Source organism: Opisthocomus hoazin, chromosome 3 (genome assembly GCF_030867145.1).
Source record: "Opisthocomus hoazin isolate bOpiHoa1 chromosome 3, bOpiHoa1.hap1, whole genome shotgun sequence".
Classification (NCBI taxonomy): domain Eukaryota; kingdom Metazoa; phylum Chordata; class Aves; order Opisthocomiformes; family Opisthocomidae; genus Opisthocomus; species Opisthocomus hoazin.
Genome location: NC_134416.1, coordinates 20,190,432 through 20,478,789, shown reverse-complemented (window position 1 = coordinate 20,478,789; position 288,358 = coordinate 20,190,432).

The window sequence follows — 288,358 nt, the reverse complement described above, 5'->3', positions numbered from 1 at the left end:
TCAACCACCTCCCTGGGCAGCCTATCCCAATATCTGGCCACTCTTTCAATAAAGATATTTTTCCTAATATCTAATCTAAATCTCCCCTGTGAAGTGAGGGCTTCTGGAAGTACACTGGCAAAGGGAAGGCTAAGGCTGAGAGAATTGACCTTATTCCACTTTAAATAGGAGGCTAAGAGAGATCTTGTCTTCAATTACTGAATGGGAGACTGTAGCAAAGACAAAGCTAGACTGCTCTCAGAGGTGCACAGTCATATGACAAGAGGCAGAAGACACAAGCAGCAACATGAGAAATTCTGATTAGGTATGAAAAAACCTTCTTACTATGAAAATGGTCAAACACTGGAATAAGTTGCACAGAGAGGCTGTGAAATGTCCATCCTAGGAGACAGTCACAACCTGAGCAAAATCATCTAAATGGACCTGCCTAAAGACAGGGATTATACTAGAAGATCTCTGAGGTGCCTTCCAATCTATTTTTGAAATTAAATTATACAATTACATTGTAAATGTGGAGTACTACAATTTTGTCACAAGTGTCCAGAAATACCCCTCCCATGCTAGACCGTCTTGTACTCATCTTAATCTGTCTCAAAATTCAACAATAATTTGAGGAAACTATATAATGGGGCAGATTATCCCTTAATGTTATTGCCATTAGCTACCTTACTGAGGAACAGAACTGATTTATCTCAGTCAACTATCTTGTTTTCTGACTAAAATTTGGTATGTTTTCCTTTCCTTCTGAGAGTGGATTGCATCAAAAGACAAATTAAGTGTTAAGTAGTCAATCAACAGATTTAATCACTCTTCAAAGTTTAATTGATGTAAAGATTACTTGTGGATTTTTTCTTAAACTAACCAGAATGGATAAAGAACTTTGGAAAAAGCTGTACAGTTTTTAAAGTTTCTGAAATTGTCATGGAAAAAATAAGAATAAATTAAATTTTAACAAAAAATATGATAACGACAGACCTAATTTTTCAGAACACAAATTTGCTAGTTAAATCACACACAGAAATAAAAAATCTTTAATTTAGTAAAAGACATTTTCCTTTCTTCTGAGTGGCTGAAAATTACCTCAGAAAAACAAGAGATCCTTTTTTTTGGTTGAATAAGGTCTTTAGATCAAGATTCAAACAAGAGGTCTTTTTGCAGAAATAAAGGTCACCAGATGTTGTGATCTAACATAAGAACCCAGATCCTTAAAGATCTGGAAGCAGCAGTAAGGGGTGTATTTTTTATACTTCATTATAATATACATTTTTGTCAAGCAGGTGTGATATTGCAGGTTCTTGAGCCAGCACTATTTGTTTATGCATGAAATTGGTTAGATGCTTTAAATTTGTTTAGACTGGGCCTGTTAAAATTAGTGAATATCACGTATGAAATTGAGGTGAAGTCAAGAGTTTTATCTGTGTTTTCATCTAGGTTTATACTGCAGAGCTATCTGTTCTTCTGAAGAGGTGCTCAAATTAGTCAGGAGTTTGACCTAATACATTCCTTATGCCACTGGTAAAAGTTAGACTTTGCAGCTGAGATCTGCTTAAAATGAACTCTTGGATTATTTCAAGCAGCAATATCTAACTGATCTCTTGCTGTTGACATGTGGTGATTAGACTTAATACTTATTCTATCAGGGGATAAAGGCAAGCAAGGATAACCTTAGATTTTTACAGGTCTGCAGCTATGAATAGTACGTAGTTCCACCTAGCATTTATCCAGGGTATGCTTAATGATAGGCAGGTTTCTGAAAAGCAAGAAAAACTCCACTAAATATTCTGCTAAAGTAATTCAAACATATAAGCTGCAAAATGTTTCCTATCAGCACATCCACTTCAGAAGTCAGCCACTGTAAAGTTGCATACAAAGAAAACCATCCTTACTTCCAAAAGAAATTATTGTGTGATTACTATTAATTACGTTTTTATATAGCTTCTGATAATAACATTTAAATGCAATTTGCAGCAAGAATATTAATCCTTAAAAACTGAACACTGTATAACTGAAGCCCCACAGCTAGGTGCCCTATACAACGCTCCATTAGTGATGTTGTAACACTCTGCTAAAGTTATTTCCCCAGCTGGATTTCTGTCTGTCCTGTAATTCAATTTTTTTATTTTTGAACCTTTGGATATGGGTTTTTTTTTCATTTGTGCCTCATGATTTGATTAAAGTTAAGTCTGCTCTAAACTACATGGTCAAGAAGAAAACTATTCCTGTCTAATTATATGATTCAGAGCCTTTTTTTCCCCAGTAAAGTGCAGACACTTAACAGCAAAAGTAATTCTAGTCACAAAGATGGCAAGATGCACACATCTCTGTATTTGCTGTTATTCAAAGTATGATTCAAAACGCTAAACTAAACATGTTAGCTTCTGCCTTATCTGCAGAACTGCTGCCCAAACTCTCCCCTAACCTGGTTGCTAGAGGCTTTTTTTTTCCTTTTTATCAAACTAAATTTCATTTTATTTTATTTTATTTTATTTTATTTTATTTTATTTTATTTTATTTTATTTTATTTTATTTTATTTTATTTTATTTTATTTTATTTTATTTTTCTTTATTTTTTTTTTTTTATTTTATTCTTATGTCTGGACACAGGCAGGAACAATACCTGCTGGCTTTGCCACTACGTTTTATGTAGTGATTTTGCCGCTGTGTCAGCTCTTGCATTTCTGTTTTCCTTTTTTCTGCTTCATCTTGACAAGTCATTTTTCATTTTATGTTGCTAGATGTCAAACCCTGAGTCACCTGAGGGGATCCCAATACGTGGAGGTAAATAAGCACCCCACTGGGATCCTCTCAAGAATCTTGTCAGGACTGTGCTTGGTCATTCTGATTGATAACTACAGATGTAACTGTCATCACACAGCTGTCATTTGCACTTAGGAAACCAAATGACCTTCATTCTGACCTGTAATTAGGTATTATAACGCATAATGTTTAAGTCGTTTATCTTTTATCGTCACTGATTCAATGAAATGTTAGAACAATTCTTACAGTTTAGTTTATTTCTCATTTTTCCTTAACAGAGTCACTGAAAGGAAGAATTCAGACTGCTGGAAGTGTTCTATTCGTGGGTGGTGGTGTGGGGGGACATTTGCTTGTTTTAATTTCAGTCCTAATTTACTTAGGCTATATGTGATCAGCTTTGAGGACAAGTGAATATTTATTTTTTTTTTAACTTTTACATGACTTTCTGTTTTCAGCTCTTTTTAGAGTGATACTTTTGAAATAGCAAGCTGACACACTCACTTGAGGAGGACTTTCACGCAAGAAAGACAACACAGATTTCTCTGAAATTGTGTTTAAGTTCTTTTCTCTGTGTCTGTACTGCTGTCTACCACAATTCTTTGTGTTTCACATTCATAGAGATGATTTTCAGTGATAAAGTTTTAATTACTTCAATCTAATGTCATCGTCATGCATTATTTCATGAGAGATCTATTTCAGGAAGAAAGACCAAACAAGCTCCCATATTTCTACAGCAACTACACAGAAGTGAGATACATAACAAGTTTACCAATACTACCTTTTAACAATTCTATACAGAATATTTTGTTCCTCATTTCCTAACTTGCCAAGTTTCAGCATCCATGCAGGCACAGGAATGACTCTCACACGTTGATACAATGCACAGTCGATTCCGATTTATTGGTCTGCTTGCGCGGTTATATACATTTTTCATATCTGCACACGCGATCACACTTATTCGGATAGGCTACAGACATAAATCACGTGCTGTTCACGCACCCCATATTCCCTTATGACTGGTAACTAGAACGAGTCAGACAGCCCCAATAATTACGACTGCCTAAACTAAGAAAAAAAGGAGGGTCATTGTCATAGGTGATTCCCTTCTGAGGGGAACAGAGGGCCCGATCTGCCGACCGGACCCATCCCACAGGGAAGTCTGCTGCCTCCCTGGGGCCCGGGTTAGGGATGTTGCGAAGGAACTCCCTGGTCTGGTGCGGCCTTATGATTACTACCCCCTCTTGGTAATGCAGGTTGGCGGGGACGAGATAGCAGAAAGAAGTCCCAAGGCCATCAAAAGGGACTACAGGGCACTGGGGCGACTGGTTGAGGGATCAGGGGCGCAGGTGGTGTTTTCCTCCATCCCATCAGTGGCAGGGGACAGCACTGAAAGGGGCAGGAAAACTCACCTAGTTAACAGGTGGCTCAGGGACTGGTGCCATTGGTCAAATTTTGGCTTCTTTGATCATGGGGAGGTGTACACAGCACCGGGCCTGCTGGCAACAAGTGGAACTCAGCTATCACAAAGGGGAAAAAGAATTCTTGGCCACGAGCTGGCGGGGCTCATTGAGAGGGCTTTAAACTAGGTTCGAAGGGGGAAGGGGATATTGCCCAGCTCACTAGGGATGAGTCTAGGCTTGGAATGCCAAGGCCAGGGGTGAGATTGACAGCCCAGCTCAAGTGTGTCTACACCAATGCACGTAGCATGGGCAATAAACAGGAGGAGCTGGAAGCCATTATACAGCAGGACGGCTACGACTTGGTCGCCATCACAGAAACGTGGTGGGACAACTCGCATGACTGGCATGCTGTCATAGATGGCTACAGACTCTTTAGGAAAGACAGACCAACAAGAAGAGGAGGGGGAGTTGCTCTATATGTGAGGGAGCAACTGGAATGCATTGAGCTTGGTCTGGGGGCAAATGAGGAACGAGTTGAAAGCTTGTGGGTTAGAATTAAGGGACAGGCTCACACGGGTGACATTACGGTGGGTGTATACTACAGGCCACCTGACCAGGAGGAGGAGGTTGATGAGGCCTTCTACAGGCAGCTGCAAGCAGCCTCACAGTCACAGGCCCTGGTTCTCATGGGGGACTTCAACCACCCTGACATCAGCTGGGAAGACCATACAGCTAGGCAGGCGCAATCCAGGAGGTTCCTACAGAGCATCGATGATAACTTTCTGATGCAAGTGGTGGAGGAACCAACAAGGAAAGGTGCGCTGCTGGACCTCGTGTTAACAAACAAGGAGGGACTGGTGGAGGATGTGAAGGTTGGAGGTGGACTCGGCTGCAGTGACCATGAAATGGTCGAGTTCAGGATCCTGCGTGGAGGAAGCAGGGCGATAAGCAGGATCAAAACCCTGGACCTCAGGAGGGCTGACTTTGCCCTCTTCAAGGAGCTACTGGGAGGAATCCCGTGGGCCAGGGCTCTCGAAGGAAGGGGGGTCCATGAGTGCTGGTCGCTCTTTAAACAACACTTCTTCCATGCACAGGAGCAATGCATCCCCCTGAGAAAGAAATCGAGCAAAGGAGGCAGGAGACCTGCATGGTTAAAGAAGGAGCTTCTAGCAGAGATCAGGCAGAAGAGAAAGGTCCATGGAATGTGGAAAGAGGGACAGGCCACTTAGGAAGAGTACAGCCACGTGGTGAGAGCATGCAGGGATGCGACGAGGAAGGCCAAGGCTCACCTGGAATTGAAGCTGGCAAGGGATGTCAAAAACAACAAGAAGGGCTTCTTCAACTACATCAGCAGCAAAAGGAAGGCTAGGGACAACGTGGGGCCGCTGCTGAATGAGGCGGGTGTCCTGGTGATGGAGGATACGGAGAAGGCAGAGCTAGTGAATGCCTTCTTTGCTTCAGTCTTCAGTGCTAAGACTGGCCCTCAGGAATCCCAAGCCCCGGAGGTAAAAGAAGAAGCCTACAAAGAGGACGACTTTCCCTTGGTTGAGGAGGACTGTGTGAGGGATCGCTTAAGCAATCTGGACGTCCACAAATCCATGGGCCCCGATGGAATGCACCCACTAGTGCTGAGGGAGCTGGCGGATGTCATTGCTGAGCCACTCTCCATCATCTTTGAGATGTCCTGGAGGACTGGAGAGGTGCCCGAGGACTGGAGAAAGGCCAATGTCACTCCAATCTTCAAAAAGGGCAAGAAGGAGGACCCAGGGAACTACAGGCCGGTCAGCCTCACCTCCATCCCGGGAAAGGTGATGGAGCAGCTTATCCTGGAGGCCATCATGAAGCAAGTGGAAGAAAAGAAGGTTATCAGGAGTAGTCAGCATGGATTCACCAAAGGGAAATCATGCCTGACCAATCTGATAGCTTTCTACGATGACATGACTGGCTGGGTAGACGAAGGGAGAGCCGTGGATGTTGTCTACCTTGACTTCAGCAAGGCTTTCGACACAGTCTCCCATGATATCCTCCTAGGGAAGCTGAGGAACTGTGGGCTGGATGAGTGGTCGGTGAAGTGGGTTGAGAACTGGCTGAATGGCAGAACTCAGAGGGTTGTCATCAGGGGCGCTGAGTCTAGTTGGAGGCTGGTGACAAGTGGTGTCCCCCAGGGGTCAGTACTGGGCCCAGTCTTGTTTAACTTCTTCATCAACGACCTGGATGAAGAGTTAGAATGTACCCTCAGCAAGTTTGCTGACTACACCAAACTGGGAGGTGTGGTAGATACACCAGAAGGCTGTGCTGCCATTCAGCGTGACCTGGATAGGCTGGAAAGTTGGGCAGAGAGGAACCTGATGAGGTTCAACAAGGGCAAGTGCAGGGTCCTGCACCTGGGGAGGAACAACCCCATGCACCAGTACAGGCTTGGGGTGGACCTGCTGGAGAGCAGCTGTGCGGAGAGGGACCTGGGTGTCCTGGTGGACGACAGGTTAACCATGAGCCACTAGTGTGCCCTGGTTGCCAAGAAAGCCAATGGGATCCTGGGGTGCATCAAGAAGAGTGTGGCTAGCAGGAGGAGGGAGGTTCTCCTTCCCCTCTACACTGCCCTGGTGAGGCCTCATCTGGAGTACTGTGTCCAGTTCTGGGCTCCCCAGTTCAAGAAAGATGAAGAGCTACTGGAGAGAGTCCAGCGGAGGGCTACGAGGATGGTGAGGGGACTGGAGCATCTCCCCTACGAGGAGAGGTTGAGGGAACTGGGCTTGTTCAGCCTGAAGAAGAGAAGGCTGTGAGGGGACCTTATAAATTCTTACAAGTATGTGAAGGGTGGGTGTCAGGAGGATGGGGACAAGCTCTTTTCAGTGGTGCCCAGTGACAGGACAAGGGGCAATGGGCACAAACTGAAGCACAGGAAGTTCCGTCTGAACATGAGCAAGAACTTCTTCCCTCTGAGGGTGACGGAGCCCTGGAACAGGCTGCCCAGGGAGGTTGTGGAGTCTCCTTCTCTGGAGATATTCAAGACCCGCCTGGACGGGGTCCTGTGCGGCCTTCTGTAGGTGACCCTGCTTCGACAGGGGGGTTGGATTAGATGACCCACAGAGGTCCCTTCCAACCCCTACTATTCTGTGATTCTGTGATTCTGTGATTCTGAACTATGCACTAGTGCTAATAGCAACAGGCCGCCTGCACGTCCTTGAACACATCTTGTTTTTGCTAACCCACATCATGTGCAGTATCAGAACTTTCTCAATTGTTATTCTTAGCTGTCCTTTCCAGGGGCCTGTCCAGCTGTGCTAACTGTTTTGCTTAAGCGGCCTAGTCATGCTAACTCTCAAACTACATCGACCCCAACACTAACTGACTTGGGAAATCCTGGTGCAATGTACTTTATCGCTTAAATACACAACCTTACCTTTCCAGTTTCATGGTAAAACCAGACAATGTAACAAACAGTAAGGGCTTCAGTATTCTTTGCAGATAAGTTTTTTTAAAGACAGACCATAAAAGTAACATCAAAAGAACAATTCTCGAGTAGTCATATATTGAAATCATAGTAATTTTAAAACCTACAAATAATTTTAACACCTGAAATGAAAATAAAGTTAGGAAAAATACAACCCTTTTTCCTGTTGCCAGGTGGAAGTGATTCGATGGCAACCTGGAGACCCAGTTTCTGGAGCACAGAATGAAAACTTATGAATACTTTCACTGCATTTAAAAAGGGTCACTAGCCTGAAGCTTGCAAAACTGCCATGTGTTGCTAAATGGGCTTTAAATTAAAGAGAAACGAGGAAAAAGGAACTGTCATACAGCACAAAAGAACTGACATGATCTCTCAACCCACAAAACAAGCAAATGCTGAATGCACTAACTTTCTTTTATTTCAGAACAAAAGGATGAATATTAATATTATAAAATGTCTAGATTAAGAGAAAAAGAAGATCAAGAAACTGCATTATACAATGGACCTGTTCTAGTATGAATAGTAACTTTGTGATATTTTTGCATAAATGGATCATCAGTATGTAGACATAATAATCTTTGTAAAAAGAGTCACAAAAGCGGCTATATTATGAAGATGCTACACATCAGAAAGGGGTAACATAAAAAATTTGAATCTCATTGGAAATTCTTTGGTTTAATACTAATTAAAAAAAAGCACAACTGAGGGAGGGAGATTTTTTCTCCTACTAAACTGAAATCAATCGTTTACAGGGTAAAGAACTTATTACGTGCTAGTAAAAAGAGTCAAACAAGCCAAGATGAAATGTTTCTGAATAGGTATAATTTTCTCATTCTGGGAGAAAATTATTCTTAAAATGTGATATAAATCATCACATTGATATAAAAATGCTTTTAAATGCAATCAGTTGTTTTTTGTGAGAGTAGATTTTTAAAAGTTCTGTGAAAGATTATGGTCTATTACCTCAGAAATTATTAAAAAAAAAATACTGTGTTCCCATGTGAATCATTGCTATTGGCTTTAATTGAGAAAATGTCTAGGTATTCCAAAAGAAACTATAATTGATGTCAAACATACCAGAAAACCTTGAACAGAATCTGTATCAAAAGCAACCTTATTCCGACAGTGACAGCTTTCTGCACAAAATCTGTATTTAGTCCCAATAGGTTTAAGCTGTATGGAGTGAATTTTTTTTTTAACTGTTTAATTAAACATTTTTATTAATTACTTCACTTATGTGTGTGTGTGTGTGTGTGTACATGTATGTCTGTATACACATCCTAGTATATGTTCACTGTGGCAGCTACGCAGAATTCTCATCTCAAATAAGATTTTCTTAATTGACTTACCCTCAAACAGGTTAAAAATGAGCTATGACTTTCAATTCTGTGACACAATCAGAACTGGTCCCAGAAGACATCCAAAGAGAGTCATGTGTCTATCAGTATTTCCTGTCTATCTGTCACTACAATAATTAGGCACTGATTAGACCAGCAACCTGGTCTAGTTGAAGCTGTTCCTGCTCACTGCAAAGGGATTGGGCTAGAAGACTTCTAAAAGTCCCTTCCAACCCAAAGCATTCTATGTTTCTAAGGTTCTATGATTCTATGATTATAAAGCTTAGGAGAATCATCTATGCCATCCCACTAGGATCATCTTTCTGCATTATTTCTGTATATTTCCTAGTTAATTATCACCACTACTTAGGCACCACAAACAAATGGAAAATTAAATTGTTCAGGCACCTTCAAACCCACATATGGAAGGATGATTTTATTTAGATCTTTCTTGTGTCTTTTTGTAATTCTTATTTATGACAGAAGCTGGCATTTTATTATTTTTGACAGCCAAATTTTGCTAGAGACATGATCCTTCCAACAGGTACTAAAATTGAGTAGCAACTACGAATTTCATTGGGAAAGATACAGCTCATACAGTTATCTAAATTTATATTCTAGCTGAATATGTTTCCTAAAGATATGATCTCAATAAAGAATTAAGCAAACTGCTTAATGTCCGCCATGAGGACTGATTCAAATTCTGTTTGAGCTTTCAGTTTTGAATTCCTGGGCTTTGTTACATTGGGTAGATGAAAAAATATTTAAAAATTAATTGACTATTTGTCAAACTGTGCTACTTACACTGATGAAAACACGCCAAATACTTCCATGTGAAAACTTACGTTGTTTTACCTGTGGTGTTTTGAAATTAGGCAACTGCTGTCTGAATTGATAGAGGAACTGATCTGGAAAACACAGATATCTTGTCACAGTTTATCCAGGTGGTTTCATTAAATTGCAGACACCATAACTCTCTAGTGAGATCATATTTCTGATGTTATGTAAAATCAGTGGCAGAGCCACTATTGATTTCAAGAGGAGCACAACTCTGCTCCTGTGGTGCCATGATTACTCGTGAGGCTGGACCCTCTGTGGAATGGAATGAGCTCAATGAGCCACTCAGAAGTTGCTTGGTGATAAGGTGTTCATGCGTAAAAAGTTAAATTTGACTGGAGTGCTGCTTCCTTTCTTTTGGTAACTTCACAGGTGAGTTTAGATAAGTTTGCTGGTGAGAGCTTTTAGTGCACACTGGGCTGAGGTTTGTTGGCTTTCAGTATTAAATGATCCAGGTCTCACGTTACTAAAAGAGGTTTGTGCAGTAATGACAGTTGGTTACCGTGTTTGATCCACCAGTGTGAGGGCATCAGCGGTGGGAAGGGTCAGCTGTGTGGGGAGCTGTGCCTGTTTTCACTAATTGGACAGTAACAGGCATGTTCCTGTGGTTGCTTCTCATGGATGTTTGTAGTTTCAGTGTTCTCCCACCCCTCTTTTTTCTTCCACTTTGGCTGAAGGAGTATTTTACAGGACTCTGAAGTGTGTTTTTAGGAAATAGAAAGCTCATAGTCTTGTAAGTAAGTTAAAGATATCTATTACCCTTTCTGGGTTATCACTACATGCTCTGTATTAGAGGACATCTCTGAGAGCAGGAGTCATAGAATCACAGAATCAGAATCATAGGTCAATGGAAAAGATCATGAAGTCCATCCATCAAAGATGTGCCTGGCTGGGGGCTGGAAGACTAAAGTTTGTTATGATGAAGAGTGAGATACTCTCGTCTAAATGTTGTTTACTTGAGGCAAATGACCCTTCAGTTGTGCATCCTTATGTACTTTTTTTGGACAGGAAACCAGGTTTTCTTGGATATTATTTTCATTACATCTTGTGTAGCTTCTGTGAATATCTCGTGAGAATTTCAGGGATAATTTGAGTGAAATATATCATGGCTTTTTGTATGTGGTGGGCTTATATTTAAAAAAAGTTTTAATTCGAAAAGTGTATTAAAACTGAGAATTGTTTTCGCTGATTTGGATACATCTATGTTCTTTATAATATTTTGTTTAAAACCTCATGTGTTAAGAACTCTTAGGAGGACTGCACTTTAGAAATTGTGAGCATATGGAGCATTTTAAAAAGAAGCTTTTAGAAAGAAGATCATAATTCTATAAAGCAACTATTCATTTTTTCGAATGATAGTGTAAGAAAATATGAAGCTTCAAAATGACTAACGGCAACACTGAATTACTTCCAACAGTGCACTTGACAATGGTAAAAAGGTCAATATTATCCATTCAAATGATGTATTAAAAAGACTGATCAGCCACAGCAATGTTCAAAGTACAGAAGAGAAATGGAAAGAACTAGCAAAACAAGGTACTGTCCGGGTGCCCTCACTTAAGTATTAAGGCACAATAACTGAACATACAACTGAATTTACCAAGCACTTTAAAATACAAGAAAAGCATATGCATTTTCTCTCCGGTTATTCATGCTAGGAACTGTGTTTTCTGAAAAGTTGTTATTGACTCTACCACAAATTTCTCAGTCTCTCCTCTCTAGATAAAGTATCATCTGTAGGTCTTACTGTTCCTGTTAAGAAATATGGCAAAGGGAACTTCTTTCACTTCATGTTATTCTGGACATAAGAGTTTAAAAGAATCACACAGTCAACACAGTATTTACATATCTGCTGTCAAAATGGGAAATACATTTCCTAAATTGCTTCTTAGGTTTGCAGGTACTTACACAAGTAGCTGTGTCAGGACACTAAATCTACGATGGTATTAACATAATTTTTCTTAATCTAGTACCATAAACCACAAGCAGAATATGCAGTGATTTCACGTCTGTATACAAGCCCTGCTGTTAAATCCCTGATAATACGAACTACCTGTATCACTCGATCTGATCCTGCAGAAGTCATTCACAAAACAGTCATGTTTTTACACTATAGTCTTAAATTATATGTGGGTGATGGTGCTGAACCTATGAAGTTTACCAAGATCAGTCTTCACCCAACCTGACTGCAAAGATGACCATACAACAATGTGATGGAAACCAGTTTCACACTAGCATCCATTGTGTAGCTTCTGGATGGGGTGGAGATTAAAAGCACTTCCAGCAGCTCAGTAAACTGGTTCTTCGGCTCTGTCCACTCTTCTCATTTATGTTAAATTTCTCACAAAACTTTCACATTGTTCAAATCTCTCACAAGAGCAAATTTCTTTTCTCTCTTCATGCTGCTCCATGAGACTTATAGAGGTCCATGGAGGATTACAAGACAAGTGAGCTCCAAGTGCTATACAACAGTTTGGAATGAGGCAAACTAAATAACTTTTTTGTGCTTACCTAGCTGCAGGCAGTAGATGAACCTCAGCTGATCTGAAATCCCATTTTTACACTCCCTGTGCTGTTTCTTTAGCCTCACAAGTTTCCACTGCACAGTTGAAGCCCTTGATTTTTTTTGAGGATGTAAACTTGCCTCTGCTTTTACACTTAATAGATTTTATTGCCTTTGCAAACGTGACAAAGTAGTCTGAAAGAAAGAATTTGTCAGGGTTTTACAGTTTGTGTTAGGAGGTAGTCAGAATGCATTCTCCCTTCCCTCCCATTCTCAACATTGTTCTTTCAGATCCCTTGTGTTTAACACATGGCATGTTCCTCTCGGAAAGAAAGTTCAGTTTCTGTCAGTGTGGCACTTCTTTCTTCTTTTTGAATTGCTGAGTCTTTGTTTTTCTTGAGAGACATTATTTTTAAATGCATTATAGTATTATTACATTTCATCAGGATACCATGTTAGGCTACAATTGGAAGTCTACTACTGATTTTTACAGTAATAAGTTAAGGTGCAAGTTAATAAACACATTTCTTTAAACTTTTTTAATCAGAGTTAATATATGTAAGTCTGAGTCTTATTCTGAATCTGAGCAATACCTGGATGTGTTAGAAGTCTACATACTTCTGTGTGTTTTTTATGCAAATATTGTTTTTCCTATCTTCACTTACTTAAAATCTCACTGCATGTGAGATTCAAACAGTTTTGTTTATTTTTTGAGCTCCATTTGTGTGCTTACCACTAGTTAAAGCTTTGAGAAAGAGCTGATATTTATCCTGAGTTTCCTTGCAGTATAAATAATCTGAGTAAAGAAGGTGTGCTTGCGTCCTTTGCTTTTTATTTTTTGTTTATGGAATTTTCAACATCCTCTTCATTAATCCCCTTAGGACCCCAACTGTGAAGTACATCAGCTAACACCCTGTGTGAGGGGTGATTGTACAGCACAGATCTCACAGGAAAGAGCTTTGGGCCTTTGTTTGTGTTTGTTTTAGGAAAATATGAACAGGCTAGAAGAAAACATTTGGGTTAGATCAACATAATTCCACTGACTCCAGGGTTTTGCAGTGGCTTAACAGCTCAACTACTTGTTCAATTCATTTTTGTATGAAATTCAAAGTAGATCGTATCTGATTTAGCATAGATCTGGTAACCAAACATATAAAAATAAAATAAAATTGCTCTGTGAAAGAATACAAGGTGTATCACAGGCATGCTTACTTGCTTCTTGGCGACCCTGATTTGAAAGCCCCTGAAGACTGCCAGGAGAGGTGGCCGCTCACCACTTTCTCTTAATCAGACATTTTCCTGGGGCCCCAGTGCAGCCCGTGCACCTAGAGACTGCAACATCCATTATAAGCTATCAGTGTTGAAAATTGTTGTCACAGATAGTAGTGTTGTTATTATTTTTTTGTTATCCAGGTGTTGCATGAAAATTATTAGTGTTGTAAGAGATGACAAGTAGAGAGTGGGCATGATGTAAAATCAGACAAGAGATAGAAAGTTAATTGACCCTACCAACAGATGCTTAGTAGAAGGGATTTAAATAGCAGAAGCAGAACCATTCAAACAGGTTGAAAGCATCTGATAGCAAAGGTTTCTCACTGCAAGCACTCAATGCCTGAGCGTTTTGTAAGGCTTAGAGTGTTTTATAACAATCTTTGCTCTTGTCATGACATTGCTGTAGCTGTGATGGGTTAAGGATATTTGTGAGCAATGTTTTTGAGAAAGATAATATCAGTCCCTCTAATAGAAAATACTGTTGGAGTTGGAAACAGGCTACCTTCCAGGCAAACAGACTGTTCTTTTATGTGTTTAAGAGCTTGTCCTTTTTGCTCCACTATAGCAGTTGTTATAATGACAGATTACATCTTCCTGTAAATCTTGCCTGTTTCAGATCATTGTGCAGTGTAAAAACTTTTTAAGGTGGTTTCGTACTAAGGAAGTCAAAATATTGTAAGGGTTGGGGTTTTTTGTTTTGTTTTTAAATTCAGTCAAATTCTGTGTCTCCGGATTTTTTAAAGGACTCTCCAAGTGGATCAGTATTTTTGGCAATTCAGTTAAATCCCAAACACCCCCTTTCATTAACTACACAGTACCTCCCACCTATTCAACATACCACTACTCTGGTATGTACTGGTATGTAATTTCTTGAGACAGTGGAAAAATTGCATTTTAAAATAAATAAATAAATTTATATTTAAATTTTAGACATAAAAAGTTCTAAATATTGAACTTACAGTAGCATTTGCTTAGCCTGACAAAGACACAGAATTTACTCTCGTAAAGTTAAGTTCCTAATGAGAAAAACTCCCAAACTTCAACTCTCTATATCACTAATAGCAAATTAATCTCCCCTCAAAAAAATATCCCCATAGTCCAAACTAATTTTCAAAATACCTTTCAAATTAAAAAAAAAAAAAAAAATCAAGAAGGAACCAGTTCATTAACAGACAAAAGTGTCCAATTTTTTATAAGCATATTGAATAAATTAAAAGCGTTTTAAGACAATATAAAGTCATAGAGTTTGTGCAGAAAGATGTGCATGATCTCAGCTGAAATCAACAGAAGTATCCAAATTTGTAGCAGCTCAGAATTTGGTATGATGTGTACTGTGACTTTCTAATACTTGGCACTATTTATTAAGATATTTTACAGCTGCTGTTAGGAATAAATTGGTATTTCTAGATGATTTAATACATTTTACTGCTAGTGTAGTACTAAGGACAGAAACAAATGAATAAATAAGTGTGCAAACAAAATTAGTTTACTAGCGTTACTGCTGAGTTGCTATGGTTTTATCATTGAGCCATGGCTGACCACATAATTATGTAAATGATTAAAAAATATCTAGGCGGGCTTAGAGAATTTCAAGGTTTCCTACAGATCCAAATCCAGATCCAGATCCACAGTGTTACTGCAGACTTGCTGTGACTTGTTTTCCTGATAGTGTAAAGAGGTTGTGATATGAGAATTTCATCCTTTTCCCTGTCAGTGACTGAATTGTAGCATGAGAGAATCAGCTCAGTTCTGCCTCAGCTCCCTGGAGCAAAATTTTCCAGAGAAAGGACTGGTGGATTTAGCTATAAACGGGAGATAATTTCAGTTGGCAACCTAAATTGGTAATTCCAATAGTGCAACCCCAAAATCTCCAGAACCGAGGATACCTGATGGGTGTTTTTAAAGTGCTTGTGCACTTGCCCTATTTGTCTTCTGCTTGCAGAGCCAAATACAGCTAACATTAAGCAGAAGGCTCAATTTGTTCGAAGCAGAAAAGCTTGTTTAGAGCAGTGCAGTCTCCAGAGTCTACAAAATAGCCTCAGGCCCCATTTCTACCGCCTCCCACCCCCCACCTGACATCATTGTTAAAAGGACCAGTTCTGCTACCTTATCAATGACAGATTACAAGGAAGAATTTCTCGCTTCTCAGCAATATTTTAAATAAATTACTGGAAATATCTTTTCTCCATCTTTTTGTATGGGTATATAATTAGCAACATTTACAGAGTCACAGAATCATAGAATTATTAAGGTTGGAAAAGACCTCTAAGATCATCAAATCCAACTGTCAACTCAACACCACCACGCCTACTAAACTACGTCCAAAGTACAATATCTACAAGTTTTCTGAACACCTCTAGGGACGGTGGCTCCACCGCTTCCCCGGGCAGCCTGTTCCAATGCCTGACCACTCTTCCAGTGAAGAAATCTTTCCTCATATCCAATCTAAACCTCCCCTGACACAACTTGAGGCCATTGCCTCTCGTCCTATTGCTAGTTCCCTGGGAGAAGAGACCAACACCTGCCTCACTACAACCTCCTTTCAGGTAGTTGTGGGGACCAGTAAGGTCCCCCCTCAGCCTTCTCTTCTCCATACTAAACAGCCCCAGTTCCCTCAGTCACTTCTAATAAGACTTGCATAGAAATAAGAAGATCTGCAGAGTTTTAGGATGCCCTGACAGTTTGGTTCCCTCTTCTCTGGATTTCCATGTGTTTTCCAGACAAGCAAATATAACCTCACACGATTTCCGCTCCAGATGATGTGAGAGAAAGTTCATATTGCTGCAATTTGGTATGTATATGAAGATTACTTTCTGATTTGATTTGTTCTCATGGTGTGCCAAATCCTTCTGAAATGGTACACTGGCTGTTTTCATGGTTATTGAAGCAGCGCTCAGAACTAAGAAGAAATATTTTTACAAATGCATTACCTGTCTATATGTTAAAGTTTTTATAGTGCCCTTCTGAACATGTAACTGTAAAAAATTTTACCAAATCTAAATATATATCAATATATGGGAAACAGGGGTATTCATATATATGAGCATTGTGGTTTAGTTTATCATTTACACAGCTTATACTCATTTGACAAAGTTTGATTGGCAATTTTTTTTCTCATTGTATTTTAAATCAGCTGTTCCTGATTTGCTTTTCTTAAAGTGTTTCTTAGAAAGTTTGCTCTCTGGAAATGTAACATTTTTCTTTTCTCTTCTTTTCTCTTCTTTTCTCTTCTTTTCTCTTCTTTTCTCTTCTCTTCTTTCCTTTCCTTTCCTTTCCTTTCCTTTCCTTTCCTTTCCTTTCCTTTCCTTTCCTTTCCTTTCCTTTCCTTTCCTTTCCTTTCCTTTCCTTTCCTTTCCTTTCCTTTCCTTTCCTTTCCTTTCCTTTCCTTTCCTTTCCTTTCCTTTCCTTTCCTTTCCTTTCCTTTCCTTTCCTTTCCTTTCCTTTCCTTTCCTTTCCTTTCCTTTCCTTTCCTTTCCTTTCCTTTCCTTTCCTTTCCTTTCCTTTCCTTTTCTCTTCTTTTCTCTTCTTTTCTCTTCTCTTCTCTTCTCTTCTTTTCTTTTCTTTTCTCTTCTCTTCTTTGTCTTCTCTGATAACATTTCAGGATACTAATGCAATAGTGTAATAATTATAACTGCAAATGAATTCATTATATCAGTAGAGTTTTTGTGTCACTGGAAAGGTTTATTTCTTGCAGTGAATTCACTTAATATCTATGTCATTTGTATCTTACACTCTCCCCTTTATTCAGTGAAGCTGTCTCATCACTCTCCCTACTAGCAAGTAATAGGTATTAGATTTCTTTGGGTTTTAACTTAACCAAAGTAATTGGTCACAGTAGATTTCTCCAAAAGGTATTTTGCACTTTAACTGAAATATTGATGTCAGTGAAGTAAAAAGCTCATTTTGCATACTAGAGATCTCAGCAACTTTTGAAAGTCCCCTGACAGGTCTTAACTGCAGGGTAGATTCATGTTGGTTCTATATACAAGACAAAGTGACTTATCCTGGATTTTCCAATACTTTTTTGTCTTATACCTATCACTGACTTCTGAGATATTCATGTACTACATGAAGACAAGTCAGTGGTTTATAAAAAAAAATGCATAAACTAAATTATACCAAAAAGTTTCTTTTCACTGTCATGTCAGTTCCATTTGCTTACGTTTTAATTGCATAGAGTAGGAAACCAAAGATAAGTTGCAGTTTAACTTATCTGCATTGAATAATAAGCTGGAAAGCTCACATCCATAGTAAATAACAGCCCTTTCCTGGAGTTACTTCTGTCACACTGAGTGAACCTAGATTATAAAACCTCATCAACATTTTGCCCTGTGTTTCAGCATGAAAAGTGTGACCCATAATTGTTTGTGACAAGGAAAAATAATTAAGGAGTGAAGTGAAATATCAAATACTTTGGTTATCTGATGTATTTATGAAAAGTCTCATATTCAATTGATTTGAAATATAAAGTGAATTTTAAGTTAGTCATGCTTTCTAGCTGAGGAAATAACAAGTAACAGTTATAACTAAGAAATTCTCTTTTTTTTTTTGGCTTAAAAGTAGCTATTTTTGGTCACTGCTAGTCCAAATTTATGCATGTAACTATAAATTAAGGCATTTCTGTATATTAAATTAATGTTTTTTGAAAACTAACTGTAATGTTTCCAAGATTTCTTTCCTAAATGGGAATATTCTAAATTGAGTCTTTCCTGTATGTATAGAAGTTGAATTTTGTGAAATATTTTGAATTGCTATTCAGTTTAATCTCTTTGTCACTCGATACTGTGATTTTATAAATTGTTTTTCAGCTCTTCACAGTCAACATTGACATTTTGGATCACCTGTAAGCTTTTTGTGGTTCAGTATTTACTGTATTGTACACCTCATGCACAGATAAAGTGACATTTTGGATCACCTGTAAGCTTTTTGTGGTTCAGTATTTACTGTATTGTACACTTCATGCACAGATAAAGACATTCTCATATGATCCAAAAAGCAAGAATGTGGGAAAAGTTATGTTTTTCTGTTGGCTTAATAAATAAAATAAAAATAAGAAAAAATATGTTTTATAATAGCTAAACATTCCTTTCATTTTATCCTCTTCAGTGGTTTCTGATGCAAAAACTTTTCCCCAAAAACCCAAAAGATTTGCAAAAAGAAGCAGAAATCCATTTTTAAAAAAATGTATCATTCACTCTTTTGCAACTCTTGTTACTGGTGGCAATTTTTACTTCTTTACGGTATTGCTTTCAGCTGAGAAACTGCTGAAAAGCTGAGAAGATGGGAAAACTGTAAGAAAACCAGAAATCTTCTGCTTTCATAACATATTCTAAGATGTTCTTGGATGCAAATTAAATAGGTGGTGCACAGGATTCCAATGATTTAGTAAAAAAACAACAGGAAAGAATATGTAAGGAGGAATATTTATTATTAAATTGGAAAAGACACAGGGGAAACAGACATAGATATATAAATTTAAATTGTGAACTGTCTTAAAAGCTGTAGTATTTCACTTTGAATTAGTTGAAAATATTTATACATCTTCATATGGTACCTATCCAAGTCTCCAGTCACAGGCAAGCTTATTGGATAGTCATGAGTCAGGAAGCAAGACATGCATTTGCTTTACCTTGACATAGAAAAATTGACAAGACAATGACATATCTTTGTTATGTTTATGTATTTTCATTGACAATATGGTAGATACTTACAAATAACAATAAGGAATATATTTTATTTATGAAACATTTCTAAAAAATTGACTTTGTTACTTGCTTCTGTTTTAATAAAATATGCCAAGAAAAGTGATTTACATGATGACTAAGGTCAGTATATATCCTGAGAGCCCATAATCTATTTACAGATAGATAAATTCAATGCAGTGTAACTACTGCTCGATCCATTTGCTTTTTCCAAGAAGAAATCATTCTGTGTTCCTAATATTAAGACAGGGTAGAAAGAATACCTCAATTGCCTCTGCTTTAAGAATGACCTGGATGAAGAATGAGAGTGTGTCCTCAGCAAGTTTGTTGATGACACAAACCTGGGAGGAGTGGTGGATATACCAGCAGGCTGTGCTGCCTTTCAGCAAGACCTGGACAGGCTGAGGAGTTGGGCAGAGAGGAACCGGATGAAGTTCAACAAGGGCAAGTGCAGGGTCCTGTACCAGGGGAGGAACAACCACATGCACCACTGCAGGCTTGGGGCGGACCTGCTGGTCACCAGCTCTGAGGAGACGGACCTGGGTGTGCTGGTGGACGACAGGTTGACAATGAGCCAGCAGTGTGCCCTAGTTGCCAATAAGGCCAAAGGGATCCTGGGATGCATTAACAGGAGTGTGGCCAGTAGGTCGAGGGAGGTTCTCCTCCCAGAATCACATAATCACAGAATGGTAGGGGTTGGAAGGGACCTCTGTGGGTCATCTAGTTCAACCCTCCTGCCAAAGCAGGGTCACCTAGAGCAGGCTGCAGAGGACATTGTCCAGGCAGGTCTTCAATATCTCCAGAGAAGGAGACTCCACAACCTCTCTGGGCAGCCTCTTCCAGTGCTCCGTCATCCTCAGAGGGAAGAAATTCTTCCTCATATTCAGACGGAACTTCCTGTGCTTCCGTTTGTGCCAATTTCCCCTTGTCCTGTCACTGGACACCACTGAAAAGAACTTGGCCCCATCCTCCTGACACCCACCCTTCACATATTTGTAAGAATTTATAAGGTCCCCTCACAGCCTTCTCTTCTTCAGGCTGAACAAGCCCAGCTCCCTCAGCCTCTCCTTGTAGGAGAGACGTTCCAGTCCCCTCACCATCCTCGTAGCCCTCCGCTGGACTCTCTCCAGTAGCTCTTCATCTTTCTTGAAGTGGGGAGCCCAGAACTGGACACAGTACTCCAGATGAGGCCTCCCTAGGGCAGTGTAGAGGGGAAGGAGAACCTCCCTCAACCTGCTGGCCACACTTCTCTTAATGCATCCGAGAATGCCATTGGCCTTCTTGGCAGCCAGGGCACACTGCTGGCTCATGGTTAACCTGTCGTCCACTAGGACACCCAGGTCCCTCTCCGCACAGCTGCTCTCCAGCATGTCCGCCCCAAGCCTGTACTGATGCCTGGGGTTGTTCCTCCCCAGGTGCAGGACCCTGCATTTGCCTTTGTTGAACCTCATCAGGTTCCTCTCTGCCCAACTTTCCAGCCTGTCCAGGTCACGCTGAATGGCAGCACAGCCTGCTGGTGTATCCAGCACACCTCCCAGTTTGATGTCATCAGCAAACTTGCTGAGGGTACATTCTAACTCTTCATCCAGTTTGTTGATGAAGAAGTTGAACAAGGCTGGGCCCAGTACTGACCCTTGGGGGACACCACTAGTTACCGGCCTCCAAGTAGACTCAGCGCCGCTGATGACAATCCTCTGAGTTCTGCCATTCAGCCAGTCCTCAATCCACCCTAATCATCCCCCTCTACACTGCCCTAGGGAGGCCTCATCTGTGTCCAGTTCTGGGCTCCCCAGTTCAAGAAAGATTAGGAGCTACTGCAGAGAGTCCAGCGGAGGGCTACGAGGGTTATGAGGGGACTGGAGCAACTCTCCTATGAGGAAAGGCTGAGGGAGCTGGGCTTGTTCAGCCTGAAGAAGGGAAGGCTGCGAGGGGATCTTACAAATGCTTGTACATACCTTAAGGGTAGGTGTCAGGAGGATGGGGCCACCCTCTTTTCAGTGGTGCCCAGCAACAGGACAAGAGACAATGGGCACAAACTGAAGCATAGGAGGTTCTGTCTGAACATGAGGAAGAACTTCTTCCCTCTGAGGATGACGGAGCCCTGGAACAGGCTGCCCAGAGAGGTTGTGGAGTCTCCTTCTCTGGAGATATTCAAGACCCGCCTGGACGTGGTCCTGTGCAGCCTGCTGTAAGTGACCCTGCTTCAGCAGGGGGGTTGGACTGGATGACCCACACTGGTCCCTTCCAACCCCTAACATTCTGTGATTCTGTAATGTGGGATGAATATACAGGTGTATGAATTTATGTGCATGTACATGCATATATGAAAAACATTGTAGAAATTTTAAAGATAACATGCTGTGTCTGGAAGATGTTTATCAAGACAAGCATTTTGGCTCGTGAAATGCTACCCCTTTTGCATCTACAAGGCTACATGTGCTCTGATAGTCATCACAAGATAGCGGCAGCATGTTGAAAAAAAAAGGTGGTGGAGAACAGCTTTTCCTAGCACTCTTTCCTCAGATGTGAAATGTATGTATGTCACTTCAGCAACTGGCTGCTTAACTGACTTGCTGCATGCTACATGAATGATTTAGTCATCACAAAGACTACTTAATGAGACAAGGTGCAAATAAGGTTAAACACTGCAACATCACTGTCTGAGCAAGATGAACAGTCTTCTTGGTGTTATGAGTATGTAGTAAATAGGCACGCAGCATCAAAATTCAACTGTTCTGTATTTTTCTGGAGCTTTTGGTACTGTATTTTTAAAGGAAATAAATTTTCAAAGCATCTAAGAGGTTACCATCCTGTGATCCTGTACCTATAAAACTTTAGGATCCTCAAATATGTTACGCTCTCGCTAACTTCTCCCATTCTGATAGTGATCGATATCTGCTATTTCTTTGGTATATTCTCCCCGAGTTGTGCACTTTTCAGTGTGTAGTTACAAGCAGAAGCCCTACAATATTTGGTAACTCATCAAAGTCACATTTTTTGAGCCTCATCTTTCAGCTCCAAACTGATTTGTTACAACCCATTTATCCTGCATCTTCAGCTTCATTCGTCATGTTTTGTGGGAGAATGTAGGACTTTTTAACAATTTCTTACTGAATCCATGAATGATAAGTTTTCATTTTTAAGACTTCAAAAACACTGTTCTCATGCTGTTTCTAGCTTTTAAGTTTTATAGAAAACATGTCTGCTTGCACTCTTTTCTGAAATTTTTCTGTATATCAGGTTGACGCTGATGTCTTTATTAACTATCTGAAAGAACCCAACAACATCCCGTACTACATTATCATTTGCTAATAATTTATTGTTTTTCAGCAGCAGATATTAGATATACTATTACATTGATTGTATCTTTAGAATCTGTTCTTATGGACAACTATTAGCTTCCTCAGTGATTTATTGTTTTAAAGTGTCACACCTTACACAAAATGTAGACAATCTTTATTCTGACCTTAGAAATTGCCAAGTGATTTCAATTTTTTGTTAAAACAAGAGTGGACTGAAAAAAAATAACAGGAAAGCAACAGGTCCATTAATGGGTGCTGCATTAGATCAGTGCCAATAAAGTCTTATTTTACTCTACTGAAAAGTGTTTTGTCTTCTGTTATGTATTCCTACATAAATACTCTATCTGTCTCTTTTAACTGCTGTTTGAAGCTCTGTTACTGTTTTGGCCTGTGGCAGGCAACAAAGGGCCATGTGATTGCTCTATCGCCCCTCTCCTTGCTAGGGTGGGGAGGAGAAAAGAAGGAAAAAGGCAAAAACTCGTGGACTGGGATAAGGGTAGTTTAACAGAACAGCACATGAAACGAACAGTAGCAACAACAATACCGATAAGAAGAATATAAAAAAACAAACAGTGAAATGCACAGAACTCTCACCACCCGATACCCCTAGCGCTCCCGAGCCACGACTGTCTTCCCCCCGGCCAGCTCCCCCATTCGGAACCCAGCATGATGGCACATGGTATTGAACACTCTGTTTTGTTTGGCCAGTTTGGATCAGCCAGCCGCCAGCTGTGTCCCCTCCTGGCTTCTGGTGAAAATTAATGCTGTCCTGGCTGAACCCAGGACAAGCTCCTTACCAGAGAAAATACTAATCAAACCCAATTTTATTCTTTAAACAGTAATAATAATCACATAAAGGTCAGTTTTGTAAAACGCAAACCGGTAGGTGAGTTAGAATTTTTAGAGCAGTTGTCATTTTAAGAAAAATATTGTCTACACAAGCAATAATGTTACAAAAGATATAAAACAGCAAGTCTGAAAGTACAAAATTTTTTGTTTTAATATAGTCATTTATAGTAGCCTAAAACATCCCTGAAGTTACAACTGACTCCCAAACACAGAAGAAAAAATTTCATGACTACTCTGCATCTTCATGTAAAATGAAAGGCAGAGCACTAGTAAAGCCATTTTATAAACCATATTATTTGATTTTTCACGTAATGATGTGATTTTCAAACTGTTTGGAGAAAGGTTATATATTTAGCTCTTTATCAAAATATTAGTTTCTACATTCACAGAATCAGTGAATGGATGAGGTTTCAAGGTACCTCTGCAGAATTTTCAGATAGAACTTTACTCGTCTGTGAAGCAAATTCATGCAATAAAAAAGAAAACCAGACTATTCAATACTCTTAAAATCATATGTGTTTTACTTCATGTTTGTATGGGAAATTCATTCTGCCTAATCTTATACCTATATGGTACATCTATATTTAAAATAGATTAATGCTGTAGAGAAGGAATTTTTACACCATGAACTAACTAGTGGACAGTGAACGAAGTGAAAAAGCAGAAGACTGGAACTGTAGCTCCATTTCTACTAGCCGATAATTGAAACTTCTTCCTTTTCCTCCTAAGATTTCAAGACTTCTGAGTCAAAATATGTCACCCACTAGGAGAATGTGCATCACACAAAACAGTAGGCGAGTCAGTCTATTTCTGCTTAGAAATACAAAAAAGTCAAGAATGAGCTCTTGGACAATAACATTTTATTTGATTTTAGCTAATATACTGAACTGCTTCTCCGTTTTGTCTTTACTGAGATATGGAGGAAGATTTTAAAATCAAGAACAATCCAAGAAATGTACACACACAGACACACACATATATATCTGTATGTTTGCATTAAGTGCAGTAATATTTTTTATTTCTTCTACGTTTCATACTACCTAGACCAAGTATGTCTGGATTTCAGTGGGATTTCACTAAATTTGAATTGGCATTCAAATGTCAATAAACATGATTGGTATGAGTGACACTTTATGCATCTAGAGAATATTTCAATTTTCAAACCCCAAAGTCCTTTCAGCTAATTATTTCCTCCTCCATTGTATTTCAGTGTAGAAACTCTGCTCGTAAATATCCCATAGATAAGCAGTTCTTTCTATGTTCTAAATTGGCTAATTACTGAGGAGCTTAATTACTGTATTGCCAGAGATTAAGGAGCGTAAAGGGATCTTGGACTGCCAAATAAAGAAACAGCGAGCCTGACACCTTCTTCTGCTGAGGAAGATGGACATCCCGCTGGCCACAGCTAAGCCAATCAGTGACGGTGGTAGTGCCTTTGTGATAACTTATTTAAGAATGGGAAAAAACTGCTGCACAACAACATCTGGGAGACAGGAGTGAAAATATGTGAGAGAAGCAACTCTGCACATACCAAGGTCAGAATGAAGAATGAAGAATGAAGAGGAGCGGATGCTTCAAGCGCCAGAGTACAGATTCCTCTGCAGTCCATGGAAAAGACCATGGTGATACAGGTAGTCCCCCTGCAACATATGGAGGACCACATTGGAGAAGATATTCACCCTGAAGCCCATGGAGGACCCGACACTGCAGTAGGTGGATATGCCCTGAAGACAGGTGTAACCTACAGAGAGCCCATGCAGAAGAAGGTATTCTGGCAGGACCTGTGGCCCACGGGGGACCCACACCGGAGCAGTCTGTTCCCAAAGAGCTGCACGCCATGGAAAGAAACCATGCCAGAGCAGTTCTTGAAGAACTGCAGTCTGTGGGACAGACAGTCATTGGAGCAGTTCATGAAGGACTGTCTCCCATGGGTGGGACAGGGGAAGTGTATGTGTAGGAAAGACTGGCAGAGACAACGCTTAATGAACTGACCCCAACACCCATCACCCTGTACTGCCTGGTAGAAGGAAGTTAGAAGAGCCGGGGTGAAGTTCTGCCGAGGAAAAAGGGAGGGCTGGGAGCAAGGTGATTTTAAATTTGTTCTTATTTCTCATTATCCTGCTCTTTTTAATTGGCAATAAATTAAATTGATTTTGACAAGTTGAGTCTGTTTAGCCCAGGACAGTAACTGCTGAGTGACCTCCCTCTCCTGATCTCAGCCCACAACCTTTTTGTCATATTTTCTCCCCCTGTCCTGCTGAGGAGAGGGAGTGATAGAGTGGCTTGGCTGGCAACTGGCAGCCAGCCAAGGTCAACCCACCACCACCTAATGGAATGTTTTCTTGGTAAATTTCATTTTGTTTCATTATTGTAGTAAATAATAAGTATATGTTACTTGCTTAGTTCAATAACTCTAGATTTTAAAGGCAAGAAGTCTAGACCTCTTTCACTTACGTGTAGGACAAATGGAAGATGCTTTTTTACAAAATATAAAAATAATGGAATTGTATTTTAAAGTATTTTCTCCGCTGATACATGCTTCTTTTTCTTAATAATATCACATGAAAGTTAAATAATATTCAGGTAAAAAAAAGGAATGTGTAATCTTTCATTGTAAAATCCTACAGATGTTAAACACCTCAGGTTAACCAACTGATAAGGTGTTATTTGAAGGATAGTGTATTAATTTATTTACTATTAAGGCTGATGGGTCCTATTTTAAATAGGTGTATCTTGGACCTTTCTATTTAACATTGTAATTAAGAAAACCTGATTTTGTTTGAATGAAAGGGTGTGACTAAGTTCAAATTGTTTTGTACAATGTAATTAAAAAGTGAATACTAAAAAAATCGCTCTGTAGCTGGGATCACGTTATTTAAGTTCAATGACACTGCAGAGGTCATCTCGCATGACTGGCATGCTGTCATAGATGCCTACAGACTCTTTAGGAAAGACAGACCAACAAGGAGAGGAGGGGGAGTTGCTCTATATGTGAGGGAGCAACTGGAATGCATTGAGCTTGGCCTGGGGGCAAGTGGAAGAAAAGAAGGTTATCAGGAGTAGTCAGCATGGATTCACCAAAGGGAAATCATGCCTGACCAATCTGATAGCTTTCTACGATGACATGACTGGCTGGGTAGACGAAGGGAGAGCCGTGGATGTTGTCTACCTTGACTTCAGCAAGGCTTTCGACACAGTCTCCCATGATATCCTCCTAGGGAAGCTGAGGAACTGTGGGCTAGATGAGTGGTCGGTGAAGTGGGTTGAGAACTGGCTGAATGGCAGAACTCAGAGGGTTGTCATCAGCGGCGCTGAGTCTAGTTGGAGGCTGGTGACAAGTGGTGTCCCCCAGGGGTCAGTAGTGGGCCCAGTCTTGTTTAACTTCTTCATCAACGACCTGGATGAAGAGTTAGAATGTACCCTCAGCAAGTTTGCTGACGACACCAAACTGGGAGGTGTGGTAGATACACCAGAAGGCTGTGCTGCCATTCAGCGTGACCTGGATAGGCTGGAAAGCTGGGCAGAGAGGAACCTGATGAGGTTCAACAAGGGCAAGTGCAGGGTCCTGCACCTGGGGAGGAACAACCTCATGCACCAGTACAGGCTTGGGGTGGACCTGCTGGAGAGCAGCTGTGCGGAGAGGGACCTGGGTGTCCTGGTGGACGACAGGTTAACCATGAGCCAGCAGTGTGCCCTGGCTGCCAAGAAAGCCAATGGGATCCTGGGGTGCATCAAGAAGAGTGTGGCTAGCAGGAGGAGGGAGGTTCTCCTTCCCCTCTACACTGCCCTGGTGAGGCCTCATCTGGAGTACTGTGTCCAGTTCTGGGCTCCCCAGTTCAAGAAAGATGAAGAGCTACTGGAGAGAGTCCAGCGGAGGGCTACGAGGATGGTGAGGGGACTGGAGCATCTCCACTACGAGGAGAGGTTGAGGGAACTGGGCTTGTTCAGCCTGAAGAAGAGAAGGCTGTGAGGGGACCTTATAAATGCCTACAAATATCTGAAGGGTGGGTGTCAGGAGGATGGGGACAAGCTCTTTTCAGTGGTGCCCAGTGACAGGACAAGGGGCAATGGGCACAAACTGAGGCACAGGAAGTTCCGTCTGAACATGAGGAGGAACTTCTTCCCTCTGAGGGTGAGGGAGCACTGGAACAGGCTGCCCAGGGAGGTTGTGGAGTCTCCTTCTCTGGAGATATTCAAGACCCGCCTGGATGGGGTCCTGTGCGGCCTGCTGTAGGTGACCCTGCTTTGGCAGGGGGGTTGGACTAGATGACCCACAGAGGTCCCTTCCGACCCCTACTATTCTGTGATTCTGTGATTCTGTGATTCTGTGATCTTGTTCAAGCTCTTGCTCAAAGCAGACCAAACTTCAAAGCTGGATGAAGTTTTTCAGGGTCTTGTCTAAGTGTTGATTATCTCCAAGAATGAAGATTCTACTTTCTCTGAGTGACTTGTTATGCTGCTGTGCTATGTTGACCTTGGCTGGCTGCCAGACACCCACCCAGCTGCTCTCTTACTCCCACTCTGCAACAGGACAAGGGGAGAAAATAAGATGAAAAATCTCATGGATTGAGATAAAGACATAGAGATCACTAAACAGTTCTACCATCAAGGGCAAAACAGTCTAGATCACATGAAACTTCATACAAGTTATTGTCAAATAAAACTGATCTGAAAGGAGAAAAACAAGGACAAAGTTATAACAAGACCATCCCCCTACACCTTTTTTCCTCAGGCTTATCTTCACCCATTCATTACCAACTCTCTACCACCTCCCCCCCCCACCTCAAGCAGAGCAGGGTGGATGGGGAATGGGTATTACAGTCAGTTCATACCAGTTCATCTCTGCCACTCTGTACTTCTTCAGGCTGTTCTCCTGCTCCAGCATGGGGTCACGTCTTCAGGATAAACTTATTGCAACGTGGGTCCTCCACGGCCTGAAGTCCTTCAGGAATATCTGTTCCATTATGGGCTCTCCATTGTCGCATTAATTTGGCAGAAAATACACTCCCTTGCATTCTAACTCACCTCATCAGAGTGGGAGGCTAGGTGCAACTAGGTTTAAATTCTGAGTGATATCCAATTTGCCACTACAAGTCCAGTCACGTTTAATATATATATTAAACTACCACAATTCTGGATGCACTAATAGCGGTCTGCACCTTCAGTCCAGTCGTGCTCATGAACTAGCACGGCTGCATTTTGACGCATTCAGTGAGAGACTCTGACAACTGGCTACTTAAACAGTACAGTTTTATTTGTGCAACAGATATATAGGTTTTTTGAATTGCTGGTAATAGTGACTGTCTGCAAGAAAGCACGTGCAAATATGTTATCAAGTATAAAACGCATGAAAATGTTATAAATAATACAGCCTGGCTATAAACATTAGGGAGTAACTCTCTAGAGAGATTTCTGAGATTCCCGAGAAAAGTGCTTAGTCTAAGTCTTACCCAAGGCGTCCCAAGGGGGGGAGAAGCAAGGCTCAGCCCGTCGGCCAATCCCGGTAGTCAGAGGCAGTCTGAGATGGAGTTTCCCTTGACTTGTTCACGGTGTTATCTTCTTCTCTGAAAATCCCCTATTTCCTTGGCTATTTTTATATCCTTTCTACCTTTAAGGTGGAGTTTGAGTGACTGTAGTCATACATACCTTCTATCAGGATTGGTGTAAAATTCTCTCGCTTCACGTTTAAAGGTATAGTTTACAAAAAATCGAGGGCACGGACTCGAAGAGGAGTGATCGCACCTTGGAGATGGGTAGCCTTCGGGATGGAGGTGTGTTTTGGTATTAAAAATGATATTAAAAAGAGCAAAGTTCACGAAAGGATAGCATTTTTGCAAGGTTTCGAAAACCTGTTGGCTCAGGGGGCCAGATGAGCTGCTTATCAGTTCTAGAGAACCATTTCTTCCCACTTTATTATCACGGAGCATGGCCACGGAGTCTCCACTCTGCTCCATCCTTTATGGTATGTTGCAGGGAGTTGTTGTGTTAGTGGATTCCTCGTATACCTGCTGCAGCTGTGTCCCATCCTCAGAGTTCCTTTCGATTTTATGCTTTTCCTCAATGGGTGAACAATGCTACATTTTTCATATAAACCTTAATTTTCAGAAGTAAAACCTTAATTTTAGTAATAACTACACATCCATGACCTTGTATTCCTTCAGGAGATATCCACCTGTTCTGGTGTGGGGACCTCTATGTGCTACAGTGTCAACAGCTGCTCTGGTGTGCTTTTCACCACAGGCTGCAGAGGAATCCCTGCTCCAGCACCTGGAACACCTCCTCCCCTTCCTTCTTCTCTGACCTTGGTGTTCACAGGATCATTGATCTTATTTTTTTCCCCTCACTCCTCTCTGCTCTGTGGAATTTTTCTCGTTTTTAAATAGGTTATCACAGAGGTACCACTAACTTAGCTGATGGCCTGTAATTGATGGCCTTGTTGGAGTTGTCAATGCAAGAGGAAAGACATGCTCGGACGCAGGCGCCAAGACCTAGAGTTAACAAAGGAAGCAATTGACTTGTGCTTATCTTATTAGAAAGAAGTAAGGGGGGATAGCCCATCACTGTAAACCAAGTGATCTGTGGGGCACCGTGGAGTCTGCACAGCCAGAAATTGCTTCGGATAAAGCACAGATGGTCCCCGGATGCACACACAAAGATGCCCGCTCCATAGGCATGTCAAACTGCTGAGTCCTGCTTCTGAGGACATGACATTCCATGCCAAGAGCCAATCAACACATAATAATTCACTTAGTCCCACCTCGCAAAAAGATTTCCAGACATATAAAAACTGGCACTTGAAAACTCTCTTTGGGAGGAGGAGCCAAGCAAGAACTTTACCTGACGGACGGGTCGACGGACCTGAACCTCTCTTCCTCCCCCAAGAAGGGATGCCTTTTTGGTAAGAGTCGCACCTCTGACTTTGTCAGACGTATCCCCGGGAACACATTTTAACTAAAGTGCTAAGCCATTATCCTGAGCTCAGTTATTGTAGACAGTGCATTTATCAACGGCAATCCCAAATCTGTGATACCTGTCGCTTGAAGAAATTACCTATTGTTTCAACTTTGCAAAACTGTTTCAGTGAAAGTCCTTGGAAGGGTTCTGACAGGCAAGACGAATCTGAGAAGTGGCTACACACTTAGCCCCTTAGACATAAACCATTGACCAAGTCTGGGACTAGGAGTAGATCCAGATGCACCTAGACTCTCCTCTGAGAGAGAGTTTAGAACACAAGTGTGTCTGCTCTGAACCTTGTGACTCAACAGGAGGGCTCTCCTTTTGCCACTTATCAGACTCCCTTACCGCTTTTAAGGCCACATGGCCTCAGCTGTGTACGTCATGAGTCCATTGTGGAGCCAGCTGGGAGCAGCTACATCGTGCTGAGGGTAGCCCCTGCCCTTTCCTCACAGAGGAACACTGCCCCAAACAATCTTCTAGTTAAATTTAAGATAATCTTCCTTTTCTACCACACCAATTCTATGTATCCTTCATGTCTAATACTAAATTTTAAACAATTAATGGAAGAATTACTCATTAAGATTTGAAAGTCAGGCTGGCGAATATGTGCAAAGAACTGTTTATCCACAAGTGAACATCTGGTTATTTTAGACATAAAATAGTTTGGGTTTGGTTTTTTTTTCCCAGTAAGTCGAAGTCCCTATCCCTGTCTCCTTCTACTTCCTGCACCAAGGTTTTGCTGTACCTGTTTCACCAGAAAATTCTTGAGTACAGGTGCTCTTCCTGACAGTAATTGAGTTTCTGTGAGCATAGGCACCAAGAGCTACATGTTCCACAATTACAAAAAAAACCAAACAAAAAAAAAGAAAACGTAAAATACAAAAGAATTGGAAAAATTCTCCCATGCACAACCTAAGTTTCTTTTCTCCATCACTCTTGTAAAAGCCTTAACACTAATACTCACTGGAGAACAGTTATTCCATGGTACTCTGAATAATACCTTTTTGATAGGTTATGTTACTCAGTTTATTTTTGTGTTTTTACTGGTGTGCAAGACAAGCTTTTTCATGCTCTCTCTAAATTTGTTCTTCCTTGTCCTGGGTTTGGCCAGGACAGGGTTAATTTTCACTGCAAACCAGGAAGGGACATAGCCAGACAGGCTGACCCCACCTGGCCAAACAGAGCAGGGTATTCCATACCATGTGCTGTCATGCTGGGTTCCGGTGAGGGGGAGCTGGGCGGGGGGAACTCACTCATGGCTCGGGAGCGCGCAGCGGCGACAGTTCAGGAGAGCAGCTCTCTGGGTTGTGCAGTTTGTGTTGTGTTTTCTCCTTATCTGTATCTTTGTTGTTACTGTTCCCTTTGTTTGTTGTTCTGTTAAACTGCCCTTATCCTGACCCACTGGTTTCTGCCTGTTTCTTTTCATTCTCCTCTGCAACCCGGCAGGGGGAGGGGCAGCCGCGTGGTGCTTTTGTTGCCGGCCGCAGCCAAACCATAACATTCCTGCATAAAATTTCAATTAGATTAATTTAATGTCAACCCACAGTAACATTGTCATGACACTATTTTTCCAGATTGCTGCATTTAGATAATGGTGTAAGCTAGAAGACTGTTCTCTGTTTTAGTGAACTTGATCCTAAAATGCTCACTCATGAATAATCTTTATTCTTCTTTCCAGAGAATCTGCCCTCATGAGTAAGGTCTATGATAGCTGAAGAAGTAATTCAGTTCTTGTGGGAGTCAGAGAAAAGATTCACATCAACTTTCAGAGAAGGTGAATCAGGCTTTTACTAGTACGATAAGCATATATGTTCTTTGCTCATATTGCAAAGATAGTCTCTTTACAGTTTGTGTCCCCACTCCCTAAATTTGTGCTGTAGTCATCTGGTCTCTAGTGTATCTAGTGCAGTGTCAAAATCTACTGTAAGTGAAAAATATTAAAAGATATATATGACTTTTAAGAACAGTGTACACTCTGCATCAGGTCTTTCCCAATGATATATGTTATGTAGGTCAAGCCCTAACAGAGATATAGACTTCAAAAGATTTAGTGGATAAAGCTGGTAAAACAACAAGTTAATAACTAGAGACCTTGGTGTGCAATAGGAAATGCTACAAAACACAAATCTCTCTCACATTGAAAAACAGGTTATTTAATTTCAACCTTGTAGTAAAGATGCTTACAGCTAGTAGGAGAGAGGTTTCTAATTATCTGAAATACACCTAGGAGTGGAAAGGAAGCAAAAATGCATGTCTTAGTGTGCTAGTTTTGGCTGGGATAGAGTTAATTTTCTTCATAGTAGCAAAAATGCAGCTATGTTTTTGTTTTGTGCTGAAAATAGTGTTGATAACATACTGATGTTTCAGTTAATGCTGAGCAGTGCTTACACAGAGTCAAGGCCTTTTCAGCTTCTCACCCCACCCCACCAGCAAGTAGGTTGGGGATGCATAAGAATTTGGGAGGGGACATAACTGGGACAGCTGACCTCAACTGACCAAAAGGATATTCCACACCATATGACGTCAAGCTGAGCAACAAAAACTTGAGAAAGAAGAAGGAAGAAGGAGGACATTTGGAACTATGCCATTTGCCTTCTTAAGTAACCTTTCTTTGTGATGGAGCCCTGCTTCCCTGGAGAAGGCTGGACACCTGCCTGCTGATAGGAAATAATGAATGGATTCCTTTGCTTGCACACACAGCTTTTGCTCTATTTCTTAAACTGTCTTTGTTTCAACCCACAAGTTTTTGCACTTTTACCCTTCCAATTATCTCCCCTATCTCACTGTGGGGAAGTGAACAAGTGGCTGTGTGGGGCTGAGCTACTTACCAGGATTAAATATAACACTTAGAAAATAAAGTACAAGTAAAAATGTCAACAAATGTCTATGTGTTTGTGACATATCTATATACTCTAATACTAACTGACAAGGCTTCTAGTTATGATGCTTGCTTTCAATCACAGATCCACAACTTCAGTGAGTACGGAAAAAATGAATAAAAAGCCATCTTACCCTTCTAATTCCCTCCACCTCAGTGCATTTTCCACAGAGTATGCTAGCTTAACTGCACAAAATGAAATAATATTTGAAAGCAGCCTTTAAAAAACTTCTTTTCAGAACATAAGCTATAATGTTTTCTTGTATCATCAAAGATAAGAGGTTCTGATGAAATAAAAAGGTGACTAGACCAAAATTATGCACTAAATCTAAGGCTTGGATTACCTCCAAAAGTCCTATGTATACTTCTGCCTCTTCTAAATGGAATTAATGATGGGCAGGACATCCCACTGAGCTAGTTACCCTGAGATGAGTTCATTTCTGCAGCTAAAATAAATGTGCTTTTCAGTGTGAAATATATTTGAATGTTGATTGAATATCAATACAGTGCACTTCATCATCAGTATTTTTCTCCTGTAGTGTTTCTCAGGGTACAGATTTTCCTTCCCAAGTAGGGGAACAGTTCTACAATTGATACCTTTGACTGCTAAATGCATCCTTCACACCCATGATACCATCAGGTACAGGCTGTAAATGATGTGAAACACATGCTATGTCATTGAAAATCTCGGACAAAGTCATGTTTTTATTCATTCTTTCCTCATGTTTCCAGGATGTTCACATTAAATGTCTTCATCCTTGCTAATTCTGCCAGGCAACTAATTTAAATAGTAGCTCCAGACTGCACTGTATAGCTTTTAGAATGAAATTTGGCTCCCATCTAAAGAGATTTATTATTCTCATCAAGAACATAATTTGTGAGCAAGGAAAGTTCAGTTGCACTTTGGAACAAAAAATGAATGTTCATTCTAACTATTTATTTCCTTGAAGTCCTGGTACAAGGCTCAGCATACTTTATAAAATCTCTTTTAAAATGTTTGCTCCTTTCTAAAGATATGTTTCTCTTTTAATTCTTCTAGCTAGAAATAGGCTGTTTAAATATATAGAGAGGAGATTTGAATTACATTAGGACTCATCATGCAGTGTTTTCATTCCTGGGAATGAAGAAATACAAAATTTTCTGTTTAGTGAGAAGAACTGGATCTGGATAGATATTTATTTCCTACAAGTCATGCTGGTGGGCATCTTTTCCATTGATTGCTTTTTTTTTTATAACTTCTTTTTTTCCAAATCGCAAGAACATTAAACAAGTAAAAGTAATTTATCCTTTAATCAGACAGTCACATAACCCACACTTTTTTTATAGCAACCCACATACCACACCTACAAACAGTTAGAAAGTGAAATAAATTAAACATATAAATATAATTCAGTTGTGAATTTGTTTTAAAAAATGTAGGTTGTTCTTTGAAAATACAAATAGATGGTTAAACTCTGTACCAGAATTTTGAGAACTCACTTGTGTGCTTCTCATAATTTTGAAGTCTGGCTTTTCCTGTTCCTTTACAATGGCAATACATAAATATATTTAATTAAAATTTCACAAATCAAGAGTTTCTTGATGCCTGACTAAATCCATTTGACTGGAATCATAGTGTTTCCCTAACAGTATGTACGATTTAAATAGAGATTTATAAAAAAGACAAATTAACTAATTTCATTGATACATTGTAGCTTTTTAACACAGTAATTGCAGACTCACTGTACGGATCAAATTTCACGCATCAAAACAGTAGCTAGCAAGGCAGCTAGCTAGTGTTTTGTGCTGCATTGTGCTTCAGTTGAGGAGTATAATCCACTAACACATTAGTACTCCTCAAAAATCTCTTCCCTTTTGTATATATATCTGCTGTCAGCGACTAGAGGACTGCTTTAGCTTTTTTTTACATCACTTGAGTTTCTTTCATCCCTCACCATACAGCTTTTTCTGACCACTTTTCATTTTTGAAATAGATTTTTGTTGAAGAACTGACCAAAAGCATAAATAGTGCTTTTGCAACAGCCCAAAAGTGCTTGGAGTCAAGGGCAAAATTCCTGCTGTCCCTAACTCATTGCAATCCTCCACTGTTTAGATAGCAAAAAATTGCATAAAATCATCTCTCTGCAGCACCACACAGAGCAACCATATTCAGTAATTCATCACAGAAGCATGAGATATAAGTACAGTCTTACTGGGCAAAGGTCCAGTTAACACTACAGTTGCATTTGACAATGGCCAAAAGTGAATATATAGACAACAATATAAGAACAGAGTGAGCACATATGAAAATCCCCTTGAAAACACCCCCAGTTTTACTCCATTGCATTTAAGGCTTTCTTGACTGAGACCTGGTTTCTGTGCGTTCAGTAATCCTCAGAAAGTTGCTCAGCCTTTCCTTCAACCAGAGCCAACTCTACAGCATCCTATAACAGGGAGATCCGCACCTCAGTCACCTGATGTCTCACCTCCTATGAATTCTTGTGGGTGTGCTTCCTATTATGTTTCTAACTAGAGCAACCTGATCTAGTTAGTGGTGTCCCTGCTCGCTGAGGGTGGGTTGGACTAGAAGACCTCTAGGGGTCCCTTCCAACCGAAAACTTTCTATGATTCTATGATTCTATGATTCTATGTCTTTTGTATCCGCTCTCTATACTGGAAAAGAGAAACAATAATAATTTCCCACCCAATCTCCCCATGACACACATGATTTTGTTAGATCTTTCTTATATTACTCTTAATTTATCTTTCTTCCAGAGTAAAGTTTACTTTTTGATGTCTAATACAGAATCCAATACACCTTTGCTGCCCTTGTCTGACATCTCTTCCTTTGTACCATATCAATTTTGAGATGTGGGTCCAGTTTGCAAGCAGGATGAATAAAGTGAAATTGATGTCCAATATTAGGAAAAGAATGAAAAATTCATTCTTTTTTTTTTTCTGCTGTTATACACTAAAATGATGCTTTCACAAAACTTTCTTTCTGTCATAACCCCAGTATTTCACTTGTAGTACTGATTTCAAGCTTGGATCCACTGTTTTCTGTATGAGTTTTGGAATGATTTTTTTCCCCCCAAGTACATCAGTTGTAATTGATCCCCACTATGTTTCACACACTATTTCATTGTTCAGATGCTGAATGGTGTAAGGTACTTCTGCATTCCTTTATGGTCAGTCCAATCTTTATTGTTTTGATTGATGATGCTTTATAACTGTTTTCAATGGCAGTGTTTCAAAATGAAGTTCCCAGTCTGGGGGTCTGGCCTATGTTCTATGTCCATATGTGTTGGATTTATTTTCATTTGGCTTTGTTGAATGACAGATTGTGGACAGTTTGAGGTTGATTTTAATAATGACAAACACAGTCTCTGAAAGTCACAGAATCACAGAATCACAGAATGGTAGGGGTTGGAAGGGACCTCTGAAGATCATCTAGTCCAACATCCCCTGCCAAAGCAGGGTCCCCCAGAGCAGGACCTTCTCCAGGCTGGTTTTGAACATCTCCACAGAAGGAGACTCCACAACCTCCCTAGGCAGCTTGTTCCAGTGCTCCGTCACCCTCAAAGGGAAGAAGTTCTTCCTCGTGTTCAGATGGAACTTCCTGTCCTTCAGTTTGTGCCCATTGCCCCTTGTCCTGTTGCTGGGCACCACTGAAAAGGGTCTGGCCCCATCCTCCGGACACCTACCCTTAAGGTATGTACAAGCATTTGTAAGATCCCCTCGCAGCCTTCTCTTCTTCAGGCTGAACAAGCCCAGCTCCCTCAGCCTTTCCTCATGGGAGAGATGCTCCAGTCCCCTCATCACCCTCGTAGCCCTCCGCTGGACTCTCTGCAGTAGCTCCTAATCTTTCTTGAACTGGGGAGCCCATAATCAAATGCGGTACTCCAGATGGGGCCTCCCTAGGGCAGAGTAGAGGGGGAGGAGAACCTCCCTTGACCTGCTAGCCACACTCCTCTTAATACTTACTATAATTTTAGAAAATACCACAGGCCACAAAATAGAGTAACCTGCACAAGCCTGAAGAAGTGGCTGGTAGGACTGGTGGGAGATGTGGTGGTCACAGGCTCTTTTGGGCTTAGTGACCACGGAATGGTAGAGTTCTCAGTTTGAGGTTAAGAGGGAGGCCAGCAAAACCATCACCATGGACTTTTAAAAGGCACTCTTTGGCCTGTTCAGGATGCTGGCTGAGCGGGTCCTTTGGGAGAGATTCCTGTAGGGCAAAGAGGTTCAGGAAGCCTGGACGTTGTTCAAGGAGGCAGTCTTAAAGGCACACAAGAAGGTTTTCCCCAAGCTGAACCAGCGGGGGAGATGACCAGCCTGGCTGAACAAGGAGCTCTTGCTGGGACTCAGGAAGAAAGGAGGGTCTACCACCTATGGAAGAAAGGGCAGGTGACTCAAGAGGAGTACAGGGGTCTCATTAGGTCATGCAGAGAGGAAATTAGAAAGGCAAAAGCTCAGCTAGAACTCAGGCTGGCCACTCTTGTAAGGGATAACAAAAAATGTTTTTACAAATACATCAATAACAAAATGAGGGCCAAGGAGAGTCTCCATCCCTTATTGGATGCGAGGGCGAATATTGCCACCAAAGATGAGGAAAAGGCTGAGGTACTTAGTGCCTTCTTTGCCTCAGTCTCTTAGAGAGAGAGACACACAGAGAGAGAGAGAGAGAGAGAGAGGTTGCACATGCAGGCAGGGGCAGGGGCAGGCTTCTGAAGAGGACCCTGCTGGTTGTCCTGCCTGCAATCCTGAACCAGATCCTGATCCATGCATTCCTGAGTCCAGTTCCTGTCTACTGCTGAATTCAGTCCAGGACTTCCTGGTGCTGCCTGGCAGCTGCTGTCAGGACGCCAGCACCCAAGCACCTGACTCCAGTAAACTCAGTATCGGTTTTGTGTATTTTGCCTTATTTATCTTATTATTAATATGCTTAGTATTATTAGTGTTATTAGTAAAACTTTTAAAATTCATTTTGTAAATCTCTCCCCCTTTTTCTCCTTTTCCCTTCCTCTGGTGGGAGGGTGGGGGTAAAAAAAGAGCATCTGTCACTCAGTTTATTGCCACCCTGCTTTAAATGGTGACACTACAATATAATTATAACTACTATAATGGCAGAGAGTAGCTATAAGAACCTTAGCAGCATACAGTCATACAAGTATTATTGTCGTGGTGTTATGGTTGTGACAGGCTCTACAAAATCCCTGAGTTTTCCTAATGCACTAAGAAGTGCAAGACCCTTTTGTTGGAACTTAAGTGTCTTCATTCATGGCATGGGGTATGCAAGGATATCTTGCCTGCTCTTGGGGTGACCTGGAGATATTTTCTACTGTAACAGCTGATTCTCAGCTGCTGGCATTTTCAGTGAGGATCCTTTTCTGCTGACCCCACCCTTTGAGTTGTCTTTTATCCCATCAAGACTCTGTGACCTGTACCCTTCTGTTCTTCACTTCCTCAGTTTTCCAGACTGATTGCTCACTGTTTGTGCAGAGACAACTGCCCAGTCCAGTGATAAGAAGATATTAGCATTGCTGTAGAAGTTTCTTCAGATTGTTTTCTTCAGAAAAATCAATGTGATAGAAATATCAAGCAGAGATTGTGCAGTTATTTTCAATAAGTAGAATTATATCATTTATCTGGTAACTGCTGGTCTTTTGTTTAGATATCTTGATAGTTGTAACACTTATGATCTGTATGTGGCCTTAACAAACACAAAACATTAGCTCCCAGACTAGGTGCTTTTTGTAGAGGAATAAGGCAAGGCTTTTGGTTTGTATATAAATAGGGTAAAATAAGCTTTAAACTCTTCATGGCAGTTTAAGTGGAGTTCCTTCTAGTTTATCTTGCAGGCTTATGGGTCAGCTATAAAGACCACATTGTATGCACAATATGCTTCTTGCAAATGCTTAACAGCTGACAAAAAAAGAAAGAGGAGAAAACTGGAATCTAATTCTACATTCACATTTCCTCCGAATAACAAGGGCACATTTGTATGTGTAGCAAAAATCTGATTAAAGTGACATCCTTGACTGCTACAAAATCATTTGAGGGAGCAATACAAGAGTTCTGAAACTGTGCATGGAATACAGAAGATCAGAAAAATGATGACCTGGAATATTTATGGAAGTTAAAAATGAATTAAATCAACACGGAAAAAACAATTTGATTCTGTGGTTTCCTCCCATTTGGAGAAGGAAACTTCTAAACTGCAGTGGCTTCCCTACATATAATATATTATTTCTGATGTCATACAACTTTGTTACTGCTATATTCCCAGTAACACATTGTGGGTATCCACTGTGATATCTAGCAGCTGACTCTCAAGTTAAGAGTTCTCTGATAGATGTATCCGTAGTGTAGAGCTGCTCATAGGCAGAGAGGAGGTAAAACGAGAGTGAGAGCCTCAGTGAACACACACTTCTCTTGGTAACACTCCACAGCATAGCATGTACAATGGCCGTGTTACTCTGGAACACTATGACCGTCTGACAGACAGCAGGACACGAAAAATACGCTGCAAAATAACTGTAGAAAACATGCATGTCAGAAACAAGTAAGTGAAAATAAAGGGATTGAAGAAATACATAAGGAACAAATATGAACTGTATTGATCATATGAACAGATATGACTGAACAAATCACAGAATCACAGAATCACAGAATAGTAGGGGTTGGAAGGGACCTCTGTGGGTCATCTAGTCCAACCCCCCTGCCGAAGCAGGGTCACCTACAGCAGGCCGCACAGGACCCCATCCAGGCGGGTCTTGAATATCTCCAGAGAAGGAGACTCCACAACCTCCCTGGGCAGCCTGTTCCAGTGCTCCCTCACCCTCAGAGGGAAGAAGTTCCTCCTCATGTTCAGACGGAACTTCCTGTGCCTCAGTTTGTGCCCATTGCCCCTTGTCCTGTCACTGGGCACCACTGAAAAGAGCTTGTCCCCATCCTCCTGACACCCACCCTTCAGATATTTGTAGGCATTTATAAGGTCCCCTCACAGCCTTCTCTTCTTCAGGCTGAACAAGCCCAGTTCCCTCAACCTCTCCTCGTAGGGGAGATGCTCCAGTCCCCTCACCATCCTCGTAGCCCTCCGCTGGACTCTCTCCAGTAGCTCTTCATCTTTCTTGAACTGGGGAGCCCAGAACTGGACACAGTACTCCCGATGAGGTCTCACCAGGGCAGTGTAGAGGGGAAGGAGAACCTCCCTCCTCCTGCTAGCCACACTCTTCTTGATGCACCCCAGGATCCCATTGGCTTTCTTGGCAGCCAGGGCACACTGCTGGCTCATGGTTAACCTGTCGTCCACCAGGACACCCAGGTCCCTCTCCGCACAGCTGCTCTCCAGCAGGTCCATCCCAAGCCTGTACTGGTGCATGAGGTTGTTCCTCCCCAGGTGCAGGACCCTGCACTTGCCCTTGTTGAACCTCATCAGGTTCCTCTCTGCCCAGCTTTCCAGCCTATCCAGGTCATGCTGAATGGCAGCACAGCCTTCTGGTGTATCTACCACACCTCCCAGTTTGGTGTCGTCAGCAAACTTGCTGAGGGTACATTCTAACTCTTCATCCAGGTCGTTGATGAAGAAGTTAAACAAGACTGGGCCCAGTACTGACCCCTGGGGGACACCACTTGTTACCAGCCTCCAACTAGACTCAGCGCCGCTGATGACAACCCTCTGAGTTCTGCCATTCAGCCAGTTCTCTATCCACTTCACCGACCACTCATCCAGCCCACAGTTCCTCAGCTTCCCTAGGAGGATATCATGGGAGACTGTGTCGAAAGCCTTGCTGAAGTCAAGGTAGACAACATCCACGGCTCTCCCTTCGTCTACCCAGCCAGTCATGTCATCGTAGAAAGCTATCAGATTGGTCAGGCATGATTTCCCTTTGGTGAATCCATGCTGACTACTCCTGATAACCTTCTTTTCTTCCAGTTGCTTCATGATGGCCTCCAGGATAAGTTGCTCCATCACCTTTCCCGGGATGGAGGTGAGGCTGACCGGCCTGTAGTTCCCTGGGTCCTCCTTCTTGCCCTTTTTGAAGATTGGAGTGACATTGGCCTTTCTCCAGTCCTCGGGCACCTCTCCTGTCCTCCAGGACATCTCAAAGATGATGGAGAGTGGCTCAGCAATGACATCTGCCAGCTCCCTCAGCACTCGTGGGTGCATTCCATCGGGGCCCATGGATTTGTGGACGTCCAGATTGCTTAAGCGATCCCTCACACAGTCCTCCTCAACCAAGGGAAAGTCGTCCTCTTTGTAGGCTTCTTCTTTTACCTCCGGGGCTTGGGATTCCTGAGGGCCAGTCTTAGCACTGAAGACTGAAGCAAAGAAGGCATTCAGTAGCTCTGCCTTCTCCGTATCCTCCATCACCAGGACACCCGCCTCATTCAGCAGCGGCCCCACGTTGTCCCTAGCCTTCCTTTTGCTGCTGATGTAGTTGAAGAAGCCCTTCTTGTTGTTTTTGACATCCCTTGCCAGCTTCAATTCCAGGTGAGCCTTGGCCTTCCTCGTCGCATCCCTGCATGCTCTCACCACGTGGCTGTACTCTTCCTAAGTGGCCTGTCCCTCTTTCCACATTCCATGGACCTTTCTCTTCTGCCTGATCTCCGCTAGAAGCTCCTTCTTTAACCATGCAGGTCTCCTGCCTCCTTTGCTCGATTTCTTTCTCAGGGGGATGCATTGCTCCTGTGCATGGAAGAAGTGTTGTTTAAAGAGCGACCAGCACTCATGGACCCCCCTTCCTTCGAGAGCCCTGGCCCACGGGATTCCTCCCAGTAGCTCCTTGAAGAGGGCAAAGTCAGCCCTCCTGAGGTCCAGGGTTTTGATCCTGCTTATCGCCCTGCTTCCTCCACACAGGATCCTGAACTCGACCATTTCATGGTCACTGCAGCCGAGTCCACCTCCAACCTTCACATCCTCCACCAGTCCCTCCTTGTTTGTTAACACGAGGTCCAGCAGCGCACCTTTCCTTGTTGGTTCCTCCACCACTTGCATCAGAAAGTTATCATCGATGCTCTGTAGGAACCTCCTGGAGTGCGCCTGCCTAGCTGTATGGTCTTCCCAGCTGATGTCAGGGTGGTTGAAGTCCCCCATGAGAACCAGGGCCTGTGACTGTGAGGCTGCTTGCAGCTGCCTGTAGAAGGCCTCATCAACCTCCTCCTCCTGGTCAGGTGGCCTGTAGTATACACCCACCGTAATGTCACCCGTGTGAGCCTGTCCCTTAATTCTAACCCACAAGCTTTCAACTCGTTCCTCATTTGCCCCCAGGCCAAGCTCAATGCATTCCAGTTGCTCCCTCACATATAGAGCAACTCCCCCTCCTCTCCTTGTTGGTCTGTCTTTCCTAAAGAGTCTGTAGCCTTCTATGACAGCATGCCAGTCATGCGAGTTGTCCCACCACGTTTCTGTGATGGCGACCAAGTCGTAGCCGTCCTGCTGTATAATGGCTTCCAGCTCCTCCTGTTTATTGCCCATGCTACGTGCATTCGTGTAGACACACTTGAGCTGGGCTGTCAGTCTCACCCCTGATTATAAATAAGCAGCCAACACTACAAAGGAAGGCTTTGTACATCAGAAGATGCACTACCTGCTTAGGACTGGTATAAGGAAGTTGATTTTAAAGGGTGATTTCTGCAGAGTCAGCATTTCACCATAGATAATGCAAGTTTCAGGCTAAACTATAAATAAAAACCTAAAATCTCTTTTAAGGCATGCAGGTTAGAATAAATTAAGATCACTTTTGTTTGTGGTCTAATTCTATAATTAATCTGACTTATCACAGAATAACAGAATCAGAGAATGTATGAGGTTGGCAGGGACCTCTGGAGATCATCTTGTCCAACCCCTCTTTTCAAGCAAGGCCACTTAGAGCCAGTTTTCCAGGGCCATGTTCAGATGGTTTTTGAATATCCTCAAGGTGGAAGACTCCACAGCTTCCCTGGGAAACCCATGCCACTGCTTGGTCACCCTCACAGTAGAAAAGTGTTCCCTGATATTCAGAGGGAACATCCTGTGTTTCAGTTTGTTTGGAACAGAATAGGCTATTTCAGCTGGAAGGGACCTACAACAATCATCTTGTCCAACTGCCTGACCACTTCAGGGCTGGCCAGCTTAAAGGCTGTTATTAATTGCATTGTCCAAATGCCTCTTAAATACTGACAGACTTGAGGAATCAAACACCTCTCTAGCAAGCCTGTTACAGTGTTTGACCACTGTCTTGATAAAGAAATGTTTCCTGATGTCCTGTCTAAACCTTCTCTGGTGCAGCTTTGAACCATTCCCATGCATCCTGTCCCTGGATCCCAGGGAGAAGAGATCAGCACCTCCATCTCCACTTTCGCTCCTCTGGAAGCTGTAGAGAGCAATGAGGTCGCCCCTCATCATCCTTTTCTCCAAACTAGACAAGCCCAAAGTCCTTAGCCTTTCCCAATAAGACATGCTTTCCAGTCCTTTCACCAGATTTGTTGCCCTCTTCTGGACACATTCAAGAACTTTCAAATCCTGCTTAAATGATGGGTCCCAGATTCACACACAGCATTCAAGGTGAGGCCACATGAATGCTATGGTGGGATAATAATCACCTCTTTTCACTGGCTGGTTGTGCTGCGTTTGATGCACCCCAGAATGGGTTTTGCCCTCTTGGTTGCCAGGGCACACGGCTGGATCACACTGAGCCTGCACCCCCATGTCCCTTCCTGTAGGACTGCTCTCTACACACTCTTCTCCCAGTTTGTCTTAGGTACGGAAACTAACCTTTAAACTTGTGAAATTTCATCCCATTAATCATAGCCCAATGCGCCAATCTGTATAATTGTGCCCATAGACTCTTGTTCTGTCACTTGACACCACTGAAAAGAGTCTAGTTCCATCTTCTTTGCACCCTTCCTTCAGGTGTTTATACATAGTGATAAGATGGAAACATTCAACATCAGGTTGGACAAGGCTCTGAGCAACCTGGTCTAGTTGAAGATCTCCCTGCTCATTGCAGGGGGATTGGACTAGATGATCTGTAAATGTCCCTTCCAACCCAAACTATTCTATCATTCCAAAATCTACCCTGACATTCATTTCTCCAGGCTGAACAGTCCAAGCTCAGCCTTTCATCATATGAGAGATGCATTGTCTTCATGGCCATTTACATTCTATCCTGTGTGTCGATATCTCTCTTGTACTGGGGAGCTCAGAACTGGACACATTATTCTGTTGGCATGGGTTACGGAAAAGTTGTAACGGTGTCACCCCAATATGAGTATAGATCGTTCACCTTTATTAATCAGCAAAACAAGGCTATATAGCAAAGCAATTACAGCATCTGATTGGTTAGACCCCTAATCCATATATAGGCAAAACTACTGCAACTCGTTGTGATTGGTGCAGAGCTGCATCTCGATGTGGAAGCAGTGCTGTGGCAGGAAACGACAGTGTGGCAGGAAGGAAGTGACAGTACGGCAGGAAACGGTGATGTGACGGTCCCCCTGCTCCAGTGTCCCGAGCTCGTCACTCTACCTTCCCAACAGGATTCCGTGTTCGCCGTTCTCAAGGCACACCTCCGGATCGGAACCTGGGTTGCTTAACGGCACCAAGCTATGTCCCCTCTCATCCAGCCAGGACTCCACAATTCCCCCTTCTTGTTTTTGAGCAAGCCAGGTATGCTTCGTCATCTTGGAGAGAGCCTTTTTAAGACAGCTAATGCAAATACATATTATAATTCCAACAGCAAGTAACACGATACATATGCGCAAAATTTCTACAGTTAAACTGTTAAGACAAGGGGGCAGATTAACAAAGAGTGAGGTAAGCAATCCATCAAAAAATCCCTGGTTTTGTTGTATTTGATTGGCGTGCTGTTCGAGCCAGTGTAATTGCTTGTGGATGGACTTACTATGATCGGACAAGTTCATAGAGCACATGCCTTCGAAATCCTCACAACCGTGTCCCTGGGCCAGCTGTAAAAAATCAATTGCGGCTCTATTTTACAATACCGCATGTTGTAGACTACTCTGATCTTCTAGCAGAGATTGCAAGACTTTTGTGGTAACACTGGCTTGCTTCTCTGCCCAGCACGTCAATTTCCCTAGCTGATTTAACGCTGTGCCGGAGGCGGCACCGGGCACCGATAATGCCATAAATACTCGCTCGGTGGTACTTGGGAGAGTGATTCGATCATCACAGTCAGGAGGAAGACCCGTAACCCCTCGTTTGGGATGAGTTGTTACCTTCTTCCACCACTGTCGATCTGGAGCTAGCAATGTCAGCTGACCTAAGTAACACGGGCCGCCATAGATGTTACGAGGAAATCCTTGCCATGCCCTGTCACCACAGATTAAAAACACGTCAGGAGGCAAGGCTTCAGGCGTAGCATTATTCCATAAGGAAGAGCCACCTTCCATTCCGTAGGCGCCTAGACTTTGGGTGCTTCTTTTGTTCGTGTCATTGGTACCACAGAAGGTGACAGCTCTAGAGTGGCCCTGATAGTCATAATGAGAAGCAATTGGAGTGACATTGGCCCACCCTGACCGGTTGAAGAAATGGCGACGGTTAGGCCAAGCAATAGCAGGCCCTGCAAATACAAAACAATTTTGAGTCCAGTTTTTGATCGTGTTACCAATCCTCATCGACCCTAGCAAGTTCAACTCTTGAGGATCCCAGGGCAATGTGCGATTCAGACCTTGTATGAGTTTCGCACTGCAACTACTCACTTGAATCTCCTTTGTACATCTGCCTGCACTATAATTAGCAAAATGAGTAACATTGTAGCTAGGTACTCCTATTAGACAGGTGCGAAAAGGTTCTGTTGCTGAAGCAAGAGATAAAAGAAATGCTGATTGGCCCGTTTTGTTTGCCCAAGTAACCCATAGATTTTGTCGGGGCTCAATGCGGTAAAGGGTTTCTTCGCCTACTAAAATCTGACAACATGTAAAGAGTACGGCTAAGAGGGTAACCACTCGTTTTCCTGCCATTCCCTTCAAAACTGATGTAAGCATCGCACTCTCGTCTTTCCCCCTCCGCTTTGGGGACGGTCCAAACAGCAAGCACTAACTTACTTTGGCTATATTAAAAGAACTACTTACCCATACGGTTTTAGCTCTCCGGTTTGCTAACCTTACCCACTTCAAGCGGCTACAGAGATAAGCATCGTTTCCTTTTGTCTTGAGCTTTGTAACAATTAAAGCGCGAGCTACGCTGCGCCCTATTAAAGGCACTGATCACACCGATGCTTCGCAAACGATATTCGACGTCGCTGCTATGGTTAGCAAGTGTAACAACTACGTAAAACCCGAGGCTTACATATCTTACAAAACATCACATGTGGCATCGGTGACAAGTACCTCCTTGTAACCACTCATATATTCTTTCCTCTATTCAGGTTATTTCTACTTGATTGCTCTGCTCGTGGAGTCTGCTTGTTGCTCCTCGGCTAACTTGTCTTGCTGATTCAAAGCAGGCTTCACGGCTCGGCTAGGCACCCAGACTGGACCATGATCTGTGGAAACACACATATACCCTCGACCGTTAAATATCACTGGTACGGGTCCAGCCCACTCTCCAGTAGTCAGGTCTCTATAGATCACTTTAAACCTCGGTAAAGTCATTGCACTATTGAATTTTAAGTTCTGGTGATGCACCAAAACAGGTGGTGCCTCCTGATCACCCGTAAGGCACAAATAGTTCAAAGTAAAAAGAACTCAATGCAACCTTGTTTGCGCTTCTGTTTCAACCCCTCGCTGTTTATCTAAGTAGTCTTTGAGCACACGATGTGTGCGCTCTATGAGGCCTTGCCCTGTCGAAGAATGCGCGATTCCCGTGGTGTGCTTAATTCCCCACGTCAACAAGAATGATCTCAGCTTTTGACTGACATAGGCAGGTCCATTATCGGTCTTAATTTCTTCAGGGACCCCCAGTACTGCAAAACATGAAAGCAGAAGTTTACAAACATGTTGCGCTTTCTCCCCAGGTAAAGCAGAGGCCCATATCATTTTTGAAAAGGTGTCTATTGTGACATGCACGTACTTCAGTCGCCCAAATTCAGAGAAGTGCATGACGTCCATCTGCCACAGCGCAAGTGCCTGCAGCCCTTTTGGATTGACCCCTTGGCCTATACCTCGTCCTTGGTTTCCACACTTAGGACAGGCCCGTACGTTATAACGAGCCTCATTCTCTGTCAGTCCAAATTGCCTCCGCAGACCTCTTGCATTTTGGTGAAAATTCTCATGACTCTGTCTGGCCTGCTGAAACTTGTCTACTGGAGGCATAGGGCATGCGGGACTGACTAAGTTGTCAGCAATCTGATTGCCGTGCCCTAGTCCCAGATCCCATTGGTGGCTACGTACGTGAATGACGCAACAAGGTACGGCCCGTTGAGACAGTACGGTCCGCAACTGGATAAACAGCTTGCCTAATCTAGGGTTGACTGCCTCCCTAAGCAAGGCATCTGGTATTCGAGGCACTATCTCGGCTACATAAAGGGAGTCAGTTACAACATTTAAAGGCTCAGTTAACCAATTAGTTAAAGCCCAGACCACGGCAGTCAGCTCTAAAATTTGCAGCGAATCTCCATCCTGTCCTTGTATCATATGATGACACCACTGGCCCCCTTCTTGCCAAACACAAACTGCCTTACGCAGCCTCCTGCCTGCATCTGTATACACTGTGATTCCTTCGGCCAGTGGCTTCTCCTGAACTCTGGACTTCTCAAGCCATAGACTACGCTTCAATAACTGCCACAATCTCCCTTTCGGCTGTCGGGAATGTATCCTCCCATGACAGCCTAACAGAGCTTCCTGTATGGGTAGAGCATTCCTCAACCACCATTCCAAATCTGCTGCTTTGACCGGTATACAGATGTCCTGTGGCTCTTCCCCTGATATTTCCACTATCCTCGTCCTACCTTTTCTGATTAGCTCTCCCACAGGTTCTGATTGTGTCTGTGTACTAGTCTTCGGCTGCACACTTAAAAACACCCATTCTAGTATGTAAAATGGATCATCGCCCCTAATAGGCTTGTCAGTGGCAAAATCAGGACTATTCAACGATGCTGTGCAGGAATGAGTCTCCTCCTTCTTGTTTTGCCACTGACTAACAAGGGCATATGGTGACTCGGCAGGGTTACAAACAAGCAAGAAAACAGGTAGGGTTAGCAATCGCCTAGCAGTCCAGGCTGTTTGAAGCTTCTGTACGATGTGTTGCAAAGCTGTTTGCTGCGTCTGTGATAGGGTGACTGCTGTGCTGGGATGTAAGCCACGTAGTAGTAATGTCAGTGGTGCAATGTCAGCATTGGAAATACCAGCACAGTTGCGCACCCACTGGATGTCTCCAAGCAAGGTCTGTACATCAGTCAATATGCGCAAATTTGTCGCTAACTTCACCTTCTGTGGCTGGATCTTAGCGTCAGAGATGCGCCACCCCAAATACTTCCATGGTGCAGATCGCTGAACCTTTTCTGGGGCAATAACAAGGCCCTTGCTGGCTAAAACAGTACTCAGCTGTGTCAAGGAATCGCCACTGAACGCTTCCTGTTGACAGCAGAGGATGTCATCATATAATGATAAATGATTGTATTTGGCCATTGCTCCCTGAGTGGAGCTAAGGCCCAAGCCACATAAAGTTGACACAGCGTGGGTGAGTTTCTCATGCCTTGTGGCAAGACAGCCCACTCATATCGCTCTGAAGGTGCTGCTTTGTTGGTTGCCGGTATTGAAACGGCGAACCGTTGAGTGTCTCGGGGATGTAAAGGTATAGTGAAAAAGCAGTCTTTTAGGTCAACGATGATCACGTGCCAACCCGAAGGAAGCATAGAAGGTGATGGCATTCCAGGTTGTACATCTCCCATGGGTTGCATTTGCTCATAAATCTTATGTAGGTCGTGTAAGAGGCTCCTTTTGCCACTCTTTTTCGGAATGACGAAAATGGGGGTATTCCATGGGCTGACTGAGGGCTTGATGTGGCCTGCAGCGAGTTGCTCTGCTACCAATTGCCTTGTTATTTGCAGTCGCTCTTCTGTCACGGGCCATTGGTCAACCCACACGAGTTCGTTGGAAAGCCAGGTTAGCGGTGGGTTGGGTGACTGCTCGCCAGTGCCCATAACTAAAAAGGGGGAGTAGTTAGTACAACTCCAATTTGACTCAAAACGTTGCGCCTAATTAGGGCTGAAAGAGTTTCGTGCAGCTGCATGACATAGACCTTTAAAGTGACCTCCTCCCCTTCAGGAAAGGTTATTTGCACAGGGTATTGGCTCATCATGGGAGTGGAGTGTCCCCTCACACCTGCGATAGCCGTTGTGGGAACACTTAGTGGCCACTCCTCCGGCCAAACACCCGTACTTACGATTGTGATGTCAGCTCCGGTGTCTAGCATGGCATAGATTTGTACTGATGCATTTTTCTGACTCAGCACAACGCGCATATTAGGGCGATGGTCCATCTTCGTAGTAAAACAAACTGCAGGGTCTGTGGAATCAAGACTTCGGTTTTCACGGGAAGTCTTTGGTAAAGAATGGTCGATTGAGCTGCCTATCACTAGGACCTGCGCTATCTTACTGCCTTTTGGAACAAACAAAGGAGGACAGAGGGTATGGACCATAGTATGAATCTGGTCCGCATAGTCTGCATCGATAACCCTAGGAACAATTAGTAGTCCCTTAACGCTGGCAGAAGAACGTCCCACTAAAAGTCCTTTCATTCTGCCATTTGAATTAATCCTTGGCCCGACCGCATTGCTAGGGATCTCATGTAAGGTCGTGTCGTTAAGGATGACTTCTATTGTGGTTTCCAAGTCGATTCCCAAGCTGCCTCTGGTTGCGGTTTGAAGCTGTTGTGAAAAACTCTTGCTTTGCCCAGAGGATTCATTTGTTTCCACACGCGGCCTCTGTCCGCGCTCCTCCTCTTGTTTCCCGAACATACTTTTGTGGTGTGGGTTTCCTTTTGACATTTCTCACACCAGACAGCACTACGGCAGCAACGTCTGACGTGCCCCTTTGCCCCACGTGGATAACAAATACAGCGGACTGACGACTGCACCTGCAGAGGACTGTTTTGTTACACCGCAGCTGCAAGTGGCTGGACAACTTCTCTGACCGCAGCAGCGACCGTCGCCTGTTGCTTTTGTGCTCCAGCCCTCTTGACCCTGGACAGCATGTCTTCAACTCCCGCCCCTCTCGGCAGACCTGCCAGAAGCTGTTTTGTAGCCTTATTGGCATTGTCAAAGGCTAGCACACGAAACATTTGCTGCTTGCTTTCCTCATTTAAATCTGGATGATTCATTAATGCATCATACAGCCGGTCGATGAAGTTGCTGTAAGTTTCAGTGGCTCCTTGCACTACAGTTCTGAAAGGTGGAGCGGACGAACCAGGCAGTGCAAAGAAAGCTTCCAGAGCAAGATGTGCTGACAGTTGAAGCACATGGGCAGGGAAGGTCAATTGCCGTTCCAGGTTAGCATAAACTCCTTTTCCGGTAAGTATGTCCACTGTTACGCCATGATAAGGATCTTGCTGGTCCTGATGTCGCATTGCCTCATCCATAGCCCTTTGTGCCCACGCTGCTCCCCACAACAAGAACTGAGTAGGGGTGAGTAACAATCGCATTAAATTTCGACAGTCATGTGGACACATCAGGTCAGCGGAGTAAATCCAGGTAACAATTTGTCGAGTGGCCTCAGCTCTCACCCCATATTGAGATATAGTATTACGGGCCTGTTGTAAAATTTTCCAGTCATGTGGTTCCCATTTGCTTTGACCATTAACCTGTACCACAGGACAGGCTAACACCTGTGTACCTCCCATAGTGGTGGCAACGTTCCACTGTCCATCTAGGATGGCATCCCTTATAACACCGCTCCAGCGGGCAGGTGTGATCGATGCCGGAGGCCCAGCTAAACATTTTGGAGAGGAAGCCTCATTTTCCCGGTGGGGGAGGTTGGCAACAATTGACATATGCTGGAACTGCGAGCTCATATCTTGAAGACGCTGCAAAACTGACTGCAAAAGATCGCACGCTGTTTTTCCTTGCAATTCGTTCTGGCCGCCATCAGAGGGAGTCGGGAGTGGAGATGCCTCGCTGGAGGGCGGCAACGGAGGATAGAGAGGAGGGGCCGATGTTGCAAGCCATGCCCCAGGAGGGGCCAATGTTGTAAGATGTGCCCCTTCTCCCTCCCCCTCTGGGGGTGGTACTAGCCGCAGAGGAGGGGCCGAAGTTTCAGGCTGCACCCCAGGAGGGGCCGATGTTGTATGCCGCGCCCCTTCTCCCTCCCCCTCTGAGGGTGGTACTAGCCGCTCCTCCCCTCTTCCGGAAGGCTGTCGCACTTCCGCGCCCGACTCCTCCCCTCTACCCGGGGGCGGTCGTACTATCGCGTCCGGCTCACATTTCCACTTGATTTCTTTAGCGGTAACTTCCTGTGGGCCCCCTCCTCTTTGCCCGGACCGGAATCACACTCTGCACTCGCCCGAATCTCGGCAATTGTGTTACAGGTGATCCCAGTCATCCCTCTAACGGCAGGTAGCCCGAAAACCCGTGCTAATGTCCCAGGCTTAGGCACGTGATCTTTCCCGGGCTCCGGAGCTAGCATCTGAGCTGCAGCACACGCCACCTCTCGTTCAGCTTTCATGGCTTTTAAGGTCTGTAATACTGTTCGCCAGAGCTCGCGGACGGCTTTTATCTCCTTTTCTTCCTTTTCCTCCCCCGTTATTGTCCTTTCCCACATTGTCTCTCCTAACTCTTGCCATTCCGAGACGGAAAACAGTAGCGGAGTATCCACAAAGCGACCCCATTGCTGCCCCAGTTTAATCAACTTCATGAGTTGCTTTGCCGTTGCGTCTATCCCTCTCTTAGAGAGTATACTGACGAGCAACGTTGCCGCAGCATCTACGTCCATGCCTGCGACCACGGTCTCCACGTTCAATTTTAGCTGCGCCAGGCAGCCCCAGTGGGGCTCGATTTATTCCCGGGAGGCGGCCGTCCGTGTCTATCCTGCGCCTGGGCTGCAGGACCCTCCCAGCTGTTGATCCCACGCCCCCTCTCTAGTGCTCACCGCAGTCTCATGGATTCCTGCAGGCAAAACTGTCCATCCTCTGCTACCAAATGTTGGTGTGGGTTACGGAAACGTTGTAACGATGTCACCCCAATATGAGTATAGATCGTTCACCTTTATTAGTCAGCAAAACAAGGTTTATATAGCACAGCAATTACAGCATCTGATTGGTTAGACCCCTAATCCATATATAGGCAAAACTACTGCAACTCGTTGTGATTGGTGCAGAGCTGCATCTCGATGTGGAAGGAGTGCTGTGGCAGGAAACGACAGTGTGGCAGGAAGGAAGTGACAGTGCGGCAGGAAACGGCGACGTGACTGTCCCCCTGCTCCAGCGTCCCGAGCTCATCGCTCTACCTTGCCAACAGGGTTCCGTGTTCGCCATTCTCAAGGCACATCTCCGGATCGGAACCTAGGTTGCTCAACGGCACCAAGCTATGTCCCCTCTCATCCAGCCAGGACTCCACATTACTCCACCAAGATCCCCAGGGCCTTTCCTGCCAAACTGCTTTCCAGCTGGGTGGCACCCAGCATATAGAATCACAGAAAGGTTTGGGTTGGGAGAGACCTTAAAGATCATCTAGTTCCAACCTCAATGCCATGGACAGGGCCATCTTTAACCAGATCATGTTACTCAAAGCCTCCTCCAATCTGGGCTTGAATTATTCCACACAGCAGACATCCACAACTTCTATGGGCAACTTGTTCCAGTGCCTCACCACCCTCATAGTACAGAATTTCTGCACTCACTGATAAGAAGTCCCTCTCCATCCTTCCTGTAGTCCTCCTTGAAGTACTGAAAGGCTGCAGTAAGATCTCCCTGAAGCCTTCTTGACTCTTCTGAAAAACCCCAACTCTCTCAGCCTGTCCTTACTGGGGAGGTGCTGATCACATGAGGCTGTTCCTCTGCATTTGCAGGACTTCACCCTTCGCCTTGTTGAACTTCCTGAGGTTCCTGTCAGCCCATTTCTCCAGGCTGTTGAGGTCTCTCTGGAAGGTAGCACAGCTCTCTGGCCTTTCAGCCACTCCTCCCAGTTCTGTGCCATCAGCAAACTTGCTGCGGGCACACTCTGCCCCAGCACTGAGATCATTAGTGAAGATGTTAAACAAGACTGGACCCAGTACTGATCCCTGGGGTACACTGCTAGTCACTGGCCTCCAACTAGACTTTGTGCCACTGATCACCACCCTCTGGGTTCAGCTGTTCAGCCAGTTTTCCATCCACCTCGCTGTCTGCTCATTCAGCCCATACATCAACAGCTTGTCTGCAAGGATCTTTTCTGAGACAGTGTCATAGGCCTTACTGAAGTCCAGGCAGTCAATACCCACTGCAGTCCTTTATGTACCAGGCCAGTCATTTTACTGTAGAAGTTTATCAAGTTGCTCAATCGTGACTTCCCCTTGGTGAATCCATGGTGACTACTGCTGGTGATGTTCTTGTTTTTCATGTGCCTGGGAATAGATTCCAGGACTAGCTGCTCCATCACCCTCCCAGGGATCCAGGTGAGGATGACCAGCCTGTAATTCCCCGCATTCTTCTTCTCACCCTTTATGAAGATAAGCAGAGCTGCACTCCAGCAGGTCAGCCCCAAGCCTGTACTGGTGCATGGGGTTGTTCCTCCCCAGGTGCAGGACCCTGCACTTGCCCTTGTTGAACTTCATCAGGTTCCTTGTGCCCTACTCTCCAGCCTGTCCAGGTCTCTGTGAATGGCAGCACATCCTTTTGGTGTATCCACCAGAAGTTCAACAAGGCCAAGTGCAAGGTTCTACACATGGGTCGGGGCAATCCTGAAGACAAATACAGACTGGGCAGAGAATGGATTGAGAGCAGCCCTGAGGAGAAGGAGTTGGGTGCTCTGGTTGAAAAGAAGCTGAAAGTGAGCTGGCAGCATGCGCTTGCAGTCCAGAAGGTCAGCTGTGGCCTGGTCTGCATCAAAAGCAGCGTGGCCAGCAGGTCAAAGGAGGTGTTTCTGCCCTGCTAATCTGCTCTCGTGAAACCCCACCTGGAGTACTGCGTCCAGCTCTGGAGCCCTCAGCACAGTAAAGATGTGGAACTGTTGGAGCAGGTCCAGAGGAGGCCACAAAAATTATCAGAAGGATAGAACACCTCTCCTGTGAGGAAAGGCTAAGAGAGTTGGGGCTGTTCAGCCCGGAGAAGAGAAGGCTGCAGGGAGACCTTATAGCAGCCTTGCACTACCTGAAGGGGACCTAAAAGAAAGCTAGAGAGGAACTTTTTATAAGGGCATGTGGTGATAGGACAAGAGGGAATGGCTTTAAGCTGAAAAAAGGTAGATTTAGATCAGATATAAGAAAGAACTTCTTTGAGGGTGGTGAGAGACTGGAACAGGTTGCCCATAAAAGTTGTGGCTGGCCCCTCACTGTAAGTGTTCAAGGCCAGGTTGGAGGTGGCTTTGAGTAATCTGGTCTAGTGGAAGGTGTCCCTGCCCGTGGTAGGGTGGTTGAAACTAGGAGATCTTTAAGGTCCCTTCTAGGCTAAACCATTCTGTAATTCTGTGATTCTGCAACCCCACGCCAGAGCAGGTGGATGCACCTAAGGAGACTGTGACCCCATGGGGAGCTCATGCTGGAGCAGGCTCCTGGCAGGACCTCTGGACCTGTGGACACATGAGCCCATGTTGGAGCAGGTTTGCTGGTAGGACTTGTGACCCTGTGGAGGACCCACGCAGGAGCAGTCTGTTCCTGAAGGACCACACCCTGTGGAAGGGACTCACACTGAAATGTTTAATGGAGAACTGCAGCCCCTGGGACGATCTCACATTGGAGATGCTTATGGAGAACTGTGTCCCCTGGGTGAGTCCCCACAATGGAGCAGGCGAAGATTCTAAGAAGGAACGAGTGGCAGAGACATTGTGCGATGAACACACCACAACACCCATTCCCCATTCCCCTGTGCCATTCAGGGGGAGGAGGTAGAAAATATGGGAGTAAAGTTGAGCCTGGAAAGAAAGGAGGGCTTGGGGGAAGGGGTTTTTAAGATTTGGTTTTATTTCTCATTATCTTACTCTGATTTGACTGGCAATGTATTGAACTAGTTTTGTCAAGTTCAGTCTCTTTTACTTGTTATGGTAATTGGTGAGTCATCTCTCCCTGTCCTAATCTCAACTCACAGGCTTTTTGTCGTTTTTTTTTCACCGCTATCCTTTTGAAGAGGGGAAGTAATAGAGCGGTTATTTTGGCAGCTGGCACCAAGCCAGGCTAAATCATGATGCCATGATCAATAGAAGAGTGTCAAGGGTGGCCTTGCATTTATATCAGCCAGCTCATTCAACACCCATGGGTGCCCATCAGGGCACATGGACTTATCTATATATTTGTTGGTACAGAGCTCTCCTGAACTTGGAGGAGACGATCCTTGAATATTAACTAGCTTCTGTGGGTTGTCCTTTCCTCCAAAGCATTGTCCGATAGGACTCTTCCAAGAAGATCTTTGAAGACGCCAAAGTCTGCTCTTTTAAAGTCCAGGATTGTGAGCTCCTGAACTCCATCATGTTATGGTCACTGCAGCCAAGACTGTCTTTGAACTTCACAGTCCCTCCTTGCTGGTGAGCATGAGGTCCAGCAGAACATCTCTCCTTGTTGGGTCCTCTGTCACTACCAGAAACCTCCTGGATTGCTTATGTAGTGTCCTTCCAACAGATATTGAGGTGGTTGAACCTCTGCCACGAGGACCAGGGCCTGAGAATGGGAGGCTGCTCTTATCTATCTGTATTGTTCTACTTGTTCTTCCTGGTCACATGGCCTATAGCAGACACCCACTATAATGTCACCGTCACCTGTCCTCTCTTTAATCCTAACCCATAAACACTCGTTTGGCTCATCATTCATCCCCAGACAGAGCTACACGCACTCCAGCTGTTCTCACACATAAAGAGCGTCTGCCCCTCCTCATCTTCCAATCTGGTCCTTCCTAAAGAGTCTGTTCACTCCATTGAAACATTCCAGTCACGAGAGCTGTCCCACCACATCTCTGTGATCCCAACAAAATTGTAGCCTTGCAATTGCACACAGATCTCTAACTCATCATGTTTATTCCCCACACTGCCTGCTTTAGCGTACTGACACTTTAGAGAGACACCCCAGGATGCTGAGTTCCTGGAGAGAGTTTGGGATTTCTCTGTAATGGTGCCTTGTAGGCACTTCCTTGCTTACATGCAAGTACTGGAGGTGACCCTGCTTAAGCTCCATTTTGTTGATTTTGTGATTCCTTCCCATGTCATCATCCCTTTGCTCAGCAATCCTGTCCACTACTCCCTGACGGAACTGCTGATTAGTCTCTCACTCCCTCATCATTTCTAGTGTAAAGTCCTCCTTATCCTATTATCCATCTTACTGGTGAAAACAACTTTGCCCTGCTTATTGAGGTGGATACCATCTCTTCCAAGAAGACACTGATCTATAAACAGGGTTCCAGGGTAATGGAACACAAAACCTTGCTGCCAATACCATTCTGCAGCCAATTACTGACTTGTCATATTAGTGCCCTTCTCCTCACACCCTTTATCCTCACTGGTAGGATTAAGGAAAACACTGTCTTGTGCCCCATTACCTTAATTACTGTCCCAAGAGCTCTGTAGTCACTTTTGATACTGCTCAGGTTAACAGCGGGGTTTAGTAGTGAAAGATGAGCTTCAGCAGTCCCTCCACAAGATCTTGGATTCTGTCCCCAGTAGCCAGTAAGCCTCTTTAGATGATTGGTCAGGCTGACAGATGCATGTCTTTGTCCATTGCAGCAGGGAGTCCTGCACTACGATGACTTGCTGTTTCTTCTTAGTAGCCTTTGCATGATTTAGGGTTGTGTGGACCAGGTTCTTCACTTCAAGGCATATCTAGGTCCTCTTCAACTTTGAGGGCCTGTGGAATTATTAGTAAAATTAAGGTTTACATCTGAAAATTAAGGTTTATATGAAAAATGTAGCATTGTTCATCCTTTGAGGAAAAGCATAAAATCAAAAAGATCTCTGAGGATGGGACACAGCTGCAGCAGGTATACGAGGAATCCACTAACACAGCAGCTCCATGCAACATACCATAAAGGATGGAGCATAGTGGAGATTCCGTGGCCATGCTCCGTGATAATAAAGTGGGAAGAAATGGTTCTCTAGAACTGATAAGCAGCTCGTCTGGCCCCCTGAGCCAACAGGTTTTTGAAACCTTGCAAAAATGCTATCCTTTCGTGAACTTTGCTCTTTTTAATATCATTTTTAATACCAAAACACACCTCCATCCCGAAGGCTATCCACCTCCGAGGTGCGACCACTCCTCTTCGAGTCCGTGCCCTCGGTTTTTTGTAAACTATACCTTTAAACGTGAAGCGAGAGAATTTTACACCAATCCTGATAAAAGGTATGTATGACTACAGTCACTCAAACTCCACCTTAAAGGTAGAAAGGATATAAAAATAGCCAAGGAAACAGGGGATTTTCAAAGAAGATAATACTGTGAACAAGTCAAGGGAAACTCCATCTCAGACTGCCTCTGACTACCGGGATTGGCCGACGGGCTGAGCCTTGCTTCTCCCCCCCTTGGGACGCCTTGGGTAAGACTTTGTCCTGGGTTTGGCCAGAACAGGGTTAATTTTCACCGGAATCCAGGAAGGGGCACAGCCGGGGGGTGGGGGCTGACCCCACCTGGCCAAACAGAGCCCGGTATTCCATACCATGTGACGTCACGCTGGGTTCCGGTGGGGGGGGCGGTGCGGCGGGAAGGCACTCGCGGCTTGGGCGGGCGCAGCGCCGGTCCGGTTTCGGGAGAGCGGCTGTTGTACGGTTCGTGGTTGTGTTTTCTCCTTATTTGTATCGTTGTTGTTCCTGTTTTCCCTCTGTTTGCTGTTCTGTTAAACTGCCCTTATCCCGACCCACCAGTTTCTGCCTCTTTCTTTCCATTCTCCTCCGCACGCCGGCGGGGGGAGGGGCGGCCGCGTGGCGCTTTTGTTGCCGGCGGCAGCCGAAACCAAAACATTAAATTGGCGCCCAAATGTGGGGCGGGGATAACGGCAGGGCTGAGCAGCGGGTGTTAAAACTGCTTTCTTAGATTCTGTTAAATTTTGTTGTAGGCATTTTTTCTGTGTTACTTAAATAGTCGCCGGTAAAAATGTTTCTGTCTTTCATCAGATGGTTGTGGTTTTTGAATCCGTACTTGCTGTACTTGTTCCCTGTGGTGCTATTCATCGTCACGGGGAAAAAGATCAGGATGATAATTTTGCTCTACCTTACGATATCGACTTATGATATGATAACATCACTGTGCATGAAATTAGTCTTGTATTTGCATGCGGCACTGCGGTCATTTCTCTACCTCGGATCCTATGTCTTAGAATTTGTGAATAATCAAACCCAGTCTGTGGGGAAAACCGAAGGGGATACCTCCCCCCACTCTTTCGCCCCCCCTCTCTCCCTCAGGCTGGTCCTAACGGCTTTTGAGAATTTCGAGTACCCGTGGGATGCTCAGGCCAGCACTCTCCTTTTGTTCTGCCTCCTGAATGGGTTGCAGGTTTTGTTTAGGGTTAAGCAAGTCGTTAAGAACATCGTGCACAGACCTGCCCCGGGGCCGGATAGCTGTGAGTGGCTGGGTGTGTGGGACAGCATGGGCAAGTACCTAGGGCAGTGGACACCCCCGATGTTCTTTAAACTCACCCCTGAGCAAGTACAGAATCCGGACAAACTAGTAAAATATCTGCAAAAAGTGTGCTGCCACCCTGGGAACTCCAGAGAGACACAGATCACAGCAACGTGCTGGGGTCTGGCCCACGCCTACCGAGCCATGTTCAACACTGTTCAGTGCCCTAAAGGGGAAAAGGGGGGAAACGAAGCGGCAGGCACTGTGACTGGCGCTGCCCCCCCAGCCGGCCCTGCAGCCCCTCCAGCCCAGCAGGCAGTCACAGCCCCCCCGACCAGCACCACCGCTGCTGCAGCCACTGGTGTGGTCCCGGCTCCCCCGGTGGGCACGGCAGCTGCTGCAGCTTCAGCAGCAGGCACAGTGACTGAGCCCAATGACCAACCTGTGCCGGTTGCAGTCGCCCCCGTAAAATTAAAGAAAGACGCAAAGAGAGCAGATCGCTCCGGGAGGGATGACGATGAGCCAGGGTTATCACGGGAGATAGAGACAGAGATCATCACCCGGTCCCTGTCCCTGGGCGAGCTGCGAGACATGTGGAAAGACTTCAGCCGCCACCCAGGCGAGCACATTGCCACCTGGCTGCTGCGGTGCTGGGATAATGGGGCCAGCAGCTTGGAATTAGAGGGCAAGGAAGCCAAGCAGCTGGGATCCCTGGCCAGGGATGGGGGCATTGACAAGGCCATTGGGAAAAAGGAACAAATCCTCAGCCTCTGGAGGAGACTTCTGTCAGGCGTGAGGGAGAGGTACCCCTTCAGTGACGATTTTGTATGCTATCCTGGCAAGTGGACCAGTATGGAAAGGGGTATTCAGTACTTGAGGGAATTGGCTGTGCGGGAGCTGGTTTACTGTGACACAGACGATGAGCAGGTACCCACAGACCCAGATGAACTCCAGTGCTCACAATCCATGTGGAGGAAGTTTGTGCGGAGCGCACCCTCCTCATATGCCAACTCACTGGCAGTTGTAAACTGGAAAGGTAAAGACGTACCAACAGTGGACGAGGTGGCTGTCAGACTCCGCCAATATGAGGAAAGTCTCTCTTCCTCCCTTGTCTCAGCTGTGGAGAAACTGGCCCGGGAGGTCCGACAAATGAAAGAGAGTAGGTCCTACTCCCCACCTGTACGGGCCAGTGTCTCAGCTATTAGGGGCAAGCGTTTCCCTGCTCAGGAGAGGGAATACAGAGGCTACACACCACGGGGCACCCTGTGGTTTTACCTGCGTGACCACGGAGAGGACATGAGGAAGTGGGATGGAAAACCCACCTCAAGTCTAGAGGCACGAGTACGTGAGTTGCGAGGTAAAACAATCACAAAAGTGTACTCTGTTAGGAAAAATGCCGCTCCAGTTTCCAAAAGCCAGCTCTCCAGACCAGGTAGACAGTTTGACCTTGATTCCGATCCTCTGGAGGGGACCTCCAATTCATTTTTACAGCAGGTGAGCAGCAATTTCTCTGACGAGGATTAGAGGGGCCCTGCCTCCAGCCAGGTGGAGGAAAGGGACAACCGTGTCTATTGGACGGTGTGGATTCGGTGGCCTGGCACGTCAGATCCACAAGAGTATAAAGCTCTAGTGGACACTGGTGCACAGTGTACTTTAATGCCATCAGATTTCAAAGGGTCAGAGTCCATTTGCATTTCGGGAGTGACATGGGGGTCCCAAGAGCTGAGTGTACTGGAGGCTGAAGTGAGCCTCACTGGGCAGGATTGGCAGAAGCACCCCATTGTAACTGGCCCCGAGGCTCCGTGCATCCTTGGGATAGACTATCTTAGGAGAGGCTATTTCAAGGACCCAAAGGGGTATCGGTGGGCTTTTGGCATAGCTGCTGTGGAGACGGAAGAAATTAAACAGCTGTCCATTTTGCCTGGTCTCTCAGAGGATCCTTCCGTTGTGGGGTTGCTGAGGGTTGAAGAACAACAGGTACCCATCGCAACCACAACAGTGCACCGGCGACAGTATCGTACCAACCGAGACTCCCTTCTCCCCATTCATCAGCTGATCCGCCAGCTGGAGAGTCAAGGAGTGATCACCAAAACTCGCTCACCCTTTAACAGTCCCATATGGCCAGTAAGAAAATCTACTGGAGAGTGGAGACTGACAATAGACTACCGTGGCCTGAATGAAGTCACACCACCGCTGAGTGCTGCCGTGCCAGACATGCTAGAACTTCAATATCAGCTGTAGTCAAAGGCAGCCAAGTGGTACGCTACAATTGACATCGCTAATGCATTCTTCTCCATCCCTTTGGCAGCAGAGTGCAGGCCACAGTTTGCTTTCCCCTGGAGGGGCATCCAGTACACCTGGAATCGACTGCCCCAGGGGTGGAAACACAGTCCCACCATTTGCCATGGACTAATCCAGACTGCACTGGAAAAGGGTGAAACTCCAGAACATCTGCAGTACATCGATGACATCATTGTATGGGGTGACACCGCGGAGGAGGTTTTTGAGAAAGGGGAGAAAATAGTTCAGATCCTTCTGAAAGCCGGTTTCGCCATTAAGCGAAGTAAAGTCAAGGGACCTGTGCAAGAGATCCAGTTTTTGGGAATAAAATGGCAGGATGGGCGCTGTCAAATCCCAATGGATGTCATCAGCAAAATAGCAGCTATGTCTCCACCAACCAGCAAAAAGGAAGCACAGGCCTTCCTGGGTGTTGTGGGTTTTTGGAGGATGCACATCCCAAATTACAGCCAAATTGTGAGTCCTCTGTACCACGTGACCCGGAAGAAGAATGATTTTGAATGGGGCCCTGAGCAACGACAGGCATTTGAACAGATTAAACGGGAGATAGTTCATGCTGTAGCCCTTGGTCCAGTCCGGTCAGGGCAAGATGTTAAAAACGTGCTCTACACTGCAGCCGGGGAGAATGGCCCAACCTGGAGTCTCTGGCAGAAAGCACCAGGGGAGACTCGAGGTCGACCCCTGGGGTTCTGGAGCCGGGGATACAAAGGATCCGAGGCCCGCTATACTCCCACTGAAAAAGAGATTCTGGCAGCATATGAAGGCGTTCGAGCTGCTTCAGAAGTGGTCGGCACTGAAGCACAGCTCCTCCTAGCACCACGATTGCCGGTCCTGGGCTGGATGTTCAAAGAAAGAGTCCCCTCTACGCATCATGCCACCGATGCTACGTGGAGTAAGTGGGTCGCTCTGATCACCCAGCGTGCCCAAATGGGAAACCCCAGTCGCCCAGGAATTCTGGAGGTAATCATGGACTGGCCAGAAGGCAAAGATTTTGGAGCATCGCCAGAGGAGGAGGTGACACGTGCTGAAGAGGCCCCACTGTATAACCAGCTGCCAGAAGATAAGAAACAGTATGCCCTGTTCACAGATGGGTCCTGTCGCATTGTGGGGAAGCAGCGGAGGTGGAAGGCTGCTGTGTGGAGCCCTACACGACAAGTCGCAGAAACTGCCGAGGGAGAAGGTGAGTCCAGCCAGTTTGCAGAGGTGAAAGCCATCCAGCTGGCTTTAGACATTGCCAGTCGAGAGAAGTGGCCAGTGCTCTATCTTTACACCGACTCTTGGATGGTGGCCAATGCCTTGTGGGGGTGGCTGCAGCAATGGAAGAAGAACAACTGGCAGCGCAGAGGCAAACCTATCTGGGCTGCCCCATTGTGGCAAGATATTGCTGCCCGTCTGGAGCAGTTGGTTGTAAAAGTCCGTCACGTGGACGCCCACGTCCCTAAGAGCCGGGCCACTGAAGAACATCAAAACAACCACCAGGTAGATCAGGCTGCTAAGATTGAAGTGGCTCAGGTGGATCTGGACTGGCAACATAAGGGTGAACTCTTTATAGCTCGGTGGGCCCATGACACCTCGGGCCACCAAGGAAGAGACGCGACATACCGATGGGCTCGTGACCGAGGGGTGGACTTGACCATGGACACTATTGCACAGGTTATCCATGAATGTGAGACATGCGCTGCAATCAAGCAAGCCAAGCGGGTAAAACCTCAGTGGTATGGAGGACGATGGCTAAAATATAAACATGGGGAGGCTTGGCAGATTGACTACATCACACTGCCACAAACCCGCCAAGGCAAGCGCTATGTGCTCACAATGGTGGAGGCCACCACCGGATGGCTGGAAACCTACCCTGTGCCCCATGCCACCGCCCGGAATACCATCCTGGGCCTGGAAAAACAAGTCCTGTGGCGACATGGCACTCCCGAAAGAATCGAGTCGGACAACGGGACTCACTTTCGCAACAGCCTCATAGACACCTGGGCCAAAGAACACGGTATTGAGTGGGTGTATCACATCCCCTACCATGCACCAGCCTCTGGAAAGATCGAACGTTACAATGGGCTGCTAAAAACCACTTTGAGGGCAATGGGGGGTGGGACTTTCAAAAATTGGGATACCCATTTAGCAAAGGCCACCTGGTTGGTTAACACCAGAGGGTCCACCAACCGGGCTGGTCCTGCCCAGTCAAAACCTCAGCGCCCAGTAGAAGGGGATAAAGTCCCTGTAGTGCACATGCGGAACATGTTAGGGAAGACCGTTTGGGTTAGTCCTGCCTCGGGCAAAGGCAAGCCCGTCCGCGGGATTGCCTTTGCTCAAGGACCTGGGTGTACCTGGTGGGTAATGCGGAAGGATGGGGAAGTCCGATGTGTACCTCATGGGGATTTAATTTTGGGCGAGAATAGTCCATAAATAAATTGTATAAATTTAGTTGTTAAATAACCCTGTCACTGTCTGTTATCACTGTTATAATTGTTATATTTTGTACCAGGAGTAGCATAGTAAGAATCGTCCAGATTAAAGAAGGATGGACTTTTTCGATGAAAACCTAGCAGAGCACAGCAATGATGGAACTGGACCTGGTTTTCAACAACTGGCATCCAGCAACTTCATCAAGATCAACATCTCCTGCAGACTGTGGGCACGGGCCGCACCAGATACATCAGCCGTGAGCTCCGGATGCAGCAAGTGACCGCCCACCACCACACATCACCTCCCCTGCCACGGAAGACCATAACGACAGATGAGCCCGAAGTCATGGATTAAATGAACTCAACGGACACTTTAGAGTGATGATCCATAGACTAAGGGAATGACATCTGGAGATAGGAGAAGTGGTGGTGATCAACTGGACAATGGGGGACCTGGGCATGACGTAGATGGTATGGAATAAGGGGTGGATAATGTCCTGGGTTTGGCCAGAACAGGGTTAATTTTCACCGGAATCCAGGAAGGGGCACAGCCGGGGGGTGGGGGCTGACCCCACCTGGCCAAACAGAGCCCGGTATTCCATACCATGTGACGTCACGCTGGGTTCCGGTGGGGGGGGCGGTGCGGCGGGAAGGCACTCGTGGCTTGGGCGGGCGCAGCGCCGGTCCGGTTTCGGGAGAGCGGCTGTTGTACGGTTCGTGGTTGTGTTTTCTCCTTATTTGTATCGTTGTTGTTCCTGTTTTCCCTCTGTTTGCTGTTCTGTTAAACTGCCCTTATCCCGACCCACCAGTTTCTGCCTCTTTCTTTCCATTCTCCTCCGCACGCCGGCCGGGGGAGGGGCGGCCGCGTGGCGCTTTTGTTGCCGGCGGCAGCCGAAACCAAAACAGACTTAGACTAAGCACTTTTCTCGGGAATCTCAGAAATCTCTCTAGAGAGTTACTCCCTAATGTTTATAGCCAGGCTGTATTATTCATAACCTTTTCATGTGTTTTATACTTTATAACATCATAGTTGCACGTGCTTTCCTGCAGACAGTCACTATCACCAGCAATTCAAAAAACCTATATATCTGTTGCACAAATAAAACTGCACTGTTTAAGTAGCCAGTTGTCACAGTCTCTCACTGAATGCGACCAGACCCTAAGCGCGGCCGTGCTAGTTCATGAGCACGACTGGACTGAAGGTGCAGACCGCTATTAGTGCATCCAGAATCGTGGTAGTTTAATATTTATATTAAACGTGACTGGACTTGTAGTGGCAAATTGGATATCACTCAGAATTTAAACCTAGTTGCACCTAGCCTCTCACTCCAGTGAGGAGAATTAGAATGCAAGGGGGTTTATTTTCTGCCAAATTCCTCCATCCCTTATAACGCAAGAGAAAATTGACATCATGGACAGGATTGACATGGACAAACTGCTGCAAAAATATGATTGTGCCCCTTCCCAAGTCGGGAAGAAGTGGGCCTAGAAGTTTTGGAAGGACAAAGAGAAAGTAGTAGAACATATTGAACAGTGTCAGGCTTCACAAAAGCTCCGAACGGGTAAAGGTAAAGGTGTGATGTCTACAGTGTTAGGTGCCAGTTTATCTTGTGCACAAAAAGAAGCTAAGGAAGCCCCTGCTCCTACTCTGGTCTCTGCCGTAGAACATGCAGATTTAAAATCAGAAAATCAGGTGATAAAATCAGCATTAGCTTTCCAGAAGGAGACAGGAGAAAAATTAGAAACTCAGGTTAGTAAACTTACAAGCCAAGTTGATGAGTTCTTGGGGGAAAATCAGCAACTTAGGATGTTGTTGGAAAAGATGAACGGACTTTTGGATAAAATGCAGCCTTCTGCCCACGTACAGCAGATTCATAGGTTACTGTGTTGCCCAAATTGAGAAACGCAGATTGAAGATTTTTGGTGTAACAGTGATGATGAGGAGGTCAGTGAAGTCGAAGAGACTTTAAATCCCAAGTGATTACCTTGCAACCTCTGTTTAAAACTGAAACAGTTGTTGATGATGATGATGAGATCCATACTACTACACACACTGTGCCATGGACACCAACAGAGTTGAAAAGAATAAGAGAGAAGTACTTGAAGTGGCCAAGTGAGTCAACTGTTGAATATGTGTGGTGAGTTTCAGCTGAGGGCGGAGATAGAATTAAGTAAGGATGAAGCGGGAGACACCTGGGGACCTGGAGTTTTTTTAACCACTGTGCCAGGAGATCATTCTTATTCCCTAACCGCTCGAGAAGCCTACTGGGCAGGTGGTATGTATCTGCAGGAATGAGGAGAGCCGCTAGAGATTAGAGCTAAGGGTTACTCTGACCTGTCTGCAGCAGTATGAAAAGCAGCTTGTCTGCAAGCCATGTATGACCCGGAGGAGTTTCAAAAATCCCCCATGTTAGCTCTTATTGACCCAGACCGACTAACCCCTCTCATCTGTGGTCTCCTCCATTGCCTTAAGCCATTTATGGTCGAAACTCGAAACTGCATGCAGGAGATTCATGATAACCCTAACCGCGGTCGGGGTTGCCGTGGCCATATACCCACCTGGAATGAATATGTACAGGAAATAGACAAGTATGGGTGCCAAATGGGCTGGGCTACCCTAACTGGTGAAAAGCCCTCCTATCCTACCCGAGGGATTCACCAGGTCCACATAAAAAACTCCAAATCTGATCGAATGCACAATCACAACCCTAAATCTGATGGGAGATTTAAACCTGATACGGAGCCAAATGAGTTGTGGCGTAAAGCATTGGACTTGGGGGTACCTCAACGGCTCCTGCACGGTGTCCTTACGGAAGACCTCCGTGCACTGGTCTAATCCTTAACTAGAAAAAATAATTCGGTTGGGGTAAAGCGTCCAAACGGAGAATCTCCCGGTTATGACAGTGTTGTGTCTTGTGCACCAGAATATAACTTGACTGATTTGTCAGAGTCTCAGCAAAATGATTCCCATCCCTGGGGAGGGCAGTGAGCCACCCTGCCCAGCAGATACTAGCGATTTAATGGCTCCCTGGTAAAGTCAACAAGCCTACTGTTACCCTTCCCATTGGACCCCAAAAAATATTAACTGCATTTCTCATCGATATTGGGGCCCAAAAGTCAGTTATCACTAATAAAACAGACCAACTTTTGGGCATAAAACCCACCCGACGCAAAGTCAAATTTATGGGGATTGATGGTGTGATAAAAACATGCCCCACTGCAAAAATTACCTTCTGGTTACCAGGAGAACAGAGAATGACCAGGAAAGAAGTGTTGGTGGGTGCTGCACACACAAATCTTTTAGGATTTGATGTGCTGCGCGGGTGAGTGTGGAAACTCCCCGATGGAACTGTGTGGAGATTTGCAGGACATGAAAAGGGGTTAGGCACAGTGGCATTGAGTCTGCTAGAAACCCCCATACCGTTACCCCACTCTAAAATCACTAATGTTTGGCAATACCCGTTGCCAGCAGCAGCACTTTCCAGTATTGACGGGGTGGTAATAGAAATAGAAAAAAGAGGTATCATGGAAAGGACTCATTCACCTTAAAATTCGCCTTTGTGGCCAGTAAAGAAACCAATCAGACAATGGTGTTTCACAGTAGATTATCGATGCCTAAACACCAATACTGCACCCCTAACTGCCGCAGTTCCAAAGATTGCTGAAGTGGTGACAATAATACAAGGAGCTGCCCATTCCTGGATGGCTGCCTTACAGAATCACAGAATCACAGAATCACAGAATAGTAGGGGTTGGAAGGGACCTCTGTGGGTCATCTAGTCCAACCCCCCCGCCGAAGCAGGGTCACCTACAGCAGGCTGCACAGGACCTTGTCCAGGCGGGTCTTGAATATCTCCAGAGAAGGAGACTCCACAACCTCCCTGGGCAGCCTGTTCCAGTGCTCCGTCACCCTCAGAGAGAAGAAGTTCCTCCTCATGTTCAGACGGAACTTCCTGTGCCTCAGTTTGTGCCCATTGCCCCTTGTCCTGTCACTGGGCACCACTGAAAAGAGCTTGGCCCCATCCTCCTGACACCCACCCTTCAGATATTTGTAGGCATTTATAAGGTCCCCTCACAGCCTTCTCTTCTTCAGGCTGAACAAGCCCAGTTCCCTCAACCTCTCCTCGTAGTGGAGATGCTCCAGTCCCCTCACCATCCTTGTAGCCCTCCGCTGGACTCTCTCCAGTAGCTCTTCATCCTTCTTGAACTGGGGAGCCCAGAACTGGACACAGTACTCCAGATGAGGCCTCACCAGGGTAGTGTAGAGGGGAAGGAGAACCTCCCTTGTCCTGCTGGCCACACTCTTCTTGATGCACCCCAGGATCCCATTGGCCTTCTTGGCAGCCAGGGCACACTGCTGGCTCATAGTTAACCTGTCGTCCACCAGGACACCCAGGTCCCTCTCCGCACAGCTGCTCTCCAGCAGGTCCACCCCAAGCCTGTACTGGTGCATGAGGTTGTTCCTCCCCAGGTGCAGGACCCTGCACTTGCCCTTGTTGAACCTCATCAGGTTCCTCTCTGCCCAGCTCTCCAGCCTATCCAGGTCACGCTGAATGGCAGCACAGCCTTCCGGTGTATCTACCACACCTCCCAGTTTGGTGTCGTCAGCAAACTTGCTGAGGGTACATTCTAACTCTTCATCCAGGTCGTTGATGAAGAAGTTAAACAAGACTGGGCCCAGTACTGACCCCTGAGGGACACCACTTGTCACCAGCCTCCAACTAGACTCAGCGCCCCTGATGACAACCCTCTGAGTTCTGCCATTCAGCCAGTTCTCTATCCGCTTCACCGACCACTCATCCAGCCCACACTTCCTCAGCTTCCCCAGGAGGATATCATGGGAGACTGTGTCGAAAGCCTTGCTGAAGTCAAGGTAGATAACATCCACAGCTCTCCCTTCGTCTACCCAGCCAGTCATGTCATCATAGAAAGCTATCAGATTGGTCAGGCATGATTTCCCCTTGGTGAATCCATGCTGACTACTCCTGATAACCTTCTTTTCTTCCACTTGCTTGATGATGGCCTCCAGGATAAGCTGCTCCATCACCTTTCCCGGGATGGAGGTGAGGCTGACCGGCCTGTAGTTCCCTGGGTCCTCCTTCTTGCCCTTTTTGAAGATTGGAGTGACATTGGCCTTTCTCCAGTCCTCGGGCACCTCTCCAGTCCTCCAGGACCTCTCAAAGATGATGGAGAGTGGCTCAGCAATGACATCCGCCAGCTCCCTCAGCACTCGTGGGTGCATTCCGTCGGGGCCCATGGATTTGTGGACATCCAGATCGCTTAAGCGATCCCTCACACAGTCCTCCTCGACCAAGGGAAAGTCGTCCTCTCTGTAGGCTTCTTCTCTTACCTCCGGGGCCTGGGATTCCTGAGGGCCAGTCTTAGCACTGAAGACTGAAGCAAAGAAGGCATTCAGTAGCTCTGCCTTCTCCGCATCCTCCGTCACCAGGACACCCGCCTCATTCAGCAGCGGCCCCACGTTGTCCCTAGCCTTCCTTTTGCTGCTGATGTAGTTGAAGAAGCCCTTCTTGTTGTTTTTGACATCCCTTGCCAGCTTCAATTCCAGGTGAGCCTTGGCCTTCCTCGTCGCATCCCTGCATGCTCTCACTACGTTTCTGTACTCTTCCCAAGTGGCCTGTCCCTCTTTCCACATGCCATGCACCTTTCTCTTCTGCCTGATCTCCGCTAGAAGCTCCTTGTTTAACCATGCAGGTCTCCTGCCTCCTTTGCTAAATTTCTTTCTCAGGGGGATGCATTGCTCCTGTGCATGGAAGAAGTGTTGTTTAAAAAGCGACCAGCACTCATGGACCCCCCTGCCTTCGAGAGCCCTGGCCCACGGGATTCCTCCCAGTAGCTCCTTGAAGAGGGCAAAGTCAGCCCTCCTGAGGTCCAGGGTTTTGATCCTGCTTATCGCCCTGCTTCCTCCACGCAGGATCCTGAACTCGACCATTTCATGGTCACTGCAGCCGAGTCTACCTCCAACCTTCACGTCCTGAAGATAGATGAAGTTAGATGTTAAAGAAATGTTTTTCACGATTCCCCTCCACAAGCAGGACAAAGCACAGTTTGCATTCACTTGGAAAGGCATCCAATATACTTTTAACTGACTTCCACAGAGGTATAAACATTCCCCCATCATGGCTCAAAACGCTTTGGCTAAGATTTTAGCAGAGATTCCTGTTTCTCCTGGATGTACAGTATACCAGTACATTGATGATATCCTGATAGGGGGAGAAGATAAAGAGAGTGTAAAAGACACAATGAAAAAAATCCGGACAACACTGCTTGAATTAGGACTGGAAATTCCAGACTCAAAGTGTCAGGGACCTGCACAGGAAGTTAAATTCCTGGGGGTCTGGTGGATTAAAGGAGCTGCTTCTGTCCCTCAGGATACTCTGGGAAAAATAGAAGAAGGACAAAGTCCTTCTAATACGAAGGAGATGCAGAAAATTCTAGGAACTCTAAGTTACTGGCACAAACATTTCCTGGCTTCTCCGTAATTGCTCATCCCCTTTATAATTTGCTCAAAAAGGGAAAATCATGGGAATGGACTGATCAGCATACTAATGCACTGGAATCATTGATAAAGGAGTTAAGGTTATTCCAACAGCTTGGTCCTATACGCCTGATTGACTCTGCCTATGTAGAATGGGGGTTCAATGAGCAAGGTTCTCATTGTAACTTACGGCAGAAGGGACCAGCAGGACCAGAAAGACCTTTGGAGTTTAGCTCTCACTCCTTTAATGATACTGAGAAAAGATATTCAGATCTTGAGAAAGGTTTGCTGTCCTTAGTGCGAGCGTTGAAAAGAGCAGAACAAATAAGGAGAGAACAGAGTGTGATCATTCAGGGCCCCTTCCGTCTCCTAGATGTAGTCCATAAAGGAACAGCACCACTAGCTGGCATTGCCCAGAAACCCACAGTTAGGAAGTGGTACACTTATCTTGAAGGTATTAATGAAATAATGCCTATTTCCCAAGGTGCGCTAAAGTTTCCAAGCTGCAAAAAGACATAGATAGTACCCTATTGTTCCAACCTTCACCAAACAAACCATCCCCAGTCCATGAAGCATCTTCTTTATAGGAAGGCAGTGATCTCACGGGAGTGTGGTTCATAGATGCCTCATCTCATCCAGAGACCAATAAGTGGAAATACAAAGCCGTAGTGCTGGAGGTAGCTACGGGAGAAAGAGTGTCCGAAAAAGGTGAAGGTAGCGCACAGGTGGGGCAACTCAGAGTGGTCCTATCGGCTGCACAGCATGGGGCTAGTCACATTTACACTGATTCATATGCTGTCTTTAAGGGAGCCACCAAATGGATAGGTCACTGGGCAGCCAATGATTGGCAGGTAAACAGCGTTCCAGTTTGGGAAACCGATGACTGGAAGCAATTTTTGGAAACAGGAGAAAAGAGAGTGTTGCACATTGATTGGGTAAAAGGTCATAATCGCTCCAACACGATTACTGCTCAGTTCAATCAACAGGTAGGTAGCCTTATACGGCTGCAACAAATTGACATCGTGGATGCTGGTCAAGAATGGGAATGCCTGCTCGAATGGTGCACCTGTTTTACAATTTTAACCTAATAGGTGGGGCAGGAGCCTTCCTATTGGTGCCAGAAATCACCAGCTTCCATAGTAACCCTTCTTTAGAGTTTTTGCTTACTTAGATAATGAGGGTAGACACTGCCTGCTTCTTCTTAACTGCTTACTTATGGGTAAACAGCTTTCCTTACGTTCAACAGGAGTTAGAACAATTGTGTAGAGAATCGGCAAGGAAGAGGGATCCTCACTCTGCCTCAGTTTAACATCTTTATCTTATAGGAAAGAATCTGTGCTAAATTCCTAACTACAAGTCTTTTTTGTCCTCTTCAGTATGCTTCATGGTCTGTTGTGTGCATGATAGCAGTGTTGGAAGGGAGGACGACAGAGGAGACTGCAGGATTTTTCATAACCTAAGGACATGTCAGAGATTAAAAAAGTACTGATACCTATGCCAATTGTTTATAATTAACCAATGGACGATAGAGTAGCGGCTCATTCTCTTAGATCAGTAAAATGCCGCCCCTTTTCCCTGTATAAATTACTCTACTGTACATTTTTCCCCAATGTTTTACATCATCCCAGATTAGAAAGAGCTTTCATTTATTGCTCTATACACCTTGACAGAATTCACTAGTTATTTTGAAAAATGAAACTTGGCTTGGTGTCTAGCTTGAAAAATATCAGTTTCCCTAATCTCTTTTCCTTCATTTTGAAATATGAATATATATGTGTGCAATTTTTAAAACTCAATAGCAATGCATATTCCTTTTCACATCTTCTATTTACATCATCCTAGAAAACTAGCTGCTTTAACACATGTATTTTCACATCTTTCCTTGTCTCTTGCCTAGTAAAATCCTAAATCATCACAAGCTTTCAAAACGTCGAACAGAGAGAAACGAGCTCTGATACAAAATGTGGTAGCTCAGGTCACTGCATTCTTCTGTATTACTTCTAGAAGGTCAACATGTATGGCCATCTGTATCCCACAGGCTGACTCACACGTTATATATGAATGGACCAAGAATAAACTTTGTGCATTTCATTAATCTGGAGTATTGTGGATTTTGGTACTGAAATGATTTAACATACCATTGGTTTGAAAAACGGAATGCATAACAAGTTAGGCTTAAATAATCTTTCTAGGGAAGAGAGAGTGCTCACTGCAGACAGGAATAGAGAGGCAGCAGAGTGTTATGGAAGAGGTCAGCAATCACTATCACTTTGGCCTTCTACAAGATGAAGTTTCTGTCAAAGTAGTGCAAATAAATGCAGGCAATTTGCTATTGTTGTTGTATCTTGAGAGACACACCATAAAACTCTGTATCCAAACAGCTCTGAATGCAAAGAAAATTCTAAACCACATTTGTAACCAGGTGTCATAACTTGCTTCTCATTCTTTAATGACTGCAAATGGTTGGTCAGTGGATGGGATTCTTCCACTGCTAGAAAATGGTGGCAGGCATCACTTTGGGCTGTTAGGCCAGAGCTCAGCACATGGCAGGGCTTGCCTGGGCCCGAGCTGGTGCCAGCTTGCTCTAACAGCAGTCTGGTGGCCATAGGACCATCGTCCAGCCTGAGCCAAACCTCTATGATCGCCACAGATGGATAAGGCCAGGTAAACTTGGCAGTCACCACAGAACAGGCAGTCACCCATAATGTCACCTGGAGTTGAGGAAGGCAGCACCAGAAGTGAGGCTGGGAGTCAGTGAAAATGAAGGCGGCCAGGGCAGCACAAGGTACTGAAACAAACTCAAGACTGAGGAGGAACCATGAACCTGGTACTCTTCCTGGCAAGGACCTCTGGGTGCTGCCAGATTCAGCTATTTGCTGTGTTCCTTTCTGCCCACAAGGCAATTTTGAGAGTAACAAACTGTTCAGTCCAAGCAATGCTAGAGCTCTACCTGTTGCACTTGCAACAAGCTTGGATGCTTCCACAAAATTTTGGAGCTCTAACCTGTTTCTACCTTTCCCAAAACATTTCATTATTGGAATCTTCTGGTTTGTGACTTGTGGATTGAATACAGAAATCTTCATTTCAGGATTTTTGCTTAAATCATACCTCAGTGGCCTGAAGCTAGATTTTTTAAATCATGTGTGTTCTTTCAAGTAAAAAATGTTTTGTTTTTTCAGAGGCTCAGTAGAATGTACATAAATCACTGGGGCTAATGCATACAAAATGGAGGGCAGAATAGAATGCTTTTCATCACAGATCTGATGAGACTTTTGATATAAGGTTATAATCAATGTCAGAAAAACACACTAGTGTTTGTATTTCAGATTGGAGAATCATAACAACCTGGGTCAGGGGTGCATATCAGAGACCTTACAACTTGCTGATTTGCAAGACATGAAATTAAACACTCTGGGCTTGATCCATTCACCTAGTTGGAAACATTTATTAGTCTTGGAGATGTCCTAAGTATCCTGTCAAAACTCTGAAATGGAGTGAGTTTCCCATATTTGACAGCCTCATGCAAATGTATCTGATATTTAGGGCAATTCAGACAATGTAGAAATCTACCTTTCGGCAATTGAACTGATCCCTTACTGATCATCAGCTGTGATAGATATTGCCGAAGTTGGATCTATTGCCATTTTAGATTTTATTCTTCCCATTTGACTCCAGGTAGCTGGACAGGACGCGAAACACTTTGTAGTAGTTTGATCATTTCACCTTTGTGTTTTAGTTCCTGTCTAAGAGAACTGGAGATCTGCTGGCTTCCAGCATCACCTGAGAGCCAGAGATTCTGTTTTGCTGAAGCAGTAAATCACAATATCCTCATTACCTCTCCTTTTCCCATAACTAACAATGTCCACCCAAACCTAGCCAACTTCTTCTGCATATTAATTGGCGGCATGAGTGGGATGGATGTTGTCTGCCAAAGAAGTAACACAAAAATAGAGAAAGAAGAAGGGAAGAAAGCACACCCCTATACCTACTTCTGTAATCTGTGGGGAAGGCAAGCAGAAAGAAAGGGAGGTTTTACCTTTCCCTGTCTAATCTCCTTTTTTCTTCTCCATTCATTTAATTATTCCTTTTCTGGCCCATTCAAAATTGTGGTCTGGAAAGAGGGTGTCCCTATTTTATCCAGATCAGATCACGAGTTTTCTGCAGGTATTGATAGTATTTGGTGCTACCGGGCATTTAGCACTAGCTTGTGTCTATCAAGGAACCTAAGCACATGCAAAACTACCCGTATAAAAGCATAGTTCAAAAGACTAAGCTTATTAATTTCCTATTTGTAGGAAAAATGTGGAATGATTGTACACCAGAGGATATAGCACTACAATTTAAAGTTGCATTTTAATATTACTTTACAGATAGGGTAAAAATGGGATTTTTTTTTCAAAATAAGAGAAATACAGAAGTAATGATGAAGATATGTTGTTGGTTTGGGATTTTATATCAGCATGTATCTATGTGCAATGCAATTTAGAAAACCACAATATTTTCCAGAAAAATCCAATCTGTTTAGTAGTAGCTCTTTCACAATTATTAAAGTCGTTGTTCTTCATATATAAAGGTTCTGAAACTGTTTCAAGTAACAAAATTTTTCTTTTTATATTTTAAAATTATTTTTCCATTTTTTAAAAAGGAGAATTCAGTGCTCCAGAAAACTAGTAGAAGATTAGTTAGTTGCTCCGGAGACTGAAATCCCGTAATTATCTTCACAGAAGTGAAAGAGCTTCCCTGCATTCCCTGCTAGCAAGAGGCAACATGGTAACAACAGAACAAGGTGTAAGGCTGAGAAGATAAATCAGTGGAAAAGATGGATGCCTAGCTAAAGGCACGGTAACTAAAAGAGTAGGTTAAATATCAGCAGTTAATTAGCAAGTGCAGTTTGGTTATATGTGATGCATAGAGATACTTGATGTATTATAGGCTTTACTTTCTGAGTAATGTTTTATTTTGTTAAACAAGTAAGAAAAAGAAAATTAATGAAGTTATGCAAGTGGTTCTAGTAACTCCTTGGTTTTAATGCACTGTATTATTCTATATTCATCTTTTCTGTCAATAGGCAATATTAACCCGCTTAGCATGGCTTTGCCACTAAAAATCTTTGTCAATATATAAATTTATTACTATGTACTTTAATTACTGACTTTTATTAAGATGGCTTCTTTCATTCTTCTGTTGTTTTGAATGTAAAGAAAATGGAGAAACCAAGAAATTCAGAAAACTTTTCAGGATTGTTGACAGCAGTTTTTACGTTTAAGAGCTTTTATATTTGAGGGCTAAATCTAACATAGACTTTTTTCTAGTCTAGCTTACTGTTTTTTGGAAAAAAATTATTTCTGTTCAGTGACTTTCACTGGTAATACTGCTGCCCTCTGGAGTTAGTAATTGCTTAAGATTAGTAGAATTTGCCTCTGTCTAAAATTAAGATCAATGTGTTATTTGTGATTTTTTCTTTCACAACACTAACAAAATTACTATTATAAATTTTCTTTGAATATAAGTACTGAGATTTTAAAATCTATCACACAATGTCATCCTTATGCTTTAGTAGTGCTTTTATATAATATAGGTAATGTTATTTTAATTCCATTTTCCTCTCCCTTAGCTTGGGCTGCAGACTTCCTTTACCACTTAGATTGAATGCAGGCAAGAGCCCTTTTCTTGCCCTCCAGCTCATCTCTTGTTACATCTTCCAGAACAAGTGAGTGGTATCCAGAGCTGAGACCAGTTAGTTAAAGAACATTTCAAATTTGTAACTACATGAGTGTGTACATCACATTTAGTATCTATAACATACCTCATTTAAAAATGAACAAACAAGCAAAGCAGAAATCTTCGCACTTTGAGGTTCTGATGGTTTTAGCTATACATAGGCTACAAAACTCACCACGATGGAGTGATGAAATTGGAGATAATGCCACTGTGGTAGGTGTAAGATAAAGAAAATATCAATATCACAGATGATTGTCTTATCTTCTCTCACATTGGTAATAGCTACCACTGCTTCCTAAAAAGATTTTCCATTTTCTGAAATTATTTCTTTATTGTTCATTATGTCTTTTTTATGGTCATAATTGAAACAACAAGACTGTTTCATGTAGGGGATTCTTCTCCCCTCCCAGAGCTACATAACTTACCAGCCATGTCTAATGTCCAGAAAACCCATAAAAATTATCTTTAAAGAGCAAAACCATTTCAGGAGTTATTTAATGATGTAATCAATTGTCCTTTTCATATATGATACCGCATTGTATTATTTGTTAAGGCTTATTCATTTTAGTCACAGTAGTCATTATTTAAAAAATTTATCCACAACACAGAACAGAGCAGAAATTAAAGACACATTTCCCTTGAACGACTTGTTATGTCAATCACATTGCTTGACTTTCTTGATGGTTAAAATTGTCTTTAATTCAGATAAATTCATCTTCTGAAATATTAGTGATGTTTCTTAAAAGATTGCGGAGTAAAATGTTTGGAACACATACATAGTCTTTCAACCCGAGAAGACAATGGTTCACTGAACATAGAGATGTTGAGCTCGTCTGAGCACGAAACTCAAGTGAGGTTCACCAGAAGGACTAACAGCACTTCCCGCAGATGACAGATTTGTGATTTAAGAATTAACACACTCTAAGGTTTCCTGGAGTATTTTCATGCAGTGCATCAAATTCCTAGTAGATTTTCAGGAGAATGCAGCATAGCAGCAGACTCGTAATTCAGTAAGTATTCAGCCATGGAGTGTGCGCCCTTAGAGCTGCTATGCTTTGTGGCACTACTGGTTGCCTTCAAGAGAAAATGTTGATAAATTTATTGTCTGGCTCTAGAAATGCTCTGCATAACTTCAAATGTGAGTTTTCAACATGCCTATTATGGTTTCCACATCATTACTTACACAGTTCCTAAAACTATTGAAAGGATCCTGCATTTACGGGAAGTCGTCTGTAACACTGTTTTGAGGATTCAGCAAAGCCATCTAATTTTGCGCAGGTTTGCAGATATCAGTCTGCATAAAAAGCTGTACGTATATACAAGGTCAGGTATTGGAACAGGCTGCCCAGGGAAGTGATGGAGTCACGATCCCTGGAGGTGTTCAAAAAACGTGTAGATGTGGCACTTTGGGATATGGTTTAGTAGGCATGGTAGCGTTGGGCTGAGGGTTGGATTTAATGATCTTCGAGGTCTTTTCCAACCTGTGACTCTATAGGATGTGAAGGAAGTTTCTGATCACATTGAAGGAAATTAGGACACTCTTACTGATTTCAAACATTGAAAGTAAAATTAAGCTAGGAGCTTCAATTCACAGACTAGATCATTTATTGATCTATGGATGTTTTTGATGAGACATATCTAGATCAGCATCGCTTTAGAGAAATTAGATACACAATGTCAATCAAATTCAGTTTTATTGCAAGATAGCCTTTTAAAGTATGAACAGCAGGCCCATTTGTCTTATATTAAGTAATAGAGAATGCAGAAAGTTCTTTTAACCAAAGTAATGGGCTTCTCAAGTTGTCTGTAAAACTGGTAAGGTATACAAAAAAAAAAATCAATGGGTATACTGTTATTATCCAAGAGGTTACCTTATCTAATTTCTTCTAAAAAATCTAAGCAGACATTCTATCACACAGCATGTCTTGGTACTGCATACAGCACTCATTTTAGCATAGAAATTTAATCGTTAATAGAAGTTATGCTTGCTATAGTTTGGGCTTTGATACAGACATTTCTTTTTATCTTAACTTTCTTCTCTTTGCCTTTTTTCTTTCCCTTTTTTTTTTTTTCTTAAACTTCCTTTTTTGGGGGTAATTTTCCCTGAGAGACTGGAATTTCTATGAATCTCTGAAAGTGTTTAGATAAAATCTTACATTAAAATTTATACATTTTATAAAAAATACCTCTTTCATATTTGTGCACATTATGATATTAATCATCAACATAACAGAACAACTTAGTGTTAAGCAAAGCATATAAAAGTCAGAGACAAAACACAATAATATAGTTTACAGAAATATTTTTAAATATGTACACAAAAAAAATATTGGTGGCGTACTGTTTAGATCTTCAAGTACATTCAGTTGCTTAACTCTTTAACGTCTTTCAAATTCCAGAATAATGATTCTAAAAATCATTGCTGAACCAGTCCCTGATCTTGTGTAGCTTACCAGCTTCACCTGGTAAAAGTATCTCAAATACAGTCAACAGATCAATGCACTGAAACTGCAGTTTCTATTAACTCTGCCAAAATGAGGCTGGTAAAGGTATTAGTGCATTTACACAGAGACGTAGCTTTCAGTTATATCTTTGCCAGAAAATATTTGACAAAATACAACAAAACTGTTACAGCAACTTATTCTGAAGCATTCCCATACACACTAGCAAACTTCTGTCTCTGTGTACATATTGTGCTTTCCATCAGTGTTTTATATGGAAGAGCTAAAAGGTTCATGGTCCAGTCAGTGACTGTATATACAAGGAATGTTATATAGAAGATATGGCCTTGAATCTCCACAGATTTCCCACATCAAGAGTAAGTGCATTTACTTTTGAGCTGAGGTGCCGATGGATGATTGCAGTGTAGTGGCAACCTATTCCACTGAAGTCTGAAAAGAATTATAACATTTATTATTTAAAGAAATGATAAAATCATGATCATCATGATCTTCAATAAGAACTTTGAGGCTGGGAATTCCAAGGCAGAGGCAGACGTGTCTTGGCAGTAAACATGAAAGCCTGAGTTGGAGAGTGAAAAGGTGACGGCATTTCTTCCACAGAGATTTTTTTTTTTTTCTGCCTGAAGGAAACCTGAGGAGGCCAGAAGTAGAAGTCAGGAATTCCAATGTTCCTTATTTTGGTACTGCTACTTTTAGTCCATTGGTTGTTTTTGATGCAACAATGTCTTCTACTCTTAATTAAATGAAAATTTCCTGAAACAGTTTACATGAGATGCCACAAGCCAGAGCTGAGATTGAGTTCTGCTCTCCGTTACCTTTGTGCAACTGTACTCAATTCAGAAAGGGAAACCAGGAAGCAGAAGATTGCATTATGAGTGGAAGGTTTTGCATTACTGGTTTTGTAGGCAGACTTTTTTTTTTTAAATATGAATGAGTAAAAACATAATCCAAAGTGAAAAGATAATCGTGATATACGTAGCACGTTTCACTCAAATTGCAGTCCTCACTTTCTTGTGTACTGACAAAACATGTGATATTTGATACTATAGATGTTTATGTATTTACTTATTTATAACTACAGGTAGAAAGAAAGTAATGAATCTTGAAATTATTCTGCCTTAATTTGAAAAAGTCACCTAAAGGAAGAACTGCAACCCTAGTGTTTCATTTTATTTTATTTATTTCTAATGAGCTGTAATGTGAGTGACTGCTGACAGTTGAATTCATTGTTTAAATCAGTGTTTGGGTGGGATGTGAAGTTATTTTATCTATTCCTTAAGACCACTGCCAGGCAGATGCCAATTTTGGAATTCTCTCTCCATTCAAATTTCTCTTATAAACCTCATTTGCAAGGGACATACACACACGGTTGACACAAATGTTTATTATACACAGAACTGTCACAGCAACCCTTTTTATTTTGTTTGTCTAAAATTTATTACTGTCATGTATGTGAAGTAAGAAACAGGCAAGTGACACTAGTGACCCTGCTGTTACTCTGAGGTCATTACATGTAGTAATGCCTTTCTGGCTGCCTGGAGATGGGACGGCTGCTTTACATGCTCTCTGACTACCCCTGACACAGCAAATCATGTCACAGACCCATCCTCACTTCAAGGTTAGTAGATTTCTTCCTGTCTGAGATAATATCTGGTCTCAAAATTTGTGTAGTAGTAGTTCCAGAAAGTTAAGGATGCTTTGCAGTCTTGTAACTGCTGTGAACGCTGGTTACAGTACAAATAAAGGCAGAATTACTAGAGTTAAATATTTTATAGTTGCATAATTATTTTTTGTTTACATTTTTTTACTCTAAGTGAGAAAAGCATGTGTTTGAAAGATGTGAAATAATACTTTTTGGTATTATCTGTGCAGACATATTCTTACCCTCATATGTAATACACTTTATGTTGACGCAGCTACTACTTATGTGCTTCTGCAGGACCAGTTCTACAGAGAGCATGGAGAAATAGATGGGTACAACGAAGATAAACAAAATAACAGAGACTGACCATTCCTTACATACTAGAATATACGGTTTCAAACATGCCCTTCACATCTTGTTCTTCACTAGTTTGAGAAGACATTTTACTACACAGTGTCTTCATGCCCCCTGCAAAAAACATTTAAATATTGTTACTGTCAACTTTTTTTTTTCCCTTTTTGTCTTTAGTTAAAGCAATTTAACTTTTTAGTCTTTTTTACGATTTTATGTTCTATCCTGTCTCTAAAATTAATTTTATGTATTTTTTAATGCCCCGTAAAGTTTTTCATATCCCTTTAAAAATGTAACCGATACTGAAAATGTAACCAACTGTACTGAGGAATCCATCTCATCAACAGTGGTAAAATGCCCCTTTATACTCTTACCATGTCTTCACTGTATATCCTACAAAAAATAATATGAGTCTTTTTTTTACTACTGTATCTTCTTTCACCCTCATGATCAATTTTCTGCCTCTTTATTCTTGCTCACAGTCACTAATTTCTTTAATGCAGTTCCCACTTCTATAATTACTGCCCTTGTTCTCAAACGTATATGTTCATATTTGAACATAAGTAATTTAAGTAATTCCATGAGTAGTAGAACCTGTGAGCCTAGTTTACAATTGCTTTGTCAAGTTTGTGAATCCCCTAATATCTTACAGGATGACGAGCCTTTTTCTGCTATTTTGGCAGATGTGATGTCTTTCTTGCTGGTGAATTCTTTGTGTCCAGTAATGAGCCCAACTTGGGTTTCTCAGATACCTAACAAATTATTACCTCAGAGAGGTCTCTCTTTCCCTCATCTGTTAGCGAACTATTTACTCAAAACGTGTTGGAAATTTAGTCTGTGACATCACTACTTCTATAAGAAACTGAATTTGTTTTGAAATTTCCAAAAATTAAGAAAAATAGAAGAGAAAACTGAATGCAGAGATCCTGAGACAACAGTCATACATACACATCACAGTAACACAGATGTGCCTTCTGTATGAATCCTGAATGAAAATGAATTTTTGTCCATTTATACATTCAATAAATGTATGTTCATTATTTTATTTTAATATATCAATTAATAAAGTTGGACAAATGGGGAAAGCAATATGTTCACCTTCATGTTTACATCATATGTAAGATAAAAAATATTATACATTTAGCTTAGCATGCAAGTTCTTAAAATCTGTAATTAATGTATACTCTTCTCTTATTTTAAAGTAAATTTAGCTTTCAAACACAAGTCAAATATAACCAATGCATCTACACAAATGTGAGTCTTCAGAGCACCTAAAATTAACGTTGAAAGCTGAGCATTGCTCACAATCGTAATTGATGATACTGTCAGGGTTCCCTCGCTCCTGTTAAAAAAATTGTCACCAGTTCCCAAAAAACAGACTCTGAGGTTGTGGAACAAGCAGTAAATTTGGTCAATTAACTAAGAATATACAGTCTGGGCTTTAGGGCTTTCTTAGATGGGAGGTTCCTGATTGCACAGAGGGCAAAGGGGATCACTGCTAATTTGCAGTTTCTCTTTCTTGAGGATTTACCAAGAAGCTATTGCTGTAATTTATGTTACTGTCCTAGCATGAATAGCTGATGGAAGATCAAATTGTGTCCTCTTAGTGTATGAAGGCCCTAATCAGACCTTTGGTTGTCAGATTCTGGGGCTGAATTTGTCTTTTTAGTTAAAGATAAATGGGATTTTCAAAATATCACAAATGATAGAGGGGACATGTCACTTAGAGCCATCAATTTTTTCCCAATGGTCACTATTGGTGGAATATACAGACAAAGAGGAGTTTGGGGGAAATATTACCTTTGTTCATTATAATAATTTTCTATGGCATGTGCTATCCGAATGTAATTTTGTCAGGTATCTAAATATCTAAAAATGTTAAACGGAAGGGTAAGTATTAATTTTCCAATTTTGCTTTCTATTGAATCCAAATTCAAGGAGCCAAGTCATTTTTGAAAGGGAAATGGCTGACGTATAGGCTTATTCTAAAGAAGTAGTTATTGGATAAAAGTCAATACACTCCAGTATCATGACTAATTCATAAGTTAGGTCTAAACTCATGTCAACCTAGAGAAAAGGAAAACCCTGCATAGTTATTATTTCTCCATCCACAATTAAAGATAAGTGTTAACTGGAATTTATCAAACATTTATAAATCCTTTGAATTGTGCAATTTTTCTTATTAAATCTTAATTTTAAACCCCAATTTTGCATCTTTGACTTTAGCTCTTCTTCAAATAACTGTCAGAAAAATTTCTTTCTAGACTGCAAAGAACATATTAGGTTTTATGAACATGAATTTACTTTAAAAGATGGATGAGCTGACTGAAAAAATTCAATAACCTTCAAGACCTTTTTCATCGTGTTGTTGAATTATGATGAATTGTTCTTAGAGCCTAAAAGAGTTGTAGATTACAGACTGAGTAGTGAAAAAGGTATCAAACATAATTATACTCTTAATAAATTTAAGCTTTACCTTGAAGGATATTGTTTTATAACACAAAATATTTCTTGTTGTTAGACTTTTCAAGATATCTTTAATAGAATATAGACAAAAAATGGATAGTTCATGTATTATTCTCTCCTGCTGTTTGCTTGAACTACAGCTGAACCTTAAGCTCTGGTAGGGTTTTAAAAGTGAGTAAACAGTTTGTGAGAGTACAGTCCACCATTTTTTTAGGAAACAGCTCAGAGAGTGTTTATCTTTGCTTTATGAAAGACAAAAACCAAGGTGTTTTATATATTTATGGCTACAGAAAAAAAAGGAAAAGCTTTGGGTAAAATAGATGTCTTTTTTTCTCTCCTATTTGCATAAAATTCAGATCTTTAAACTGCATTTGTACATTTAAATGTGACTTCCTGACACAGCTGGTAAGTGAGCCTACCAGGGGAGGTGCCTTGCTTGACCTGCTGTTTACAGAGAAGGACTGATGGGAGATGTGGTGGTTGGAGGCTGCCTTGGGCTTAGCAACCATGAAATGATAGAGTTCTTGATTCTTGGTAAAGTAAGGAGGAGGGTCAGCAAAATCACCACCATGGACTCTCGCAGGGCAGACTTTGACCTGTTCAGGATGCTGGTGGAGAGAGTCCCCTGAGAGGCAGTTCTGAAGGGCAAAGGGGTCCGGAAAGGCTGGACATTCTTTGAGAACGAAGTCTTAAAGGCATGGGAACAGGCTGTCCCCATGTGCCGCAAGACAAACTGATATGGAAGATGACAGTCCTGGCTGAACAGGGAGCTTTTGCTAGGACTTGGGGAAAAAGAGTAGGGTTTACCACTTCTGGAAGAAGGGGCAGGCAAGTCAAGAAGAGTACAGGGATTTCATTAGATCATATCGAGAGAAAATTAGAAAGGCAAAAGCCCAGCTCAAACTCAGTCTGGCCACTGTTCTAAGGGATAACAAAAAATGTTTTTACAAATACATTAACAACAAAAAGACAGCCAAGGAGAATCTCCATCCTTTATTGGATGGGAGGGGAACGTTGCCACCAAAGATGAGGAAAAGGCTGAGGTACTTCATGCCTGCTTTACCTCAGCCTTTAATAGTCAGAGCAGTTATTCCCAGGGTCTTCAGCCCACTGGGCAGGAAGACAGAAATGGAGAGGGGAATAAAACCCCCATAGTGTAGGAGAAAGCAGTTAATGACCTGCTATGTCACCTGGACATTCACAATCTATGGGGCTGGATGGAATCCACCTGAGAGTACTGAGCAAGCTGGCTGATATCCTTCAAACTGGGCAGCTGCATGCCACAGCTGGTTTTGTCAGCAGCTGCAGAGAGCCATGCCACCAAACTATCATACTGCCTCGACAGCCAAGTGAGCAGAATGCCTCAAGGGTCAGGTCCAGTTTCTCCACGGGCAGTGACAAGTGAGTGTGGTACCTGCTGAAGGTATGAGAGGTAACAGGTCAAGAGTCAGGCAGGTGCAGCTTATCGCTGAGCATCTGTGCCTTTGAGTCTCAGTGGGGGCTTGTAGGATTGGAGTGGGGAGCAGAGTGGATGGCAAGAGAGGACAACTGTGGAAAGAGTAATCAATGAATTGATTTGATTAAGTAGAGTGCAAAGAAAGGAGAGTTGCATCTGTGACTTCTTAATTTTAAAATACTCTTACATATTTAAATCAGGACATGCTGCAACACTCTTTGCTGAGTTTGCCCAACTCTTCTATAACAATAATACCTTTCTACTTCAGGAATTTTTTACATTACTAGAAATAGTGGTTTATCTGCTTGCTGTGTTACTATCGTGCAGTGAAACTCTATACCTACACAAGCTTATATCTAAGCAGTGTTTATAACTCTAAAGCTAGACTCATTTATTGTCATACATCAATAATATTTTATCATATTTATGGTAAGAGAATTTATGTTAGGATATAAATCTTTATCATCCTATCACTGATTTTAATTAACCTGAAACTGTGCTTGAAAGTGCATTATTCTTCTGCTGCTTGGTCTTGTACTATGACAGAGACCTATCTACATCATCAGTACATCAGCTGATAGAGTCCAATGGCAATTTTGAACAAAAGAACTGAAAAAAAATCAAGCTTTCAGTGGTTGTGACTGAACGAACTTCTCATGTGTAGTCCCTTGCTAATGGAGATCTATTGGAGGAACAGCTTGCTGAAATTTATGCTATATCTACACAACCAGTTTTCTGCCTTGTGAAATAAAAACAATATTTTAAATTCATCTATTTGCAACTCCCCTGAGCCATAACTTCACATTAAAGTTAGAAATAATGTAAGTTTGTTTTCTTTCAAATTAAAATAGAAAAAGCACTCATATTACCTCAGAAAGTACATGATAGACTGCTTCCTCCTCAGCTTTCTCACATGAAATGACTTTCCAAGGCATGTTAAAATGTGGCAGGTAAGTACTTCTCTCTAAATTGCACATTTGTACCATAATTCTAACTTATGTTTCTGCAGTATTTTATTTTAGGGAACATATAACACATTGGGTTTGTTGACCTCATGAACATATTCACACTAACATAAGTGAGACTTCTCTTTTTGAATTATTTTCGTGGTTCAGCTCCATACCTTTGGTAAACAGATCCAGAAAATACTGGAACTTGAAAATCTTGACAACAAGAGTTGACACTGTTTTGTAGTATTTGCAGTGTTACACAAAATATAGCTGGTGAAGATGTTGAACACCGTACCTCGTAGTGAGGTCCTCAGCTGGCAAAGAAAGAGACTATCACATTTGAGGAGTTAATCCAATCTTCCTTAGACTAATATAGAATAACATTTTCAGCTTTCCCATAAAGTGTTGCACCACTTCAATGCACTTCAAGTGAAACAACAGAATTTGCCAGTTCTATTTTAAACACACCATCTGCGACAGTTCTGTTGTGAATGTTGGCAGTGTAGTGGCACCACATTACTAAAATGGATGAGATCTGACATATGGAGAAGTCCCAGGCTTCTGTTTCAACTAATATGCACATATATAAACATATGTATATATGTAAATTGGCTCTTATTTAGAATTCTTTTTTTTTCTTCTTTGGAGAAGGTGACTGCTGCTATTAATAGCAATGTTGTAGTCTGCATTGGTATTTTAACACCTGTTTAAGCTGTTCTGATCTTGTCAGAAATTAATGGAAGAGATCTTGCTGAGCAATGATTGTTGGCACGGTGGAGTAAAACAGCTATGTTCCTTTCCCAAATCTTGTGCTGTCAGTGGCAAAAATGTAACGTGATCAGGTTTCTATTGCACTAAATTCCTGGTGTTTGGTCCCCTGAAAAGTTGAAATAAAAGCAAACATTTGGAGATGGAGGCATCTGTCTTAAAAATTTTGTTCATTAATATGATGTGGGCAAGGAAGGCAACCTCTTAAATGCTAAATTTTTGTCATCTGATCACTTACATTATCTGAAAAACATTTTTAATTCAGATAACTTATACAACTCAGAATTAAATGAATATACAGCTCCTCTTATCACTTTACTAGTATAACTAATTATGTTAAGGCCAAACCTTATCTACATTGAAAACTCAGATATAAATTTGCAAATTTGCACTTCTCTGAAGATTTTTTACATGTTAATGAACCTTGCAAGCTTACTTTCTTCAGAATGAAATGTTTCTTTTCCTCTTGCTGAGTAAAGGCAACCGGATTCTAGTTGAAGATGCCCCTGCTCGTTGCAGAAGGATTGGACTAGATGATCTTTAAAGATCCTTTCAAACTCAAACTCTTCTGTGGTTCTATGATTCCTCAGAGAAAGGACATTTTTCAGCATTCTTGAAACCAAGGCTAAACTTATTTAAGAGCCCAAATATAGTGTTATTAATTTATTTTGGGGCACTTGTCTATATAACCAAATAGTATAATGTAACACCAGCATTAACTATGTCACAGTAGTCTTCTGTTCTTTCTGGAAAAGTTCATTTCACAGTTTCTAGATGGCTCCTGTAGTTCTCTGGTCTTTTAAAGCAGAGGAGGGCTCTAGGACAAAGCTCGTGTGTGCAGCTGGGGGGTTGGAGAAGTTTAAAAATCCACAGCAAAAAGTTTATTCAGGTCATAGAATCATAGAAGCATTTAGGTTGGAAAAGACATTTCAGATCACAAGTCCAGCTGTCAACCTAACACTGCCAAATCCACGAGTAAATGATATCCCTAAGAACCACATCACATAAAAAAAGCATAAACTCCTTTTAGGCAGTAGTAGAGAGCCATAAGGTCTTCCTTCAGCCTCTTTTTCTCCAGACTGAACAAACCCAGTTCCCTCAGCCACTCCTTGTAACATTTGTACTTGGTCCTGTCGTCCCATATGCAACTCTTTTTTCATCTGTTACTCCCTTCTGTTGCTTCTTACACTCACAGACAGGAGAACTCACCTGCAAAGACAAAGGACCAGGCTGAGAGAGGTGGTGTGTAGGGCTGCTGCAGGAAGGTTTCCAGACTCCTGTGTGCTGGCAGGCTTTGAACCAATTGTCCTTCATACATTCCCCAGACCAAAGAGACAACACATTGTTCTCTTACACTGGTGGCCTGATACAAATGCTCAGTCAGGCATTATTTCTAGCTTTTCTCTACATCCCTATCTTCTTATGTGGAATGGAGTTTCTAGTATACTATTTTTCTAATAGGCTGAATACAACGCACATCCCAGGACTTTTGGCTGTTCCAATAGGTCCTCAATAATTTCCTATCAGCTTTCATTCCCCACTGCTATGCTGGCTGGTATCACTGCTGTGTGAGTGCTTGTTTCGTACTGTGTCAATAAGTTGATAAGTACAGAGCCTATGCCTTAGAATAATGTCAAAATATTTCATGTCTTTTATGTTCCAGTTGCTATGACAATCAATGCTGCAATCATCTCTTTGTATTTCCAATGAGCACACAATTCAGCTCCTTGCACTTTAGTGCAGATCGTTTCAGCTCTGTATCTAGTTATAATACTAAAAAAAAGACACAAAAATCTTGACATTAGATTTGCACCAACTTTTAACTGATTAAACTTACTGTCTTTTAAACGATGTCTGTGCTAGACCTCTCCTTTTTTTCATGCATTGTAGATTTTAACAGGTTTCCTTTTATATTAAGATGCAGGGAAAATGTAATAGAATTTCTTAAAAATTATGCCTAGCAGAAGTATTACAATTTCCTGTTAAGTCTCTGCATTTTTTCTGTTCTTAGTTGTTTGAATTTTTTTGGCTCACCAATATTAAGCCAGTTGATTAGAAGGTTAGAAGTCACAGTATGTTCAGGAAAAGTGTATGCATGACTGTATTTGCAATAAATATATTTTATATTATAACTTCTTGTATTGGATGTAGGTGGCAAGCTTTTGGTAATGGTGGGAGCTGCAGTATGGCCTCTGTGAGCAGAAGCCAGGGCCTGCCCTGTGCTGGATACAGGCAGTTCCAACCGGCTCCAAAATGGACTCACTGCAGAATACAGCTGAGCCTGTCAGAGCAGCTTGTGGTGTCTCTGGGAGAACGTATTTAAGAAATAGTAAAAGTCACTGCACAGCAGTGAAGGGGGTGGGAGTTGAGGGGGAAGTGTGAGAAACAATCCTGCCAACATGAAGGTTAGAGAAGGAGGAGGAGGTGCTCCAGGCATCGTAGCAGAGATTCCCTTGCCGCCCAAGGAAGGGACCACAGTGGAGCAGACATCCACACTACAGCCTGTGGAGGACCCCATACTGGAGCAGGTGGATATGTCCTGAAGGAAGCAGCCTGGGAGGTCTCACACTGGAGTAGAGAAGGACTCTACCCTGAATGACTGCAGTCCATGGAGAGGATACACTTTGGAGCAGAGAAGAAGCGGCTGAAAGGAACTGTTACGGACTGACTTTAGCCCCACACTCCCATCTGTGCCAGTCAGAGGGAAGGGAGAATGTGTTGTTTTAACATGTCTTCTTTTCTCATCATCCAACTCTATTTTTAAGTGGTAATAAGTTAAATTAATTTTCCCCAAGTCAAGCCTGTTTTGCCCATGATGGCAATTTGTAAGAGAACTCCCTGTGTTTATCTCAATCCCTGTGCTTTTCCATCTTATTTCATCACAAATCCTGTTGAGGAGGGAGGTGAGGGCAGCTGGGTGCACATTTGACCACCAGCCAAGGTCAACCTACCACAGTTTTAAAATGTATTAAAGAGGCAATTCTCAAAAGCCATGTAGAGTGTTTAAAATCCAAAAGTCAACACTTTCTAAAGAAACATCATTAAATGTTACTTTTCTTCTTTAAATTCATACAACAGCAAAACATTTCTCTGCTTTATCATTCTTAAAGAGTTTCTAGAGAAATTCACAGCAAATGTAATGTTGTCGGATCCGTTCTATCGGATCAAAGAATCCTTTTCCCTGAACCGTACTAATGCCATTCACCCTCCATTATCTAAAGCTTCTGCAGTGAATCCAGAAGTGCCAGCAACAGTTGGGGCATAGATGTGGTAGGTGAGAGGAAGTTACAAGGCATGCTTATCTGGCCAAGCATCCTCCTTGGGTGTGGTGTGTGCTCGTTGTGACCTGAGTGCGACTATAACCCAATCTTTCCTGGGTCAATTGAAACAACCATCCACCCTCTTTAGAACTTCTTTGGTAAGTCCATATTTATACTACTTTTATAGTTTGATTCAGGGCCAAAGGTGATCTCAAATCTCTTCTGTTCCTGCCCAAAATAAAAGACATGGGAAATCTTCACCTCCCAGTCCTCTTAGGGAGTAGTCCATTGAAATAAAGAGGCTTAAGGGGTGCTGAGAATGTCGTTAGAACAATTTCTAACATGAGGGTGGCAGAACTGCCTTTTCTTTCTCAACCTCTTTATCAGCCTCTCTTCAGTCCTTGGTCTTTGTTTGGTGCAGATGTTAATTTCCAGGATGTCTAACAAGACAGGACACTTCTTCCAAAGCAGCAAGCACCTGGAATATCTAGATAACAGCATTGCAGCTAAAGGTGAACAGATGCAACCTACAAAGACAATGCTAACATACTTCCCGGAAAAAATATCACTGCTGCAATCACTATACACTTGCCTTTAGAGACAGCTTATATTTATGGGAAATTTCTGTAAAGCTTTGCAGAGAAAACAAATCTCTTCTGGGACTTTTAACACTCTATAAATTTTTATAATGATGAAATACACGCAAAAGTTTTTGAAAGAATATAGTGCTCTATGTAAGGGAAATGGTATTCCAGAAAATTTATATTGTTTCACCCTTGTTCAGTTCTGTGGACTTTTCCATAAAGTTCTCAGTTCTAGAAGGATGAGCTCTGTATTGATGCAATAAATGGAAGAATAACCTTAGAATATCTTAGAATACCAGCTACTATCCATATATACATATATATTTAAAAGCCATGTGTTTTTCTGATATTATAGCAGCACCAGCAGATCTGACAGTCTTGATAGTTTGTACTTCTTACAAGAAATAATAACTTTCAGTTGTGCAGAGAAAACCAATATCTGAATAGCATATCAGCAGCATTGTGATGGCTCACTACGAAGTTTGAAAAAGCTTCTGCTTTCTTGTATCTTGAAGTTGCTTCCACCAATTGATCAGCACCACCTTCACTGTCTCTGAATTGAATTTTTTGTAATCTGTATTCTGCCAAGAGTAGCAGTGATAAGAAAAATTGCTGAATGCATCTTGTTTGTCTTTGTTCTAGAAGATAGATCACTATGAATGATAATAATGTGAAAGGGTAAACAAGAGGTCCACACTGTCTACAGAAGAAAACAGCTTTTTATCTCTATCAGTTACAGGGGAAAATATTATGAAACTAAGAAAAACAAAAAATATATTTTGTTTTCAGATGTTTCATATGTAATTTAGTGGGGCTAAAATACTACACAGCAATGCAGCATCTATATATTCTTGATTTGCCATCCTGGAGCAGTGATGTCAAACAAAATTTTAAAATCATTCTTAAGTAACTTTGTGTCCTTTCAAGAAAAATTCTTATGAATCTTATGAAAAAAACAGAACATTTTATATTCCTTGTTAATAGTGATATACATGATACGCGATGCACATGTTACATTATTTGTTCAAATTCAACCCTTCTGCCTTCTTATTCTCCTATTAAACAGCAAAATAGTGAGTTAAAAAATTCTGTATTATTTCCTCTGAAGGCTTTATTTCCTGACTTTTTGCGTTCTTTGACAAAATGCCTTACTGTTTTCTCTTATTAATAGTTTTATTATTTTGCTGACTGTTAAAAGTTAATCTGTACCATGCCTTCATAGTACAAATGTAAGCATTCACATGACTGCTTCTGCACTTCCACTGTACAGTCTACAAGTGCCCTTTAAGTGGGGGGAAGTAGTCTCAGTGACCTTGAAAGGTCACTTCAGTCCTAGGTTTTTAATTTTATTCCTTCCAGTTCTGAAAAATAAAACAAAAAAATAAAGTTGAAGTAGTTGTACATATAATTCTGTTGAAAGTGGTAACTGGCACAGTCAGGTCAAGGAAAGAACCAGAAATGCTAACAGACTGACCCGAGGAGCCAGCAGAGCAGTGATGGGACAGGGAATGTCCCTACAGAGTGACAGTGACAGAGGTAGGACTAAAGCAGCAGAAGAACAGCACCAGCAGGGAATTAGCACAGCAGGGAGAGGGTGAGAATCAACAAGATGAGTTGAAAGGGTTTCACGTTATCAATCTCTGTCCACGTTTCAGTGTTGACCCACGCCTACAGTCCCTCACACATCCAGGGTACTTGCAATTCACTCAGCTGAGTGAATTGCCTGTAACATGGTACCTGAATGCAGAGATTCCCCATATCAGGATGATTGTGTTAAGAAACACAGCTGAAAAATAACCTTCTGGGTTAGAATAATTTATTGTCTCATCAGCATTCAGTACCATAGTGGCAGCTCAGAGTAGATGAAAACCAAACAGAGGAACAAAGAGGTTTCGCAGAGTATATAAAAGGAGAGCAATGAAAGGAAAAACATGGCACTTAATGTGCTCAGGGAAAGCTAGAAGGCAGTGGCAGAGCCTGAGGCTCTGCACTCATGGGACCTTCCTTCCAATGCTGCATGTGTTACAGATGAGCATATAATGTGGAGATCAATATTTTATTGATAGTGGATGAACACAGAGGTCTTTTTCTGTCTCTGATATCTGAAGTGCTATAATCATAATCTAACAGGTATAACAGACCTTTCTTGAAAATTTATGTTTCTTCCCTGTTTTTGGAAATGGGATGTCATAATATAACTGGAACACAGTTACTGTATTTGGATGTAACTGAGTAACTGGACAAAACCCTACAGTATAGCAAAATTTGTACTGAAGTACAATGACTATTGCTCACTAATCTGACCAATGGAATATTGGAACCTCCCTTATCTGAACTTTCAGCAGAAGAATGTAAAGAAAAGGGAAATACTGTATAAATACCAAGTAGTTCAGTAATTAAAGGGGGCTTGTAAGAAAGATGGCAACAGACAACAGGGCCTGTTGCAATAAGACAAGGGGTAATGCTTTTATAGTAATAGAGGGTAGATTTATACTGGATATAAGGAAGAAATTTTTTACAATGAGGATGGTGAAACACTTGGACAGGTTGCCCAGAGAGGTGGTAGATACCTGTCTTGGTTTGGTCCTGGCTGACAACAGAGTCACGTGGTTGCTCTATCGCCCCTCCCCCCACTGGAGTGGAGAGGACAATGGAAAAAAAAAGGCAAAAACTCATGGGTCGGGATAAGGGCAGTTTAACAGAACAGCAAACGAAGCAAACAGTAACAACAATACCTATAAGGAGAATACACAAAACAAACAGCGAAATGAACAGAGCAACTCTCACCGCCCAACGTCCCGCATGCTCCCGAGCCGCAACTCACTTTCCCCTGGCCAGCTCTGCCCCCCAGAACGCAGCATGACAGGACATGGTATGGAATACCCTGTTTTGTTTGGCCAGTTTGGGTCAGCTGGCCTAACTGTGTCCCCTCCTGGTTTCTGGTGAAAATTAACCCTGTCCTGGCTGAACCCAGGACAATGCCCCATCCATAGAAACATTCAAAGTTGGGTTGGACAGGGCTCTGAACAACCTGATGCAGTTGAAGATGTCCTTGCTCATTGCAGGAGGGTTGGACTAGATGACTTTCAAACGCCCTTTCCAACCCAGCCGTTCTGTGATTCTATGATTCTGTGATAAATAAATGGTGATTTCTGGAAAAGATTTTGTGTGTCATATTTTATGGGAAGGGAAAGCTCACATTTACAGACCTTTTCAAAAGAATTTAACTTAATTTAATAGTTAAATAGTCTGGGTGTCTATACAAGTAGAAGATGAGGGAAAACACTTGCTTTTCACGGGGCAAAAGCTTCTGTATTAGACTTTATAACGTGTCTCAGAGTTTGATCAGGCTTTGATTTGGAGTCTGGTTTTCTATATCTGAACTGACCTATATGCCTGTAGCAGTTTGGTATACATCCTCTGCAACATATATATCTTACATTTTCGTATTTAATAGATAAGAAGGGTATTAGTGGATGTGATGGTGAAACATGGAGATATCAAGGCTCTCAAGGCCTCTCACAGGTCAATGACCAGAACCAGTGACTCCTTGACACAGTCTGAATACTCATCTTTTCCATGGGTTAGGCTTAGGAACAGTAACAAATAGGTGTGTTCAAGTCTAAGAGGAGACAAAATATAGAATCATGGAATCAATAAGGTTGGAAGAGATCTCTAAGATCATCAAGTCCAAACCTCAACCCAACACCACCATGCCTGCTAAATCATGTCCTGAAGTGCCATATCTACACATTTTTTAAACACCTCCAGGGACAGCGACTCAAACAGCTCCCTTCACCAGTCTCGTTGCTCTGCTCTGGACACGCTCCAGCACGTCAATGTCTTTCTTGTAGTGAGGGGCCCAAAACTGAACACAATATTTGAGGTGTCTGGAAACAATAACAGGCTGCAGGACATCGAGCTCACAGCACTGACAGTGTGCCTTGGACCACAGTTCCTTGACTGCAATATCCTGGTACAGTACTGTCTTAGTAGCGTATCTGACAATAACCTAATAAGCAACCATAGGAGATGGTCATTAGCAGCCTGCAAAGAAAGTGAGCTCAGAATCAAGGTCAATGAAGAAAAAAGATGGTGGAGAGGATCATGGCAGGTAGGGTCATAGGCCAAGGTTTGCCTAACAAAAAAACCAGCTCTTATGCTTTGTGCTTAAAAAAGAAGAGGGGTGTAAAAGCGCTTCTTTGATGGATTGCTCAGGGATGTTTCTCTAGAATATCTTTTTCCTCCTGCTAAATCACTTGCTCCTCAGTTTTGCATCTCTTTTTCTCTCTTTTATAAAATGTGAAGATGAGAGTTTGATCAAAAGATTTGACTTGAATCTTCTAGTTTTCTTTCATACGTTTCCCCAGAAATATTAAACCGAGTAATCTAAAATGGTTTGTCCATCCAGGAGTTTTGTTTGAAACACCATATTTAGGACTCACCAGTACCAAATAACAAGAAAATGGAGGAAAAGTATTTTAATTACAAGATTTGGTATCTAAATATTCAGGTTTATAAAGCATAAAAGGCAAAACAGTGGTCCATATACTCCCACAAGATAATGCTAGGAGTTCTGAAGCAAATAGTCATAGAATAACTTGTTGACAGAGAAAGAAAAAGGTTTTAATCTATATGTGAATAAAAAATTGACAATTAGATTGGCTTATGTCCATCTAATGAAAGATGTCCTTGCCCACGGCAGGAGAGTTGGACTAGGTGATCTTTAAAAGTCTCTTCCAACTCAAACCACTCTGTGATTCTCTGAATCTGTGTTATCTATAGCACAAAAGTGCCATTCTGCATAAAAACAGGGCACTGTATAGACCACCATATACACTTCAGGAATAATGATGACAAATTCTTTCTTTCTGGTTTAATTTCCTTTTACTTTTAACTGTTATTTTCTAGGAGTTAACCCAAACTGAGACCAAAAACTTCAACATCTTGCACAGCAAGAACTTCCTTCGTAGCTAATGTAGATGGACAAAAATCTTTGAAAAAGAAGTCAATAGCTTTTAATGATGTGTGTAAGTTTCTATAAGTGTGTTAAGTGAAAGAATCATAAGTAATACATTAATACAACATGGCATCTAGCTAAAATGAGTAATAAACACATGGGAAGAGATAGCCTTTAACAGGACAATATATGTCCCCAAAAATAATATGCAACTATCACATTAATTCTACCTAGACGCCATGATACACTAACACAGAAGAAAAACAAGAGCTTGAGAAGAGAAAATCAACCAGCAGCTCTCAGAATCTTGTTTGCTATTATGTTTTTCTCTTTTCAAGAACACAGAAGATAGTTCTAAACTATTTTTTTCCCTCCCTCTAAAATCTCAGACATTGATTTTTATCTTGAGTCTGTAAGGACTTAATGATTTCTTACTGTTGACATCAAAACTTCCAAGAATTTAGATCTACATGTTCCTGGCACCTCTGAAAATATTGTCTAGGTTGCAAGGATCAAATATAGAAATTTAAGGAATGTCAAATATGTTTCTTTGTTATAACGTGATTTTTATGCATGCTGTTTAATGTTTCAGCCCCCTGACTGTATCAGAATGTAAGCCCACAAATGAGTATGGCATATCCTGACTTTAACCTAACTCCTCTTGGCACTGCTAGAGAAAATACTATGTGTCTATGCAGAATTATGTGTATGTATACGTACATGATGTCTCCAATACGACAAAGTCTGAGCTTAGCCCCACATGCTGAACAGAACTAGGCCAGGCTACATTCACTGAGCCTGAGGGAAGATGACACAATCTGGCTTATGTCCATGTAGTTAAATTCTCTTCCCCTCTAATACAAAATGCCTAGTAAATATTGTCTCCTGAGCTGGTCCTTGCATCAGATAATCTCTGATAACCGGGGACTCCAATAACAATCAGGGACTGTCTGCATCAGTGCAAGCTAGTACAAACCAAAATTCTTACAGGAAACAGGAAAATCATTAAGCAGCTTGGATGATCATGTACCATTGTAAAAACTGAAGGTGCGATCTTTTGTGCTATTATCTTTTGTTTTTTAATACAAGTGTAGCTTTTGTGACCAGGAGTGGACAGTGTCATCCAGCTTTGCTGTCCTCTCCATCTCCCAGTCACAGAACCTGCTGCTGTTTCTGTTGTCCTTTCAGAAAAGCCGAAATATTTGGGTTCAGCTTCTACTACTGTGTAATGTTACACTTTTCCTGAGAAATGAGAGAAGGGAAATAATGTCTTCATATTTCAAGCCACAGCTAAACTAGAATAAAATTCATGGGAAAAATAAAAGGCATGACTTTAGCCTGAGGTCTTTTTCAGTGCCAGATGGAAAAGGCCTACCACAGTGAATGGAGGGGCCAGAGCTTCTTAAATGAAGGTCACTAAAACAGTTTGTAGCACAGAGTAGCAACTAACCAAAGAATGAACATGTCCTAGAAAAATATCTTGCAAAATAGTAGTAACATTTTTTTAAATTAAATATAGTGTATAAAGTAATCTAGAACGCGTTATTTCATGAGATAGAGACTATACATCCTTATGTGATCAAGGAATTTATTATAAGTTATTAATGATAAATTGGGTGATGCAGTGATATCTATGTGACATATTAACGCATACAGTTCTAAATTTTCAACCTATCAATAGTATGACAAAGGCAAAACAAGAGAACTCCTTACCTTCTATATGGTAGCTTTTTAAACTTACCACCACTGTGGGTTTTTTCTCTGAGACTGTATTAAATTCCCGCTTAAATGATAAGGTCTCCAAATATTGCAGGTTTTCCTTCCTAGCTCCAACGAATAGGAGGGTTGAAGAATGTGACAAAGTGTTTCTCTCCATTTGCTTTACATTTTACCTCAAGCTGTTCACACCACACACTGTGCCAGTAAGTGCTACAAATACTTGTAAACATCATGGAAAAATAGCTTCATTTCCATAATCTGCAATCAGTATGCCTTCATGAGCATACTCTTCTGCCCAGTTCTCTGAAGTCTTATATCACATCTTTACCCTGTGGTGATCAACCAGGTTCTTTGACTTATTGCCAATCCAGTCCATTCCCTGTTTAGCGGCTTCTCACTGCAGTCTGTCTCCTTCTTTTATCCCATCCCTCTGCCTGCATCTTTTCTTTTCCTGAGCTGCTTCTATCACATGTTTAGACACAGTCTCAGTGTGACCATTGAATTCCATCATGTCTTTCCTTCTGTTGTAATTTCTTTTCCATGCAGTTACAGCCCTCTTTCTCACTCAGTACTAGTTGTTATGCTCCCACTTTCAGCAGACTTCATGTCCCAATCTATTTTTTTTTCTTGCACACTCTGAATGTTTGTCCTCTGTTTTTCTCTATCAAACTATTAAGTGTTCACCAAGAGCAAAGGGAAGACAGTCACAGAGCCATAATTTACCTTCAAAGAGCCTGAAGACAAACTTAGAGCAAAGCTGCCCAGTGTTTTTGCTCTCAATGGGCTCGTCAAGTTGTTTTCTGTGGGTGTTGCATGCCTTGTGCTTCTGTTCAGCACTAGAAATGGAAAGAAACTCAAATGTGCTGCACAAGAAGAGTTGTTACACTCTTGCTAAGTCTTACTGATCAGGTGCATATTGTGATTATTCACATACTTATAAAGTGTGCAAATCAAGGTTGGTTTTTGCAGGTTCAGTAAAGACTATTCACAAGAACAGCCAAAGCATCAAACCAAAGGGTTTCAAAAACATTAGAATCTAATTTCTGCCACAAATATTTTTTTTTTCTTATTGTACCTTATTATCTGAAATAAAGAAACTTTTGGCTGAAACAATAAATTAAAAAAATAAATAAAAAATACAAATAGAGTTGCTGTAAATATAATTAGTATTTCAGTCCTATGCAAACTGACCAAACTCCCATCACCTTCTCCAGACACTTCCCTCGTGCAGTAAGCAATCCTTCATTTGCAAGTTATTACAGACTTACTTGCAATAAATATTTCAGTCCAGGTTTGTCTTTTTGTTGTTGTTATTTCTTCTTTTTTTTTTTTTCCTCCTAAATGAATCCTGTTTTCAAAGTAATTTCTTAATCAATACAGATATTAATAGGGAAAAACAAAGAAGTTAGATGAAATAGCTGTTCTTTCTCATTTTAATGAGTACTTGTTTTAAATAACTTATTCACTGTAACAACTTTCTTCCAGTACACGTTTTCATTAATTTCAGCATGATTTCAAGTTATAGAAGGGGACATGGACACAATGAAAAAATATCAGAGAAGGAAGACAAATGGAGGGTGACAGAGCAGCAGAATGATCTGATCTAAAATATTGAGAAGTATCACGAAGTTAGAGACTATGGTTTGAATACTTTCCTACATTAAGAAAATAAACATTGCTGCAACCTATAGGGATCAAAGGTTGTCCCCACAGATTTCAGCTGGAGGCCTCATATTTTCTTTAGGGGCACTAAAATTCAGTTAATGGTAAGATTAAATACATAGTTATGTAAAAATATATGTATATAAAAATACATAAGAAGGACATTTTGCTTATTACAGGAATTGGTCTCATTTTGACTCTGACCCAGTGCAGTGTGACCTCTAAATTAACACATTGTAGATTTTCACAATTGGAATATGAACAGAAGTTTATTGGTTTCCTGGCTTAAGAACCTTACTTTTCTGAAGTACAGGTACATAAACTCCATATTTCACTATTAAAGCTGCTCTTACATGTCACTATTTTTCCATCTTGAATGCGCCTTTATTTTTCCTCTTTGCATAAGAGACTTCTCAAAGAAAGAAAAAAAAGTTATTTCTCATAGTAATGAAGAAAACCAAACTGCTAGTGCTATCAGGGATTTCTAAATATGATAATATTTAAGTAAAGGTATTTGAAAGCTTGTGTAGTTTCAGTTCCTATATGCTTATCAGTCTAAGTTAAATAACTTGAAAAATGTTAATTTTGAACTGAAGGACAAGCAAGAACAAAATTCACTCTGTTATTCTTACCAGACTTCATAACTATCAAAAAAAATATAAATTGGTATTCCAAGAAGCAGGTCTTTAAAATGGTCTACAGGGAGCTACACAAACAAATCTTATTAATGTAAACGTGACTTGAGCACATAACTTCCCGAAAGGGACCTATGAAAAGTACCCCTCATCATCTCTAAATGTATTTGAGTCAAAAGGAGATCCCGGAAGGACAGAAGTACTTCTTTGTTATGTTAATTAAATACTTGTAGCTTTAGCAATTTGGTTTTAACTACTAATCTACCAAAACAAGCAAAACCAGTAAGAATGAAGTAAGCAAACAGTGACTTTTGTGAGGACAAATGGAAGATATTTCATAACTATCTAAAGAGATTATGACCTTTATACAACTAGTGTTGAAAATATCTTTTATTATGATAAGTTAGCACTATCTGATGCTGTTCTTTTTGCTCTATATGAAACTATCTTTAAAATTTTTTAAATAGTCTATTATTATCAGTTTATATAAACATTATTTAAAATACAGGCTTTGCATGTTAAGAGAAGGGTTAATCTGGTTTTATTCTGTATATTTCAGGATGGAGAAGATCTATTCTCTTATTAGTGGAGAGGCTGAAACTTTTGAAACTCAGTATCTCCTGTTGCAGAATGGGAAGAGATTTGTTGTGGCTTCTGTTCCAAAACACTGTTTATAAATAAGTAAATTATATAAGAAGGCACTTTACTGAAGAGACTGAAGTAGTCATTCCATATTAAAAAATACAATAGTTTGAAGGTGATTTTAGAAAAGTATTTAGAAATAAATTAGAAATTATATATACTCAGAATCAAATTAAAGAACATAAAGATAAAGGTATAGACAGTCAAAGAAAAATGTAAGTGAATGCAAAATCCATCACATACATGACTTGTTCAGGATAATGGAGTAAGGCACAAGTAGAAACAGTGAAAGAACATAGGATGAAATGACTGCTTAAGGTGGTTGAGCAGAGAGCAATGGATATTATTTATTTTTATTTTGGTGAGGGTTCCAGCTCAGTCTCCTAAAACATCCTCATAGACTACCTGATGAAGTACAGATTAAATAAGCAGACAGTGGATAGAAAACTGGCTGAACTGCCAGGCTTAAATGATTGTGATGAGCACCATGATGTCCAGCTGGAGGGCAGTCAGAAATGGAAAACACAGGGTTCAACACTGGTGCCAACACTGTTCAGTATCTTCATTAATGAACTGCTTGATGGTACAGGGCATCCTCTAGAAAGTTCAAAGACCACATAAATGTGGGAGAAGTGACTGATACATCACAGGGCTGTGCTGCTGTTGAGTGGAAATTCAACGGTCTGAAAAACTGGTCTGTGAGCAGGCTTATGAGGTTCAGCAAAAGAAAATGCGAAGTCCTGCACCTGGAAGGAACAACCCCATGTACTAGCACATGCTGGGGGCAGACCAATTCAAAAACAGCTTTAACAGAAATTGCCCTAGGGATCCTGGTGGACACCAAGTTGACCATGAGCCAGTAATGTGCCCTTACAGCAAAGAAGACTAATGGTATCCTGGGATACTCTCTATCACCAGCAGGTAGAGGGAGATGATCCTTCCCCTCTGCTAAACCCTGGAGAGAAACACCAGGAGTACTGTGTCCAGTTCTGGGCTCACAAGTACAAGACAGACATGGATACACAGGACCAAAGCCAGTGAAAGGCCACAAAGATGTTCTGAAGCATCTGACAGAAAAGAAAAGGCTGAGAGAGCTGGGACTGTTTAATTTCAAGAAATGGAAGTCTTAGTTGTGAGTTCAGTTTCATTGTGTAGGATTGGGGTCGCAGAAGAATCTTACCGATATGCTTAAGTGCCTGACTGGGGAAGTAAAGAAAAGGAAGCTAGTTTCTCTTCATCAGTATCCAGTGAAAAAAGAAGAGGCAATGCACTAGCATAAGTTGAAATACTATTGATTTAAGAGTATCACAGGGGTACGCGACCCATATGACCTTCTGCTTTATGCAGGTTTTCTGACAGAAAATCTCTGACTGCAGGCCAAGGAAAGATGGTCAAATCTGTCTTGTGGTTCAGCAGAGTAGGTAAAATAAATAGGAAGAGGCTTCACTCACCATTAATAATTTGATAAAGGGAGAAAAGAAGGAATAGAAAGGAAAAAAATAAGAAATATTTCTGCTTCTTCTGGATGTTAGGAAAAACTAGTGAGAGATACAAAGCTTAAAACTCATAAAGCTTCTATATACTGACACTCGTGAAAATACGAGATCAGGTTACTTGAAAAATGAATAAACAAACAAATTAATTTCACATATTCAGTCTTAGCAGATGCTACAAATAGTGCATGTATTTTTAAACAAGTATCTAACAATATGTGTGGGCTATTGTAGGATCTTCCCTAACTGCTGCTTCTTAAGTTACTGCACTAAGGTAAATAGTCAATTAAAAAGAATGTTAAGATGATATACTATTGCAAATCCTCACTGGGGATTGCCAAACTAGTATGTTTGTTGCTTGATCATTTTAATGTTGCTAAGTCTTACTGTTTCCAAGCATATGGTGTTAATATACATGTATGTACATGCATATTCTTGTGAGTTTCTGTTTAAATACTGTAAAACAGTACAGACTACAGCCTTTTAGTTTCTCTTTACTGGCACACACTGTTATGCTGTAGGCATCCCTGCACAGCAATGGTATCACTTGTTTTTCCGCCCCAAAATCCTAGATGTTAAAACCATTACAAGGTCCTAGCAACCTAAGAAGATAGAGACAGTAATAGTTTGTTACTCAATGCAGGCAAAACATAGTGGTAGTTGTACTTACACTGGAAGAAACAGAAGAAATACAAAGCCCCACTATTTTGTCTGAACAAAGTGAGGTATTTCCACAGAGAATTTGGAAAGACTTTAATGAACTCCATTATCGGTTATTTTTAATCAATTGACTATGTCTATAATAAATTATTTTATCTTCACTGAATTTTATATAGGCTAGTTGGATAACCATTGGAAGTGTGACTCATCTTCAGAATCAGAGATGGCATTCACTAGACCACAGCATAAATTGCAGTTGGCCTGGAATTTAATATAATGACAGTAAAAGTTTCGCAGTGGATGAGATAAAGTGAATGATGACATTTTTATCTGTCATAAATGTAAGTTCAGTTTTTACTGAAGTTATCTACAGGCTGTCAGAATAGTTGTGACGTATCAGACAGGCTAATAAAATAAAACTTCAGAGATCAAGAGTAAAATAAATAAGTAAAACAGGCATGCTTCATTTTTCCTGTGATTGAATTTTCTCATTTAAAATGTCAGGAGACTAAACCATTTTCTTTATTTAGAATGTATGTCACTTAATTAAATTTGTACTATATTTTAGAATCGAAGCCCAGCACTGTTTGATTGCTAGAAATTGTATCTGAGTTATGAGCAAGATAGAAAAAAATGTTGCAACTTTGTGACAAGTTTATAAGACCTAATGTTTTTCTGGTTTAATGAACTGTCATCTTGAAAGCCTCAGCTGCACTTTTCACTGAGAAGTAGTAAACTGCTGTACAGTAACTGTCAGCAAAGAATGTGCATAGACCCATGATACACCTATGTTTGTGTTTCTGAATATACTAAAAATTACAGTTGAAAAACATTTAAAACTGTATCTGTGAATATCATTAAAATATTTTGGATTCATTTTATAAGCAAAAGCAATCCTGGGTTCTGCAATCGCCGCTCAGGGACTGGCTGCAATTGGTCATTGGGTGGTGAGAAAATGATGCTGTATATAATTTGTTTTGCATATTCATTTTTACCATTATTATTAACATTATCAGTATCAGTATCAGTATTAGTTTTTACTTTGTTGTCATACTAGACTGTATTTATCTCAATCTGTGAGTTTTACCTTTGTTCATTTCTCCTCACCATCTCGCTGGGGAGAAGGGGAGGCATGAGCACGTGTCCCTCTAGTGCTTAGTTGCTGGATGACAGGTTAAATCACAACAATACCTTACATACTACTGAAATTAAGTTGTATGCTACATGCATCACTATATTAGGTTCTAATTTAAATAGGTATCAATTGTCAACAAAGCGTGATCTCATCTTAGTTCAACTGAAAGCAGTATTTTCTTTCATTTCTGAAGCTACCACTTGTGAGACATCATCATATATGTATCATTTTATCATCTTAGTTATTGCAATGTATTTATCTCATTGGCTGATGACAAAACATCATGTAATAATGACTTCCAGAGACTGATGGCACCCATTATACAACATCAAGAATATTCCAGACAAGATTAAGCATCTTATTTTTTTCCGATTTAGAAGATGGTTGCATTTATTGCTTTGCAAACATTTTTTTGTTATTGTGATGCTCGTGTTTTAAGTGGGCTATGGCAGAGCTATGTTTTCAGTGGAATTGCTATAAGGATGAAATATTTTTTAAAATGTTTTGCTTCCCGAGAAAAGGATATTACATGCTGGATAATATCCAGTAGACGAACCAAGCTACCAAAATAGGTATTCTTCCATTCCTTGAAATTTGTGTTGAGTCACTGGAAAACCTAATTGTCTAAATCCTGAAATAGCTTTTGTCTGTTGCTTCATAGAAAGCAATTTTTCACAAACAGTACCTCAAACTGCAGTGCTCCTGCAGGTGAAGGTATTAGTTTTTCCATTGATATATGTGATAATCAGAAACTATTTTTTTTGACTGCTTCTATTTGTGTAATTTAAGTAAAGGGTCTCACCTGAATCTTAGTTACTAAAGGATGTTACTTCTATTCTCAAAACTTTTTTTGGTGACTTCCTTTTCAAAGTCCTTTCCCTTCCATTTTCGTATGTTAACTGATCCTGAAAAAATTCAATACTTCAGATAGCAGTGGTTTAGATTGGCATTTGTTTAACTTTGCTGATTAAATTCAAAGCTAAAATAATGATAAATAGTTCTAAATGTGAGCACTTACTCAGAATTTCATGATTCAAAGGCTTGTAGTTAACAAGTTCATATAATGCTGGCTATGATGTTTTAATCTGCAGCTTCTTGTTTAAAATACGTGCTTATTCCAAGTGTGCTTATGTACATGTAGAATCATGGCCATAAGCTACGAGTCATCCCCTGAACTGCTTTTGCTGTGTCTTTATGTTGTTTTGTATAGATTCATACCTTCAATAAAGAAATGAGAAAAAATATCTGAAACAACCTGAGGCACTTCCTTTTTTTTTTCTAAATTGTCTATTTTGAAGCTAACTTTAAAAACCTCAAATACTCTGCATGTATTCTTCACTCTTTAAAAATCCAAAAATCATGGACATGAGCCAACAACGTGCACTTGCAGCCCAGAAGGCCAACCGTATACTGTGTCGCATCAAGAGTAGCGTGGTCAGCAGGTCGAGGGAGGTGATTCTGCCTCTATGCTCTGCTCTGGTGAGACCCCACCTGGAGTCTGATGTCCGTCTCTGGAGCCCTCAGCACAGGAAAGACATAGACCTGTTGGAGCGGGTCCAGAGGAGTCCACAAAAATGATCACAGGGCTGGAACACCTCTCCTATGAGGAAAGGCTGAGAGAGTTTGGGCTGTTCAGCCTGGAGAAGAGAAGGCTGCAGGCAGACCTTATAGCAGCCTTTCAGCACCTGAAGGGGGCCCATAGGAAACAGGGGCATAATCTTTTTAAAAAGGCCTGTTGTGACAGCACAAAGAGTAATGGTTTTAAACTAAGGTAAGGTAGATTTAGACTGGATATAAGGAAGAAATTTTTTACAATGAGGGAGGTAAAACAGTGGAATGGTTAGTCCAGAGAGGTAGTGGAGGTCACATCCATGGAAACCTTCAAGGCCAGGTCAGATGGGGCTCTGAGCAACCTGATCTAGTGAAAGATGTCCCTGCTCACTGCAGGTTAGGTTGCTCAGAGTGCTGTCCAACCTGGCCTTGAACATTTCCAGGGATGCAGCCTCCACTACTTTTCTGGGCAATCTGTTCCAGTGTTTCACCAGCCTCCTTGTAAAAAAATTCATCCTTTTGTCTAGTCTAAATCTACTCTCCCTTAATTTAAAGACATTGTTCCTTGTCCTGTCACAACAAGCCCTGATGAAAATATTTTCCCTATCTTTCCTATAGGCCCCCTTCAGGTACTGAAAGGCTGCTATAAGGTCTCCCTGCAGCCTTCTCTTCTCCGGGCTGAACAGCCCCAACTCTTTCAGCCTTTCTTCATAGGAGAGGTGGTCCAACCCTTGGATCATCTTTGTGGCCTCCTCTGGACCCATTCCAACAGCTCCATGTCCTTCCTGTGCTGAGGGCTCCAGAGCTGGATGCAGGACACCAGGTGAGGTCTCACCAGAGTGGAGTATAGCGGCAGAATCACCTCCCTTGACCTGCTGGCCATGCTTCTCTAGATACAGCCCAGGATATAGCTGGCCTTCTGGACTGCAATAATTAATTAAAGAGAAAAGTAATTAAAGTTAAAATAGAATGGTACGAGAGACAAATCTAAAACTACCTTCCCTCCACCTATCATTCTTCCATGGCTCTACTTCACTCCTTCACTCCAGACACTTCTGCCTCCTCCCCCTGAGTGGCACAGGGGGATGGGGAATGTGGGTTATGGTCAGTCCATAATGGTTCATTTCTGCCACTCATTCCTCCTCACGCTGTTCCCCTGCTCCTGTGTGGGATCCCTCCCTCAGGGCACAGTCCTTCCTGAGCTGCTCCAGCAGGGGCTTTTTCCATGGGTTACAGTCCTTTAGTAAGAGACTGCTCCAGCATGGGTCCCCCACGGGCCACAGGTCCTGCCAGAAAACCTGCTGCAGTGTGGACTACTCTTCATGGGCTTCAGCTCCTACCAGGAGTTTTCTCCAGTGTGGTCACTTCATGAGCTGCAGCTTCCTTCAGGGGCCATCCGCCTGCTGTGAGGGAGGGTTCTCCTCGGACTGCAGTATGGATATCTGCTCCAGTGTGGTCATTCATGGGCTTCAGGGGACAACCTGCTTCCCAAGGATCTTTTCCACAGGCTGCAGTGGTGCCTCGGCACCTGGAGCACCTCCCTTGCCTTCTTCTTCACTGACTTTGGTGTCTGCAGGGCTGTTTCTCTTACATTTTTCTTGCTCCTCTCTCTGACAGCTGCTGTACAGCATTTTTTCCTTTCTTACAGAGTCCCCAGCAGCTTGACTGCTGATACTATGTTGGAGCCATTTTGGAGTTGACTGAAACGGTCTGTCTGATGCAGTCCCTGGTCCCTCCGCATGAAGACAACCCCTGCAGCCTCACCAAATACCAGAATTTTGCCAAATAAACACAATACACTTCCATAGTCAGCCTTTCTTTTCTGTCTAAATAATCAAAACAGTTCTCTTCACATGCTTACGTGTTCTAGGATTATTTCATATCTGACCAATTTTCTCCTTATTCAGTTATTAGAGTTTACAAAACTGTATTGTACTGAACTTTGGTTTTGGAGTAGCTACTGAAGTACTTAGAATTTTATTATAAATGTAAAGAGTCATAGGGTCCTTTCATTGGGATCTAGATATTCCGCAGACTGGGGAATTCAATGAACACCAGGTTACAGTGCCATTCTTTCTTAGCTTTTAGCTATTTAATAATTAATTTAAAGGTTACTTGTTTCAGCAATGGAGGGCGATGTGCAAGAACAACAGCCTAATAAGGTTTTCCTGAAAGAAAAGGCATTGATTATAGGTCCCCAGAAAAAATATTCATTGATCTTCTTTCCAATGACTTTCCCATTACAGTTTGCTTCACTGAACTCTGAAAAAATTCGAGGCCTAATGTCCCCATGGAGCATGAACATGGTAAGTGCTCTACTTTCTGTTTAATCACTGAAACATTTGATTACAAGACTCACATATGCTTTCTGCCTCATAGACAGCTCACGTACATAGAAAATACAGACTGGTGTGTAATGATGAAAGCAATATACTTATATATTAAGTGATACACAATTAAACTGATGGATAAATTCTACTATGTATATTTTATAAATTGCGGGCAAATTACACATAATCCACAGGTTTGTAAACTTTAATTAGGTTTTCTCATTTTTCAAAGCAAGAAGGTGACACGCTTGCATATTCATATATGCTTTCACGCTGTTATATCTCTGGAGAGATAAAGTGTGCGCTTTCTGTCTCACTCCCCATCTCTCTTTCACAATGTTTCTCACATTTGTATAATGCTACTAAACTATATTACATTACTGCACATAATGATTTTATTTTTTTTCTTTTCTCTTTTGGGGAAAGGACTATGCGAAGAACAAACCATACCTGACAAACACTAGGCAGACTGCCTGGTGTCCCTTTGTAAGAAATTTGGGTACCACAGTGTTGAGATTGGTGTAAATAACTACACTTAAAGTATCTGAGTTTGTCGTGACTCAGTACTGAGATGTCCAATGAGATGAACTGCACGTAAAATTTAGCTAACAGGTTTCAGATCTGAGTGGCTGCATGTTGCTTCTTCTCTCCAGTGAACCAGGGGATAAATCTGCCTAGACAGATAAACCACTAAAAAATGTTGCCAGTGTTGCAACATCCTTTGTTTCTTTAAAAATGTTTATACCATCAGGCACCAGTGTATGTGAATGTTTTTGTGTGTAAATGTGTATATAAGGATTTAGGTTGTATTTGGACAGAACTATAACAAAAATTATTTATGCTCAGCTCAGGTTTGTGCCTAAGTTATAGAATTACTTAAACATGTCAGTCTTTCTAAATGAGGCAGTTAGATAAAGCATTATTTGCTGCATGTCAAGAAAGCAAGTTTCTCCTAGAGATGTAAATAGCTGCACCAGTCAAAAAGGAGGACAGTGAGAATTGTGAATATAAACTTCTAGATTAACTTTTCCCACGTCAGGTACCTAATTCTTATTTTGTGTGTAAGCCTCAGATTTCCTTGAAAATCCTGGTCCTGCTATTTTGGTTTTTTTACGTTTCAAGCCTGAGGTGGCATTGGTGGCAAACCTCTGGCAAGTTTTAAAAATGTTTGTGACATTTTGAACATCGCTGTCATAGCTGTCTAATCTAATTAGATGTTAAGTTCTTCAGGGCAAGGACTACACTTAACTATGCACTAAGTACAATAATATTTCCAATCTTATCTTGAGTTCGTAGACAATGCTATATTAAAAATGATTAAGAGGGGTAGAAGTTTTAAATAAAGGTGATGATATGGCCTTGATGACCTCCCTGGGGACATTATTCATCACAGTCTAATGAGATCATTAAGAGGAAATGTTTCCTGCCTCAGTATACAGCCAACATAATTTTGGCTGAATCAATGCGAAGTCCAAGTGGCTGTAAACTCTAATGGTGCTGCTGTGGTGACTGTGGGGTAAGAAGATTCATAAAAGAAGTTGTATCTTCGTGACTTGTTTAAGCAAATCTTCCAGTTAACTGAAGAATAAAAGAGGACAGATGGAGAGCTGGGGTATTTTAAATAAATAATATTAAATGAAAGACCAGGTCCTAAATCTTGGAAAAAAACAGACCTTTCAAAAGTACCTTTGAAAGCGTAGTAATACTCTGTCATACTTTATTTTGGCTTGGGACCTGAACGGGTCACTCAAACTGGTAAGCATCGTCTAAGATATATACTTCCTGTGAAATTTCTGTGCAAGTGTTCCTGACAGTGGTCATCATTCAATGAGAGATGGTTTTCCCTGTGAGTCATTATTGAATGGGCACCTAAGTTCAGGAAGAGGAAGACATGTAGCTGGTGCAAGTAACTTCACACAGGTAAAATTATAAAATTGATATCCTATTGTTCTCTTATGTTTGTTGGAAATGTTAAAATTTCTGTATTCCTAAACAGCAGTATACTCTGTCCAAACCAAAGGTTGTTTTTCACAATTTACCTATTGCTGTTTTCATTAAAATGGTAGAGAGTATTGCCTTACTCTGTTAAATCATAACTATATTTCATCACAGAGCTACAATGACTATGTTGCAATAGAGGGCAAAGTGTCTGTACATATAATATCATTATTCTGCTTTACTAGTTAATAAAAATTCTCATACAGATTTAAATGAATGTTTTATTTCAGAAAGGTTTAACAAAATGTAGTGATCAGAGTTTGAGATATCAAGTTTATTTTTAGTGGGAATCACAACAAGAGAACTGAATTCTTTGGTCTGAATGCAATTTTTTTCTTTTTTAATAGGGAGTTTCTCTGAGTAATGCATAGGCAATTATTATGGAGCTGGGCTTGATGCTTATCTAAAAAAAATCAAGAAAATATGCAACGGCAGTTAAAAGAAATAACAAGATAGACAGATAGACAGAAAGATTAAATTTTTCAATTTCATGTGTTAGGCTGTGAACAATAAGTTTAAGTACTTCAATTGTCTTTCTGTTCTTTAAATTCTAGAGATAGGTACAATAAAATTGCATGGATTCAGAAATATTTCTTGTCTTTCTTCAATTCAGATGTCTTTAAGTGTGGTTATGAAAACCAGCATAAGAGATTTAAAGCAAGAAATCTCAGAAAGAGACATTCTTGCCTTATGGAAAGGAATTATGTATTAAAAATGCATAGTATTCAGAATTACTTTCCTTTTCTTTCAGTGGTATAACTTGACTTCTGAAAGGAAGGTTCCAGAGTTCACAAGATGGATTTAGTGACATGTGAAGTGTTACATTTTCCCACAAAGAACAATAAATACTTGGAGTTGGAATGACCTTTCTTTTAGAAATGAAAAATCAGGCAACAGTATAATAATCTCTTTTGTCTTTTCTGCAATGTGTTGAATGTAAAATGAAGTCTTCTGGTGCAGCAAGAAGGGAATCTTTCTTTATTTGAAAGGTAGATAAATAGAAATTTAACCATAGCAGAAAAAAAGTTGCATATGCAGATATTCACCTACAAGAAAAAGCAATCAGTAGCTTTCATAGCGGAGGAAAATTCAGTATAGATATGTACCAAAAGAATTAAATCTAATCTATGTGTGTCTAGCTGGTGGCCTGTGTGATTACAGCTCTATGGTAATTTCTGTTTGATAGACAGAGCAGTTGTTGTGTAAAGAAGTTGGACATAAAAGAAAAGAGTGTCCATAGGAATTACTATGTGATGGTAATGGAGTAATTTGTAAAGGAAAAAATCAGAAATATATCCAGATCATTTTGGATCAAGAACTGTGCTAATAATCTTGCATGAATGTTGAGATTGTGAAAGAGCTTTCTGAAAAGAGTCACAGTTCTTTTCAGGAGTGAAAATGTGACTATTTCACACCAATGGTGGGATAGCCAAAACAGTCTAAGAAAGTAAGGAAAGGAAGATTTTTAGGTTAAGTCTTCCATAACAGATGTAACTTAGTCTTCATGATTTTTGTATTGATGTTCATTATTTTAATTTCTGGTATTGAGGAAATACCTGGGGCCGGTGCTGTTTAATATCTTTGTCGACGACATGGACAATGGGAATGAGTGCACCCTCAGCAAGTTTGCCTATGACACCAAGCTGCATGGTGTGGTTGACACGCTGGAGGGAAGGGGTGACTTTCAGAGGGACCTAGACAGGCTGGAGAGGTGAACCTGTGTGAACCGCGTGAAGTTCAACAAGGCCAAGTGCAAGGTCCTGCACGTGGGTCAGGGTGATCCTATCCACAAGTACAGGCTGGGTGGAGAATGGCTCAAGAGCAGCCCTGAGGAGAAAGACTTGGGGGTACTGGTATATGAGAAGCTCAACATGAGCCAGCAATGTGCACTTGCAGCCCAGAGAGCCAGCCATATCCCTGGCTGCATGAAGAAAAGCGTGGCCAGCAGGTCAAGGGAGGTGATTCTGCCCCTTTACTCCACTCTTGTGACACCCCACCTGGAGTCCTGAGTCCAACCCTGGAGCCCCCAACATAAGAAGGACATGGATGTGTTGGAGTGGGTCCAGAGGAGGGCCATGAAGATGGTCAGAGGGCTGGAGTACCTCTCCTATGAGGACAGGCTGAGGGAGTTGGGGCTGTTCAGCCTGGAGAAGAGAAGGCTCCGGGGTGACCTTCTAGCAGCCTTCCAGTACCTGAAGGGTGCCTACAGGAAGGAAGGAGAGGGAACTTTTCACAAGGGTGTGTAATGATAGGACGAGGGGGAATGGCTCTAAACTAAAAGGGGGCAGATTTAGATTAGATCTTAGGAAGAAATTCTTCACCATGAGGGTGGTGAAACGCTGGCACAGGTTGCCCAGAGAAACTCTGGATGCCCCCTCCGTGGAAGTGTTCAAGGCCAGGTTGGATGGAGCTCTGAGCAACCTGGTCTAGTGGAAGATGTCCCTGCTCATGGCAGGTCGGTTGGAACCAGATGATCTTTAATGTCCCTTCCAACCCTTACCATTCTATGATTCTAAAATTCTACGATTCTATGAAATAACTACAAAGGCATAATAATTTCTTTCGTATATTTGAATTGGGTTTCATTAATAGATTTTGACTATATTCATATTTTCATGTGTGGTTTATATGAAGGCTTTCAACATAATGGATACAAATGGCTGCACAAGCGTAAACCAATTATATTTTTAAATTATTTACTTATGTCCTATTAGTCTTTTATGACGGAAACAAATGTATGACCTTGGACAGAAATATCTGTTAGTTACATCTGAAAAGAAAAAAGGTTTATGTTTTTTACTAGCAGATGCAATTAGTCTGCTTATTTGAAATGTGTGTTGAAAAGAGAAGAATTAGGTATTAACACCAAAGTTCATTATAGAGTTGTGCAGTGAGACTGTATTCATACCAGCAACAATTAAAATAAATTTCAGTAGCCAAAATTATATGAAGTGCACTGATACTGCAAAATAGAGTGATAGCGAAATAAGGTTATCGATAGTATTAGATTAAAAAATATACTGCATCATAACAAATAAAAGTAAATATATATTTGGGCTAGATAATTTCAGAAGGTCAAAAAAACATGTTGAGGAACATTTAAAGAATAATCTGTCCCCTCAAAGGGATATCATTAGAGTCTATTATATGTCTGATTCTTGACAAGCTAGAAAAGCTGTGACTATAACTTCTATTAGAAAAGTTTTGGATAATGTTAATACAATATTTGACATTAGTAATAAAATATGAAACTATTATATTCCTGTGACTGTTCGGAATGATGAAATTAAAAAATAACAAAAGTAATTTTTCTACTTTCATTTTACAGTCAAAACAGAAGGAATATTTCTGTTACATGACAGGCCTTGAAATTTCTGAACTACCTTAAAGGAAAATTTTTCCATCACTATGTCTTTGGTAAATGAAAGATTTCAGCATAAAAATGTTTTATCCTATAACACTAATTCCAAAGATTATATTCTGTTTCAATCAATATTGAGGAATTTTGACTTCTTTGTTTTGCTTTAAACTGTTCTGCAGAATGTAAATTTTATTCTCTAAACAGTCCTATTTATAAGAAAAAAAAGAGATTAATATGCTAAAGAGAAAATAGAAACCAGTCTATTTTGTGTTTGTCAAATAAATACCAAATAATTATAGCTTCTGTGACCAACATTTCATTTGGAAAAGCAGACGTGTAAGAATATATATTAGCAAACATATTTTAGAGGTGCTTGTACATCTTGATTTTCTTTTGAATTAGATGTTTGTCAAGGGAAATACAAAATATTTTTAATCATAAAATGATTTAACGTGGGAGTCCTTGTAGGATATATTAAGAGTATTGGTTAGCAGCCTCTTTGAATGGGGATGTCATTTGGGAGGTTAAAGTCAAGCAGCAATATTGCTTTTTGGGTAGAAGAAGAGCGAGCAATGAGCTCATTCTGTGTTATAACTATAAAATCTCAAGAATAAAGACTGCTTAAAACACATGAGGTAGATAAATACACATACAAAGACTGCTAAAATGATGAGACATTAGATATGTTTTCTATACTCTAAAATGTTCTTTTCCGTTCCTTTGTTTTGTTGTGATATTTTTTGCCATGTTTACCTATGCTTTGTCTTAAATGCAAACCTAAAAGAATCTATACGTGCCGGATTCAAGGTTGAACAAATCCAATATCCTTTTTCTGACCCTTTACAAAAGCAGATGCCTGGAGGATTATCAGGGATAGCTTGCAATAATATTTGCCACCAGTGCTCTCCTGGCCTACAGTCATCTGTGCCTCAGAAACATCTTGATTCATATGTGGTTTCAGTGCTGTGGTGGGGTGACCTTGGCCAGCAGCTAAGCACCAGACACTTGTTAACTCCCCTTCTGGTGGTGGGAGGAGAGAACAGAAGAACAAAAGTAAGAAAAGTTGTGGGCTGGGATAAAGGTAGTTTAATACATAAAGGAAGGAAGAAGAATGACAAAACAAACTATGCAAAGTCAATCATTCACCACCTTCCAAGAGCAGACTAATACCTAGCCAGTCTCTGTGTAATGGCAGCCTCCCCAGAACACGCCTCCCCTCAGTTTTAGTGCTGAGCATAATGTTATATGGCCTGGAATATCAATTTGGTCAGTTCAGGTCAGACATCCTGGTTGCATTCCCTCCCAACTTCTTGCCCACCCGCAGCCTAATCGCGAGGGAGGAGGGCAGAGTGGAAGCAAGAGAAGGCCTTGACACTGTGCAAGTACTGGTCAGCAACAACTAAAACACTGGTGTGTTACCACTACAGTTTTAGTCACAAATTCAAACCACAGCAACATGTAGACTGCTATGAAGAAAATTAACTCTGTCTCAACTACATCCAGTACATTTGCATTTAATGATTGTCAGTGAATTTCTATTACATGAACTAGTATAGTCTCCTCTTGAACCTACATGTTAGTACACTGTCTAGAGCAACAAGACCAAGATCATGTTTGGCATATTTGTTTTCTTGGTATTTTGTAATACTTTCCTATTTCTGTTAGTAACGGTACACGAGTTACACTTATTTCCAAACCAGCAACTGCAAGAAAAAGTAGAAGATCTACTTACTAGAAACTACAAGTAGAAAAGTAATCTTATTCAACGTGGCTAAGAAAGCATTAGAGTTTCAACGAAAGAAAAACATTATCTGCTGATTTAAGGGATGGAATGATAAAAGAAGCAAAGAAAAAGAAAACAAAACTACATTATATAAATTTGCAGACAAAAAGGGAGGTCTACTTACAGATTACAGTTTCCTAACAAAAATAAGGTGATTTTCAACAACCAAGCACAGCCAAAAATGATTTACTCATGTATTTAAATCTGTGAGAGAATAAGTGAATAAAACGAAGTGATAGCCATGCCATACATGTTTTTACTTACATCTCTGGTTTAATTCTTATATTAAGATGGTCACTGCTTGACAGGAGAGAAAGTAAAAGATGTAAATGTGGACCATGTTACATCCTGATGTTGTTACCTGCCTGTATTCAGTAACATCAAAGAAAAGTAAAATTACTATAAAGATGTTGTGTTGAAAACTTATCATTTAAATTTTTACAATGGAGTTGACTCAAGACTAAAGAGAAAAATTGTTTTATGAATTACTTCTAACTAATAAGCTAGCTTGGGGATAAAAAAACAAGCTGAACAAATGTGTTGAGAGTGAAATTCTCCCTCAATATTGAAGTGATAGTTCAATTAGCTGTTAATTTTCATATTCAGTGACTCTTTCACATTTTTGTAGCAGTGTATTCAGGACAGAGAGTTTTGAGGAATGTTATTTTGCTAGGGTCCTGAGTGCTCTTGGAAATACATATAATCACAGTGTTTCTATTTCAGCGTCAGTATTGCTTATATGACACATAAAAACTAAGAAAAACAAAATATTCAGAGCTTATTCAATTACATCCAAAACAAGCGATATAAAACCAGGTAATTCATGGTGAATGCTATGTTTAGAAAACTTAAGTTAGAAAGAAGAAGTAGACAAGCTGGTCAGGCACCTACATTAATTATACTCTCCACAGGAAAGTTACAAAATCCTTTAGTCAGGAAGGTCTATGGTGTATTACCAGATTAAACTGGTAGTTAAAAACATTTTGTTTGCTTTTTTTCTTGGGTTACTTACGTGGAAAAAGGTAAGACACCATACTTGGCAGTCTCCAAATCTGAAAGAGTGACCTAAGAGCTCAGGTAAGGGATCTTAACCAACAGTCGTAATCCACGGAAGATTCAGCACAGTTGGAAATGTGTGTAGTCATTTACGCATTATATTGTCATGCAAGAAATCCAATGAATTTTCATATGGCCAAGCTTAAATCATGAGATTGTTTTGTCTTAACATTTAGTGTCAGGTTCTTGATTTTACAAGACCATTACCAAATTAGTCTGTGGAAAAGCAGCTCTCATACAACTGTGCATTACACTTCTGCATTCATCTGAAATGTCTTGCACAAACAATTTCCAAACTGGATTATATACTATATAGACAAATATTTAATTTTATTTTCCTCACGATGTTTGATTCTTACATTCAATGATCTCTCTTAAGTTCTTGTCATAAGAAATAATAAATAATCTTTTTTAATTATTTATTCTCATTTACAACTTCACAGCACATTGTCATATTCCATTTGATCATCTTCTTGAGATGAAGAATCCTGGTTTTCCAGACATGAAAAAAATTCTGTATTACTGAAAATCCTTGCTGCTTTGTTCTATCTTTTGTACACTTTGAGGAGGTAGCATGGTTTTAGACAGTGGCATACATTTGTTTCTTTATTCTACCGAACAAATCTGTAATTCTACCTGTCTCTTAGCAAATCATGTAAAGAATTAACACTTTATAAGAACTACCAGTATCTCTTTCCAGAGTGTTAATATCTAAATTCAGTCTGTTGTTGAAGAGTTAAAGCTTTTGTTTATTTGCTTTTATACACTTTAGTCTTACCATATCTATGCCAAAGTTCACCTCATATTTTATCATTGTCATTCAAAATCATAGCATGTTTTTCATCTATCTTTGTTGTCACCTTTCATTTTTAAAAACTGTCAAGAATTTATACAGTCAGGAAACTTTTCAGCTTACTGCTGACTCTCTTCTCCATACTGTGTATTAAACAACATACTGAACAGAATCGGTTGCAATGCAAGCTCTTATTAGATTCCATTCATAATCTCCTTTTTATTCAGGATACTGACCATTTACTCTTTCTAGCTGTGTTACATGCTTTATTCTGCCATTAATACATAAGAACTTCCCATTTTATCTCAAAAGTATTTAGCTGCTTTCATACCTTTTGTGTGGGCACCTCTATTTTTTTCTGTTTGTGGGGTTTTTTTTAAATAAAATTATACATAATCATACTCATTCCTTGTTTACACTATCACTGAATGCCTCATAGGCTTGAAATAGATATTGAAGCTGTCTTTCTTAACAAAAGCTTTAACTTTATTCTAAAGATTTATAGCTTCTAAAGATTCTATTCTCTGTATGTGCCATCTCTGTTTCATATACATTTTTCTGATTTTCTTGTTAAAAGTCAGACTTCCTTTCCTATGGGTTCCCAGTTCTTCTCCAGAGCAATTTTTATAATTTGTACTTGCATTCATGACCATCCATCCCTGTTGTCCCTGATGTCTATTAAATGAGAGTAAATATTCAAGTTGCATATATTTTTAAATACTAATTGATCTTAGTACCTTTTTTTTTTTTTTTCCAGTTTATCCATTTTTTACTATCTTCATGTCCAAGGAGAGATCATTCCTGAAAGTGATACTATGAAGAAAGTCTTTGGAAAGAAATTGCTTTTGACTCATTTGTATAAAAAACCAAAGTGAAGAGCTATTTTAGAGTTTATTTCACCTATTTCCATGAATGATCCTTTTGACCAATTACCCATGAGCCCTTAGCTTCTCCCACATAATTCTCAGAAACCTGTGAAAAAGATTTTATTGGTAGTTTTTGTGTTCCCCCTGTATGTCTTTTGGGCTCACTTTGTTAACTTATCAGAGTTCTTGTACTTTTGTACATTATTTGGGCATGACTTTCACTTTTTTGAAGATCATATCCTACTTTTAATCATCTCCTTTATTCATCTGTGTAACTGTGCATGCTTTTATTTTGTCCCTTTGCTTTTCCTCTGAACTTCTAATACAGTGTATCTAAAAAGCTTCTCTCTACATTTGAAAGCATTTTGCCACTTCTACTGCTTGTAATTTTGCCTGTATAGCATTAATTCTTTAACTAAGTTCCCTTTCTGAATTAAATATGAATGCAGTTATTACCTGATGTAGTACTAAGACATAATGGTCTCACCTTACTACAAATGTATGTCTCTCCAATCCTAAACCAGATACAAAATTAAATAGAAATTGTAAATAAATTGTGAATTCTTTCACCTTAAAGTAGCCCAGAGTCAGTTTATTTTATATGAATGAAAAAGCTGAAGTATATGCTGTTCATTTAATTAAGGTCATTCAGGAGAAAAGGCAAGGGCAAAAGGAGTGAAGGGAAGGGAACGGAAATCCAAGAGGAGGGCAGGGCAGGGCAGGACAGGGCAGGGAAGAGCAGGGAAGGGAAGGGGAGGGGAAGGCCAAAGCTGAGGTTCATTATGTCTTCAAAGCAGAATCTGTGGTTTTTTGTATTTAAAATCATGGTGATATTCCCAAACATTTATCCGTTATTGCTTGTAGTGAATGCAAACTCATTTTCTCACTATCTTTTACTGGGAAGCTCTTTACCCTAGTAAGAAAAGGCAGGGAAAAAATGTTGGAGAAAGTTGCATGGTACAAATACAAACTTGCTGAAAGAACTACAGCTCAGTGATGAGCTTGCTTAGTAACCCCTATGAGGATGGTGAGCTCTGGTAAAGCTGCGAATCTATGCCTGTCCTTTTCCCATAAGACCTTAGCTTTTCTGTATACTCTTCTTTCTGACACATTAAGAAACAGCAAACCCCATTTTGCACACCTTGAGTCACACAGGACTCCCATTATGTATGGTTGCATGTGTGCTTTGCTTGTTTATTCTCTCTTCTCAAGAAACGTCAGAGAAAATGAGTCATGCACAGAAGGGGGCACCCATCCAGCTTCTCTGGAGGGAAGTGATAGACCCACTACCTGTTAAAAGATCAGCTCTGTAACAGTTGCTTCAATTCAAGAATATAGTCACAACATGTGGGAAGAATCCTGCATCAGAAATTACTAATTTCAGAGCTATTACTATGAATCGTGCTGCCACCTCAATGCAGGAATTGTCATTCTGGTGCTGCTCTCAGCATGCTGAAACAGAGAGTGAACTGTATTAATTTAGAAAAAATACCCTTTGCAGAGTGTGATTTTCATATATATCGTGGACCAATAGGTGCCACCATTGCACTGTGACAGTCACATAAAGTCTGAAAGAATAAATAAGAGGAATTGTTTTGTTTTATAGTTCAGAAAATTCATTTTCTGGGGAAAAATAGCAGCTTTTTTTTCCCCTTTGAAAAAGCAATTTTGGGGATATAATTTTGTTGTTGGGCTCCTTATTCCTTTTTGTTTCTATTCCCTTCTTTATTGTTTTTTTCCCTCTTTGATTCATTCTAGCGAGAATTTTGCAACCTTGACATTTCTTTGTAATTATTTGAAGCCTTTGATCACAAGTATCCAAATGAATTAAGCTTTAGTAAACTGTGTGGATGTGTCTTTGTGTTCTTTTGCTGCTGAGCAAACAGTATCACAGAATGACTTCATCTGATTAATTTCTCGTCCCATAGGTGACCTAAATAGGGCTGCTCTCACAGTTCTTTATTGAATTTTTATATATGGAAGTCACACTAGATATACAGTTGCAAGTTACAGAGTACCATGGCAAATTCTGTTGAGAACAGAATATTTTCAATGTTGGTATTCTTTTGTTCCCAGTGTAAGGAATGTAGATAGATTTTTTGGATGTGTTACTGACTTGTACCTGGGTATGTTTCAAAGACCCTCAGTACTACTGTTTACTAGGTAAAAACTGAAGAAAACAGTGTCCTTCTCAGTTAGGTATTCTGCAACTTATTTATTGACCCATTTAGATGACTTTGAAGTGTACTGTTACATGCATTTTATTTTTCTATTTGTAGGCAACTGTAATATTGTGCCACTGAGAAATTGCAGATACACAAATACTTGCAAAGCCAATTTAGATGATAAGGAAAGTTTCCTACACTGTCCAACTCGCTTGTCTGAACCCCGATTTAGTTTAAGAGTCTCCAAGATGAGAAGCAATATCTGTATCAATAACATTTGAGTTCTTATTTCGTTGCTCAGACTTCTAAATGAGTCAGCAGTTATTGAAGGTTTGTGTGTAATTGAGATGGATGTAGAAAATGTAATAAAGCAACTTCACTTCCTTGTAATTATCAAGTCATTTGCTGGCAGTAAATCAATACCGGTATGACCTGGACTACCCAAAACATCATAAAGATTAAAGTCTTGCCCTAGCTTTTTCAGTTATTCAGTCTTCTCTGCATGACTTTATTTTATTTGTTTTTGTTTTGCTTAATTCTGTAATGTGTCGCTAATACATTATATAGTCAGAATATCCACTTAATCACTTTCACATTGCATAGGTATCTAGGAAGCTTGATTATATCCCATTAAAACCATTGGGTTTTCCATTACTTTTCATAAAACCATTGAAGGGAGAAGACAATCAGATACATAATTTTCAATGTCTTAGTGAATTGGGTCCATTGTGGTGAGGAGTGCTAGGGGAGACCATAAAAATACCATGTTTTTTGGTTGAGAGCAACACAGAATCACAGAATCACAGAATCACAGAATAGTAGGGGTTGGAAGGGACCTCTGTGGGTCATCTAGTCCAACCCCCCTGCAGAAGCAGGGTCACCTACAGCAGGCTGCACAGGACCTTGTCCAGGCAGATCTTGAATATCTCCAGAGAAGGAGACTCCACAACCCCCAAAACACTCATCCTTCCACAAAAGCTGCCAGGGAAGCACAAACAGTCATATATCAACTTCTTGAATACCTACTATCACTTAAAGCATACTAACGTGTCCACAAGAACTTCCCTAAAAGTTTACAGAGCACGATTACTTTTATATGATATTTTGTAGTATCTACTACCACCCATGAATCAAAACAGATCCCTACAGTGCTACAGAACACCCCCCACCTTTTCCCAGATTTAGTAAAATGAAGTCCATCTGATTGTGCATTCCTGGAAGCAAATACAGATCCCCCCTTCTCCCAGAAAGCTCTCAAGCAGGCAGTACTGAGTACTGCCACCTTGAAAAAGAAAAAAGCCAATTTTCTGCATTTGGGATTAAAAATTATATTCTTCATACTTGGGTCTTTGTTTCGGGGAGACTGCAACACACAACCAACAGATTCACCTTTCCAAAATTATCTCCTTATATTCTGCTGCATTACATTTAGTACAGCAGCTGGTTTTTACTTATAAAAGTAACACATGCTGCAGTTTGCAAGACAGAAGAGATTTTGAACTTTTAAGAAGAGATCTCTTCATGCAGGCAGGAGAAGTTTGAATATTTCTCCTTCCCAACAGTAACTCTATGATTAGGCTTAAATCACTTGACCTCCTAAGACCTACCGGTAACAAGACACCACTTACTTTGTCAAAGTGTCACTAAGTCCTAGACTTCCCAAAGTGTCTACTGCCTTACCAGGAGCCCAGAATGATGCAACCTCCCTCTAAATTCCTGCCTATTTATTACCATAAAAGATTATCTTGAAATATATTGGAAGGCCACCTGTCTTGGTATTTGTATGAGGAGCAGAACTTTTCTGCTAAAGCAAGCACATGTCACTAGCCACTCTTCCCTTAAGATCATAACTACACTTACTATCCAGGTCTTCTCAACTTTGAGAGAACTTTATCCATAGTGTTTTGCACCCCAAGACGGAATCAAAACTTGCACAGATCAGTGCAGCACAATATCTGAACACCTATATCTTATTTAATAGTTTATTAACCAAAATACATTTGTGCTAACACAGATTAAATCTCAGCTACACCTAAACTAGTCATTCCATATGGGGTTTTTTCTTTCAGTAGATTTATGCTAGACGATGTATCTCTGTATTGCTTTTCCCTTCAGAAGGCTACTTGGAAATATTTGTAACACTAAACTAAATAGGGTTAGGGAATGAGTTGAGACCATTTGCTCGACTACAGATTGGCACAGTTTTTGGCCATTTTCAGCAGCACTCTCCCAGGCAGTGCCTGGATGCGTCTGGGGGATAGCTCAGGAGGAGGACACCTAACCTGGGACCTGAGGGATCCAAGTCCAAAGAGAAGAAAAGTTGAAATACTTCAACACTGACAGTCAGGCTCCTTACAGAACATCTTAGTGCCACTGACATTTTTTTATTTCATACAAAATGTTTCATGAAGTACAAACTTGCCTTTGTTTCTGTCAGCTAACATTTTCACAAAAAATGTTTGTAGCCTTTGCCCCTTAGAGCTGAGGGGCTTTCACAATCTGCAGCTGCTTGTCAGCTCCTTACAGCCGGAAAGGCTGGGGCACACCAACAGTAAGTGATAGAAAAGCACAACACTGATGCAAAAGACAAGTTTAAAGGAAAAGATGAGTCCAACAGAAAGTGCAGTAGTGAACCAACATGACTATTTTATGCAGCAGGCTGTCGGTTCGCTGTGTAGGTGACCAGATAGCTCACTGCAGAATAAAGATGATGAAGAAAGACTGTGAGCATACTGAAATAGTTATCCTGGTCTGTGTTCCAGTCTGTGCTCCAGCCTGGCAAACCAGTTCCACTGCTTTCTTGCTCACCTTTTTGCCCAGCCTTTCCTTCTTTACTTGCATACAGGTAACTGTCTACTATTTCTAAAACATCAACACTTATCTAAAGTGTTTGCTTTTTTTTTTGTGTGCGTGGGTTTGCTTTTTCTTAGCAGTTAAATGGTTTTCCTACTAATTACAACATGTTACAAAAGAGTAACCAAGAAAAATCTGCAGCATAATATAAATGTTTCCAAACTTTTCTTGCCATATAAAACAAAAGTATCCCAAAACTATTGTTCAGTGTACTAAATATTGTTACAGAAAAATATACAGAAGTCTTTCTGTCCTCTTTCTGTAAGCATAGTTAAGGCTCAGATTTTTTAAATACTTTTCTAGAAATGTGTTTTACACCAATTATTGTCAAGGTTGGTTCCTAATGAGACATTAATTCTAAATTTTAAAAAGGCTCTGCTAAAGCAGATCTTCCGAAAACAAAAAGAAACATCTAAAAAATAAAAGTTGTAAAATATTTTAAAATAGATAGTTCTTACTCTTGGGTAGTAATTTTACAGAATTCTGTTATCCACTATTGAATAAAATTATGCTTTTACTGAAATAGCTGCCCTATAATAGTAAATCAGTTTTCTGTATCTCTAGGGTATACATCCTCCCTCTTGCAAGACTTTGTGATTACCAACATTTTGAAACAGTTCCTTGCTATTTTTCTCAACATTTTAAAGAAAATATTTGAAACACATTATCTTGCCATTTTTTTCAAACTACAGCATCATTTGGAAGATTCGCCAGCTTGTTTTTTTCTGGGAAAAGAAGATCTTAGTTGAAGAAAAATAATTTCCAGATCTCTTGTATGATTCCTTCTACTTCTCTGAGTGTTTCTCTCTTTCTCTTTTTATTTGGACCGATTTCAGGAAACTTGTGAGCAAATGGTCCCTGTCATCAACAAGATTTAGTGCCGCGTCTAAACCAGCATGCATTTATAGGTTTAGCTGAATAGGGATTAATTGGACCCTTCACCTAAACAGACTGAATAAAGACTTATTTTGTGGCTATATGGTCCAGAATAGAATCTGTCCTGTTTGTCCAGTAAGGCTCTGTGTAATCTGAATATTTATTGTACTGATATTCAATACCGTAATTCCTGTAAACCTTCCTTGTATTTAATTTCCAGGTATGGATGGTCCCATTGACATCTGAGCATTTGGTCACAAGGCAATTTTTTATGGAATATTAAGCAAACTCAGGCGCTTTCATATTGATCAGAACTTTATCAGGACATTCAGAGTTAAATGACTGGTATTAGTACACCTGTTTTCCAGGTGGTTTGGGAGAAACTCTAAATGGATCAGTAAGAATCAATGCAGATGCTCAAAGTATAGCATCACTCTCTTGCATTGTAATTATAGGTAAGATGTTTCTTCATGTGTGAAAAACTCTACAAGGAGGTTTCCACAAGGATGCATTTGCTCTCTTCGTTTTTGTTTTTCGTTGGTTTGTTTTGTTTGCTTTCAGGATCTTTTCATCATCTTTGGGCAAGGAAAGATTTAGTACGTAGGATAATTCCAATCACAGTCCTTTCAGATAAACTAGAGATACTTTTTTCTGATATATTGTTTTACATCTCAAAGGCAGTGGAATTTCGTTCTCAAAAAAAAAAAAAAATTACTATAATGGCTAGTATTGTAATGCTATGGCTAAGATACCAGTTGATGGTAGCTGATAAGATTTACACAGAGCATGTGCTTATTTACATTATCAACGAAACCTTGTGCAGCAGGGATAACCCAGGAAATTTAGGAAAGTGAATACTCACAAAACTTCCCTGTCCTGAAGTTCTTCAGTCTTCAAATTAGAGTCCCATGCTGAAACATGAAGGAATTTCGTTTTTAGGGGAACTCACTGTGGTTTTGGTTTTGAGGTTTTTCTGAGGTAGAGGTGGGACTGAAGCTCTCACCCAGTCATTAGCTCAAGTTCAAATGAAGTTCATGTCACTCTTTAGCTCCACTGATAGTGTAGAGCAGTATTACAGAATCACAGAATGTTACGGGATGGAAGGGACCTCTGGGGATCATCTAGTCCAACCCTCCTGCCAAAGCAGGGTCACCTACAGCAGGCTGCACAGGACCGCGTCCAGACGGGTCTTTAATATCCCCAGAGAAGAAGACTCCACAACCTCCCTGGGCAGCCTGTTCCAGTGCTCCATCACCCTCGGAAGGAAGAAGTTCTTCCTCATGCTCAGATGGAACTTCCTATGCTTCAGTTTGTACCTGTTGCCCCTCGTCCTGTCTCTGGGCACCACTAAAAAGAGTGTGGCCCCATCCTCCTGACACCCACTCTTAAGATATTTATAGGCATTTATAAGCTCCCTTCTCAGCCTTCTTCGGGCTGAACAATCCCAGCTCCCTCAGCCTTTCCTCGTAGGAGAGATGCTCCAGTCCCCTCATCATCCTCGTAGCCCCCTCCGCTGGACTCTCTCCAGTAGCTCCTCATCTTTCTTGAAGTGGGGAGCCCAGAACTGGATGCAGTACTTCTGATGGGGTCTCCCTAGGGTGGAGTAGAGGGGGAGGAGAACGTCTCTTGATGTGCTGGCCACACTCTTCTTGATGCACCCCAGGATTCCTTTGGCTTTCTTGGTAGCCAGGGTACACTACTGGCTCATGGTTAACCTGTCATCCACCATGACCGCCCTCTCTGCAGAGGTGCACTCCAGCAGGTCCGCCCCAAGCCTCTACTGGGGCATGGGGTTGTTCCTCCCCAGGTATAGGACCCTGCACTTGCCCTTGTTGAACCTCATCAGGCTCCTCTGCACCCAGCTCTCCAGCCAGTTCAGGGCTTGCTGAATGGCAGCATAGCCTTCTGATGTATCTACCACTCCTCCCAGTTTGGTGTCATCAGCAAACTTGCTGAGGGGACACTCTAACTCTTGATCCAGGTCGCAGATGAAGAAGTTGAACAAGACTGGGCCCAGTACTGACCCCTGAGGGACACCAATAGTTACAGGCCTCCAACTAGACTCAGCGCCGCTGATGACAACCCTCTGAGCTCTGCCATTCAGCCAGTTCTCAATCCACCTCACTGTCCATTCATCCAGCCCACACTTCCTGAGCTTCCCTAGGAGGATTTTATGAGAGACCATGTCAAAAGCCTTGCTGAAGTTGAGTTAGACAACATCCACTGCTCTCCCCTCATCTACCCAGCCAGTCATGCCATCATAGAATGCTATCAGATTGGTCAGGCATGATTTCCCCTTGGTGAATCTATGTTGACTACTCCTGATAACCTTCTTTTCCTCCACTTGCTTGATGATGACCTCTAGCATGAATTGCTCTCTCATCTTGCCCAGGATGGAGGTAAGGCTGACCGGCCTGTAGTTCCCTGGGTCCTCCTTCTTGCCGTTTTTGATGATTGGAGAGATTACAGCTCAGCAAAATCCTGGCAGCCAGAGGGTCCTGCCAACAGGTTTCTGAGACAGAATAACTACTCCCAGAGATGACTCATGTCTTCTGCCCATACAAACTTTCAAACTCTGCCAGAAGCAGCTGGTTTTATATCAGGTTTCATAGCCCAATACGGCACTAAATTTTCAATAACCTTTAAAAAAAAACACTCTAACATACACAAGTGGCAAGCATTTACAGTTTATGTTTTCACTAACAAAATTTGTGGATTTTAGGAGTTTTCTTCCTTTGAGTCCAGCTTTTGCTTGACATTGCTGACACAGCACCTGCTATTCTTCATATGAAGTCACTTTCTTGTCTCTATTTCAGACGTGCAATTCTTTGCAGACTCAGGATGAAAGAAATTTCTTTCCTTCTTTCTTGCTTTCTTTCTTTTCAAGACATGCAATAGATTTTGGACTGGATTCCTTAGTCTGAATATTATACCAGAAGCAATGTTTAGTCAATAAAGACGTTGTCTGGCATTTTATCTAGAGATCTCACTAACTTATTGACCTTTCCCAGTATAGGGACAAGAAAATACGTAAATAAATTATGTCCCTAGAAATAAGGGCAGACGACTACCCTGTTTCCACCTGCAGAGGACACAGTGACCAACACTGGAAAATGCTACCAGTGATTAAAACTTTAATTTGCAGCTCAAAATGATGCAAGATTTGTAGTTTTGGATTCTTACAAAATTCACATATTATATAAATGGGGTTTAGAGAAACAGAGGCATATATTAAGAGAAGATTTATTTGTTTTGGGTAACCATTAAATAGCAGAGTCAGAATCATATGCCTTCTCATAAAAAGTTGCTGTAAACGATAAAGGTCTTAGATTTATATATATCTTCCTATATTCCTCATCATATCTTTATCATGGAACCAGCTGAATAAAACAGGAAAAGCTGCAGCTATTCCTCTGTAATTAAAATTTGTACACACTGTGAAAATTACAGGCCAGTAGCAGTAATGAACAACTTTGCAATGAGATGTTGCTTAACATAGCTGAGACACATATCCCCCAAAGCTTTTACTAAATCGGTTCATGAGTCAAAGAGAGTCCAGGTTGTATTTTTCATATCTAGCATTATGTGTGCACCAGCAGTGGAAAATCCAGTCAGGCATGAGCTCAGATACCTCAGAACAATCTTCTTATACTAAATACAATGAAGTAACAATATTTTGACAGAGTCTTTTGGTCCTAAAAAGAAAACATTTAAGAGATTCAAGAAATTTTGATCATATATTAATTACATTTTCCTACATTAATAATTATTTGTGAGAGACTGAGACCCCCAGATTTTAAGTTGCACGAACATAATTAGAGGGAAAAAATAACAGACTATTATGTATGTAACCACTTCCACTGAGCCAGTAAATTGCATTAGTAAATGAGGGCTCATTGTAAGGTGCTCATAATCAGTATAACAGTTTAGTTTACCAGAACTAACACTCGTAAGAAAAACATGAAGTACGTTCACATCATGGGTGAATTCAAAGAATCATGATTTGATCAGTGAAAAAAGGAAGGGAAGGGAAGGGAAGGGAAGGGAAGGGAAGGGAAGGGAAGGGAAGGGAAGGGAAGGGAAGGGAAGGGAAGGGAAGGGAAGGGAAGGGAAGGGAAGGGAAGGGAAGGGAAGGGAAGGGAAGGGAAGGGAAGGGAAGGGAAGGGAAGGGAAGGGAAGGGAAGGGAAGGGAAGGGAAGGGAAGGGAAGGGAAGGGAAGGGAAGGGAAGGGAAGGGAGAGTAAAATTCTGGTTGTAAGAAGATCACCATCTTTATGTAAGATGGCTAAGCATGTATGCACTTTTTGGGGGAGGAAGGAGTGCATCATGCTATCTTATTGGGACATTTCTATCCAGTAGGACAATGCTGTGCATCGTAATAGCCCATATGGCAGTTCTCACTGCCCTATAAAGTGTGAGAAGAAACTAGTTCCCTCATGTGAGCCTGTCCCTGTGCATTCAGGTTATTCAGAATTGATCTACACACTATATGACAAGCAGAGTGAGGCAGCTGTCCTCATGTACATCCCCAGTCCCTAGTCCCCAGACCTAAGAAAGACAATACCTGCTGTGCAAGCAGTCCTCTGAACAGACATTATGCATGCTGGAGTTCCTCGTGTTTTCTCAAACAAGGAGTAATAAAGCTTGTCTCTGCTTCATTCACTTGAACTCTCTGCCAAAGAAACACGCTGTCATTGGCTTCAGGAAGCCGCTTGCTGTAGTTTCCAAGTGTATATGAAATATTATGTCAAACAATACAAAAAAAGGAGATCAATAACTATTTTTTTTTCCTAAAAAATATACAAATGAAACTGGGTTTCCTTACTGGTTGATCTGGAGACTAATTGAAGAGATACTGCCTAAAGACTTCTTGCTTTGGTATTTTTCCTGTGCAGCAGACAAAGTATAGAACAGGGGATTTAATAAGGAACTGAATAAAATTCAGCAGAGGCATGGGTCTTTCAGGTTGCACTACAACAGGATTGCCTAATTCTCCCTCTTTAAAAGTAGTAAACGTTGGCTTTTTGTTTAACTGAACCTTGCTAAACTGAAATAGGCACTGATGGCTTAAATACTTTCAGTAATAAAATCACCAGTCTCAATAAACTTCATTGCTGTCAACTTTGTGAATTTTACAGGAGCATCAGTCTTATATATGCATATAAATATTTGTGTATTTTTTGCTGCATATAAAATTTGAAAGTAATTTCTTCAGTGCTCTAAAATAAAACTGAAGAAATTTCATTTTTTATAATATGGTTATCAGGTGCCTATCCAAGCAATGATGTGTTACACAGAAATACGTCATGTTGCATATGACTGTGTCAGGGAAGAGAAATCCCTGGAAATCTAGACAAGCTCATTGACAGAAAAATAAACAGGAGACTATTTTATGCCATACCAGTATTTCAAGGATTTCAGGCAACATTTCTTTTCTCACTTCTTTTTAAATAAAAGATATGTGAGACAAAAACAACAAAGTTCCAAGCTCTACTGGGATTTCATTGGGCAAGAAATATGTATGGAAGAAAATCTTGTTTTGCAAAATAAATTATTTTTTATTCGTCCAAATGCAAAACATTCTTCATCTGAAAACGTGTAATGTTTGGTAGATGACTGTCAATTTTCTCAAGAAAACTACACTCAGTACAAGACCAAATACTCAAATTTAAATACAAATTAGAGAAAAAGTTGATAGAAAACTCTGGCTGGGGAGAACCAGAGCTGGTGCCAATGTGCTATTAATTACTTACATAGGTAGTTGATTTACTTTTTAGTGCCTTTTATCATTTACTCAACTATGGGGGACTGATATATAAATATTTTTCAAACGATTTAAAATTAACTCTAAAATGCTTTCAGTGTTCATGAAATTCTCCATGTAACCCATTTCAGCTCTGTGCTGGCTGTTCTTCTCCTTTTTGGAAATGCCCGGACCTGAAGTCCAGGAGGATTAACTCCCTAATTTTCCCAAAAGTTGAGGTGAGACTACCTGGACTGCAATTTCCTCACACTCTCCTTCTTGCATTTTTTGAAGATAGGTGCGATGTTTCCCTTTTCCCAGGCATTGGGAACCTACCTTCTTGCCGTGGCCTTTTGAAGGTGATAGAGTGGCTTTGTGATGACATCAGCCAGCTCCATCAGTGGAATTGCAAACCATCTGGTGCCACAGGCTTGTGTGGGACCAAGTGGGTTAAGTGATCTCTAATTCTGCCTTTGGTTTCACTTCCACTAAGCCTGAATCTAGGTTTAGGGACTCGGAAGACTTAAGGGCAAAGCTTTCAAAAAAATCCATTGATTACCTCAGTTTTCTCGATATTTGTCATCACCAGGTCCTCTCCCAATGAACACTGGGCACACAGTTCCCTCAGCCTTCCTTCTGTTACGAACGAACTTCTAGAGGCTTGTCTTCTTTCTCTTGTCATTTTTTGTGAGTAACAACTCCAGCTCAACTTTAGCTTTCTGATCTGCAAGCCAGCACACACAGACAATGTCTCTGTGGTCCTCCCAGGTGACCTGTCCTTGCCTCCACCCTCTGTGCACTTTCTTTCTGCATCTGAGCTCAGTCAGGAATTCCCTGTTCATCTGTGCTGGCTTTCTGCCTCTCCTGTTCAACTTTCTGAATGCCAGAATGAACCATTCTGTTTGAGGACATTGTCCTTGAAGGTCAACCAGCTTTCTGGTGCCATTTTGCTTTTCAGGCCAGTTTCCCATGAGATCTCACCAAGAAGAGGCTTGCAAGCTGAAAACTTATCCAGAAGTTCGTGGCTGTAATTCTACTGTCTTTCATGCTCATTTCTCACAGAATCTCAGACAACACTGTCTCACAGTAGCTATAGTCAAGGCTGTCCTAAATAGCACCTCAACAACCAATTCTTAGAATCATAGATTCATAGAATTATTTAGGTTGGAAAAGATCTTTAAGTTTGAGTAAATCGTAAATGTAACATTGCCAACTCCACCACTAAACCACGTAATTTTCTCCCTACACGGCCTCATGACATCCTTCAAGTCCTCCTGAGTTTCCTGACCCTTCTTCCAAAGATTGTAAACTCTCTTTTTTTCCCTGAGTTCCAGCCAAAGCTCTCTGTTCATCCAGGCCGGTCTTCTTCCCTGAAGGCTCATTTTTCAACACCTGGGGATGGCTTGTTCTTGCATCTTTAAGTTTTCCTTCTTGGAGAATGTTCAGCCTTCCTGGACTTCTTTGCCCTTCAGGACTTCCTCCCAAAGCACACTGTCAACCAGGCTCTTAAACAGGCCAAAGTTAGACCTCCGGAAGGACAAGGTGGCAGTTCTGCTGACCCCCATCCTTACTTCTCCAAGAATTAAAAACACTATCACTGCATGATCACTATGTCCAAGGTGGCCTCCAACCATCTCTTTACCCACAAGTCCTTGTCTATTTGCAAATAACAGGTCCAGCAGCATGCCTTCCCTAGTTGGCTCCCTCACCAGCTGTGTCAGGAAATTATGTTCCACACACTCCAGGAACCTCCTAGACTCTTTCCTCTCAGCTGTATTGTATTTCCAGCAGACATCCGGTAAGTTGAAGTCCCCTCATGAGAAGAAGGGCCAGTTAATGTGAGACTTCTCCCAGCTGCTTATGGAATATTTTCTCTGTCTCTTCATCCTGGCTGAGTGATCTATAACAGACTCCCACCATGATATCCGCCTTGTTGGCCTTCTCCATGATTCTTCCTCATAAACACTCAGTCCTATCATCACCATTATCAAGCTATAGACAGTCAAAACACTCCCCAACATACCGGGCTACCCCTTCTGAAACATTTATACCCATCCATTGCAGCACTCTGGTTATGTAAGTCATCCCACCATGATTCTGTGATTGCAACTATATCATAGTTTTCCAGCTGCACAGTGGCTTCCAGCTCCTCCTGTTTGTTGACCACGCTGTATGCATTGGTGTAGTTGCACTTCAGTTGTGCTATTGATCCCACGATCTTTTTGAGGGAAGATGTCCTAACTCCTGTGTGACCATTCTCAGGTGCTTCTGTGGTATCTAACACATCAATAACCCTTGAGTCTTTGTTGCCAGGTGATTCTCCATCCTCTGTGTCCACTGAGATGGCAGACCAAAGGATCTTGGTAGCACACCACCCCTCAAACATTGGCTTATCTCTAGCGAGCCTGGTTTCATCCCTTTCCCCCTTCTAACCTAGTTTAAAGCTCTTTCAATGAGCTCTGTTAACTCCTCCACAAAGGTCCTTTTTCCCCTTTGAGACAGGTGTACTCTGTCTGTTGCCAGGAGGCCTGGTGTCATGTAGACTGACCCATGATCAAAAAACCCAAAATTCTGCTGGTGACACCAGGCTTGGAGCCAGGTACTGATCTGCTGACTCTTCCTGTTCCTTCCCTCATCATTCCCTGCAATTTGAAGGATAGAGAAGAACACTACTTATGCTCCTGATCCTTTACCCAGTCTCAAGGCCCTGAAGTGTCTTTTCATTGCCCTCGGACTTCTTGTTGCAACTTCATAGCTGCCTATCTGAAAAATCAATAATGGATAATAACCTGAGTGCTGTACTAGGGCTGGAAGCTTTCTCCTCACATCTTTAACTGAGGTCCCAGGGAGACAGCAGACTTCCCTAAGAAGTGGGTCTGGTCTGCACACTGGGCCCTCTGTCCCACTCAGGAGAGAATTTCCTATGATGATGACCCATCTTTCTTTCTTTATGGAGCAGTTTTGATGCAGGGTGTAGGCCAACTTAACCTCAGCAACTGCTCCAAGCTACATGAATCTTCATCGTCGTCATTGTTTGTTTTGACTTGTGGAACCTCATACCTGTTACCCAACGGCACCTGGGATGGTGGGACAGTCATGAAGGAGATGCACCTGATGTTCTGGGCAAAAACTTATCTCCATTGTCCCCTATCCCTTAAGTCACTGTGTTCAGCCAGGTGGAGAAAGCATAGGGAATCCTCTCTGTCATACATCCTTTCTGCCTGTTGGGCCTGTCCCAAGGAAGGTAGGGTGCAATCCCAACAGTCTGTCTCTCTTTTGGTTTCCCTGATACTCCTCAGCCTACTCACCTCCTCCCAGAACTCTGTCACTAGGCAGAAGAGTTTCTCTACCCAGATGCACCTCCCACAGGTGTGCTCACTACTGCCGTCCAGTACTGGCATAAGAGTAGGGCATGCCCTGCAGCCTGACATCTGGGTGGCAGCACGTGTCCACCAGAGCTCTGTCTGGGAAGCTATGTCAGTCGTGGCGGGTGCAGATCTTAGAGAGGCTATGGTTTTCAGTTGGGAGGATACCATTGCTCCCTGGTCAAGCCGACAGAGCTACAACACCCTTCTTGCATGCCCTTCCATGCAAACTGCCACACAAACTGTCGCTCCATGCCCTTGCTGACGTGCCACACCCTGTTTGCCCACCCTGGTCATTAGTGCTCCCCAGTGGCTTCTTTCACTTGTGAGAGGGCCTTCATGCCATTGCTCCTGGGCCCACCTGCGTCAGTCACTGTCACACAAGCTTAGGGCTCCTGATGGCTCTCTCGGCATGTCTGAGGTTTCCTTGGTTCAGGAAGCCCTCCTCTACACCACTCTGGATCATGCTGGCACTGGAGCTGCTCACCTTGGCTACTCAGTTCTTCCTTACGAGTGAGAAATAACACCAGCACAACCACTCACATACATTGCCTGTATCAAAAAATTGTCCTCAGTGCTCAGCAGAGACCTTGTACAAAGCTATTCTCTCAAGGTAAGCAAGTCAGATGACAAAGGTGTGTGTGTCTGTGACTTAACTCTTAATTATCTACACAAATTGAGGCCCTACTTGTTTGTGGACCACAAGACTTTATTGTAGCTGATATTCTGGTTTTAACATATTTTTATTTTCCTTCTTCCAAAAAAACTATTGCATTTCATAAAAGTCAAGGAAAAATAAAGAGGAAAAAAATATAAACTAATTAGGATACAGAATTCATTCATAATTTGTACACTATTTTTAACTTAAGTATATAAAAAATAATTTAAAAAAATAATTCTTATATCTTTCCTTCTGAGTGTAATTGTTTCAGACTGAATATGAAGAGGGTACTTTTCATTTTCTTCTTTATAATGTTTCTTTTCATTACATACTTATTAAAGTATGCATACAAATTTTTGACCTCTAGCTATAGAGCTGTATTAGTCTAATTAAAAAATAAAAGTCTTCACATTTTAGTTATCAGCAGTTCCATAGGAAACAAGCCATTTTTGTACTCTTCAGCTATCAAAAAAAAGTTTTTGTCTAATTTACAGTTAATAGAAAAAGTGAAAATTTATTTTGAAATTATAAAAATGATAGAATATTACCTCTTTTTTTACCAAGGAATCTTCATATTTTATGAAATCCACTACAAGCAAAACAAAAATCTGGGTCTTCCACACTGCTGTGGGTTTCGTGCCAAGATTTTGGTAGTGGAGGGCTATAGGGGTGGCTTCTGTGAGAAGCTGTGAAAAGCTTCCCCCATGTCTGATAGAGCCAGTGCCAGCCAGCTCTAAGACAGACCTGCTGCTCGCCAAGGCTGAGCCACTCAGCGACAGTGGTAGTGCCTCTGTGATAACATATGTAAGAAGGGGAAAAACCTGCTCGGAAGTGGCAATCGAGAGAGAGGAGTGAGGCTGTGTGAGACAAACAACTTTGTAGACACCAAGGTCGGTGAAGCAGGAGGAGAAGGAGGTGCTCAAGATGCCAGAGAAGAGATATTTTCCCTGCAAGCCCGTGATGAAGACCATGGTGAGGCAGGTTGTCCCCCTGCAGCCCATGAAGGTCCACAGTGCAGCAGACATCCACCTGCAGCCCAGGGAGGACCTCATGCTGGAGTAGATGCATGCCTGAAGGAGGCTGTGACCCCATGAGAAACCCATGCTGGAGCAGGCTTGCTGGCAAGATTTGTGATCTCATGGGGTACCCAAGCTGGAGCAGCCTGTTCCTGAAGGACTACACCCTGTGGAAGGGATCCCACACTGGAGCAGGTGAATGCCTGAAGGAGGCTGTGACTCTGTGTGAAGGTTTCACTAGAGCAGGCCCCTGCCAAGACATATAGACCTGTGGAGACAGGAGCCCATGCCGGAGCAGATTTGCTGGCAGGGTTTGTGACCCCGTGGGGGACCCATGCTGGAGCAGCCTGTTCCTGAAGGACTGCACCCCGTGGAAGGGACCCACGCTGGGGCAGTTTGTGAAGAGCTGCAGCCTGTGGGAATGACTCACGTTGGAGATGTTCGTGAAGAACTGTCTCCCATGAGAGGGACCTCACGATGGAGCAAGGAAGGAGAATGAGGAGTCCTCCCCCTGAGGAGGAATGAGCAGCAGAGATGACATGTGATGAACTGATTGCAACCCCACATTCCCCATCTCCCTGCACTCCTCAAGGGAAGAAGGTAGAGAAATGGGAGTGAAGTTGCACCTGGGAAGAAGGGAGGGGTGGGGGCAAGGTGTTTTATGATCTGGTTTTATATCTCACTATCTTACTCTGGTTTAATAGGTGATGAATTAAACTCTTCTCTCTCCCCAAGTTCAGTCTGTTTAGTCCGTGACAGTAATTGGTGAGTGATCTCTCCCTGTCCTTATCTTGACCCACAAGTCTTTCATCATATTTCCTCTCCCCTGCCCAGCTGAGGAGGTGAAGTGATAGAGCGGTTTTGGTGGGCACCAGGCACTTAGCCAGGTCAAACCAAAACACACGTGTTTTCAAATTCATACTGCTTATTATAAGTTAAGGGGGATTTTTAAAAGTGTTTCATTTCTACAAGGCTACCTTTTTACATCTTTTCTACTGATGGTTTAAGGATTTTGGTTACAGTAAAGAGTAAATTGAAGATGACTCAACATTCTTCCTTTTCCTTTGGATAAAATACTAGGAAGATTTCCTTCTTTTCCTTTCTTCTTTAGCAATAAGGTTGCAAAATTCAGACTTTATTCAAATAGAAAATTGAATTACACAAAATAAATTCTGAGTGGCATCTGTGAGTTTAGTCAGTTTGTTAAAGAACATGACAACAGTAGTTATTTTTCAGTCACATTCACAGTGCATGAATGAATCTTACTTGTCTTCTTAGAATTAAGTTCCCTAGCAATAGCGTTCATTCATCTTTTTCTCTAGGTTCTTCCAAAACCTCTCCTTCAGAATGCTCCTAATGATTGTCAAGTTTCAGCAATATTTAAATATCTGTCTCTTGATATGAGTCAAAAGTTAGACATCTGTGTTGTCCTTATACGACACTTGCAGCAGACTACCTTTATTTCATGTGATTCTTAGGCTAAGATGAATTGATTTGTGTCTGATTGTTCTAAGGCTCTGCTCAAATTTATTATTTTGTTGTAGAAGACCATTCAAAGAAAAAGACAACAATACTAAATTCAACTATGTTGCTGTAATTTACCTCATTAAAAGACATTGTTTTCCCACTGATGTTTTGAATTTCTAACCATTATGTACTATTAAAAGATCAGTCAATTGTCTGAAATCCATTATGAAAACATCTTTTGGATGGTGTTGTCCATTTAATTTGATGCTAGCTGCATTTCAGGGTGAAGTAATTAAACTTCACACACTATTGACACTCGTTAGTCACATGTATATTTAATTTTATTTGATGCTTCTTAGAACAAAAGATGACAATTCTTAAACAGTACTACACGTTTATTTAAGACAGTCATAATTTCCCATTTCACAAATATTTTTCACTTGAAGATAAACCCCAAATGACTGAACATACAGTTTTATATTACTTTTGTTAAGATATTTGAATACAAGCTGTCTAATGAACCTTGTTGTGGCCCCTGGCCTAGAACTGTTTCTATTTTAAAGATACGGAAATAAAATCAAACCAAAAGATTCTCTGTAAGAAGGAATCGTAGTCTTTCTCCTTTTTAGCTCCTTGTCCACAAAGTAAGGCCGTCTCTCTTTTATTTTGCCTGAAGACTTTGTGTACTCTGAGAAGTCTTATTTTAACATTAAAAAAGATAATGAAAAGATTATCTTCTTTTTTTGTTCACAGGTATAAGATATGTTTCCTGATATACTGTTTTGTATATATTTTTGTGGTCTGAGAGTCATCTTGTCTATGACACTGTATAAGGAAATATGGTGGCATACCCTTCATTGACCGTGTTTGCGGATGAGAGACCACATCTATTCTGGTTGGTGATAAACTGCAATGAACATACGAAGAACAAAACAGAAAACCATCTAGGGATTAGAAAGCCTTTGAAATATAAAGACATCATCTATTTAGGTGTTAGTTTAGAAGTTGAAATAGGCAATCTGCATTTGAGAGAAGGAAGGATTCATCTCACTTAATTTTAGTTACGTGAATCTAGGTCCCCCTCTAAGCAGTGTGTATTAATTCCCTCGCTCTCAGTGGAGTGAGGACAAGTTTTTCTGCTTCCTGCCTCTCACTCAGAGCAGTAGAATGAGGAGCCTCATTTCCTCTATGAAACACTGAGACATAGGAAGTGTCACTTCTAGCTCATTCCGTCTAGATGTCCTGTGCTATGTAATGTTGGAAATCTGTGGCAGAAGTGGCAAATTAAGCCCATGTCTGGAACCCCAAGAGAAAACTGGAAGTATTAAATACTCTTTGTAAAGAATGGAAGAAACTGAACAAATGAGCATCTGTTGATAAGAAATATGGCTAGGAAAAAGCCTACAGATAAGTTGGATAACATGAATCTGACATTTATTTCTTTTTTGAAGATAGCATTGCTCTTCATATTGTAATATGTGTGTTATAGTTTATATTCAAAATACTGGCCTTGTAAATTATAGCAAAAGTGTTACACTGCCTCCCAAGTTCTTTTTCTAGTCATTGAAGGCAAAACTGAAATAAATGTTAAATAGCACCATTTTCCCCTCTTCATCTTATTGCAAATTATCCTTTCTTTACAATTAGTTTTTAGTTTTATTTTCTGCCTTCTACAGTTATGTTGCAAGAAGCCCATTAATTACGTTGAAATACTCCCCATAGTTCTATTTCAATATACTGTACTTCTCTAGTTACTCTAAAAAAAGTGCTACCACTTATTTTTATAGATGTCTCAAATTTTCTCCTTACTAGACTTAGCTAAGTAATTATAATGTAAAGTACAGTCTTATGAGAAGATAATGTAACAGAATTAGAAATGTTGGGCACTGAGATACTACAGTCTGTAGTAAATGTTGATGGTAAATAACTATTTCCATCTCAATATAATAGCAATGTGAGGAAATGATATATCTTAATTTTGTGCACAACAAATTAGTTGCACATAATAAAAAAAATCACAATTCAACAGATTTGGGATTATATCTTCATGAAATCACAACTGCTTATTTCCCAACCAATTAATGGGAATAGACTTTTATGTAATGTATATAAAGGTTATTTTCTTTCCGTTATAAATCTACAGTTAATAAGATGTTCACTGTAGAATAAAAAGCATTTTCCATTCACAAGGGACACTTTATTTAAAAAAAAAAAAAACAGACGTGATTTTCTGCATCTCATGTTCATTTTCTTTAATATCACGCTTGAAATTTTTTATCAGGAAAACAGGAAATCTTTTTTCGAGGCATTGCGTTAATGTCATAACTGTTAATTTTCTATCAGAGTTTAAATTGCAAATCTCAATACTTATCTGTTTATTACTTGGATCTTTTCTGCAGCCTAAGTCTTTTAGGACATAAATCAGACATTTTATATGTAGAAATTATAGGTAAGAATCAGTTATGATGTTGTGAATAGAAATTTAATTGTGAATTTAGTAGAGAGAAACTTACTATTTCTAGATGTGATGTAATGAAAGATGCATTTTTACAAGTTTCTTACAACAGTAACTGCTGTTATGACATGAACATTAATGACCGCGAACATTAATACAATTTTTCCATTGTAACTCTGATGTGAAAATATTAAGAATTTCAGTATGAAGAAAAACTTGATTACAGTCAAACTGCTTGATAGTACATCAGCAAATTTTATAAATTTCTATGTCCACCTTATCTTCAATTTCTGATGAGTCCTCTTGATTGAAAGACCAAGTTATTTAAAACCTACCAAATTTTTTACTTTCTGACACTGACTAGCAATTATGAAGTAGTTCATGCTCATGGGATGAGCTGTCTGAAACATTCCCTTAGGAGGGAGATCTCACTCTTTTAGAAAGCCTGCTTCACTAACTGGTCTGGTTAGGGACCATTTGCGGTGTTCAACTTCTCTTTTCAAAGTGATAATGGCCAAGTGTAGGTGAAGGAAAAAAAAAGCTTTTGTGTCCTGTGTAAGACCAAATTAAACATCAATTTGAATATAAATTACTTTCAGATTACTTAGACAAGCCCTCTGATGCTTTGTTCATCAAGCTTTGTTCATCTGGCCTTTAAGAAACCTGATGCTCCTTCCTTACCCTTCAGTTCAATTCAAAACTCTGTTCACTACCATGACACAGGACTGACTTTCAGTTTCTGATTTGCTCTACACTCGTTCAATCTTTAAACTCAATAACTACATTAATTACCGTAAGGTTGCTTCTCACTTCCACCAGTGTAAGCAGGAGAGCATTTAGCCTTTCTCCAAATCCCTCTGAAACTCTCTCCTGTCACTAGAGAGTGAAGAAATTCATTTAACATATTGATCAAATGTATACTAGGTAAATAATATCATTTTTAGAAAAAGCAGCTTTTTAATCACTAGGTACAGGGATTACAAGGTCTGTCAAAAACCTTTACCGCAGAAGTTTCCACCAGACAATGACAATGAATTGAGATGTCCCTGCTCATTGCAGGGGCTTGGACTAGATGACCTTTAAAGGTCCTTTCCAACACAAACTATTCTATGATTCCATAATTCCATGATTCCTGGATTGTGAGCATCAGGACTTCTCCAGCCTAGATCGTTAACATTACCTTTGCATATGCAGACCTCTGTTCTTTTGGCCCTTTCCTGGGAAGACCAGTCCTTTTTATGAACGGTCCTCCAGCAAAGATCCTGAGGTCTGTAGCGATCTGCAGCTCAGCTGCTCTACTTAAAAAAAAGCTCTGCTGCTGAGTTGTTGAATTATCTCTGGAAGCTGTGCCCTTCCCTGGAAGATAAGGGAGCTGTTGATCTGCTAGGTAGTTATGATTATAATGGTCATTAAAATGTATTTATACACTTACAGATGTGTATGTTTGTGTGTATTTTTGTGTGTACATGTGTATAGATAATATGGAGTGCTCATTACTATCATTCTTAATCTTCAGTATCACAGAATCACAGAATCACAGAATGGTAGGGGTTGGAAGGGACCTCTGTGGGTCACCTAATCCAACACCCCTGCCAAAGCAGGGTCACCTACAGCAGGCTGTACAGGACCGCGTCCAGGCGGGTCTTGAATATCTCCAGAGAAGGAGACTCCACAATCTCCCTGGGCAGCCTGTTCTGGTGCTCTGTCACCCTCAAAGGGAAGAAGTTCTTCCTCATGTTCAGATGGAACTTCCCATGCTTCAGTTTGTGCCCATTGCCCCTTGTCCTGTCTCTGGGCACCACTGAAAAGAGTCTGGCCCCATCCTCTTCTTTAGTAAAAAAAGTTTAGTAAGAAAAAGAAATCACACCGGCTACAAAAGCTACAATTAAATCAGTAAGTATGTTATGAAGCACATATAAAAGCAAAGCTGGATGAAATTTACGTGACAAAGGAACAGCTGAAGTGTGTACACTGATGTGTGTGTGGGTACATGCGTTAAGTTAGAGTGGAGTTAGAAGAAAGCACCAGAGAAGTAAACTTTGGGTCATGTGCAAAGACTCCTCTAGCAGTCAGCTTTGCTGGTATGCATGCTGATATTCTCAAGAACACATCATTTCCTATAGCTGTGCTTCATTTGGAAGTCTGGTGAGATTAACTATGAGCTAAAATTTATGCTCTCAAGCAACCCTAGGGCTTAGCTTCCAGTAATCTTATATAGTTTGCACATTAGTCATCTTCAGCTGGAGATTAACTTGAAAAATACCCGAAATATCTTTCAAACACCAGCCAGATGTAAAACAGCTACAGGTGCCACTTATGGGAAAATGTCACCGTGGCTGTTAATCAACATTTTATTTCAGCTGAATCACTTTGACAACAATGTTTTTGAGGACAGTATTCAGGCATGATATGAGAAACTCAGTAGCATCCCACTGCAGGTGTATAGGTTACATCATGTTATACCTGAACTCAGCCAGCCAAGTGCAACATTTTCACCCTTCACCTCCCTATCATAAATTCCAGTTTTCTCAAGCTGCTTTGATTTTCCTCTAAATTCCACTTCTTTAGAAAGAAGTATTTTTTAGCTGTACCTTATCAGTACCATGATGTGTTTACATGTCAGAAAGAAATAGCATAAAAATAAGTCATACTCATCTGTGACAGGCAAATATTTTAATTTTCATTAGTTTTGACAGGTTTAGTTTGCCATAGGTAATATACATTTACAAGTTGTGTTTTATTAGCACATCAAATCATGTTGCACTGAATTATAATTTGTCACATAGTATTACTGTTACATTGTATCTGACAGGACATTGCTTCCACTTAAACACACTAAGAATTTGATAAACTTCTGGGAATTTTATGTGTTTTGTATATATCTTCAGCTTCCAAAAGGTGATGTTTTTTTTTGTTGTTGTTGGTCAACAGTATGGATATCTATTAATGAAAGTTTTCACATCAGATAGCGTATTATATTGACTGAAATCTTAGAATTTATTTTTTCTCAGGGTTTTTTGGCTTTTAAAATTCAGTTTTCAGCAACCTTTAATACAATGTACAGAAATGCAATATGCAAAATTCACTAGTGGTCTAATCCCATGTCTTTTAACTAAATAGGGGTTTTGTCACTATCTTCAACTGTCTGTTTCCTTTTAGTAGATGTTCTCAACCTCTATTGCATTTCACTGTGGTTTGTGTAAAGCATTTTATGCAGGGTGTGTTCTGAATGTTTCATAAAGTAACATAATAGCATTCCAATGCTAACTGCTATCTTATACACGTTGAGAAAAAGAAACTAAGAAGGATAAATTGGGTACGTTTTCTGCAAATGATGAAAGCCCATTGACTTAATGATTCCTTTCACAGCCTTTTGTCTGTGTGAAACAGAGGTAGTGTATCTTGAGACTTAGAAGAAACTATTTATACTAATATTCATTACAGCATGCATAGATCCCCCAGTAAGACAGACAAGGATTCCACAACACCAGAAACTTCTCATGTGTACCTAACCAAAAAAAAGAATAAAAAAGAAATGAAAAATTGCCGCTAAAAAATTTATGGACTAACATGAGACCAGACAAACAATAATGGTAATTGGAAGAAGCAGCCCACAATGAGATAACAACAATCCATTTAACAGGTTTGAAATGCAACGATTTTTTCCTCTGGAGCTGCAAGTTGTAAAGCAACTCATTTAATCACTTTTTCTAACTTCAAATATATGCATACACTGCAAATTATGCAAATGATTTAAAATTATTTTCAACTATTGAATTTTTAAATAGTTGTTTAACAAAATATTTTCCAAAATTGCAGTTCTTTACTGCTTTAAGAGGAGATTTTTACTATTAGTACTGAATATATGCTGTTCAAAATGTGCATGAAAACAGGAACTCTGATTCCTAATCTATTTTGTATTTTGTTGTAAGTAGTTGTAATCTAATTAACTACTGTTTAATGTTTCCTATCATTTCCTATTGCTAAGGGTTTAATATTAATTTTTAATAATATTTTTTTCTGGAAACTATTAAATACACATACTCTATACTTACTAAATATCTATAAAATGATAAACATTAAATATATATACACATATAAAGGATATAAAAATTAAATTCTCCCTCATTAAGGAAAATGAAATCACAGTCAAAGGAAGTTCACCTCTCTTCATCTTCACAAAAGAGCTCTTTACTTTCATTGTAAGGTGGTCTTCTGTTACGGTGAGATATTATGAATGTCTTCTTGACCCAACAACTAACTGCTCTCCATCGACCCTGTTATGGTTAAAGAAAAACTGTAAAAGCTCTTTCAGTGTAAGTTTTTAAGAAGTTATTTAACAAATGAATGTTGACCTAAGAGTATATTATAGTGATTCTGCATTAGACTGCATAACCTGTCAAGATCCATTTCATAATTTCTTTATGATCTGTTTTACATGCATCCAGTCATAGAAAGCTCTTTTTTTATTCTTTTTAGTTGGTCTGGTGAATTGACCTTGCCTGGCTGTGAAGTGCCCATTAAGCTACTCTCTCACTCCCCCTCCTCAGCAGAACAGGTGGAGAAAACAAGATTAAAAGATAAAAAGACAGTTTCATGAAGAAAAGCAAAGACCACATGGGAAAGTGAAGCAAAGCAAGAAGATTTTTTATCTACTTCCCATCAGCAGGTGATGTCCAGCCAATTCCTGGGAAGTAGGACCTCGGTACAGACAGTGGTTGCTTCAAAAGACGAATACCTTTATAACAATTTTCCCCCTCCCCTCGCTTTCCCTCAGCTTTTATTGCTGAGCATGACATCATGTGGTATGAAATATCCCTTTGGTCAGTTTGCATCAGCTGTCCCAGCTGTGTCCCTTCCCAACCCCTTGCCCACTCCCAGCCTACTAGCCTTTGTTGGGGAGTGGAGGGTTTTACAGACAGCCTTGATGGTCTGAGAGTACAGTTCAGCAGTAGCCAAAACACCAACATGTTATCAACACTGCTCTACCTACAAATATAAAGCACAGCACCATAAGGCTCACAATCGTTGGTTTTGGTTAACATGGAACATAAACAGTAGCCTACAGAAAATTTCTCTGATTTTTCATCCCAAGAGCATCACATTATCTCACATCAGTTATATCCTGTATATAGTTCTAAAACATTCTAGCACGAAAACCGCTATACGCCCACTATCAATACAAAAGAGAAAATGACATGTTATAACAGTTTAAATACAAGGCAGTGAACTGGGTACTCATGAATTCTTGTACAAAATCCTGCTGTGACTTTGGATAATAATAATTATTATAGTAGTTATTATTTAAAGTTTCATACGCCATAGCTTGTAAATGTCAAATGAGATTATAAACAATTCCCATCCTACACAAATTCTACAGCCTTTTAGAAGGTGGTTGTCCTCCCTCAAAAAATCTGAAATATTAGTAGATAATATAAAGCAAAGGTTGCCATCCTTCAAGTACAAACTGGGAGAAAAAGCATTGAGTAATGAAGAATAAAATTTATGGACTACAACCCATATTCTTTTTTAATCCTCAAGAATGGATTTATACAGAAACACTATTAATTTGATTTATATTATATTCAAAATCAAAGATGAGCTTGAAGTATTTGGACTTAAGTGCAAGGTACAGCTAAGACAGCAGTCTGCAATAACCACGCAACAAATCCTGAACAGTGGTTTACTCTCAATCCATCTTTGCTCTCCTCGAATTAACCTCTACTTTAGTTAAAAACAAATCCAGAACAACAACAAAAAAACCCCAATGGCAAAACAAAAAAAAAGGTCAAATCTGTGATCATGAGATCAGTCCTATAGGTTTTTTACAAAGAATATCTAGAAGACCTCAGAACTGTGAAAAATCTTTACATTGCAATTCTTATTTGATGAATTTAATGCATAACCCATTCCCATTTGATATACACTGCACACAGTACAGCACTGTTGCATACTGTAGAGAAGAGATATTATTTACCATTTTAAAATGTCACCTCTTTTCCTGCCAAAATTCTTTGCCCATCTTTAAAGTAATTAAATTTGTCATGACTATTCAAAATTCATTAATAGAAAATTCTGGCTGATTAAGCACGTCCAAGGCCAAGACCCACAAATAGTGATGTCTTTGATTTACATGGATTCCCAGAGTAAATGTTTGTCTGATAGTGAACGAGAACTGCCTGCATCCTTTATATTATGTTTTCAAAGATTAGTTTTCTTCTTGGTCACACAATTTCACTATCCTTATAAAAAAAGGAATAGAAGCCTCAAAAACCCATTGTTTACCAGTGGGGACTAAACTATAAAAGCACTTTACCTTTGTTCAAAAGACAACATTTCCAAAAACTTTTGTATTTGCCTGCTGCTAGGGAAGAGAAACTTGAAACTTTAACACAAAAAACAATTTTTTTAAAAAAGGACTCCCACTCCATGAAATAAACCAAGAGTCTGTTCACTACTTTATTTCTTCTTCTGTGTTCTACTGGCAATCCTATACAGAAATACTTGCTACAGTGCACTGCTCACATTTTGAAAACATCTGTAAATTAACCACTGTCAAAGTAAACAACATATACGTACAGTCTGCATTCAATGAAAGGGTGAAAACAAACAAGTAAATTTCTGCAGTAGGAACACAAATGTTTAATGAAAGATTTTTGTCTTCTTTTGAAAATTATACCACTCCTTAAATTGCTTCTTTCAGCAAATTATTTTCTAAACTTTTCTACAGAGGCACATGAGTGTATGAAGATATAAACCTGAAAACTCTTTTTATCATTGTGTGTACTTTGTAACTTCTTTCTTTGCTGGATATTCAAAAACTAGAACATTTATAGTCAAAAGTTGTTTTCACTCGTAGTCCAAGAATATCAAGAATCATTTTAAAATGATTGAGCTGGTGTTTCTAAGTATTCTTGATTAGGTTCTGTGATATCTTAACTGTAGGAAGAAATACCAAGCAAATTCTGTATGCACTGTTGTTACGAATCATCTAATATTTTCATTGTAAATATTTGTTATTAAGTCTTCTCAGTTGTGTCTTTATGAGGTTCTAACTTTGTATTACAGATCATGAATCAATAATACATGTTCACCATTAAACAAACGAGTCACATAAATTGCCTTTATTGCTGTGAATAACATCTAAGAATGCAGACAGTTATGTAGTGAAAGTCATACCGAAAAGAAAGCTTTTCAAATGACAGAGGCACACTGGCATTGCAGCAGTGAAGGCACACTGGGATTTGGACTAAAATTCTGAAAGTTTGAGAACATAGGTGGATAACAGCATTTTGAAAGTGTTATATTCCCATTAGACCTGTAAAGTTAAAGAAGGTTCAGGAAGCTTTTGTACTTTTGGATAAGCAAAATGTTTAAGACAGTTTCCCACAACAGTTTTGCTCACACCTACAAGAACATGCGAAAGAAGCCATTCGCATGGTAACAATTGATGGAACCGTTAGGAATAAAAAGCATTTGTCTGTTTCTGCCTTCCAGCTTCTTGCCAGACTGAAACACAGCTTTTATAGTAGCTTTTTCTTCACTTTTTTTTTTTTTCTAAATAAACCTCCCAAGACTTAGTCCCTATCATTTTTGATTACAGAGATAGCTGTTGTGTAAGAGTAACATGCAAGTGATTGTAAATGGGGAATAAAAATAACTTGAAGATGATGTAAATCAGGGCATTTTATACAGAATATGTCACAATTAGAAAGAATTCAAGCCCCCTTCAAGCAAATTATTAAGGATCAAACCTCCGATAACACATATATTCACAGTTCTATTGCCTTCAACAAAACATCAGAAGTTAATTACAACCATGAAAAACGGTCTTTTGTATTGTAGACTTGAGGAATGCCTCATTTCCTGAATACTTTCACTGCCAGCATTTTGGAAGTAAAAGATGCAGAAAGACATTGCTCCATCATCCAACCAGATGTGTCTTTCTCTTTTGAACTTAGTTTTGTGAAGTGTATAAAAGCAAATAATAGAACCGATTACTCAGCTGCATAACAAATAGCCATCGTGCATTGTTTGATTGTGGCCCCTGGCGGGAAGAACTAAAAATAATTCAGAGGTCTTCAGAAGATATGTATTAATTCATTTCCATTCTTCTTTGACATCCTGTACTAGTTCAGCTGTTGTTTCAAAGAGAGAGAAAATTAGTGGAGCTTAGATATAAAATCATAGAGTCATAGAATAGTTTGGGTTGGAAGGGACTTTTATTAACTTTTTATCGTCTTGAAAATAGTGTAGCTTAAATTATGCTGATGCTTGCATTTTTATTTGAAATGTTATTGTGTCACAATTTGTTCAATACTAGATCACCTAGAATATACTAATACTGGCAGCTAAATGTAAATAATCATGAGTTGTCTGTGCCATCAGCCTTAAAATGTGACTCTTGAATTTTTGACATTTGCATAAAAATTGTAAGATTTTCCTAAAAAATCTTATCTTTCTTCTTTACTTTTTTTTTTTTTTTAATCAGTTTATACAATGTCTTCTCCAAGTTTCCATACACTTGCAAGGTCTATAATCTTACCAGAAATTTTCAGTTTCTGAAATACTTTTAAGTGTTGAAAAAGGCACAATAATAACTTATAGCTATTGTTTAAAATAGAATCTTGAAGGAGCAAGCTCTCTCAGTCTTCATTCAGGATTAGGTTTAATACGTTGATTTTGAGACTATTAATTATTACATGAGTAAACAGTAAACCATTACCCAATTGATAACCTTTCAATTTATTGGCAAGAAAGAGCTTTATCTAAATGAATGTTTTGTGTCTTTTTTCCTGCTACAGAAAGCCGAATTGGGAAAAAAAGAATTTGGTTATCCCATTGCAAGTGTTTTTATAGACATACCTTTTTAATTGCCCTAGAATGAGTCAGCTACCTTTTCAAGAATATAGACAAAAATATAATTCTTTGGTTTGTTTCAATAATTTGTTGGTCTTTTATATATTTGCAATGCTTTTCATCTTGAAATATTGCTTAACAATCCATGATGAATGGCATCACTTTTATGATGATTTAAAAAAAACCAGAAGTGGCTTCCTGGGGAAGGGTGTTAGTACTTGTTTCAGGTGAAAATCTATAGAAAAATATATGCATTGTAAGGCACATTTACTTTTCCAAAGTTGCTCGGTTATTTTTTTTGTTTTGTTTTGATTTTTAAATAGGTGTCTTCTAAATGTGGAAAATCTTGTAGCAGAGGTATTATTTTTTCTGTTAACAGATCTTATTTCTCCCACCTATATTTCCTTGCAGTTTATTTTTCAGGCAGTTACATGAACAGCTTTTTAATGTTTAAAAAAAAAACATTAAGTTCAATAAGTAATTTTGGCATATGCTTGAGTTGTAGATAAAAATAAAATTTGAGATCTTTGTCACAGTGTCCTGGTGTGAATGGCTTGTCTCAAAACAGATTTTGTCACCTAGGATTTCACAGTAAAGCTACACACATTCTGCTAAGGCATTACTTTTCACAGAGAAATGTATATACCAAATATATTCACATCTCAGAGACTTGAGGGTTGTTGAAGTTTCTGTCTGTGGCCATTACTATACATAAGTAAAGCAGTGAATGAATTAAAAAAGTGAGCATTTGGAACAACCAAAACTAATTGTATCCTGGGAAACTAACTAGGGAAATGTATACTATTAAAAGTTAAAAGATTAACAGCCTTACCATGTTCCAATACTCATTGAAAGGGTTTACCTAATGACTCTAGGGTTTGCCTAAAGACTCTTAGGAAGCTATTGTCTCTTTAAATTGAGTATACTTAGTTGAAGAAGTTGAAAGTAAAAAGGAGTAGTAAGAAAACATAGAGACAGGAAACAATACAGGGACAAAATACAAAGATGGTTTAATAATTAGGACTGTACATTAATAATTAGAACTGCAATTTACAAGCAATAAGATGCACCTTACACTTGTATCTTCAGTGAGCTCTGGGTAAATCATTCAGTGTTGTATTCATCTCGGTAAATGTTATCTGTAGTCATCCAGAATTTTTTTATAATCAATAGATGGAATGAGGCCCCGAGCTTATCAGCACGCTTGAGCAGATGCTTACATTACTGAGACATATCCATTTGGCCTTAAAGAACCACCTAGTGATTAGTGATGGTTAGATAAAGCAGCTTGGTGTCTCCCCTAGCAAGCAGTTACAGTATCAAGTACAATAGATTAAAAGACAGGTTATGATTGTAGGCAACCTGAGTTCAGACTGCTGAAAAAACATAGTGATATAGGCACTTAAAGATAAGACTTGAAGCACATCAGACTTCAGGCTGCACAGGCTGAGTGGTATTATATTTAATGCTTCTAAGAACCCTGACCATATAATGGGAATATCCGGTACTTTTCTGTCTCATGGAGGAGAGGAAAAGAATCAGTAACCAGGAAGTGGTAACGAGTAGTAGTGATAATAAATCCTGCTTAAGGCTGATAGAGTAAGAATCTGATTTTCTCTCAAAGAGAGTGAAAGAAAATATAAGTGTGAGTATTAGGAAGTTTGTCTTAATCCACACCCCTAGAATGACTGGAAAAAAGAGCAGAATTATCAGTAAATGAAACTATTGGAAAATAAAGAACTCTCATCTGTGCAAGTGGCTAATTATATCATTTAGAAAAACAAGGACGTGATTTTGAATTCTGCCACTTTTTTTTCAAGGAGATGTCTACAAAGTCATTCAGCATGAGCTGCCTAAGGAACTAAATACCTGGCCTGCAAAACCTTTCTGCCATTTACGACTGACTGCAATCCATTTCAAAAAATGAGAAGTTAAAAATTATTTGGTTTTGTTTAGTGGAACTGAAAACCTGTCACAAAATAGCACAGAGTTTCCAAATTCCTACAGCTGGCCTTTAATGAATTGCTTTCTTAGTAGGCTTCTACAAACCAGCAAGTTAGCTAAGTGAGCTCTGTGACTCAGTGAGGGGAGTGTTCAATCACTAGACAGTAGTTCATAGAGCAAGAATTTAGCTGCTTCCAGGAATTCTATTTCTACTTTTTTGGGTTTGTCAATAGTCCAGTGAGCCTGGCAATCAGGCAGGTCCGCTACGTGGGAGGTGAGTTGCTGTAGACACCTGGAAAGCTTGGGAGATGCTTAGTCAAATCTCCAGACCAGGAGCCAACAGAGCTAGTTGCTAAGGAAACCTTTAAGTTTGTCAGCTACCCTCTGAGATGCATCTAGCTAAATACCTGACTGCCCAGAAAAACTGGTCACCCTGACAGCCTGGGTGTGCCATTGTCTGCCTCCCTGGGTTCTCTGTATGGTGGTTGGGTAAAAGGGCTGCTTTGCTCATCAACTCTGTAGTCTTTCTGGCTGGTGCACAGAAGGAACAGCTATGGTGTGCACAGGACTGGAGAGATGGATAGCTCAGCAGATGGAGAGCAGCAGAAATTTGTAAAATGAGTTGTGGGAGCCTGGGAAAATCACTTTAGATTTCTGGAAGACTTAGGAAGCTGAATGATTTGGTTTCTTGGTTTCTATATGCAGGGTTGATATGATTTAATATTTCCCTGAAATATTGGATTTTTCTGGATGAGAATTTTCTGTCAATTATTTTGAACAGCTTTACTCTCCTATAATAGGCCATTGCATATTAAAAGCAGTTAAACATTTTTGCTAGTTCCGCATAACTTGAAAACAGAATAGTTCATGTTTAATATTATTATGCATTTTTATTGCATTTTTTTCATTTAAAGAGACAATTTAACCTTGCAAGAAAAACAAAACAAAAAAACAAATGCCATTTCATTTGGAGGTTTAATAGCCAACAGAGAAATTCATCCCAGCTGAAACACTGTCAACATCAATGCGTTTGACCTTTTAGTCCTGAACTCACATCGCTTTCCTTGACTCTAGAGATTTCTAGGCCTGGAAGGGAGTTTTTTCTTTCAAATGTAAAATATCACTCTCTAGCTTTGGGGCTAAATTAAAAACCTGCTTGTCTGGTTTAACACTTTAAAATGTTATTGGTTCTTGTGTTATTATTGATTACAGTTTTTGCAGCTCGCTTGTGATAGAAAATAGCTGCTCAACAATGGAACTTGGATTGATATTCATTCATTAACTTTGAAAAAGGATGTAAATATCCTGAACTATGTATTCATTCAAAATTTATCATTCCCCCTTATGATTTAATAATGCTTGAGGAACTGAAATTATTGTTCCTTTCAAGAAAGTCAGTATTAAGTTAAAGAGTTAGAACAACATTCAATAAAAATCCAGTGAAACTGCTTTTCAACAGACCCTTCGGCCCTGTTACAATTAATTATTTTTTAAGAATTTATACACCTACACATGCAGAACACATTCTTCCGTGTGTGTATATATATACACACATATATATGTATATATATGGAAGATTTCAAGTACATCCAGCTTCATTATTACTATTTGTTTTGATTGATGTGAACTGTAACTTCTAATAGTGTTACATACGCACACATGTATATATATGATATTGATTCTGAATTTCTCTTATAAAATATTTTACAAATCTTGATGGAGGAAATACATATATCTGGTTTTCTGATAAAATGAGAAGCTGGAGGAATCTGTAGTGAAATGCATACAGTATAATGAATACACAACCTACGAAACCTTTCACTGTTTGCCAACAGATTATGGAATGCAACCACAATTGTCAGAATTCCCAAAATTACTGTTTTTACATCTGTAGGATGACTAGCATCAGTAAAAAAAACTACCAAATAAAACAAATAACAAGTAGTGAAGTACTTCAGGTACTTATTGGAGGACAGGGAGTTCAACAGAGTGAAAAATGGCTAGAAGCTTTATCTTCTCACATCTTATGGCTGCCTTAACCCTTAGGATCTTCACCACCCTTTTAAGTCTTCACAGAATCAGAAAACAGTAGGGGTTGGAAGGGACCTCTGGAGATCATCTAGTCCAACCACCCTGCTAAAGCAGGGTCACCCAGAGAAGGTTGTACAGGCTCTCATCCAGGCAGGTTTTGAATATCTCCAAAGAAGGAGAATCCACAACACTTCCGGGCAGCCTGTTGCAATGCTCCATCACCACCAAAGTAAAGAAATTCTTCCTCATGTTCAGATGGAACTTCTTATGCTTCAATTTGTGCCTGTTTCCCCTAGTCCTATCACTGGGCATCACTGAAAAGAGTCTGGCCCCATCCTCTTGACACTCACTCTTAAGAAATTTATAAGGATTTACAAGGTCCCCTCTCAGCCTTCTCTTCTTCAGGCTAAACAAGCCCAGCTCCCTCAGCCTTTTCTCAGAGGAGAGATGCTCCAGTCCCCTCATCATCTTTGTAGCCCTCCTCTGACTCTCTCCAGTAGTTCCTCATCTTTCTTGAACTGGGGGGCCCAGAACTGGATGCACTACTGCAGATGGGATCTCACTAGGGCAGAGTAGAGCGGGAGGACAATCTCCCTCAACATGCTAAAAGAGATCTTCCTGCTAGTGAAGGTCCCTCTGGATGGCATACTGTCGTTCTGGTGTGTCAACTGCACCACTCAGCTTGGTGTCATCTGCAAACTTGCTGAGGATGTACTCGGTCTCACAAAGTCACTGATGAATATGATAAGCAGCACCTGTACCAGTATGGACCCCTGAGGGACAACACTTGTCACCCGTGTCCATTTGGACATCGAGCTGTTGACCACTACCCTCTGGAAGAGGCCTTCCAAACAATTCATTAGCCACCGAAGAGTCAATCCATCATATCCATATTTCTCCTATTTAGAGAGAAGGATGTTGTGAGGGACTGTGTTGAAGTCTTTACAGAAGTCCGGATAGATCATATCCTTAGGTCTTCCCTTGTCCACTGATCTACTCACGCCATCATAGAAAGCCACTAGGTTGCTCAGACAGGACTTGCCCTTGGTGAAGTCATGCTGGCTGGCTCGTATCACCTCCCTGTCCTCCGTGTGTCTTAGCATAGCTTCCAGGAGGATCTGTACCATGGTTTTCTCAGGCACAGAGGTGAGGCTGACAGGTCGGTAGTTCCCAGGGTCCTCTTTCCTGCCCTTTTTAAAAGTGGGCACAAAATTTCCCTTCCTCCAGTCACCAGGACCTTAAACTTACTGCCATGACCTTTCAAATACCATGGAGAATGACTTGGCAACTCCACCAGCCAATTCCCTCAGGACTCTGGGATGCATCTCGTCAGGTCCCACAGACTTATGTACGTTCAGGTTCCTCAGGGCTAGGTGACCTCTAAAAGTCCCTTCCAACCCAAAGCATTCTATGATTCTATACTTCCGTGAAAACAGGCTTGAAAGAATGAGATTCATCCACATTTACATTGTACAGTTTGATGAAAGACACTGGAGATGGAAACATTTTCTTTCATTGCAGGTTTTTAATATTGAATAAAATGCATCAGATTCTTCTTGCCTTTCAGCAGAAATCATATAGAGACAGGATTTTGAAAAACGTTTAATGTATGTAGAATTGTTTTCAGAATAAGAAAATTAAAGAATATAGGGCAAGTCTATAGATACTGAGCAAAACACTCATAGGAAGTGCATGCTGTTTCTTCTACATTGTTCTATATACCTAAGTGCCTTTTCAAAAACAGCTCACAAAAGAAAAAAGAGATCTGTACACTGAATCATAAAACAAGGTGCAATGTTATCATTGTTAAATAGCTCTAGATTTCAACGATATTTTGATGTCTGATCACATAGGAAGAGCAATCTTCTTGTGGATTCAGAAATCCGGAACTCATTTCTATAGAATGCTATGAAGGTCACAGATGCAAATCTCATCTGAAAGACGATTAGACAAAATCCTCAGTGAAAACTGAAACCAATTGTTCTTATGCAATCCAGCTATGAAAGCTTCTAATACTAAAGTTGCCAAAAGTTGGATGAGAGAGGGAAATGATGGCAACAGAGTACCGAAGATTTGCTCTGTTCCTCTGGCTTCTTGTTTGGAAGTACAGCTTAAGTATATGAGCAAAAGAGCTTCAGGATTCTTTTACTTGGAGATTTTTTACACCTTAGTAGTAAAAGTATGCCGAGAAATGTTCAGCCTGGAGGAACTCCTTTATATCGACGATAGTGAGGTACTTCAGAATTGCCAACCACTTGTCCGAGTTTTCTGTGGTTTAGTTTTTTCATACTTCTTATCTGTGCCAGAGTATATAGCTCATTTAACAAAGATGAGAGATAGAGATTACATGACCTAAAATGTGCTCAGGCATCAGCATTGTTCTGACAACTCTGCAGAAGATGTTATAGCACATAAAAGCTATAAAATATCTTGGCAACTGAAGAGAAAAGGCACTACGGCCTCTCAGCAGATGATGAATCATAACCCATTGTACTAAAACGTGTAGCTTGACAACTGATGGTTGAAGGCTCCTCTTGATTTTTACGAAAGATGTTGCAATTGTTCCTTGTACTTTCAGAATTCATCAGTTACTCTTCTCCGTTGAAGAAACATAAAGCCTGTAGTGTACTTCTGTGCATTCTATCTTCTTCTATGCATAACTCTACAGGAAACCTACATATATGAAGAAACAGAAATAACATAATTTAAAATTCGTCAGGTAGTATTCTTTAAAGGAATCTCTGAGATTTCAGCAAATTAATAGTAAAGAGCTGTCTTCACAGTCTTTTTAATGTTTGAAGCTCCCTTTTAGAGAAATTCATATATTGCACACAAATCACTTTAGAACTTCATGAAACACTAACTCATTGACTTTCCAGACTATATATGTTTGTTCATGCAGCAAAGACTTGCCTTATTTCTATACTTCTTCAGAAATTTGGTATTACTTTTCCTGAAGTGATCTTAATGTTCTGACTTATTTTCTGCAGCAGTGGGGCATGAAATAATGCATGTCTGGGAAAGAATTTCCCAGTGCCTAAAGATGAAGTTCAAATGGAAGCAAAATTTTACTCCAATAGACATTTTTAATATGCCCTCAGTGATCGTGTGTTTTGTGATTCATCCTGTTGCAAAAATTTTATTGCAGTGTAAGGCTTTGAGTAGTAGAATGGAAATTACTGTGATGGAAAAGAGGCAATGATGAGCACAGCCAGTGACATACTCGCTTACTTACTCATTTCAGGAAATCTGTTTTTTAAATTTGTAGCCTCAGCTGTACGTATACAAGACAGATACAAGGCAATATAACCACGTTACATGTCTTCAGTATTAACACTGGAATGACTTTTGAAAAAAAAATTCATTGATTCTCCAATTTTTTGGTAGACTTTTATATACTTCAAATACTATTCTGCCTGCAGGTGTCCTAGTTTAGCCCAGCAGCCATTAGCTAAGCACTAGACAACCTCTCACTCACCCCTCCCTATCGTCCCGAGTGAGGTGGGGGGGAGAAATTGACAAAAGGTAAAACCTGCGGGTTGATAAAAAGACAGTTTAATAAGATAACAAAGTAAGTACTAATGCTAATACCGTTACTACTAATAATAATAACAATAATAATGATAGTAATGAATATACAAAATTAACTATATACTATACAATTTTTCTCACCACCCGATGACCTTCACAGCCACTCCCTGAGAAGCAATCACAGAACCTGGAAAGTCACAAATTTCATGAAACTCCCCCCCGAAAATGAACACCTGGAAAAGTCCAAAAACTCCTGGACGAGAGAGGAAGAGGAGATTGCTACCCCCCAGTTAACACCTATTTATAAATTGAGCATGACATCTATGGTACGGAATATTTCCATTGGCCAGCTTGGGCTAGCTATTCTCCCTCCCTGATCCTGCACACCTCCTCATTAGCTGAAAATGAGAAACTAGAAAAAGTCTTTGATTTCATAGCCACAACTGAAAACATCAGTATTATCAACATTCTTCTTGTACTAAATCCAAAACACAGCAGCTACTGAGAGGAAAATTAACTCTATCCCAGCTGAAACCAGGACAGCTGGCTAAAATATCTGCATCACAGAGCTCTAGTTGAGTAACAGCACTGCAATTGCATAGTTTACACCTTCACACTTAAAGAAACTACAGTGCACTAGCATAAGCTACGTATCTGCTGTATTAACAGCTGCAGGCTTTATATCAATTTACATGTACTAGACTACTTGTTACATTCAATCAGATGATAAAAATGAAATAAAATTCCAGACCAGTGAAAAGAAAGACACAAATAACCTACAGTTCTGAATACTCTATTAGTTTCTTCAAAGCTGTGATTCATGAAGCTGACAAAGACTCCTGTCTTCTTTTTAGGTAATTTTTATTATTCTGGCTTTCCTAGACTTTTGGCTAAGATTTCTTTCAGGTTTGAAAATGTAAGAGAAAGATGATGGGATTCAAAGAGTCCTCAGGTGTGGTCACGTCATGTAGTTTTGGTATGTTTTTCTGTAACAAATGAAAAACTAAAGCTCCTGGGTTAATTTTAAGCAGGTAGTTTGGAAACTCTCCAAAGAAAATGTTCTTCAGTAGAATATACAGAATTATCCAAATGTTTCATGAGAGGCTTTACCTTTAGGATAAAACTTCCCCTTAAAATGAGTAATTTGGCCAGCAATGCAGTATTCAGGGATCACCTGTAATATTTGTGCCACAGGGTCAAGAATCTATTTTAACACTCAAGCTAGTATTTCATATCCTACATCATCACCTTTACCACACCAGCTACTATGTCACAAGGTTTCACTTCTTTCAAAGAATCACAGAATCACAGAATGTTTGGGGTTGGAAGGGACCTCTGTGGGTCATCTAGTCCAACCCCCCTGCCAAAGCAGGGTCACCTACAGCAGACTGCACAGAACCGCATCTAGGCGTCTCCAGAGAAGGAGACTCCACAATCTCCCTGGGCAGCCTGTTATGGTGCTCCATCACCCTCAGAGGGAAGAAGTTCCTCTTCATGTTCAGACGGAACTTCCTATGCTTCTGTTTGTGCCCATTGCCCCTTGTCCTGTCGCTGGGCATCACTGAAAAGGGTCTGGCCCCATCCTCCTGACACCCACCCTTGAGATATTTATAAGCATTTATTAGGTCCCCTCGCAGCCTTTTCTTCTTCAGGCTGAACAATCCCAGCTCCCTCAGCCTTTCCTCATAGGAGAGATGCTCCAGTCCCCTCACCATCCTCGTAGTCCTCCGCTGGACTCTTTCCAGTAGCTCCTCATCTTTCTTGAACTGGGGAGTCCAGAACTGGATGCAGTACTCCAGATGGGGCCTCACAGTATCTGAATAATGAAATATTACTCAGAGTACAGATTTTAATTTGATCTGTGCACATGACATTTTGGTTTACTTGCCATAGTTTCCTTCCAAAATGTGCAGTAAAAGTTTTTAAATTTTAAATATTTGCAGTTAGTTCTTAAACACTTTTTCCACTCTCTAACGTAATCTGTTGTAATTATTTAAACAGTCCCAGTATTCTCACTCTGTCTCTGTGTTCAGTGCTATGTGGCTGTGTCAGAAATTCACGAATAAATTCTGAGGTTCTCGAAATAAGTTTACTACATTAAGGAGACTGAAATATCCTCCCTTGATCTCAACTGCTTCAATTTAAAATATGTTGATCAGGACATTTTTTATAAGCTTTGCTAGAAATAGAGCAAACCTAACAAAAGGATTTGATGTTTATGTCCTTAAAGCTTTAGAATTTTTTCCTGCTGTAGGTTTTTATTCCCTGTTCAAATTTTTTTAGATGTAGCATGCAATAAATTTGTTTTTCCTTTTCCTGTTAAAAGAGATTAATCTTTTGACACAGAGCCATGGTGTAAAGTCACAGAATCACAGAATCACAAAATGGTGAGGCTGGAAGGGACATCTGGAGGTCATCTGGTCTAGCAGCCCTGCTCAAGCAGGGTCACATAGAGCCGGTTGCCCAGGACCATGTCCAGACAGCTTTTGAACATCTCTAAGTATGGACGCTCTGCAACCTCCCTGGGCAACCTGTGCCAGTGCTCAGTCCCCCTCCCAGAAAAACAGTGTTTTGTGATGTTCAGAGGGAACCTCATGTGCTTCAGTTTGTGCCCATTCCCATTGGTCCTGTCACTGAGCACCACTGAAAAGGGCCTGGATCAACTTTCTTTGCACCCACCTTTGAACCTTCTCTTCTACAGGCTGAACAGTCACATCTGTCTCAGCCTTTCATCATGTGAGAGATGCTTCTGCCCCTTAATTGTTTTGCTGGCCTTTCATTGGTCTCTGTCCAGAATGTCCATGCCTCTCTTGTACAGAGGAGCCCAGAATTAGACACAACACTCTGGATGTGGCCTCATCAGTGCTGAGGAGAGGGAAAGGATCACCTCCCTTAACACAACGGCAACACCTCTCCTAATGCAGCCTAGGATAACATTAGTCAGCTTGGCCAGAAGGGCACTTTTCTGGCTTATGTTCAACTTGGTGTCCACCAGGACCCCCAGGTCCTTTTCTGCAAAGCTGATTTCCAGACTGTTGGCCCCCAGTATATATTGGTGCATAAGGCTGCTTCTCCCTAGGTGCAGGACCTTTGTACTTTCCCTCTATAAAATTCATGAAGTCCAGGATTAGGGAAGATTATACATGTTGCAAATTGGGAAGCATGTCTTGAATCCTCCAAATAACAAAGATACATGAAAGAGAATCACCAGATGAGAAGCTGATCATATGTTAAGTCTGTGCACATAAAGACTATTTAGATACATTGGGAAAACCAGGGACAAAGAGCCTAAAAGAAGTGTTCACCAAGAACAGGATGTGGCCCTGGAAAGAAGGGGCCTAGAAAGAAGGGGGTGAACATACTTGCTGGAGGAAATATCCTGGAAATTGTGGTAGGACGTGAAGCTAGGGAAGGCAGATGGAGATGAATTCAGGAGGAAGCTGATGGACCTTGGCTGGTAACACACAAAATTGTAACTACAGGGACTGGCGCAGCACAATCCAACACAGTGTTATGCCCAGCTTTTCTTGTCTAGCAGAGACCTCCTTGCTGTGAAGAGAAGCTGAGCCCTACAAAATGTCATGCTGAGGGGAACAAGTAAGTGAGTGTGAGTGATAATCTAGTAGGGTAAAAACTCTAAAACCCATGCTTCTTCAAGAAATCCCAGTATGCAGATCCACTGTGGGTTGTTGTACTCTGTCTTGCAGGTAAAACTTGGCTCTAAAAAAAAAAAATTGCTCAAGATATTTGTGAAGGTGATCAGAGCTGACCCTCAGAATCACTGAAGAGTTTGATTGCATCTCTTACTTCAGGCCAATAAGTAAGAAAATCAGTCAGGAAATAAAAAGTTACCTGGAAAATATTCTTTCAAGAGGGTAACCAATAACAAATATGTTTCAGTTCAGAGACTAATTTCACATTAGAATTAAATTGTAAATTATATGGCAATTACAAATATTTTCATACTTTGAAAATTTCACATATGTTGGAACTAAATTTTTTGTGCAAAACTGAATAAAGTAAAAATTAATAAGAGTTTAAATTATCCCTAATAGATTGCATGCCATTAAGATCCATAAAATAAAGATTTCACCAATGATACTGTAAAAATTTGGTTTTATTTCCCTATCTTTTATGTGTTGCTCAGTCCAAGAGATGTCCATTTCATAAAGCAGATTTTTTTAAAACAGAATGACCAATTTAATTCAAAAGTATTGCTATGATCATTGACAGTAACACCATGTGACCAACAAATTGTTTTATTGCATTCTTTTCATGATAGTAACTGAAGACAGTCAAATGATGTTGTAACTCTCATTGTCTGAAGATATCTCAAAAGTAATTTGTTTTTTAATATACATTATCTTGAATCTTCCTTTCCTTGGTCATTTACTCTCGTTTTCATAAGAAACACTAAAAATCTTTCCTGCGCTCATTTAAATGTGTAATCTCATCATCAGCCAAACTATATGGTTCATAGTAACTGGCTGAATTTTTGTTTTCAAGTTTTACAATTTATTCTTTATACATAAATATCTGAAAATCTTCTCAAGGAGTTGATTAGAAGTAAACGATTGTAGTAAAATACTTCGGTTACTGAAAACCATATACCCCTTCTGAGATTATAATTTTACATTTAATTTATCTATATAGTGTAGTTAGGAGGTACATTTCTGAGTGAAGTGACTGCTTTTAAAGCATGCTCTTTTGATAGTCCCAGAGAACATAATCTCCCACATCAATAAGAGGAAACTCAAAGTTTTCCACACTGCTCTATCAAGAATATAATCACTTCACTTTTCAGAGTCTGCCAGTAGAGATGCCAGTTGTACTGCTATATGGCAACAGGCAGTCAGGCAGGATGAATCTGATTCTGTAACTTAAGACTAATAAACAGAGGATGTGCTTTGAAGATCAAGGATAAAATATTTCCATCTGAACTAGTTGTATGGCGCAAACCCCACCTCAGCTGTATATATCCAGATGTATTTTCTTCTAGCAGAGTAAATTCATCTATTGAATGTGAAATTCAGTGGCTTTCATTACAACAAAGCGTGTGCCACCTGGGTGGTGGCAGAGGTATATGCTGTAGTAGAATATGCAAACCACAAAACTCTTACAGATTACACCCTTGCATTAGCACTCAAATACATCCAGTAATATCCAGTAATGCTTCTCTGCCTATGCTGTAACCTCCATAATGCCATTACAAGGACATTTCCCACAACATGTATTAACTGCAGAAATACTGCGACATGTATTCTTGTTTTTCCATTTGTATTAGACCTATTTCTGAAGTTGTATGGTACAGCAGGCCTCACAGGGCATCCCAAATCAGTCTCACTCACAGTATGGAAGATAATGTAATGAAAAGATTTAATGGGAATGACAACAATGTCTGAATGCCTGTGTCTGTGCAGATGCTTATACCATCTCAGATCCCCAGGCGCATCTTGTTTTCCCCAAGAAATTGGGTGTGCTATCCCTTTCCAATTCTAGCTTCTTTTGGTAGAAAACCCAGTCATGCAGAAAAAAAGAAGAGCTTTAGTGCCCTGTTTCCTCAGCCTGTTTGGTAGGAAGAAAAGCTCTGCAGGGTCTATTACACAGTACATCTATCCCACAAAATACTTGTGCTCCACTTGTCTCCTTGCTTGCTGCTTATTCACTATCTAGACTGTGTAGACACTTGTGATGTCAGCAACACTCCCAAAAACTTGAGCCGGTCTGATAAAATCAGTTAAAAGTTTTCCTGACTTTTGCAGAAATGTAGTAAGACAAAGTTCACCACGGTCAAAGTGAAATTGGTTTTGCATAGGCAAGCATTCACCCCTGTACAATTAAATCCAAGTGATATCCCAAATATTAGAAAATATAGACAAGTCATTTAAATTCTAAGCAATGAAAAACCATGAACCTAGCTTTGCCAAGAAAAGGATGTTCTTAGTACTAGCATAACACTGGACATTGGCTCTAGGTTTATTTTTTTCTTCTTGTTTACCTCAAAAAATCTGCCTTCAAGCAAAAGAGTTGCTTTGGTACACTGATGCATTACAAGTAAGAGCCACTGGACAAATGGCAAACGTAAAGAACTGTGTTAGAATGTAGTTATAAAATCACTTTTGAGTTTCCATGATTTTCATAATCTGATATTTGAAATAGTTTGTCACACATTAAAGTGTTGGACTAGATGACCTCTAGGGGTCCCTTCCAACCCAAAACTTTCTATGATTCTATGATTCTAAAGAAACATCATAAGATGACACTTAAGTTTCTGCTAATGTTAGTGAGCTGCAGTTAAGTCTGTCTAGTACTAACTCTTTATTATGTCTGATATTACAGCTGTCAGCAAACAAGTAGAAAAAGGCCTCTTTTTTTTTCTCTCTCTCTTTTTATTTATTCCTATGTCTGACCACTCAAAGAATATACAGAATACAGGGCACATTCTGATACAGCTTGATTTTTTTCCCTTTGGCTAATCATGCATTTTTAAGACCTCAGTGTTTCTTTTTATAGAGTTTAGCATTTCTTGTGTTTGAATTGATATTGCTGCTAACCTTTTTCCCCTGTTCTCATTGTCTCGTTTTAAATTCCAGCTTTTCAGGTCTTCTTCATAGCATGACTCGTCAACAATGAGAGAGGTAGAGATTCTTGATATCTAAGATAATCACCTCTTAGCTATCCACACATTCTCATCAGAATTCTGTTACATGAAAAAAGAAGAAAATTCTATGTCTCTGAGCTACAGGAGATTTCTAGCTATTTTTTATATGATTTATTTATGATCACACAAGTGCATTAGTAACTTTTTTTTATTTATTGAGATTTTAATGAGGCAATTAAAAGCTATATATATAGATGAAAGTGAGAAAATGTAGAAATGTATGAAAGACGTAAGATACAGTGCCTTAATGACATTTTCTCTTCTGGAATTTTTCATACTTTCATTACATTCCTCAGTTTCCACCTCTTAATAACTTACTTTCTGAATTAATTTCCTCTCTTCTGCCATATTTTACCCTTCCCCCCTGATTACCTATATTCTCTTTTCGATATACCTAGGTAATTAGAAGTGTCTAAGCGTAGGACTTCTCTATCAAAATCTACCCTAGGCTATGAACCCTTTTGTGCTGAGAACAGGCATCATCAGCAGTTATATATGAATAAACACAACTCCCCCACCACAAGTTACATGTAAATGCCAGCAATCAGAATTCTTATGGACACCATATTTCTGTTCTGTTGAATAATCAGAGTTCAACAAGAAGACCTCCACGGAGAGTATTTACAGTGAGATTAGCAGGTCTGCATACAAGCTGAAATTTAACTACCATAGGTGACCACACTGGGAAAGCTATGACAAAGCAATTGTGTCATGGAAATGCAAAGCTGTTCAGACTTCACAAATTCCAGTTGGACAGCTTTATTTTTTATAAAATGGTCTCTTGTTCCAGAATATGAAGAAGCTATATTAGATGCTGGGAGCCTGTTCAAGATGTTCACAGTCTTTTCTATTCAGGCTCCATCATTTCTGTAGCCTTGTTTTTTAGCAGAGTGCGTATGAATGCTGAAGTTATGGCTGTATTTGTGAACAAACTTGAATTTAATGTAATTGTCAGGGACAATTCTTGATGACAGGAGAGTGATTGTCTAACTAAAAGCATGGTCGACCCCACTGTTTGTGTTGGGCTTAGGAGTTATGATGCTCCTGGGACTTTTCCAAGGTTCCCATGTCCCAGGAGGCAGCTTGACCATGATGCTTCCCTCATGAAGTCCTCACTGATGCAGTAACAGTGCATCGGGGACTGCAAGAGCTTATTGAACCTTACGTCACTCATCCTGTGCAGTTACCACCATGATCTGCAATCCTGGGTGCTTTTAATTTGCATAAATCTTTAGAATTATTGATTACTGCTGTGTGGTAATCGAGCAATCCTGGATTAAAATTTGGCTTCTAAAAATGTAAAGATCGATCTTCATATCAGGTTATCATCAAATTTGGGCAGAGAAGGGATTGTTCCTGAGCTGTTAGGACTACAGTTTAAGGTCTTTTGCTCTGAGGATATTCAAGAGGTTGGTTCTCCAGGATCATTGAAAGGTACAAGATCTTTATCAAACTACTATACTCTGTCATTCCATGGATGTTTATTGTATAATTTATTGGGTCAGATGGATCAGTAATTTCTAACAAAATCATGACTTCCAGAAAAAATTGCGAACACATCTGTCTTAGATCTTTTGACATGCTCAAAGAGGTCCTAAGAAGGACCATATTTGTGTCTCTTTCCATATCTGCTACTAAAGTTAGCTGAATCAAAGCCTGCATAGTATAACTGCCTACTTTGCAATCATACTTCTGACATTTCAGAGTCTAGAAACAAGACCTTTTACAAATTCATCAGGTGCGTCTTCCTGCAAAACTTTATTTCATGTGATCATATTGATTCATATCCATGTCATTGTCAGCTCAAGAATAGTTTCAGGAATTGTTTCTATATCATATTCTAAACATATATTGGAAGAAAATTTAGTAAAAATATCAGTTGTATATACTTAGGGCTTCCCTTTATTTCTTGTACTTATATTTTAAATATTGTATTATTAAATTACTTTATTAGTGTATTTTTTTTTGTTTTGATCATAAATAATAATTAATTAAATTATTTTTGACAGCACCATAAACCCATCTATATTTGGTGAATAATAGCTCAACTTTGTACCAATTTTCATACTAGTGAGATTTTTCCTGTAATAATTGTGGTGGTTTATTGCTTTATGAAAACAGAGAATACTGAAGATATGCACATCATGCATGCTTACAAACAAATGAATTGTGTTTGTGAAAATATATGAAAGTAATATAGGTGTACATGTACATCTATTGTATTTTTAGTCTTTTTAAACTACCACAATAGGTTTCATTAGTAATTTCATGTTTCTTGGGCCACACATACCTCTTGGTCTTCTGTAATGGCACCCATACAGAGCTCTAAGGGGTTGTAAGTATTTACGTAGTCACTGGATCTGTAGCTGTGGCATGAAACATATACTTCTTCCTGTTGTGAGTTCCCTGACTCATGCCAAATGAAACTTTTTACAGAAGTAGGGACTTCTTGGTTTAGCAGTTTAATCTTACTTTTCTATCATATTGTTGTTTTTGATGCCATGTTGAAGAAGGTCTGGGAGCAAGGATTAGATACAGTAATGATTTGGAGATACACGTCTTTCAAAGGAAAATTTCTGCAAGCCTGCCTTTAAGATTTTGGAAGTAAACTTTTGGTCTTTTTTTTCACCTTCTTTTTCTCTCCTTGTTAGTCAGAACAGAACCAGTCAACGTAACAAAGCTGCTTAAAGCTCTGGAGAATTTCTCTTTCTTCAGCATCTGTCAGGACACAATAGAAACTTCAAGGCAGAAGTGTTCTCTCTTTTGCTATTGTATTTGAAGCAATCGGAGCTCCTTGTAATACACTCCTGGAAAGACTGCTAAAACTAGTAGAAGGAGGACACAAAGAAAAAGGTTAAAGCCATTAAAAATGAAATTTACTTGAAGACATTTAAAGAATATTTCTCGAGATGAAAAACAGTCACTCAATTGCTAAAGCCATTTTGCTTCAGAAGCAGAAAAGTTTCTGACCAGAACAAACAGGAAAAGTGGTATTAAGGGATTTAATACTGTTTCACTGATACTTTGGATTATGCACTAGACAAAAACATCACTCTTCTTGTTTGTTTATTAGTTTGCTTTTTCCTCTCTTAAGAGAGTCTTTTGTCTCTGTTTCACTACTGTCCTAGTCCTTCAGCCACACCTGGTCAAACTAAATGTAGCATATAATGGAAAGATTTTATATTTTATCTTTGTATTGTCTGAAAAGGAAAAGCTATTTTCTAAAAATTAAAGCAAACAGGAGTTATTCAACACAGTGCGTTTTACTGTGAGAAGCATATGGAGAGAGAGACATGGTTTTAAACAGAAAAAACAGATCTTACGAAGGTGGCTGGATAACTAAAACATCCTTACTTTGGCAAAATAAAATGGAAGCAGACCTAAAAGTACTGATGAGTAAGAGCAAATGTATTGCTATTACACTGTATGTTTTATATGCACTGGGCACAAATCTTTGAGGACATAAGTGAAACAGTTGGCTATGACATTATTTTCCATATTTAGTTCTTTCTTTCAGTATATAACGGGTTACCCAAATTATCTCAGTTTACACACAAAGCCTGAAAGATGAAATATTCTAGTGAAACTTTTGACACTTATTCTAAGTTTTATTATGTAATATGAGAATAAATTATGAATGTGCATGAGGTGGGGGAGTAAGGGAAATAATTATGAAGATTTACCCTTCTATATCATCAAGCAATGTAACACTCTGGAATAAAATTTAATTCTTGTTGCTTCCACATACTATACTGAATGCTTAAGGCCAGCAGTGGCTGATATATTTTCCAAAAAAATCTGATGGCTGACTAACAACTGGATTTGAACCAAACATTACCTCACAATAGAATGATGTATATTTAATGTTTCCACTGTTCAAACACTGTTTTAGCTTATCTGCTTGTTCTTAAACCACATATGATGTAACTGCCTCTCCAAAATGGGTATGACATATGAAAACAGTGAAACTAACCATGAAACTCTGGAGAAGGTTTGCCTATGATTTTTTTTTTTGAGTGGGTACTCATTAAGTCTATTATTTTTCATGTATAAAATTTGATACAGAGATCATAGAATTGTAGAATAATTTGGTTTGGAAAGGACCTTTAGAGGTCATCTAGCCCAACCCTCCTGCAATGAGCAGGGACATCTTCAACAAGACCAGGTCGCTCAGATCCTCTTCCAACCTGACCTGGAATGCTTCCAGGGATGGGGCCCCCACTACCTCCCTGGGCAACCCGTTCCAGTGTTTCACCACCCTCATTGTAAAAAAATTCTTCCTTATATCCAGTCTAAATCTACTGTCCCTTAGTTTAAAGGCATTACTCCTTGTCCTATAGTAACAGGGAGGATTTATTTCTGATTTTACATATTTATATATTTATCTGAAATGCCAAGAAATTCCAGTATGATTATAGAGACTTGCAAGGTTTAACACATCGAAAGAAAAAGTAGGTTGGTGTTCTTCCAAGGTAGGGACAGGCACAAGGAATGGATATCTTTCTAAATGCATATTTAGTGAATAAGTCAAACTTTGCAATTTAAAATAAATGAAACTTCTCAGTAGAAAATGAAATCCTCTAATTTTCCTGCTTTTCTTATATTTTTCCACGACCTTTAAAAACATAAAGACAATTTTGTATCATTTTCTTCGTTATTTTATCCACAAAGTGTTGCGACATGTCCGTGGTGAAGATGGACAAAGCATACGCATACAATATGAATGCTGCAAATGTCAAACTTTATTCATAGATTCAGTACCTTATATACTATTTTTAAGATTATCTCATCGGAACATGCAATTCTCTAGTGACAGCTACAGATTATACCTGATATTTATGGTGACAACTACTGATTATATTCGATATCTAGTTTCTCATTAGTACAGGATATAACTTCCTCACAGTAACATCTTTACTTGCCAATTGCATTTTTTGGCAGACCATTCAGTCCTATTTCTTTATGAATCTTTGCTTCTGTTCTTGTTTACTTCTTTCAGTACTTTTCCACAGTCCTTGAATCTTTCATCAGGGTGTCCTTTGATCACTGACTTTGGTCAAGCAAGGCCTACAAGCCCTGCTCCACAGCAGTGAACCCCACAACAAAGCTGGAAGGAAACTCCAAATTATTATACACTCCTGTATTACCCACTGACAATGTATAATACCTTACTGCATACAACTAGAATACTGTTGTACAGTATAATACATTATTTTCCCTAGAACTAAGAATCTGCTTCTAAAGCAGAAGAGAGCCCCTATTCTAGGTTCCTCAGATTAGATATTTAATCCACTATACAGAACCTCTTTGATGTTTTACTCGTGAAATCTTTCTGCTAAATGGCCATGTTTGCCATATCTGAAAGTTCCTGTACCTATTTATATTTGGTCTTTTAAATGCATGTCAGTCGCATGTCAGAGAGTCCACCGAAGAGTATCTCTGAGAAAATTCAACATTAAAAATGAAAAATAAAATATTATATAAGAAAATGTATACAAAAAAGTAGTTTATAAATGTTCCAGATATCTATAATGAACAGAAACTCATGATGCTTCATGCAAAAGAGACTTCTAAATGCACTGATTTTTTTCACTGTTTGCCAGTCTAGTTTCATTTGCCTGTCCAGTGTTGCCAGTATTTCTAATTTTTTTTCAGTTTATTTCAAGTCTTACAGCTTTTTTTTCCTGTGCAAACTCTGTGTGGGTTTTGTATATTCTTGTGAGAATTTAAGCTTTCCATTTTAAACACACTAGATTTCTAGCTCCTTCAGGTAAATTTGAAAAGTAAACATTAGTGCACCTAGCAGTTTAAAACATAACATGTGAATAAAAGAAACCTCTCACTGTCCTGAGTTTGGCCAGGAGAGGGTTAACTTTCATCAGAATCCAGGAAGGGGCACAGCCAGGCTTGCTGACCCCACCTGGCCAAACAGAGCAGGGTATTCCATACCATGTGCTGTCATGCTGGGTTCCGGTGAGGGGGAGCTGGGCGGGGGGAGCTCACTCGTGGCTCGGGAGCGTGCAGCGGCGACAGTTCAGGAGAGCAGCTCTCTGGGTTGTGCAGTTTGTGTTGTGTTTTCTCCTTATCTGTATCTTTGTTGTTACGGTTCCCTTTGCTTGCTGTTCTGTTAAACTGCCCTTATCCCGACCCACCGGTTTCTGCCTGTTTCTTTCCATTCTCCTCCGCTCCTCGGGGGGCGGCCATGTGGCGCTTTTGTTGCTGGCAGCAGCCAAACCATAACAATCACATACATGTTTTTTTATTTGTTTTACTCATAGTTTTTTCCTGTAAGATTAGTAAAGCTGTGGATATTTCTCTTCTTCCACTGGTACAAATACAATGATAAACCTACTTCAGGGAATTGAAGCTGAACACTTTCATGCATTTCCCATAGGGTTATGGCTGTCTCATTTCTTTCAGCCTTGAAAAAGAATGATAGAATCATAGAATCATTAAGGTTGGATAAGACTTCTAAGCTCATCAACTCCAACCATCAACCCATCACCACCCTGCCTACTAAACCATGTCCCGAAGTGCCACATCTACACGTCTGTTGGACACCTCCAGGGAAGGTGACTCCAACACCTCCCTGGGCAGCCTGTTCCAATGCTTCACAACACTTTCAGTAACGAAATTTTTCGTAATATCCAGTCTAAACCTCCCCTGACACAACTTGAGGCCACTGCCTCTTGTGCTGTCACTAGTTACCTGGGAGAAGAGACCAACACCTGCCTCACTACAGCCTCCTTTCAGGTAGATGTAGCGAGCAATAAGTTCTCCCCTCAACCTCCTCTTCTCCAGACTAAACAGCCCCAGCTCCCTCAGCCACTCGTCATAAGACTTGTTCTCTAGACACTTCACTAACCTCGTTGCCCTTGTCTGGACACGGTCCATCACCTCGACGTCCTTCTGGTACTGAGGGGCCCAAAACTGAACTCAGTACTCAAGGTAAAGCCTCACTGGTGCTGAGTACAGGAGTATGATCACTTCCTACTCCTGCTGGCCACACTATTCCTGGAACGAGCCAGGATGCCGTTGGCCTTCTTGGACACCTGGGCACACTGCTGGCTCATGTTCAGCCGGCTGTCGACCCACACCCCACGGTCATTTTCCACCAGGCAGCTTTCCAGCCACTCTTCACAGAATCACAGAATCACAAGCCACAAACCTGTAGTTTTGCATGGGGTTGTTGTGGCCCAAGCACAGGACCCAGCACTTGGCCTTGTTGAACCTCATACAATTGGCCTTGGCTTATTGATCCAGCCTGTCCAGATCCCTCTGCAGAGCCTTACTACCCTCAAGCAGATAAGCACTCCCACTCAACATGGTGTCATCTGCAAACTTACTGAGGGACCACTCAATCCCCTTATCCAGATCATTGATAAAGATATTAAACAAGACTGGCCCAAAATCTGAGCCCTGGGGAACACTGCTTGTGACCAGCTGCCAGCTGGATTTAACTCCATTCACCACCATTCTCTGGGTTCAGCCATCCAAGCATCCTTTCAAAACCAATGCAACAAAGTATTTCTAGAATGTCCAACAATATGTTCTTACTCTCCTTCTATCATTCAGATACAGCTACCTTCTTTCAATGGAAAGCTGAATGGAACTTAACTTCCAGTAAAGCTGAAGTTTTCTTCTTTATGAATGTGATAGAGACCAGTACTTAAAGATTTAAAAGCTCTTCCCTCTTTCTTTTACCCTTTTTGTTACACTGGAAAAGAAGCTTTTTTCCTAGTTTCAGCTGGGATAGAGTCAATTTTCCTTGCGTACCTGCTGTGTTTTGGATTTAGTACAAGAAGACATTTTTTATAACACTGATGTTTTCAGTCGCTGATATGAAATCACGGACTTTTCCCAGTTTCTTATATTCAACTAATGAGCACAGGTGCAGGAGCAGGGAGGGAGCATAGCCAGACAGATAGCCAAGCTGGCCAACAGAAATATTCCACACCTTAGATGTAATGCTTGGTTTATGAGTGGGGGTTGGCTGGGGGACAGGAAGTTATTGGCTGTTCAGTTTTCTGGGAGTATTTCTTAAATTCTCTCTAGGTAGTGAGTGTGAACTTTTTTTTCTGCCTGCGGATTGATCAATGAGTGGTGAGAAAAACTGTATTTTATATAGCTTGTTTTGCATGTTCATTGTTATGATAATTATTCTAATTAGAAGTATTAGTAGTATCGATATTCACCTTGTTGTCTTATTAAACTGTCCACAAGTTTTCCTTTTTGTTCATTTCTTCTCCCCATGCCTCTGTGAGGGAAAAGGAGGGGTGACGCAGTAACTGTGTAATGCTTGATTGTCAGCTGCCTGCTTAAGCTACAACAGCATTTACTCAATGTATTTCAAGCATCTAGCATTTGTTTAGGGTTTCTGAAAAATCATAGAATCATAGAATGCTTTGTATTGGAAGGGACCATTAGAGGCCATCTAGCCCAACCACCCTGCAGTGAGCAGGAATATCTTCAACTAGACCAGGTTGCTCAGAGCGCTCTCCAACCTGGCCTTGAATGCTCTTCCAGGGCCTGGGACTCCTCTACCTCCTTGGGCAACCTGTTCCAGTGTTTCACCACCCTCACTGTAAAAAAAATCTTCCTTATATCCAGTTTAAATCTACCCTCCCTTAGTTTAAAGCCATTGCTCCTTGCTCTGTCATAACAGGCCTTACTAAAAAGATTTTCCCCATTTTTCCTATAATCCCCCTTCATATACTGAAAGGTTGCTATCAGGTCTCCCTGCAGCCTTCTCTTCTCCAGGCTGAACAACCCCAACTTCCTCAGCCTGTCCTCACAGGAGAGGTGCTCCAACCCTCGGATTGTCTTTATCGCCCTCCTCTGGATCCACTGCAACAGCTCCATGTCCTTCTTGTGCTGGGGGCTCCAGAGCTGGATGCAGTACTCCAGCTGGGGTCTCACGAGAGCACAGTAGAGGGGCAGAATCACCTTCCTCAACCTACTGGTCACACTTCTTTTGATGCAGCCCAGGATACAGTTGGCCTTCTGGGTGGTGAGTGCACATCGGTGGCTCATTTCTAGCTGTTCATCAACCAGTATTCCCAAATCCTTCTCAGCAGGGCTTCTGTCAATCGCTTCATCCCTCAGCCTGTATTGATAGCAGGGATTGCCCTGACCAGGGTGCAGGACCTTGCACTTGACCTTGAACGTCATGAGGTACACACAGGCCCACTTCTCGAGCTTATCCATCCTTCTGGTGTGACAACTGCAACACTCAGCTCGGTGTCATCTGCGAACTTGCTGAGGATGCACTTGGTCACACTGTCTGAGTCATTGACAAAGATATTAAACACTGGTCCCAGTTAGCACCCTGACAGACACCACTTGTCACTGCTATCGATTTGGCCATTGAGCCATTGACAACCCTCTGGATGTGACCATCCAACCAATTCCTTATGCACCAAACAGTTCACCTACCAAGTCCATATCTCCCCAATTTAGAAAGAAGGATGTTGTGGGGGACCATGTCAAAGGCTTTACAGAACTCCAGACAGAAAGCATCCATTGCTTTTACCTTGCACACTAATCTAGTCACACCATCATAGCAAGCCACAAGGTTGCTCAGGTGGGACTTGCCCTTGGTGAAGCCATGCTGGCTGGCTCGTATCATCTCCCTGTCCTCCATGTGTCTTAGCATAGCTTCCAGGAGAATCTGTTCCATGATCTTCCCAGGTACAGAGGTGAGGCTGACAGGTTGGTAGTTCCCAGAGTCCTCCTTTTGACCCTTTTTACAAATGGGCACAATGCTTCCCTTCCTCCAGTCACCAGGGCCTTAAACTTACTGCCATGACCTTTCAAATATCATGGAGAGTGTCTTGGTAATTCCATCAGCCAATTCCCTCAGGGCTCTTGGACACATCTTGTCACATCTCATAGTCTTATGTATGTTCATATTCCTCAGGTGGTCACGAATGTGATCTTCCCTTACACTGGAAGGGGCTTTGCCACCCTCATCTCCGTCTTGTAGTCCATTGCCTCGGGAGGGGCGAGGAGAGAGGTTGTCAGTGAAGACTGAGGTAAAAATGTTGTTGAGTACCTCAGCGTTCTCCTTGACTATTGATACTAGGTCACCATTCTTTTTCATTGGGGGGGGGGGATGCGCTTTCTTTAACCTTCCTTTTCTGGCTGACATACCTGTAGAAGCCCTTCTTGTTATTCTTAGCATTCCTTGCCAAGTTCAGCTCAAGCCACACCTTGGCCCTCCTGTATCCATCCCTACCGAACTCGGCAGCGTCCCTATACTCTTCCCAAGATACCTGTTCCTGCTTCCACTGCCTGTGTAGTTCTCTCTTGCTCTTTAGTTTGACCAGCATGTCTTGACCCAGCCATGATGATCTCTTCCCTTCTTTGCCTGACTTCTTACACCTGGGGACAGAGAGCTCTTGTGCTCTGTGGAAAAACTCCTTAAAGATATGCCAGCTCTGTTCTGTTTCACTGTCCCTGAGGACCGTTTCCCAAGGGGTCCTACTGACTAACTCGTTGAAGAGTCCTATTGACTAACTCCTTGAAAATCTCCAGTTCAACATCAGTCTGCAATGGACAGTGATGGTCCTACCACAAAAACTTCTGATTGATATCATCTCTTCTGATGTCAAAAGAAATAAGATCATCTTAGTATAAAATCGTAACAGAAAGTTGTGATTTTATTCTATGTTTGAGCTAAGACATCTGTGGCTCGTGAGCTGCATAATTTCATGTGGGGAGGAACCTGCTTTCAAGACCACATAAGCATCTTCTTTAAGCCCTGAGACTCTAGAATCAGCACCCCAACTTTCTTTTAAATGACTGTGGAATTTCAAATCAGGACTTTGCCAGTCAGTGGTAGATAACATTTAAATCTTTTACATGTTTATGACAAGCACAAACATAAACTACAAATAGCTTTAAGTGAGTTTTGGGCTTTAAAAAAAAAAAAAAAGTTATGTCCACAGTGTATTACGAAGGAGGTTCCCTGTCTGATGTGCTTCACAATGGTACATTACGTGGTATGTAACAAAGACTATTCATTTAATCAGAGATTTCAATTTGATTTTCACTTCAGTACCTGGAAATGGCTCATATAAGTCATTGAGGAGAGCAGAAGCAAGAAGACCTTCTTTTGACAGAGGAAGAGGGTGATATTTCATCTTTAGTTATGTTCCATACTTTTACCCTTGGACTCAAGTTGTCTATGTGAGAAATATTTCTTCTGTTCTTCTATTCTTGCTTTCATTGTCTGTTAACCTAAAGGTCTATGAGACATAAACATGAAGAAGTTGGTAAAGTTGCACTGCAGAGGCTGTGAATGGTTATGGTTTTGAATAAGAGGTTATATTCAGTTTTAGGAGAATAGTCATTTCTGGAAGTTGTTAATTCTCCTTTCCACTACAGAAATGTAATGATAAAATTAAAGTGGTGGGGCAAGAGGGAGTACATAAGAAACCTTATTGAATACGCATACTAGGTACTAGAGCCATGGTAACTAAGCATCTTAGTCTAATGCTGCCTAAAAAAACAATATTCTCTGATTTTCCAAAGTTACTGTTGCTAGGTAGAAAAAGCAGTTCTAAATATAGAATACATAGCTTTGTCTGGATGTTGAGGATGCTCCTTAAACCCAATGCTACAAGCAATGCACTTTTTTTCCCCCATTATTATTTATTTACTTACTCGAAGACAGAGTCAGAATGCTCCTATTAGTTGCATTAGAAGTGATTACAACGACCGTTAAATATTGACCCTCAGATATATAAAGAAGCTTGCCTTGTTTTGAGAATGGCTTTCTCTACTTTTAATTATGTTTACACTCTGCTCTTAGAGCAAAATAGCAAAAAATTTTGTTCCTGAAGAAAAGTGTTCAAGAATTTACACAATCAAACCAAATGTAAATTGAGATAAATCATTACCATCTTATTGCTATAGTTTTACTGTTGGCTAACTTGTTTCAGGTTTCTCTTCAAAGCCAAGGTAGACAATCTAATGCTTCATAGTTACAAAATTATGTGTGAAACTTGCCACCTTTCATACAAGAGGCACCAGGAAAAAGGCAGATTAGACACAGAAATAAACACTGCACCTACATCCTGACAATTGTCAATGTAAATATGCATTCAATCAACTTCATAGTAATCATATTCATTTTTGTCTTTTCTTGTTAGAATGAAATCCGCATAGGGAGGAATTTTGTTATTTCTCTTGCTGTCTTTGACTCTTTAGTATGACATAAATTAATGGTCTTACTGACTGTATGTGGAGATAATTCCGTATGATTGCTTCAGAAACAAAATTCATAAATACACCCCATAAAGTAATTCAAAAGTAGGATGTTTGTGCTTTGGTTAATCAGTTATTGATTTCCCACTGTTGCATCAGTAATTTACAGATGATTGTTGCATTTTTTCTTGCACAGACTTCTTTGGAGAGAAATGCCTTTTCTGTACCAAATACAGGAAATGCTGGAAAGTATGCTTATATCTCTTACAGGTTGTCTGTACTTCAGCAGATTGGATTTGATTTTTTTTTTCCCTAAATACAAATATATCAGTGTTTCTTTTCCCATTAGTTAGAAGTTAAACGGTGATGTGGAAAATATTATGTCTCTCTGTGATATCTTTCCTCAGGGATAAGAAATGAAGTCAGACATCTTAGACTGAATTTTCCCAGAGAATTATTTTCTGCTTGCTGTTTGTGGCATGGAAAAAGACAGTGGGAACTCTACTGTTTTCATCTATATTTTAATCACTGGAACGGTTTTCTATAAATCATTGTGCTATTTTTAACACTAGCCTGTCTTGAGTTCTCATTACATATTTCCTTTTTCTCTCTCCATAGCAATTCCTACTCACTTCTCTTGTTATTATTTAGTTATTTTAAAGCGACCTGAGGTGCTAGTATTCCCTGGAGTGCTTTTGATATCACTAAGGAATGTGGTCATCAGTGTGCAGCTAAGATATTTTATTGTGAGATTTTTATTTTCACTCTTTGTTTTTTTCTGGGACATGAGGAAGGTTAACTTTATATGACATTGTTCTGTACATAGGGCAAAAATGTATTTTTCTTTACTCAAATTTGTGTTTCTTTATTGGCAATTTGATTTGACCTATGGCTAAAACATATTTTCCTGCTTATTTGCCAGCTGTGCTTTGGTTATTTCTTCTTATGCATTAGCTTAACCTTTTAGACCATTCCACTTACTTTTCCCCTCAGAGATGACAACTCTAATGTCAGTATATATTTTTTAAAGCATTGTATACTGCTAGAGTAGAGATCTAAACATTAGCATAGGAAACATAAACGGAAATTAAGTGTTTCCCCAGTTCAAAAAATATGCAAGCTTTCAGAATTCATTTTGCAGAATTAAGCTCATATGATCCTAGCACACGATGTCCTATGACGTGCTTCTACTGCAACCAACCTTTCAGCAAGTTATTTTAGCTTTCTGACTTTTGACTTTAAGTAGAGCTATCATATATATATATATATATATATCCAGTAGTAACATTTCTATTTCCACTTCTAAGTCACATGATGAAAACCTCACAATATGAAATTCTTAATTTAAAATAGATTACTTCTAACTTCAGGAAAAGGTCATTCTGTTTATTTGAAGGAATGAAGATAAATACATTATTTTTCTTCAGTATGTTATCACCTTGCCCTTTAAATGGTATCAGAGAAGCAAAACTAAGCTTCTTGGTGAGAAGAATATAGTTAAAGTCTTCTATAAATGGATGATACCTTCCACTTGTCACTATGGGAGGTGTGGTAGATACACCAGAAGGCTGTGCTGCCATTCAGCGTGACCTGGATAGGCTGGAGAGCTGGGCAGAGAGGAACCTGATGAGGTTCAACAAGGGCAAGTGCAGGGTCCTGCACCTGGGGAGGAACAACCTCATGCACCAGTACAGGCTTGGGGTGGACCTGCTGGAGAGCAGCTGTGCGGAGAGGGACCTGGGTGTCCTGGTGGACGACAGGTTAACTATGAGCCAGCAGTGTGCCCTGGCTGCCAAGAAGGCCAATGGGATCCTGGGGTGCATCAAGAAGAGTGTGGCCAGCAGGACAAGGGAGGTTCTCCTTCCCCTCTACACTACCCTGGTGAGGCCTCATCTGGAGTACTGTGTCCAGTTCTGGGCTCCCCAGTTCAAGAAGGATGAAGAGCTACTGGAGAGAGTCCAGCGGAGGGCTACAAGGATGGTGAGGGGACTGGAGCATCTCCACTACGAGGAGAGGTTGAGGGAACTGGGCTTGTTCAGCCTGAAGAAGAGAAGGCTGCGAGGGGACCTTATAAATGCATACAAATATCTGAAGGGTGGGTGTCAGGAGGATGGGGCCAAGCTCTTTTCAGTGGTGCCCAGTGACAGGACAAGGGGTAATGGGCACAAACTGAGGCACAGGAAGTTCCGTCTGAACATGAGGAGGAACTTCTTCTCTCTGAGGGTGACGGAGCACTGGAACAGGCTGCCCAGGGAGGTTGTGGAGTCTCCTTCTCTGGAGATATTCAAGACCCGCCTGGACAAGGTCCTGTGCAGCCTGCTGTAGGTGACCCTGCTTCGGCGGGGGGGTTGGACTAGATGACCCACAGAGGTCCCTTCCAACCCCTACTATTCTGTGATTCTGTGATTCTGTGATTTTTAAACTAGAAAGACTACAATATCAGCAAATTTTCTGTATTTTCTTCAATGAATAATAATAACGCAGTGGACCTAATTCTGTCCCCATATATACACCTGCAACTTTTCATATGTAAAAGCATTTAAATCAAAAGGACAAGCTATATTCAAGCCCAATCTGAAACACATCCAAATAGAGAGATGACAAAGAGCTTGCACAAAACTCAATATCTCCTGTACTTGATATCTAAAACAGACAGGCTAAAATACCTTAATATACTGTTTTCCAAACTAAGTACCACAGATAATATTGTCTTATGGAGCGAATGACCCACTAGGATGTCCAAGCAGTGTAAAAAATGCCCAAAAGCGATAACTAAAAACAAGTATTTCTACTTACATATTCTAATTTCGAGTTCCTTCCATAACATTTTCCTCTTATCATGAAGGATGAAGAGAGAAAAGTTAAAAATATATGTATGCAAAAAGTGAAAGGAATAAGTATGCATGAAGTAGGAAACTTAGTTTATAAGTTCAGTGTTCTTATTTGTGGTTCTTAAAATAATTTCAGAGATGGAATAATGTAAAACAATCTAAGCCTTTGAAATAGCTTACTACTTTCTTTCTCAGATTCCAGATAAAATGTACTAAGATGCCCCTGAACTTCAAAGGTTTTAAGGAAAACTTAATAACAACACAGAACACAAAAAAAAAACCCACAAAAACCAAACAATTCCAACAAATCTGTCAGAGAGGTGTGTAATAAGACCTCCTGATATTCTCCTCTTGATGAACTTGTCTCTCCAAGACCGTGAATCTCCACTGGCTTACAGAGTCATTGTAATCACAGAAAGCCAGTATTTTAAGGCCATGGTTCTAGATCTAGTTTACAGGATCTTTGAGTTCTTACAAAATATCTTTTGTTTATTTTTATGTACACTGCGGTTTTTTTAAGTGTTACATATTCTTGTCAAAAATGAAGTGTTGACCAGCAAAGGCAGAGGCTGCGGCCTGGACTACTCTTGGCTGCAGTGCTCAGGTCTGAGAAAAACCTTCTTGGGGAGCAAGTGGGGTTGCCTTCTATGTTGTAGCATTTACCATGGCCCTCAGACTGAGGAGGGGTAAGCAAGAAGCAATACTGCAGCATGAGAAGAGACAGGAAGCACATTTTTCTAGGGATCCAGATGTGGCTATGAATGTGAGTAGCCACCCAGGAAAGTAACACTTTGTCTTGCTGACCTGAGAGCAAGGCTGAGGGAACACATCCGGGGGAAGGCGTCTTCAACTCTTCTTATCTGAATTTGTAACCCAGCAGATTAGACTTATGCCTATGATATACACTATGTAATTCAAACATGACTTCTAATAAAAAATTATTAATTGGAAGATATTTTATTTTGCTGTTGCTCTTGTGCAAGTTGTTATAAACATTGACAATGGATGCTATAACTTTACTGTGGTCATAATGGCAGTTAGTCCAATAGTTGTTCATCTAGATATATGGCTATACTATTGGCAGACTCTTTTTTCACCGCAAGTCTGAATACAGTAAAATATAATAAGACTTCTTTCAAATTGATGGGGATGTTTTTCCTCTTTTGGTTATTGGAATGGATTAAATTTGTATAATTGCTGTAATGCTATATGAAAATATTGTAAGCTTGTATTTTGTTAGACTTCCTGAAATATACTGAAATTTCTTCTGTAATTCTTTGTCTCATTATCTTACACAATGTTTTACAAGAACTTACAATATCCTTAGTTCTCAATGTGTTCAGTTTTTTCAAAGATTTTGTAAGAACCTCTCTCCCACTCTCCAGGAGGAATAAAAAATTTCCCCAGGAATCATTCTTCTTTATACAACATACCGATACTAACATTGGAAGAAGGAATGATGACTCTGAAAAGGTAGAAAATAAAAAACCAGTTCCTCAAATGATACAAACATCTGTTATCATCACAGAGGTGTGAGGTCTGTTGGGAAAACAAACAAACAAACAAACAAACAAAAACTTCAAACTGTTTAAAATATGATGGCTAGGAGGCAAAGCAAAAGCAGAAATATAATGACTAGAAATACATTAGACTAGATCTGCTATCTTCTGTTGCAGTCAGGGCATGTGTTGGCTGTGTCTTCACTATGGGATAGATGTGCTGCTCTTTTCATCCAGCTTGCAAGCTCAGGTTGCATTCCAGGGTGTCTGGTAGGATAGGCTGTGGTGCCTGTTGATAAATTTCTTGATATAGAACTGGAGAGAAGGTCCCCTGTGATAAGCATGGCTTGTGATATTAGACTAGGATCCTAATGCAGAGCTTTGTTTTACTGTGATTTTATTTTAAAAATGTGTAAGCAGATGATTAATACAGGTCTCAAATAGCTTTACACAAAATAGACGAATTTACACTTCCTGATACTTCTTTAAAAATGTTATAGTTCTCATGTTTTTTCAACTATACTGGCATTAATTTTTATGAAAGAAGGCATGGACTTTGATATTAAAGACCACTAGCTGCAGAGTTCTCTAAGAGGCAAGTGAAATTTTTTTACCCTTGTAATTTTACCTTGCATGATAGTGGTGAGATGTTTTTGTAGCTTCCCTATATACAGTTTTTCTAATATAAAATCCTGTATCTCTCAGGATGACAAAGTGACACCAATCTTACTGACTTTATAGAACCTGCTATTAAACACAAGTGCCAAGTCGTCTGGAAAGTTTTTTATGCATTTCAAATTCTAGATAATTGCATCACAAATACCTCATTTTGAACACAGTGAAATTAGGGATCTTCATGCGTATAACTATAGAAGTTAGCACTGTGTTTAGAGAAGTTTTCTGAGTGATGAACTTGGTTTTGCTTAGTTTATTCACATCATTCATCTTACAGTTTTATTTTTTGAATAAGGAAGAAATAGTGGAGAAGTACAGCTCATGCATAGCTGCCTGCGTGAAAAATAATTATCGTTTTGAAGAAAAGGGTGTTTCTCCCTTACCACCAAGTATTCTGGGTATGTATTGCCTGTCTGAGACAAAGAAATGCACATTTTTTAAAAAAGTTGTTAAAGTCAGCTTTTATTCACGCAGATTCTAGTGAACAATATTGCTAATCCCAAAATAATGGATATAAAGATCTTTCAAATTTACTTTGATTTAGGTTTTTCCAGTTTGCCCTCTGTTTTTCTGCACAGATATTTGGTTTGGATTTTTTTTTAAATTCTGACCTTATTTGTAAATAGAAGAGGTAGCAAAGTTTTTGTATGTATGATTAAAAACAATACTGACTTTTAAAGAAAAAAATACCCAGAACTGCAGAAACTGAAACCTGTATTATCCTACACTTCATAAATTATGATGAGCTTCTTATTAACCAAAATATCTAGCCCTCTTAGTTATTCAAAAGTAATGGTCAAAACCTGTCAAGTTTTATGAAGTATATATATTTTTCCTTTTGGTTTGAGAATTTAATTCATTTTCTCAAGCATTTCTCTGTGGATACATGGCTAGAAACTTATCATTTTTCTCTTTCAAATGAAACTTAAAGTGTTTCACAATTATACATTTCAGGACTCTAGAACATGCTGATAAGCATCAAGTATACTGATACTTGGAAGCAATGTATTCAGTGTCTCCTGTTTTCCTATGGAGAGCCTGTGAGAGAACATAAACAGCCCACCACGGAAAGTCTTCTGCCTTTAATAAAAATTCTCACTCATTCCCACAACTGGCAACTCCAATAACAAAATCTTTTTTATTCTATTTTTTCCTTCCCATGCATTTAGTTGGGTGAATGATGTTTGGACATGGAGATAAGTGATTTTGTGGTTGGGTTTTTTTTCCAGTTACCAGTATTAGGGAAAATAAACAGGTTATCTAAGATGTGCTTCTTATATTTAAAAGTATGGCAGATCCTAAATCAGTGATTTTTTTTCTCTTTTTATTATATAAGGTGGTAGGTCAAGTGTAATCTTCAGACTCGTGGTGTTTAATCAGATTTTCTTTGATCAATGTAATCTGTCAGTCAACCACCTAATAAGTATTTCCTTATCTGTGTTTTATGCTTAAATTGAAAAACTCTGATACACAACCAGTCTTTCAAGCAGCCACCAAAATTAAACAGATCAGTATAGTCATTTTATTATCTGATGTAAAGTATAGTTTTAGTTGGGGGGGGGAGAGCTGGTTTTTTTTTAAGTAAATAACTAGCTCTTCACTGCCAATGTAAAATAGTCAAAGATTAGAACTGAGGCATCAGAGAGGATGGAAGAACTGTGAGAAAATGCAACTTCTGGGCTGCAGCTTCTGTACTAGAAATCTCAAAGATCTATGGTGTTAGCTAAGCTGGTAGCAAAACCCTGTTGTATCTGTTTCCAAAGACATGTGCATTTTGGTCCAAATGATTAGCATACATTTTAATAAAATTGTTGAATTCTTAATACAAATCTTTTTATGTTTATGACAAAGTAAAGTAATATTTATTGGTATTGTTTTTAAAAAACATGCTTTAATTTTATTTGAGTAGTCTTAGATTCAGAATCTTTAAGGGATAAGAAGTTCATGGACATGGGAATGTCTTGCCCAAAGATACACAGATTTAACATCCACACTAGTCTCCAAAACTATCTGCATCTTTTCTGCATATTTTGTATCTCTTCTGTATATTTTTCAGGACAGCATTTGTCATGATTTTTCACTTTAAGCTAATCAGTTTTTCTGTTTATCCCTTATTTTTATCATCATAAAATTTTCTGAGATCTGTGTTTTCTCACTATAATAAGTAGAAAAAAAACAGTGACCCACTCTCCTCTCTATTTTTTCTAATTAGATTTTACATGCAGTCCTTGAGAGTACATGAAGTATTAGAAACAGACTTAATATTATTCACACGAGTTCAAAAGTCTTCCTTTGGTTCAAAGAACAGTCATTTTCAGACACATTTTTTTGCCATTGATAAACAGTAGCTGTCCTGGGTTTGGCCAGGACAGCGTTAATTTTCACCAGAAGCCAGGAGGGGACACAGTGTCGTCTGGCTTACCCAAACTAGCCAAACAAAACAGGGTATTCGATACCATGTGTAGTCATGCTCGGTTCTGGGTGGGGGAAGCTGGCCAGGGGGGAAGAGTGTCGCTGCTCGTGAGCACGCAGGGCATTGAGCGGTGAGATTGGCTCTGTGCATTTTTCGCTATTTGTTTTGTACATTCTTCTTATCAGTATTATTGTAGTTACTGTTCACTTCATTTGCTGTTCGGTTAAACTGCCTTTATTCCCATCCATGAGTTTTTGCCTTTTTCTTTCCATTCTCCGCCCCACCCCAGCAGGGGGAGGGGTGGTTCTTTGTTGCCGGCCAGGGGCCAAAACTATAACAGTAGCCAATTAGACATAACAGGAAAAAAAAAAAAAAAGTTTAAAAGAAAAGGTCAGCATCGGATAGAATGTAGTCAGATTTTTTGTCCTGTATTGTAAAGACATAGGAGGGTAAAGACAGGAGGTAAAAATATTCACTAATTTTTTATAAAAATTTTTGGTTGGGTTTCTTGTAGGGTGTTTTTATTAATGGAAATCTAACCTTAAGTAAGTATCAAAAATTTCCAAGAAAATTTTTTTTATGTCTAAAAGACTTAAAAAAACTTTTATTGGAATGGAGTGATAACACTCAGAACTGGAAATGACTGTATGTGATTGAACAAGATATACATTGGAAGAACATGAAACACAATCTGTTTAGATACAGGTGAAAAATTACCTCAGGGCCAATAGACCTGATACAATTTTTTGGTTTTGATTGATGAAAAGCTCAAGTAATCTTTATCCAGTTTCAAACTGGAAGTCATTTAAGTCCACCTGCTCTGTCAGTTTTTTATTTGGCCAGAAAAATTGCTATTAGGAAACAAATTGAGGTGGCAAGTATTACAGTTACTCCTGGGTTCTTTTTGTTCAGGCTGATAATACATGACTGGTGAAACATTTTTACCTGAACAGACTGCTGCTTGAAGTTCATTACTTTATTAAAAAATGAGTTCTCTGTTTTCTGAGCCAAGCGTAAGCTGTTAGTTTACTTTTAAGTAGGACTAAGACAACTTTTCTAAGGATGTTAATTATAGCCATTATAATTAGTGACACAGATATCATCACTACTTAATCTAATTTTCTCTGAGTTATTTAGAGAACATTGAAAACAATTTGTCTTCTTGTTTACTTTGGTACTCTAGATTAGGAAACAATTATTTAAGGTGTTGAAAGAGGTTTATGCTATACAGCGCCCCAGCACATCATGAGATTAGAGTGTATGTACGTTACTTAAGTGCTTGTCTCTCTTCTTCTGTCTCACATGTATTCATACCTATATATACATATCTATATACATACATGGCCACACTTTAACTTATCTCTAGCAAAATCCATTGACAAGTCCATTTCTTTCTTGGTTTTGATGTTACTCAACAATGCTACATACCTTAGCAGGAGTGCATATTTTAAATAGAAGTGTACCATTTACTAATTTTTTCCTGCTTTAGCAATGCTGCATCCTTTGTTCATCTTTTCCCTTTTTTTATAATTGATTGTGAGGTGAAAAAATGGTATTTTCCTTTTCTTGGAAAAACAGAAAATAATTCCAACTGAGGCTAGGCAAAACCTTTTCAGGTATTTCAGAGTTTTAATATAAAATATAACTAATTTTTGGTAAAGTTTGGTACTAAAAATTTGTTTTAAAAAGAAAAGTTGAAAAAAATTATTTTCTATAGCTTTGTTTTACTGTTTTCTTTCCGTTTCTGCAGGATGATGGAAGGAGTTTAAACCTGTTTAAGCAAAATAGTTTGATCCAAATTTGTGAATAGTTCTGATAACTATTGCATTTGCGAAGCTGAATGTGTAGAACTGAAGAAACCAGCAGCTGTAATTTCTTTACTATCAAAACATACTTTCTTAGCCCATGACATCTTTGCTTGCTGCTGCTAGATGGAGTGAAGGAGGAACAGCACAAAACCTGTTCTGTACATGACCTGACTTCTTTTTGTACCACCAAACAACATCCAACACACAGAAAACATAATCTGGGAGGAATATTCATAACACACAAAAATCCAGTACTTTTTTGTGCACATATAGCAATTTGGAAATTTTATTTCCTGGGCAGAACAAACTTTATATTTTCTCAAAACATTTAAATGGAAGGTAAAACACAGCAAATAGGTTACTTACATGTTTTATTATATAACTAAATACAATGTTCTCTCCACAAGAAAGGCCTTGCTCTGGTGCACGCTCTGGGAAGGTGGGTGGAGTCTTCAGAGAAAGTATTAGTTACCTGGTGTTTTATGAGATGACATATAAGGACAGGGACACACCCCTGGGAGGTTGGGAAAGCTGTTTTCCAATAGTACATCATCAGATTCAAGTTTCTCATCCACTTTGTCATCAGTTACTAGCAAAAAATAGTAAAAGCAGTGGTTTGACCCCATCCAACAGCTAAGCACTACACAGCCACTCATTCACACCCTACCCACATGTGGCCAGAAAGGCAGGGGAAAGAATAGGAAGAGCTTAAGTGAGAAAACTTGTGAGTCAAGATAAAGACAGTTTAATAAGTGAAAGAGGAAGAAAAACAATAAACAAAACAAGTGATGCAAAGGCAATCACTCAATATCTCTCACAAGCAGACCAATTCTTGTCTCTGTGCAAAGGCTACATTCCTCCAAAAATCTCCCCTCTTTTTTTCATGCTTTTCTTGACATAATATGGCATGAAATATCCCTTTAGTTAGCTGGGGTAATCTGTTTTGGCTGTGTCACCTTCCAGCTTCTTGCCCAAGCTCAGCTACCCACTGTGGGGCAGTGGGAAAAAGCAAAAGCCTTGATGCTGTGCAGGCACTATTCAGCAACAGCCAAAACACTGATTCACTATCAGCTCTGTTCATAAATACAAAACACAACACCTCATGATTATGTTCTTCTATGAAGAAAGTTAACTTCATCCTAGCCAGATGCAGTACGTTCTCCATCCCTTATTCCATACTAGATCCATCATGGTGAGGTCCTGCACACAAACTTGTTTGGCATAAGCCTCTTACTTTGTTGTTAACATGAAAATTTCATTAGAATTCTTCCAATGGTGGAAAAAAATAAAGCTATAGGTTAGATTGCTTGCTCACATAGACATACAAGTACAAACAAACCAGGGCTGATAGGAAACTTTGCCACCTCAGACATAATGATAAATTGCTTTATAAGTAAAAGGAAAAGGTTTTATGTTTAGAAGGAAGGAAACAAACAGTTGGACTTCAAACCAGTCCATCTATTTCCTCTGGAATTCTTCTTACTCATTTTACCTAAATCATTCAGAAAATAAAGTGATTTGTGAGTACTGAAATTTTCTGGTACAGTGTTATTCAGGAAAACAAAAATAAAAGCTCTGAAAAAATTTCATGATATTGAGAGACTGATAAATTAATTTTAAAAAAAAAGAGTAAATTTTGAAAAATCATGCAAACCTCTATTCCTCAGCAACAATGTAAATGTATATATGCACAAGGATAGTTCCTAAGCTATTAATGCCTACAAAAAGCTCAGCACCTTAGAATTATACCTTTCTGAAAATGTATAGTCAAATATTGCTGAAGATCAAAAAGAAAAATATGAGGTTATAAATGGCTATGAAATGAGCTTTGAATAAAACAGACTGTGTAAAGCTATATAAATTACCCACATCTTTATTTTTGCAGATTTATCTGGCCGTGTGTTCTGGAGAGGAGTTAGTAACATTGCTCTGTAGAAATAGTGAAGAAAAAATAGCTGATAAGAGGTACGAAATAACTGCAATGTGAAAAAAAAAGTAAACAGTAAAGAACTAAAAATAAATTTCTGAGTGAAGGGATATGTTACACATGTAAGAAATCACGAAGAGTACAGAGAGAGTGAACAGGGATAAGATTACACTTTAACCACAAAAATGCAGGGGCACATGGTGGAATCTTCAAATAAAAACATATTTATTCACGTAACGCATAATGAAATAATGAGATTAATTGCCAGAATCTCTTGTTGAAGCATGAAATATTGATTAGATCACAGATTAGACCAATCCACAGAAAACAGGTATACCAGAGGTTATTCATCATGCCAGGTTTCATGCAATCTCCAGTTCAAGAAGACTGTGAGAGTACGACTGTCTGTGCCAGTGAGCTGCCCAAATTTCACCCTAAATTTGCACAGTTTTTTGTGTTCTTTTCCTAACAACCTAGTAACAGCTAACATCTTGTTTTCCTTGGAGGTAAGATAGTCCTAGACCTTTCAAATAGTATGGAATGTTGCCTAAATTGCAGGTAGCCTTGGCTTCTGGAAATTTTTTTTAACACTTCTTTCTATCCGGACGGAATGAACTGTTTTGCAGAGACAGGTCCTACATTAGGATGGTGGGTTTCTCCCTCACCTGAGCTTTACCAGGTGTAACTACAATAAAGCCTTTCTGAAATATTTTCCTCTGGGCTGAGCATGAAGGTTAGGAGTGCATATGACAGTATCAAGTTCGACACCATGGATCTCCTCCAAACAGAAGGCATTCAAACTGCATCTGGTCCTGTTTGAGTTAAATATTTAGCCATGGTTGGGGTACTTGCTTCGTAGCTACTTAGTTCCTAGACTACTTTTCAGGGTCCACAAGATCCTACATAAAGTAAATTGACCTCAGTCATGCTCCGAACTAGACTCTTATTTTTTCGGATGGCACAGCGGATTCATACATTCAGTAAATGTATATGTACTAATCGGGAAGATTATTCGTTGGTATTTAACCTTGTCTATCATAATAAAATAGTTATTATAAACCAAATAACTGGTTTTGAACACCATATCATTTACACAAAATAATTAAGATGTCAGAGCAATTCTGGCTACTGTTCTCGATCAACCTTAGTACTCAAGCTTGAGGTCTGACAAAATGCAAAATCGATGAACTTAACTACTCAGTGGTCTGTTGGGTTCATATTGTCAAAATGATTATGTAGATAACTATAGACCTTTTGTTTAGCTTTCTTAAATAGTTTGACAACACTTATTAAAGGTTCTGCTAACAAAACTACAGATTCACAAGAGTAACACTCAATGATTTTATATTATTTTGCTAGTAGTGCCAAAGAAATTACTTACTCCTATCGCTTATTTTACTTATGTGTGATGGGTTGACCTTGACTGGCTGCGAGGTGCCCAGCAAGCCGCTCTCTCACTTCCCCTCCTCAGCAGGGCAGAGGGAGAAAACAACATGAAAATGATCATGGGTTGAGGTAAGAGCAGGGAGATCGCTCACCAGTAACTGTTACAGGCAAAACAGACTTGACTCGGGGAGGATTCATTTATATTTTGCCAGTTAAAAACAGAGTAGGATGGTGAGAAACAAAGACAAAACTAAAAAACTATGTTTTTCCCACTCTTCATTTTTCCCAGGCTCAACCTCACTCCTTCATTCTCAAGTCTTCTGCCTCCTCCTACCCTGAGCAGTGCAAGGGGCAGGGGGAATGAGCACTGCAGTCAGTTCATGACACTTCAGGCTCTTCCCCTCCTTCCTCACTCTCTTCCCCTGTCACAACATGGCATCCCTCCCACTGGATACAGTCTTTCGCAAACTTCTCCAGCATGGGTCATAGAAGCATACAATCATAGAATGGTTTACGCTGGAAGGAATCTCATAGATCATCTCGTTCCAAGCCCCCTGCTGTGGGCAAGGTCCCCTTCCACTTGACCAAATTGCTCAAAGACCCATCCAACCTGGCATTGAACACTTCCAGGGAGATGGCATCCACAGCTTCTCTGTACAACCTGTTCCAGTGCCTCAACACCCTCAGAGTAAAGAACTTTTTCCTTATCTCTAATCTGAATCTACCCTCTTTCAGTTTGAAGCAATTACCCCTTGTCCTATCTCTACATGCCCTTGTAAAAAGCACCTATTCAGCTTTCTTGTAGGCCCCCTTCAGGTACTGAAAGGCCGCAAAACTCCTCCTTGGAGCCTTCTCTTCTCCAGGCTGAAAACCCCAATTCGCTCAGCCTTTCCTCATGGGAGAGGTGTTCCATCCCTCTCATAATTTTTGTGGCCCTTCTCTGGACATGGTCCAACAGGTCCATATCTTTCCTGTGCTGGGGACCACACTTCCTGCCAGGAGCCTGCTCTGTTGTGGTTCTCAATATACTGCAGAGGGACAACCTGCTCTTCAGGATCTTCTCCACAGGCTCCTCCAGTATCTGAAGCAACTCCTTATCCCCTTTCTTCACTGACCTTGGTGTCTGCAGGATTGTTTCTCTCACTGCTTTCTCACACAGTTGCTGTGTAGCGTTTTTTACCCTTTCTTAAGTACCTTTCAAAGAGGTGCAACCACTACTGCTGACTGGTTCAGCTGTGTCCTGTGGTGCATCCATTGGAGCTGTCTGGACCTGGTTGTGCGCAAGATGGCGGCAGATCCTGGTATCTTCTGACAGGGCCACACCTGCAGTCCCCCCCACTGCCAAAACATTACCATGTAAACCCAACGCAGTATGTAGTATTTAAAGCCCAATCTAGGAGGTTACTTTTCTTAGGCTTTCTCTGCTATGGGTAGTTTTCTCTGTTGAGTAACTCATAGCAAGACTATGTTCACTGAGGTGGCTCTGGAAACTCTGGAAAAGCCTGTTTCTCTCCATTGACTGTATCAAGAGTGATACCAAGATTAGGTAAGAATGAATTCTTTACTAGGTGTCTGAAGCAGATTTTGTGCTCAATACATTCAGCAATTATTCATGTGCAACAAGAGACCTCTTTTCTTGCTAATAAAGCTTATGATAAACAAATACTGGGAAGTTTTGCATTTTCTGTATTCTAGCTATTTTTTTTTCCTTTTCGCCTCAGCTGGTTTTATATTGGAGTATAAAATAATGACTCAAAAATTGCACCAAATGTATTTAATAGGTGATCAAATTTCATTTGGTATGAAATTTAGTGTCCTGGTTTAACACACACCTGTCTTGAAACACTTAAACCTCCAGCCAGTGTATGTATAGCTTACAATTCATTCAAGGATTTAATATTTTTTTTTTTAATACAAGGGGAAATTTCTATCCTTTTATTGCAAATTTTGGATATCTTGCTCATGTGTGCCCATGTGTTTGTATAGTGATATATTCTTTGAGTCCTACAACATCTGAAAGCATCTGAGGCTCTAATATATTTTACAGTAATAAATGAAATCCAGGTCATGCATTATTTCTTTTGTAGTGCTAGGTCATAACCCTAGGTGAAACTTAAGAGTGCAAATTCATTTTTAGCAGATTATTTATATTCATTTTCAGCAGCTTATTTATATTCATTTTCATTCCTCTAAAGTAGCAAGCTATCGACTCTTTCTCAAATCAGAGGAGAGAATTGTGTTCTCTTTAATTAATTACAGAGAACACAGAAAGAAATACATTAAGTCAACTCACACTGTACCGTACAAGTTTGATAATGAATAACCTCCAAAACCATAACACTTGTTGCAGCATCACTTATGTGACATTCGGAGCTGAGGGTCTTCCAGGGCTATATAGCCACTACGTAGAAAAATGGTAATACAAGTTATGTTCTACAAATAATAATCTTTTCGAAAACCTGAAAGACAGTTTATCAAATATTTTTGAACTTTGAGAAAGAGATGGAAGGTGTAGGTATCTACGGTTTTCAGTTTTGTGTGCAAAAATGTGTAGTTTTGCATGTGGGCACATGTGCATTTCTCTATTGGTATGAAAAGAAATAGAACCTGGTATTTTTTGCAAACTGTCTAAACGTTCACAGTTAGCTTTACTCTATTTTTAGACACACTGCTCCGTCACAACCAGAGCTCTGAGTTGCTTTATGGTGCCCTAAGTAATTTTTATTTACCTAATTATTCCTTTGTTGAAAGAGGCAGGGAGAGAAGCAAGACTTATTTAATTCTTTCTTTTTTTTTTTGAATACTAGAAACACACAAAGATACAACCAGGCTATGTTTTCAGTCAGCTAACAAATGGACATCTAACTTTTCTTCAGCTTTCCGTTTTCTGCCATTAGTTCTGTAGCTGATTTTAGTCCTCCTTCAATGTACCTAACTTAAATGGTACCTCTGCAGTACACAGGGAAGCGTATTGAAGAACTGCACAAGATTTAAATGCACTCATCCAGACCTTAGTTAGATATAAGGCTCTCGGACCTGAGTGTAGTGTATATATGGCAAACCCAAGGAGTGTGTTCAAAGGTGTGGGAGAAGTTGAGCAGCCCTTGACTGCTGTTGCTACTTGTCTGCTACACAGGCCAGGACAAGAATCTGACCCCAAAGTAACAGTAAAAAAAACGCTAGGACTGTAGGGAAACAGTGATTGGGTTTTTTTCCTCAAAGCTATTGGAAATGTTATAATTTCACAGTAAATATTGTTTTTAGGTGATGACTTTCCCAAAATTGCCAGGGAAACTAGATTTTTTAAATGAGTATTTTATCTGTGAGAACCACTATATTTAAATTGAACTGCCCTTGGAATATTTCCAGAAAGTAGTTTGGGAAAGGACTTTTCAGTCTTACATTTTTGGAATGTAAGCTGCATGCTTTTAATGAAGCTTTGTTCTCCTAACTTTCTCAGGGTAGACTTGTGAGGGAGATAGCCTCTCAAAATCAGTTTTGCTTGCTCTCTCAATCATATGTATATATTGTTGTTGTTAAATGGAGAAAGGTATTCATACCAATTATTAGGTCCATTGTTGCCTTCTGATTCTGTGGCAGAGATTTTAGTGGTCTCTTGAATGCACCAGTGTAATCTGTACTGTATGTATTAATATCATTTGGAGAAGATCAGCTGCGTCTCCATATTGAGATTTCTCAAATTATCTTCCCGCTGATGTGCTCCATACATGTAACATATATATGCATCTTATACAAGCATCAACAGGTAGGCCCTGTTGTTCACAAGAAGGTTACAACCCCAGAATAAAATCTGAGCTTCTTTAGTACTGTAAATTAGATTGATCCACAGGAAAATAAACACATAAACAAACTGATCTTAAAAGCAGACACCTAATAATTACTTGATGTTATTAATTACTCATTTTCTAGGGGTTTATATAAAATAAAAAATTAAGAAATTTTCTTTTTCTCTTAAAGAGAAAAAAGAATTGCTGAGATGTAAATACTGGGTTTTTTTCACAAATGTCACTGTGCCATAACATTCAAGATCTGACAGTTTGAAGTTGGACCTGAGTCACTGAATTTAGAAGAGTAATAATTTTCTGTGAGAAATAAAAATAGGAATTTTTTAAAAGATTTTTAGAAGCTTTTTTGTATACTGAATGTCTACAGTTAGGAACTGATTGAAGTATATGACATTGAAGAAGTGATTGATATACGTATAAGCATAAATGTAAATTGTATCTGAAAGGATACCAGTATGTCATCCTACAGAAGGAGAAAGCTTAACCTAAGAACTGAACAACATTTCCATGTGGTGGGTTGTCTCTGACGGGATGACAGGTGTCCACAAAAACCACTCTATCACTCCCCCTCCTCAGCTGGACAGAAGGAAAGAAAATATAACAAAAGGGTCCTGGGTCAAGATAAGGACAGGGAGAGATTATTCACCAATTACCATCACAAGCAAACCAGACTTTACTTGGGGAAAGTTAATCTAATTTATTATCAATCAAATTAGAGTAAGATAATGAGAAATAAACCCAAAACTTAAAAAATAAAAACAAATCTTAAAAACATCTTCCCCCCACCCCTCCCTTAATCCCAGGCTCAACTTCACTCCCAAATTCTCTGCATCCTCTCCCCTCAGAGGCGCAGGGAGACGGGGAATGCCAGTTGTGGTCGGTTCATCACATGTTGTCTTTGCTGCTCCTCCCTCTTCACTCTCTTCCCCTGCTCCAGTATGGGGTCCCTCCCACAGGAGAAAGTCCTCTTCAAACTTCACCAACATGGATCCTTCCCACGGGCTGCAGCTCTTCATAAACTGCTCCAGTGTGGGTCCATTCCACAGGGTGCAGTGCTTCAGGAGCAGGCTGCTTCAGCGTGGGTCCCACACAGGGTCACAAGTCCTGCCAGCAAACCTGCTCCAGCATGAGATTCTCTTCACAGGGTCCCAGTTCTTGTGGGGAGCCTGCTCCAGTGTGGGCTTCCCACAGGGGCAGGGTCACAGCCTCTTTTGGGTAATCTACCTGCTCTGGCGTGGGTTCCTCCACAGGCTACAGTTGGAGATCTGCTCCCCCAAGGCCACCATGGGCTGCAGAGGGACAGAATGCCTCATCACAGTCTTCTCTGTGGGCTGCAGGGGAGTCTCTGCTCCGGCAACTGGAGCGCCCCTTCCCTGTCCTTCTTCACTGACCTTAGCATCTGCAGAGCTGTTTAGCTGACATATTTTCACTCCTCTCTTCCAGATGCTGTTGTGCAGCAGTTTTTCCCCTTCTTAAATATGTCATTACAGAAGTGCTACCACCGTCACTGATTGGCTTGGCCTTGGCTGGTGGTGGGTAGCACTGGCTTTATCAGACACAGGGGAAGCTTCCGGCATCTTCTCCCGGAAGACACTGTTGTAGCCCTTCCGCTACCAAAACCTTGCCACACAAACGCAATACAATCCATTATGTATTTTATTTACAACTGCATATAAATGAACTGAGAAATATCTTTCTGGGGGATGTGAATTTAAATTCTGAAATAACATTGGAAACAACACAAAGCTAGAAATTAGGACTTGAGAATTACAAAATTAGTATGAATAAAATCCAATAATTATGACAAATTTACTCTGAAATTCAGAATCTTCTTTTTTTCTACTTATTTTTTGCTATGCTTAATTTAAAATTGAACAGGAAAAATTTGACAGTTTTTTCCTGTCCTGCAACTCAGCAACAAAAAGAAAAATTACTTGTATTAAAACTGACTTTCTTTCCTAGCATTACAAGAGGTGACTAAAATGTCTTAACAACGACCTGGCTGTTTTGATAAGCTTGTTCAGAAAAGACATGACTAATACTTCAGGATTCATGAAACATAAAAAAAATAGAAAATTAAGAATGAAAAGAGTATTAAATATTAACTTTCATTCAAAGTAGGGTAAGTTTATGGAATAGTGTCAAGTGAATTTAAAGCTAATGGAATTTAAACTGACATAGATAATACATAACGACATATAGTGTCAAGGTTTTATAAACAAGAACTTGTGGAAGAGAAAGTTGTAAGTGAACCCTGTTGACTATCCTAGTTTTGTGATAGTAATGATTGGTTTACTTTACAGTTCTGATTTTTACTGCGGAAGAAAGAATCAGGCTACTCTACTTGAAAATTCTCTTTAAATGTGAAATTTATGCTTTTTTAAATGACCCTTCATAGTGTTTGATAGCACTAGAAACTAGTGATTTCTGTCCTTCAGTCATGTTTATACTTTCTTTTGCCATTTTCTACATCTTGCCTTTTGCCATTGATATTTTGCTAGTTTCTGCAAATAGGACCTGATTAACCTATAGATGCTTCCTGAACATACTTTTTCAAAATTCTGTACAAATACAGGGGTTACAATATGTTTTTGCAACAAAAATATAACTCTTCTTCACTACCTCATCCACTAACAAAAGCCTAGAGACTGTAGAAGTCCATACAGTCTTTGTTCAGATGCAATGGCTTGCAGACAGCTATTGCCTCAGCCAATAACAGTTTGTTCCTAGCATTACTCTTTAGTGAAGATGAAATAACTTAAAAATAAAGGAAAAAGTTATATATTGTGGCAGGATACATCCAATTTGAAGGCACACAATGTCATGTTCTCATCCTATACATTCCTACTGAAATCAGTGTTTCTTTGGAGATAAAATAAGCATAACGTGTCCAAACCCATTGTGCATAGGACAATTCATTCTGTATTTGATGCAGACATAAAAATACGTTTTCCACAATTTAGAAAACAAAGTATTTAAAATTTATATATATTATTATTTCTTTATTTTTGTTTGCATGTAATGTTAGCAAACAATTTCATATATAAGAATAAATTCCCAGTATTATACTATTTCCTGTCTGCATTACTTTACTAGTAATGGAAATGCCTCTTTCTTACCTCGGGTTGAATCACTCTGAGCTCCTATTTATGCATTGTGTGACAGGTAAGGATGTAATCTTGAAACAAATTTGAATATAAGCATTTTAGGCAAGGTGGCCATTTCTCATCCAATAAAGCAATTAATTGCTTTTTCACCTTGCAAGCAGTGAATTCTAAAAGTACACCTGTACAGGCACACGTTGTGCCACTGGCTATAGTTGCAGCCTGCATGATTAGGTGTGAAGAGTATTTGTTTAGTTATACTTAGGTTCTATTTGCTAGACTCTTCAAAACATAAAATATTTATTGCAGAAAGTAACTCTAACTGTGACTTGTGAAGCATTGTGTCAATTAGGAATGAGTTCAAATCTCTCTCCTCAGACTCCCAATGAATACTCATTTTCAGCTGTGCACTATAAACTCTTCTGGGTAATGAAACTCTTTATTTAGACAACACAGAGAAATAAATGGAATTGAGGAAGTAAATAAAACAGTGAACAGTAGAATCATAGTTAGTGTTGGCTAATATATTTTAGTACTGGAGAAAGACAGTACGCATGTTATTAGGCCACTCCTTATCAACCTTAATCTTTTTCTTTTGTCCTTCTCTGTTTATGCATTAATGTCCTTTGCAAGGGTTCAGTACTTTATGGACCCTACATAGAGTTAAATTGTAACATTGGAGGGCCATATTAATGAAAAATACAGGATGTTTTGTTGTGGAAGAAATAAACCATGAATCATTCAGCCTTCTTGCAAAAACAATCTTCTTAAACTTGCTATGGTTGACATACATTTACTGTGTCAACCATTATGATTCAGCGTAGTCTATACAAAAAATAGATAACAAAGAACACAAATTAACATGGGATCTAAATGTGTTTGAAATTCATATTTTAAAAGTAAGAAAGCACTATGTAGTGATGAAGAGGTTTTCAAATATGAAATTGAATTAATTAGGAAAAAATTAAGATCACCCTTATTGTATATATCATAATCATAATATGCAATACTGTATCTTCTAAATATTAGGTTAGCAAGAACTAAGAAGGCTTTGATAGCTTGCAAATTTATCAAAAGAATTATCATCCCATATTTTTTTAAATATGAACCGTGAAACTCCATGTAACAGATAGGTATTAAATATTTGTTACAAAGGAGTTTAGAACTAATTTTGATCTAGAATTAATTATATACAGTCCTTATCTCCTATATCAATTTTGTACTTCTTTAACTGGACATTATTCCCTTTTAACTTTTTAGTAAAGAAACTTCCGATGCTCATTAACAGCACTTGAAGATTGTGTAAAAGTATCCTCTTCAAGAAAACAAAGAGTCTTTAATAATTTAGATTTTTTTTTTTTTTGAAGGGTAAAATAAAGTCATAAAGAGAACTTACACTTTTTTTCATAAAATAAGAAAATCTATAGTAAACCCAAAATAGATACTGTGGATTTTTTGTGTCTGAGTAAGATTGATCTCCCTACTCTTTTCTGGCCACTAGATTATATAGGCAACCTTAGGTTCCATTTCTTCTGTCAGTTGGAATATCTATTAAATAGTTAAGCATGAATTTTACTCTAGAGAGCTTGAGATCATATCTTGACGATTAAAACACTCTTCTGGAATATAGAGAACCAAATTAATAACAACAATTCACTTAGAAAGTGATAAATCTTTGACAAAGAAAGCAAGATTCATCATTAATTGACATTTCGAGGATGTTTCTTCCTCATTGCAAATTCTGCTTGTGTCAGATAAAGCTACTCCATCTTTTTTCCTGCAGTTTATAATACTCCAAAACTCATATTGCCTTAAAGTTTCATGTATTCTAGATCTGCTACTTACAAGTAGCTGTGCTAAACACATACTTATGGAGTTCACTAGATGTGGGTCTCCATGCTGAAGTCAGAACATCTGCCCAGAGAAATATGGAAACATGTTCTTGTGGTTTAGCTTGACAGCAGATTATCTCTCACCAGATGTAAATATATAGCATTTAAAGGAGCATGTCTTTAAAAAGACAGGTTGTTGCAGTGATTTTAGGGAGTTTACAATTTATACGGACATGCAAGCAGGGGTCTCAGTGGGCCCCCAGACTCTGTTGTCCCTCTGGCAGTTGGATTGGACCTTCTCATCCGGCCCCTCTTGTCCAGTTGCCTTGCTTCCAAGAGACACAGGCACACCCCTGGCTCCCAGGCAATGTCAACTACTCACTGACTTCTATGGCTCGATCTCCGGTAGTGATCACACCCTGCGGGGCCGGGGCTTATGTCTCTGGCTGGGGCTCTGGGGCTTCCCCGCTGCCCTCTGCCTCCACACTCCTCTGCATGTGAGTGTGTCTGTGTGGAGATCGACCTTTCATGGTCCGATCACCCTCCAGTGATACTCTAGAGAGTTTTCAGCTTCTCCTATATGCCTTTCTTTGCTGCTTGCCTTTGTCGTTACCTGCCTGCTTTCTATGGGTGGAGATTAGAATTTTATCACATAACCTAAGAGCTGTGTTAAGCCTTCATTTTCTGGACATATTTTTGATGACAGGATGAATATGGTCAAACCTCACACATGCAGAGAACATCTAGAAACCACTAGTCTTGGAGGTCTGCTGCAACTTTCTCCTACCTAAATGACTGAAAATCATCCTAAAATACTTGCCTCTCTACTCCAGAGATTACTTTGTATTTGGGCTTATACTGGACTGACAAAATCAGCATACTTTTAGTGTTTTGTTTTGATCATTGGAGATAGGAGACTACATACATGTCCCTCTGCCTCTTTATGTAAGTATTAACGTAACTGAAGGATATTTCTGTATATAGGATATGGGAAAAAAGATGTACATAACTCTGTGGGATTCCTGGAAGAACAGGGACATATTGTGAGCAACCCAGACATTCTGAATACGGACTTGATCGGTCTGTAGCAGCACAGGCCTCAAGGCCATCAAGAGGCCGGCTGTGGATAAACAGATGCTTCAAGGCCGGCTGTGGGTAAACAGATGTTCTATTAATAGATGCTCTGTGAATAGTGACCAGTCATAACCGAGTGCTGTACCGAGTGCTGTCTGTATAATCCAGATGCTCTGCTAATAAAGTTGACTGTTATAGATCATATTGGTTGAGTCCTAGATCCTGCCGCAACATAGCTCTACCAGCCTTTTTCAGAGTCAGAGGATAAGAATAACAAGTCATTATGCTCCATGTTTCTCTAATTTTAAAATACTTGAGACGATAGAACTTGAAATATGATTATGTGATACAAAAAGAAGCACTCTTCCCTTATTTTTTTAAAAATGTCTTCCAGAATTTATCTCTGTCCTATACACACAAACACAAACACACATAGGCACACAGAGATTATGATATATGGCCAAGTTTTCTACAACTCTGCGCGTTCATGGTTTGCTTTATGGGCAGAACAAAAGAAATTCAGTGATTAATTAACTTGCAGAAACTCCTTTGATGAGACCTTCATGCAGAATAATAATACATAATATCTAAAACTTACTCTTCATTTCAGCTACAGATCTAAAGGGTCTTCAAATACGAAAACAGGAAAATAAATATAACGGGTTGGTCTTGTCTTGCCACTCTTAGCATCAGTGTTTTAGCAAAAGCATTAAGAATACATTTGAATGGGATAATGTTTGGAGATGATGGTTGAGGAAAGATTGTAAAATTCGGTCATAACAGGCATTTTTAGTGAAAAATGAAAGGCACATTCAGACTAGGAAAGTAAGCATGAAGGGTAGGAACTCCATTAATCAGTTCTAGTCAATAATGTATGTAAAGTTGACTTGAAGAAGAGAGATTACACAATAATCTGTAGGGCAGAGGAGATTAATTTTCAGAAGTGAAAGCAAAATTTTTTGTGCTGAATGGATAAGCAATCTGACAATACTTTAGAGGCTGGGCTGAAATGTAAAAGCGGGTCTGAAAGAAGTTAAAAGTTGAGACTGGCTGTAAATACTGGAAGATAAAAAGGGTTTGAAAAACAGTATGCAGAAACAGGAGAAGTGAATGAAAGCAAAATGGAAAAACTGCAAAAAATACGAAGACACTAAACTAAAAAAAAATTATCTAATTCAAAGGTATCTGAAAAAAAAGGGCTCAGTGACAATTTTTATAGTGTGATAAAGCAGAGCAGTTCCTTCACCCCCAAACAACTGTGAAGATTATACCATTAACAAATGAAGTTTACCACATTGTATTTCAGTGACTCCTAAACACTCTGATACAATATAAAAGCCATAGACATGCCAGATATACTCGCACTTCTCCAGCCTTTCATTACTATACTGCTTAACAACTTTTTTCTTTGGTTTATGTTCATAGATGTATTGCTTTATTAGTCTGAAGTGCAATATCAGAATCATTATTACTTCTAAATGCCTCTACTATTCCACCTCTTTAGGCTCCCCAAAGACAAATGTGATTTGTAGCACGCACATCTTAAATTAGAAATAGAGATTTATTGTTACTGTTTTAGCTCTGGTTATTTTTGTGTCTCTATTGTAATGTGCGTTTTTACTCTTGGGTTAACCTTCAATTTTTGTTCTGTTTACATTACCTATTGTATTTGCCATTATTTACTTCATTTCTTTGATTCTTGTACTCATTCTGTTAGTCATTCAGCAATGGTACTCAATTATAAACAGGTGTCTAAAGCACTTCTAAGCATTTCTTGCATTACACTAACCGAGTCAGTACATACTATATATAATACACTTAAGTTACCATGTTTAAAGATAATTATACCGTTTTCTACTGTAAGTGAGGTATTTCAAATGTTCCTTGGTAATTTACTACGGAGCAATTATGCTTAAAAGGCTTGATACATTTCTTGGGTAATGGGGCTAACTTTTAATTAATTTATACATTTATTCCTGAAGAAAATTCATAGGATATTTACAATGCAAAACTATGTTCTTACAAAAAAAACCACTGGTAATCTATCATGGTTTAACGCAACAGCCAGTGACTAGGACCACATAGTTGCTCACTCACTCTTCCCCTCCCCCAGTGGAATGGGAAGGAGAATGGACAAAAAGTAAAACTCATGGGCTGATACAAAGACAGTTTCATAAGACAACAAAGGAAAGAACAATAATTATAATAACAATAACAACAACAACAACAATAACAATAACAATAATAATAGTAAAGAGTATGCAAAACCAGTGACACACAGTACGTATTTTCTCACCATCCAATGGTTGATTGCACAGACTGTCCCTGAGCAGCAATGGCAGAACTCACGTAATTCACAGATTTCACGAAGGTCACCGAACTCACAGAACTCCCTGGACTCACGGAAAAGTTAGAACTCAGGTAAAAATTCCTGCACTCCAGCCAGCCCCCATTTATATACTGATCGTAACGTCTACGTATGGAACATTTACATTGGCCAGCTTGGGTTAGCTGCCCAGCTAGGCTTCCTCCCAGCTCTTGTACACCTGCTCATTAGTCAAGCATGCAAAACTGAAAAACAGTCCTTGATTTCTCAGCAACAACTTAAAACATCAGTGTATTATCAGCATCCTCCTTACACTAAACCCAAAACACAGCAGCTTCTGAGAAGAAAATTAACTCTATCCCAGCCAAAACCAGGATACGTTTCTTTAAAAAGCAGCAACAACAGATATTGCATATTGAAGTGTATAAAGGGACAGAGTGTTTTGTCAAAAGGTAAAAGAATATTCAACATAAGGAAGGAAAAAATAGAATATAGCTCTGAAATGCTCTGAAAGAAGGGAATGGAAACACATTGGAAAAACATGCAGTAGTACTAAGGAACATTTCCTTCTGACTTTTAGGGGTAAATTTCCAAAGCCAGCATGCAAACTTAGTAGTAGTTCATTCCCAGAGACTGAAGCTGATCCAACAGAGGAGCAAATAGCTTTGTCTAGGTACAAGGGAGGTAGATGCTCAGACATGCAGGAGATGGACAGACTGCAGAGGAGCAATAAATTACTTGCATATTGTCACAGGAGGACAAACCTGAAATGGGAATCCTTAATTTGTCTACAAAAGAAAGATTTCACATTCCATGGGTAATACTCAGTTGCTGATATTTTTTATGAATCGCCTGACAAGCTCCAGGTTGTCATAGCACTCTGCATAATCTGAGCCCTGATATTAGGGATGAGATCATGACTCTCAAAATGACTGGTTATAAAACCACTAGTCATCTTTAAAAATCATGTTCTCTTGCTTATACTGTTTACTTATCCTGTGTATCGTGTGCAGCTCAGACAAGAAATTAGGCTTTCTGATTATTTTTTTTCCAGAAACTAGTGCAATGACAGAGATTCATAATACTCGGTCAAAACTGATGCATCAAATAAAAAAATAATTAACTGAACTAATTAAATACTTTCCATTAATTCATGTTTTTTATTTTTATGTTTGCATGTTGTAAAACCCATTGAACATACATAGGTACATAAATGATAATTAGTGTCACTAATTTACTTTCCTTTGTCCTTTTGTTTTTTTCTGTGAAATGTAAATTAAAGGAAAATTGCAGAATACCAGGTGCAGGCTCTCCTGAAAAGTCGCTTACCAAGTTATTCTTTCAACCTGTTTCTTTCAAATAAAGGTCAAGGACAGAAGGAAGCAGTGAGTATGCAGTACAGAAGCAATCAACGCATTCATTTAAAAGCTGGACACCTTTAAAGAACCATTAACAGTTTGTCACAAAATCAATGGGTTTGATTCTGTTTTCACTAGCACAAATATAAATTGGGAGTAACTCCAAATTTATGAATGAAGTTTTATTGGCAGAAGTGTCAGCATGATGAGCCTAGAGGACTGGTTTAAATTCTGCTTTGGTTTTTTGTTTATCTATATCCTAAAATAAATCCCGTTCTAAAAGCACGATCTTCCCTTATTATGTAATTATTATTTTTTTAAAGACTTATATTTGTCTGAAAATTAAATTTATTTCTACAAGGAATTTTTACATCTTAGATATAAAGATGAAAATATATCTTTTCATGATTTTGATATGTTCTAGTTCTGCATTTTTTTATATTTTGTTATTGTAACAATATACCAAATTTACACCCAGTTGTTGAATACAAACAGAAGTCTCATAGAAGAATAGAACAGTCATTTTGCGTTCTAAAACTGTTCCTTTCCCACTGCGCCTTTTATATGATGGTTATTTTTCCCTTTCCACGACCAGGCTTGTATAAATAAAGTTGCAAGGGCCACTTCCTCAGAAAGTGACAAAAAATAATACTTTAGTGACACACATCTCATGGAATTCTTTAGATCAGAGGCACATTGTGCTAGGTGCCATGTTCAAACATTCAAAAACTGTCTTCCAGGCCTAAACTGTTCTCAGTAGATAGCTCCGTGGCTGCAAAAAGTGCTATTTTGATAGACACAGGAATGCTAGCTGTTATTGAACTGATTTTACCATTTGTTAATTACTAAACAATACTCAAAATTTAATGAAACTTTACTCTTATTAACTTTACAGTTTTGATGTGCAGTAGCTGCAGCTATAGACAAGAGATTTTACATCTTCATAACTCACTGAGTAGATTTTGGTTTTGGCTCACAGTGAAAGTTCTTATGCAAACCTCATCCTGAAAAACAAAGGTATGTGCAAAAAGATTTTTTTTAAAGCATAGAAACCTGCAGTTGGATAGCAATGGTGAAAGAGGAATAAAGAAAAAATTAGCTTTATAATAAACACACACTTAAACATAATCATGTAGAGATAAGCCAAATCTGTGTAATGCCAAGACGCACTTTACTGTTTGTATCTAACTCTGCAGTAAAAACTGCTGATGCAAGAAAAAAAAATAGCCAGATTTGGTAAAAAAAAAGGAACAGAATAAAACTTCTTATCTTTTCAAAATTAAGTTATTTTGCTTATGGTTTGAAATATCAAATATAAGGCGGACCTATAGTCACTTTTCCAGCAGTAGCTGCCACTCAGAGACGAGGGAAGAGCTTCACACCAAAAAACTTCACAAGACAGAAGTGCAGCTGGGGAGAGAGTATGGGCATACTATATTATCAATTGGAGATGGCAATTTCCCTTCGATGACTATAGAGGGAATGAAAGAGATGAAACTTGTAAATTATGCATCTCACGTGGGAGCCCAAAAAAAGCATTACAAAGCTCAGTGTCATTAACTGTCATACTGTCTCATCATGTTTGGACATACCTACTGTATCCTGGGCAGCATCATCAGAAGTATGGCCAGCAGGTTAAGGGAGGTGATACAGCTCCTCTACTCCACTCTCATGAGAACCCACATGGAGTACTATGTCCAGCTCTGGATTCCCCTACATAAGAAGGACATGCACCCGTTGGAGCAAGAGCAGAGAAGGGCCATAAAGATGATCAGGGGGATGGAACACCTGTCCTGCGAGGACAGCCGAAGAGAGTTGGGGTTGTTCATCCTGGAGAAGACAAGGCTCCAGGGATGCCTTAGAGCAGCCTTCTGGTACCTGAAGGGGGCCTACAAGGAAGCTGGAAAGAGGCTTTTTATGAGGGCATATAGTGATAAGGCAAAGGGTAATGGCTTTAAACTGAAAGAGGGTAGAATTACATTTGGTATACGGAAGAAGTTCTTTACTGTGAGGGTGGTGAAGCACTGGCACGGGTTGCCCAGAGAAGCTGTGGCTGCCCCTACCTGGAAGTGTTTAAGGCCAGGCTGGATGGAACTTTGAGCAACCTGATCTAGCGGTAGATTTCCCTGTCCATGGTAGGGGGCTTGGAACTGGGTGATCTATAAGGTCCCTTCCAACCCAAACCATTCTATGATTCTCTACTTCTATGATGCAATTAACATACTAGAGCGTATATGAATACATTCCATACAAAAGCAATTATGTCGAGGCCAGTGTGCTAGATATACTAATATGAGACATGAAACACAGTATTACAAATATGGTTGTATTTTGTAGTACGGTCCTGTATCACAATTATCATTTATATACTCAGTTGCTACAGAAATGACTGGATATGAATGTGAAAAAATTGCTCCATTTAAACCAACTTCAAACATAGAACAGTAGTAAGTATACCCTTTTTCTTATCACAATTCTAAGTCTAAACATTTTGAAGTACCCAGAGGTTTTGGGTTTTCTTTTTGTTGTGGTTTTTTTTTTTCTTTTTCGGTAAGTGGGGATGTGAATTAAATGGAGCATCAGAAATGGGATTTCAAAGACTTTATGGTCTTGTAAATAATTTTAATCTTAATTAAGTAGTAACTAAATATGTGTTCTTACAGCCTATGTGGTCTGCCTAAATCTGAAGTAGAACATTGGAGGGTCGTTGAATATACATTTTCTTACTTCAAGAAAATGTTTACTGTTTAGATTCTATATTGCAAAAGCAGAGGTTTTTACAGATGCTCTATTTACTCTCTTGAACCTGGTGCAAAGTCATGTAAGCTTATAAATATTCTTAGTCCCATTGAAGTCAGCAATAAAGTGAAACATATCTGAATTTCTCTGCAGGGATGATGCTCTTGGAATTATTTTGAAATATCCTTTGTACTAGTGGTCCATTGCATTGACCTGGAGTGTCACTGACCTCACTGAGATACAGGGAGATGCAGAGTTTCAGCTGCATATAACTCGTTACAGAGCAGTAGGGTAGAAACCCCCGTTGCTTTCCAAAAGTTCACATTGCCTTCAGTGTGACCAGAACATTTTTCTCAAAGTACAGGCTATCCAAGAGAAAATAAAAAAGAAAGCGAAGCCTCTAAAACTGAATCTAAGGACAAATTTGATCAACAAAGATGTTTCTAAACAATTCTGTATTTTAAACAATCAACAGTGAAACTTGTCTCATAACATTTGTATTCTAATTATATTTGGTATAGTATATCGGCATATTTTTTTAATGGAGAAAAGTGACACATGCTCAATACTCCCAGACCTTTTGTCTTTTTATTTAATTTGTAAAGTAAGCATGGTCATAGATCAATTTCTAATTTACTTTTTTTGCCTCAATGCTTTTAAAAATCTGCATTCCAAGTTCCTCGCTTGCATGTAAAAGGCATTTTCAATATTAAGGCAATTCAATGATAATTTATTTTAAAGGTTAAATGTTACTGCTCACTGAGTTCTTGGTAGACTTCACATAGCGGTAAAAAGTCCCACAGCATAAAATTAAACAGAGATGAACTCTTACTTTGATTTGAATACCTTTCTTCAGTTTAATGCCATTAAATCTAATGAAACAGGAGTACAAATTTTAAGGTGAGAGACATACACTAATACAAATTAGACAAAGATTGTTCTTGTTCACTTGGTTTGTCGTAGTAGTAAGTTGCTACTTGGTATTAACTTCAGGAAATTTTCTTACATAAAATAATAATTTAGTTACCATAGTCAGAATTTTCTTGGTGGATATTATTTCAAATACAGTTTTTCCAACCCTGTTCATGCAGAGATACATTACATCCTTTTAGCTGTAAATAACTGGCTTGTGTTTATATTGCCAGCTTAACTATCTTTTTTTGATTTTCTTAGTGAGGAGTGATTTTGGATCCTGTTACCATAGTGGTAATATATAGGCGAAAGCATACTACTAAAGTGGTGTTAATCAATGTAACACAATATTTTTTACTTCACTGGAAGGCAGTAATACATACAAACAAAAATAGCCACCCCAGGTCAGAAGAAATGTGCATACTGACAGTTCCTACCCTGCTGTCTTGTATATTCCTATCAAGCCATCTGCTTCATAAATACCTCATGCATTGCCACAGTTTTCCTCTCTGCAAAGTTTCAAGAGCTAGAGCTTTATGTCTATATGCTACTGAGGAAAGAAAAGAAAAAAACAGAACCCTTGACAAGTGAAAAGCAATTGCTACGACTTCCTAGGCAGGTACAGAAAGGATAAATTTAATTTGACCATTGTTGTGCTACGGTAAGATTTTGCAATCACTTCTGACAGGCATATGTTATTCATCAAGAAAAAGCTTCCACTCATTGCACACAGGGCTACTCAGGAAGACCTGTACACAGGGCCTTTACAACACTAATTAGTAATCCAAGTAAGCACTTGGAATTTCTCCTCAGAGGTTTTCAGCTCACTTTTCTCTCTGTGCTGTCTGCATAGGGGACCCAAATACTTTGCTCCAGTGCTACAAATCATTGTCTTTGATTTAGGTGGTTACTTCCTGGTCTTTGCAACACTTTAATTAAGCCCCTAATACCTCTGAGCAGGATGTCCATTTTCAGTTACATATCATGTTCCTCACTATTTTTCATAGGACTATATGGATAAATCCTAGAAAATACTTAGTAAAAGTAACCAAAATATTTCACAGTTGTGAAATGTGTAGAGCTTCCTTTCTCAGTGCTGAGTACCAACTCTTAAGAAAAGACTAAGTGCAGACGGAGACTGTTGCCAGGTTTATTAAGTATATGTCCTTTTTATTAAAAAAATTAATAATTACGCTGTCATAATGCCTGAGCTTACTGCAGTTACAGACTTTCTCACTGATTTTACTTAGTACACTTCCGTTCTCATACAGATGCTATGTCAAGAAAATCAGGACTTGAGGATAACTTGAGGATAACTTTTTAAGCCAGGTAATTGACACCGCTTGAAATACTGGACCTGGTGGTCACCAATGCAAGAGAGCTCACTGGTGACTTCATGATTGGAGGCAGCCAGGGCTGCAGTGATCACACACTGGTGGATTTCACAGTCCTGAGGGATACGGGAAAGGGGAGGAGTATAGTCAGGACCCTAAATTTTAGGAAAGCCAACTTCCAGCTCTTAGAGGAGTTATTCAGTAGGAACCCTGGGAAATGGTCCTCAGGGGCAGGGGGCAGAACAGAGCTGGCAGATCCTTAAGGACACTTTCCGTAGAGGACAGGAGCTCTCAGTCCCCAGGTGTTAGAAGTCAGGCAAGCAATGGAAGAGACAAGCATGGCTGAGTCGAGACCTGCTGGTCAAACTAAAGGGCAACAGGGAACTGCACAGGCAGTGGAAGCAGGGACACTTCTCTTGGGAAGATTATAGGGATGATGCCCTGTTGTGTAGGGATGAGGTCAGGAGGGCCAAGGCGCAGCTGGAGCTGAACTTGGCAAGGAATGCTAAGAATAACAAGGGCTTCTACATGTATGTCAGCCAGAAAAGGAAGGTTAAAGAAAGCATACCCCGCCCCGATGAGCTAGAATGACAATCTCATAGCAACAGATGAGGAGAAAACCGAGGTACTCAACAACATTTTTGGCTCAGTCACTGGCAACCTCTCTCCTCATCCCTCCCCAGTTGATGGACTGCAAGATGAGGACCAGAGGGGCAAAGCCCTTCCCATGGTAATGGAAGTTCTGGTTCGCAACCACCTGAGGAATCTGAATCTACTTAAGTCTATGAGACCTGATGAGATGCATCCCACAATCCTGAGGGATTTGGCTGATGGAGTTGCCAAGACACTCTCCATGATATCTGAAAAGTCTTGCCAGTCAGGCGAAATCCCTGGTGACTGGAGGAAAGGAAACATTGTTCCCATTTTTAAAAAGGGTTTGGAAGGAGGACCATGGGAACTACCGTCCCGTCAGTCATGGAAAGAAAGACATGGAGCTGTTGGAGAGGGTCCGGAGGAGGGCGACAAAGATGATCCAAGTGCTGGAGTACCTGCCTTATGAGGAAAGACTGATAGAGTTGAGATTGTTCAGCCTGGAGAAGAGGAGGCTGCAGGAAGACCTTATTGCGACCTTTCAGTACTTAAAGGAGACTTGTAGGAAAGAGGGGGACAATCTTTTTAGCAAAGCCTGTTGCGACAGGACAAGGAGTAATGGCTTTAAACTGAGGGAGGGGAGATTTAGACTAGATATAAGGCAGAAATTTTTTACAATGAGGGTGATGAAACACTGGAACAGGTTGCCCAGAGAGGTAGTGGAGGCCCCATCCCTGGAAGCATTCAAGGCCAGGTTGGGCGGGGCTCTGAGCAACCTGATCTAGTTGCAGATGTCCCTGCTCCCTGCAGGGTGGTTGGGCTAGATGACCTCTAAAGGTCCATTCCAACCCAAAGCATTCTATGTTTCTGTGCTTCTATGATTCTGTGTCTGTAAAGGGAAACATGAAGTTTACAATGAAATCAGATGATACTGTTTCTGCTTTCTTCTATCCTGCTTGTTTCCCTACAGAAAGTAAACAGTTTACTTAATGTTATATCACTTTTATTATACTATTATTACTACTGTTCTCCAGATTATAAAATATGAGGTATTTCACTTGGGCTGGTTTTGCAGAATTTGGCATTCCTTATCTTATTGTCTAAGCAGAAGTTTGGACCTCACAAAGGCTTGTTTAGTGAAGCCACATCCAGTGACACCTCTTCTGGTGGTCACACTCATCTCCCAGCCCTCCTTGTATTTTGGTTTCCACATAATGGGTGGTCAGCAATTTAAAATTTCATATTTAAAGATTAATATTTTAGAAAGTTCTCCAAATATCTAGAAGGCTTATGATGTACGAGCGTTATTGTAACTACTGAATTTTCACATTACCGCTACAGAAAGACTTATTTTTTATTAGCTCCTGAAAATAAAGAGTTGCTGGAATGATGAATGCACAGCTGTTGTGAAGATCTTCTCTTTGAGAAATGGTCAAGAAGAGATTCTCAGTGCCACCAAAGGGTCAAGAAATGTATTTTCACTTTCAAAGTTACTTAACTTCTATTTTTTGATGCTGATGATTAAAAACACTGAACACTGATTAAAAAAAATGAACAAAGAACCTAAATAAATAAATATAAGGTGAATAAAATTGGTCTCAGTTACTTTGTTAAACTCTAACAGCTACATCAGACCTTAAAATCCGTTCTTTTTTTCTGGATTTGTTAAAAGATTTTGGAGGGATTGATAACATCTCAATCAGTGTGAACTAGTATACAATATATTTATTTATAAATTTTTAAAATGACATTAATTGTATTAGAAAGAATTAAAATTTTCTACTTTGTATTGTATTACTCAGAATTTTTGTGTTTTCCTTCCAGCTCTGAAAGAATAAGAAATAAAAGGGGTATTTATATTCTTCCAAATAGAGTATACAATGCAAATAAAAGCTCCTGGTTGAAAATTTGTCTTCTTAATTCAATAGTGCTTCTTACCTTGGAATGAAAATATTTGCTGCTTTCTTATCTGATCCAAACTAGTATTTTCAGAAGGTTAATGCATAAATGGAGAACTTTTTCCTCAGAAACAGAAACAGCAAAAATAAAGAAATCCCTCTCTTTACACTTGTGTTTGAACTTCAAGCATCTTAAATGCTATAGTAACGTTAAAAAGACTTGAATCAAGATTAGTTAAATTGGCAGCAAGATAATGCTGGCAACAAACTTTTCTTTGCCTTTAAACAAACATTGAAGTTCTCACAATGTGTCTTTTAATTTAAAAAACTGGAATAGACAGTGTATGTTTGCAAGGAATAGACAATACTGCAGCAGGTTATCTGCAGCAAAATCCACATGAGCTATTCTCTGGTCTTGGAGTTATTTGGAGAAGTGGTGTAGAGTATTCAATGTGTTTGCATGTGTTTCTGTGTGACTTTTTTGTGCTTCGCCAACCACTTCTTATGATCCGTTGTTCAAAAAATACATGACCTTCTTGCTGCCTCTATGTCTGCAAATTTCTCTCTTCACAAGATGGAGTGGAACGGTGAGGGAAGAATTAGCACTAGTGTTCTCAGATGTCTACCACAAAATTTTTTTTCCCCCTCTCAAGTAATTACCTAATTTTTCTTCATTTCTCTATTACTCAGGCATATAAGCATGCTTGAAAGTTCTAATGTAGATGGCCAGGACACAATAACGCAGTTTTTCTGCATCTTTTCTCACCTTCTTCTAGACCAGATACCTTCCCTGAAAACCTAGAATACTGTTAGGAATGATATAGGGAAGAAAAAAAAAGAAAATTGAAAAAAAGAAGGTATGTGAAAGAACTTACACTGGGAAAATAAGGTTAAGTGTCCCCTGATGCAGCATGAAACATCAAGAGACAGTTTAAAAATAATCCCAAAGATGTATTGAGACTCAGGGTAGCACTGTGTCTTTACTTTTGCCTTATTTTGTACATTTGTTTTTGCCTACCTAGAAATACTGTGTTTGGATAAAAAGCAGAGGGACCCCAGAAGGCATTCATGCTCTAATATTACATTCCTAATTTTCTCTGAGAAAACAGGGATATTATATTCGTTAGTTAAATATATATTTTTTAAAAAAATATTGTAATGGTGTTTGGGAATGCCACTGAACTCAAAGGGCATTTTGAATCAAGGAGTATTTCAGAACAAGGTCTGCATATATTTACTGTCTCCAACATTGCATCATTGCTACAGCAAGGTGAAAGGAAAAAGCCAAACAGTCAGAGGTGACAAAAGACAGAGTACAAAGAAGAAAATATAACTTAATCTCCCCCTCACATGAAAACACAGCCTGAATAAATTTAAATATTTTGTTTTCGTGAAAAAAATCTTATTGTTGGCTTCTCTTATTTGTGAATCCATTTAGATACTCCCTTTTTTATTCCTTTTTTTCTTTTGTAACTAGAAAGAAAAAGAATAGAGAAGGATCTTCAGCAAGAAACATACACATACAAAAGCCTTAAATACAACCATGTTAGTCCACATGCCAAATATCTAAGTTTTAGCAAATTGCTTACTTGACATGCAAATGACTTCAACGATGTGTGGATAGAGCACACCTTAAACAAACAAATCACAAAACAAGAAAGGAAGAAAGAAGATCTAGGGCCAGTTTATCACACAACTCTAAGAGCAAGGGCAGCAGGGCATTAAAAATCACTCAGGCTTTTTAATTCATAACACAGTTATGAAAGAATGTGAGAGTCAGTGACATTTCTTCAAAAAGTGTGAAGTACTTTATGTTGCCACCAGAAAGGCAGCTCCTGCATTTTGAGCTCTCAGGTTCTTGTTTGGTGAACATGTGATTTTTAGTTGCAGGTAGTATAGATGGTATTTCATTTTGACTGACTCTATAACAATAAAATAATATTTTCATACTTTTTGACATATTCACAGATGTTATTAAGAACAAATAGTACACATAAAAATACTTGTCATAATAAAAAAAGATACTCTTTGGATTTAAAAACAGCAAAGTTTTCTTAGATATTCAGAATCCCATACCAGCTTATAACAAACCCATATTGATAATTAAATGGGGTTATCTGGGGCTCTTGAAGAATACAGAAACATCTTGTCTCAAAGAGTTGGGTTATGAGACAGCACATAAATAAAAAGGCCCAGAAATTAAAATCTCAGATTAACACAAATTTAATATAGACATACTGTTTCTTTTGTTGCTCATTTGAAGAAATAAAAGTCTAACTTTTTCAAATATAATTTATCTATCACTTCCTATTAAAATATTTTTAATAGAATTATGCACAAGAATATTTTTTTCCATAACAAGCAGGAATATAATATGTCGTGAATCAGCTGAACATAAATCTTACCCAACATTTCAAAGAGTTTCAGGCAGCATGTCTCTCTTCTTCTCAGAATTTATCAAAAAAAGTAGTTAAAACATGCAACCACTGAAATAAACTTTCAAACCTATGGAGCCCTATGAAACTGTAGATTGTACTGTCTCAAGTCCACACATTTCTATGCTTAGTTATTTATATAAGTCCCATGGCTGTATTAAATATACAGGAGTCCCAGTATTTAACCGCTGTATACGCATTTAAGTAGCCTAGCATGGGAAATACTTATTCTGTCCTTAAAGTATACATATGTGAGTGTGAGAACACATACACCTACCTACTTGAAAATTATTTCCACAACTGAATAGGCACTGTGTTTACTTTTCCTTAAACAGACAGATACAAATACAAATATGCATACACACACACAGAGAAAAGAATGACTCCCTTAATTAACTTTACAGTTAATATTCAATATTAAATGGAATATCTTTTTATATAGCACATTCATCAACTTGAATGTACAAGATTCTCTCTCCATATCTTGCATTTTTTGCCTACAATGGTTAAAACAAAAAGGTTGCTTAAAATGCAATGATTAAACTTCTGAACACTCATTTTTGCTAAAATAAGGAAAACAACACAAAACTTCTGATTTGTGCCTCTCTTCAAATGCTAACAGAAATTATTTCCCAACTTTATGAAGTATTTCAGTATTAATTTTCCCACATTTCACAGATTTTGTGTTATGAATGCTGAACTGATGGGGGGAAGGAAAATACTTGCACTTGTGATGAATGGCATAATTACATGTTTCTTCATTTGCGATTTGCTGCATAAGTACTTCACTTTTCTGTAAAGAACAGGGACTGGTCAGCAGAGACAAGTTGTCTGAGTGCTTTGTCTTCACTGTTGCTGGCTGTGGTTTCACAGTAACTTTTGTAGAGCTCATTCCTCCCTCTGGAAAGGCCCTGTAGTGTCAGAGCAGGTCTAGGCAGCAAGGAGGGAGTCAGCTTCATGGGTCCAGATTGGCACATCTCTAAGACATAAACAAGCGAACTGATTGAAGAACAAAGTAAATGCCAAAAAAAGTAAACCCAAAATACAGAGGATATGGGAACAAGATGACCTTTTGAAGACTCTAAAGATGATAGTGAGGGTTTAATTCAAGAAAGAGGCACTGAAAACTGCTAAACTAGAAAGAAAGATAGAAGGTAAGGGCTTTCCCTGCAGTTACTTCAGGTGACTAAATGTATCACTGAGATATCTAAAAAAAATTTATACTGTGACCTATACATTTTACATAATACAGAATATATAGACACGAGTGATCAAATTTTACCTAACAATAGCCTGGAAATATTCTAGAGGAATTCATGGAGTCGGAGAGCTGGCTGAAAGCACTGTTATGCATGTTTCAGTGTGTGACCACTCCACTGCAAGACTGTTGAACTCTTCCTGTTGTGAGATAAAGAGGCAGGATTGGATTAGTCTACCTTCCTGCAAACCAGTAGCTATTTTGATCTTCCAAATATTATACCGCTTTAGTAACAATTACTGTTCAGCAGCCCTTCTGAAACATCAGCTTTCCCTCTGAAGCTTTAAATATTATTTTGAAAAGTTGTGTTGTGCTGGGATTAAACACATGATCAGACTTACTGCTTTTCAAGAGGCTGAATGCATGAAGGTGGCTGGCTTCAGCGAAGCTGTGCTTTTGGAGCATACTCAGCTTTTCACTGCCCCAGAAGGTGCTGCTCTTTCAGAGGTGCCTCTACAGAGCTACTTGCTGCTAGTCTGAAGTGCTGACCTCCAGACTGATGACAAAAATTGCTGGTTGTTGCACAGCGAGAGCTGATCCCATCCTTCACTTAATCACTGACTTATGTTTTCTTTCCAAAACCAATAATCAGCCCTTTTTCAGGAGAAGGTGGAAGGGATGCACAGGGACACACAAAAGTCTTCTATAATGTTAAAGTGGATGGACAAAGTATGCAACAGAGACAACTGATCCTGTCAGAAACACAGAACGAAAGTGTTTCTTGCCACATGTGGGTATGTAGGATTTGGTGTGATTGAGCCGTCTGACTGTCTTTACTGTGGCTACTCATTTCACATGAAATTGCATTATGTGATACGGTATTGGGAAGCACCGAGTCTCGTATACCAACCTTGAGCGTTAATATTTCATGGTTGCATATTTAGATCTACAAAACAGTTATAAAAAAAACTACATCTACATTAGCCATAACAGATTAAATGATATGCACTGTGAAACATGACTTTGATTTTCCCTATTTTTAAAAAGAAATTCGGACTAGGTTAATACATAAAAGTTATCATGAGAAGAAGGTGTTTACAAAATACACAGCATCAGAAACTTTTAATTCTTATTTAACTCCAGTACAACCTATTCTTTGTACTTCAGTTGGTTCAAGATGCTTAATTTTCCTCCCTATATAATTCTTTCACACACGAAGCTCTCAAGATTTTTTTTGTTTTCTGTAACAATTTTGGAAAGATAAATTGCATTTAGGGGCTTGCATTGGGCCCAGACTTTTGTGTCTGCTGGTTGTGTAGTTTAGCAATGGTTTAGTTTTCATGAAGGAGTTGACAGGTTACATTAAAAAGTTGCTGTCCTGCAATCTGGTTACACTTCTATTTTGTAGCAAGCGGATGAGTAGATCAAAGAAACATTTTGTACAGCTGGAAACTCAGATAGTGACTTAAATTGAGAATCTAAATGTTAAATAAAGAGACCCTAAACAGGATTCATCCAAAACCCACATTTTTTGTTGGACTAGTGGTATAAAGAAGTCTCCATTGATTTATATGCAGGTTGTTTTGTGACACTTACCTGTCAAGACCTCTGTACAGCAAAGACTAAATCCAGTGTCCTGAAATGTGGGTGTTGACAATATTGCTCTGTTATGACTCTTTGGCTTTCAGGACTAGAATACAGCTTGACACAAGCATGAACTTTACAAATCTCTACTATTCAGCACATCCTCATCTACATGTTCCAGCAGCAGCATATGCTTACTCATGGTTCTGATTCAAGGTCAGGAGGAATTTACAACCACCTTAAGTTCTTTAAGCCTAGTTGGAAATAAGAAAAAGAGAGAAAATAGACGAAGTAGTCTGGTTCATTGTTCTGATGTTGAAAAGTTTGGCATGATTCTTTACACTGAGAAAAACAAGACGTATCATCAGCATACAAGAGGAAAATAAATGCATGTTTTGGGGGTTCTTGTGTAGTAAAAATCATTGCTGATAAAGTTTCTGTTTAAAATTTGGATTGCGGTTTGAAAAAAAAACAGATTGCTTTTGAGTATGGTGGAGAAACATCCTTAAACTTAGTAGAGAACACGAGGGAGAGATGGCTTCACTTAACTTTATTGACCTATTAATCTCACCTGTTTTTCTGAAGACTAATTGCAAGAATGGAAATATAAGAATGGGAAGGATTCTCTTGGTCTTGGAGTCCAAATCCAGATCATAGAGGACTATACGTTTTCTGCTACAGGTGTGCTGCACATCAGGATATTATTCCTTTAGGAATTAAAATCTTGCTATTTCTAGGCGGAGTTTCTTCTCACCAATGTATATGCATTTAAAATTGCTCCAATATATTTCTTCAGCCTAAATATACGTTATTTCTTTCTTACTGCTTCTCTTTTTGAGAAGGAGATCACATTTATTCTCAGTGCCTGTTTTGTCAGACCAGAGAGTCGAGACTGTTTTAGTGTCCACTGCTAAAGTGAGGAATGTGTTCCCCTTCTCAACCTACTAGTCCATCTCCATATCTGCTCCTCTTCAAATCCTCTTTCTGTAGTACATATGTTCTGAACTACACAGAGTGGGTATTTTGTGTATTCATATTTACAGATAATGACACAACGAAATCCAGTTTTAAATTTAATCACTGGTCTCATCTCGATTGACTAGTCTCTTCTAACAACTTCAAGCCTAGGAGGTAATATTTCCCATTTGCTTTTTCATTCCTTTTCCATCCAGAACTTTTCTTTCTAATTTTCTTCAGAATTAATTTTATCAATAGCAGAAAAACAGGGTAAGAGGGAAAGGAAGAAATAACATTTCCATTCTGTAAAACTTTGTGTAAAATTTTCCCTTGAAAACTGCCTATTTACTAATTCCAAAAACTTGGAACATATCCTGGGTTCATGTGGATTCATCTGAGATAGTGTTAATTTTCACAAGAGGCTGGTTGGGCTGACCCAAACCAGACAATCAAATGGGGTATTCAATACCATGTGATGTCATGCTCAGTATTTAAGTGGGGGAGTTTGTTAAAGGAAAAGGATTTGCTGTTCAGGAGCAAGCTGAGCATGGGTGTAATCAATGGCCTTGCTGGACTTGTCAAATGAAAGACAAACTCACAAACTCGGACTGAGGCATCTCTCGACTGAGGTGTCAAGAGTCAAAGAGCTAACAAAGGAAGTAATTAAGAGGTGCTTATCTTGTCAGACAAAAGTAAGGGGTCATAGCGCATCACTGTAAACCCAGTGATCTGTGGGGTGTTGAAGAGGCTGCACAGCCAGAGATTACTTCAGAGATTGCTTTGGATAAAGCACAGATGGCCCTGGGATACACACACCAAGATGCCCGCTCCAAAGGCGTGTCACACTGCTGAGTCCCGCTTCTGACAACACGACATTCCATGCCAAGAGCCAATCAATACACAATAATTGACTTAGTCCCACCTCGCAAAAAGATTTCCAAACATATAAAAACTGACACTTGAAAACTCTCTTTGGGAGGAGGAGCCAAGCGAGAACTTCACCTGACGAATGGGTCGACGGGCCTGAACCTCTCTTCCCCCCCCAAGAAGGGATGCCTTTTTGGCAAGAGTCGCGCCTCTGACTTTGTCAGACGTACCCCCGGGAACACACTGTTAACTAAAGCACTAAACTATTACTTTGAGCTCAACTTTTGTAGACAGTGCATTTATCAACGGCAATTCCGAATCTGTGATAACTGTCACTTGAATAAATTACCTATTGTTTCAACTTTGCGAAACTGTTTCAGTGAAAGTCCTTGGAAGGAATCTGGCAGGCAAGTTGAATCTGATCAGTGGTTACACACTTAACCCTTTAGACATAAACCGTTGACCAAGTCTGGGACTAGGAGTTGATCCAGCTGCACCTAGACTCTTCTCTGAGAGAGAGTTTAGAAAGCAAGGGGGTCTTCTCTGAACCTCGTGACTCAATGGGAGGGCTCTCCTTTTGCCGCTTATCAGACTCCCCTTACCCCCCCTTTAACGCGACAATCAGGTGGTGAGAACATTGTATGTTGTATATTGTTCTTATCATTATTATTGTCATTTTCTTCTCCCTTTGCTGTTATGTTAAACAGTTGTCATACCAATCCATGAGTTTTGCCGTTTCCTTCTGATCCTCCTCTCCATCCCACTGCGCAGAGGGTGGGGGTGGGGAGGAGTGGGCGATCGGGGTGGGAAATGAGAGAGCAACTGAATCATTCTTTGTTGCCACCTGGGGCTAAACCACGACAGAATGGAAGTGGATTAATTGATGTATATGGAAGTTATTAGTTAGTATTATCTTTAGATGAAGAAGACAGGAAAACAGCAATGAAGGTCATCCAGAAAAAAAGTAGTGTCTGAGAAAAAGAATGAAAATGAAAAAAAAACATAAGCAAGAGAACAGAGACAGAGAAGGACATCCTGCTAATGTACAAGACTATTCTACAAATAACAAAGCTATTTTTTTTTTCTGTTCAAAAGCAGTTTTGGCAGTTTCCTGTCAGACAACATTACATTAACAGCTTTTATCATAGCAAAGGAAAATGACAAAGCTATTATAACACTCAGAAGAGGTGGTATCTTGCAAGGACAATATCCAGCTTGTCTGTGAAGGAGAGAAATATATTAGAAGTCCTTCTAGTACGTGGAAAACAATCAAATCTGAAGCTCCACTGAAAGACAAACTTCTGTGCAGAACTCTTCCCCCTCTCCCACTAAAAATAACACAAATAACTGAAAAAAAGAAAAAAAATGAAAAATGAATTCTGGACTTCCTGTGTCAATATGTAAATAAGAAATAGTCAATGGTGTTAAGATTTTAAAACCCCCAAGAAAGTGCTATCACCTCACAGTTTTCAGTGTTTAAGCTAGACAAGATCTGTCAGTCAGGACTTTGGACTGGAACAGATGATGTATCTGCATGCTCAATTACCTTTCTGAAATGCCTGTACACAATGCACACAGCATGGGGAATAAGCAGGAAAAACTAGAGATCTGTGTGCAGCTGCAGAGCCATGATCTCACTGCAGTTCCAGAGACATGGTGGGACAGCTCGCATGACTGGAACTCTGTCATAAATGACTATGCACTTCTTAGGAAAGACAGGACAACAAGGTGAGGTGGTGGAGTTGCTCTGTATGTGAGGAAGCATTTAGACAGTGTCAGGCTCTTCCTGGGGGTGGATGAAGAATGAATTGAGAGCTTATGGGTAAGAACTGACAGCCTCATATGGGTGATGTTATTGTGGGTGTTTACTACAGGCCACCTGACCAGGAAGAGGAAGTCAATGAGGCGTTCTACAGACAGCTGAAAGTAGCCTTACAATCACAGGCCCTGGTTCTCATGAGGGACTTCAACCAGCCCGATATCTGCTGGAAAGACCACACAGCTAGGCACACATAGTCCAGGAGGTTCCTGCAGAGCACTGATGATAGTTTTTTGACATAGGTGGTGGAGGAGCCAAAGAGGAAAGGTGTTCTGCTGGACCTTGTGCTGACAAATAGAAAAGGAACAGTTGAGGATGTGAAGGGTGGGGGCGGCCTTGGCTGCAGTGACCATGAGATGGTGGAGTTTGGGATCCTGCGTGGAGGAAGCAGGGCGATAAGTAGGATCAGAGCCTTGGACTTCAGGAGAGCTAACTCTGGCCTCTTCAAGGACCTACTTGGAGGAAAATCATGGGTTAGGACTCTAGAAGGTAGGGGGAGTCCAAGAGAACTGGTTAGTATTCAAGAATCACTTCCTCCATGCTTGGGATTTGTGCATGCCCCTGAGAAAGAAATCTAGCAAAGAAGGCAGAAGATCTGCATGGATGAGCAAGGAGCTTCTAGCAGAGCTCAGATGAAAGAGAAAGGACTATGGAACATGGAAAGAGGGACAAGCCACTTGGCAGGAATACAGGAAGGTTGTCAGAGTGTGCAAGGATGCAATGAGGAAGGCTAAGGCCCACCTGGAATTAGATCTGGCAAGGGATGTCAAAGACAACATGAAGGGCTTCTTCAAGTACATCAGCAGCAAACGGAAGACTAGGGAAAATGTGAGGCTGCTACTAAACGAGGTGGGTGCTGTGGTGGCAGAGGATACAGAGAAGGCAGAGCCACTGAATGCTGCCTTTGATTCTGTCTTTACTGTTAAAGCTGGCCCTCAGGCATCCCAGGCCCTGGGGGTAAGAGAGGAAGCCTGGTGAAAGGAAGACCTTCCCTTGGTCAAGGAGGATCATGTGAGAGATCATTTAAGCAATCTGGATGCCCACAAATCCATGGGCCCCGATGAGGTGCAGCCATGAGTGCTGAGGGACCTGGTAGATGTCATGGATGAGCCACTCTCCACCATCTTTGAAAGGTTCTGGAGAACAGGAGAAGTGCCCGAGGACTGGAGAAAAGCCAGTGTCACTCCAGTCTTCAAAAAGGGCAGGAAAAAGGATCCAGGGAACTACAGGCTGGTCAGCCTTACCTCCATTCCTGGAAAGATGATAGAACAGCTCATTCTGGGTGTCATCACTAAGCAAGTGGAGGAAAAGAAGGTTATCAGGAGTAATCAACATGGATTCATCAAGGGGAAATCATGCTTGACCAATCTGGTAGCTGTCTACGATGGCTTGACGGGCTGGGTAGATGAGGGGAGAGCAGTGGATGTTGCCTACCTCGACTTCAGAAAGACTTTTGACATGGTCTCTCATAACATCCTCCTAGGGAAGCTCAGGAAGTGTGGACTGGATGAGTGGTCAGTGAGATGGACTGAGAACTGGCTAAATGGCAGAACTCAGAGGGTTGTCATCAGCGGCGCTGAGTCTAGTTGGAGGCCTGTAACTAGTAGTCTCCCCCAGGGGTCAGTACTGGGCCTAGTCTTGTTCAACTTCTTCATCAATAACCTGGGTGAAGGGACAGAGTTTACTCTCAGCAAGTTTGCTAACAACACAAAACTGGGAGGAGTGGTGGATACACCAGAAGGCCGTGCTGCCATTGAGTGAGACCTGGACAGGCTGGAGATTTGGGCAGAGAGGAGCCTGATGAGGTTCAACAAGGGCAAGTGCAGGGTCCTGCACCTGGGGAGGAACAACCCAATTGTTACGGTCCAGGAAGACCCAAGCCTTAGAGATTCCTTGTGAGTTCCCAGATTTGATTTCCCAGAGTGAGATTAAGATACAAACGAGATCAAATGCTGTGAAGCAAACAGGTTTATTCATCGCCTATTCAAAAGAAGGTACAAGGAAACAGCAACAGGAAAGAGAAGAAAAGACAGGAAAGAAAGAAACCTAACAAGCAGTCAGGATAGAGTCGCAAGAGATAGTCACCACCATCGATCCAGTGTCGTCCCATCAGTCCGTTGTTCCTATGAGCATTGGTGGTGGGGGTCTCCGTAGTTCCTGTGAGCGTCGGTGGTGGGGATTTCTTCGTTATTTGGTCACACGGCCTTTTATAAAGTGTTTGGGGAGACTGTTCCTTAGGCAATGGCACATACCCCACGTTCTCCCAGTCCCATGCATGCGTTTTTTTTCTCAGTCCTGGCTCCAGCAGGTCAGGGAGGGGGTCGGTGTCTAGACACATTTTTCACAACAAGGTACGCATCCTCCAACTCCCTTCAAAGCTGGTTTCAGGCAGTTGTTTATTCCTCATCTTGTTTGTATTTGGCTCACCTGCCAGGGGGTCTTGCAGTGAGCTGTGCTGCAAACAAGCTTTGGCCAGCCTTCCAGGAGGTCCTGCAGCAAGCTTTGCAAACAAGCTTTGAGGCAATTGTCCAAACATACGGTCTCAAACACCAATGCACTAGTACAGGCTTGGGGTGGACTTGATGGAGAGCAGCTCTGCAGAGAGGGAGCTGGGAGTGTTAGTGGATGACAAGTTAAACATGGGCCAGCAGTGTGCCCTGGTTTCCAGGAAGGCCAGTGGTATCCTGGGGTGCATTAAGAAGAGTGAGACCAGCAGGTCGAGGGAGGTTCTTCTTCCCCTCTACTCTGCCCTAGGGAGACCCCATCTGGAGTACTGTGTCCAGTTCTGGGCTCCCCACTTCAAGAAAGATGAGGAGCTACTGGAGATGGTCCAGAGGCAGGCTATGAGGATGATGAGGGGACTGGAGCATCTCTCCTATGAGAAAAAGATGAAGGAGCTGGGCTTGTTTAGCGTGAAGAAGAGAAGGCTGAGAGGGGATATTATAAATGTTCATAAATATCTGAAGGGTGGGTGTCAGGAGGATGGGGCCAGACTCTTTGCAGTGGTGCCCAGCGACAGGACTAGGGGCAATGGGCACAAACTGAAGCATAGGAAGTTCTGTATGAACATGAGGAAGAACTTCTTCACTCTGAGGGTGACAGAGGTCCCTTCCAAACCCTACCATTCTGTGATTCTGTGACTCTGTGGTCTTAAGCTTATGATTACTCATGCTTCCCAGTACTAAAACCTCCAGTTTGAATCCAGTTCATACCTGTTCTTAGAAGCTTAAATATATGTTGCTTTTGATCCCTTGGTCAATTCTTTAGGAACTCTCCATGTATTTTTTTAATATTTTTTACAGAGGAAGTTTCCAACTGGTACCTATGCATCTCATATTGTCACGGAAGTAGGATAAGATAATTGCAGGAACTCATCTCTGAGGTCTTCCTCAGACTCTTCTGAACATTGAATTAGTCTCTTGTGCTCAGTTCTGAAGGGATATCTGAACAAATGCAACCTCTATCAAAACAATATTCTTCTAAGAATCTCATTTTTCTGTCCCTCTAGCTTTATTTATCATCAGAAATAATGTTACTTCTGTTAATTCCCTAGACTTGTGAATAAAATCTATATGACATTGGAGCAGAAAGAAAGTAAAAGTTTAGCAGGTCGTTTGGAATTTACTAGATAACTACTTGGAATGATTTTGTGAATTAGTAGGAAAGGATTCTCTGCAAGACACTTTAAGAAACAGTAGAGTTCAAAGCAGGTTTAAAATGAGAACAATCATAACAAGAAACATAACAAGAGGCTGTAAAGATGACATTTAAGCCGTTATCTTTCTAGGAAAAGCTAAAAAGTTGTAGGTTGTTGTCTCTGTGTTCAGACTTTGCTAGTAAGAACATCAGTGGAAAGTGAGATTCAAGAGGAGGTACATACTCCAGTAAAGTCTTATTTCTTCCAGAAAGTGAATTAGAAGTCTATGCCATACACTGAATCCTTCTCTGACAGAAATGTTTAATCACATGAAACTTTAGATCTTTACTGGACTTTTATTATTTTCTGACAAGAAAATAGTGTAAATTCTTATATATTAAGTTGGTGTAAAATTTTAATTGTTTTGTATATATCTGATAGCATAATTTATAATGGATGTTTTTCATAATCAGAAAGAGTTATTTTTTTAAAAAGAGCTCTTTAAATCTTAGCACATAATTTCTTTCTGGAAAAATTTTAAGAATTCTTAAATTCATTTGTGTGTCTCTTCTTTGCTCCATGTCAGCTGGAAGATTTTGTTAACAGCAGAACAAATCAAATGCAACTAGAAGCATTATCTTGTATAATTAGAGAGAAATTTAATTAAGAACTCTTGTGATGGAGTTGACAACTAATATTATGACAGGTGAATTTTAAGTACTTTCCTTTGGTGACTAACTTTATAAAATATTGATAGTATATCACTGTTTAAGACATTGATAAGAGTAATGAATCCTATGTGTATGTTTTTCTTGTCTATTAATTTATTATTATTTTACTTCTATTAGATGTATGCTACTGTCTTTTTTTTTGAAACTTCTCTTTAGAGCTGATGGAACTCAATGAAATACTCAAGGCATTTCATATTTTCATTTAATGTTTTGGAGAATGTTCTGTGATAGATTATGTCAAGAGAAATTATTTGACTATAACCTAATTAACAAAAATGTAAGTGACATATTAAATAAAGCTCTGAAGAAATTCTACTGAATATTTTAACACTATTCTGTAATACTTGTCTTTTCCTAAGTATCTTCCTTCTGTGGAGCTGCATTAGTATTCTCCTTTCTTTCTCTTCTGTAATTTAGCTTCTTTCCCTCAAATAGAGAATTTAACATTTTTTTGTAATATTTTTTCATGTTTAATAAAAAACATTTAGAATAATGTGTGTTAATCAGCTCATGAGAGATCCATTAACTGTATGTGAAGCGTGCATGTGAAGTACATCCTACAAATGCTTACCTGCAACACTACTTTTTTACCTTTTGTGAATGCAAGCTAGCCAACCAGAGTAACCACAGATGTCATTTACTGTATTTTACAGACAGTGCTGTTTCAAGGTCAAGGCACTTACCTGCAGTTAGTTATATGTTGCACAAGGACAAAGACAACTGCTGAGAACCTCTACATGCAGGCTGAGATGAAGTGTCTCTGATATGACCTGTGAAGTACAGAAAGACACAAGTTTGCCTTTAAATTTTACCTGAAGGCAAATGCTCATATCTCAAAGGCGTGTATCATTAAGTAACTAGTACTTGCCCATTTCAGCAACACTATACTGTGTAATCAGTATTTGCTGTGTGTTTGTCTGCATGCCTGATGCCTGGGCATGCTGTTTTCTGGAACATTTTTGGATGGGAGTGCATTTACTGCAGTTACACTTGTGTAGATGTATGCAAGGTAGCCTATGTATTGTGTGCACTGCTAAAGCTTTGCAGGCAAGATTTTTGCTGCTCTAGCTGTGTTAGTTGTTAAGTCTGAGGTATAAACTTGTGAGCTGCCACCGTAGGGCTAATCATTATAACTGCAAAACTGATGAAGAAATCTGCAAGTAGTTGAAGAAACTGAGAGTTCTAAAAAAATGACCAACCAACCAAAATCCCCACACCAAAAATGCACCCTCTAATTTCCAAATAACAATAGAGTTATTTGTTGGAACAAATTGGAAATATAGACTGAAAATCTAAAGCTCCAAATGAAGTTGCAGTTTGTAAAACTCTTGTCCTACATATATTAGTAACTCTGTTCTAATGGGAGAGACCTCTAAAATTCTATATAGGGTTTGTTTTGGGGGGTGGAAAAGTCTTTACAATAATTGCTTGTGATATAAATTATGTATTACAAAATATTTTAGGAAGAAAACACAACCATTTCATATCCAGAGGCTGGAGCTTTAGTTCCGAATGAGATGTATGAAGGAAAAAAAGCCTTAACAGCTTAAAACACCATGACCTGTGCTCAGAAAAATGCTAAACAAAGCACTTTCTCATGTTAAAAATGAAAGCACTGCACATCTGACTACCTGTCTCATTTTCTAGAAACTACATATTTGTCACTTTCACCACTCAGAACACCATGGTTTGCTTTAAGATGTATCTGCAAGGTGTAATGTTCCACCTGAGTTTACTCTCTGCAAGTATCCTTCAGATCATCTGGAATGAACTAATATTGACCACGAACAAATAAAACTTTTATTGTAGCACAGTCTTGCTATGTTCTCCTCAAGTTAAGGCTCAAACTGAGATAGATGTGAAAATTACAGGATGTGTCTTGAAAAAATTGCTGTCAAAACAGGAAATGTTTTTATTTCTGTTATCTCTGATATGCCTACCAGACTTTGGGTGCTATCTTATAAGTGTAATAATCCATTACAATTTCATGCTGCAGCTACCTGATAGCAGTGTTAGTTGGCAGATGACTATCAAGGTTTATACTTGCAACATGCTCCCTTGTACTTTGCAAGCACTAACATTTCAAAAGCTGCCACGTTAATTAATTATGTTTATGATGAGTAGAACAGGTAGAAATTGCTGACACCTTCCATCCTGATACATTTCTTCAGCTGATTGGAACTCTGTCACATTTTAGACAAGAATTTCTATGATACGCATTTCCTGAACATAAATTTAATTTTATTTTCATAATTTCAGCAGAAGATGTTCAATCAGATTGAGTTTGGAGCACCTGTTCCCGTATAAAACTTACTTTGGGTTATCAAAGGATGCTTCAGGTTCATGCCTTGAAATAGTTGTGTGCATGTATGGGTGTGTTTCAGATGAACAGTGTTTAGGAGTGGAAAAGTAAATGTGCCAAATCAAAATCCAATGATATTTCATCAGGTTATGGCCATCTAAAAAATGCAATTATGTTGTTCATTAATCTGAATACAGGTAGCTCATTTATCCTTGATGCTCTCTGTTCTTGGTGCAGCAGATCTGCATATCAGCTTTCTTCTGAACTGCTTCTTCTGCCTGGTGTGCAACATTACACATCAGCTGAGAGCATGGACAGTGCATCTGTGATTCCAGCACCCTGCCTTGCCCAGGCCATGCAGCTGGAGATAGAGGGAGTGTCAAGTGGAGTACGGAGGGGTAAATACTATGATTATATATACTCAGATTTGAGCTGAGGTGAAGGCCTTTTCACATTTCTGAGCGCAGGACTGTGTAACCATCACACCCTTTAACAGTGGCTTTGTCACTTTTCATGACCTAAACTAATATCAATCAGTGGCAGTTTTCTAAATGTTCAGATTTTCAAAGTCACAACAAAGCTTTTTACATGTCAAGTTGAAAGTTAATGAAAAGATAATTTAGCCTTTCTACGAAACTCTGCATTTAAAAGCAAGAAATTAGGAAGTTTATATTAACACCACAAGAACATACTTTTTAAAATGTTAAATGAGATCTATATGTAGATACTTCTGCCTTGTTTATCAGAGTTGGATATCCTTATAGACTCCACAGATTTCAAAAACACTGCACCTTTTAATCAAAGCAACATTTTTGTTTTGCCTTGATGTAAGGAAAGTAGGAGTCAGATTACTAAGGCAGGTACCTGCAACTTAGAGGTTATAAAGCAGAGCTTCACAAGCGAATAGATGTGTAGTTTCCTTGACCAGGGTGATACTAAGCATGCATTTCAGCCCATGATGGGGTATGGTCCACACTACTGTGGTAAGATATTCTTCAGGGATCTCTCCATGGTTTTGGTACTCACCCTGAAGACTATTAGGATGATCCAAGGGTTTCCAGTTGTTACCACAGTGCAGTAGAGATTTATTCCAGTACAGATCTAAGCTCTCAGCCTCTTCCAGTTCTGCCCGAAACCCTAATTTGTTGTGTTCCATACTACTGACACAGTGCAGAACAAGCAACATATAGTCTCCAGGCTTGGGTTGCCTGAGTGCCTTCACTTGAAGTGCAGAAAGCACATCCTGCTCTCCAAGGACTAAAGGTATTGTCATGTTCTGAAACTGTTGTTTACTACCTCTTTCTTATCTGTTATTAATTTGGGTGTACATATTGTACTCCCCTGCAGGAGCTTACCAAGCTCCTTGGACTCAGGATGGGTAGGAAACACTACGAAGGACAAATGAAAGAACTGCAAAAAATTATGCATTCTTGCATGAGTACTTTACTCAAAGAGGCTATAGAAGAATTTAACTTTGGTATGAAGATGAAAAGAACAGCACTCTTAGGTTATATTCCACCACCATATTCATATATTCATATTCATATATAAGAACCAGTCAATATCAGTAACTATGTACACTTGGAACAATCTTTCCCACCCCAATTTCCAAACTACACAATTAAAGCAGTCAATAAAATCAAAATACCTGCAAGCAATATCTACTTTATAATGAAAATCTTACTTCTGATTTCTCTATTACCAACAACTCACGAAGCATCAGATCAGGGTAACACTGTGCTGTAGGTTTAGGGGCTCTAGAATTGTAGTTCTGTGTCAGGCCTTATTCTAATCACCAGCCACATGAAATTGCTGATCAGTCATCACCTTTTATAATATCAGGAAGAATTCTTATGTGAGTCAATAGACTTTTTATTTCCTCATTTACTGAAAGAATAATATTTATTATAAGGAATGAGCCTTTTCTAATACGACCATTCAGTTTTCTCTCTCATCACAGGTGAGGCTATTAGCATTTACCACCTGCAGATAAGCAATAAAGATACTGTTTCAACCAGTAAAACGTTGAGGTAAAGTAAACCTGGAAAGCTGAATGGTTTTAAATTAACATTTTATAATCATCAATGAGTTCTTAGACTCCGAAACATGCATACGGGTTACTAGTTTTAAATATGCTACAGCCTGGTGTGTTGACTGTCAGATGTAGACCCTCATGTGTCATGTAACAACCATCTGGTATCTGTTGGCAAAGCATCACTTCATCATCTGTAGAATATTGTTCATGTGAGGGCTCTAGTCCTAAAGTAAATCTTGATATATTCATATATTCAACACAATTAGGTCTTTTTCTTTTTTTTTTTTCTTTTACAGATCTCAGTTTTGTGGCTTGCTATTGATATACAAAGTATCATTTTCAAGCAGAAACTTATCTAACTGTCCTTAGCGCTTAAAATTACTCATGTCCACATTCAGGTACCCAACATGAAGCCTGTTCAGAACCTATCAACATATGCCACTCCCACTTACTCCAGGCCAAGTTTTCAGGTGCTCAGCTGTCCTCACTGTGCTCAGTAAGTCATGTAGGAGATCAATGAGGTCACTGATATATAATGCTAAGTGTGAATGGAAGCTTATAATATTAAACAGCATTTTTTGAAGCTATTGGCTACAATAGTTTTCCCTAGAATAACAGCCTTTGACAAGTGTCTCTATAATTTCCCAACTGTTGCTTTGATTTTATATTGCTGTCTAATAGAATATCATTGAGCCACCAGATTCAGTGGAAAAGAAATGATGGCCTCCTAAAATTTGATTTGGTGCCAAAATTTAAATTTATGTGCAAGTACAATAAGAAAATTATGCAGAGTTTCTGCCAAGTGTAGACTACTGTAAAAACCTTTTGAAATAATAGTGGTGATAGAGTAAAGAATAGATGTTTATATCAGATTCTTTTTGAATGTTTGAATACAGTCATAGGAAGTTTGTTATTTGGGTTTTTTTTTAATTTTCTTTCTAGGGCCCTTGGTTGAAAGTTGCTGAGAAATTAAAACACAACCACAGTCTATTTTCTCCAGTATAATTTCCTCAGTGAACCTTGGCCAACTCTGCTGATTTTCCAGTGCTTCTTACTGTGCTCAGAGATAACAATGTAAGTGCTTGCAGAGAGACTCAAGAAATTATTAACAACAAATTTTGTCATGCATAATTTTCTAGCTTTGCGAATATGCAAAAATATGTCTTAGGAACATTTGAAACCTATTATTCTTCACATTCAATGTCGTCCTGAAAAATGGATTATTCTGTTATCTATTCAATGCCTGAAGTTTTTTTGTTTTAGTTTAGATACAGAGCATAATCAGAACTCAGTTGTCACTAATAAGCTGATGAGTGTTTGTATGTGGGTTGTAACTAATAACGTGCCTACCCTGCAGTCAAAAGGACTTGTGTATGGGTGGTGCTGTCATTATTGCATCTATAGCAGTAGAAGACACTGTACGTACTAGTTGCCCAAATTGATTTAGCAGCCTCTGCTGAGTTTGGCTGCAGTGCTGCGAGTAGTTAAATTAAATAGTTTAGTTGTAGATTATGTATTTCTGCAGTGTCAATGTATTTCTGCAGTGTCAATGTACTTCTGTACTAAAATTTACTAACTGCACTTAAGATTACTAATTTTCAATGCTCAAACTCTCTTGGTGTGGAATATAGAAAGGGCATCTGATTTTAAGCAGCTGGCTGTCACGAATGAGTGGCTAGGTCACTTAAATGATCACTGATAGGTTTTGCAAGAAAAGATTTTACTGGAAATTTAGAAAATGCGATCTTACAGAGTCTGTTGTCAAGGTTCACTCCTCCACTAGTTTGGATGATTCTGATTGTAATTAGTGTCCCCCAGGGGTCTGTACTGGGCCCAGTCTTGTTTAACTTCTACATCAATGACCTGGATGAAGAGTTAGAATGTACGCTCAGCAAGTTTGCTGATGACACCAAACTGGGAGGTGTGGTGGATACACCAGAAGGCTGTGCTGCCATTCAGCGTGACCTGGACAGGCTGGAAAGTTGGGCAGAGAGAAACCTGATGAGGTTCAACAAGGGCAACTGCAGGGTCCCGCACCTGGGGAGGAACAACCCCATGCATCAGTACAGGTTTGGGGTGGACCTGCTGCAGAGCAACTCTGTGGAGAGGGACCTGGGAGTGCTGGTGGACGACAGGTTGACGATGAGCCAGCAGTGTGCCCTGGCTGCCAAGAAAGCCAATGGCATCCTGGAATGCATTAGGAAGAGTGTGGCCAGCAGGTCGAGGGAGGTTCTCCTTCCCCTCTACTCTGCCCTAGGAAGGCCCCATCTGGAGTGCTGCGTTCAGTTCTGGGCTCCACACTTCAGGAAAGATGAGGAGCTACTGGAGAGAGTCCAGTGGAGGGCTACGAGGATGAAGAGGGGACTGGAGCATCTCTCCTATAAGGAAAGGCTGAGGGAGCTGGGCTTGTTTAGCGTGAAGAAGAGAAGGCTGAGAGTGGACCTAATAAATGCTTATAAATATCTGAAGGGTGGGTGTCAGGAGGATGGGGCCAAGCTCTTTTCAGTGGTGCCCAGCGACAGGACAAGGGGCAATGGGCACAAACTGAAGCATAGGAAGTTCTGTATGAACATGAGGAAGAACTTCTTCCCTCTGAGGGTGATGGAGCACTGGAACAGGCTGCCCAGGGAGGTTGTGGAGTCTCCTTCTCTGGAGATATTCAAGACCTGCCCGGACAAGGTCCTGTCCAGCCTGCTGTAGGTGCCCCTGCTTCGGCAGGAGGTTTGGACTAGTTTCACCACAGAGGTCCCTGCCAACCCCTACCTTTCTGTGATTCTCTGATTCTGTGAAGATCTGTGTGGCTTCAATTTTGGTTCTGTTGATATTAATTTCTGGATCATTACATTACTGACTTCCCACATAGTCCTGGCTAATCTGAATCGTAAATAAAGGATAACCTCAGTAACACCAGCTGTCTAATCCTGTCAATTGTACCAAGTGAACTTTACCTTGAAGGTACATGTATATTGATTCAGCATGCCTGAAGAGCTTCACAGAATCACAGAATCACAGAATAGTAGGGGTTGGAAGGGACCTCTGTGGGTCATCTAGTCCAACCCCCCCGCCGAAGCAGGGTCACCTACAGCAGGCTGCACAGGACCCCGTCCAGGCGGGTCTTGAATATCTCCAGAGAAGGAGACTCCACAACCTCTCTGGGCAGCCTGTTCCAGTGCTCCCTCACCCTCAGAGGGAAGAAGTTCCTCCTCATGTTCAGACAGAACTTCCTGTGCCTCGGTTTGTGCCCATTACCCCTTGTCCTGTCACTGGGCACCAATGAAAAGAGCTTGGCCCCATCCTCCTGACACCCACCCTTCAGATATTTGTAGGCATTTATAAGGTCCCCTCGCAGCCTTCTCTTCTTCAGGCTGAACAAGCCCAGTTCCCTCAACCTCTCCTCGTAGTGGAGATGCTCCAGTCCCCTCACCATCCTTGTAGCCCTCCGCTGGACTCTCTCCAGTAGCTCTTCATCCTTCTTGAACTGGGGAGCCCAGAACTGGACACAGCACTCCAGATGAGGCCTCACCAGGGTAGTGTAGAGGGGAAGGAGAACCTCCCTTGTCCTGCTGGCCACACTCTTCTTGATGCACTCCAGGATCCCATTGGCCTTCTTGGCAGCCAGGGCACACTGCTGGCTCATAGTTAACCTGTCATCCACCAGGACACCCAGGTCCCTCTCCGCAGAGCTGCTCTCCAGCAGGTCCACCCCAAGCCTGTACTGATGCATGAGGTTGTTCCTCCCCAGGTGCAGGACCCTGCACTTGCCCTTGTTGAACCTCATCAGGTTCCTCTCTGCCCAGCTCTCCAGCCTATCCAGGTCACGCTGAATGGCAGCACAGCCTTCTGGTGTATCTACCACACCTCCCAGTTTGGTGTCGTCAGCAAACTTTCTGAGGGTACATTCTAACTCTTCATCCAGGTCGTTGATGAAGAAGTTCAACAAGACTGGGCCCAGTACTGACCCCTGAGGGACACCACTTGTCACCAGCCTCCAACTAGACTCAGCGCCGCTGATGACAACCCTCTGAGTTCTGCCATTCAGCCAGTTCTCTATCCACTTCACCTACCACTCATCCAGCCCACACTTCCTCAGCTTCCCCAGGAGGATATCATGGGAGACTGTGTCGAAAGCCTTGCTGAAGTCAAGGTAGATAACATCCACAGCTCTCCCTTCGTCTACCCAGCCAGTCATGTCATCGTAGAAAGCTATCAGATTGGTCAGGCATGATTTCCCCTTGGTGAATCCATGCTGACTACTCCTGATAACCTTCTTTTCTTCCACTTGCTTGATGATGGCCTCCAGGATAAGCTGCTCCATCACCTTTCCCGGGATGGAGGTGAGGCTGACCGGCCTGTAGTTCCCTGGGTCCTCCTTCTTGCCCTTTTTGAAGATTGGAGTGACATGGCCTTTCTCCAGTTCTCGGGCACCTCTCCAGTCCTCCAGGACCTCTCAAAGATGATGGAGAGTGGCTCAGCAATGACATCCGCCAGCTCCCTCAGCACTCGTGGGTGCATTCCATCGGGGCCCATGGATTTGTGGACATCCAGATCGCTTAAGCGATCCCTCACACAGTCCTCCTCGACCAAGGGAAAGTCGTCCTCTCTGTAGGCTTCTTCTCTTACCTCCGGGGCCTGGGATTCCTGAGGGCCAGTCTTAGCACTGAAGACTGAAGCAAAGAAGGCATTCAAGGCATTCATAATGACTGATTAGTGACTTGATGACTTAATGAATTTGTAATTACCCAGTAAACCTGAGAATGAATTTGTTTTCTTCCTTATTGTGAAATAAGAAAGCAAACTTGCCTTCCAAAGTCTAATTGTAGAAATTAGGATGACATCTAAGAATGACTGCCAGACTTCTGAGTATATGTGAACTTGCGTATACGTATACATAACTGAAACAGCCCATATTTAGAATTTGGATGGCGTTCAAACTAGCAAGACAGTTTCTTGGAGATGGGCTAGTAAAGTGCGGATGCAAGGCTCAGTGCTCTGTTTATGGGTGGGTAAGAATTCCCTGTGCCATGTCAGTCAGTACAGCTAACATCATTCCAAAAATGTTTTACTTTTTTTCATTCTGTCTCCTCCAACCCTAGCTGCTGGGATTCTTTGTCAGTGCTGTGTTTCTGAAGAGGTGCCACGAGAACATCTATGGAGATGTGGCATAGAGGTCTATATGAAGAACTGAACTGGAAAACGGGATTCTTTTGTGATATGAAAGAAGCAAAAAGCCACTTAGAGCGAGTGACTGGGGTTAAGGCCCTGTTGAGGATTGACTGTCGTCAATGGTTAAGGCCCAGAGAGGTGGGGATCAGTTTTCCTCTGTTCCCTCCTGCTCTCTATTTGTGCTGTCCCTGCGCCACTTCTGCTTATGTGTGAATTCAGCACGCCACCATACTGTGCACTTTTTATGTATGAATTCAGCACTCCACCATACTGTGCATTTTAAGCTGTCTCAAACCATGCTTTACATCTTGATTATTATTTGACTTGACCGAATCTTTGTAGCTTGTTTGCTGCTAGCTTACCGGGAATCTATGAGATAACATATTTCAAGCTCTGAGGTACTTTGCTGTGGTGAGGGGATGGCACGTCCACATCCATTCTGTGTCCTGTCCTCTCTGGCCTTCCAGTCTCTGTGTCTTCCAACCTGTTGACTGTGCCTGGTATTTGAGGATACTGTACATTATCACTTTATTGCCACCATTTTCCCTTTATTCTCTTTGTTTTTCATTTGTATCTATCTCATTTGATCGCTTGTAAAACTTAACATTTTGCTCCTACTGTAATTGCTAGCATGCTATTGCATCTTGGCACCTTCTTGGCAAATCTGTTGTAGGATAATGCTTACTGGCTTTATTTTTGCTCCAGATATTACTGAACAGAAATTTAGGCAGGTCAGTTTTTGACTGGTGACAATGTTTGTGTTCTTCTCCTTAGTCTCCACGTTAGACTGCTTTAAACCCTGCTGTTTGGTCTGATGCTGTATTGCCAGATGGGAGCAAGGCCCAGTTCCTTTCATTTTCATCAGCAATGCCTGGCCAGTTTTTATGGTGAATTTTCCTGTTTCCACTGCTTGACAAGTATTCTAAGAAAGGAAAGTTTTGTGATTCAAGACACGTATCTTGCAACAGCTTTTAACTATTTTAAATTACACCATTCTGAGTTCAGTAAAAGAAGGTAGTGTCATGAATTTTATTCTTGTTGACCATAAAAGGGCTACACCCTGACCTTGAAAAAAAACAGAAACTGTCTCTTACATATACATGCATTATCAGCAGATGCTATAAGTAGGATGTTCTATATCTCATAAAAATACTAAAATTCTGTATGTCTTTGAGTTGTCACCAATTGATCGGTGTATACTGGTATCTAATACCAAATAATACTTGTATCTCTGCCTTTATGTTGTCATGCAATGGAAACTCCTCCGTTATTCTGCAACTCTTTGTTACAGAGAAGCAGTGGTCACTATCTTCAGCATGGATACTAACCAGGTCCTGTTTGTTAAATAGAAACTCATTTATTAATTGAACTCTGAGAGCACCTGCTAGATTTGAGGATTTAAGCAGAATCATGCTGAACATCTGGATCCCTGTAAAACTAGCAGTTTGATGCTCAGCTGTTACCTCCAGTCTGTCAGAGATCAGAGATTTCTTGGGAGTACTCAGAGAAACAGTTTTCAAGTGTGTGGAAATCCTTTTTTTCAGAAACATCTATACTATACACAGTAACGGTGTATGTGCCTGTGACTAACTTCTGAGTGAGCATAATCAAACACAGCTCCCCTGTAAAAGCCCTTCCCAGCCTGCCTGGGGCCGTGTCTGACCCTGGTCTCCCCACTGGGCCTGGTCCTAACCCCTACACATGGTATGACATCTCTTTCTGGCTTCAGACCCTCTCCTGGGGGGTGCCTGATACCCAGGACTGGGGTTGCTCCGGTGCCCCTCAGCTACCCTGCTCCTGGCTGGGGTAGTGGGATGGATCTTGTCAGCCAGGCCCTGACCTGCTGCCCCCAGACCCTAGGGATCTGCTGCCCACACGGCACCCCGACACTGGGAATGTAAAAGTCAAATGTATTAAAGCTGGTTCAGCCTGGCTCTTGAAATGCAGCCTTAATAAAAGTGACAGGTGTTCCACTCTGGGTTGCTTGACAATTTTTTTTGGAAGCCAGAGTATGTTGGGTGGAAAAGGCTGCGTGTCACGCCTTTGAAAGAAGAAGGGAACTGAAGAGGCGCTCAAGAGGAAACGTGACATTATGCTGATAGGTAAAAAGCAGTAGGGCATTTCATGCTTAATTTCAGATTTTGGGGGACACTAACTGTATGGGAGCAAGAGGTCTGAAAACGTGCTGGACAATTCTTGCATTGTAGTGGGGTTTGGCAAAATGGTGTCTATTCCTATATGATGGGTTTAAGTCAGTTGGCTCAAAGGTTCATAGCTTTTTTACAAATGACTAAGAAAGTCCAGCGCTATCCCTAAGGTTCTTTGACTAGCACGTATTTATGGGACTGAGCATCTTTATGATTTTTTTTCAGATCATAGTTTAGTCTTTCTGTTGTCAGCAAATGTATAACATGTGACACTTTCTCTTACTGAGCTGAATTCAATGCAATTTCAGGTTAACCAGATTCTGTTTGCTACTTTTCTCCCTAAGTCACTTCCAGTTTCTGCTCATGACCTCTTCAAATTGCCTTGTTCTCAAATAATGGGAATGTCAGGAAGTATTTGTGTAATAATCAGGCAGTCTTTCTTGATGTCTATTTAGTTTTTATCAAGTGATTTCTTACATGTACAGTGCTTTTAACTACACATAACAATACAGTAACTAGTATTTAAATAATTAACTTGATGAAATGTCCTCTGTAGGTTTGATTTCTTGTTCAGTGATCTTGAGTACAAATATGTTGTCTACACATTTATGGTAACTTTACCCTTAAGAATACGTGGTTCTGACTAGTTTTTCCTCAAGGTTTGTATCACGTTTTATCTCTTCTTTGTAAAGCTTTACAAATAGCATTTATCATTATTCAATAAGCTTCACATAAGTATATACTTCAACTTAGTAGTAAGTATAGAAATAGTTTACACCTTGAAAAACAATTTTCACCTTACTTTAAGCTGTATCACTGTTTTTGTTTTTGTTTTCCAGATACTGAAAGGTACAAGGAGCTTAACTTCTGCCTGCAAATACTTTTCTTAAAAATGCTTCTACTGGAAAAATCTGAAAATACCTTGGATTTGTGATATAGCAATGATGTAATCAGTATGATTTTTATTTCCTTTATACTATTTTTACATATGTATCCCGGGTCCCTTGTATTTGTAGCATGTATAGGTTTGTTTTTATCTTCCTTCATTCATTAAAACTGGAAGGATTACACTATGGTCATACTTGCAATATATCTGAAATTTAAGTGATTTCACAGTTACAAAGATATGCATTAAGCACACAGATTATTATCCGTTGCACAAATTTGTGTCTTAACAGAGATTACATTCCCTCAATTTCCTTAGTCCAAACATTTTCTAATACTTTCCAGTTCCTGTCTTTCTTAATTTTTCTAACCTTATTTTAAAACTAAGTGACAAGGTATTTTCCTTATCCACTCATATTTCAGGGAAATTTTCTCTTCTATGTTTTTCTGATCTGCTAAAGAACTATTTGTATGGAGAGAAGACCATTTAAATGCAGTCAAATACACATAGATGTATTCTTCCAATAAGTACTGCTCATACTATAGGGCTTTCAAAAGTGACACACAAACTGAAAAATTCATAGTAAATCTTCCAGGTTTAAGTATCCTGATGATGTTGTTGAGCACTTATTATGCACTTATGCATAGTAAATGGAAAAGATATTCTAATTTTTACTTTGTAAAAAAGTCAGACAGAAATTCTTCAGGCAATTGTAATAGCGATATGGATATTAGCTTAAGCATCCTTTTTAATAAGCCTAGAGGAAAATCAGCTCTCATTTTCCTATTTAAAAATGTTTGAGGTGAGATGATCCATAGCTGTTTTTCCCTGTTCCTTCAGTGCAGCCCAAAGTCCTAAATAAATTATTCTGACTTCTTCCCCCAAGCCACTATCAGTGATTTTTACTTTTTTGTTATAGCTGCTGATCAGTGTGTTCATAAATTTTAACTTTCCCAGTGACTTGTAAAAAAAAGAAATGCAAAATGAAAACTGTCAGATTCTTTTAATAAATGTCTTACCTCACATTGAATAGGAATAGTTACTGCCTTTAAAGGAACATCAATGCATCTTTTTCTCCCCTGCATTTCACTCTTCTAACTGCAAAGCTGCCTCATGCCCAAGTTGCTGAAGAATCCTTAAGTCCTTGTCAGTAAAGTTGTTCCCCAGTCAATAAGGCCACAGCCTGTACTGGTGTGTGGGGTTAATCTCTTCTAGTTTGAGGGCTCTGTATTTGCCATTTTTAAACTTCAGGAAATGTTGCTCCATTTCCTCAGCCTGTTAATATTCCTCAGCAATCATTACCATTATCCTGGTCAGGCACTATTTAATAGTTACTCAAATCTTCTTTAAGCTTGGGATTTTGGTTTATTCAGATTCCGTGCAGAATCTGTTAATCTGTTTTAAATCAAAATTTTCTTTTACTTGTCATGCTAGGCTGCCACAGACATGTTTGCACTTACTGTCCCAGTGACTGCCAACAAATTTCTGATATATCTGTTTTATCGATGTCTTCATCTAGGGCAAGATATTCTAGTTTCTTTATCATGTTTCTTATTTTCTTAGACATTCAATATTTATATAGAAACATATGTGCCGCTGTTTGAGCCCCTTCATGACATCCTATTTGAGTAGCAAGCATTATATTTCACATTTGTTTTTCAGCCATTCCTAATCTATTTTTTGTGTGTCCTATTTCAGAATGCAAAATTATTTGTGCATACATTTTTGGATACATCTTCCTCAGCTGAGTGCTTTTCTATGCCTTTTAGCCTGTTCGCTTTCCTGAGCTCCTCAGTTTCTAAGCTCAGTCACAACTTTCTTAGTTTTAAGTGTCAACAGCTTTGTTCTCCAAATAGTGATGCCAAATGTAGGGCTACAGTAGGAACAGGATAAGAATTGCATCCTAGGAAGACTTCTGATGGAAGTGCACTCATACAAATAGTGCTAGTTCTATGAAAACCAAGTGCTTTTAGCAGTCTGTGGTGATGAAATTAGGAAAAATGTACTTTTGAATATATTGTACACTATTTTATTTTATTAATTACATTATATTCCAGTGTGCATGGTGGAGAGGTGGGAAAGGGATGGCACCAAATGAACATGCCCTTATGGATACCAAAATATCACATTTGTCTTTGGACAAAATACTTTAAACAACAGTGGATATTTTCCCAATTGTACAAATGTTTTTGGAGGCTGGATTATAATGATGATGTTAATATTCACAGTAATTTCTGTGTATAACTTCAAGAAATTTCAAGAAGAAATAAAAGGGAAGCTTTAGTTTTGCTGACCTTTTTCTCCAACTGTATTTCATGGGCATTTGGATTTGAATTGAACCTATACATCATGCACTTGAGAGATGCACAAGATATAATTTTTGGTGCATGTTGTTTATTTCATGCCAAAATGTGCTCCATACCTGGAGCTCATTTAAAATCCCCATGATGCATACTGCAGCAATCCAGCCTACATTTCTCCCATTGCATAGGAAGAACTTCACACATATTTACAACAAACCCAACAAAAGTATGATGAGTTTGAGCCATAAAATCTGAGATTGTAATGTTCCCACCAGAGAAAAATGTCTCGTGAGTTAACCAGGTAAAGGCTGATGACAGTAAGAAAAGATTTAATGACTTATACCCACAGTTCAGAGTACCTACACTTCCAAAAAAAAAGCCAGCTTATGCTTTTGTATTTCCAGTATAATAATTTCCCTGCAATTTAATGCAGAAGATTCTTCTAAATTGATTCACAGGCAATTACTCAAATCCTTATTTGTTTGTCTGAAGTCTCTGTGATTTGCTTTTTATGTATACATTAAATATTGGTGAGAAACTCAAAAGGATATAAATTCAAAAGCTGCAACCACTTTATAATATTTTTTCTTCTTAATGGGGAAGGAATAAAGCTGTTTTACAGAAAATTTACTGATATTTTTTACAAAAGTAGCCTCTGAAAATCAGGGTTCTTTGAATAGATGATAAAGGAAAAAGGTAGAATATAGATAATGATCTAAATATTTGTGTAAAAATACTTGTCAAACTGTTTTGCAACAAGAGGTGCTGGTCTGTGATGATCCCACTAAGAATGACACTCATACTCCGCGAATTATCATTTAAGAAGCTATTCTTTGTTTGAGCTAAGTCTATAAAGAAAGTGAGGATGGTATAGATAATCTCACATCCATTTAGATGTCAAGAACCCTACATTGTGCAGCATCAAAGAAGACTCTGAGTCCTGCGCAGCATATTGTGCAGATCCCATTTTGGTCATTTGAGCTTTTAAAGATTTTTCTTACAAGAAAATAAGTCTATCCGTCATTTCTCTACTGTCCAACAGGGGATGTTCACACAAGAATTTCTTATTGCACTTCTACAGAAAGGCAGGGACACAGCTGGCATAATCACCGCTATGGCTATGACTTCTGTTTTAAAGAAAGTGTACAATATGTGGTATCTGTAGTTCTTCAATTTTATTTGAACTGGTGTTCATTTCATTCTCTTCTTCATTGCTTTGTTATACTTCTCTTATCTCTGTTCAGATAGACCTGCAGTAGCGATTCTGCAATATTTTTAACTATGTCCACAATTGAAATTCTAAAAGTGTATACTTAGCTGCTGTCTGCTCCAAGAAGATTTTCTCCCCTTGAGGGGAACCTACAGTCCGTAGCCTTCCTTTCTGCTGTGAAGATTTTTGTCTACTGACACTACATCTTGACAGCACTGTATGGCTCAGAATATAGCTTACACTAAGTCCAGTCAGGATTTTGGAACTGTTTGCTCCTCTACCTAATTCCCCTGATAGATTTAAGTCTACAGGGTTTTCTAGGATCGTGTCAAAGCACACCACCAGGACAAGATCCTCTGCAAAAGAAAGTGATGATCCTGCTTTCTTTTAAAAGCAGAAAGAAAAGGCTTTCTTTTTTGATGCAACTCCTGACTTACTACAGTACTCAGTCTTCTAACCTGCAGCCCAATACATACAGAACTGCCTTTACTGGTAACAGGCCACAGATTTTTGTACATTTTTTTTTAATTCAACTGCAAAAGCAAATTTTTACCTGATTTTTTTTGATTTTTGCCTATCTTTGTATAAACATATAGTATTATTATGGTTTTTATATAGTAACCAGTGAGGAGTAATTTTTCTGTGGAGAATGAAATATCCATGACTACAGTCATAGAATCAGAGAATGGTTTGGGCTGGAAGGGACCTTAAAGGACATTGAGTTCCAACCCGCCTGCCACGGGCAGGGACACCTTGCACTAGACCAGCTTACTCAAAGCCCCATCCAACCTGGCCTTGAACACTTCCAGTGAGGGGACATCCACAGTTTCTCTAGGCAACATCTTCTAGTGCATGACCAGCCTCACAGTAAAGAATGTCTTTCTTATATCTAACCTAAATCTATCCTCTTTCAGTTTGAAGCCTTTACCCCTTCTCCTATCACTACATGCCTTTGGAAAACATCCCTCTCTAGCTGTACTGTAGGTCCCCTTTAGGTATCAGAAGGCTGCTATAAGGTCTCCCTACAGCCTTCTCTTCTCCAGGCTGAATGACCCCAACTCTCTTAGCCTTTCCCCATAGGAGAGTGTTCCATCCCTCTGATCATTTTTGTGGTGCTCCTCTGGACCAAAAGTCCATGTCCTTCTTGTGCTGAGTGCTCCAGAGCTGGATGGACAACTCCAGGTTGAGTCTCACGAGAGCGGAGTGGAGGGGAAGAATCACCTCCCTTGACCTGCTGGCCATGCTTCTTTTGATGCAGCCCAGGATATGGTTGGTGTTCTGGGCTGTGAGTGCACATTGCTGGGCCATGTAGAGCTTCTCATCAATCAGAATCCACCAAAGTCCTTCTCCTCAGGGCTGCTCTCAATCCGTTCCCTGCCTGGCCCATACTTGTACTTGGGATTGCAGCAACCCACATGAAGGACCTTCCACTTGGCCTTGTTGAACTTCATGAGGTTTGCATGGGCCCACCTCTCAAGCCTGTCAAGGTCCCTCTGGATGACATCCCTTCTCTCCAACACATTGACTGCACCACACAGCCTGATGTCATCGGCAGACTTGCTGAGGGTGCATTCAGTCCTACTGTCCATGTTGTTGACAGATGTTAAACAGTACCAGTCCCAGTACTGACCCCTGAGGAACACCATATGTCACTGGCTTCCACTTGGACCTTGAGCCGCTGACTGCAACACTCTGAGTGCAATCATCCAGCCAATTCCTTTTCCACTGAGTGGTCCATACATCAAATCCCTATCTATTAAATTTAAACATAAGGATGTTGTGTGGGACAATGTCCTGTGCTTTGCTCAAGTCCGGATAGATAAGATCAGTTGCTCTTCCCTTACTCACCAATGTAGTAACTCTGTTGTAGAAGGCCACAGATTTTGTCAGGCACCGTTTGCCCTTAGTGAAGCCATGTTGGCAGTCACCAATCACCTTATTTTTCATGTGCCTTAGCATAGTTTCCAGGAGGATGTGGTGAATTATCTTGCCAGGTAACAGAGGTGAGACTGACAGGCCTGTAGTTCCCTGGGTCTTCCATTTTACCCTTTTTAAAAATGGGGGCTATGTTTCCCTTTTTCCAGTCAACGGGAACTTCACCCCACTGCCACAGCTCGTCTAATATGATGGACAGTGGCTTGGCAAAGACATTGGCCAGTTCCTCAGGACCTGACAATGCATCTCATGAGGACCCATGGACTTGTGCACCTTCAGGTTCCTTAGACGGTCTCGAACCTACTCTTCTCCTACAGTGGGCTGTTCTCCGTTCTCCCAGTCCCTGCCTTTGGCACCTGTGACTTGGGCAGTGTGACTGGAGCACTTGCTGGTGAAGAATGAGTCAAAAAGTCACTGAGTACCTGAACCTTCTCCATATCCTGGGTAACTAGGTCTCCCATTTCCTTCCGGGAAGGGCCCACATTTTCTCTAGCCTTCTTTCTATGACTCACATACCTATAGAATATTTTCATGTTGCCTTTGATGTCACTGGCCAGATTTAATTCTATCAGGGCTTTAGCTTTCCTAACCTGATCCCTGGCTGCTCGGAGCATTTCTCTGTATTCCTTCGAGGCTACCTGTCCTTGCTTCCACCCTCTGTAGGCTTTCTTTTTATGTTTAAGTTTGTCCAGGAGCTCCTTGTGCATCCGTGCAGGCCTCCTGGCATTTTTGCCTAACTTCCTCTTTGTTGGGATACATCGCTCCTGAGCTTGGAGGAGGTGATCCTTGAATATAAACCAGCATTATTGGGCCACTCTTCTCTCCAGGGCTTTATGCCATGGTACTCTACCAAGCAGATCCCTGAGGAGGCCAAAGTATGCTCTCTTGAAATCCAAGGTAGGGAGCTTGCTCTATACCCTCCTTGCTGTCCTAAGGACCTTGAACTCCACCATTTCATGGTCACTGCATCCAAGGCTGTCCCTGATCTTCACATTCCCTACTAGCCCCTCCTTGTTGGTGAGAACAAGGTCCAGCATAGCACCTTTGCTCGTGGGCTCCTCTATCACTTGGAGGAGGAAGTTGTCATCAACACATTCCAGGAACCTCCTGGATTGCTTACACCCTGCTGTGTTGAGCTGCCAGCAGACATCAGGGTGGTTGAAACCATCTTGGCAAGTCTATGATCGAAGATGCTCTTCCCTTTCTCTGTCAGACAGACCCCATCAGCCCCCGGTAGGCCAGCTTTCTCAGGGTGATTCCCATGGTCTAAGTAAGCAAACCCCTGACTGTGGCACCAGTCCTGTAACCATTTGTTGATTTACCAGATCCAACTGGTCCTTTCAAACTCCTTCCCTTTGGCTGGGAAGATTGATGAAATATCTGTCTGCTGTCCAGAGTCCCTCACCACTGCTCCCAGGGCTCTGTAATCCTTCTTGATATTCCTAATGATAATGTAATGACAGAGTGCAGAAAAATGCAGGCTTCATATGATAACAGAGGCCTTGCAAGTGAAAGTGAATCAGAGGTCTCAGCAGTGTGGAGAAGTATAGGAATGAGATGATAAAAAACTAAGGACACTTGAAACTGGAGCCATGAAGAATTCAACAATGGTCTGTTCAAGTATTGCAGATTTGGGAGCTGGTCAAAACTGGATTTACAGTAACTAAAAGAAATAAGAGCAAGTATCTAAACTACAGAAAGATTTTATTTATTTATTTTTAAATGCATTAAATCGAAAAATAGCCTGAAGTGGACCCTGCAATTAATAAGAAGAAACCCTCAGGATTAATAGCATGTTCCTCCTGGCAGAGCAGAAGAAATGCCATCATTGACATCACTGTCCTCCAGGAGACGAACCTGGGATGAGAACAACTTGCAGCATTCCCCTTCAGCTAGAGGCAGTTGGGTGTGTTGGCAGTGGGTCTCAGGGGAACAGGGTAAGAATGAGTGCAACAGCAGGCAAAAGCGAGCACTAGGAATTTTTTGTATAAAATTTAAATATATTATAAATGAGATTTGTTCTGAATTATTTAAATAATTTGGATTATAAATTTTAGTGTCATTGTAACTGGACTAACTATAAAAACTCCTATAAATTAGTTATACATTTATAGCTTTAAGCAGACTAATAGTAAATTTCCAGCATCTCATTAAAGGTGTGTTCGCCTGTTTGCATGTAAAAAGTTTCTGAGAGTTGCATTCTCCAAGCAGGATATCTACATGAGTTTTGTCCTCTGCTTGTAAGATTTGTATCTCTTCCTACAAATCATTATAAAGCTGTTCAGGCTGAAACTGTTTCAGTTTAAAGGAATTAAATTAGGAATGAATGCTGTATCAATTTCCACTAATTGGGGCAAGATTACTGTAATGTAAGGTGGTGCTCAATTTCTGTGTTTGTACCCTCCATCAGACTTCAAACTTCCTCTGTCACTCAGTTGTTGGTTTCCAATCTCAGAAGCAGAAAAATTTGTACTGGTTTTACAATAGTGCTTTGGAAAGTAGTTTTTTGTCTGCTTTACAAGGCAGACTTTCCTGAATAACCTAAAATGGCAAAGAATGATGGCTGGGATTGGAATACATGGAAGTGCCTTGTTCTGTCACGCAGAAAGTTTACGAATAACTTCATAAAGCTAGGATTATACTCCATACATTCTGAATTCCAGTTCAATCCTTTAACATAAACTCATTGCATTTCTTTACCTTCTCTCCCAGAATAACCATGAAATGATTATCTGGTTTTGGATATTCCAGTCTTCTCCAAGGATTGTGGGGAAAAAAAAAAAAAAAGGTTAGAGGCACAATTCTTTGTTTGGCTTAGGAAATTTTACATTAATATTTTCTTCTTTGCTGACTGGAGCACTAATCTTTTTACTGCTGTGAATGAATCTTAATCATGTAAGATTTCTAAATAGTAATCAAAATGTGACCAAAGAAGGCCACTGTTAAGAGTTTGTGGAAAAAGTAGGAGCTAGTGGAAAAAGTATTATAATTACATCAAAATAAGCAATTTTAAAACAATAGCAATTAGAGGTCTTTAAACCAGGACTTCTGAAATTCTTTGGGGAAAAATAACTTTGTTTCCTTGAAGAATGTAAATAAATTTGAAAAAAATGTTACTCTGCTGAGGTGTTAATGAAATGACAAAGCACAAGGGAAAAAAATTAAAAGCGACCTTACATTTGTATCACTAAGAATGGTAAGCAGCAGTCTTGATTAGTCTTTCAGCTTTATTATACAATATCTTTCATAAGTAACTTACGATCAAGCAATAACATACACTCTCTTATCTTTCTGTTTCACTCTCTTTGCTTTTGGTGAACTGTCTTTCTGCATCTATGTTTCATGACATGTGCTTAAGGAATGGTCTCCCAGTTGAAATCTAGTCTAAACATCTCTGGCAGAGGCATATTCTCAATGCTTATGTACTATGGTATGAATTACTTTCTTGGTTTCATGTTGTCACCCAGAAATAAACCCTTGTTATTTTAAAATACCTTTCTAATCAAGCTCTGCTATTACATACAAACACTGGGAGTTTAACAGTTTCAGACTAGACTATTAAATATCAGTATTTTCTATATCTAGCTAATTAGAGGCAGAAAAATTACAGAACATATTTTTCATTAATCCATCACTAAATTAACTTCTGTGCTGAATAGTTGAAATTGTCTAAACAACGACTTGGATGTAGGTGTTCCACTTGATAAAAAGTATATTCCACTGTACTATGCTATATACCAATTTTGTAAAGTACAAGGCAAAATGAGATTGCCTAACCCAATTAGGTAATTTCTGTAAGAATTAAGGGGAAGGATCTAAAATATATTATGATGTTTGTACAGTACTGTTTCTTCTGCTAACATAAGATTCTTTAGAACGGGACCAGAAAATTAATAATAGTTAAAAAAAACAAGAAATATGTTCTGTTTTCCTGTTTTCCTAATACCCACCTTTCTGCTTTGTGTTGGAGCATCATAGAGAAGACACATTGCTTTTCCTCCTTTTGGAATTCATATGCAGTCCTTTATGCTAGCAGATACAATATAGAAATTGTTTATAGTTTTCCATGTTTCCAGAGTGCTTCTCTGCAAGGAGCTTTGACTTCTGAAGTGATAAGCAGCAGGCAAAATATGCCACTTGGGTAGAAAAATTTCAGTCTGACCTTCATAATTGCTGAACCACTATTTCCTTTGTATTGCCTGTTTTTTGAAGGAGTGAGAGGAATAACATAAAAATGCTGAAGAGAACATTGTAGTAGTAGTACTTTTTAGCATTACTTCACTTGTATCATTACTCACTCTTTTCTATCCTAACTGACCTACATGGAATCTCATGAAGATGTTGTCATTTCACTGTATTAGCACTATAGGTAATTCATTTATTGAATTATGTAGTTTGTCTTAATTAAAGAACAACTCTTAATGGTTTTTGTGTTTGGATGGGTTTTTTGGTTGTTATTATTGTCGGCTGGTTTTTTTGCATCCAGTTCTCATTTTCAAGGAAGATTTGACCAATAATCAATACATTATAAAGCTTAAAAAAAGGCAGAAAAGTCTGAATGTCTATTTATGAAATGGTTAGCAGCACTAATTCAAATACCTTACAATGTACATTTTAAGACCTCAATATTTCAAAGTGTTAAGTGGCAGTGAAGAGCTGTAGTGGGAGGGGGATTTTCAAGCCATAAATGAAAGTGACGCAACAGCTCTGTGACAATCCTATATACTCCTCTATCACTGGGATAAAAGTAGTCAGTGTACTTTCATTACTAACAAACAAACTCTAGGATGTACCATTACCCTGATAAAAAAAATGGACTGAAAATTACAAGTTTTAATTCTTCACATTAAAAAGCAGTCCTTTGAAACAGGAAAAAAAACTAAATATATTACTTTTTAAACGTGTCATAATTTTTTCAATTTTTGAGTGTCTAATATCCATCAAGTGTCAACTTTGTTCTCTCCTCTAGACATGAAATGTTGTCTTCTTTGGTAATCAAGAAGTTGCAAGATCATATCTTTGATTGCACAATCTTTATAGAATAATGGAAAACTGTTCAGAACATTGTCCAGCTATGTGCTACTTGTACTTGAATACAGCAGCACTCTAAATCAGAACTGCTTGCTTTGCCATTGTCCTGGGTTTGGCCAGGACAGGGTTAATTTTCACCGGACTCCAGGAAGGGGCACAGCCGGGGGGTGGGGGCTGACCCCACCTGGCCAAACAGAGCCTGGTATTCCATACCGTGTGACATCACGCTGGGACGCTGGGTTCCGGGGGGGGGCGGCGCGGCAGGAACTCACTCGCGGCTTGGGGGGGCGCGGGGCCAGTGCTGTTCAGGAGAGCGGCTGTCTGGGTCGTACGGTTCGTTGTTGTGTTTTTCTCCTTATTTGTACCGTTGTTGTTACTGTTCCCTCTGTTTGCTGTTCTGTTAAACTGCCCTTATCCCGACCCACCAGTTTCTGCCTGTTTCTTTTCATTCTCCTCCGCACGCCGGCGGGGGGAGGGGCGGCCGCGTGGCGCTTTTGTTGCCGGCGGCAGCCGAAACCAAAACATTAAATTGGCGCCCACGTGTGGGGCAGGGATAACGGCAGGGTTGAGCAGCGGGTGTCAAAACTGCTTTCTTAGATTTTGTTAAATTTGTTATACGCATTTTTCTGTGTTAGTTAAATAGTCGCCGGTAAAAATGTTTCTGTCTGTGATCAGATGGCTGTGGTTTTTGCATCCGTACTTGCACTATTTTTTCCCTGTGGTGCTGTTCATTACCTTGGGGAAAAGGATCAGGGTGATGATTTTGCTATACTGTATGATGTCGACTTATGACATGATAACGTCAATGTTCATGAAATTAGGCTTGTATTTGCATGCGGCACTACGGTCATTTCCGTACCTCGGATCCTATGTCTTAGAATTTGTGAATAATCAAACCCAGTCTGTGGGGAAAGCCGAAGGGGATACCTTCCCCCACTCTTTTGCCCCCCCTCTCTCCCTCAGGCTGGTCCTAACGGCTTTTGAGAATTTCGAGTATCCGTGGGATGCTCAGGCCAGCACTCTCCTTTTGTTCTGCCTCCTGAACGGGTTTTGGGTCTTGTTTAGGGTTAAGCAAGTAGTTAAGAACATCATGCAGAGACCTGCCCCGGGGCCGGATAGCTGTGAGTGGCTGGGTGTGTGGGACAGCATGGGCAAGTACCTAGGGCAGTGGGCACCTCCGGTGTTTTTTAAACTCACCCCTGAGCAAGTACAGGATCCGGACAAACTAGTAAAATATCTGCAAAAAGTGTGCTGCCACCATGGGAACCCCAGAGAGACACAGATCACCACGATGTGCTGGGGTTTGGCCCACACCTACCGAGCCCTGTTCAACACTGTTCAGTGCTTTAAAGGGGAAAGGGGGGGAAGCGAAGTGGCAGGCACTGTGACTGGCGCTGCCCCCCCAGCCGGACCTGCAGCCCCTCCAGCCCAGCAGGCAGTCACAGCCCCCCAAACCGGCACCGCCGCTGACACAGCTGCAGGGTCTGCCTCGGTTTCCCTGGCAGGCACAGCAGCTGCTCCAGCCCCAGTTCCAGCTGCAGGCATCGCGGCTGAGCCCAATGACCAATCTGTGCCAGTAGCAGTCGCCCCCGTAAAACTAAAGAAAGACGCAAAGAGAGCAGATCGCTCCGGGAGGGATGATGATGAGCCAGGGTCATCACGGGAGATAGAGACAGAGATCATCACCCGGTCCCTGTCCCTGGGCGAGCTGCGAGACATGTGGAAAGATTTCACCCGCCACCCAGGCGAGGACATTGCCACCTGGCTGCTGCGGTGCTGGGATAACGGGGCCAGCAGCTTGGAATTAGAGGGCAAGGAGCCAAGCAGCTGGGATCCCTGGCCAGGGATGGGGGCATTGACAAGGCTATTGGGAAAAAGGAACAAATCCTCAGCCTCTGGAGGAGACTTCTGTCAGGCGTGAGGGAGAGGTACCCCTTCAGTGACGATTTTGTATGTTATCCTGGCAAGTGGACCAATATGGAAAGGTGTATTCATTACTTGAGGGAATTAGCTGTGCGGGAGCTGGTTTACTGTGACACAGACGATGAGCAGGTACCCACAGACCCAGATGAACTCCAGTGCTCACAATCCATGTGGAGGAAGTTTGTGCGGAGCGCACCATCCTCACATGCCAAATCACTGGCAATAGTAGACTGGAAAGGTAAAGAGGCACCAACAGTGGATGAGGTGGCTGTCAGACTCCGCCAATATGAGGAAAGTCTCTCTTCCTCCCTTGTCTCAGCTGTGGAGAAACTGGTCAAGCGACTAGACAGGAATATGTCCTACTCCCCACCTGTACGGGCCAGTGTCTCAGCTATTAGGGGCAAGCGTTTCCCTGCTCAGGAGAGGGAATACAGAGGCTATACACCCCGGGGCACCCTGTGGTTCTACCTGTGTGACCACGGAGAGGACATGAGGAAGTGGGATGGAAAACCCACCTCAAGTCTAGAGGAATGAATGCGTGAGTTGCGAGGTAAAACAATCACCAAAGGGGATTCTGTTAGGAAAAATGCCGCTCCAGTTTCCAGAAGCCAGCTCTCCAGACCAGGTAGACAGTTTGACCTTGATTCCGATCCTCTGGCGGGGACCTCCAAGTCATTTTTACAGCAGGTGAGCAGCAAATTCTCTGACGAGGATTAGAGGGGTCCTGTCTCCAGCCAGGTGGAGGAAAGGGACAACCGTGTTTATTGGACGGTGTGGATTCGGTGGCCTGGCACGTCAGATCCACAAGAGTATAAAGCTCTAGTGGACACTGGTGCACAGTGTACTTTAATGCCATCAGATTTCAAAGGGTCAGAGTCCATTTGTATTTCTGGAGTGACATGGGGGTCCCAAGAGCTGAGTGTACTGGAGGCTGAAGTGAGCCTCACTGGGCAGGACTGGCAGAAGCACCCCATTGTAACTGGCCCCGAGGCTCCGTGCATCCTTGGGATAGACTATCTTAGGAGAGGGTATTTCAAGGACCCAAAGGGATATCGGTGGGCTTTTGGCATAGCTGATGTGGAGACGGAAGAAATTAAACAGCTGTCCATTTTGCCTGGTCTCTCAGAGGATCCTTCCGTTGTGGGGTTGCTGAGGGTTGAAGAACAACAGGTGCCAATCGCGACCACAACTGTGCACCGGCGACAGTATCGTACCAACCGAGACTCCCTTCTCCCCATTCATCAGCTGATCCGCCAGCTGGAGAGTCAAGGAGTGATCACCAAAACTCACTCAAACTTTAATAGTCCCTTACGGCCAGTGAGAAAATCTACTGGAGAGTGGAGACTGACAATAGACTACCGTGGCCTGAATGAAGTCACAACACCGCTGAGTGCTGCCATGCCAGACATGCTAGAACTTCAGTATCAGCTGGAGTCAAAGGCAGCCAAGTGGTACTCTACAATTGACATTGCTAATGCATTCTTCTCCATCCCTTTGGCAGCAGAGTGCAGGCCACAGTTTGCTTTCACCTGGAGGGGCATCCAGTACACCTGGAATCGACTGCCCCAGGGGTGGAAACACAGTCCCACCATTTGCCATGGACTAATCCAGACTGCACTGGAAAAGGGTGAAACTCCAGAACATCTGCAGTACATCAATGACATCATTGTATGGGGTGACACCGCGGAGGAAATTTTTGAGAAAGGGGAGAAAATAGTTCAGATCCTTCTGAAAGCCGGTTTCGCCATTAAGCGAAGTAAAGTCAAGGGACCTGCGCAAGAGATCCAGTTTTAGGGAATAAAATGGCAGGATGGACGCCGTCAAATCCCAATGGATGTCATCAACAAAATAGCAGCTATGTCTCCACCAACCAGCAAAAAGGAAACACCGGCCTTCCTGGGTGTTGTGGGTTTTTGGAGGATGCACATCCCAAATTACAGCCAGATTGTGAGTCCTCTGTACCACGTGACCCGGAAGAAGAATGATTTTGAATGGGACCCTGAGCAACGACAGGCATTTGAACAGATTAAACGGGAGATAGTTCATGCCGTAGCCCTTGGTCCAGTCCGGTCAGGGCAAGATGTTAAAAACGTGCTCCACACTGCAGCCGGGGAGAATGGCCCAACCTGGAGTCTCTGGCAGAAAGCACCAGGGGAGACTCGAGGTCGACCCCTGGGGTTCTGGAGCTGGGGATACAAAGGATCCGAGGCCCGCTACACTCCCACTGAAAAAGAGATTCTGGCAGCATATGAAGGCGTTCGAGCTGCTTCAGAAGTGGTCGGCACTGAAGCACAGCTCCTCCTAGCACCACGATTGCCGGTCCTGGGCTGGGTGTTCAAAGAGAGGGTCCCCTCTACGCATCATGCCACTGATGCTACGTGGAGTAAGTGGGTCGCTCTGATCACCCAGCGCACCCGAATGGGAAACCCCAGTCGCCCAGGAATTCTGGAGGTAATCATGGACTGGCCAGAAGGCAAAGATTTTGGAGCATCGCCAGAGGAGGAGGTGACACGTGCTGAAGAGGCCCCACTGTATAACCAGCTGCCAGAAGATAAGAAACAGTATGCCCTGTTCACGGATGGGTCCTGTCGCATTGTGGGGAAGCAGCGGAGGTGGAAGGCTGCTGTATGGAGCCCTACATGACAAGTCGCGGAAACTGCTGAGGGAGAAGGGGAGTCAAGCCAGTTTGCAGAGGTGAAAGCCATCCAGCTGGCTTTAGACATTGCCAGTCGAGAGAAGTGGCCAGTGCTCTATCTTTACATCGACTCTTGGATGGTGGCCAATGCCTTGTGGGGGTGGCTGCAGCAATGGAAGAAGAACAGATGGCAGCGAAGAGGCAAACCTATCTGGGCTGCCCCATTGTGGCAAGATATTGCTGCCCGGCTAGAGCAGTTGGCTGTAAAAGTCCGTCACGTGGACGCCCACGTCCCTAAGGGTTGGGCCACTGAAGAACATCAAAACAACCACCAGGTAGATCAGGCTGCTAAGATTGAAGTGGCTCAGGTGGATCTGGACTGGCAACATAAGGGTGAACTCTTTATAGCTCGGTGGGCCCATGACACCTCGGGCCACCAAGGAAGAGACGCGATATTCCGATGGGCTCGTGACCGAGGGGTGGACTTGACCATGGATACCATCGCACAGGTTATCCATGAATGTGAAATATGCGCTGCAATCAAGCAAGCCAAGTGGGTAAAGCCTCAGTGGTATGGAGGACGATGGCTAAAATATAAATATGGGGAGGCTTGGCAGATTGACTACATCACACTGCCACAAACCCGCCAAGGCAAGCGCTATGTGCTCACAATGGTGGAGGCCACCACCGGATGGCTGGAAACCTACCCTGTGCCCCATGCCACCGCCCGGAATACCATCCTGGGCCTGGAAAAACAAGTCCTGTGGCGACATGGCACTCCCGAAAGAATCGAGTCGGACAACGGGACTCACTTTCGCAACAGCCTCATAGACACCTGGGCCAAAGAACACGGTATTGAGTGGGTGTATCACATCCCCTACCATGCACCAGTCTCTGGAAAGATCGAACGTTACAATGGGCTGCTAAAAACCACTTTGAGGGCTATTGGGGGTGGGACTTTCAAAAATTGGGATACCCATATAGCAAAGGCCACCTGGTTGGTAAACACCAGAGGGTCCACCAACCGGGCTGGTCCTGCCCAGTCAAAACCTCAGCACCCCGTAGAAGGGGATAAAGTCCCTGTAGTGCACATGTGGAACATGTTAGGGAAGACGGTCTGGGTTAGTCCTGCCTCGGGCAAAGGCAAGCCCGTCCGCGGGATTGCCTTTGCTCAAGGACCTCGGTGTACCTGGTGGGTAATGCGGAAGGATGGGGAAGTCCGATGTGTAACTCATGGGGATTTAATTTTGGGAGAGAATAGTCCATAAATAAATTGTATAAAGTTAATTTTTAAATAACCCTGTCACTATCTGTTATCACTGTTATAATTGTTATATTTTGTACCAGGAGTAGCATAGTAAGAATCGTCCAGATTAAAGAAGGATGGACTTTTTCGATGAAAACCTTGCAGAGCACAGCACTGAATTTATTTGCAACAGCTAATTACCAGAGAAACTAAATAACGTGTGTGTATGACTCTCACAGCTGTCTCACTTGTGTCTCTGAACAGAGGAGCTTGCAGTACTGCCCACAGTACAGACTTTCTTAGAACAGAATTATGTCAGTTCTAAACTGTTCTATTTATCTTCTACTTTAGAAAGTATATTTGGGGAATGTCTTTGTTTTTCCAGTTTAGGTATATCGAAAAGTATGCCTCTTCTGCCAAATAATTTAGCTCCTTGGCAGTCAGGCTTCTGATATCCTGTTTTGGATAAATTTTCATTTACTCTTGAGCTCTCTTTTCAGGTGAATTGCTCCTTCCAAAAGAAAACCTGTGGTTTTTTTTTCTGGATATACTTCACTTAAGGGAAGCCTTCCATTAGATGGCATAGACACAGTAGCATTGTGTCTATTTTATTGTGCCGTATATAGTCATCTACCACTGTCTCAGAAGGCTTTTTGTCCTAAAGTTTTCACATAAGCTGACAGGAGTTGCACAATATGTAATTCATGCCCGTATTCTCTTTTCACAAGAAACATCACTCCCGTCAATGATAGCACAGATTTACATTATTATTATTTTGAAATAAAAAGCACAGAAGATGACACTGATGTCTTAGGACTGCAGAGTCACCACATGGGGGTTTCTTCAGTGCAGTGTGAATGCATAGATTTGCTAACAAGAGTGGTAGTCCCAAGCAATGTGGACATCACTGAGCCTCTCCCAGCCTGGGGGCAGATTCTGCTTCCTGGACTGGTTGTATTTAAGGACATGGATGTAACCTTGTAAACCATTAATAGTAAGGTCTTAAACTTCTGTAACAGAGAATCTACTTGGTGAGTAGGAGATGGATCCTTTACCTCAGTTTTTTTCACTCTCATAACTGGCTTCTCATTATAACTGTTCATTCTATGAACCATGTGTCAGACAAAGTGTGATGAGGGGACGGTGATTTTGCTTTTTTAATGTTATCCAGTGACCCAATTTAGGTTTTAGAGGCACTTCTTCGTAGGAGAGGTATTCCAGCCCTCGATCATCTTCGTGGCCCTTCCCTGGACCTGCTCCAACACATCCATTTCCGTCATATGTTGGGGGCTCCAGAGCTCAACTCAGGACTCCAGATGGCATCTCACGAGAGCAGAGTAAAGGGCAAAATCACCTCCCGCAACCTGCTGGCCACGTTTCTCTTGATGCAGCCCAGGACACAGTTGGCTTTCTGGGCTGCAAGTGCACATTGCCGGCTCATGTTGAGCTTCTCATCCACCATCATCCCCAAGTCCCTCTCCTCAGGGCTGCTCTCGAGCCACTCTCTGCCCAGCCTGTACTTGTGTTTGGGATTGCTGTGACCCATGTGCAGGATCTTGCACTTGGCCTTGTTGAACTTCACGCAGTTCATGCAGGCCCACCTCTCCAGCCTATCAAGGTCCCTCTTCATGGCATCCCTTCCCTCCAGCATATCAGCCACATCATACAGCTTGGTGTCGTAGGCAAACTAGCTGAGGGTGCACTCAGTCCTGCTGTCCATGTTGCCGACAAAGATATTGAACAGCACCAGCCCCAGTACTGACCCCTGAGGCACACCACTCACCACTGGTCTTCGCCTCGGCATCGAGCCATTGACTGTAACTCTTTGTGTGTGTTCATCGAGCCATTTCCTTATCCAACGAGTGGTCCATCTGTCAAATCCGTGTCCTTCCAATTTAGAGACAAGGACATCATGCGGGACAGTGTCGAATGCCTTGCACAAGTCCAGGTAGACAATGTCAGTTGCCCGCCCTTTGTCCACCAATGCTATAACGCCATCATAGAAGGATACCAAGCTGATGAGGCATGATTTGCCCTTGGTGAAGCCATGTTGGCTGTCCCCAGTCTCTTCCTTGTTATCCATGTGCCTTAGCATGGTTTCGAGGAAGATCTGCTCCATCATCTTGCCAAGCACAGAGGTGAGACTGACTGGCCTGTAGTTCCCCGGGTCTTCCTTTTTTCCCTTTTTAAAAATGGGGGTGATGTTGCCCCTTGTCCAGTTGGTGGTGACCTCCCCAGATTGCCACAACCTCTCAAATATGACGGAGAGTGGTTTGGCAACTTTGTCCACCAGTTCCTGCAGGACCCACGAATACATCTCATCAGGCCCCATGAACACCTTCAAGTTGCTTAGGCAGTCTTGAACCTGATCTTCTCCTACCCACCTGGACAAGGTCCTGTGCAGCCTGCTGTAGGTGACCCTGCTTCGGCAGAGGAGTTGAACTGGATGACCCACAGAGGTCCCTTCCAACCCCTACCTTTCTGTGATTCTGTGATTCTGTGATACACTCAGCAGTTCTTCATCCTCCCAGTCCCCGTCTTTGCCTTCTTCAACTAGGGTGGTGTGGCTAGAGCACTTGCTGTTGAAGACTGAGGCAAGAAAGTCATTAAGCACCTCAGCTTTCTCCACATCCCGGGTAACCAGGTCTCCAGCTTCCTTCTGGAGAGGGCCCACATTTTCCCTAGTCTGCCTTCTACCACTGACCTGCTTATAGAAGGCTTTCTTGTTTGCTTTGACATCCCTGGCCAGATTTAATTCTAACAGGGCTTTAGCTTTCCTAACTTGCTCCGTGGCTACTCGGATGATTTCTCTGTATTCCTCCCAAGCTACCTGTCCTTGTGGATCACACAGTGCTTTATAAACAAATAGAATACTGACAGCTTAATACCATGGAGGAATCGCTTAACTCAGTATTGACTTACAGCACTCTGAGGAAAAACAGACCATTTAGAATAAGACATGTGAAATACTATCCAGTAATTACTTCAGGATGATTTACCATAAGTATGCACACTCTCACTGACAAGATACAATTTATCATAGCATTTGTGCCCATATAAGTAGGCATAACATCATTACCCGGGGTGACACTTTATCCTAAACACAAATCAGGTCATCATGTCATCTGGATGTTTACATGGTTCATTTGAATTAAGATACTGTTGGCAGCCCTCTACTTCCTCATGCCATGCATAAAAATTTCTTGGAGGTATGGTATTTTTTTTGCACATCTCCCATACCGGTTTGGAACCAACTTATAACTCTTGCTTGTCCAATAGAATAATCCAAGAGAAAAGTGTCTACAAATTACCTTACTCACCAAGATGCTTCCCCCTTATCCACTCCGTTTAGTGCAATTTGTCTGAACACTATGAAATTGTGCACGTGAAATTTTCATTCATAACTCTTACAAAGAAAAAAAGTATAGTTAAACTCCTTATGTTGTTTAAAGCAAGAGAGGATTAAGAAAGGAAGCACCTACATTACAGAGTAATACTTTAAAATGTACTGGACCTGTTTATCTTAGAATTGATTTCATATGAGTGCATTTTAGGAGTAGACAAAATTACTCCCCACCTGGTCTGCATATCCAGACTAATTTTCAAAGGAAATTGACTGCATGCTCAGAGTAGGAGTCATGGTGCACTCAAATGCAAGCCCCAGCAGGGATGATAAAGACACCAGGATATCAGAATATAATTAGAGTATACTTTCTCCGTAGTTCGGCTGTACTCCAAGTGCCCATTCTGGAAGCAGAGCTGTAGGATACTCCTCTGTCTTGTAATTTAATTGTGACTAATTACACAGTCAGGTAAATGATGTTCCTGTCAGGTAGTTAAAATTTCTTATCTGACATGAAAACTGTAAGAAGAAAAAAGTTCTTTCCTTTGAAGTTATATACACATTTTTAATAAACTTATATTCCTAACAATTAATTTAGGCACTTTTAATGATTGAAAATGATGTGACTTCTGATAGAACACAGAGTACTTGTTTCCCATGATCTTGGCTATAGCTTTCTATCCCCTTTTTGGGTACTGTACCAATTCAGACAGACACTTTTTTTATTAGAGCACCTGAATTGTCAGAGCAATTGAAGAGGGAAAAAGTGCAGTGACATTGTGTTCAAAAGCAGCGAACAGTAGCCGGAGAAGAGAAGTTTAGGAAGCAATTTCATAACTGAAACTGTGAGGATGCAGAAATTAAGGCTCACTGTAGGCTATTTGATTTGTTTTCCACTCTGAAATCAAGCAATTGGGAATAGGAGGAGATTTATGCGATTTTTCTCTAATTTATGAGCAACGGGTTATTATTTAAAAGCTAAAAGCTAAATTCCCTTAGATTGAAGCAGTATTCTGTGTATATTGAATTGGGTAACTTGATTACATTGTAGTGCTTTAAAGAAAAATTATTTTCCTTTTTGAGTCATTTGTTATTGAAAAAAATCACCAAAATGACATGTAAAGAGTTTTTTTTCTTATCTGCTCCTAAATAGCATATCTGTCTAGATTATTTTTTTGGGTCCTCTGGAAAAGTCAAGTGTTTTTACAGCTGGTGCTCTTGAAGTAATTAAGTGATGGGAATTCATCTTACTAAATGCAAAATGAAGCCGATTAAAAGAATAAAAAGTTAATTTTAAATGTCATCCTTCACACAGTTGAATACTAATGTTTTGTAATGCAGAACCAATACAATTTGAAAGAATTGCATAGGGATATAATTACATCAATTTAAACTATTTTAGAGGGCTTAAAGAGCTATTTTTGCTTAAAATAGCTTTAAAAAATTGATGTTTTGTTATGTAATAGCAGAATATTTTATTTTTTGTGAATACAGTACATATGTCTTTCTCTGTGGACAAAGAAGTAACAAAGCCATTAAATGCATTCCTATGATCTATTATAGAGGAAATATTCTTATGTTGCAGTATATACAACAAAAGGTTCAATCATGAAATATTTTTACCAGGAAGTTCAGTAACTGGACATGAAGTTAAAAGCACTTCTTGAGCAACAAGAAATGGAATCCATCACAAAAACATCAAAATGCGATTAGGCTTTCCACCAAGGAGGCACTTTAACATGATATGAGCATTTAAGAAATGTTTCTTTGAAGTTCTGCAGTAATTAATTTTGTATGTTTGCAAAGTACCCAACAAATCTGTCTAATTATTTTAATAATGGTTGATAGTAGCATGTAATGTGATGTTGGGGAACAATCATAGGCTCTGGATTGGATTAATGTCATGAACATTTTGATCTAACTGTTGATGTCATTGCAAGAGATCAAGGGAAGTGCAGTCTACTTATCACAAGAAGGTACACAAATCTGTTTTTTTTAAACATTGCACTTACATATGCCCGAGAGTCTGTAAGTGTCAGCTACTCAGCAGACACTTTAAACCCTTTCTACTATGCGGGATATTGGCTCTAGTGAGCAGTACTGTTCATTTTTTTCCTTAGAACAACTAGAAATAAGAATTCTAATTTTTTTTTCATGTCATTCTATATATTTTTACTTAATTAGACCCTGTGTATGTAAATTAGGAAGATTTCTAAGGGTTCCTGATATTTTTCTCTTCTTCATCTGGTGACTGTGCAAAATATTTGAGCATGCTGAACATGGAAATGTTCTCATTTTGCAAAATGAAAGGGCCTCACAGCCTTAGGCAGCACATCTGTGTCCCACTTTCGTACAGAGTTTCTTGGTGTCTGGACAAATATCTATATTGAGTGTTTGTTATCTCTAAATGTGCATGTTGACCTTTGTGAGTTGCTGTTGGGTAAGGTGTTCACTCTCTTCAAGCTTGAAGTGTCAAACTGTTTCTGTCTCAGATAAGCTTATTCAAATAGTTCTAAGTAGCCTCCAATTAAATACATAAATGTTTACTTAAATGTCCATTGCCTTCAACTTCTTTTAAAGTGGGTCACTGTTCACAGCAAGAACACTCTTTTAAACAGTGCCTTGCAAGACTGGGCCATAGCTTGGACAAATATATATGCTATTGTGGCCAGTAATCAAATTTGCACATACACTTCCTTCCAAAAATGCCAGATATATCAAAAGACCATCATAAAGTAAAGTGGAATTTGCTTTTATTTTGGTTCAGTTCATTTTTTCTCAGGATTGTATTCTTGAAAGCCTCCTCTGCCTTCCCCCTTTCACTATTTCTACATTTATAAGTCTTTCATATGGATTAATTGTGTCGTGGTCTCATCACAAAAAATATTTTCAAAGAGAGGGAAGGGGAAAGACCAATTAATCTTTATCAAAATTAATTAACCCCAGTTTAGACAGCAGTATTAATCAGCACTTTCCCTCAGGTATTTAGACTTTGAAAGCTCTGTTTACAGTGATACTTCTTCACAATCAGTAGCATGACAAAAAAATTACACATTGAGAAAACATGTTTAAAGCCACTTAATTTCAGCTATTCTTTGGACATTATTGTAACGGTGATAGTAATGGCAATACTTGTACCATATGAGTATTTTGTTTCCCCTTATGCAATTGGAAGTTGAATGCTTGGATATTCCAATTTAAAGACTTTAAGGTTAAGGCTGAATGATCAGGAGATCAGGGACATTGTGGAAGCAACCAGTATTTTAAATCCAATTTTACAAATGACTTTCCCGTCTGCTGTTAGGACACACTGAAATGGGCACAAATGACTCTGCACTTGATTTGTCAACTTGTGTATTGTAGTGCTAGAGCAATGTTGAAGTACCTCCTTTATACCTGGCAGGTAGTTTAGAGTGGATGGACTCTGATTTATCTTTACTATATAACCAAATCATAGCCACATAAATGCATGCTTTCTTTTCCCATTTCCAGTGCTGCGAGTGTCAAGCATTACATTAGGTATGTGTGATTAGAAATTCCTCTCATCCTCAGAAAGGAAACAGGTGTATGTGCAGCAGTGTTTTATTATGGTAAGCTACTGGGAAGAGTACATTTAAGTATGCTTATTTTATAAGATGGTTGAAGGAAGTGTACTTAGTCATCCTGAAGTGAAACAACATGAGGCACATAATCTACGATTAAGTTGTCTATCCTCTTTCACACCATGTATGAATGTGAGACGGGTTAGGATGAAGATCTGCCTTGCACTGCGTTCTCCTTTTCTCCAGTCCCACTAGGAAAACCCAGTGCTTCTCAGAACAGTGGGGGCTGTAGGAAAGAGGTGGTGCTGTGGTGCTTCCTGCATACCTTCCTTCTTGCATTCTGGCCAGATGTAATTCATTTCCGTGACATAATGGACCTTCCCCTAGTGTGGCAGATCTCTTTTCAGAAGTCCTTCAGCATTACGTCTTAAAGAAATACTTCTCTTATATTGCCATTTATTTACCACTACTGAAATACAAGATAATGGAACCTCTGCTGGTCTTTAAATCCTTCAGAAACTTTTCTTTCATATTTTCAGGCTATCCCAAATACACCATTTTTCTTTTTTTCCCCTACACAAGCAAATTTTGTTCTGAAATTGTGTGATGGCTACAAAGAGGTTCTATGAAATACACTCTTAAATTATCAAATCCTTCTATACAGTATCAAACACTTCATCAGATACTTCTGTTCTTGACATACCCTTCTCATGTTCTGTACTCAGGTTCAGTAGGCCATGAGAAGAAGTAGTGAGATCTTGAACACAACCAAATGTTCTAGTGTTTGGTACTGATTAATCAGCATTAAAAAAACCTAATTACAAATCCTTGACTAAAGTATTAGTATAAAATAAAATCTCCTTGGTCATCCATCTTGCCTCTCAATGCACATTATTTTAACATTTCCCTTCATGTGCTAACAAATATCAGGAACAGTATGCAATATAACTTTTTTAGGTTAAAGCAGATAGGTAGTACCTGATGTGACTGTAGGTTTATAGATCATTTAGCACACTTTTGACTTATCACTTGTGAAAAGGAAATATGAAAAGAAGCTAAAGATACTGTGCTCATTTCTTAATGACTTTTTCACATCTTTGTTATATCAGACTTAATTTCAGGTAAAAGGTAAAATACTAGAGGAAATGTTTGCTTTTCACTGGGACTAGGAGAAATGAAATAAAACTTAAAAACCCACCCCACCACCACCCCACAAAACAGAATCCAAACACCTCCTTTTCAGTGAAGAATTCAGTTCAGGAAGAGATGTATCCCTCACCATTATGGACATGTGGATTTCATCTGGCACACACTTCTGTATCGTCCTACACATAACTATCATTTTGAAATGTAACTGTATTGTACCTAAAACTCTGTCAGACACTTCTCTTTCTCTGATTTCATCAAAGAAAGGGAAGGAAAGATAAAAAGTGGGTATGGATCAAGAATTTTGTTCTTTCTACATTATAGAACATATCTATCCACCCATATAGACTTGCAATGTCTGGAAGTTTACTGTATTGCTGTTTCAGCTACGCAATTCCCTTGAAGAAATGCTCTGCCAGCTTTATGAATAATGGTCAATGAACCTGGAGTACTTCTTGAAAATGGAATTTTTAAACACATTTTCCTTCCAACAACCATTGAAATAAGAAAAGTTGGTGTTTGTCTGCATTATACATTGTGGAAAAGGTGATGAGCTCATGTTCAATAGAAAACATGCAATTACCATTACAGTTAAGAAGCTAATTTGACATTTCTAATCTTGAAAGACATAATTATTTCTAATTTTGGTTACTGGCTCACATTTTATCTTCTGACATTATCAGTGGAGAATCGTGTTATACTCCTTCCTTACAGTGTGCTGAATAATAGAATGGAATAACAGAATTCTGTCAGTATGAATATGAGGATTTTTCCAGATGGATGCATTTGAAAAATGGTATCCACTAAATACCAGAGCCATAGGATTTCTTTCTAAGCAAACTAGGTGATATTAATAAGCAGTGCTTCTTATTGCCTGGATGGTTTTTTTTAGAAGGCAGATTGAGTTTGAAGAGATATTATGTACAGAATTCTTATATATGTTAATCTTACATTTCCTTCTCAGTCAGCTTCATACAGCCGTCACACAGAGGAATCTATAATTGATAAAATATATATCTGCAAATAATTAAATTGATGAAACAACATCATTAGTGAAGATTATATATGATGGGATTTTAAGAAAGTGAAGTTTCTTTCGTGCTGTGAAAATGGTATAGGTAGACTTTCTATGCATACTCTCTTCTGAAGAATGAATTTTACTGTTATTTTAAGCCATGATAAATGCGTTTGTCTCACTGTCTTCTCTTAACTTGAATCAATCTTCCAAAACATTTCCTGGAAGCTCTCAGGTCAAACTTTTTTTGTTTACATTAAGGATGTCCCAGCCTCTATTACTGTGCATGGAAATAACTGGATTCCATGTCTGTCAGTAATAGCTTAACATTTTTATGCAGAATTATATTCAGAATAGTTAAGAACTTTTTCACAAAAAACTTTTGGTTTGCTTTTTGAAGGAAAAAGCTGATTTGTGAAACATGGAAACATCTTGATTTTGACAAGGAAGCTTTTCAGCCTGAGTTTTCTTAGGGTGGATCAGATATCACATCAGACACACTGATTAGCCTTCTAATCAGTTTTTTCCAGAAGGTCTTAGCAGGCAGAATTGTTTTGGTTTTTTTTTCTGAACTGCAGCAGAGATTAAAATTCAGATAGACCTCATGCCTGGTTAATGAACGGTGAAGGTTTCAGAAGTATTTGAGTTAATCCTGAGTAGATTCTATGTCCCTCAGCACAGCATTGGGCTGTGCAGAGAAAGCAGCTAAAGCCAGAAAAATTATGCTCAAGCTAGTGAGATCAACTATTTTTATGTGTAGTCAAGACAGGAGAACCACCTGTTCAGTCCTGCATGTGGACAGAGTAGGACTCCACAGCTCTCTGCAGTGAGTTTGTCAGGCATGGTGGAGAGACTATAAAGGGACGTAGTCTGTGTTGGCTGTGCCATTTGTTAATGCAAAAGGAACATAAACCCTATCTATAGGTTTACACATTCCTTTTTGAATATCAAACATGTTAGTGTCAGCACTATACTTTCCACATGGTCTTTGTGCTGTTAACCCTGTGTTTGATTTTTACGGTGTTTTGAAAGTTGCTTCTTGTGGAAATAACTTTTAACAGATTGTGATTCAAGAAAGCTATTGTAGAACGGCAGGATTTATCCTATATAAAATATAAACTTCAAATTGAAATTTCAGATCTTAGTGTTTGTTTGGGCTTCAGTCATGGTCACAAGAATTAATACAAATGTTTCTTTGAACTTAGAATAAAGAGATCGCTATTCCTTTTAAACATTCTCTGCTTGCTTACATCTGGCATTCTTTTATAATCACTTGCTCTCTGGTTATTTTTTGCCCATTTTGGGCGTAAGTGACCAGATTTTGAACAAATGGAAGGGGTGACAAGTAAGCTGATGGTTTTGAACAACAGAGTAGAAAAATCACAATCTTGTTTTAGCCCTTCAGATTAAAGTCTAAGTTTGGCACTTGTTCTGTTAGCACGTCTTCGTAAAGGTTCCCTATGAATACATAAGAAATTTTGTTAGAAATTGCAAATAATTTTTCATGAAACTGTTTTTTTTCATCATAATATGTTGATCTACTGGAATTGTAATTTTCTGTTATAATGCATCCAATGGAATATCAAGAAAATATTTTCCATTTTAGGGTGAAATTTCTTACTTTAAAATTCTGGAAGAAGCCCATGTAAAAGAATATATAGCTTGGAATTTGGGCACCAAGGAAGCGATTGTCAATATCCTCTTACAGTGTTCCTCATTCTCATGACCCTGTTTGAAGGGAAACTTCTAAAGGGATTTGTTTCCATTTTGCTGAGAAGCTTCACTTATTTTAAATATCAAAGTTCATTTGGGATAAGGAAAATTTTTCTGCAATTTCTTGTAGAATAGCACAACAAAATTAGACAAACACTATCGTCTTCACCAAGTCACACCATTTTGCTAAAGAGAAATTAAAATCAATGGAGGAACTGGTCAGTTTCCTCCTTTCTATGGTGGCCCCACTGATGTGTTATCTGCCATTATTACTAAATAGCCACAGCATTAGACTGAGGTGCCAGGGCAGGGCTCAGCACTTGCCTGGGGTTGCCTGGGTCTGAGCTGATGCCAGCTTGCACCAACAATGATCTGGTGGTCACAGGACCCTTGTCTGGACTGAGCTGAGTGCCTGTAGTGGCCGTGGATGGGAAAGGCTGGAGCAGTCAGTGCAAGACATGTGCCCTGGGGCTGGGGAAGGTTGTGGTGTACCTTCTAGGGAGGGGACAGAAACCAGTGGGAAGGAAGCAGGCCAGCACAAGAAAACACAAAAATAGACTCATAGACATCCAAGGGTGAACAGGAAGGGATTTCCACCACCACAATCATTGTACTTCTCTTGGGCAAGACCTCAGGATGCTTATGATACATCACAAACTCCCTCAGCTCTGTTTTTATTTCGACAGACTGGTGATGTTGACCCGAGAGCACAGGCATACATTGAAAGAGTGAACATAACACCACAGAAAAAGGATACATATTCTGGAGTTTTCCTGTGTGACAGTTTTAAAGGTATAACTGAGACATTTCTGTATTAATAAGAACAATGAGTATTAGCAGTATAACTGAACAAAAAATGTTTGTTTTATCTTTATGAGGATACAAAAGCAGTTGTTGAACTAACAGCAGATTCTTTACTCCACATGCACAGCATAACAAAGTGACGAGTGTGTAACAGGCTGGAAGTCCGATTTGGTCTGTTTGGCTAGTCTAAGTTATCTGGACTTGGCAGTCTTGATTTCTCAGTATTGCTTATTTCAGATAGTTTAAACTAAACAAAGACTAAGTGGCTTATTGATTTATCAATGACACAAAATTAATCAGCAATCAGTGAACTATAGATTCAAGACCAATATCCACAGTTTGACAGAAAAATCACTAACTAGTCTCTTCCAAAATGTTAATACTTATCAACAAATTTCTCAGCATCCTTGTATTACAATTGTGAAATGTTTTTTTTCATACACACCCATACAGAGTTACAAGTGCATCGACTCTCCTGGTGCACTCTCCCTTACTTGCACACCCCTACTGTGGGTGCTCCATCTTTGGGCAAACCTGTGCATCTCCCAATATCTCATAGAACTCCACACCAGTGAGAAAGCACCCCATAAGTTCAGGTTCACACACCCCAAGTTCTTTGTGTGCTGCACCCCATCTTGGTACTCCAGCACCTGGGGGCAAGCACTTCACACCAATTGACAAGTTGTGATGCTGGTGGGGAGTAGCAAGTGGTGCTGCTTCCACTGCAAGGTCTCTCCCCACTGTTAAAAATTATTCATACTTCGTTTATATATCATTTGAGGCTGAATCCTTTGTTTCAAATGTCTCTTTTGGCTACTGTTTTATCTGGTTGATGGTCATCACCTGCTTTAAGATGATGAATTTTGGACAAACTCCCTCCCAAACAGCACCCTCCAGAAGAGCTTTGTGAGTCCTGTTGACGAACACTATGTATATTCATATTTCTGTCTTAACATCCGTTGTTATTCAGGCCACAGGTGAGCCCCATGGGCACTCCACGTCAGTCTAAATGAATAAGCAAGTTAGAAAGCAATAAAATGTGACATTTTAAGAGCAGAATACTATAAAATGATGGATCAAAAAATGCAGCCATTCAGAAATATTTCTAGGAGATTTTCACAGTGGCTGTGGTACAACTTTGCATACTATACTGGGATATGGCTTCTTCCCACTTCCCGTGTCTCAATTTTGCCTTCTACTGCTAACTGGACTGTATGTTAAGTTCCACATCAGATGTTCCATTTTTCATTGTGATCTGCTTTACTTATTTACAACAGAGAAAAGAGGATGTAAAACCTCTTAACATCAGAAAAACAGTAATTTTCACCTCTTTGCAGTTACTGCACATAGATGTAGTTGGCTACATAAGGTGAAAATCAGTAAGGTACCCAGCCCAAGGCATCCATATTATACAGTTTAACATAGCTGATTCCTCAAAAGATATACATACATTCAATGTATTCATATTTAAATACCTGCACATGTTCAAATATATTTTAAAAAAAAGTTCAGTGGAAAATCTTTTGAATTTTTCAGTGTAATTGATAACTTCCCAGGTTTTTTTTATTTTAGGACAGGGAAAGGAGGGAGGAAAGAAACAGATGCAAATATGTCAAATAATGAGATGTATTTTGGATGTGAGAGTTACATGTGCTATAGTACTTATGAGTCCAGTTCCAGCTGGGAGAGAAACAAATGGGAGAGTGTCCAGAGGATCTGGAGAAAGCTTTGTTGTTGCTAGAAATGCAAAGTTCACAAGAGTGGTATTTAACAAAATGGTTATGTAGAGAAAGGACAATGGAAGAGACATCTCCTGGGATGTTGTTATGGATGAGATCGGGCATTAGAAGATACCCAATGTGATGCTGTAAATACACTCATTTCCACAAGAGGAACAAAAATCCGCACACAATTAGAAATAAGAAACCTATGATATTATGTTCCCTTCACAGAAAATAAGGCATATGGTTATCTTGAGCATTGTGCAGCCTGCTTTTAATGATTGGCTGCCAGAATTAAAAAAGCTTTTCCTGAAATGCCGAAATTTACATGCTAAGCATGTTGGCGATGCAGTCTTTTGACCTGTAGCTTTTTCCTTGTAATCAAGATTTGTTCTTCCTCGCAGAGGAACTACAGATATAAAAATATAACCAGGAAAAGCACTCAAGTAAAGAGTAAATTGCTTTTTGGAAAAGCATGGGTCTACAAGATAAAATAAAAATAGTAGCAGGAACGGACTGTATTTTTCTACTGCTGTCAAACACATTTTTAAAGCAGATTTAAATATATTCTTTTAGAATAACTGTTTAATAAAACACCATTGCATATTAAATAATATTCTAATCACCTTAATGCAATAGCAGTACTTGATTTATATGTATATTTGATATATTGCAATGGAAATATACCTGGTTTACGGAGACTTAAAAATGGCTAAACTTTGTTAATTTTGTATTTTAATGAAATAAACTGATTTCATGTTAGTAAATCTCTGAATCAGCTTTATGCACTGCTTGTTTCTGAGTTTAGGACTAACAAATTGCTTCTTAGCTTAATTTAGCATGTTAAATCTTATGCTTCATAGTAGGACCGAAAGGAACTAAAGAGACCAAATTAGCTATCCAATAGGTCGGACTGTACGATTTAGGATGGACTCACTAGTATTTTACTCCGAGTTATTTAGAAGAGGCTCTATAACTTCATTAGAATCTATCAATTTACTTTGGAGATTAGGATATTAATAAATAATGGGTATTTCGTTTGTCTGCATCTTCTGCTCACTGAAATTGAAAATGTTGTCCATAAAGGCTGCAAACTCTTAGTTTTCTAAGGAATTTCAAGAGATCTCAGTCATCTCCTTATGCTGTTCTTTTGAAGTGAAGGTTTTCTGTGATAGAGTAAGTTTCTATGGAACAGGTGGATACAAAAGTACTTGAAGAGTTCCTAATCAGTTATTGGATTTAAAATTGACTTTCATTAGCTTTAATGGGGTTTTACAGACTCAAAATTTCTGAAAATTAAGTCTGTCAAACAAAAATACATAAATATTGATCCTGGAGCCTAACTGACAAAGGAAAGTTTAGAAAATTAGCTTCAGTAAGGTGGATTAATGATTCCACTATCTATATTCTCAATATTAAATGTTTAAGTGTTCATTGTATCAATTCAGTCTTTTAATAGCCTCCTTGTGCCTTCCTTCCCCAATTTCCAAAGGGACCTGGCAAATAGAAATGTGTTTAAAGGAAATGCATACTGTTGATAAGGGTAAATAAATCCAAGATCAAATCAGAATTAGATTTCTGTAGAAACTGTGTTCCCTTGTTTAAAACGACACTGGGGTAATTTCATGGCAGTCTGCTATGTAGTTGTACACCAAGTGAAGCAAAATATACAGGAGTTAAATGTGATATATATATTTATGTTTCTCTTTTGCTTAAGTTTCATTTGCATGGTTTCGTAGCTAATATCACTGTGAGTGGCATGACGTGATACATGCTTTCACTGATTTCCATAAATGGAACAAACAAGATTATAATGTGTGAAATACGCTGATTGGTGCCCTTGATTAATCACTGCTCAGATTCTCTTCCCACAGATTATGTTATCTTTGATGCTCTTAATACCTTTCTCACAGCCTCCCTCTTTTAAATCAGATCTTCTGTGATAATATTCTTACATTGTTTCTTCTGTGTAAATCACAACTCTCATTGATTTCTCTGGAAATGCAGTATAGTTCTCTGGTTAAATAAGTGACAACAGTAACATTACAGCAGTCGTCTTTATCACTTTCTTATAGATTCACAAATTATAAGGTTGAAAAGGAAAATTATGCATGTCTATTGACTAAAGCAAACCAATCATAGATGAGACCCAATTAATTACAGCATCACACCCCTACTTTTTGTACAACATCAGATCTGTGTCTTCAATGTTTATCATTGTAAATTCTGCAGTGTATCCTGGGTAAGTTGTCCAGTGGTTAATAATCCTCATAGTAGAACAAATTTTGTCAAGTTTTGTATTTTATTTGTCGTCTAGCTGTGTTTGACTTCCTTATGAGGTTAAAATATACATTTGGGTTTTTTTAAAAAAAAAGTTCTCACCTACTGGGGATGCATAAACCAGTTTTATCAAACTTATTGACCACATTCCAGGTATCTCCTTAGCTCCCTACTAAATTGGATGTAAATTTGATTATAATGATATAAACATTTTTATTACCAATTTAGCCTTCTCCTTTTTGTTGATCGTACTGATTAGTGGTAAAAAAGCCACAGAGAGCTGTATGATAAAAGAAAATATGTGTAATTTGTGATGTGCATGTGAAATACCCCAGATGGAATTTGAAACTTCGTGCCAAAAGCAGTTCAGTCTAATGAAAAAATTGTGCTGGACTGCTGAATTAACAAGAAAGTAATTTATTTAGTGCTCTCACTCCAGAGTAGTAAAACATCAGACTCCAGTTCAGCCTCCGTAGACTTTTATCATGAGGCAGATTGTAAAGGTAGTGCATTATTCTTAGCATACTCCTTAGATGTTTCACCATTGTTTTAGAAATCAGTGTCACAAATGGGTATGTTTTTCAATTGTACTGCCCTACTTGAGTTTACAGTTTCATGGACTGACTCTTTTCAGCCACTGCATCATGCTATGAACACGTTTTTGGCTGATAAGTCACTGTCTCTTTTAAGGCTTTGAAGAATTCATGTGTTTTAAAATATAGTTTTCCATGTTATACCCATTTGGCTTTCTTCTGATTAACAGCCATTATAGGCAGCTGCTATAAGGTGCTTACACCTTTCAGATAGAATCTCCAAGAATCCAAGTGTTCAGTATAAAGTAATCACTATCACTAATGGAGTTAGCATTCATACAAAATTATCACTGGTCTATAAATAAAGGGTCATGTTTATATCTTCTTGAGTGACGTCAGAAGGATTTATAGATGAGAGACAGTGGAATTACTTTGCCTACATTTTTTTAAAAACCTTTGAAATAAAAGATACTCCAGTTATAGATTGTGTCTTTTTGAATTATTGGTAAGTCCAACAACAATTTCAGCCTGCTTCTGATTAAGATATATCAAGAAAATGAAGGAATGATTATTGTATCTTCTACTATATTGATGGTAGCTTACTCTACTGTAGTGTGGACAACATTAACATTGAAACACAAAGACGGGCCATAAAGTTCACTAGCAAATAGAGTATTATACCCAGTGTTTGTGAACCTGTATAGACTGCTAGTATATTCTGCCTTTGAAACTTCAATGAACAGTGCTGACAGAGAGAAAAGTCATCTATACACGCTTATTCCTGCACATGTGCAACTGCTTTTTTTTTCGTGTCAGAAGTTCCACTAAATTCACTGAGACTTACTAAAATAGCCCAAATTAATTAGATATTTCAGTAGGACATCGAAGTACGAAATGTGCATTTCAGTTACTAGGCACAAAAGAACCATACACTGCAATATCTCGCTTGCAGATTCAGGCTTCTCATAGTACATACATTTGGTGGCATACACATATGTATCATGATGTAGATTAGCATACATGTATTTAGTTGATCATCCTTACACAGTGCAAGATTTCTTTTCTAAAACTGTACTTTTTGAAGGATATCAATTCAAATGACATAAACATTTTCTCTTTCCCTGTTGAGAAACGTGAGCATTTTTTTGAGAAATGGAAGGTTTCTTAATCTGTGTCTGTCTATTTCTCACCAAATATATCTACAATATGGATGCACATATTGTCAGAGATTCAGATTAGGACTTGAATTCAAGAGGGCAATACAAGTGTCTGCTTGTAGATAGAAAAGACATGTTGTGGTGGGAAAGTACTAAAAGCAGAGGTTACTAAAAAATCATTATCATATCACTACTGGTATGTTTGCATAGTAAATAAGCACATCCTTAGGTATATGGCAGCATGAACTAAATAATATTCTACCTTATCTTGTTCTTTTCCAGTGTGCTATCAAATTAAAAATGACTGGTAGAATCCAGATGGTGATAAAAGTTTAGCAGCAGAACAAAACTTGATGGTAAAATCTTATCAGCCACAAATAAGTTAGACCTAATTGAAGATTAGTAAGTGGGTTATACACATACATGCTTTACTTTCATAGTATTTAGGCAGTCAATTCAGCATAATGAACAAAAAAAAACATGATAAAAAAGGAGGCTGTGTTACCCCAAGCTACAGCTAAATGAATATACCGTATGTATAGTTACAGGCATTCTCTTCCTTTGTTACTAATATTTCTTCAGAATTGCTAGCTTGTTCTACCTACCTTTTCTCTCTCTCTTTGTGTACTTGCACCTGAAGTACTAACTTCCGCATTGGAGTTTTCTAGCATTGTATAGCACTGTTTCATCTAATTACATCTCATTGTATTTCCTTCTTTTCCACCTAAATTGATTTTTCTCTGAAAATCTGTGCCTTGACACTCTATACCAATATTATTTTTTCCTTCCTTCCTTGTAGACCTCTGAATGATGATCTAATGATACATGAAACAAGGCAGCAAGGAACACAATTTTCTTTAAATATTATTATAGGGTATAGCTTTTGGTTTCCTATCAATATTATGTGTTAGTATTCAAAATCTCCAATGAAATGCTGACTTCTGAGAGAATAATAACCTCTGGTTGGAAACTAACAACATAAAAAATTGTGGGAGAGCCTTAACTACTGCAGTTAGCTGGGAATGTTGTCAGCCGCCTTAATTCTCCAACATATCAGGCATGACTCCATTTGAAGTATTTGAGCCTAAAGCAGTGGTGGCAGATTTTAAGCTACCATAAAACCAGGCTGAAAAGAACCCTAACTTCCTGCCCTACTATGATCTCTGCTTAGCAGCTGATGCAAATACCTGTGCAAAAAACAAAGCTGAAGAGAAGTGCTGAGAAAATAATGGATTCTTCAGTTCTCTGGAGGGTCTCAAAACAACGACAAAATGTTTCCAGAAATACTTAAAATTATTTTTTTTTCTCTAAACTTGGGGTGAAACAGAAAGAAAAAGAAGTTGATTAAAAAAAATCATTTATGTAAAACTTAAATGTTTTCCCTAGATTTTGAAATAATTTAAATGTTTAAAATAGAATGAAAAATTACCTCAAGTCAATTTTTTATGTTATATTAAATGAGTAACTTCAATACTTTGGTGGGCAAAAGGGAATAAAATACTTATATATAAGTGGGACAGTCTTTCTCGAAAGACGTATACACACATACAAGAAATGTCACCTAAAGATTTTTCAGAATGATACCAAATCATTGTTATAGTTGATAAATAGGAAATAATGTGGTTCTGTTCTGCATAAGTTGTCATGCTAAATTTATTACTGGATTATCTGAATATACTTCCTGTGTTAAAATATGGAATAAAAAATGCATAGCCACATATTAAATACATGTTATATCCATTTGTGCCCATTTCATTCTGAGATCTGGGATAACAAACCAGACAGTAAAATAATTTTCCAGTAATAGAACTTCCAACTTTAATTTCTACTTAAGATATTAACCACTTCCCTTTCCTTTTTACATTCAGATACCTTTGATGCAGCATGTGTGATATGGATTCAGAAATGACATGTTTTATTCTTATATGTTGAAACTTACTTCTTTTCCCAAAGAGGTAGCTTAGCTATTAATTCTCAGTGCTATCTTGAGCCCTTCTACTGTGAGGTCCTCACAAAAGCAATTGAGAGAAAATATACGTGACAGTTCAAGTAGGAGCAGAGAACAAAGAACTCAAGAGAATTTGGCAGTAGCTCTAATTTCACAGTCTTTCATTTAGTGTTAATGGGACAGATCCACTTTGATGAGTCAACAATCAACCTCAATTAATGAAAACGAAAGACCATTGGCTTGAATAATGGTACAGAACCAGTAAATTCCTACTGAATATCAAATTGCAAGAAGCGCTACCAAAAGCATATTCACATTTCTTAATTAAAAAAAGAAGTTTGTCAAATACATTTTAAAATCATATGCTGTTAATTATGTTTCAAGATTGCATTTTATTTTGAAGAAGTTCTGAAAAGAAATGTATGTTAGACTCAACAGAAGTAGTGTTATAAATTTTCCTATATTCATTTATTTTTCATGTCCTGTTCTTCTGGTATAATCGTGTTGCAACCTGAGAAGCATTTATCTGCATCCTGTAACTCCATCAGCTGTCCAGAGATGCCTCGCTATTGTCTGTTAAGGGGAGAAAAGAAACATAGCAAAAGATAAAATTGAAGGTATGCTTTACTTAAGAATTCAGGATCATTGACCTAAAGCAGGATTATTCGTTTTTCTCATAAGGAAGAGTTAGTAGCATCGCTATATGCTGAAGTTCCTTTGTTTTAATTATTTCCCCTCCCCTACTTAAAACACTTCTAGACACCTTATCTCTCATGACCATAAAATATAACTTACTTTTCATAGAGTAGAATCATAGAATGGTTTGAACTGGAAGGGACCTTAAAGACCATATAGTTCCAACCCCCTGCCATAGGCAGGGACACCTTCCCCCAGACCAAATTGCTCAAAGCCCCATCCACCCTGGCCTTGAATACTTCCAGGGAGGAGGCATCCACAACTTCTCTGGGCAATCTGTGTAGAAGACCGCTACAAACCGTTTTTTGTCTTGACATTGTCATTGTCGTCTCTTCCTGGCCTCTGAAAAACCGCCACAACGACCTGTAGGAAAGCGCTTGCGCACAGAGTAGCGCGTGGACGGGCAAGAGCGGACTTGTCTAAGCAGGCAGCATGCATGGCACGAACTGCACGTATGTGGACATGCTCTACTCATTCGCGAATGCCCCTATAAAAGGGCAGCACATGCTCCTCGGAGCTCTCTCTCTCTCTCTCTCTCTTGCTTTCCTCCTCGCCGCCTCGCTGCTGGGCTCCACCCTCTCCGGGGCCTCCACGCCTGCATAGAGACTGAGCCGACCGGACATTGCTGGACATCGTCGAATCCGTGGTGGTGGTAACTGATTCCACCCCCCCACACTTCTTTTCCTCGCCTGCTGAGATTTTTCCGACTTTACCCCTTTTTTTAATGTCTCGTCTTCTCCTCCCCCTGCTGCCATCCCCGCCCAACCTCCGATTCCCAGTTCACCGAAATAAAGTTTACAAGGTTGCACGGCATCTGACTGCATTTGCGTCTTAATCTCGTCTCCTGGGATCGCATCGAAACCTCCCCAATATCGGATGGGGACAACCTGTTCCGGTGCCTTACCACCCTCATAGTAAAGAATGTCTTTCTTATATCTAATCTAAATCTACCTTCCTTCAGTTTAAAACCATTGCCTCTTGTCCTGTTGTTGTCCTGCAATCAGGGTTCTTCACCCAGTGTGCAAAGAGCTGATCAACACACAGAGTCAATATATTTATTTCATGTCTGTGCAGAGATGCGTGCTAGGTGGTAACTCCACAAAGCTAGCACCCTTTGGCTAACACGCTGTAAGCATTTATAAATTTTGAGCAACACTTACCAGTACTTTTACAGTTACGCTTAATTGCCCTCTTTCCCATTGGTTCTCATATGTTTTGTCTCCACTTAAAGTCACAGTATCCTTCCATTTTGCTGCACGTGTTCCATGAGCAAGGGGCTTTTCTTGGTATGGGGCTTTCACTAATTGAGGGCGGGTTTTTTACCACGCTAATTAGGATAGTTCTCTCATAGTTCAAGTAGTCATTTTTTTGTGAGTTTTGTTTCATTTTGCACTCATCTTAGTACCTTGTTTTAATTACTGATATGGCTCTTCAAGGTTGTCATACTAGTCCTTATCAGTTCTTGTGTTCTTTTGCTATCGTCCTCTAAGTCATTTGTCATCAGTTGTATCACTACATGCCCTTGTAAAAAGTCCCTCTCCAGCTTTCTTGTAGGTCCCCTTCAGGTACTGGAAATCTTCTCTAAGGTTGCCCGAGAGACTTTTAAACTTTTGCTGGTGCCATCTTGAAGATGACGTACCAGAACCTGGAGAGGAGCCTATCAATGTCATGATATGCCCTTATGACCAGAGGTTTTTGTATCATCAGTTTGGTTACCTTATACCTTTTATAAAGTTTATCATTCTGAATTCCGGAAGTAAATCTTATTCTAAGGCCACAGGTGACCTTTCGTGGAGCAACTAAGCAGGGTTTTTAAAAAGTCAAGTAGTTAGTTTCCATGTGGTTCTACTTGGACAGGACTCCACTGAGTTTGACTTTTTAGTACATTCTATTAAAACTGCTGGAGCTTTCCACAAAACTCCAGAAGAATTAAAGCTCTGGCTTGTCAAGTATCTGTGCATGATGATAGCAGGAGGCACGCTGTCTTAGGGAGGGTTACCTTCCCCCTTAATGCATTCTTGTGAGTATCTCTGAAAAATGCTGCTAGGGCTATGAAGACCCTCTGGGTATGTTCATAAGGGTGATTACTTTGTAGCATGTTTATGCAGTATGCAGCACTTTTTGTTGACTTAATTATGCTTATTTGGTTATCTCTTGGGTCCTATTAACAGAAGATGATACAAAGAAGCCAGCCAAAATAAGTGATATATTAGTTCCTCACTAACCTTGAGGTTAAATTGTAAGAGCTGCTGGCATTCAACTCAGTAACTAATAACAAGGGCTCCACTTTCAGTGTTGCAGCTTCAGAAAGAACAAAGCAGATCAGAAGAAAAGAACAGATGCACAATAAAATATCTATTGAACTGTAAAAAAACCTTAGTCAATTTATCATCTGTCACTTCACAAATGGATATTTTCTGTGCTTGTGCCAAACTCCTAAAAGAGTCATTTTCCACAAGCTTTGATTATTTTGCATATTTACAGCTATAAAATGCATCTGATTTTGCTTTAGTTGGTCTGCATTCAAATATATTGCCCATTCCGCATGTGGTGAGGAGGAAGGGATGTGTTTTCTTTTAGAATGTAAAGTGTGCTTCACTGGTAAATGTTTAATTCCTCTTTCTTTCCAAGAAATAAAATAAAAGGAGTCCCACAAGCACATCTGGCACACTAAATGTACAAATTCTCTTAAGTTTTTTTCATTATTTTTCCCACTGTAATTCAATTTCTGTTGCTTCTTTTGTTTTGTTATCTGCTATTTATTTCTGAAGTATCCAAAGTCACATGAATGTCATGAAGGTAATTTAACCGACAAAGCAGAAAGATGAACATGCTTTTCTGAGGATGCACCCCCCCAGAATCAGCCAAAAAACTAAGCAACAATACTGGATGAAAAAAATAAAAGGACTTTTTCAGAAAAATTCTGTATTTTCATGCAGGATAGGCTCCTTGGAGATTTCCAGTTTCTAGGTGGTGGTAGATGAAGAAGGTGTCTTAATTCTTGATATTTCTCTATGACAAATAAAAAGCAGTTATTAGAAAAACTATCAACCCCTTTTTAACTGAAAGGATGGAATTTAGGAATAAAAACCTACAGGTATTTCCTTACATGAAGTATGAGCCTAATATTTCAGAGCCTAGAGAAGGCAAGATTCTTACAAGTTCTTTTGCTTCAGAACTTTCAGAGGAAGGTTTCAAAGTAGTAAAAGGAGCTGTTGACCTGATTGCCAGTCAGAATCCTTCTTCCATCTTCCATAAAGGAGAGACTGCCTAACACAGAGCTCTCTTTTCCGAAGTCGATTTTGTTAACCTGGTCAGCTGCCTATTAGCTCTCCAGGGTGTAATAATCTTGTGGAAGGAATGGGCAAAGAAAGGAAAAGAGATGTTAGCACCAGGCATACCCTTTACCCAGTAAACTAGAATATTTGTAATATAAATAACTGTGCAAAGTACAGACGAGCAGGAATTAGCAGCACTGACTTTATTTTTTATGTTCTCTGATAAGGTTTAATCTAAATCTTTTTTTCTGAAGTGAAATGTAAGATCACTCTGACTATACTGATATTTTTAATAAGTTATCCTCTATATTTTTAAATTTTTCCTCTTTAGCACCGAAACACCAGCCACAATCACACTTTCAAATCTGAGGTACCCACTTAAGTTCTATGAAGAATTCATGCTTTGTTTAAGGAGCTGTTTTCTTCCCTTCCTTTTTCTGGCTTTGCTTCTGGCAGACATTTTTCATGATATCACCAACTCATGTCATGCTTCTTCATCCAAACCTCTTCTGCCATTTGCCTGTGTTGATTTTATTCAGTAGTTCAAGAATCCACCTGCAATGAGGTAGCCAATGGGATGTCACTTTCCTTTTCAGTCCCGTAATGGAATAAACCATTTACTATTTGTATCTCTTTTGTACTTTAGTATGACATGCACTTTGTTTTCAAATTACAGCTTAATCCCTGTCACTGGCTGGGAAGAAAATGACTTAACATATGCTTTTTTTAGCTTGCCTTGTGGATTTGGATGGCCAGACTCTTATTTCTTTACCCATTTTGCTGTAATTTTAGATTCTAATTTTGCCCTTTCTAAGTCTAGACTCCTAACATTTGACGTGAAATTATGTAAATATTTATTTGGATTATTGATACGACTTGAAGCCATATTCTACCCTTAATGGATTTGGAATGAATGCTGCATAATTTAGGTCTATGTGTCTCACAAACATAGACTATGAGTGGGCATCTGCCTTTCAGAAACACCTGTGGTACAATTGATGATATATGCACAGAAGCTCATCACTAACCCTTCTTTCCATAACAGTCTTTTTCCTTTCCTCTCTTTTCATCCATCAAATATAACATTACACAGAGTTCTTGTGCAGAATCCTTGACTGTAGCCCGGCTTAATCAGGTTTTTCACCAGTCCTTGGACGACTCATGCAGTTTGTTCAATCTAATGCACTGATTGTTCAGTCTTCAGTTACACTCAGAGAAGTTTTGTTTACCCTATCTACTGCCTACATTGGTGATCTTTGTCTTTTTCCTTTTCTTCAAGTTTTCCTCCATTTTGGACAGCATCTATTCAGTTCTAGGTTTGCAAAAGGCAAAGGCAAATATTGGGGCAGGAAATCTGAAATGAGCTGTCCCTTCTTCCGTGCCACCATAGCTAAGGCCTGAGGGAACAAAGACAGTCTTTGCTGTGCTCTGCCCACTTCAAATTACGCTGATTATAACTCTTAACTGTTACTTTTCCATGGCATGAGGCCTCTCACATTCTGGAGGTACCTCTCAGATATTGGTAATACTGTAAAGTCAGAAACAGAAAAGGCCTCCATCTATCTCCCTGTTGACATCAGGCATTATACTTCTTTGGCATTAAAATCTAAATGTAAGAAAAAGACATAAAAATCTTTTATTCAAACTTTTTCCACACAGGAACAAATAATTTTTTTCAAAAACTGTGCATGTTTTCAAAGGTGCAGAAAATTTCTAAGTATTTTATTGTCAAAAGCTGTGAAAATTCTGTTTTATTCTTAGAATTATCCTGACTCACTAGAGAGGAATGCTGGAATTCTTCTGACTGCTTCAAGAAAGTTTCCCATTTTAGAGCACCCTCCTTCAAGTAAAGGAATATCTTTAATCCTGATCTTCTACATATTATCATATACCAATCAGACAGTGCGGGAGAAATAGTTTCTTGCAGCCCTGATCAAAGAATTTGATTTTTTTAAAAAAGCCAAATTTATAGAAATAAAGTGCCTCCATACAATATCTCACCTTAAAAATGTGCATATATAATTAATTCTATTAAAAAAATTAGTTTAAATACAAGACAGACCTAATTCAATGAATGGGTTTCAAGGTCTGTAGCACTGATTCTATTTGTATAGTATGTCTTAGTAACAAATAAATATTATGTAACTCTGAATAATGGGGAGTTTCATATTCCTGCCAGCTGGATATCCTTGCAGATCAACTGTCAAAACATAGCATATTTCTTATAAACTCCTGAACAGCCAGTTGCTTTTCAGAGATTAAATTTCTGATTAAATATACTGAACTTACTCTAACACACACATGGAACTGATTTTTTAAAAAGCCAAGCTTGAATAGAAATATAATTTTCTTTATTAACATATATTATTCTGGAAAGGAGACATCTTGGTGACAAGAAAGAATTTTTGTTTTCTCATATTTGTCTGTGTTAATGGTTATTTCTTAATGTTTTTCTGAACTGACTAGTAGTTAACTGGACCGTACTCTAATGCAAAGATTTTTTTCTGTTTTTCTCCTCCTCCTCAGTGCTTTTCTCTGTTTCTTATTTCCTCGCACTCTGAGCCTCGGCTTCCCACCCTTGTAACATTTTCTGCAGACTCAGTGTTGTCAAAATCTGATAAACTGGAGTTTCTATTTGGAACATGCTCTATACCTGCTAAATCCTTAATCCATCTGCTTACTACAGTGATTTTTGACAGCTCTGTTGCACTGCTTTTTCTATCAATATTATTTAACTATACTGTAGATTGGACTGTTTCATTGCTTCACAGCATTTATTATTTTATGACTGTTTTAAGAATTCTGTCATAATCCTTGGCTGGTCCCTAAAATGTACAATTTAAAGTGGAATATGTTATTTATTTTCTATAACAAAAGCAAATATTTTTACATTTATTGCATATTGATACTGCTTTAATTTCAATATTGATGTACCATAATGTGGCACTAATGAATGTTATCTTTAAAAAAAAATAAACTGTAAAATTACCTCTATAGGTGTAAATAAAATGGCCAAAGCCGTTCATGATATAATCGTATTTTCGTTGAACTTTCTATGAAGAATAACCTTTCCTAGTTACCCAAATACTAGAAATATTGTAAATAAGTGTCTACATACTCCTGTCTGTATGAGAGGTTTCAACTGACAAACAAACCGTGCACTGCAATTGTTTTGATTGCAAACTACTTACAGAAACCTATGTAAGTTACGAAATAGTGAAAAGAGAATTGTAAATTCCTGTATCAAAGACCTTTTACTGTGGTGATGTCCACTGTTGCTTTGTTACGGTATATGTAACACATTCCAGCATTACATAGATAGTTTTCTTATGCAGTTTTAATTCACTGGATAAGAAGGTATAAATGAGGCATGCCTATTAAATATTTGTTGATGGGTATTAGGTTAAGTTTGCCATAGTAGGAATTTCCACAGAAGTGGTATACTTAGAACACCATAGTGCTTTTTTGAATAGTTAACTCAACAGCTAACTTGGATTATTCATTAAAGACATTACTGTCTATAGGATAGTGAGAAGATGGTATTTCTGTGGGTACGAGGAAGAAAACTATGGATAGTATGACTGCAAGCTTTCCTGGGAGAAATTATTTTTCATTTAATCCGTTCCATGTTTCTGTAAGGATCTTCCACCTCTTCAAGAAGTTCTTCCTATTCTGTGGTATGCCTGTGACTCTCAAAATCATTACCTTACGCTTAGAAGTCCACCAAAGAAACAGTAGGTGAAAAGTAAAAGGCTTGATTATGCAGAGATTTGTGTAATAAATACTTTTGTATCCAAGCTTTTTGCAATCCAGGATGACTGAGGATGGCAATTCACATAATCTAAGCATCTTAAGAATTACATTGCACTAAGTAGTGGTAAAATTAAACTAATAATTAAAAAAAAAAATAGTGGAGATAAATCAAAATTATATATTTTTTTTTAAGAGAAGAAGTATTGAATTTAGTTTGGGGGTGGGTGAAGGCATAATTTCTGCCAGTCCTGATGACCTTCCTGGTTTCTATACATGCATAAGGTTTAAAAAGAAGCTATGTACAAACTAGACCTCAAACTTGTGAGAGGATAAAATAGCACAAATTCCTTATTATTCTGATGAGGTTTTCATTGCACATATTCCTGAAATTTGCTTTCGCTAATGCACAGTGAAACTGTTCTGATTTTTGAGCAAGAACTCAATTTGAGCTCAGTCTCAAATTTTTCTGATTCTCTCAGAACCATATAAAATCTACAGTACTGCAGAAGAGAGAATTCAGGTATAAAAGTATGGCTTATGTCTGCAGAACGGCAACAAACTGGATAAGCCAGCAGATCTTCAAAAAGCTTAATGTCCTTCAGTTTGGGTTCCCTTGTGAAAGAGTTTCAAGCAGCAGCGGGACCTCATATTGGTTGGACTAGTTGACCATTCTTCTCTGACCTGTCTCCAGATACAGAAGGACCCAGCTACAGAACAATGGGATGAAATTATTGGTAAGTATCAACTGCTTAAGTATTTCCAAAACCCTTTGCTGTTTAATGTATTTGTAAATTCTAGAGCTATTTTAAAGCCCCGAAAATTAAAATGTATTAGTCTATTGGAGATCAGTACAATTTATTCAGAACTAAATGCAATTCTTCCATTTACTAATGAACAAAAACATGGTAAACTTTCTTGCTTCTGAATTTTTATCTTTTAATAAAATGCATCATTGCTGAATATTCTGATTTAGTAAAATCCATTTTGTAACTTGTAATTCAACTAGTAAATTGTTTTTGCACAACCAGAACTACAGACTTCAATCTTGTCTTCCTGCCTTTGCTTATCCTGCAAAGTTTTTAGCCTCAATGTCACACCCAGGAAGATAACTTTTCCACTTTCATTCCCCTACTGAGTAATTTGTCCATATCTATTTCAGAGCCTGATCTGAAGTTTTTCTCTAACCTTGTGGATCACTGCCATTTTCCCAGCAGATGTTCTCAGTTATATATTTATTTTGCTATAAAAATCAACTGATTCAGTTTGATGCATGAGAATATTTCCTCTATCTCTCTTCTCATTACAAGTGACAAGTTTCTTTCCTTCCTTCTTGACCTCGTAAAAGAACTTTGTGGTGCCTTTGGGATTTTGATAAGGGTTTTGTGATACTTTGTTTTCTTATAGTATTCACAAAACTTTTTTTGTTGAGGCTTAAGGATTTATTGTCTACTTGAAGAAACAAGGGTTGAACAACTCATATTTTATATTCTTGAATTTGTAGGAAGGTGTAAAGCCATGCATGGGAAGCTGGAGGAGTGGCAGGACCTGTTTAGAACACAGGTGAAAGACAGATTTAAAATTTCTGAGAAAGGATTGGAAAGTATATTCACATCTTGGAGATTTTCTTTTTGTGTAGTAGTGTTATTTACGGTCACCCTGTACTAGAAAGAGTTCAGATGCGAAAGAACATAAATGTAGCAGGAACATGAAGATACACTAGCAGACATTTTAAATGCAGAAGACATTGCAACATTCTGATCGTCTTTCAAGAGCCTAGTTTGAATCTAAACAAAGAAACATAAATGTTTGAATAAACTTAAGGTTCAATTTAGACTTTGCGTGAGACATCAAAGGAACTCACCATAATTTGCTGATTACGTTTAATTATTTGATTAATTTATTTCAACATTTCTTTTAAAATGTACTGAGTATTCAAATTATGTGTGAAATATTGTTACCAGCATATGATATTCTCAAGTATCCAGAGACTCAGAATAATTATTGCTGCAAATGCTGTGGTAATAATTAATATTTGAGGCAAAAGTATAGGGAAAAATATTCAACAACATTTCTTTTCCGGACTTTAAAACTCGTTAAAAACGAAATTCAGACTGGTGAATGGTGTTTAGTAACAGGATCTCAGAGAGCCATTTGAATACTTCTACGTGTTCCTTCCTTAATAATGAGTGCCGTGCATTAGCCTATTAGGAGTGGATAAGTGGAGTGAAACAGGAGCTCAGGAGCAACATTCAAAATATATATACAGTGTATGTATTTATATAATATGTATACATATATACACGGGTGTATATATATGTGTGTTTATACATAAGCAAAGGAATTCCTCTGGAGTAGCCTTACCTCAAACTAAAACTGAAAGCTCATCATGGTTTGAAACACATTAGTTGCACTTCCAGTTTAATTTTTTGTGAAACAAATCCAGTTCTACATCTAATCTGATCTAGGACTCTGAAATAGATGTACCCTGTGAAAAACCATTTTTCTTCTAACAGACTGCACAGGGCTGGTCCTTTTCCAGAGTAAGCATTCTCATTTAAGCAACAGTTGGTCTCATTTTCAGGCTTGGTAGCCACAGGTACATATTCGCAACTTTTCATGTTGGTTGAAAACAAAGGAAAATTGCGGAACACTATTCAGTCATGAATTTGCACCAAAAAAAATATCACAACCTTACAGAAATATACAATTTGCCTTTAAATAGGGCCAGCTGGGATGACCAATTGTATTTTACAGGTCTACTGAAAAATGCAGGTTTTTACTCTGTAAATCTTACTTGCTGTTTGCAGCTTCCTGTTTATGAAGAAGAATGTAATAGTTAACACAGAAATATTCCTACAGTGTTTAGGAACTCTGTGATGTCTGAGCTTCTAATTTTTGAAGTTGGTTATCTCCTTTAACTAATCACTTTCAGGTTACTGTTCAGATTACAAAAAGAGAAAATAACAATATACTCTTCCAGGAGTTTGTCTTACACTGTAAATTTTGACATTTTTCTCCTTATAAAGTGTATTTACCTTTTCTAAGTCAAACAAAAATATCTTAAAGGGATATAGTGTCTTAAAAAGACTGAAGTCAGCTGTTTTGAGAAATCGCCTCTTTTTCCACCCCATCATTTACTTTCGAATAGAAGTTGTCAGTATCTCTTAATTACCTTTTCCTTTTAAAAAGTATTTTTTCTGCATTGTTTCCCACATAGTGTAACATCACATTAAATTCTTATGCGGCAACATATTCCTTACTTCCACTATGTTTGTAGAATCAAGTTTACAGAGGTGTATATAGTCACTCTAAATCTCAGCCTTAAAAACCTTGACTACTTCATCAGCTTGTTATTTAATGTTTTATTGCTAATATCATATCTTATGACACTGATGTTTCTGCTGTGGTATTTAAATGTTCTGCTCTAGTCAGCAGCAGGAACAGGGAAAGACATCCACAGATGTTGTCAGTGGAAAGGATGGATTCTCTTCCACTTCCACTTAAAGGCTAGGATACCACAGTTCTACAGATATTTTTTTTCCTGCATGCATTACTTTAACTTAATTAAAAGCTATAAATATTTTACTAGCATACTTTATCACCTGACATCTACATTGACATTATAACTATTATGGACTCATGAGTGCCCCAGTAAAATAATTTTAAAGGAATTTTCCCACATCATACAGATCTACAGGGCTTTCAGGTTTTGGCGTTCAGAATTTCCGATTTTTTGTTTCGTTTTCTGTTTTCTAATTGTCAAATTATATTCTAAATGGACTATAATTCCTTTGCTTTTTTTTCTCGAAGTCTCTGTTGTACTAAACATTAATATTGTTGTTTTATTAAATATTAATTTTGAACTTTTTTATTTCCCATATCAGTGACTATTTTTTACATTCTTTTGATAGCTCTTTTCTGGCTGGATTTCCACAAAAATTAAATGTTTTCAGCCCTTGTGACTTGGAGTTCTGTTTTGTTTAGGTTTTGTTTTGTGCCAATAACTTAGAATATAATTTTGCACAGTTCTGTGTTTGTACATGACTTTTATATAGAATTGATCTAGTTCAGGTATTGAAACTTGTTGATTTGTTCCTGAAGTTACAGAGAACTAAAACGTTTTGTCACTGCAATGGCAATTCTTTTCTGGTCTCAGTCTACTGTGATCTGTTCCTTAATTTCTTTATCATTCATTTCTGGTGGTTTCAGAAACACTTAATTCATTATAATTACAGAACAGATCAATCTGCCTTTTGTCACCTGTTTCTATTTCAACAGTAGTGGATTTCTTCAATTGCTGAGCATGCGATGAAACTAAAAATCCTAAGTGTCAACATTTTATGTTTATGATGGTGAACAAGCTTATCTCAGTCATGAATTCAAACAAAAGAAATATTTTTATTTTAAAGGTGTTTTTCTGATGAATATCAGAATACGTACCATTCAGAGATTACTTATGAAATAAATATGCAGTTTCTGAACTGTTATGTTGGTTTGAGATTCTTTCACGATGTTAGAAAATACACATTTGTAACAGCTGCACAACCATCATGATGGGACAGCATTAATTTCCAGTGCAGGACTTCTAGATTGCAAATCCCAACTGCAGAGGTATCTGTCACTTGCGTTAGGCAGTCAAGTCTGCAAGACAGGCAAAAATGATAGAAGTGTCTCTCTTTGTCTCTTCCTGTAAGCTTGGTTAAGTATCTTTGCCCTCCCCTATCTGTAGAAGTGCACAAATATCCTATTTTATTTTCAGAGAGATACAAACGTGGATCTCCAACCTGCCCGTGTTTTCAGATAGGGCATGTGAGGCAGCTGGGAAGGCAAATATATCCACCCACGGGGTGCTGACCAGATCATACGACAGAGAGGGAAGATTTTGGCAGACACAAGATATAAGAAAGTTTTCAGTACAGAGAAGTCAAGCTGGGAATGACTTTAGGACTACGAATTACTGTAGCAAATACCGTAACAGTGTCAACAGAGTGGAGCAAGTTCTTGAAATTAAGTCTAGTATCTTTTATTTGAGGAAACAGCAGGGCACCTGTGAGGTCATATTCTAGGTAGAGAGATTGATGGCGGGGAGACATATGAGATTCGTAATCTCAAAGGTAGTAGCTGAAGTTCTGGGAGCACTTGGTGGATAAAAAAGATCCATTTAATTCAGCTTTGCTTCACAGTTTAAAAATCGACTACCCATTCCGTGACTCGATTCCTGGTTCTTACACAAATTACCTGCCAAACAAAAGTGGCATGAATTGCATCTGTTTAACAATGAACTGTTTCACAAACACAGAATCCCAGAACTTCACCAATATGTTAAATTCTTTCAAAGCTATTTTTCCTCATGCTATGTCTAATGCAACCAATATTTACTTGTAGTACTGGGTGATAAGCTGGTTCAGCATTAACTATGCTGATTCATTATTTTCTCTGCATCTATATAGAACAACAGAATGAAGACACCAGTAGTTATTTTACCAAACAGTGTAAAGATTGTCTTAGAAAGGAGTTATTTAAACTTAGCCTTCTTGTTTTTTTTTTAATATTAATTAATTCAATAATTAGTTGATCATCCTCAGTCTTTTAATATGTCACTTTCCTGTGTTCTAAGAGAGAATTACCTTTACAGTCACAATACGTATGTTCACATATATGTACACATGTTGGTGTACTGGCACACAGTGTTGCATTCTGAATCAAATGATAAGATCCAAGAATTGCAACCATGGCAGGAAATGCCTGGGCATTGTTGTATGATGTGTAAAATTTACCTGACAGTTGTGCAGTTTGTTCTAAATGAATCTGAATGACTGCAACAGCTTCCATCTGCATATGTATGCAGGGCTTTTTGTTGGAGGGTGTGTGTGTTGTGATTTTCTTTTCATTTGTAAGCAAACATGTACAGAGCTTTCCACAAAGGTTCAAAATTTTAGCTTTTCCAGAAATTTTTCAAACTCAGATTAGTCCTTAAATGTCACTAACTTTTAAACAAAATTATATCTGTCTGTCTGACTGTCTGTCTTAAGTTTTCTTTTGCAATGGTCTGGTATGGGGAAAAGACAGTAGAAAATATTCATACATATGAACAGATTAAATCACAATTTTTTCTGACTTCCCTAACAGCAAGTTTTGTACTAAAGCATAAGTAAAAGAAATCTATCCCTGGGAAGTAAGTTGACAATAGAAAGAGAAAACAGTCAGATTTACAGCAAAAATTCAAATTTAACTGAAGAAATATTCATCTAATAGCTTCAGATTTTTTTGAATATTCAATCTAATTTATTTAAATAAAATCCCGTTCTAAAGGTGTCTAGGAATCTTTAAAAATCAGATTATTTTGCAACAGCAAGAGTCATTTGAAACTAGATTGGAAGGAAGGATGTTGGCTACTTTGGAAAATAGAATACTGTCACGTTCTTCAAATAGTTTACTTTACCCAGGTTTAGGAGAACAAATAGCACAGCTAAAAGCTGAGTAATAATGGCAAAGTGGCTTCTTGATTGCTCCACATCAATTTAGAAAATTATAATGAAAATAAAACTATATTTCTTCGAAAGTATGCTTATAAACCCAGCCTTCACGTGCATTTGGGATCTTAGTCGATACATAACTTACTACTGAATGGACAAACTAAGAGAATAAAAAAATTTCAAGGCAATTTAACTATGAATAAAATACAATTCAATTGAAAGCAGTGCTAATGAAGTGTTTGACTGTGTTTGGACTGGAATTCCTTTATTTTAGGAGGTGTGCAGGTAACAAAGCCATGGTCAGAGGGAAAGCATACAGACTGTGTTCTACATCTTGGTATATGCTTGCATAAAAATTGCTTGACTAAGTCAAAATCATTGAATGCTACAGACTCATGTAGATCCTGTGTTGTTAGGCAAGGTATATCTTCATGAATGTCCTGCTCCAACACTTTGCCAAAGTAATAATTTATTTATGTCAAATAATGCAACTGCATATCACTGGGGTCATCATCAAGCAAGTGGAGGAAAAGAAGGTTATCAGGAGTAGTCAGCATGGATTCACCAAGGGGAAATCATGCCTGACCAATCTGATAGCTTTTTACAATATCATGACGGGCTGGGTAGATGAGGGGAGAGCCATGGATGTTGTCTACCTCGACTTCAGCAATGCTTTGGACACTGTCTCCCATAAAATCCTCCTAGGGAAGCTGAGGAAGTGTGGGCTAGATGAATGGACAGTGAGGTGGATTGAGAACTGGCTAAATGGCAGAACTCAGAGGGTTGTCATCAGCGGCGCTGAGTCTAGTTGGAGGCCGGTAACTAGTGGTGTGCCCCAGGGGTCAGTACTGGGCCCAGCCTTGTTTAACTTCTTCATCAACGACCTGGATGAAGAGTTAGAGTGTACCCTCAGCAAGTTTGTTGATGACACAAAACTGAGAGGAGTAGTGGATACACCAGAAGGCTGTGCTGCCCTGGTGTGACCTGGACAGGCTGGAAAGTTGGGCAGAGAGGAACCTGATGAGGTTCAACAAGGGCAACTGCAGGATCCCGCACCTGGGGAGGAACAACCCCATGCATCAGCACAGGCTTGGGGTGGACCTGCTGGAGAACAGCTCTGCGGAGAGGGACCTGGGTGTCCTGGTGGATGACAGGTTGACGATGAGCCAGCAATGTGCCCTGGCTGCCAAGAAGGACAATGGCATTCTGGGATGCATTAGGAGGAATGTGGCCAGTAGGTTGAGGCAGGATCTCCTCCGTCTCCACTCTGCCCTAGTGAGGCCCCATCTGGAGTACTGTGTCCAGTTCTGGGCTCCCCACTTCAAGAAATATGAGGAACTACTGAAGAGAGTCCAGCAGAGGGCTACAAGGAGTATTAGGTGATTGCAGCATCTCTCCTATGAGGAAAGGCTGAGGGAGCTGGGCTTGTTTAGCCTGAAGAAGAGAAGGCTGAGAGGGGACCTAATAAATCCTTATAAATATCTGAAGTTTGGGTGTCAGGAGGATGGGGCCAAACTCTTTTCAGTGGTGCCCAGCGACAGGACAAGGGGCAATAGGCACAAACTGAAGCATAGGAAGTTCCGTCTGAACATGAGGAAGAACTTCTTCCCTCTGAGGTTGATGGAGCACTGGGACAGGCTGCCCAAGGATGATGTGGAGTCTCCTTCTCTGGAGATATTCAAGACCCGCCTGGACAATGTCCTGTGCAGCCTGTTGCAGGTGATCCTGCTTTGGCAGGGGTGTTGGACTAGATGACCCACAGAGGTCCTTTCCAACCCCTACCATTCTGTGATTCTGTGATATGCGATGCCAAATTTTCAGATTTCTCACAAAACACAAATCTGTTTCATGCTGTGTTCATAACTGCATTTTAGCTTTTTTGTGTCATCTTTATGATTAAATACGAGCTGAAGACTTTTTTCTTGTTACTGCAAAGCTTAGATAACATTGTTCACTTGAGGAATATTTGAGATACTAACCAGCTTGATGGAATCATTTCACAGCAATGTGTTAAATCACTCTGGTGAAACAGAACTGATGTGCAGTTCGTCTGAGATGTTTTGAGCTAAAAATACATTACTGATCACTGTGGTTCTTAGTTTTGTTTGAGGACATTGATACATTATCATCTATAGATCATAATCAATTCTTAATTTCTGGTGAAAACAGACACTTTGACAAAGAAGATTGATTTGAATTGAATTGAATTGAATTGAATTGAATTGAATTGAATTGAATTGAATTGAATTGAATTGGAGACGCCACCAATTAGCACACAGCACATCCAGAAAGAGGCATGTATTTTTTAATTTCCTGTCTCACACACTCTTGTATTGTCCTGTCCTCATACTATAGGCAATGGCTAGCTCCAACTGGACAGCATCAGGACATGGAACTACCAACCCTCAGAATCAGTAACACTGAAAATATTCTGGCTGACATTTTTACAGTCTAAAACCAGGATGCTCCCCTATCTGACCTCTGAGTCACTGGTACATAGAGAAGTGAAATCATATTAAATGAAGAAGGCAGAGTGCACCCGGTGGCTTTATACTCAGGAGATTTTCATGTTGATCTGTCTTCAGCCTATGTAGGCAGGATGAACTTTTACTGAGTTCTGCTCTGTGCCCCTCAGAGACATAGCTTTTGAACTAAGGAGAACTGTAATAGTCTAATGCTAGAAGGATTTCAGATCAATATTTAATAAAATTGTAGCTATGAATAAATTGTACTATATACCCCTTTGCTGTCATTTTAGATGATTTCTTTTTATGTGGCTCGGAACTACTTATATGTCCAGTTACACAGTTGCCCATGCAACATATTGTTTTCTTCACTTCATACTCATTTTACTCACCATGGAGTAAACCAAAGAGTTCTGAACTGCGATTAGACTGAAGACCTACATTTACTATTTTTTCATGTAATAAGAAAAGCCTAGACTTTTTTTGAGTATATAATCTGGAGCAATGGAAAAATGTTCTACTAAAATGTTCATGAAGAAAATTCCTTGTATGCTTACAGTGAAAAGACAGAAAAGCTTAAAGGTACCTATATAAGAGATACAGTGAATTCTGGCATGAACTTCTGGTGCAAATGCACCTTGGTATATGGCGCTGGCAACTCCTGGATGTGAGGTAATCGACCTGCTGTTTCAACAGACGCACTTTGATTCCATTCCTGTGCACTAGAATTTAAAAAAATGTCATTCTGACAAAAGATCTAGTTCATATAAATACAGTGAAAGAGAAAGATGAATTTGTACTGGATGTTTTTCTTTATATATTTTTTTATAAAACTACTTAATAAAAACAGTCTGACCCTTTACAATTTGCAGATTTTTTTGGAATACTATTAATACATAGTGTGTTGTCATAGACATTTTATTTCCTCTTAAGAACAAATATCTTGTAAAAAGATCCTGTCTCTTACTGTAGAGCTTGTTCCATCCTCCCCTTTCTGACAAAGGCAAAAGCAGAACAGTAAGTGAAAAGTGTTTCTCTACATAGATATACATGTGGATTGGGGTATGCCCTTTATTTTCAAACTGGATAAGGAAATTTTCCATGATAATAGGAGAAAGCTTATCAAAGCTGAACAAAATGAAATTTTTTATCTTCACTTATTATAATTCCTCATATTTTTACAAGACAACAATTGGAAATGTTTTTATGCAATAACAGCAACAGTCATTTAATAAACAAAAGTTAACACTACCAAACAAACACACTTGAAGTTTGCTTGTTTTAGAATACATCATTGAAAACATTGAGATAATGAGAACCAGGTCAAAAAGAAATGTGAATTATAGCTATCTAACAAAATCACAGAAGAGTCATTGATTTGTATTAGATATTTAAATATAGCAGTCACATTGATATAGTGCCTGAGTAGAAACTTGCAAATTATAAGGCATGTATAAAATGCTACTGTTAAATATGTTTCAAACTAACAAAAAAGAGGACTGAGCATCTTGTTTTTAAAGGAAGTTTTCTTTACATTTTTATAAAATCTAAGTAATTGTTTTACAATATATTTAAACAATTGCAAAATCACTAATTATTTCTTAAAACTACTGATGTCCTCCTCCCCCAGCATCTTGGGGAAATAACAATATCTCTGTTCCAAATTCTTCCAAAACAACCATGCGTATTGATGATTTGCAATTGTCTCCTTTTTTTTTAATATTATTAGCACCAGAAGAACTTTTTTACTGACTTTTATTTAGTAAAACACATCTCAGAATTATTAACAATGGTTCTATATTAAAACACTATTTTTTATTCCTTAATTAGCTGTTATTCCACTGTAGCTACTCATAAGCCATTGATTTTGGTGTCACCAAAATTGCGGTTTTCTCAAAATTATTTCCCAGTAGTGGGATAGTCATGCAGACACCCTTCTATCAGAATTTAAGTAAATGGTGGGAACTTGCAAAAGCTTTTCTGCTTTGCCACTTTGCTGCTAGCATATGCTTGGTCCACAGAGACAGGAGAGGGTAGAAGAAATAGCATCAAATCGTTCTTCCTTGTGGCTTAGTGTGAGAGGGAATGACTCTTGGCTCACCAGTGAGATAGAAGGATATTTTTCAGGAAACATCTCGCTTCAAAAAAAGGACTTAATGGACTGTTGACGGTAGTGCTACTATCTCACAGTCTGAGATGTTTTGCTGCCTGTGCTCAGAGCCAAATTTAATACGGTGCCTCTTTTCTTCTGTGATGAGATGTGAGAAGATTCATCAGGGGCCTCCTCCCATTTGCTCAGGACCTGCTTTCAGGCTCAGGCCCTGGCCCCTACTTGAGCTCCATTGCAGGGTGCCTGTGTCTGACTGTACACCTCCCTGATCCTAAATATGGACTGTGCCTGTCAAACTTGACATCCTGGCTTGTCCTCAGACCCTTCTCAATACTTCGGACTCATTTGTCTACCTTGACTCATGTCTAAAACTAGTGAATGTCATTAGAATGGCTCTGCTCAGGAGCAGTTGTGGGGATGAAGCTCCCTCAGGAGCTGTGGGGACTGCTGGTGCTCCCAGGGTCTGACACTGACCTCTGCCCTAAACACAAGGAATAGTTTGAATAACATTTTTAGAAAGCTAGAGAATCTTAAGTACAATCAGTCCACAGAAGACTCTTCTACCTCAGATGAAGATTAGCAGTTTGTTAATAGTTTTCCTTCTTTCACCATACTATGTAATATTAACTTATCACTGACTTTATTAAATACTTCTATGAGTCAGTGAATATGTCTGTCACCAAAAAGAAAGTTGGATTAATTATTTACTTACTTATTTAAGCTTGGTATAAACAACAAGGGAATACAATTACTCTTCCCACAACATTAATTAGTAGATTATATTATAGAATGAATTATGTTAAATTTAGTTTGGCAATATTTAAATTAGATAGAAAAATATGCATTTCAGAAGTGCTGCATGTATGTGCAAAATTATCCCCTGTGAAACATGAATCTCAGTGCTCAAAAGAGGAACAACAGTACTCCAGCATCAGACTTTAAGTCAGTCATTAAATATGACTGTTGACAAAGCACAGCAACAATCCCAATAAGATCTCTGATCTTTGGTGATGTACAAGCACACCACCCTTTTTTTATTCGATGTGGAGTGTTAGAAATAACACTATACATAGCAATCACTGTTGCTTACTGAATGTGAGAGATATAAACCAGATCATTAAATGAGTGATGTTTAATGATTATCTGATAATTTTTTATTAGATTGTGACATAGAGAATATATGCATTATTTGTATTTAATCCCTACATTCTGAAAATATAATTACGGGCTGGATGCTATGAATAGCTGATAAATTGTATCTGTGTTCTGTACTATTAACGTAACTCCCTGTCTATTGATAACTCTTAACCTGTTTATTAATCTATTTGTATTTGTGCTTTTTTTAAGTGATAAGAGCATCATCCTGTAACACATGCTTTACGAAAAACCTCTTGATTTTTTGCTCGTGTGTTTGAGTTTCATTCACATATCTGGCAAGTCTAGTACATTCAATCATGTGGTTCCTTCCATTGCTTGTTATAAATTGCAACTGAAGCACTGAACATTCATAAATAAACTTTTAATATTATCAGAGGTGACAGTTAAATGAACTGAGCATTTTCATTTACAAGGTTATTTGCAATTTCCATCTTGTCACATTCACCTTAATTTAACCAGCTGTCAATACAATAGAACTCTTCTTTGAAAGATTCTCTTCTGGAATAAGGCCCTTCTATGCATGCTTTTTGAGGGAGGTGATCTTGGTATGTTCACGGATTCATTTAAATGTCTAATTTTTGTTGATACTTTTACTGAGACTTTGACTTTTATTAATCTCTTGTTATGGTTTAGCCTGGATGAATGACAGGTGCCCATCAAAGCCACTCTATTACTCCCCCTTCTCAGCTGGACAGGGGAGAGAAAACATGAAGAAAGGTTCGAGGATCGAGCTAAGGACAGGGAAAGGTCACTCACCAATTACCATCACAGAAAAAACAGATTGAACTTGGGAAAAAAAAGTTTAATTTATCACCAATTAAATCAGAATAGGAAAATGAGAAATAAACCCAAATCTTGAAAACACCTTCCCCTCCCAGCCCTCCCTTCTTCCCAGGATTAATTTTACTCCAGATTTTCTACCCTCTTCTCCCAACAGGTGCAGGTGGAGGGGGAATGTGGGCTGCGGTCAGTTCATTACGCATTGTCTCTGCCTCTCCTTCCTCCTCAGGGAGAGGACTCCTCACACTCTAGTCCCTCTCACAGAAGACAGTTCTCCACAAGCTGTTGCAGTGTGAGTCCTTCCCACGGGGTGCAGTCCTGCAGAAACAGGCTGTTCCAGCGTGGGTCCCCCATGTAGTCACCAGTCCTGCTAGCAAACCTGCTCCAGCATGGGCTCCTCTCTCCAAGGGTCCACAGGTCCTTCCAGGAGCCTGCTCCAGCGTGGGCTTCCCACAGGGTCACAGTCTTCTTGCAGGCATCCACCTGATCCCATCATCCCATCCATCCACCGTGGATGGATATCTGCTCCACCGTAGACCTCCATGGGATGCAGGGGGACAGCCTGCATCACTATGGTCTTCATCATGGGCTGCAGGGGAAAGTCTCTGCTCCAGCACCTGTAGCACCTCCTTCTCCTCCTTCTTCACAGACCTTGCTGTCTGCAGAGTTGTTTCTCTCACGCAGTCTCACTCCTCTCTCTCAGCTGC